The 288,358-nt window shown below is 38.5% G+C and overlaps 2 protein-coding genes and 1 pseudogene across 6 annotated transcripts in view; all 3 read left to right on the plus strand.

The window, feature by feature from the left end:
- Nucleotides 1-122,490: 122,490 nt before the first annotated feature.
- Nucleotides 122,491-220,716, plus strand: LOC120532664 (solute carrier organic anion transporter family member 4C1-like). The gene is made up of 13 exons (XM_039758915.1): nucleotides 122,491-122,794; nucleotides 151,269-151,532; nucleotides 153,613-153,807; nucleotides 158,240-158,336; nucleotides 158,456-158,577; nucleotides 166,060-166,175; nucleotides 174,493-174,637; nucleotides 182,366-182,561; nucleotides 206,764-206,917; nucleotides 210,032-210,207; nucleotides 212,125-212,189; nucleotides 216,820-216,957; nucleotides 220,523-220,716. Exons 1-13 carry the CDS (start codon nucleotides 122,590-122,592, stop codon nucleotides 220,603-220,605), a joined length of 1,956 nt encoding a protein of 651 aa, XP_039614849.1. The 5' UTR covers nucleotides 122,491-122,589; the 3' UTR covers nucleotides 220,606-220,716.
- On the plus strand, nucleotides 123,502-123,604 carry LOC120533131 (annotated as a pseudogene).
- Nucleotides 220,717-281,908: 61,192 nt separating the features above from the next.
- LOC120532665 (solute carrier organic anion transporter family member 3A1-like) overlaps nucleotides 281,909-288,358 on the plus strand; it is a 410,803-nt gene continuing 404,353 nt past the window's right edge. For 4 of the 5 annotated variants that reach the window (XM_039758919.1, XM_039758916.1, XM_039758918.1 and 1 more), the window contains exons 1-3: nucleotides 281,909-282,165; nucleotides 282,627-282,852; nucleotides 283,864-284,317. In XM_039758919.1, the coding sequence (XP_039614853.1) occupies nucleotides 282,715-282,852; nucleotides 283,864-284,317 (592 nt within the window). In that variant the 5' untranslated portion in view covers nucleotides 281,909-282,165; nucleotides 282,627-282,714. Of the gene's footprint in view, nucleotides 282,166-282,229; nucleotides 282,432-282,626; nucleotides 282,853-283,863; nucleotides 284,318-288,358 lie in introns of those variants that run through there. The other variant, XM_039758917.1, reaches the window with a different exon arrangement.

A 288,358-nucleotide genomic window follows, 5' to 3' on the forward strand; every position in this document is an offset into this window, starting at 1 on the left:
GAGCCTTGTTTTTCTTTTTAAGAGGCCTACTTAAAAGGCGGCTTCTTTTCTGCCTGCTCTCTGTTGAAGGCAGTACAATCTCACCTGTCTCGCATGTAATCTGCATGGTGCTGCCCTAGAGAAGTGTTTTCTTTGGTTTGACAGAATCAGACACCCTTCGTTGGTGAAAAATGAAATGCCCTTTCTCATCCTGGCAGAATGAGGCGGAATTCCACTCAAGGCTGATAGCCTTGAGTGATAGCTAGGATAAGAAATTCTGAGACCTGTCCCCCATTCTGACTACTAAAGTAGGGTAAAATTTATAAAAGCTGTGTGAGGAATAGTATGTTCTATCAAAGAGAGATACATTCAACAAAAATGAGGTGGGAAGCAAAGCTGGAAAAAACAGAGATGAGACTGATCAAGTGGTTGTATGGAGTATCACAGAGTGAGAGGAAAATAAAACCCAAGTTCTGACTTTATGTGGGAACAATAGGTGTTGTACTAATGAGAAATAGACTTTTGTAATTTGGGCATGTGGAGTGGAAGGTAGAGGATGATTGGGTGAAGGCATGTACCAAAATGGAGGTAGAGGAGATGAGGCTCATAGGGAAGGCTATGTACACATGGATGGAGGTGGTGTCAGATATTATACTAAAAATGGGTCCCACCTCAAAGGATGCCCCGGCCTAATCAGAATGGAGGTAATCCTAGTAAATAAATGGCAAATAAACAGATGATGATGATCGTTCATTTTATGAATCCAGGGTGAAGGACAACTGGAGAAGATCCCAACAATAACAGAATACTAGTTCATTCTAAGAAAGGCACCAGTGCTCACCTAAGGATTTAATATGGGGTTATCTGTAACAGCTTGCCATTTAATAAAAAAGAATCTTTTCATAAGTACACTTCTGTTTATTGCCTGGGATGGACACTTTCCATTTTTGAGCAGATTAATAGCACATGTAAAAGTCCACTAGGCAGAATGGAATATATTCTAAAATGCCTTCTGCTGTTTTAGCTCTTTGAGGAGAAAGCAGTATCTACTGTGTGGATAACAGCATTCACTACTGCCTAGATCCGACTGTACACACCAAACAAGTGCAAACATAGCACTCATTCACTGTACATTAAATCCAGTGTAGTCACACAGAGTGCAGAATGTGGGCAACCAAAATAATAATAATATCAAGCAACTGCATCTATTAGCATGATTTTCCAACTTTTCACAGCTTATCATTGGCCATAGATAACTGCAGAGTTTCCAGGCCATAACTCAAAAAGCATGGATGGGATTAGTTAAAATATGTAGAATGTAGAATAAAAGAGACAAATATCTGTGAGCAGGTAAGATGTCTACAATGTACAGGAAGTGCACAGCCCCATAATAAAAAAAAACACTGCAATAGCTAAAGTGATGCTGCACTTATAAAAGGACGCTTAGTTATTTCAAGGGTGATATTTTGTTTCATGAACTTTATTATGCTAAACTATTGTTAAGATGGTTTGGAAATCCAGTGAGTTTTTTTTCTGGTTATGTTCCATATGCAGCGTACCAGGTATGGCCCACTAAAGGCTTTGTCACATTACATGACTTTTCCAGCAATTTTCAGTTGTAGACTTCATTTACATAATCTTAGTCAGGGACAGTTACACCGCGCTCCACTGACCACGCGTTGTGTAGTGTGACATACGCAGTGAATCAGTCCAACCAATCTGCACCTCACCCTGATGAAATCAACCAGATTTGATTTTGTTGTAAGTCACAAGACAGGCTTGTGTTTAGGCGAGAGCTGGAAACCAGTAAGCATTTACCTAGAAATACAATGCATACAATGCAGCTATGAGGAAAAAGGTATATAGGTGTTTTAGACTAATGATGAGCAAACTCGACAGTGTTCACTTTGCCTCGAGTTTGGACAAATCTTGGAAGTGTTTGCGGATATTGCCAAACTTGACAAGATGCACTGAAGTCAATTGGGTAGTACTAACTGCATTAGATTTGACTGGATTATAATGATGCAGTCATCTTTAAAGTGTCCCTGAGGGCTAGGGAAACGTGTGCCAACTATACTGGACTGATTATTGTGGCTAAAAAGATGACCTGAGCTGTGTGGCAGCAGTGCCAACCACTGCATCATTGTGCCCCTGTGAGATCAAAGAAGAAAGAACCCAGTGACGTGTAATAATATATTTCGTCAAAACAAAGCAGAAATGGCAAAATAGTAGTCAGGAAAAATTCGTAGGTGTTTTAAAAGAAGAAAATTCAAAGTGGTGTATCATGATTGAAGCCGCAAAGTGTCTCATTCTACTTTTTGAAGACGCGTTGTAAGCTTTTCAGTTTCTACTGATTCTTTGCACTTTTTCTTTAATCAAAAAGATAGAACTGTCTTGTAAATAGTAATAAATCTTTTGTTATTATTACTATTTCATAGAATCTCTTGTGTTGGGGGGGGGTCAGGCTCCTTCAATGTTTCTTTTTTATCTACATGTGGCTAGTTATGCATGCACAGGGCACACGCCTCCTTCTCTTAAACTGACATGAAGCTCAAAGATCGACCTGTAGATTTGGCGACAAACAGAGATAACTTGTTATTTATGCTGTATATGTTTTATGAAAATAAAATTTTGAGAACCTGCATTATTTACTTATCTGTTGTACCACTACTACATCCCACAGTGTCTGTAATGCAAATGATCAGCATTATATACCCATCCGATGTTGGCTGTTACTGTTTTGGGAATGTTGCACTGGCCTCGGAAAGCACTAGGATACTAGGGAAAACGTTGTGTTAAACTGGCTGAATTATCATTAAATAATTTGACAAACAAGAGCAAACGCGAAAGCTGCAAACTTGCTGTGAATAATGCTTTAACGAAAAAAAATGTATACCTTAGCATACATTCTGTGCAAAAAGTAAAGTGCTTATCAGTAAAAGAAAAATCAACCTGAATATCCGAGCAATCTTCAGAAACATACTATACTGCCCTCAGTATTTTAATAAGAATCAGGCCTTATTTTTGCAGGCTTTTTTTTCCCTTGAGCCGATTCTGTAGCATTTAAAACACCCTGCTAATTGGAATAAGCAAATGCATGTTGACTATCAAAGATATCCAGACTCTTCAAATCTGAGTGTGCTTGGACTGAGCAAACCAGCTTTTAAAATTAGAGAAGAGGAAAGCAGAAGGGGAGACCAGAGGTAGGAACAGAGAAACAAGCTGGAGAGAGACTTCAAAATATGGTTGCAAAATATCGTACATGCTAAAAAGTGGTGTTGGACCACCCAGGATTCTGCTTAGGGAAGTGTTGAGAAGGACATCCTGAAGGTATTGTATAGTGAACTGTCCAAAGAGGCCCATTAGAAAGGTGAAGTACCTAGGGGGACGTGGACGCCTAATAAATATGGAATGGCAGGGTTGCCATACTGCCCTACAGCTTTTGTGCAGTATTTTACTCAATCATTAAATCTTTAACTGACAGCTGAAAACCATGTCCATGTGATGAAAAACTAAGAACTGTAGGCAGTAACAGGTTTTCAAAATATCATATATGCAGTACTCCAATAAATAGTGATTTCACTCTATAACATCCAAGCAGAAAAACAAATAGGATGCTGACCTAAAGCCTAAAGTTTTTGTGTTTAAACTAATAGCCCATAACTAAGCAAGATTGTGTGCAACTGTGTGTTGAATTCTTTTGCTGAGGATTTCAATATAACTTTATCTGTTGCAACAGTGAAGAAAGAAGGATTTATGCAGGTAAACTCTATTGGGATTGTTTTAAACAGGTCACTTTTAAATTAGAAAAAGAGAATTCAATAGGCTTAAAGTGCAATATAGTTTCTTAGGGTGAATTATTTTTTGAACTGGATATCAATCATTGTGGTATTAACGTTAACCAGATTAAATGTTAATATTGTAACATTAAGGTCAGAAGTGTATTTAATCAATTGCACTTTCAAGCAGTCTCTTTTTTCTACTAAGTCAAGCTCAAGATACAGTAAATCCACAGAAAATATCTACAGTGTTATCTTTTCAATTTAACTGACTAACATTAATTTGAACATTTGTCATTCTTTTATTCATCAGTCTATTTACTGAATTTGCTAAATCTAGTTTTAGGATTACAGTCAGAAGCAGCAGACTATCCTGACAGCCTCAGGTGCAAAGCAAGAAGCAGTCTTCGATTAGGTGCCAGCCTATTATAGGGCACACTCTCTTACCAGACTGATTCAAAGTCAACAGTATGCCATGGTTATGCATCTTTTGTAAGTGGGAGAAACCCAGTTATAAACGTGTTCATTTTTAATAAATATAAATGATCTGGATAGGACTATAAATGACAAGCTGGTTAAGTTTGCAGATAATACCAAACTAGGTGGCATGGCAGCAAATCTAGAATCAGTCAAATTCCTACAGAGGGTGAGAGGGAATTGCATGTTGGACATAGAAATGTTATATTTGAATACATGATAGTAAGTCTGAAACTTGAAAATACCCAATAAGAGAAGGATCTAGGAGTCATAGTGGCCTCATCACTATCATTGTCTAGCTAAGGTACACATGACATTAAGAAGGCTAACAGAATGTTTGGTTATAAAGCACAGTGTTCAGAGTACAAGTTAAAGGGGGTTATCCTTAACCTTTATAATGCAATGGTGAGGCCTGTCTCCGGGCTACCAAAAAAACATAGAAGCACTAGGAAAATTCCAGAGAAGTGTGACTAGGGTGATTACAGGACTGCGAGGTATGAGCTATGAGGAGAGATTAAAGAGGATGAGCTTTATCACTTTAAGCAAACAGAGATTAAGAGGTGCTGTGACTTACTTACTTACTTTAAAAGGAGTTCAACAAGGGTGATAAAAGTTAAAGATGGAAACATACTCACAAGCGACGGGGGTGTGTTGAGAAGATGGAAAGAGTACTTCGAGAGGCTGATGAATGAAGAGAATAAGAGAGAGAGAAAGTTGGATTATGTGGAGATAGTGAATAAGGAAGTGCAACGGATTAGCAAGGAGGAAGTAAGGACAGCTATGAAGAATAAAGGGGTGATGTGCAGAGCTGTAGTAACTACAGGGGGATAAAACTGATGAGCCACAGAATGAAGTTATGGGAAAGAGTAGTGGAAGCTATGTTAAGAAGGGAGGTGATGGGTAGTGACCAGCAGTATGGCTCCATGCCAAGAAAGAGCACAACAGATGCAATGTTTGCTCTGAGGGTGTTGTTGGGAGAAATATAGAGAAGGCCAGAAAGAGTTGCATTATGTCTTTGTGGACCTGGACAAAGCATATGACAGGGTGCCTTGAGAGGAGTTGTGGTATTGTATGAGGAAGTTGGGAGTGGCAGAAAAGTATATAAGAGTTGTACAGGATATGTACGAGGGAAGTGTGACAGTGGTGACATCTGCGGTAGGGGTGACGGATGCATTCAACGTGAAGGTGGGATTACATCAAGCATCGGCTCTGAGCCCTTTCTTATTTGCAATGGTGATGGACAGATTGACAGACGAGATTAAACAGGAGTCCCCTTGGACTATGATGTTTGCTGATGACATTGTGATCTGTAGCAAGAGAAGGGAGCAGGTTGAGGAGACCCTGGGGAGGTAGAGATATGCCCTAGAGATTAGAGGAATGAAGATCAGTAGGAACAAGACAGAATACATGTGTGTGAATGACAGGAAGTTCAGTGGAATCGTGAGGATGCCGGGAGTAGAGTTGGCAAAGGTGAATAAGTTTAAATAATTGGGATCAACAGTACAGAGTAACAGGTATTGTGGAAAAGAGGTGAAAAAGAGAGTGCAGGCAGGGTGGAGTGGGTGGAGAAAAGTGTCAGGAATAATTTGTGACAGACAGGTATCAGCAAGAGTGAAAGGGAAGGTCTACAGGATGGTAGTGAGACCAGCTTTGTTATATGGATTGGAGACGGTAGCAACGACCAGAAAGCAGGAGACAGAGCTGAAGATGCTAAGATTTGTATTGGGTGTGACGAGGATAGACAGGATTAGAAATGAGTACATTGGAGGGTTAGCTCAAGTTGGACGGTTGGGAGACAAAGTGAGAGAGGTGAGATTGTGCTGGTTTGGACATGTGCAGAGGAGAGATGCTGGGTATATTGGGAGAAGGATGCTAAGGATAGAGCTGCCAGGGAAGAGGAAAAGAGGAAGGCCTAAGAGAAGGTTTATGGATGTGGTGAGAGAGGCCATGCAGGTGATGGGTGTAACAGAACAAGATGCAGAGGACAGGAAGATATGGAAAAAGATGATCGGCTGTGGCAACCCATAACGGGAGTACCCGAAAGAAGAAGAAGAACAAGAACACAAGGACAAAGTTGGAAACTTGTTAAGGGTAAATTTCACACAAACATTAGAAAGTTTTTCTTCACACAAAGAACCATAGAAACATGAAATAAATAACCAGCAAGTATGGTAGAGAGTAGAGCTTTAGGGACACTCAAAACTCGACTAAATGTTACTTTGGAGAAATTTGCTGGATAGTACACTTCCATGTACTCTCCTTCCAGTTAGTGACTGACCTGAGAGAACTACCCACTAGTTCCACTGCAATACTTTAATATGCAACAAAGGGGAAAGACCCCATCTATGCAGGCCCATAATGTAAATCTTTGTAATGGACAGTGAATGTGGACTGACATCCTGACTGGGACTGATCAAGGAACCCTACCTGGCTGGGAGGCCAGTAGTAACCACTGGAAGGAGTGGGCAAGATGAGCACTACTAAATATGTACTCCTCCAAAACGCTAGGTGGCAGCCTCCTTGAGTTAGGATCCCCATGCAGATGCCCGCAGGGAATGCTGGAACCTGTAGTCAAGTGAGGCAACCCTGTAGGCTTTTTTGGGGGCAGCCAGGGGGTAGTGGAAGGGATTAACAAGCCCTATTGTTTGGGACTTCCAATTAAGTTGGAAGTACTTTCATCGGGCTATGCCCTAGCACTGGAAGTTACGGCCAATTCTGGCATAAGAGAAGAGTTGGATGGAAGGAGAACAAAGCTTGTGTGGGAGGTATGGAGGAGAGAAAGAAGACAGAAGAAATTGTGTTACGGTTGGCTGATGCCTTGTTTAAAGCCTTTGTGTATTGTATTTTGTAAAAATAAACCTTTTATTAAACTAGGACTTGTGTCTGTGAGGTTGTGTTTGGGGTTTAGACCCTGGTGGTGACAACGTATTTTTTTTTATACACGGAGAAAATATGAAAGCCCATATGTTTTTGCTTCATGCTTTTGTTGTATTTTTATAGCCTTAAATAAATACAGTTTTGACCTCTAAGTACTCTGTTGTGCACATCTTGTTTGGAAAAATGCAATATTACTGGCTAAAAATAATCTCTTTATTAGAACAGAGGATTAACTGTGGTTTACTGAAATTCTATTATTATTTAATTGCTGCCATCTGCTGGAGAAACCAAAATTAAAAAGCCGAATCTGGAAGTCTGTTTGTAAGATGCCATTGTAAAGAAAATGAATGTTCCCAAAAATTCAATAAAATTTGAAAGTTGTACGTAAGATTTAATATGGACTATACAGTTTAAGAAACATGAACACTTATTATTTAAATTCAATTTGTAGAAATGTTAAATTACAACAAGCAATATATTTATATTAACAAAAAATTTTGATTGTATTGCATATACAACACAAAATACCTTTAGTATTTGAGTCGAAAAATTTATAAATTATTAATGAATAAATTAGCAGTTAGAAGACTCAACAGAGTTGTTTCAATCACAGATTATCATCAGAGCAGGACTCAAGGAACAAGTAGACGCAAAGAATTCAGAACACTCAAAGAATGAAATGAAATATTGTTTTGAATAAGCCGCTATTGTATTCAATTTCGAGCCACCAGTTAAGTTAACTTGCATATCTTTGGAATTTGAGAGGACACAAGTCTTGAGAAAAAGCGCACAGACATATGGGAAATGTGCACATCACTTCATGGTCTTTTTTGATTACCATGTACTCAGTATACACTAGTGGTGAAAAGTCTGGAATCACCTAGAAATTTATATGTCTTGGATTGAAATTAATACTTTTTTTTATCATGGCACCATCTAACCAATTTCAAAATATAGCTGTGGCATTACTAATGTTGCAAATCGCTATTATTGCTTGAAATGACTAATTTATAATTTATTATTCACATATGACTGCAAAGTCCCATTATCAGCAGCCACTATTCCAGTGTCCTAATGGTGAACTCTTTTAGCTCATCTGTAATTAATCAATGCTTAAATGCAAATTGGTTACCAGAGAAACCATTGTAATTGTCTTAGCACAGCTGAAGTCTGCTGTTCTGCTCAATAAAGCCAGTCAGTTGTTTTCCCATGGGTTGCAAGGTACTGGGATTACTAAAGTTCAGTTCTTGGATCAAAATGGCCAACATGTAACAGCTTTCTCAAGAAACACATCTGTCTATTGTTTTGCTAAATAAAAGTTACTCCCTGTGACAGATAGCCAAAAAACTGAAGAGGTTTCATGCAGTGGTGTATTATTTCTGCAATATATCATTTACATCAATTTTAGCTTATTGACATTTATTTAGAATAATGCCAAGAAATCCAGATATCTCAAATTTATTTTATTAACTTTTAGCGATAAAGTACAGAGTGAAGTGATCAAGACAAGGAAAGGTCATAGTGAAAATGAAAATAAATAATTAGAAATAAAATTCTAGTATTGCCACTGAACCTGACACTCAAAGGCTTCCTTCTCCGTGTTCATCAGCTGACCTACCCTGCCAAAAATTACACTAAAGAACCTGCCTCACACTTTCCTTCACCTCACAATGTGTCCACTTCATCCTTCCACTGAATTTCCAAGCTGCCTTTATTAAAATTACATTCCATACCAGCTTGTGACTGTAGCCCTGATATTTGGATGGATGTGTAGTGCTGTGACCAGTTAAATCACTTTTTGGCTGAGTGACTGTATTTCATTATTAGTTTTAATTAGCAAAAAATGGCCTTATGGTAGATGGTACCTAGATCAGATACCAGAAGAACTTAACTATTAACTATTCAAATTAGCTTAATGGATTGATGGGTATCCTTAGACTTCAATTTTTTTTAATGTTACTTGGTGCAAACTCAAGCAAGACCACACAGAGCTGATAAGGGAACTGAAACAATGACAAAGTTAGTTATCAATAAAAATGTAATACAAAAAAAAAAATACAGAAAAAACGTGTACTGAAATATGATTGGTTGGTGGAGGGCGCCTTAGGCAGGTAATGCTCTAATAAGAGACTGTATGCAGCATCAGTGTTGTACCATGTCCTCCACTTTCTTGAGTAGGCAAGGATGTCAGCTTTATGGGCCATTAGCGGCAGGACTGTCAACTGCTTGCTATGGGCTTCTTTCAGTTGCTGATAATTAAAAGTGTTTTCTATTCTGAGTGAAGACCTGCCTATTCAGAGTTGCTGGTTGTCATATCCTTTCCTTCCAAGTGTATGTCACAGGGGAAGAGAAATCTCTCATGGTCATGACAAAATTAACCCTTCATCACCCCAACATTACAACTCCTGAACAGTATTCTTACTTACAAACCAGTTCAGTTCTTGTAGCCGTTCTACGAGCTGAAGTCATTAACCTGACTATTAGGACATGCTTGATAAGATGTGTCATTTTTGATGATCCTTTACTATATTCAACTACTATATTAATCTACTATATAATAAAACACTAGGACCTGAGTGTCTCTCAGAGCAATCCGATTGGTCAGTTTGACTTTGGTGATGTCATGAAAGAGGAAATGCAAGTTTGAGATGTATGAGGTACGCTGAAATAGTGACCTTCAAAGAAGGCAATTGTAAAACTAGACAAGTGGTGAGAAAGACGCCTTGAAACTAATGACAAGCAGGCTTTATGGGAACACACTCAAGAAAGGAAGCACTGGTCAAGAGAGGTTTAAACACACACGAATGCAGAGAAAAGGCACTGAAGGTACACATAGGGCAAGAGATAGCAAATATTTTTTTAATTATTCTATTACATGTACTATGGCAAGTAATAAATAAAACCAAAATAACAATGGTGTAAGAAACATGAAAATAAACATAATATTCTCAGAACATGACAATCCCTGGCTTCTCTCCTTCTGCCAGTTTGAGACATTCCTCTTGATTCCATACTTAAGCCCCTCTTCCTGGAGTCACTTCTGTGGAAGCCCTGGAATTACTTCCAAGTAAATGAAGTCTAACTTTTGCTCTGAGGGCAAAGGGCCTACCATAACCCTTAAAGGGCCAGGTTCCCAGCTGCCAATTCTGTTAGTTGGATGGCACAGTTCCATAAATTTCCTTCTGGGACCAAGTACCCTGTAGTGGGCAGTAGGTGTTACTGCCTTTAGGGTTCACTCTTTTGCCTCACACTCTAACTGTTAACTACTTAGACACCTAACCTCTAGTACCCAAATACTATACTACATCCAGTTCATCTCTCACTTGTACTGAAGAACCTGGCTGATGTAGTTTCCAGGCATGCAGTTCACATGCAAAAGTGTTCCTCCTTAGCATAATTCCAAAATGGTATCCGCTGGAGCTATCCTATTAATCCTCATGGAGGTCCACTGAAAGGCTTGTATCTGTACTATTGTCTTGGCATCCTGACATCTAGAATGCTCTTGCCAGCAGGCCACCATTTCATACAAGACAAAATATTCAATTTGCTACAATGATAATGGAAATAGTGTATTACTGTATATGAAACATTTGAAAAGCCCCACACAACATATTTGATTAAAACAACTTAAACAAAGAGGCTACGTCATATAATGAGCAAAAAGATTTTTAGTGGGTTAAGTCATAGTGTGAATAAAAAGATTTTAAACAGTGTTCAATTTATTCACAGAAATTAAAACTCAGGTACGGCTTACATTCAAACACCAACTTTCATACTAATTGCAAAAAGAAAATCCCATTCATGGATTTTTTCCATAATTTATGAATTCCATCAATATGATTTGCGTGCCTGGAAGGTCATTTCAAAGACCTTTTAGTTCAATGTGCCTTCTTTGTTTTAGGAAGAGCATATGGTGTCAACTCTGAGAAATGGAATCACAGCATGACTTAATGAGAAGTGTAGCCATGGAAGAGCACACCATGCCTAAAATTCACTCACATTAGTAAAATTATTTTTGTAAACCTTATGTTCTTCTCAGTTGTACTATAAATAAGAAAAGCATTTTTTCCTATCCTTTTATTTCCCTTATCTGCTTAGTCCCATACAGCGCTTCAGCAGACATTAAGCATATCAAGGTAAGGAGAGACACAAGGATCTAGTTCTAGATAGAATATTAATCCAACACTTACATGCTGATATTAACACCAGAACAGTCAAAGTGACAACATTGAGAACACCAAGAGAATGTACAGACTCCATATAGAATAAACCTGATATTTATTAATTCATATACTATCTTAAAACATAAACGTCTATGCGTGGAAGTATGTGTGTCTGTCTGTCCAGCCCAGAAGTGTGAGGCTACAACATGAAGCACAAAGAGCCAGCAAGACAGCGCCAAGTTAATGAGTCAGAAGAAGAAAGATGTACGAAGCTACAGCATGAAGCTGAAAGAAAGCGACTCCGTCACCAAAGTGAAACTGGCGAGAAAAGAAACTCGCTTAGCCGCTAATACACAAGTGAGGCAAGCACATCGGCAAAACAAGACCTCCAAGGAGAGAGAAACTCGCTTGGCCACTGATAGACAACAGAGGTAAGCATGTCGGCAAAACGAAACCGCCAAGAAAAAAGAACCTAGCTTAGCCGCTAATGCACAACTGATGTGATTGATTGATTGAATTGCCAGAATCCACGGTTTCTAGGAGCCGGTGCTTTTTTATAGCATGGGCTTACACAGCTAGTATATAATAAATCTTACTACTGTGTTTACTTATTACTTTTTGGATACCTGTTTTCCCATTTATTTAATTATTTGCTTAATAGAAAACTTATTCAAAAATTTAAATTAGAACTATTAATAAAATTATAAAAAAACTTTTATGACCAATTTGTGCTAGACTTAATATATCTTAATATATCTTTTTTCTAAATAAATATGTTCAATGGTCTTATTTCTTAACACACTACAAAAAAGTTTCCTTGTATACTATGAAATCAGTTCTTTCAGACTGGTTTTTCTTCACTTGTTCGGATCCATTATGTCATCACTTTCATTCTTATACTATCAAAACATTTTTAACATTCAGAATCAAATTTTAATCATCTTGCAAATAAAGAGGCTCTGTCGCTGTGTGATGCCCTGGAACCTGCAGGACAGAATCGTCACTTCTGGGAAATCAGTAATCATTTCTTGAGATGGACCAGACAAGAAAGACTTTTCAAGCAATAATGTACAGAAATTTATTTTAACACAGAACTAAAGACTTAAAGTATCTGAAATGTTCAACAGTGTAATTAATAAGCAAGTTTAATAAACAAGTTCCTAAAATCATGCCATTGTAATCAACAGTGCCCTCATGTGCCAATAAATAAATCAAATCAATACAATTAAAATCCGAAATGATCATAAGGTAAACTCTCTTAGTTCCTTTCTCATCTACAATAGTTCCCCAAGTATGTAGCCTGCTGCATCCTAAGCTACCACCTCAGCTGGAAACCGCAGTTTGCAGCACTGCTCCCTCAGCCTCAGTTCTAGAGGGTGTCTTGCTCTACATATTGATGCCACCTGGACCCATCTTACGACACCCTGTAAAGTTTTCAAATCTAACTTAAGATGCAAACATCTTCAGTAAGATAAATAACTTCATAACACTATTAATGCTAAGAGATTCAAGTTTAGTTTCCCCCAATGTTTTGATATTCAGGCCCACAGAACTCAAAAAGGTTTCAATATTAAAAAATAGGCTTTAAAACTCTAGGAAGGACTAGAAAAACAAGCTACACAAGACCACACAATCATTAAATACTAAATAAACCAAAAAAGTAGTTCAATACCAAAAAAACGTAGAATAGAGAGTCAGACATTAACATCTGGAAAAGTTAGATAAAGCCTCAGCAAATGACTCAGTCAGGTAGCACATACAGAGAACATCAATGTTATATTTTAGACAGGGTTCCTCCCCAGATGGTGTTCAAGTTCTGTTTTTGCTCATGTTTGATTAATTTGTTTATATTATATTTTATATTTTAATATATTAAATATATTTATATTTGCTAATTATTTCCATTATTTTGTGTTTTTATTAGTTTTGTATATTATTTATGTGTCAATGCTTCAGCTATATTCCATCTATTTTGTGGCCAGTTCCCCCCAGAGGCAGAGCCACCTGTCCATTTCCGTCAAGGTCCTGCCCTCAGCCAAACAAAGGATGACGAAACAAGCAGTTTCTTGTAGTTCATTGTATGCACTGGGCATAGATGAGTTTTCTTTTTCGATTATTACTTTGCATTCGATTTTGACCAGTTTACTCTGTTTAAAGACCTCTTTTTGGATTTTTGTAATTAGGAGTTGTTTTCCACTGAATTGTTTATTTTTGAAAGCATTTCCTTCCATGCCTTTTGTGCTCCTCAAAGCTGGTTCTGCTACAGAGCATTTTATGTATAATAAGTGTTTCTGTTGTGACGCCCAGGAGGACGAGAGGAGGGCTTGTGCCTCCTCCAGACCGCGAGGGGGCGTCCGTCCTGGTTCTGTTGGGGACCACGGGTGGAGGGCTTGGAAGCCCAGCCCTGTTGGGGCCCGTGGTCACCGCCAGGCGGCGCCCCGATGCCGGTTTATCCCATACGGTCCTCGGCTGGGGCTGGAGCCCGGCCGGGACGCCTTGGAGGACCAGAGGAGGGCGAGTGCCTCCTCCAGACCGAGTGGGGGCGTCCGTCCTGGTTATGCAGGGGGCCTCGGGTACAGGGCTTGGAAGCCCAGCCCTGTAGGGACCCGTGGCCACCGCCAGGCGGTGCCCCAGTGCCTAATTATTCCGGGAGCCCGGCACTTCCGCCACACCAGGAAGTGCCGGGGGGAAGACTTTATGTGGCGCCCGGAGAGCTGCCAGGAAGACAGCCGACACTTCCGCCACGCTGGGGCGTGGCTAAGGAGGGAATGCCGGGAACACCTGGGGCTCATCCGGGAGCGTTATTTAAGGGGCCGCCTCCCTCCAGTCGGTGGTGGAAGTCGGGAGGCAGAAGGACGGAGCTTGAGGAAGGACTGGAGGCGGCCAGGAGAAAAGAGGCACAGGACTGTGTGGCCTGGACTTGGGGGAATCAGTGCCAGCAGCACTGGGGTTCGTGAGTGCACGTGACTTTTATAGTTGTGTAAATACTGTGAATAAAGAGTGTGTTGGGTGCAAAAATGTTGTCCGTCTGTCTGTGCCGGGGCCAGCGTTCACACTGTTATGAACTAGAGAGTTCCTAATCACAGTAGTCCCAAAATCTTGAAATTGACCACAAGAGGGTGAAAACCATCAAGCCCCATATAGTAACAAGAGGGGCATCATTGATTATTTATAAATAAAAACATTTATTTTTACAAAAAATGCTCCATGGCACAGGAAAGCACCAAAGAACATAAAAGACAAAAGGAGCTACCTAAAAAAGCAAAGGCAATCTGAGGCAAACAATGTGCAAAAAAACAAATCCAAAAGGTATTCGAAAAACAAAGCACAGAGGTCAAAAATCCAGTAAACTCATAAAAGCACAATGGCAATCACAAATCCAACAAAAGTCACCAACACCAGTGCATTCAATGAACCACAAGGGACTGTCGGTTTTCAGCTGAGGGCAGTCCCTTACAGTGATGGGCAGGTGGCAGACCATGCACAAAATACAAGAAACAAAGCAGAAGATACATCAACACATAAAAAGCATCCACACTGTTAACAAAAAAAAAAAATACAAAAAAGAACAAAGTTGACACAAATGAGCAGCAGTTTTCAAGATGCTCACCTGTCAAGATGATTCTGAATCTTGATTTTATTATTCTCATATCTGAGAAGGCTGGCTTACAGGTAGAGATGAAGCCAAAGAAGGCTTTCAGATACAGAGCACATTATCTTATACTTGGGTACTTACTTTCATCTAGCAGAACCCAGAACTGGTCATCTTATCTCTACCTTTGAGGTGGAAGTCACATTGGAGTGTTATGATTTCATTTTCCACCACTGATGTGTCCTTGTAATTATGTGAAACAATTTTACTGGCAGTACTGCTCTCATCTAAGTTCTCCGAGGATGGAATGCTCATGTTTGCTCTCACTGGTTTTAACTTGAAAAAAATGTATGAATTGTCAGTCACGTTCAGCACTAATATTTGTGCTGTCATTGCTGTTGAATGCAGTAATCACTGTTGTAGCTTGCATGAGATTTCCTCTCACTGTTCAACTGAGGCACAAAATTCTTAAAATTGTGAAGTTCATGATGCTCCAGTTTTGAACAGAACGTTCTCATTTTTTGTTTGAAACTTTTGACGTTACTTATAATTTCAGTAACAGTTTTGTCTTTGCCCTGAATCTCAATATTTAGCCTATTCAGCTTTGAAGTCACATCTATAAATAAAATAAAGAGCCAGGCGGGATCTTTCAGTTGTTAATATTTTAAACCTCTTGCAGCTAGAAAGGCCTTAATTTCTTCTTGGAGGTCCCCCTACTTAGCTACATCACATCACAGGGCAAAAGTAACTCTGTCTGAGCAGCATCAGACTCTTCAAACTGGGTCCTGTAGAGATAGCTTTGTAAATTTTCATGGAAATATCCATAACCTAACCCCTGTTGAGCATTTTACCACAGAGTGCATGTTGATGTATAATACATTTGTAATTAATGAAGTAAGAAAAATGGTCATCTTGATGGTACAGTGTAAGGAAACCATTTATACGGGCAGTCACAGATGATACACCATCCATTGTCATTGATACAAGCTTAAATCTTGGCAAAATGAACTCACAAATGTAGTCTTTTGATGTTTGTTAGACATCTTACCATGGAAATAATTATAAGTAACTCTTCTTTAGTTGGCATATTTTCAAAAACACAGACAAGTCTCACATGTAGAATATCACTGCCTGACACTGACGTACTGTAATATCCCTTTATAAGCACTGTTGAGAAATATTTTAGTTTCCTTAAGCAAAGAGAAAAAAGTACCTTATACCTAAAAAAAAACACATTAGCCCCTTAACTCTTGTATGATGTTAGTATTTCTGTTACTCAGCTGGCATTCACAGGTGTGGTAAACCTATAAAATTATTTGGGTTTTTAAAGGAATAAAAACATAACATTTTATGTTAAACTAATTAACACATATTGACTTTATCTCACTTACAAATAATATAGACAACAAATAGGTTTCATATTTACTATCTACCTCTGTTAGATAACATTTACCAATGAACATGCTATTCAGTTCTTGTGATAAAATGTGATTTTTGTAGAAATCAATAATAATGAAGACACAGATGCAATTTATCATATTAATCTTGAACAAATTTAAATTATAGAATGCTTCCAGAACTATTTATTATTTTGGACCTCAACAAATAGAACAGAATAGGACAGAATTGAGCCCGGCTGAACACAAATTAATAGCATCTACACTCCACATGAAGGACAACGTTTTACTGTGTGTGCACTTTAAAAGTATTTTGTGTGCTTGATGGATGCAAACTGTATCTTCCTGTCCTTCTTGAGTCCACAGAGATTGTACTGTTTCCTCTTGCTGCAAATACACAATGGTGAAAACGCTGGTTACTTCTAAAAGTCTACTAACTCATCTCTAAATGTCTCTGTCTCTCACACAAAAATATATATTCAGGACACATCACTCACTCTTACTGTATAAAACTCACGTATAAGTTGGGTCTTGAAACCCGAAAATCGATCATAAAATCAGACCCTGACTTATACGCCCATTTAAAAATGTGACACTTTTTTTTACATCTTCATGGCTCCTCCAATCACATTCACCACTAATATTTCTCAGATACATTGAATTTTGTTGCAGCAGCGCAGTTACCAATTTCTTTTGCTACTTCAACGACATTTAATTTAAAACCAGCTTCATATTTTCTACTGATTGAACGCTCCATTGTAGATAAGGGATGCTCTTACGATAAAGGTGTATGAGGGTGTGAGATACAAAAAAACACAAAACAGTGCAAACTTTGCTTTGGAATAGTGTAGAGTATTACTGTGTGGTCACATAGGCACAATAGAGAGAAAGAGAGAAAGAGGTTAGCAGCACGCACTGATACAGCACATTGCTGCATCCACATTGTGAATTTCCCCTTGGGATTAATAAAGTATCTATCTATCTATCTATCTATCTATCTATCTATCTATCTATCTATCTATCTATCTATCTATCTATCTATCTATCTATCTATCATAGAAAAAAAGGCAGTGTGCTCCATGGTTCTCTCTCAGGTGGGCGTTAGCATATCATAATCCCTTGTACCAATAACATGAGTATTCCGCATTTGACTTATACAACCGACATTAAAAAATACCAAAAATTATACTGTGAATTGAAGTCCCGACTTATCCGCAAGAGAACTTATCAACTAGTATATACGATACTTCAGGTATAGGAGTTGGTGATCTTGTGGCTCCAGCGTCTTCCTCTAGACAAATACATAATGCTTGTAAGGATTATGATGCAGAGCCTAATAGAGTCTCCAGACAATATGACCCTGTGTTCTTTGGCCTTTCAAATCCCGAGGGATGCCATCAATGCCCAGTGGGGAATCATTTTTATTTTTGTCATCATTTTAAATTATTTTTAGGAATAGTGTACTGCACCTTAACAAATTGACTTTAATTTTTTCAAACTTTTATATTTTCTTAATATTCTGTCTTTCATCAGTGCACAGTGCCTCACAGTTGGACTTTAGAGTAAGTGAAATGTACCTTGTTGAAACATGGTAATGCTAGAAAATGAGCTTTGGGGAAGCAAACTACCTGGAGAATTCAATATTAAGATAGTCGCTTTGATGATTCAATCTGTGAGAAACTAGTCTGAATGAATCCCCTGGGTGTGACTGGCATCAGGCAAATATTAAACAGTGCCATCTTTTTAACTATGCTGCCAGTGATGTCTTGGGATGATCAAAGCTTTCTCTGTGCAGTCTTGCAGAGGAGGTCTTAAGTGAACACAGAAAAAAGTTGTTCCCTCCGACAAGAGCTTTCATATCAGGATTTTCTACTCATAAGTCTGCATAAAAAATGTTTAGTATTACCCAGGTTGTGTGTATAGGTGAGCTCTTGCTGAGTTATTTGTTAGTATATCATGTTTCAACCTAAAAGAAGAAGGAGAAAGTGAAGATAAAAATGTCACAAATGCAAACTCCTCCAGTGTTTCTGTGACCTACAGTCACATGTCCAATTATAAATACCTGACTAAAACAAACTCTGACCTTCCACACATTCCACTAGTAAATTATTTCAAAAATATCCTCCTATTTTACATTTTATATCTTTTAAAGCAGTAGTGGTAAAGGCTGTAAGCTGCTTTACATTCTCCACAAAGATTAGTGGTGTGCTTGTCATTTCATTAGAAAAACTAATGGCTGAAAATTCAATGTCATTCTATATATGAACAAGGGCACATGTAATACTTCCTGAAGCTACTCAGGAGACTACTAGTATTACCATTTGCCTAAATATGTACTTTAGAAGTAATTACTAATTAATTGGAACCAGATTGTAGAAATAATTTGGCATCAGCCATTAAGCTACTGTATATGATACTCAGCTGGTGCATGAATTTGAAATTCTGGTGTGGAGCATCTCCTATTTCTTATACGGCCTGTACAAACATGTGTTAATACTAGATGCAAAATGATCAATTCAGCAGAATGTAATACATTTGTATCATATTTATCCATGCAAGCTACTTTAATTCATATTGTTTTCCTCATTTTCTCTTGTACTAACACACACAGATCCATACAGTGATGGGCAAAAGTAGGTTTACAAATGTTCTTTTGGAAGAAGACTTGAGGGATATGACAAGGACGGATAAGAAAGTATAGGAAATAATAATAAGAAGACACATAAGAAAATAAATAATTAAAATAAATAATACAATAATTGATAAATAAATAATACAAAAATATGTACTCACAACTGTAAACCTATTTTTGCCCACCCCTGCATATACTTTACAAATTTGTGTGTTGTTAACCTGCACTTGACACCCTGGATTTTCTGGATGTTAAGAAATAATAGAATAATGGAAGGACTCATAGATTTACCATTTTAGTGATTATTATCTCTTTAACCTGTCAAAAAAAAGGTTTTGGGTTACAGTTGTCAGTAGCCATCATCAGTAACTCTACTGCAAAAATATTAATAATAATGATAATAAAAATACAATCCTTTTATTTAACTATTCTACCTACTACACTTTTGAGAAAAAAAAAAATCCAGAATCTAGTAGTGTAACCCCTAAACACAATAATACACAAAAATATTTGAATGAAATCTCTTAATGTACAAACTGCACCAACGCATCAGCACACATTGCTGCAATGTGCTATTGCAAATTAATCAAACTGGTTGCAAATAGTCTCCATTACAGAATACACTTATTAATGTATTGTAGCTTTGCTTCTTCCTACTATTACAGGAAGTATTTAAAATTACTTGATAAACTCAATGAGAGCACTTTAAGATGTGCACCAATTACATTGTTGAATTACACTTCTGTTATGAGCAGCTTTGGATGGCTGTCCTTTATGAGGATAAGAGAAGTTGCCTGTAGATGGCAGCCTCTACATTTGGTTTTTGTTTCAAGAGACTTACTTTTTCTAATGCATTTGGCATAAAAGATCATTGGGAGGTCTTGGTTATTTTTTTTTTACATTATTTCAAAGAGAATAGTGAATGTATAACTATTATTTTGTTGAATATTATTTTGTACTAGCAATTTAATTACTACATACAGTAATTTACTGTAGCCTTAAGCAGTGATTTCTGAAAAGAGATAGCCCTTAATGGAATTGGTGTGCTATTTATTATTAAAGGTTTAGAGAAATAGTTTTAATATTATCATCATCATTACAATGATAATAGTAATAAGAATAATTTAATCTAAGTCCCCAAAATAGCAGGTTACCTTTTTTCTCATCACACCTCAGCTCATGTAGTCATAAACACATCAGTTTATGTACCCTCTTGTCATCTAGCAAAGAAAGTACAAAAGCAGCTGTAAGTAAAATTGTTTTATTTTATTGTTTTGACAGTAAATGTTTTTAATGAATTAATAATGACTAAAAATATTCAGTTCCTGAGGTTATTTGCTTAGTCACATAACCTAATGCATCACATACTATAACTGACAGCCTTGGGATGCTAACTGACAGCTTTTTGAATGCCCATTTAATTTAGAGTTTAGGATAGTAAGATGAAACCTTCATTAATGTAAATATAAAGCCACTAAATACTGAGAACTGGGAACCAAATAAATAACAACTATATTGCCAAGACGTTCAGAAGGTTCCTGGAGGATGTATGGATAAGGAGGAGGGCAAACATAGCATCTGACCATCATCTTTTGGCAGCAAAGCTTAAGTTGAAACTGAAAACTAATTGGATGCACATAAGTTGGAAGAATACAGAATAACCCTGAACAGCAAATTTCAAGTCTTGCAGGACGTGGTGGAAGAAAGGCACTAGAAAATGTCAATGGATGTTATGCACAATCTATATACTGCACTAGTAAGACTGCATCTGTAGTATTGGGTGCAGTTCTGGTCACCACACTACAAGAAAGACATAGCAGCACTTGAAGCTGTGCAGAGGAGAGCAACCAAGTGTATCCCAGGACTTAAGGACATGTCCTACTCTGACAGACTCAGAGAATTAACCTGCTTAGTCTCAAGCAGAGGTAACAGATATCACACAGGTGCAAGTGGGAGGAAACTAAGTGGGAGGAAACTAAAGGGCCTGAATAATAGTAATTCCATGTCAGACCACGGGGTGGCAAGCTGCACTGACTTTCTCTCTCAATCCTCTGCAGACCATCCACGGGAAATCCCGCATGGTTCCAGCCCAATGGATGATAGCACTTACAGTTCTGGCCCTATGGATGATGTTACTTCCTGTTCTGAATCCATGGAAAATGTCACTTCCGGTTATGGCCCCAATAACATCACTTCCTGTCACGGCCTTTAAAGCTGCCATATTTACAGCCTTTAAGTTAGTTCTGTTTTAGACTCAGACCTGTAAACATTCAATACAAATTACCCTTTCGCAGCCAAGGTACAATATATGGGTGGCTGCCCCAAACCTTTTTCAATGTCTATGTACTATTCTTGTGACACTGAAATGGGATCGAATTCTAGTATTTAAAATCTCCAAAGGCATTGATAAAGCAGACCCAGCAGAATTCTTTCAGCTTAAGGGTGAATCACATACTCAAGGACATAAGTGGAAATTAAGGGTAAGTGCATTTAAGACTGGGATTCTGGAACAAACTACAGAGACATGCACTGCAACTGATGAAGAAGCATTGACAATCTTTAAGAAGAACCTGGATGAGATATTGGGACAGCTTAGCTTTTAACTAAACAAATGGGCTTGATGAACTAAATGGTCTTCTCCTGTATGTCAAATTTCTTTTGTTTCTTATGTTTCTTAGAAAAGATGGAATAATATAAAAGTGATAGTTACTGTATAATCTTATGCTAAAAGGTACTAGGCCCTACACCAACACACAGAGTAGAATTCAGTAGGGAAACTTAAGGTAGCACCACAAAAATGTATCTGCATCAATTGCCTAACAACAGAGGCAGAAACAACAGCAAGACATGGTAATATGCAGAACTTTCATAACACCATAAAGAGGTTGCCAGGGAAGTACATTAAGCCAGAAAGACCACAGAAATATAAGGAAGGAATATCAATAACATGAGATGCCCAACCACAAAGTAGATGGGTAGCACATTTTAAGCAGCTACTAAACAGACCTGCAATGCCAAACCTGTCAGATAGCACCTGCTAACATGGATCTGCTCAAAGTCTGTGATAAGCCAAGAAAGGAGGAAATATGGAAAGCAACCACACAACACAGGAATAGCAAGACAGCAGAACTTGACAATATATCTGCAGAAAAACTTAAAGCATACCCAGTTACCACCCTGAGCATGCCCTATTCTCTGAAGATCTGGTAAGAGGAACATGTGAGATTAGACAAGGAGTAAGGCTACTTTATCAATACTCCTAAGATGGGCAACCTCAGCCACTGTGCAAATTTATAGAGGAATTACACTTCTGTCCATCTTTGGGAAAGTTTTCAATAGAATCATCCTGAACAGAATTCAGGAACAGGTAGACACTCAGCTTTATGATCATCAACCATGCTTCCGCAGAGATATCCTACACAGACCAGATGGACACACTGACCATTATTTCTGAGCAGTCTGAGCAGCTCTCTGTGTCAGCTTTGTTGACTATGAAAAGACATTTGATAGTGTCAACAGGACAACAATTTAGAAGCTCCTCCGGTATTATAGTATAGCCATAAAGATTGTCAACATCATCAGGAATTTATCTGAGGGACTGACTTGTAGGCTACTTTATGGGGACAGCTCACTGGTGTATTAAAGATGAGGTGTGGGATCAGGAAATGTTACCTTCTGTCACCTTTTCTCGTCCTTCTCATAATTGACTGAATCCTGAATTCATTCAAAGCATACATGTACAATCCAGTACACACCTTAGACAGAAGTGTATATCTTTGACTTTGTGGATGTCCCACACATCATCAGTTGCAGGAGAAGACCAAAGCTGTAGCAGCCACCTCTGCACAGTTCAGCCATAACACTCACAAAGGAAAGACCAAGATCCTTTAGGCCAACAATAATAATACCGAGCTAGTCACTCTTGACGCTGAGGCGAAAGAAGAGGTTGCAGCTCTCACTTGCCTGCACAGTGTCATCAACACACAATGAAGCACAGATATTAATATTATGGTGAGAAATGGCAAAGCATGAGCAGTCTTTTGACAACTAAAAAACATCTGGAACATCAAAGAACTAACTCTGCACACCAAAGCCAGAGTATTTAACTCCAACATCAAATCAGTCCTGCTCTATGGACAGAGACATTAAAGACCATGGTGTCAAATATTAAAAAGCTTCAGACCTTCATTAACACCTGCCAAATGAAGATTTTCAGATCCACCATCAGAAAAGAAGATCAATGTTCAGATGATGGACCAGCAGGCTGGTAGAGGAAGAGGCTAGGGATGGATTGACCATACACTCTACAAGCCAACCATAAATATCACCAGGTAGGCTCTCACCTGAAATCCTTAGGGCAAGCATAAAAGAGAATGACTATGTATTAACTGGGTCTAAGACTTGGAAGTGGACATTAAAAAACCGGGCTCCTCCAAGATCCAGGTTGAAAGAAGAGCCTGGGACAGAGATGACTGGAGGAGTCTTATTAGCAGGATATGCCCCAAGAGGTGTACTAGGATTAAGAATTAAGTAAGTAATGCAGCTCACATCTTGGCCTCTGATACTTTTTAATAATGAAATCCTTAATCACTTGTTTTAAAATATTTGGGCCATTTATCTCTTGTGACAGATAGGGGGTGCTGTCGTCCCCTTGAACCCTCAGACTAGACGCCAAACACCAGTTAAAAGTCCAATAATTTGTTTTATTAGGACACAATAGTACACAAAGCACCCTCCTCTCCACAATACTCATTAACCAATACAATTCCATCCATCCATCCATCCATCCTCTTCCGCTTATCCAGGGTCAGGTCGCGGGGGCAGCAGCTTAAGCAGAGAGGCCCAGACTTCTCTCTCCCCGGCCACTTCTTCCAGCTCTTCCGGGAGAATCCCAAAGGCGTTCCCAGGCCAGCCGGGAGACATAGTCCCTCCAGCGTGTCCTGGGTCTTCCCGGGCCTCCTCCCGTTGGGCGTGCCGGAACACCTCACCAGGGAGGCGTCCAGGAGGCATCCTGATCAGATGCCCGAGCCACCTCATCTGACTCCTCTCGATGCGGAGGAGCAGCGGCTCTACTCTGAGCTCCTCCCGGATGACTGAGCTTCTCACCCTATCTTTAAGGGAAAGCCCAGACACCCTGCGGAGGAAACTCATTTCAGCCGCTTGTATTCGCAATCTCGTTCTTTCGGTCACTACCCATAGCTCATGACCATAGGTGAGGGTAGGAACGTAGATCGACTGGTAAATTTTCACCATGATAGACCGATGCAGAGCCCGCATCACTGCAGTTGCCATACCGATCCGCCTGTCGATCTCACGGTCCATTCTTCCCTCAATCGTGAACAAGACCCCGAGATACTTGAACTCCTCCACTTGGGGCAGGATCTCTCCCCCAACCCTGAGAGGGCACTCCACCCTTTTCCGGCTGAGGACCATGTCTCGGATTTGGAGGTGCTGATTCTCATCCCAGCCGCTTCACACTCAGCTGCGAACCGATCCAGAGAGAGCTGAAGATCACGGCCTGATGAAGCAAACAGGACAACATCATCTGCAAAAGCAGTGACCCAATCCTGAGTCCACCAAACCGACCCCTTCAACACCCTGGTTGCGCTTAGAAATTCTGTCCATAAAAGTTATGAACAGAATCGGTGACAAAGGGCAGCCCTGGCGGAGTCCAACTCTCACTGGAAACGGGCTCGACTTACTGCCGCAATGCGGACCAAGCTCTGACACCGTTGTACAGGGACCAACAGCTCTTATCAGGGGTCCGGTACCCCATACTCCCGAGCACCCCCACAGGATTCCCGAGGGACACGGTCGAATGCCTTTTCCAAGTCCACAAAACACATGTAGACTGGTTGGGCAAACTCCCATGCACCCTCCAGGACTCTGCTAAGGGTGAAGAGCTGGTCCACTGTTCCGCGACCAGGGCAAAAACCACACTGTTCCTCCTGAATCCGAGGTTCAACTATCCAACGGACCCTCCTCTCCAGAACCCCGAATAGACTTTTCCAGGGAGGCTGAGGAGTGTGATCCCTCTATAGTTGGAACACACCCTCCGGTCCCCTTTTTAAAGAGGGGGACCACCACCCGGTCTGCCAATCCAGAGGCACTGTCCCGATGTCCATGCGATGTTGCAGAGACGTGTCAACCAAGACAGTCCTACAACATCCAGAGCCTTAAGGAACTCGGGCGATCTCATCCACCCCGGGGCCCTGCCACCAAGGAGTTTTTGACCACCTCGGTGACTTCAGTCCCAGAGATGGGAGAGCCCACCTCAGAGTCCCCAGGCTCTGCTTCCTCATTGGAAGGCATGTTAGTGGGATTGAGGAGGTCTTGAAGTACTCCCCCACTGACCACAACATCAGTCGAGGTCAGCAGCGCACCATCCCCTCATATATGGTGTTGACACTGCACTGCTTCCCCCTCCTGAGACGCCGGATGGTGGACCAGAATCTCCTCAAGCCGTCCAAAGTCGTTCTCCATGGCCTCCAAACTCCTCCCATGCCCGAGTTTTGCCTCAGCAACACCGAAGCCACATTCCGCTTGGCCTGCGGTACCTATCAGCTGCCTCCAGAGACCCACAGGACAAAAAAGTCCTATAGGACTCCTTCTTCAGCTTGACGGCATCCCTCACCGCCGGTGTCCACCAACGGGTTCGGGATTGCCGCCACGACAGGCACCGACCACCTTGTGGCCACAGCTCCGGTCAGCCGCCTCAACAATAGAGGCACGGAACATGGCCCATTCGACTCAATGTCCCCACCTCCCTCGGATGTGGTTGAAGTTCTGCCGAGGTGGGAGTTGAAGCTACTTCTGACAGGGGACTCTGCCAGCCGTTCCCAGCAGACCCTCACAACACGTTTGGGCCTACCAGGTCTGACCGCATCTTCCCCCACCAATGAAGCCAACTCACCACCAGGTGGTGATCAGTTGACATCTCTGCCCCTCTCTTCACCCGAGTGTCCAAGACATGTGGCCGCAAGTCGATCACAAAGTCGATCATCGAACTGAGGCCTAGGGTGTCCTGGTGCCAAGTGCACATATGAACACCCCTATGCTTGGACATGGTGTTTTATGGACAATCCATGACGAGCACAGAAGTCCAATAACAAAACACCGCCGGGTTCAGATCGGGGCCATTCCTCCCAATCACACCCTTCCAGGTCTCACTGTCATTGCCCACGTGAGCATTGAAGTCTCCCAGCAAAACGAGGGAATCCCCAGAAGGTATGCCCTCTAGCACCCTCCAGAGACTCCAAAAGGGTGGATACTCCAAACTGCTGTTCGGGCGATACGCACAAACAACAGTCAGGACCCTTCCCCACCCGGCGGAGGGAGGCCACCCTCTGTCCACCGGGTAAACCCCAATGCACAGGCTCCAAGTGGGGGCAATAAGTATGCCCACACCTGCTCGGCGCCTCTCACCGGGGGCAACTCCAGAGTGGTAGAGAGTCCAGCCCCTCTCAAGGAGATTGGTTCCAGAGTCCAAGCTGTGCGTCGAGGTGACTCCGACTATATCTATCCGGACCCTCTCGACCTCGTGTACTAGCTCAGGCTCCTTCCCGTTTAGAGAGGTGACATTCCACATCCCAAGAGCCAGTTTCTGTAGCTGAGGATCAGACCGCCAAGGTCCCGCCTCGCCACCACCCAACTCACACTGCACCCAGCCTCCTTGGCCCCTCCCATAGGTGATGAGCCCATGGGGAGGAGGACCCACGTTACCTCTTCGGGCTGTGCCCGGCCGAGCCCCATGGGTGCAGGCATGGCAACCAGGCGCTCGCCATCGAGCCCCACCTCCATGCCTGGCTCCAGAGAAGGGCCCCGGTGACCCGTGTCCGGGCAAGGGAAAACGTCGTCCAAAGTTTTCTTTCATCATTGGAGGTTTGTTGAACTGCTGTTTGTCTCATACCTCACCTAGGACCAGTTTGCTTTGGGTGGCCCTACCAGGGGCATAAAGCCCCGGACAACATAGCTCCTAGGATCATTGGGACACGCAAACCCCTCCACCACGATAAGGTGACGGTTCAAGGAGGGGAAACAATACAATTCCACAGTAACAATAATCCTCCACTCCCAGACGCGTTTCCACCCTGCCACCCAGCTCAGCACGTCGTCTGGAATCTCCCACAGTCTTTTATATTCCCTGACCCGGAAGTGTTTCCGTACCCTCAGTCCATGTGACTTCCTATCACTTCCGGGTCAGTTCAAAAGTCCTCTTCTTCATCCTGGAAGTACGCCATTTTTCCTGTCGCTGTGACTAAGAGGTACTTTCGGGTTATAGGGCACGTAACGGTCCTTGAGCCTCCCTGCAGTGTCCTCTAGGGGCCCCTGTGGCATCCAGTAGGTTTGTGGGTGAAAACTCCAATGGCCATAATTCCAAGCTGTCATTCGGGGCATCTCCATGCTACAGGGAGGGCTCCACTTGGTGGCCTGGGGGTATTGGCTGGGATGACTGGCCAGCCATAGTCCACACTCTTTTCTACCTTTTATTCACTTACAGAAAAACCAGTAACCCAGTAACCAGAAGAAGAGGATGTCTGATATAAAATTCAAAGATTATTCAAGTGACAGACTCATTTAAGTGGAATTCAGCCATTAAAGTGCTCCATTTCTAGTGCTAAATTATCTGATTTTTTTAGACATCCATCCTTTTCTTTTCATACTTTTTCCATTGCAGATTTGCTAGCAGCCAGATCATATCTTGGCAGCATCAACCACTAGGGACTAACAAGCCTTGGATGGCATGACACCCACTGCCTTTCTTTGCAGGCAAATTTACAATCCCCAATTAACTTAACCAGCACGTCTCTTGCATGTGGGAAGAAACCAGAGACCTTGGGATAAAAAAACTGATGCAGAGTAATATTAAAAATCCTCAATGCAGATACATAGTTTTAGTGCAAAGGAAATATATATAATGTTAATAAAAATGTGTAAATGAAAAACAATGTTTAGAAGAGTGAAATATATTGTAGCATTAACATTTGATCCTTATACATTGTTGTCTCAGTGTTAATTTTTTCATAATTTCTTTATTATCACATATTTTTCTATTTCATAGAATAATTAAAATTTACTGGGAACTCTCGCCTATTCCAAGCAAAACTAGACACAAGCTTATAAATAGCCCTGGACATGGCACTCACATACACATTTGGAATTCCTAATTAATGTTTTTCTTGCATTTTTGAGAATGTGGGAAGAACAGCCACACAGACACAACCTTCACAAAGGCATAATAAGCATGAGGCTGGAACTCAGGGTGTTGATCTGTGAAGTAACATTAGTAACCTCTTCACTATTGCACTCCCCTCAAATACAATAGCCAGGGTATATTTATTTCATCATAAAATCATCTAAAATTATCTTTACGCAACATCTAAATATGTGATATGAATTATAAATAGTTGTTATTAGCAGCAAATATGAAAACACAACCATGGCTTTACACAGAAAACAATGCCTACATTTGTATAACACTGGTTAGCAGCTGAAAAGGAGATGTTTGCACCTTGCTTTTCTGGTGGCCTGTTCTGATCATTATGTTTTCAGATCCTTCTTTGCTTTCTAATTATCCTGCTTCATATATGTTTCATGTTGAAGTGGTTAATCACTCCCATCATGAGCTTCACCATAGTGGTACATACAACTGGCTCTATTACTCTCTTAAACCATCATTAAGCACAAATTGATTGGCAAGCCTTCTGACCTGTGCTTAAATGGTTTATACCATCTCTTTGTAGCAGACTACCATATTAGTTTCCTGTATCATGTACTGAAATGTCTATGTGGTGAATTGATAGCAATAGATGTTACAAGTTTTTGGAGCCAGAATAATTTTGAGGTATCACCTTCAAAGACTGAGAGCAAATTAGGCTATGTAAATCTTACAAATCATTTCTGACTTGTTTATATTTCTTTTCACTAACACTCTGCATTACTGCAGCATGTGATTATATGGTAATGCACAGATCTGCACAAACAAGCAGTTATGTAATCAAATGCTCAATATTTTTCTTCTACTTCCTTCTCGTGTTTTCCCACTTCTATGCTGGGTCAATATTTTATAGGTTTCCGCATAATTTTTATAGCCTGATGCCTTTCCTGATACTTTTCCTCCCCATTTATCTGTGCTTGGGACTCGACTACAAAATGAAAGCTTAGTTACAAATTAAAAAACAAAAAAGCATTAAAATTAACAATAGGATTTAGGAACAGGTTCGGGACTCTTATTCGTTTTACTCTTTTTTTCAATACATTATTAGAAGAAAATATTCCAATATCAGACCTTAGTAAGTAAAATATTATGATGGTGGGGAAACTGAACGAGGGCAGCATGGTGGCGCAGTGGTAGTGCTGCTGCCTCACAATAAGGAGACCTGGGTTCGCTTCCCGGGTCCTCCCTGCGTGGAGTTTGCATGTTCTCCCCGTGTCTGCATGGGCTTCCTCCCACAATCCAAAGATGTGCAGGTTAGGTGGATTGGTGATTTTAAATTGGCCCTAGTGTGTGCTTGGTGTTTGTGTGTGTCCTGCGGTGGGTTGGCACCCTGCCCGGGATTGGTTCCTGCCTTGTGCCCTGTGTTGACTGGGATTGGCTCCAGCAGACCCCTGTGTTCAGATTCAGCGGGTTGGAAAATGGATAGATGGATGGAAACTGAACGATACTAGATTCATTTTAGCTTATACCATATACAGTATATGCTTCAAATTAAGATGAGAAAAATCATACATTTTTGGAAAATCGTACATTAATTCTCAATATAAATTTATTTAGCCCTTCTTTAGTTAGAAAAGACTCCTGCAATATTTTATCAAGTATCACTATATGTCAACTCATGGAGATTTCTTCACAAATATTTTTTTGTGCATCATAGTTGCTTAAACATTTATTCTTTATTGGTAATAATTTACTGCTCTCACTTGATACTTGCAATGATGTTAAAATTGTTATCTTTAGCTATCATACTCCAGTAATATAACTTATAACTGAAACCTAAGCTCTTTGTTAATTGCTTAAGAAAATGTTATCAAAGTAATTTTTATACAAACTGACAATTTCTTAGACTCTGATGCATCCCCAGAGATACAGTATCTGCAGTTATACTCTGGGAAATAATTTAAAGTATTTCTGGGTGGACAAATGATTTCATACGCCTCTCATAAAAACTTACAAGAAATTAAAATGGTATTGAAACTAATTACTGCGATTTTCTAAGATGATCAAGAATATACAAGATTTCCCAATGCCGCAGAACGGATTCTTTTGATCACAAAAGATATAAAGCAACTACAGTGGTGTGAAAAACTATTTGCCCCCTTCCTGATTTCTTATTCTTTTGCATGTTTGTCACACAAAATGTTTCTGATCATCAAACACATTTAACCATTAGTCAAATATAACACAAGTAAACACAAAATGCAGTTTTAAATGATGGTTTTATTATTTAGGAGAAAAAATCCAAACCTACATGGCCCTGTGTGAAAAAGTAATTGCCCCCTGAACCTAATAACTGGTTGGGCCACCCTTAGCAGCAATAGCTGCAATCAAGCATTTGCGATAACTTGCAATGAGTCTTTTACAGCACTCTGGAGGAATTTTGGCCCACTCATCTTTGCAGAACTGTTGTAATTCAGCTTTATTTGAGGGTTTTCTAGCATGAACCGCCTTTTTAAGGTCATGCCATAGCATCTCAATTGGATTCAGGTTAGGACTTTGACTAGGCCACTCCAAAGTCTTCATTTTGTTTTTCTTCAGCCATTCAGAGGTGGATTTGCTGGTGTGTTTTGGGTCATTGTCCTGTTGCAGCATCCAAGATTGCTTCAGCTTGAGTTGACGAACAGATGGCCGGACATTCTCCTTCAGGATTTTTTGGTAGACAGTAGAATTCATGGTTCCATCTATCACAGCAAGCCTTCCAGGTCCTGAAGCAGCAAAACAACCTCAGACCATCACACTACCACCACCGCTATTTTACTGTTGGTATGATGTTCTTTTTATGAAATGCTGTGTTCCTTTTACGCCAGATGTAATGGGACATTTGCCTTCCAAAAAGTTCAACTTTTGTCTCATCAGTCCACAAGGTATTTTCCCAAAAGTCTTGGCAATCATTGAGATGTTTCTTAGCAAAATTGAGACGAGCTCTAATGTTCTTTTGCTTAACAGTGGTTTGCGTCTTGGAAATCTGCCATGCAGGTCGTTTTTGCCCAGTCTCTTTCTTATGGTGGAGTCGTGAACACTGACCTTAATTGAGGCAAGGGAGGCCCGCAGTTCTTTAGACGTTGTCCTGGGGTCTTTTGTGACCTCTCGGATGAGTCGTCTCTGCCCTCTTGGGGTAATTTTGGTCGGCCGGCCACTCCTGGGAAGGTTCACCACTGTTCCATGTTTTTGCCATTTGTGGATAATGGCTCTCACTGTGGTTTGCTGGAGTTCCAAAGCTTTAGAAATGGCTTTATAACCTTTACCAGACTGATAGATCTCAATTACTTCTGCTCTCATTTGTTCCTGAATTTCTTTGGATCTTGGCATGATGTCTAGCTTTTGAGGTGCTTTTGGTCTACTTCTCTGTGTCAGGCAGCTCCTATTTAAGTGATTTCTTGATTGAAACAGGTGTGGCAGTAATCAGGCCTGGGGGTGGCTACGGAAATTGAACTCAGGTGTGATACACCACAGTTAGGTTATTTTTAACAAGGGGCAATTACTTTTTCACACAGGGCCATGTAGGTTTGGATTTTTTTTCTCCTAAATAATAAAACCGCCGCACGGTGGCGAGTGGTGGCGCTGCTGCCTCGCAGTTAGGAGACCGGGTTCGCTTCCGGGTCCTCCCTGCGTGGAGTTTGCATGTTCTCCCGTGTCTGCGTGGGTTTCCTCCGGGCGCTCGGTTTCCTCCCACAATCCAAAGACATGCAGGTTAGGTGGATTGGCGATTCTAAATTGGCCTTAGTGTGTGCTTGGTGTGTGGGTGTGTTTGTGTGTGTCCTGCGGTGGGTTGGCACCCTGCCCAGGATTGGTTCCTGCCTTGTGCCCTGTGTTGGCTGGGATTGGCTCCGGCAGACCCCCGTGACCCTGTATTCGGATTCAGCGGGTTAGAAAATGGATGGATGAATAATAAAAACCATCATTTAAAAACTGCATTTTGTTTTTACTTGTGTTATATTTGACTAATGGTTAAATGTGTTTGATGATCAGAAACATTTTGTGTGACAAACATGCAAAAGAATAAGAAATCAGGAAGGGGGCAAATAGTTTTTCACACCACTGTATGTTTTCAATTATGCCTTCTGTTATGAAATCACTTCATTTTAATTTTTTTCTAAGTTTACCAGCATATTTTACTTAAAATGAACTCTATTGGTTTGGATTTTTAATCATGGAATATCCAAATGTTGCAGCTATTTTTGTCTTTGATGCGTATTTAACAATGTTAAAATATGTATATTGAAAGTAGACACCACTGTTTTGGTTTTTTGTTGTGAAATACCAAAGCAACAACCAGATATGTGCAGTACATTATGTCTTGGGTGCGACAAGACAAAAGTTTAGACCCTAAATGAAGACCCTTGTTTAAAAACTCTTGTTACAGCTCTTCCGGTATTGAAGTTAAAGTAACATTTTTCAAATTTAGATTTTTGAATATGTTTTGGTTTTGTTGATTGATTCTCTGATTTTCTGGTTACAATCCTCACTTTTTAGTATTAATATCTTTTCTCCTGATCACTTCTGATTGTGAATTGATAGTAACTCATTGCTAGCATGACTCATTGAGCATGATGAAAAGGCTAATAAGATTTTAACTCAACAAATGCATAAAAAGACATTTTAGAATGCAGTTGGAGAATTTTAAATGCAGTAGGGCAAATATTTAAGTTTGCAAGCACCAAAAAAATACCAAAGTTATTTAAAGTTATTTAAAGGGCTTTATACACAAACTTTTGCAAAAGCAAGGCTCATAACATTTTTTTCTTCAATAAAATAGAAATACCAAAGCTTGATACGTTGTACACAGAGAAGCTAGACAAAGCACTGAGGGTCTTTTAAATTCATGATGGTAAAAAATCCTTACAAAATGGAACAGCATCAGGTTCAGAGACCTATCCAGCTAGATTTTATAAAAAGCTGTTGACTAAGTCAGCTCTGTTAATGTTAGCTACAATTAAGGAAACTTGATAAGATCATGTGTTAGCAAAAACACTACCGTGCATCAGATACTATTCCAAAGAAGAACGAAGACTGCTTCAACCTTCTCACCAATCTCACTAATGAACAACAATGCTAAAATGCTGGCTGGTGAGAATACTGAAGGTACTCTTTTTGTATAATATCTAAAGATAAAACTAGATTTATCTATCTTTCAGTGTTTGCTTAGTGTAATATACAGAATATCCATATTGTATCGGTACCCCTAAAGGTCTCATTATTTCTGGACAGAGAAAAAAATGTTTGATAAAATTGAATAGGGTGTGGAAGAAAATAAGTCACAATATTTTAATTTAACAAAAGCAGGTCTTTAATAGCATTAATGCTGATCCAGAACTTTACATTAAAATCCCAGATAAAGCAGTCTTCAATTTTTACAGCTTGGAAATCTTTCCTCCACTCTTGCCATTCCATCGATCAATGTCAAAATGCTTACTTCATACCAAAAAGAGTTAGGTCATGTCTAGTGACCTTTAGTTGGCAAACGTGTATCAGTTTGATTGCTTACAGAGATCATTAATTTTCTTATCAGTAACTTCCTGTCCTTGAAACTCCAAAATATGCCATACCTATAAAGATACAGATTTGGTTACAACTTAAAGAAAATAACTAGGTGGAGGTAGAATTACATTAGGGATTGGCTCTGAGCCCGTTCTTATTTGCAGTGGTGATGGACAGATTGACAGACGAGATTAGACAGGATTCCCCTATGGCTATGTTGTTTGCTGATGACATTGTGATCCGTAGCGATAGTAGGAAGCAGGTTGAGGAGAATCTGGAGAGGTGGGGATATGCTGTAGAGAGGAGAGGAATGAAGGTCAGAAGGAACAAGACAGAATACATGTGTGTGAATGAGAGGGAGGTCAGAGGAATGGTGAGGATGCAGGGAGAAGGTGGATGAGTTTAAATACTTGGTATCAACAGTACAGAGTAATGGGGACTGTGGAAGAGATGTGAAAAAGAGAGTACAGGTAGGGTGGAATGGGTGGAGAAGAGTGTCAGGAGTAATTTGTGACAGACGGGTATCAGCAAGAGTGAAAGGGTAGGTCTACAGGACGGTAGTAAGACCAGCTATTTTATGGGTTGGAGACGGTGGCACTGACCAGAAAGCAGGAGACAGAGCTGGAGGTAGCAGAGTTCAAGATGCTGAGATTTGCATTGGGTGTGACAAGGATGGATAGGATTAGAAATGAGTACATTAGAGGATCAGCTCAAGTTGGACGGTTGGGAGACAAAATCAGAGAGGCGAGTTTGTGTTGGTTTGGACATGTGCAGAGGAGAGATGCTGGGTATATTGGGAGAAGGATGCTAAGGATAGAGCTGATAGGGAAGAGGAAAAGAGGAAGGCCTAAGAGAATGTTTATGGATCTGGTGAGAGAGGACATGCAGGTGATGGGTGTAACAGAACAAGAGGCAGAGGACAGAAAGATATGGAAGAAGATGATCCGCTATGGCAACCCATAATGAGATCAGCCAAAAGAAGAAGAAGAAGAAGATAGGATTTAAAGTTAACAGAGCAGAATGCAAACCCTACACAGACACATATATCCACATACATACAATACTAATATAGCATGTATTCTTCCAGATGGGTTATCTGTTTTACCATATTACACAGATTTGGTTTTGGTCCCAATATATGTGCTCATATCAAATTATTTCAGTCCATCCTATAAGACTCTTTGTGCAAATACAGACATTTGTAATTTAATCACAAAAGAGCACTCAACCAGAAAGGGCTGTTCATTATCACAAATGGATTTTGCAATAGCCATTGAACCCCTGACTATCTGTCTCCATGAACATATGGTAAAAAGGACCTTTGTGTATGCTGATGGCATGGCGCCCTACTGCATATTACTGATCCAGATTTATCCTTGCCCCTTGTGATAAATCTATTGGATGACATTCACAACATTTATGGATTCAGAATGAAGTTCAACCAGACTGTACTTTCCCTGCAAATAGTCAGATTAAACTACATTACTTTTGTCAATTATCTCAAAACATGTTAAATATCAACGTGTTATATTCACAAGAAAACCTAAAGATCTTTTTCAAATGTAATATCTGATGTATTAAGAATGAAACAAGATGTTAATCAATGGGCATATTTTCAACTTATTTATATGGACAAAATTCTTGTGACTTGGCAAAAAACAATACACGATTACTTAGACAAGAGATGTAGTCTATCTTTGTGGTTTGGGAAGGCCAAAGGTCAAAATTAGGAAGACAAAGAGATCATAGCAAACAAATTCAAAGGGCAGAGACAAAATTATAAGATGCGGGAGATACTGTGTAAATACCAAAACAAAAATACCTAACTCTAGTCCTACTTGGTGATAAAGATAACTTACACAAAGTTTGCAAGGTGCAGGAAGAATCTGCCAAGTGATACCACTTCTGTTGAGGACTGCTACATATACTGTATTTATACATATTGTCACAGGTGGCTGGGGGTGGAGCCCAGCCGGGATGCCCGAGGGGACCGGAGGAGGGCTGCTGCCTCCTCCTGACCATGCGGGGGTGACCGCCTTGGTTTTGTTGGTGGCCTCGGGTAGGGGGCTTGGAAGCCCAACCCAGGCGGCGCCCTGGTGCCTGAAGAACCCTGGAGCCCAGCACTTCTGCCACACCAGGAAGTGCTGGGGGGAAGAAGACAGGAGACACATGAAGGGCTTCCGGGTGCGCAGCCGGCACTTCCGCCACACAGGGGCGTGTCCAAGGAGGAGTGCCGGGAAACACCTGAAGCCAATCCAGGGTGGAATAAAAGGGGCCGCCTCCCTGCATTCGAAAGCGGAAGTCGGGTGGAAGAGGACGGAGCTGGAGAGAGGACTGGAGGCGGCCAGAAGGAAGGCATTGGTGACTGTGAGGCCCGGACTTTGGGGGATCGGTGCTGGAGGCACTCGGTTGTGCACTAATTTGTAAATATTGTAAATATAATAAATGGGTGTGTTGGGTTTAGAAACCGTTGTCCACCTGTCTGTGTCCGGGTCCCATTCCACAATATATATTTATTTATACTAAAAACACCAGTGACATCAGTGATAGCAGCTTCTGCAACAATTTGAAAAAGACGTATAAACAAGACGGTAACAAAATATAACAATTTCAAAGTGTAAATAAAAATAAATATGAGTGCCAAAAAAGAAGTCCTTGTGCTCAAAAACTCCACATGGTGTTAAAGAAGTGCCTGGAGAATTTATGCTAGCTGAGAAAATGAATTATGTTAAAATGGATTCCCTCCCTAAAATCATATATCTTTTTCAGAGTATTTCTATTTATATTAACACATTATTTTTTTTAAGTTAGGTACATTGTGACTTTGTTCATTTGGAATGTAAACAAACCAAAACCAAAAGCTGAGGAGATCATGGCTCCAGCTATCATCCACTTTCATAACTGGGTCAGAAATATATGTACATGCGTTGAGGCTATAGGAAGAAAGACGAAGGTACCAAAACCACAAGTGTTAAAATTAAATCTGGATCAAACCTCTCTGCTCTCCTGCACCTACTGATTCACCAATTATCCAATTATCAGGTAGTGCATAGTTCCTTTAAGATATACTATCAATGTAGGATATATTTCAATTCTTTCATGGTCTCTGCTGTTCCTGTGCACAATTGTCATATATTCTGACCTACACAGTATTTAAATAATGGAAGATATCAGCAATCCTGACTTCTATATAGGCAATTTGTATGTATCTTTTGAACACCTACAATTTAAATGCTGTCTTCCAGTAACTTTTACTAAATAAAAGTATAAAACTGTGTCCAGAAAAGCAGGTAAGCTTCACTAATCTTCCTTCAATATCTATGCTTGAAACTTTACTGAAAGTAAAGACAAAGTTATGGACGAAAAGGCAAAAGGTTCAATCTTATAATGTAATGTGAATTGTATTAAGTATAACATCAATTTGACTTATAGGTGTTATATAATAATATTTATTTATTTGAATTTTATTTTTGTGGTCAGGTTTGAATTATTATTTTTCATATTTTTATGTTATTTTTATCAATTTTGTTTGTAATTAGTTAATTCCTGTTTCTTCACATGTTCTTTGAGGGTGCAACCCCAGGAGGCAGGGCCACCTTATTTTGGTTTGCCTTTCAGACAACACATTATTGCAGGCATATTCCTGTTATTTTCTATTTTTTGTGAATAAATCCTAATTTATAAAGATTACATTAATCCTCCTCTTTGTGGGATGTTTTGCCATATTTTCAGACTTTTCTAGTCATTTTGCAAACTGTCTTTTGTTGCAAAAAACCAGAAGCCTGCAGTTATGAAACTTGACAGACAGGTTGGTTAGGTTGCTGACCTGCGTTTATGGTCATTTTTAGGTGATCTCACACCCATTTTGTTATCTTTGAGACTCCATATCACAACAATTGGAGAGGTTTCCTGTTGGACTCTCCAAACTATCATTGAGTTGTTTTAACCAACAAATTATTATAGACGTGTGTCAAGAAATGCTACTGGGCCTCCTTTATAATAATAGCAATATGCCTGCATAATGCCTCACTGGGACTACTCTCTTAATTTCAGCCAAGTCAGAAGTTTTTTTTTTCTTCTATGCAATTTGTATGTGTGTTTGGAGGTGGTTGTGTGGGGATTAGGGGTTGTTGTTGCCATTTGGTATTTTTCTATATTTCTTGAACTTCTGTAAGAGCTAAATTTCCCCTATAACTCTGTGATGACCAGTGTGATTTTCTATGCTGTGGTGTGCTAGGGTGGTAATATCACTTCAAGAGAGGCCCACTGAATCAACAAGCTAATTAAAAAGGCTGGTTCAGTTATTGGACACATTTTGGACCCCCTGGAGGTAGTAATGAAGGAGAGAGTTAAAACAAAACTGAGTGCTCTTATGAACAATTCTGCACACCCCATCTCTGACACACTAACACTGTGCACTTTCAGCCAATGAATTATTCAGCAGAAGTGTGTCCAGAAACACTACTGGGGCTCCTCAACAACAATATGTCTGCATTGTGCCACAATGTGACTATGACAGCCAAGTCAGAAGATTTTCTTTCTTTTTAATTTTCTCGTTTTATAGTTATTCTGGTGTGTGTTCAGATCACAGTCTATCTATCTATCTATCTATCTATCTATCTATCTATCTATCTATCTATCTATCTATCTATCTATCTATCTATCTATCTATCTATCTATCTATCTATGCATTTTAGCCGCTTACTTAAGCTGACTTAAATATTGTATTTAAATTTTAACTAAGAACATAAAATTTTGGAATTAAATGAAACAAAAGCATAAAGAAAGATGGAAAGAGAAGCTAAATGAGCACTCATATGCAAAATGTGCCACCACTGCTCCTACATTATGGGTCTCTATACTGCAGGTGGAGAACTAAATTTTTGCCTCCCCCCTTATACTTGGATATGCATATTTATAAGAAATTTCAGAATAATGGAAGACAGCTAACTTTCCAGCTTCTAGCACTACATTATTATAATTTTTGAAAGGTATCAGGCACTACAAGTTAATTTTTGAAAATACGAAACTCATCCAAATTCAATGGTACCTCTTTCTCAGAAAATGAGAGCTGTCAATTCAACATCCTACTAAATTCCACTTAAATAACATGTTGCACAATAAACTATACCTTTGACTACTCAATATTCCAGAGTAATAGCACAACATAGAGTCTTTCTGCAATGAGTTCAGTCCCAAGGCACTTTATAACACAAAGATTTCCATCTATAATTTTATGACTAGAGCACTGGCAGAATACATGACTCTTTTATTGTCATACAGCTGAGATTTCAGCCACCAGCCTCGCACTTTAAGTACTTATACCTTAGCGACTAGTCCGCAGCACATGTTTAATTTTTCACTTTGTAAAAATCACTGGATTTCTTCAGCAAAGCATCCAAGGAGCCAAAGCTAATCTTTTTATAGCAGAAGATGGAAGTTTGTGATCTTGGTGTCCTCGATTGGTGAATCCAGCTTTTCATCCTTAAGTAGGTCAAGCTCATTCTCACAAGATATTTCATTTCAACATGAAAAGAAACATGCAATAAAGATGAGAAATGCTTTCTCAAGGGTATTTTACAGCTCCTTGCCAAAATGGTCAAGACATTTAAAATCTGCTATTCCAAGTGATTAAAGCCTCATCTGATAGGAGAAGTCACAGATCACAGAATCTTTCTGTCACAATATTTGTTAAATAGATGGTCAAGGTAGGATGGCTGAATAGATATTTGAAAGCAAACGTGACATACTGAATGAGCAAAAGTAGAAGAAAAATATTAAACAGCACGTAAAATTATATTTAATTTAAAAAAATACCTAGTAAATCAAACTCCACTATTTACATGCAATAGAAAATATTGTGCCATGCTAACTACTCTTTTACTTCCACAGAAACATAACTAAGACAATACATATAGGGAATTTAGAACTCACAAGTTGTCTAAGATATCAAAAGATCTTAACAACATCTGATTTTTTTTGCTTTTAGCCATTCCTGCATATTTGAGGTTAGCAATATTATTAGTGTTTCATTTGGTTTATGTACTTCTATTCTCAAGCACGAACATGTTAAAAACATAAAAAAGGATGAAATTGTTTTGCTTGTTGTGCAAAATTACTTATCTGCATGATTTTGTAAGCCAGGGATAGGCCTCACATTAGAAGTCTGAGACGAAGTACCTAATAAAGGCCATCAGAAAACCTAGTCAATTTTGACAAATGATAAAGCTATAAGTATTCTGAATCTCAGCAAGTAGGGAACAGTGAAACAAAAACAGCAATTGTCTTGCTTTTGAATTGAAAAGTGCCTTCGGATGGTGTACACTACAAAGAATAACTCTTGATTATCGCTTGTGATCTCTCAGCGTGAGTGCCATTCTGCCTGACATGTTACTTAATGTGACTCTTGTTGCAAGGAGAGCGGAAATCATTGTCCAAGCACTTGATTTAATTCAATTCTTTTTACTCTTGTATAACACTCGTCACTGAGTGCAGGCACAGAGCATTCACACGTATTTACAAATATTAGTAACAAAATTACTAAATGATACAACAGTTAAATATTGTGGTTTGAGGGGGCACTCATGCGCAGGTTCTGAACCCCAATAAAGGCAAGGAAGCCAAATGTTATGATATTATGGTGTTGCTCATTTATCTTGAGTCTACTTTTGTACTTATGCACATTATTATGATGTATCCATTAGAGCTGCCAAAATTCCTCAGAAATACCATTCAAATATTCTTTCCTTAATATTATAACTATTCAAATATATTCGAAGAAAGAACACTTTTTTGCTGTTACGTTTCAGCCAAGGTTTCCTCTCTGGCTGGGGTTCAACTTTCTTGTCTATGTCTGTTTTGTTCATATTTTATCCTAACATTGTTGATTATTTAGCTTCTATAGATTGATTAATTTTTTTTTTAATGTGCCATGTGTTTTATGACCCACCTGCCCATCACCATCAAAGGACTGGCCTCAGCCCTATAAAGGGTGACTAAAAACCACAGTCCCTTTCGGGTCATTGAATGCGCTTGTGGTGTTTAGAGTCTTTTGCTTTTGCTTGATTTATTTTACTGGATTTTGAACCCTTGCTCTGTTTCTTGACTTTGCCTTCTGGATTGTGTATTGGGAGTTGATTTGCTCTGGATTGTCTTGCTGTGTCAGGTAACAACTTATTTTGTGCCACAGAGCATTTCTATAAAAGTCAGACATTTTATTTGTAAAGATTCTATGTCTCTCCTTTTGTGATTAGCCAGAGTTTGACGGCTTTCCCCCTCTAGTGGGCATTTTTAAATCATTTCTGGAACTGATTGTGCTTCGAAATCCCGCATTCATGACAATCATATTTGTCCACACACATTGTACATGCAATGCTTTATTTGTGTTTTGGCTGACAGGGGACAGCAAAAACGGAAACGGTAGACCTACAGTATTCGTAAAAAAGAAACAGAATCAAAACAACAATGTCACATAATTTTTTAATGTATTTGTTTGGCTCAACAAATTATTCATAAAAGCAATTATTATATCTAACATAGAACAAACATGCTTCATGTGCTGAAATCAGAACAACCTATAGAAACAGCATTAAACTATAACAAGAACCTAATGTTGATATACAAAATTAAAGGATGTTTAAATGAATTCTGCAATAACCCAAGTACATTTAAAATGAATTTCTGATCAGTTAAATTAAAGATTATTTGCTAAAAGTACAAGCTGATCCACAAGTTCAGAATTTAGCATTGATCGTTTTTAGTTCATGATATGTTTCCAGAAGTCAAAAGGACTTGTTCTGCTTGGACAGCTGTGCCCGGTATGTATAGATAGTTACTGTACATGCTAACTGTGCAAGATGAGGGTACCTTGCACAACCTTGTATCATCCATCACTGGAAAGATGTACTATTGGCCAGCACTGATGTTTCACTCTGATACATAATCATCTCTTACATAGGAGATGATGCATACATAACATTAGGATTCTTGGCTATGCTGGCATCTTCATGATAAGCATTACTAAGAAATTAACAAGAGCACTCAGTCATTTGGGATGCTTCATACACTTCCTTTGCATTTATTGCTGTCATTTTGTCCAATATAAAAAACAGGGGATATGGCGTTGGTCTGACAGTGGTTATCAACTCTGCCTCACAGCATGAGAAGATTGGATATGAATCTTTGTTTCGTCGCTGGGCATGGAATTTGCACATTCTCCTCAAGTGTGCTTGCTGTTTTTTTCTCTCTCTTCATTTAGTCTGTTTTTATACCAAATCGTACAGACATGTGTGCCTGGTTAGTTATATGTCATAATAAGTTCATGTGAGTTTGTGCGTGAGTGCACCCTTAGATAGAGCCCTGTTAGTCCTGCTAGCTGTCACTGCTGTCTTTTGTATGCTTGTGTACTATTTCTCGTCCACTTTCAAAAGGCCACTAATAGAATTATATGGCGTGTAATTTAAATATTTTCGCTGCCTGTTCCATGAAAGTCCATTCACCGGTGCTCAACTCAAGTTCTATTTTTTAACATTCACTGCTGCCACAGATGTCTACTGTTCTGTAGCCCTAAACATCATCATCATAAGGAAGATGTGATTCCAACATGTAGTACTGTCATTAATTAATTTAGCAGCTTTCACTCCTGCTAAGTTTTATTTACTTTCTAATAGATAGCTGTCTGAAGTTGACTTGCTGAAATGGAGCCCTGCAGTCTTTGATTTACTCATTGGTACTTGGTTTGCTTTCGCATTCGGCCTTTTATGAATCACCAGGTTCATTGTGTGTGTGCCACACATGGAACATTTTCTACTTTTAAATGCATCTTTATAGCATTTATACAACTGCCAGCATTGTCAGTTTTAACATCAAGCATGAATTTGTGTTTAATATTAAAATCATTAAGAATGCCTTCAATGCAAGGAGCAACATTTTTAGCACTGTGGCTTTCATTTATTTTTTTTGTTTTTAGCACAGTATCCTGTAAATCCCAGTTATCATCAGTAAAGTGTGCAGCTATTGTATCATAAGCTTTTGTTGACAGAGATGTCCACCCATCTGTTGCAAGTGCAACATCCTTTCCAGAGAATATTTTGACAAAGTTTTCTTTGGTTTTATCTTAACAGATTTACAATTCAATCAGTAATTGATCCATGATTTAGGACATTGTATCTTGGCTTAAGTCATGGATAAACTACTGAAATCCATCAAGATTCACATTTGTGATATGCTTTAGCTGGTTCAGAATTCTGCTGCTGGTGTGTTTAACAGAACATCCTCTGTAGAACATATTCCTCTGGTTCTATGTGAACTCCACTGGTTTCCTGTTCAATAGCGTGTTCATTTCAAGATTTTGCTATTAACATTCAAAGCTCTTCATAACCTGGCACCCCAATATCTCTCAGATCTGTTACACATTTATATGCCTGCTCATACTCTTAGATTTTCTTATTCAAACCTCCTTGTTACGCCCTCTGCTCGTTTATCTACCATGTGCTTTAGATCTTTTAGCTTTGTTGCACCTCATCTTTGGAACTCCCTTCTTCAAGATATCTGCAGCATTGATTCTCTTCCCAACATCAAATCCAGACTTAAAACTTATCTTTTTAGACTTGCCTACTTCCCTGATTTTGATCCTTGACTGTATGATTTTTGCACTTTTATTAGTGTATTTACATAATGTTATTTTATTTTAGTTGGTTTTATTGTATTGTTTTCTTTTACTTTTGTAAGATGTCCTTGATTGCCATGGAAGGCACCTTTAAATAAAATGAATTTTTTCTTCTTATTCTTCTTTTTCTTATTATTATATGATTGGAGGCACACCTTTGCATGTAAAACTAACCGGCTTCTCAGTAATGGCATTTGCCATACAGTAAATAAACTATGTCCTCTTGACGGGACGAAAAATGTCACAAAGCTGTTTTGAATGGAGTTTTTCAGACTCTGGTTCCCTTAACTGTGCAGTATGGAAACTTCTTAAGTGCTTCCTTAAACTATTTGATGTTGAGTGGTATTTTAACTCATTTAGGCACATTTTAACTCATTACAGAGCACAGCCCCTTTCCACAGAATCATTCCATTAACAGAACGGAATCCAAGCAGTCTGCCAAATGTTACTTTAGGGATAACTTGGTGTGGTGATTTCTTCTGCTAACTCAGTTTTTCCTTCCATCATGCGTGAATACAAACTGTTCAAGAAAGGACCTCCAAGGCTACATCGTGTGAAATGAGTCAAAAAGGCAAAAAATCATTTTGAAAATGTTCACAAATTAGCCCTTTTTAAAACAAGCCAAAGTTGTTATAGTTACAATTTCTTGCTTTTGCCATCAAATATTTGTCTTTTCCAGTATATTTGAATTATATTCAAAATATGATATTCATTTTGACAGCCCTGGAATCCATGGAATTTGGCTGATACAGAATTAATTTCTGCTATAATTTTTTTACTTTTGAATTTATTTCAATACAATGATTTTGTTTATTTCCTGGCAATATTTAGTAACTTATGGGTGGCAATATTTTGGGCCGCCCCCACAGTGTCAGGGGCACCAAAGACAGCATCTCGGCATAGTGTCTTCTTTCAACGAGGGCCTGTTGTCACTGCCAATAGTGACTCACTAACGACTAGCCACCTAGGCATATTATGCTTTGACAAACGATAGGAAAAAAAGAAACTCAGTGATTAGGTAGAGTCTCAGTTTTGAAGACCTAGGTTAACCAACCACCGTCCCCTTCTCAGGATTAAGACCTTTTAACTAATAAGGACACTAGGCCTTAGATTTAAAGTTACTAGTGTCTACTAACTTCTGTGTGTCCAGGGTGAAGGATCATCCTTTCAGCCACCTTTTCCCCAAAATTAATTTTTCTACAGGTATTCTATCCTTACTGAGTTATTTTATTTCTTGTTCTTTTTTATTTAAAATCTGATCATTTTATTAAGTCTTTGAAATGTAAAGAATTCATATTTTTGTGGAATATTTTTGTTTAAGCTTTCTTCTTGTTATTTTGTTTTGAAATTATTGCAATGCCATTTTGTTTTTCTGGTAGACACTGGCATTTTTACAATGCTTTTTTACTTATAACATCATGTTGTGTAGCATCACATAGGAGGAAGTGTAGAAGAAGTTGTAAGACTAGAGAAAGACTTTAGAAGATAGACAATTGATAAATAGGACGAAGTCAGAATATACTGTATGAGGTTTAATGATGATGAGTATTCAGAAGTTATCCGGCAGGGAGAGCTATGAAAAGAGTGGATACATTTAAATATCTAGGAACCGTGGTAGTCAAAGAGGGAGAATTAGATGCAGAGGTAACCCACAGAGTGCAGTGTGTGTGTAAGAACTGGAAGAAAGTTTCAGAAGTGTTGTGTGATCGAGGGTTAGGTTATTGAGACACTATTAAGACCAGAAAAGATGTATGGAGCTGAGATTTGGGGAAAAAAAAGTGAGGCAAAGAAGTTGGATGTAATAAAATTAAGAATCTTGAAGAGTTACTAAAAAGGACAGAATAAGAAATAAGACAATTGGCGGGTATAACAAAAGTCGGAGAAATACAGTAGCTAAGAGAGATATCTAAGAAAGTATCGGAAAGCAACTGGAAATGGTACAGACATGTGATGAGGAAAGACAATGAATATGTGGGCAAAAAGTGTGATGGGAAAGGATGGACAGGGGAAGAGAAACCAAGGGTGACAAAAGTGGAGGTGGATGGATAAAGTAAAAGAAGATTTCAAGTAAACGTATTGCCCAAGGTGTATGACGAGGGTTGATAAGGCACATAGATTTCAAAGAGAAGTTGCAAAAGATGAAGAAGATAAAGAAGATGTTGTTACTGATATGGTGACTCATTGCTTGGAGGCATTGCGCCTGAGGTTATGATGTGTGAAGTCATTAATTGGACTATATGAAGATCAGCCTCACAGGACCTGTCATATTTCATATGGATATGTATACTTCATACTTCAAATACTTTGCATTTGTAGGATTCTGATATTGGAGCAGCATTAAGGTCTAGGTGCAGGATTGTTTGACTTCCTGGTTCTGACCTTTCACGATTTTCATCTGCTGTGATTTTTGCCTCTTGCACCTCTTAGTCCTTTTCCAGAATGATACTCCTGACTTATCAAATGTGGCAGAAAACCTACAGCATCAGGCAAGTGGTGGACATTAACGCACTTTAAGAGTCACTCCACTTCCTGGTAAGTGGGATACTTGACATCGCTCAGTACAAGATACACAGCAGGCTCACCAATTGGCCTAACACACATGTCTTTGAGAATTGGGAGGAAACTACAGTATGAAGAAAGGTGACATAGCCAGGAGAGGACATGCAAACCACACAGACAAATGTCTTCAGCCTCAGATAATTGGAAATAGGGGAATTCATCATACTTAAAAAAATAAAGGCTTTATTATCGCAAGGTGAAGGCTTTATTATCTCACCTTCATGGGATTTTGTAAGAAAAGATCTTGAACACTCTGACATTTTCTGCTAAGCGGCTCCCAGTGGTTGACACTAATACTGGAAGCTTTCACACAATAAATTTCACAGATTAATGCCACTGAAAGAATCTATAAAGAATCTCCTCTATCTTAAGTCTGCCCATCAGATTAATCCTGGTACAGCTCCCAATGTTTTCAATGGTTTAACTTGTAAAACTTTGTGCTTAAATGTTCACAACCTCACTATATTAGATACAACTTGTTGTTTTTTTTTTTTAATGAAGCATATGTCAAATGTGTGGGCAGTTAAAGACTGAAATATTAAAGCCTATTTATCTATAGGTCACCTGTTGATTGAAAGGAAAGAAAATGTGGGATTATCTTTTTAAAAGTAAAATTCAAGGGGGAGAGTAAAAAAGAAAAGAATCAGCACTTGTAGCATCAGCATAACTTCTTTTTTATTAATTTCTCAACTTTTTTCTCTTTGATGTTCAATTTCAAAAGAAAAAATACCTTTTCTTTAAGTAATAACTCAAGGCTGTCTGGGCTTACCGACATTGAAAATTTTAAACAGCATCAGTCAGGAATTTCTCCTTAAAGTTTAATACTCATTTTATTGTGCCTCTTTGAAATCTTTACTTCCCATTCAAAAACAAAATTGTTCCTTTTCCTAGGTAGAGATCATCAAAAAGAAGTTAAACTTAACAATCCTTAGTACTAGCCATTATGATGTGGGCGTATTAGGGTGTGTAAAACGCACAGTCACTTCTTTTTTAAGTGTCAGTGATTGATAGAACCCATTTAGGCAAAAATAACAAAACATGATCATTTTATATGACAACCTATGACACATAAAAACAGCTCCAAAGTCCACATGGCAGGTGAGAAAGAATGGAGAAAGTCAGGCAAATAAAAGAAAAAGGGTTAAGAGCTTTTGGTCAGACAGTGAAGAAATAAGTGGTATATTACTTTTTATTATGGTGTACCTGTGGTGAAGATTTGGTGGTGTTAGGGTTATACTGGGGATAGTAGATAAGATGATAACTATCATATGTTGAGAGTCTGTGCACTCCCTTGTATTACTTCCTCATTTCCAGGACCTTACTATTATTAATAGCAAATATTCTGTGACCAAAAGCTCTAACTTCACAATAGTAGTTTTAAGATTTCAGAGTAATATAAAACAACATCCTAAATCATCTTAATCCAGATAGAGTCCAAGGTCTACCATAATATCATCAGGCACAACGGAAGAAGCAGCACTGAGTGGGACACCAGTCCATCACATGGCCCTCTAACACACACACCTACATTCAAATTGACACCATCCCAAGTTGAAATCAGCTTTAACTTAACCTGCATGTCTTGGGGTACTGGAGCAACTGGAGGAACATCCACTTAGACACAAGGAGGATGCATTTATCTCGTTGCCCTGTATTTATACATGTGTAATGACAATAAAGTTGAATCTAATCTAATCTAATCTAATTTAGACTACAATGATGGGTGTAAGATTTGAAACTAAGATGCTGAATCTCTGAGGTAGCTGTAACCTATGTGCCACTTTGAAAGAGTGGTGATTCTGGGGTCTTTTTAAGCTTTTCAAGCTGTTAGGTTTCTGGTATATGGATTTTTTGGACACTTGGCGCAGTGGGTAGCGATGCTGCCTCTCAGTTAGGAGACCCGAGTTCGCTTCCCGGTCCTCCCTGCATGGAGTTTGCATGTTCTCCCCGTGTCTGCGTGATTTCATCCAGGTACTCTAGTTTTCTCCCACAGTCCAAACACATGCAGGTTAGGTGCATTGGCGATTCTAAATTGTCCCTAGTGTGTGCTTGGTGTGTGACCTGCCCGGGGTTTGCTTCCTGCCTTGCGTCCAGTGTTGGCTGGGATTGGCTCCAGCAGACCCCTGTGACCCTATTGTTAGGATATAGCGGGTTGGATAATGGATGGATGGATATTCATTTTTATATTTTGGTGTTGTTTTAAATAAGTTGTTTTTCGTTACTTATTTTTCTTTATTTATTTGGCTCTTGTGATGTGATTGCAAATGCTCCTACCAGTAATGTCATTGGAGTTTCTGGTATGAATATGGTAGTGACAAAAAAATAAGCATTTAAGATAAACTTACTTTATCAAATATGTAATTTGTACTATGCATTTTTCTCTTATAGGAATCTGCATTCAGAAATCTGTGGTACACCGTGTTTCCCACAATGGAATACTAATAAGATAAATTATTGATCAACCTTCTCTTCCTACTGATTAGGGGAACAAACAGCAAATAAATAAAAAAGAAAATGTGTCATTAATATTCAAATAATTATTTTTATTCTCGATTATCTATATACCTACCTTGTATATTACAGGATTTCCAGCCCAACAACATTAGGTATAAAGTATGGGCATCACATGCAAGCTTACCCTCACTGGGTCAATTTGGAGTCAATAATTTAACCTAATAGGGGCTTCTTCAAATGTGGTGTGGACCCGGAGTACCTGGAGAACATACACATACATCATCACCCAATGCTAATTCTCTCTGTCTGTTGCCCACCACTGTATGACTTTGATATAAGTAAAAGGATGATTTGGATGAATGGAAGGAAGAGCTTGTGCAAAGGAGTTGATATCGGTGGTAATGAGTGTGTGCAGCCCTCATTCACACCACTTCACTCACTTCCTGTCAGAACACCACATGGCAAGGTGTGTGCAGGGTGAGAAGGGATGGCAGGAGGTTGCACCACTTTGAATGGACCCTTGGTAGGATAGTTATTTTGTGTTTTAGTTGGTCTTAGTCAGGGCCTCATCCTTGACCTTCCCACCAAGAGTCCAGGGCTCCTGAAGGTCTCACTCAGGGGATGATTGATCATGCAACCACTCTGCCACATTAAGATGCTATCTCAGTGGAGGGGTACCTGGAGAAAAACCCAAGTGAACAAAAGGAATACATGCAAACTCCAAACAGTCCTGATACTAAGCTCTGATCTTTAAGAGCTACATAACAGCAATGCTAATTACTGTATCCCCCATTCTGTCACTCCATCATCATCATCGTCATTATTATTATTATTACAATTCATATTAACTACTTTGGATTTAAAGCTAGTCATTTTCCACTTTTGAATTATGGGTCACATATTTTGTGAAATTTAACACTTTCTACTCTACATTAACCATTTCTTATCTTCTCCAATCATAAATACAAAATATGAAATGTATTAACAGGAATTGCCATTATCTTTTTCTTTGGGTTTATCTTGATTCCAAGGATGAGTTTTATACTCTGGCTGAGCTTTGCCTTTTGACACATCCAACTGAATATCATCTCTGTCCTGTATTCCATTATTTTTATTTATCCTAAGCAAGGCTTTGATTTTTTAGCCTGCAGATCATCCTAAAGTGAAGTCAGCTGACCAAGTTATTCTTGGTTACTTAGTATCCAACAACCTGCTTGCCCAAAAAAAAGACGTTGATGCCAATCATAACAGAAAGGATCAAAAAGAGCTGATATAGAAAAATCCCTATATTAATGGCAAACCTGCCTTTTCAAAAACAGTCTTTAGTGTACAATAGCTGCATTTCAGTCAACACATACTGTAAAAATGGAACTGAAACACGATTAAATACTAGCTCAAGACCTTGAGAACTACCCAGTGTGGAAAGCTATCAAAGACCTTCTGACTATTCCTTCTTTCATTTTTAGCTTCTGCAATATTCATTCTGTTAATGATCAAATGGACCATGCAGCCTAAGGCCACTCTGAGACAAGTACTTCCTCATCAAAGCATGGATTTTCAGAATTAATACATCAGAAATCATCTGACTGTCTCCCTAACCAGCTGGAATGCTGCTGTGGAACGCACTGCCTCATTAAATTTTTTCTCTGTTATAAAGAATCATGGTTTGTTCAACCAAATAACCATGTGACAAACACAGCTGCTTAATTTTGCAAAAACGTTCCACTGGTGGTCATATATAGTTTACAACGTTGTAATTTCCGAAGGATGGATAAATAATGAGTTACAAAAGTGCTCCATACATCTATTTCTCGTTACAATCCAATTTTCCACTTATAGAAGATATGGAATAAATCTCGAAGCCATAACTGAAGAGCCTGCTGTCAAATGCAAAGACAATATTAGGTTGACATTGGATTTATACTGTGATTATTAATATATTGTATTTTTATTTACTTTGTAGTGAATCTTGCTTATAACATGTTTATTACAGATGCAGTGTCTCTCCAAAATTCGGACATTTCTTCTGTGTAATAACGATAATAAAGACAAACATTTAAATCTATGACTCTGTCACTCAGAACTAAAGCATTTCATTAAGCATCCATCCATCCATTTTCCAACCCGTTGAATCCGAACACAGGGGTCTGCTGGAGCCAATCCCAGCCAACACAGGGCACAAGGCAGGAACCAATCCTGAGCAGGGTGCCAACCCACCGCAGGACACACCAACCACACACTAGTGCCAATTTAGAATCACCAATCCACCTAACCTGCATGTCTTTGGATTGTGGGAGGAAACCGGAGCGCCCTGAGGAAACCCACGCAGACACAGGGAGGACATGCAAACTCCACACAGGGAGGACCCGGGAAGCAAACCCGGGTCTCCTAACTGCGAGGCAGCAGCGCTACCACTGCGCCACCGTGCCACCCTTTCATTAAGCACTACTTAACAAAAGACTTTAGTGGCATTCATAATATGCAACCCTACATACAACATAGGCTTTTTCCTCAAAGAAAATACTGTATCCTGTCAAAATTACTGGAGAGATGCACTTACGGCCCCTGAAGTCAAAGCATTGCATCATTGAGCAACTCTACTAGCATTGCTAAGAGTCAGCTTTAGTTCCAACTGTGTTTCATTTGACATTTCGGACACCACTGTATTTTATAAAAAAGCAATCAAATGGCATAATGTACCTCAGTTTCAATGTATGGATCATATTGTGGAAACCATCATTTTCTTTGAGACTGTAGAAATAGAGGTCCTTGCAAATTAAATATACAAGGTATCTTGTTACTTGTTTTACCATGTTACAAACAGTAGAGAGTTTGTGTTGCTGCAGTTGTCTAAAATATCCTCTGCACTTTAGCATACTTTATAGAACAATTCAGACAATAGTGTTATGCATGTTCAAATAATTCCACAGTCCAAGTATCTTTGTTTGAAAAGTTTTAGCAAAAGTCCGAGGAAAACAATTGACACAAAAATAGAGAAAACTTTCATACACCAAGTATGTTGCTGGAGAGTGACGATGTGTTACATGTTGATTAATACAGGTAAATAAGAATTTCACTGTACTCTGTATAACCCCATAAACATGACTTGAGTTAACATTAAAAATAAATAGTAATCGGTTAGCTCTGTGGGTGGGTGATCCTGCTGCAGCTTCTATGGGCACTAATTTTAAAAGGAATATGGGGAAGCATCTAATGTTTGCACCTGTCTGTTTCTTCTTCATCCTGGAAGGTGATGATCTAGAAGGGAGAACCATCACCCCGGCCAAGTGCCATCTTCAACTTTGCTTCCCAGAACAATCAAAGTCAACCATTGAAGGGGATAGCCAACAGTGACCCTGGTATTGTCTGAAGTTATTTTCTTGTATTTAACGCATGATATGGTCGCATTGTGGAATATTCTGGAGGAGTCAGTTTTTCTGATATTACTTGTCTTTCTTATATAAGGCCTATTGGCTTGGTTCTTGGCCTGTTACAACACTGTTATGTCTCTAATTTGTAGTTTCAACTTTTCTATCTGATTTAAAAGTCAGATGATTTCTTTTTCACACTAGCATGGCTACTTTGCACATGCATCAGACTCTTTTCTGCTGTAGTGATCACTTTCTTGGACTTTTTTTTCCCCAGTGCCAGAGAAACCACAAATGATCTTCTAGAATTATAAAGTACTTCATTTTATGTTAATGTGCAGCCACCATAGTTTCAGTTTCTGCCTTAATGAATCTTCCGTTATGTCTTTTTCGTTTTTACTGTTGTGTTTGCTTGCTTCAGTTTCATTCTGAACAGTGAAACGTGGCTTATGACTTCTTTTGCTGATTTCACAATTAAGAATGCAGATTTAAATGTACACAACATATTGTTTTTATATTTCATAGAAACACTGCACAGTTCTGAATTGATGTTGTAATATATTGACTCTTTACATTCTTCATTCTTGTAAATTGAGTGCTCCCTTGCTTTGCACCTGTCAGGACTGACTGCAGAGTCCTGCAACCATAAAACCGAATGAAGCTGCCGCAGCAACTGAATGGATGGACTGTCAAACCTCTGCTGCTAGATTGCTAGTTATGAGCAATGCAGTAGTTAAAGGATCATCAGGTATAAATTAATTAATTGTGAGCTACAAAATATTTTTGAAACATGCTATCTTTTGCCTTAGGTCCCATGAAGATGTCCTAGCATTTCATACTATAAGGCTTATGTGCTCTTCTTTGATTCTGAAAGCACCTCTCTTTTCATTTTTAGTCACAGTTGGCACAGAAATTTAAACTACAACATTTATTATTGAAGTATTTGTATGAAAAGCATGCCTAGAAAATTATCTGATATATTTATCACTTACGCAGTGGATAGCGCTGCTGCCTTGCACTTGGGAGACCCGGGTTCACTTCCCGGGTCCTCCCTGCATGGAGTTTGCATGTTCTCCCCGTGTCTGCGTGAGTTTCCTATGGGTACTCCGGTTTCCTCCCACAGTCCAAAGACATGCAGGTTAGGTGCATTGGCGATTCTAAATTGTCCCTAGTGTATGCTTAGTGTGTGTGTATGTGCCCTGCGGTGGGCTGGCACCCTGCCCCAGGTTTGTTTCCTGCCTTGCGCCCTGTGTTGGCTGGGATTGACTCCAGCAGACCCCCGTGACCCTGTAGTTAGGATATAGCGTGTTGGATAATGGATGGATAGTTATCACTTAGCAGGGTTACAAAAAATAACATTCCAGGTAATGTTTAAGTGCTTAACATAATTAATGTGTAACATGATTTATGCTTTTTCCCTTGTTGCAAATTAATATGCAGGAATGAATTCATATATTGAAAGCACAATGTAACAGCTACAGTTTCCATTTTTATAATGCCGGAAGAAGGATTCGACATTTAAGAAATTCAATAAATCAAGTAAAGTTAGCTCCTTTTTGTGTGAATGGATGCTGAATAATGAAATGATTCTGTCACTATTGAAGTTTCCCCTTACATAATGGATATGAACTAAATCAAAATGCTCCTTTACCTTGTAGAATACACAATATTACTATTGAAGAGATATACAAATAGGGCGGCACGGTGGCGCAGTGGTAGCGCTGCTGCCTTGCAGTTAGGAGACCCGGGTTTGCTTCCCGGGTCCTCCCTGCGTGGAGTTTGCATGTTCTCCCCATGTCTGCGTGGGTTTCCTCCGGGCGCTCCAGTTTCCTCCCACAATCCAAAGACATGAAGGTTAGGTGGACTGGCGATTCTAAATTGGCCCTAGTGTGTGCTTGGTGTGTGGGTGTGTTTGTGTGTGTCCTGTGGTGGGTTGGCACCCTGCCCAGGATTGGTTCCTGCCTTGTGCCCTGTGTTGGCTGGGATTGGCTCCAGCAGACCCCCGTGACCCTGTATTCGGATTCAGCGGGTTAGGAAATGGATGGATTGATGGAGATATACAAATATATCTAACAAAACTGACATCAACAAATATGCATTACCATAAATCAATTGTTTGTAAGGTGTGGACTTGAACCCGGACACAGACAGACAGACATCGTTGACTCCACCACACACTGTTTATTTGCACTAATATTTACAAAGTAATCTACGTGCACTGACAACCCCAGTGCCTCCAGCACCGTTCCCCCAAACGTCCAGGCCTCACAGTCCTTGTGCCTTTCTCCTCCTGGCCACCTCCAGTCCTCTCTCCAGCTCTGTCCACTTCCACCCGACTTCTGCCATCGACTGAAGGGAGGTGGCCCCTTAAATAGGAACCCGGATGGGCTCCAGCTGCTTCCCGGCACTCCTCCGCAGACACGCCCCAGTGTGGCGGAAGTGCCGGCTGCGCACCCGGAAGCCGTCCGGGTGTCCCCGGTCGTCTTCCCCCCAGCACTTCCTGGTGTGGCGGAAGTGCTGGGCTCCAGGGATATTCAGGCACTGGGACGCCGCCTGGCGGTGGCCACGGGTCCCTACAGGGCTGGGCTTCCAAGCCCTTCACCCGAGGCCCCCAACATAACCAGGGCGGATGCCCCTTCGCGGCCTGGAGGAGGCACAAGCCCTCCTCCGGTCCTCCTGGGCGTCCCAGCCGGGCTCCCGCCCCGGCCGGATGCCACAAAGGATTCTGTCCTTTATATTATAGTGGAAGGTCTTGGCAGTTTGTCTAATAGCAGAATCATAGATGTAAATCTCTACCTAGAATTAAAACCTGAGATGCTCTAGCATGGCAAAAGAACAAGGAATCGTTTATTTTTATTCAGTCTGTTCTAAGTGTAGGAATTTCAGTACCACAGGAACTTGATTTGAATTAAGTTGATTGTGAAACTAAGCAATAAATCAAAGTAGAATCCACAGCACTGTAGGCCTTGAACCCAACAATAGTGATAAAGGAAGGACTTGACTCCTTAGAGAAGGCATTTTTGTTCTCCTGGTGAATGTATGTCTCCATATGCACCTGCAGGAATGAGCTCAGGTTAGGGCCTTAAAGGGTGACCACACAGGTTCAGGCGGTTTTTGCAAAGGGTTATTTCTTTCACTGTCACACTAGAATATCTGAAAAGATATCTAAAAGGAACTATTAGATAACAAATATTTAATTACACAAGGCTTATTTATTTATTGATGACCTGACAACGTAATACAGTTGTATTTTAAACAATTTTATATTGCAATAAAAACATCACAAGAAAGAGACTTATAACTGAACCAGCTTTTGAATTAGTGTGCAGCTATCTCCATGATCTTTAGTTTAAAATGTTACATTTTTGTGTCAAAGATGGGTCTTGCATAAAACTTAAAAATCATTCGCTCAATTCATCATAAACAACAGCCTCTTTTCTAACATTGTAATTTTATGACTGGACTTTATTTTTTAGCTTATAAACAAATAAAGACTGAGATTAAAAGATTGAAACACTTTTTTTAAATTAAAACACCTTGAAGTTGCCCATTTTACCATCTCTGTATAATGTAAGCTTATGCTCTTAAGGCAAACATCATTTCAAAATGTTAAACTTTATGGGACTAGCAGTGAACAGAGCAGCTCAAGCATGGAGTATAGTCATTCCAAGCAGTGGCTAGTGTCCATCAAGGGATACTTTAGGGATCCCAGGGGTTCCTTCATGAAGGTTTCTCTTGATTGCAGCAGATGGAAATGATTCATCCTATTAATTGCTAGCCTGAATTATGGATGTTAAACAGTTCACTTTACTTAGGTGGAAAGCAACAAAATCAATCCAAGCTCCCTTACACTTTCCAGCTTCAATAAAATTAAGGAAACACAGTACAGCGGTATGAATACATAACAGTGAATATTCCATTAATATGGTTTAGTTTCTGAAACATTCATATGATACAGTAAGTGTATGCCTAGGCAGTATGCACTGTAAAAATGGACACAATACTTTGATTAAACTTTTTTATTCTTGTATTTTTTTTTTCATAATGCCATTAAAGTGTCTGCTGCACCTTCTTTCATTTGAACTCCATATATGTTCAGCGTTGCTTTTAAAGCTCTCTTAGTAGGCTGTGGCTCCCTATGACCCAGAAATGAAAACGCACAGTAGAAAATGTTTATAACATTTTTAAATCTTCTCCAAAAGTGCCAATTTATATTAACAAGTGTGGAGATAATTGACTCAGGAAGGCACTAATTGACTATTGTAATGCTTTATAGTTTAGGCTGTTCAAGTTTTTTACTTACATCTCTACACTTAATTCAAAATATAGCAGTAAGGATCATAACTATAACTAAGAAGCATGGCCTGATATCTCTAGTTCTTAAATCACTACACTGGCTTCCAATTAAGTTTGTAGAATTTTCACATCCTCCTTCGCTTCTCACACGTAAAGTTATAAATGGCTTCACTCTGTTGTGTTTTACAGAATTTACTGTTGCCTATAGATTCATGCGAACATTGATATCTTAAGATACAGGCCTCCTCCTGTACAAACATTTACATGGCATTTACGAATCCCAAACCAAATGGCATATATCAGAGACAGATGTAGTGAATTTGTCATTCCAACAGATGACACATCACAAACATTTGTAGTAATGCATTTTATTGCTATACATGTTTAGGATGCGTCACCTTTTGCATTGATGGATGCAATGCATTTTATTATTACAAATGTCTGTGATGCTCCTACTGTGGGAATGACATACAAACTGGATAGACACTTAGCCATGCCACTCAGAAAAAAAAGTATTGTGTTATTTTGCAAATATATTGTGTTATTTCTCAATAATTATCATATTATTTTGCAAGAGTATTGTGTTATTATGTTATATTCCAATAGATGGTGCACTGCAAATGTTAACACTGAGGTCTTTGTCGATTACTTAGATATCAACCCAATTTAGACAAGCAGCCCAGCTAGTCAAACATTACATGTACAATGTTATTTGTTTTGGTATTTGGTTGACTGAGTATGGATATCTGTGAATAATATGCACACATTGATATCACAAGACGCAGGCCTCCTCCTGTACAAACATTTACATGGCTTTCACGAATCCCAAACCAAATGGCATATATCAGAGACAGATGTAGTGAATTTGCCATTCCAACAGATGACACATCACAAGCATTTGTAGTAATGCATTTTATTGCTATACATGTTTAGAATGCGTCACCTGTTGGAATGATAGATGCAATGCATTTTATTACTACAAATGTCTGTGATACCCCACCTGTGGGAATGACATAGAAACTGGATAGACATTTAGTCATGCCACACAGAAAAAAACATATTGTGTTATTTTGCAAATATATTGTGTTATTTCTCAATAACTGTCACATTATTTTGCAATTATTATTGCATTATTTTGCAAAAGTATTATGTTATTATGTTATATCCCAATAGATGGTGCACTGCAATGTATTTGGTTGACTGAGTATGGATATCTGTGAATAATATGGATACAAAGACTTCAATTTTAATTGTCAAATAATAAATAATAGACAAATAATAAACAAAACATCTTAGCTAATACATTATATATTTCAAGTTATAACCATTCAAGCAAAAAGACATAACAATCAATTCAATGACCCAAGTTCATATCAACAGTCCCAGAGGAGTAGCAAATCCACTGATGTGCAGTTACAATGTACAGCAAAAGGCTGCAATAGACACCGCAATTCACAAAGAAGACTCACCAGCGCATTTCGGACAATGTAAGTCCTTCTTCAGGCCTGTGAAAGGCTTTATAATTCTGTTGGGAATACGGCTGCACGTAATCACAATACTTATAGTGAAGAACTATTTTTCAAAATCACATTTTATATATTGTGGAGATAAAAGTAATGAGTTTAAACCATTTGAAATTATAGTAACCAGCCAGGGTAGGGCCAACCAGCCTGTTTAATGTAGATTGAAGCTTGCAAAATGTAAATAAAAGTCAAAATACAAGACACACCTGATTAAGTGGAAAGTGAACAATACTACTGATTCACCTACATATACGAGGTCTGACAAAAGAGGGTAATAATAAAAACTACTGACAGAAAACAATGAGAATTTCTACTCCAGTGATGGAGAATCACAAGAACAGAGTCTTATCGTTTCTTTGTCCAGAGGTAACCACACACCTCAAAGAGTTCATTCAGCTCTCCTGGAGTAACTGTTAGCAATTTGTAAAGCCAGTAATAGGAAACTGTTGTAGTCTCCATCTCTGGGGTGCGGTTTGACAATCTCAAAAATGGAGCACCGCAGCTGCATTTCTGTACGCATTTTATCGTTAAAAGTGTCTGGACATCGAGTGCTTTACAAAGTGAGTGCATACAGCGGTGTGAAAAACTATTTGCCCCCTTCCTGATTTCTTATTCTTTTGCATGTTTGTCACACAAAATGTTTCTGATCATCAAACACATTTAACCATTAGTCAAATATTACACAAGTAAACACAAAATGCAGTATTTAAAGGATGGTTTTTATTATTTAGGGAGAAAAAAAAATCCAAACCTATATGGCCCTGTGTGAAAAAGTAATTGCCCCCTGAACCTAATAACTGGTTGGGCCACCCTTAGCAGCAATGACTGCAATCAAGCGTTTGCGATAACTTGCAATGAGTCTTTACAGCGCTGTGGAGGAATTTTGGCCCACTCATCTTTGCAGAATTGTTGTAATTCAGCTTTATTTGAGGGTTTTCTAGCATGAACAGCCTTTTTAAGGTCATGCCATAGCATCTCAATTGGATTCAGGTCAGGACTTTGACTAGGCCACTCCAAAATCTTCATTTTGTTTTTCTTCAGCCATTCAGAGGTGGATTTGCTGGTGTGTTTTGGGTCATTGTCCTGTTGCAGCACCCAAGATCGCTTCAGCTTGAGTTGACGAACAGATGGCGGACATTCTCCTTCAGGATTTTTTGGTAGACAGTAGAATTCATGGTTCCATCTATCACAGCAAGCCTTCCAGGTCCTAAAGCAGCAAAACAACCCCAGACCATCACACTACCACCACCATATTTTACTGTTGGTATGATGTTCTTTTTCTGAAATGCTGTGTTCCTTTTATGCCAGATGTAACGGGACATTTGCCTTCCAAAAAGTTCAACTTTTGTCTCATCAGTCCACAAGGTATTTTCCCAAAAGTCTTGGCAATCATTGAGATGTTTCTTAGCAAAATTGAGACGAGCCCTAATGTCCTTTTTGCTTAACAGTGGTTTGCCTTGAAATCTGCCATGCAGGCCGTTTTGCCCAGTCTCTTTCTTATGGTGGAGTCGTGAACACTGACCTTAATTGAGGCAAGTGAGGCCTGCAGTTCTTTAGACGTTGTCCTGGGGTCTTTTGTGACCTCTCGGATGAGTCGTCTCTGCGCTCTTGGGGTAATTTTGGTCGGCCGGCCACTCCTGGGAAGGTTCACCACTGTTCCATGTTTTTGCCATTTGTGGATAATGGTTCTCACTGTGGTTCGCTGGAGTCCCAAAGCTTTAGAAATGGCTTTATAACCTTTACCAGACTGAGAGATCTCAATTACTTCTGTTCTCATTTGTTCCTGGATTTCTTTGGATCTTGGCATGATGTCTAGCTTTTGAGGTGCTTTTGGTCTACTTCTCTGTGACTAATGGTTAAATGTGTTTGATGATCAGAAACATTTTGTGTGACAAACATGCAAAAGAATAAGAAATCAGGAAGGGGGCAAATAGTTTTTCACACCACTGTATGTTGTTTTTGTGTTTTAAGATTCCATTGTTGAGTTTTTCCAATGTGAAAGTATGGGCAAGGGCAAGGTTGGGATTAGCATGCACTGATTTTACAGCATATTGCTGCACCAACCACATGATGAACCACCTGGATTTGGTGTAACGGGTGACAGCTCAGCACCACATTGGAATGGTTTAAAGTTTTTTACAGTGGCTGGAGTACCAATGCAAGGGCAAGATAAAATGTAGTTTGAATGACGTGCCAATGGTATATTTATACCTTTGGTGTTTGGCTATCACCTTTGTGGGTGTGTATGTATGAGTGTACCCTAAAAGTAAATTTTTCCTCTTCAATAGCTGATTCCTAACTTATACTCAGATGTTCCTGGTCATTTTCTAGCACTCTATAACTCTCACTTGGATACACAGGCTTAGTAAATAGATGAGTGGATGATTAAGTGGGCTGTAGTTGTCAGCATGCATAGTAAGCAAGGATGACTATACTGTTCAAGGAACACAAACAAAAAAGACAAGAAAAATGTGTTAATACAAAATCAGTGGTCGTACTACTTGTCCTTATAAATAAATTGTCATCTGTGTAGCAGTAACAGAAAGACAGGCCAGACTGGATTGTTTAGGTTGCACTTTCTTCTTAGTTCAAAGATGCCTTTTTTCATATGCAAGCCTTTGGGCATCTTTAACTTGAGCAGGCTACTGTTTCTCCATAATTAAGAGTTCTGTGAACAGTTTTGATGACTGCAGGTAAAAAGAAACTAATTATCTTAATTAAGCTACTATGAGTAATCTTTTTAAATTGAGAAAGTGCTGAAGGGGACATTGGACGTGAAATGAAAATAGACCAAAGTTTATTTTAGTGACATTCTACTTCGGGTTGCATGCTGAGAAAGTATTGATATCTTTTTTTTTTTCTTCATTATGGGCAAGAGGTACTTCAGAAAATTCCATTATAAGGTGAAGACTTCACACATTAACTACATATAGTGCCTTCTTTGATTGAGTAGACTACAAGTCTTTTCTGCTTTTTTATGCCTTTTTTACACCATTGCCAAAACCCTATATCTACTTCTGTGGTGGGCTGGTGCCCTGCCCGGGATTTGTTCCTGCCTTGCGCCCTGTGCTGGCTGGGATTGACTCCAGCAGACCGCCGTGACCCTGTGTTAGGATATAGCGGGTTGGAAAATGACTGACTGACTGACTATATCTACGTACTTGCTTTAAAATGCTGGATGACATTGTATGAGTATTCTTTTTAAACATTTCCAGTCTGTTCAAAAACAAAGTCAAGTTGGTTTGTAAAACAATGGCATTGGATTTTAATTATTTTGTGAAATTATAAAGCATATAAAAAATTTAATTACAGGAAAGATACCTGTGGTGGACTACTGTTCTGTCCAGGCTTGTTTTCTGCCTTTAGCCGAATGCTGCTGGGAGAGCCTCCAGCTCCACACAAACTTAAATTGGTTAATTGGGTTGGAGGGTCTATGTTATTGTTGGGAAGCTACTTGAGGTGATGTTGCAATGTCTAAATTATAGTATTGGCTAGCAAGTAAACTCAGGTGTTTAACATGAATCGCATGTCTGTCCAATCAGTGATGAATTCATATCCTTCAGATGGAGATAGGACAAGTCACCACTGGGAGGACACAGTGTGCACCAAAGTCTTTGTCCTACATGCCATATACAAATGCTGCTAGCAGTAGTGAATTCTGGTAATAACATCTAATCATGGAACAATAGAAAATGCAACATACAGTGCGGCCCATTGTATTAAGGTAAATCAAAAAGTAAAGACAATTTGAAAGTTATACAGTAACCCCAAAGGTTAGAAGCTGACACAATACAATGCATTCACGATGGCTTATGGGTAGTTTGAGCATGCGCAACGCAGCCCTCTGCCATTAGTCTAGTTGTAGTGAAGGTCGAAGGAACATGGAGGCTCCACTGAGAGAAGGTACCATTGCTGAACAATGTGTTGTAGTGAGATGTCTTTGGGCGGAGGGAGTGAAACCTGCTGTGTAGTTTTCAAAGTAATGTGTATTATTTATCATTTCACACGTTTACTGCAATGCCATTTTGTTTCAACATGATAGATACCATTTTGTGCCATGGTGGCCTAGCTGTATAGCTCCGTTCGCGACAGCATTTCGATTAAACGCACAGATGTATCAGGAAGGCTTGCTTTACACCTTTACATGGGGAACGACGACCAGTAGGCACACAATCTTCTGTATTCTTTATTAAATGATCATGTTGCGTTCACATAACACGTTCAACAGTGTAGTAATTGCCATCTGCCCCTTTTCTGTTCAAATATGTGTACAAATCCACAACAGTTGTAACAAAGTCATGAACAAACATAACATTTATAATTCTTCTTTAAATATAACATTGAATTGCAAACCAAACTTTAATCTGCATTAATGCACTGCACCATGCTGCCTGCTGCACACCAGCTATATTTCTAAACACCTGTATGCTCGCTGCAAATTTGGATGGCTCTGCCTTTCGTACATTGTGACAATTGATCACTAAAGAGTGACAGTGTGATGTCAGCAGCTAGAACGTTCCAGATGATAACCCTCCAAGATTGCCGATCGGTAAATGAATCTTTTGCGGAGTTAGCTAGTGTTTTTCAAAGAGTTTAGGGTTTTGATTCTCTTGATATTGAATTTGGTATTCTGGTTAAATTAAACCTCCTGGCTTCTGAAAATTGTCTATTTTAAAGTTTCTGATTCAGGCTTTTTATCTCCTGCTCCTGTACAAAATGTAGCTGTGGTGGAGAAATTAACTCCCATGAGGCTTTGATGGTACCTGTTTTAGAGTACATTTTCCAGAAGAAATTAGAAGCTTAGATATTAGCATAATTACCTGTAAGCCTGGTCATAACACAATATGTTAATAATAGTTTATTAATAGTTATACTTTACTTTTTTTATTTTATTAATTTTATTGTAATCACACAACATTCCATACAAACAGATAAATTTTTTACAAAAACAGGACTGAAAACAAATCAACCCCCACCCCTGAGAAAGAGTGCTAGGCCAGCAGAGTAAAACTTAATGCTAGTAAAAATAAATAAATAGATGAATTAATAGTGAATAATGATAAATGGAGAAGAAAAAGAAACGGGGAGAGAATCTACTTCCTTAGTGCTCTAAGAACTTATTCTGAAATATTATTGATTAGATCCTGCCACTTTTGGAAAAAGTTCTGCACAGATCCTCTAAGTGAGAATTTGATTTTTTCCAATTTCAAATAATATAAAACATCAGTTACTCACTGACTTAAAAGAGGAGAGTTAGGATTCTTCCAGTTGAGCAAAATAAGTCCGTGTGCCAATAGTGTAGTAAAGGCAATCACAGTTTGTTTGTCCTTCTCCACTTTAAGTCCATCTGGAAGAACACCAAACATAGCTGTTAGTGGGTTAGGACAGATTGCGACACCAAGGCTGTCTGAAAGGCACTTAAAGATTTTGTCCAGAATGATGTTAATTTGGTGCAGGCCCAAAACATGTGACCCAGTGAGGCTGGAGCTTGATTTCAACGTTTGCAGTTTGGATCTTGCCCTGGAAACATTTTGGACAATTTTAAACGAGACAGATGTGCTCGATATATAATTTTAAGTTGAATAATTGTATACTTTGCACATATGGAGCTCAAGTGAATTCTCTGCATTGCTACCTTCCACTCCTTTTCTAAAATGTTGAGTAGGAAAACTTTTTCCCACTGTCCTCTTTGATCTTTAAAAGGGAAGGACTTTAAAATGGTTTTATATATTATGGAGATGCTGTCTAAGTTCTCGAAACTGAGCAATATTTTTTTCAGCATAGATGGAGGTGGGAGGTGAGAAAAAACTGGGCAGGTTCTGTTTAACAAAGTTTCTGATTTGAAGGTAGTGAAACAAATGTGTTGCTGGGAAATTAAATTTGGATTGTAATTGTTCATAGGATGCAAAGACGTTGTCTATGTACAGATCTCTAAGTGATTTAATCCCAAATATTTTCCAGATATTAAAAACTGTATGTTTGCGAGGTTTGAAAAAGGTGGTTCTCGTGCAGAGGTGCCACAGATAAAAGATTCTCCATCTTAAAATGCTTCCCACATTGGTTCCATATTCTGAGTGAGTGAAGCACAATTGGATTGTTAGTATATTGGTGATAACGCATTTATTGGGGCACAAAGCAAGGAATATAAAGATGTACTGCAGGATTTTATTTCTATTGCGGACCAAACCTGTGGATGTTGTGGTCCCCGGCCGGGGCTGGAGCCCGGCCGAGACGCCCAGGAGGACGAGAGGAGGGCTTGTGCCTCCTCCAGACCGAGAGGGGGCGTCCGTCCTGGTTATGTTGGGGGCCTCGGGGAGAGGGCTTGGAAGCCAGCCCTGTAGGGACCCGTGGCCACCGGCAGGCGGCGCCCCGATGCTGGTTTATCCCGTGTGGTCCTCGGCCGGGACTGGAGCCCGGCCGGGACGCCTTGGAGGAACGGAGGAGGGCGTGTGCCTCCTCCAAACCGAGAGGGGGCGTCCGTCCTGGTTATGCAGGAGGCCTCGGGTAGAGGGCTTGGAAGCCCAGCCCTGTAGGGACCCGTGGCCACCGCCAGGCAGCGCCCCGGTGCCTGAATATCCCGGGAGCCCAGCACTTCCGCCACACCAGAAAGTGCTGGGGGGAAGACGACGACAGGGGACACCCAGACGTTTCCGCCACACTGGGGTGTGGCTAGGACTGATTGCCGGGAAGCAGCTGGAGTCCATCCGGGTTCCCATTTAAGGGGCCGCCTCCCTCCAGTCATTGACAAGAGTCGGGTGGAAGAGTGGCAACGTCTGGAGGAGGAAGGAGGCGGTGGGAAGAAAAGAGAAAGAGAAAGAGAAAGAGAGAGAGAAAAGGAAAAGGAGAAAAGAGAAGGCATCGGATTGGCCTGGACTGAGGAGTATTGGGGTTGGTGAGCGGAATTATAAAAGAGAAAAAGATGAATAAAGATGTGTTTGTGGGTGACATTAACGTGTCTGCCTGTCTGTGTCCGGGGCGAGGTTCACAATGTTCATCTATTTGTGTCCAGGTTTTTATAGCTTGTATATTTGCTGCCCAGTAATAAAACTGAAAGTTAGGTAGAGCCATGCCACCTTCCGCTTTAGGTCTTTGTTGGGTCGCTCTTTGGATATGTGGATGTTTTGAATTCCAAATAAATGAGGTTATGGTTGAATCTAATTTCTTAAAAAATGATTTATTGATATATATTGGAATGTTTTGAAATTCTACTGTAAAGTGAAAATAGTTTCAGCTTCGAAATACTGAAATAACATTTTAAAAAGAATCTGAAATCATTCATAGTAATATTATTACAGCACATATGGTATACAGATGGCACTAGTTACAGTAATTAAGAGCAAATTTGCTTTAGCCATACCATTTCATTTGCATGTCGGATGTTCATGCACTAAGCTGCCCTGGTGATAGAGCACTCACCTTTTTGTTCTTGTCTTCAAACCATATGCTTTATCTCTGCTTTTCAGGCACATGCTTTCATGCTTTTTCTTGATAATCAATAAAGCCGTTCTATTGACAGTCATTCCATTCACAGCTCAATTGACTACTGCCAATCCATTGTGATAATTTGTATGGCCTTTTGTCTTCTAAGATGGGCACCTTTACAGAACAGCCATGTAGATATTCGCCAGCACTTTGATGATTAGATTCCTGTAGGAAAAAATAACTGCTTGGCTGTGATTATGTTGATCAAACATCAGAGCACATTTCAAACCTATGTGGCTTCAAATTGGATAATATGACTGCAAAATGCTCTGTTAATGATGATATGAAGTGTGCACGCTTTACTAAAAAGCCTGTAAAATAACTAAGTCTTAGTCTGAGAGCAGTAAGCAAAATACTTACTTGCTCTTAATGTGCAAGAGCATCATTATCAGTCATTGAATCATTCAGGCACAGTTGGTAAGGGACTCAGAAGACCTGCGAAAGCTCATTAAGCTGTTAACAACGAACAGACTGGCTGCTTAGGAGAGGTCAGCTGGCGGCCAACAATTCAAACTGGTTGCTCATTTGACAATGGTATGTTTAGACTTTTACTCAAATGAAAGGAGAAATGCAAGGTGAGGTGGTGTGTTCACGCTGCATTAATGCTTTTGGCCTGCCACTGGCCTTTTTTTAACTGTTGGTTATATTATATTCCACTATACTAAGAATTAAGAAAAGCAGAATACTTATGTTACGTCGGCCAAGGGAAACGAGCATCTGATTTCACATCTTATGAAAGCATTCCTCTTATTGAATACAGTGGGATGGTGAAAGGAAATTAAAGAAGCCCACACATTCATGGTAAATATTTTTTAATTGCAACACATGATATGCAGTGCTTTGAGGAAAATGCAAAAAGAAACAGCAGAAAGAAATAAAATCATTTTAGAGATATCCTAGGGCAGACATACTTAATAGAGAAGTACTCCGCTCCCCCATTCTGTAATATTTAGTATTCTGCATGATATCTTTTAACTGATGTCACTGGAAACCATCTGCAATGCTGATTGAAACAGAAAAAAGTGTCAATTAGAGGTTAAAATGGGGGGAAAAGTATTGCTGCCCCCAGTCAGTGTTAAATCTGCAGTTAGACTGTGAAATAAGAATGAGTCGGAGATCATAAAGATTTGGGGCAGCCACCCGTATAATTGAATCGGCTGCAATAGTAGTTTTAAATAGCACAATGTGCTTAGTTCTGAGTCCAGAACAGAACTGCCTGTACTGAGGCAAGATGGCCGTTTTAAAGGGCTGGAAGGGAAATGACGTCATCTATGCCGGAACTAGGAGTGGTGTCCTTGTGCCCGGAAGTGACGTCATCCTTGGGGCCGGCAACAGGTGGGATTTCCCGGAAAATGTCTGCAAGGGACTGAGAGAGATAGTCAGTACACTCCGCCACCCCCTGGCCTGGCATAGAACTTCTAGTGTTTAGGCCCTTCAGCTGATTCCCATGCGCACATGTGTGACAAGGCCCCCCCCCATAGCCCAGACCCACCAGGTCAGATGAACCTGTCCGAGAGGTCGTGGACTCAAGAGAGGGCATCAGCATTGGCATGGAGTGTACCCTTACGATGAACGAGCGAAAACTTGTATGGTTGGAGGTCAAGAAACCACCTAGTGACCCGCAGATTAGACTCCCTGTGAAGGGCCATCCACTGGAGAGGTGCATGGTCCGTCACCTGAGTAAATTCACGGCCCAAGAGGTAGTACCACAACTGTGTAATCGCCCATTTTATCGCAAGAGCCTCCCGTTCCACTGCCGCATATCTGGTTTCTCGATCCAGCAGTTTCCGGCTCAGGTACATGACGGGGTGTTCTACACCAACGACGCTTTGGCTCAGCACGGCCCCCAGGCCTGTGTCCGAAGCGTCCGTCTGGAGTATGAAAGGAAGTGAAAAGTTGGGTGCTTTCAACACGGGTGCTGACGTAAGGGCCTTTTTTAGGTCACAAAATGCAGCAGCAGTCTTGTCAGTCCATACCACGTGGTTTGGAGCCCTTTTCTTTGTTAAGTCTGTCAAGGGTGCTGCTCTCTCAGAGAACCAGGGTACAAACCAGCGGTAGTACCCGGCCAAACCGAGGAAAGCCTGCACTTGCCGCTTGGTAATTGGACGGGGCCAGTTTAATATGACATTAACTTTGGAACAGTGTGGCTTGACGGTACCCTGACCCACCAGATAGCCCAAATACTTAGCCTCTTTTAACAGAAAAGAAACACTTCTTGGGGTTAATTCAAAGCCCGGCGTCACCCAGCGCCCGCAATACCGTTTCCACCTGCCGCATGTGGTCCTTCCATGTGCTGGAATAGATGACAACATCATCCAAATAGGCAGCACTGAACGCGTTATGAGGCCGGAGCACTATATCCACCAGACGCTGGAAGGTTGCTGGCGCCCCATGTAACCCAAATGGGAGGACCCGGTACTGCCAGTGCCCACTGGGAGTGCTAAGCGTGGTCTTCTCCTTCGCGGAGTCCGTTAAAGGAACCTGCCAGTACCCCTTCGTCATGTCAAGTGTGGTCATATATTCTGCCTGTCCCAGCCTCTCGAGGAGGTCGTCCACGCGAGGCATCGGATAGCCATCAAACTGGGAGACTTGATTCAGCCGACGGAAGTCGTTGCAAAACCTCCAACTCCCGTCGGGCTTACTGACCAAGACAACTGGACTGGACCAGGGACTATAACTTTCCTCAATCACACCTACTGTAGATCCAGCATGCGCTTGATCTCAAGCTCCACCTCTGCCTTCTTTGCTTCGGGAAGTCGATATGGGCGTTCTCGCACGACAACCCCAGGTTCTATCACTATGTCGTGCGCAATCAGAGAGGTCCGTCCAGGCTGCTCACTCACTACCTCCGGAACTGACGAGATCGCTAATTCTAGCTCACGTCTCTGTTTAGCATTCAAGTCGGGTCCGAAGTTAAGGTGGTCGGTCTGAGCAAAGAAAGAGCGGGGCTGAGCAGAGGAGGGATTGGGATCCCTCTCCTTCCACGGCTTCAGCAAGTTGACATGATACACCCACTCGCTTGGCCAACGATTGGGTTGTTTCACCAAGTAATCAACGAGCCCTTTCCTCTCTTTAACTTCATAGGCTCTAACTTTCTCTCTTTCTTTCCTAGGTGACGAAGCGGAAGCAGAAGCAGACAATGGCCGACAGTGAGATGAATCGCGTTGCCGTGGTTGTCGAGGAACTCCAGGCAAACAGAAATCGACAAACAGATTCAGAAACTCCTGTCCAGACGAAGGTACCTCAGAGACTTGAAGACTCGGCTGCTGGACAAACCACACCAAACAACTGAAGTCAGCGTAACATCAACCCCACCTCGTGCCGCTCAAGTCCAAGGGCAAGTAAGCTTCACCCCCGCGCCTCGTAGGAACAACGACAACGCTGATGAAGACCTCGACGGGTTTCAGCTTTGCAGGCGGGGGTTCAAGGCTAGAACACCTCCATCGGCACAGGCGAGCATTCAAATCCAGAACCGATTCGACCCTCTCCGCGTCCCCAGTCTGCCTTCAACCCCGGGTGATGTAATCGTGGTAGGTGATTGATTGTACGAAACCTGAATATCACGTGCCCTAATCAAAAATCCTTTGTTTCTTGTTTTCCCGGTGCTCGAGTTCGAGATGTGATGAGGCGGGGGCCGACCTTCTACCAGAAGCACAAGAGGGCAATTGGATCCATCATTCTACATGCCGGCGTAAACGACATAAGGCACCGAGAGTCAGAGGTTCTCAAGGCTGACTTCGCAGCACTAGTTGAAGACACGAAGGAGAGGACCCCATCCGCAAAAATCTTCATCTCGGGTCCACTACCTCTCGTCAGACGATCGAATGAATACTACAGTCGTCTGCTGGGTTTAAACAACTGGCTGAGAGGCTTCTGCGAGAATCAAGACATCGGGTTTATAGACAACTGGGATCTTTTTTGGGAAAGGCCGCTTCTTCAAGCGGGATGGACTGCATCCGAATAGATTTGGCGCCCGGGTCCTCTCCGAAAACATCGCTAAGGTAATTCGTCTATCTTGACTGTCTACTTCTACTGTTAACCCCTTACGTAATGCTACTGCTTTGATAGGACATAATGGCTTAACAGAGTCTTCCGTTAAAGTGCACATCATTAATAATCTAATAACAAATCTTAATGCACGTAAAAAATCTAGGCAGTGCGGCATAAACACCAATAATTTAATTGAAATTACTACTTCAGATCAACACTGCATTAAGACTATAAAAACGGATTGTAGATTACATAAAAAGTACACACAGAGCGGCGTTAACAAAAATAACTTAATTTTTGTTCCGATTACCAATAACACGCATAAAATTCAGCTCTGCCCTTCAGAAACATTAAATATGGCACTATTAAATGTTAGAGCTTTAACTAACAAGACATTTTTTATAAACGATCTTATTAGTGATAGAAAATTGATTTTATTGCACTAAATGAAACATGGCTTAATTCAATGGGGGCAGTTTTAATCGAATCTGCCTCCGGATTACAGTTTTACTCGTGCAGACCGCCAGGGAAAAAGGTTTGGCAAACATTTACTCGAGCGATTAAAATGTAAAGATGTTAGTTTTGGTAAATTTAAGTCCTTTGAGTATCTCGCCGTTGTTATTCATGGAGATTCTCACGTTCGTATTATCCGTGTATAGACCTCCTAAATATAACGCGTCTTTCCTTGAGGAATTCTCTGACTTAATGTCAATTTTAGTTACAAACTATGACGCACTCTTAATAGTCGGCGACTTTAACTTTCATGTCGACAATCAGTGTGACCAAAAGGTAAAGGAATTCATGAACCTCCTGGACTCTTTTGATTTGAGGCAGCTCGTAAATCAGCCTACACATAAAGCAGGTCATACGTTAGACTTAGTGATTACTAAAGGACTTAAAGTTGATATAAAGCAGGTCATTGATATCGGTCTATCAGACCATTTCCTTCTACTATTTAATATAGAAATAAAGATAGAAAACGCTCATGAGAAGCATTTTGTTAAAAACGCTTCTTTGACTCATCAGCAGCTTTAAAACTTACAACTATTCTAAGCAATCAGTCCGTTTATAATGCCAGCTATAATAGCGAGGATAATGTAAATAGTAAAGTGGAAAACTTTAATTCTAAAGTAAGAACTGCTGTTGACATAGTTGCACCTGAAAAGACAGTTAAAAAATCTTCTAGTACTGTTATTCCATGGAAGACCCAAAGAGTGTCTGATTTAAAAAGAACATGTCGTAGAGCTGAGCGTAAATGGAGGAAAACTAAACTAACTATCCATTATGAGATATTGAAGTTAAAATAACAGAATACAATAACACAGTCCGTCTTGAGAGCGCTGCTATTTCTCTAATATTATAAATAACAATGCTAGTAATCCCAGAGTCTTATTTTCAACAATTGATCGTCTGTTAAACCCAGGTAACACAAAGGAATGCCCCAGAATACTTCCAGTGAAACCTGTGAGAACATTGCTGTATTTTTCAATCAAAAAATTAATGATATTAGAGATAACATAGTATATCTCCCCAACACTGCAGAACCTCCAAAGCCCCGGTACTCCATTATAAACAAATTAAATGCTTTCACCAGGATAGATTTACCTGAATTACATAGTATAATCTCTCAACTGAAACCCTCCACCTGCGTCCTTGACCCAATACCAACCAGGTTTTTCAAAGAAATATCAGGCGTGCTAATTGACAATATTCTGGACATAGTAATTGTCATTAGATACGGGGTCTTTCCAGACTGTCTTAAGACTGCTGTAGTTAAACCCCTCTTAAGAAACATAATCTTGACCCCTCTGCCTTTGAAAATTTTAGACCCATTTCTAACCTGCCCTTCTTAAGTAAAATTCTAGAGAAGGCAGTCATTATGCAGTTAAATGACCACCTCAATAAACATGCTATTCTTGATAATTTCAGTCAGGCTTCAGAACAAATCACAGCACAGAAACTGCACTTGTTAAAGTAGTAAATGACTTGGGTAAATGCAGACAGAGGCCATTTATCTGTTCTCATCCTCTTAGATCTGAGTGCTGCATTTGACACCATTGATCATAATATTCTTAGAAATCGCCTTAGTCAATGGGTGGGCCTCTCTGGCAGTGTCTTAAATTGGTTTGAATCCTACCTGGCAGGGAGAAAATTCTTTGTGAGTTGTGGTAATCAAATCTCAAAGACACATGATATCCGATATGGTGTTCCACAAGGCTCTATCCTGGGTCCGCTGTTATTCTCAATCTATATGCTTCCGTTAGGTCAGATTATCTCAGGTTACAACGTGAGCTACCACAGCTATGCTGATGACACACAGCTGTACTTATCAATAGCACCTGATGACTCCGACTCTTCGATTCACTAACACAATGTCTTACTGGTATTTCTGAATGGATGAATAGTAATTTTCTCAAAAAATAAAGAGAAAACTGAAATTTTAGTAATTGGCAATAATGGATTCATGAGGTTATCAGAAATAAACTTGATGCACTAGGATTAAAAGTTAAGACGGAAGTAAAAAATTTAGGGGTAACCGTTGACTGTAATCTGAATTTTAAATCGCATATTCATCAGACCACTAGGACAGCATTTTTTCACTTAAGAAACATAGCTAAAGTTAGACCTCTTATATCATTGAAAGATGCTGAGAAATTAATTCACGCTTTTGTTTTCAGTAGACTAGATTACTGTAACGCACTCCTCTCAGGACTACCCAAAAAGACATAAATCATTTGCAACGAGTGCAGAATGCAGCTGCTAGAATCCTAACTGGGAAAAGAAAATCCGAACACATTTCTCCAGTTTTGATGTCACTACACTGGTTGCCTGTGTCATTCAGGATTGACTTTAAAATACTGCTTATGGTTTATAAAGCCTTAAATAATCTCGCTCCATCTTATATATCGGAATGCCTGACACGTTATATTCCAAATCGTAACCTTAGATCTTCAAATGAGTGTCTCCTTATAATTCCAAAAGCTAAACTTAAAAGAAGTGGTGAGGCGGCCTTCTGCTGTTATGCACCTAAAATCTGGAATAGCCTGCCAATAGGAATTCGCCAGGCAAATACAGTAGAGCACTTTAAAACACTGCTGAAAACACATTACTTTAACATGGCCTTTTATAACTTCACTTTAACTTAATCCTGATACTCTGTATGTTCAATTCTTCATAATAACTATTCATGGTGGCTCTAAAATCCGTACTGACCCCTACTCTCTCTTCTGTTTCTTTTTCCGGTTTCTTTGTGGTGGCGGCCTGCGCCACCACCACCTACTCAAAGCATCATGATGCTCCAACATTGATGGACTGAAAGCCAGAAGTCTACGTGACCATCATCATCAGGTCCTTCCATGAAAACCCTAAATACAAAGAGGACTGTTTGATTTATGTTAGGTAGATTGCCCAGAGGGGACTGGGCGGTCTCTTGGTCTGGAACCCTACAGATTTTATTTTTTCTCCAGCCTTTGGAGTTTTTTGTTTTTCTGTCCACCCTGGCCATCGGACCTTACTCTTATTCTATGTTAATTAATGTTGACTTATGTTTATTTTTTATTGTGTCTTCTATTTTTCTATTCTTTTTGTAAAGCACTTTGAGCTACATTTTTTTGTATGAATATGTGCTATATAAATAAATGTTGATTGATTGATTGATTGATACGGGCCTTGACAGTGGGCAAGCAACTTAGAATGCGAGGTAGGAACCAACACCATGATGCAATCCCCCGGTTGGAACTCCTGGAGAGTTGTGCCACGGTCATAATAGTGGGCCTGTGCTGCTTGCGCCTCTTCCATGTGACTTTTTAATAAAAGTCGGATTTTTCCGAATCGATCACGTAACTGCACAATATACTCCAATATATTGCTAAAGGGGAGAGCCTCTCCTTCCCATCCCTCTTTTAAGACATCCAATAGCCCTCAGGGTCGTCGGCCATATAACAATTCAAAAGGGGAGAACCCTGTAGAGGCTTGTGGAACTTCCCGATAAGGAAAGAGCATGAGGGGGAGGAGCTGATCCCAGTTCCTTCCGTCCATGCTGACCACCTTGCGTAGCATCTGCTTGAGAGTTTGGTTAAACCTCTCGACAAGACCGTCAGTTTGAGGATGATATACTGTGGTCTTTAGGTGCTTTATTTTAAGTAACTTGGCCGTTTCCTTGAACGTCGCCGAGGTAAAGGGTGTCCCTTGATCCGTAAGGACTTCTTTAGGGATCCCTACACGCGCGAAGACTCCCACTAATTCCTGTGCGATCGCTTTACTAGTAGCAACAACAACAACAACAACATTTATTTATATAACACATTTTCATACAAACAGTAGCTCAAAGTGCTTTACATAATAAAGAATAGAAAAATAAAAGACACAATAAGAAAACAAAATAAATCAACATTAATTAACAGCGAATAAGAGTAAGGTCCAATGGCCAGGGGGGACAGAAAAAACAAAAACAAACTCCAGACGGCTGGAGAAAAAAATAAAATCTGTAGGGATTCCAGACCATGAGACCACCCAGTCCCCTCTGGGCATTCTATCTAACATAAATGAAACAGTCCTCTTTGGATTTAGGGTTCTCATGGAAAGGCTTGATGATGATGGTCATGTAGACTTCTTCCTTTTAATCCATCCATCATTGTTGGAGCATCATGAAGCTTTGAGTAGGTGGAGGTGGCGCAGGCCACCACCACAAAGAAACCGAAAAAAGAAACAGAAAAAGAGAGTGGGGTCAGTACGGATTTTAGAGCCACCATGAGTAATTATTATGAGGAAATTGAACATACAGAGTATCAGGATTAAGTTAAATTAAGTTAGATTGAAGTTATAAAAAGGCCATGTTAAAGTAATGTGTTTTCAGCAGTGTTTTAAAGTGCTCCACTGTATTTGCCTGGCGAATTCCTATTGGCAGGCTATTCCAGATTTTAGGTGCATAACAGCAGAAGGCCACCTCACCACTTCTTTTAAGTTTTGTTCTTGGAATTCTAAGGAGACACTCATTTGAGGATCTAAGGTTACGATTTGGAATATAAGGTGTCAGACATTCCGATATATAAGATGGGGCGAGATTATTTAAGAATTTTAAAGTCAATCCTGAATGACACAGGTAACCAGTGTAGTGACATCAAAACTGGAGTAATGGAGCAGAGCGCAACGGAACTGCCTCTGGATATCGGGTAGCATAATCCACGAGGACTAATATATATTTGTGTCCTCGGGCTGAGGGCTCCAGAGGTCCTACTATATCGACCCCAATACGCTCAAAGGGAACATCAATCAGGGGGAGGGGAACGAGAGGAGCACGGTCCCCCCTAGGAATTTGCCGTAATTGACATTCTGGACAAGATATGCAAAAACGGCAAACCTCCTCGTTTATTCCCGGCCAATAAAATTGGAGCTTAATTCGCTCTAATGTCTTTTTGGTGCCTAATTGGCCTCCCATGAGGTGGGCGTGTGCCATCTCGCAAACCTGCCGCCAGTAGGTTCGTGGGATTAGCAACAACTTCCGCACCCCACCCTCATGCTCTGCTATTCAATATAACAAATCATTGTCTAATACAAATTGGGGCCCCCGTGGCATGGGCTGATGAGTGCGTTGGCCATTGACAAGCACGACTGCATTTTTCAAAAACTTCAGGGAGTCATCATTCCATTGTTCTATCCTGAAAGATGCTGGTGTCTGGTTGAATTTGAAGTGCATGTCGGAGAGAGGGTCCGGTCTGACCTCAAGGGGCGGGGAGTCCTCCTGACTCGTCGAGGCCTGGGTTGATGATGTATCTAAGTGTGACGGCCCAGGAGTCTCCCCATCCTCCTCACAGTCTTCCGTACTCGTCTCCGCCGGCTGTTTACACGGTGTGGAATCAGCTTGAGTCGGTTTATCCCCTTCCATGACTAGGCCTACAGAAACAAGGGGAGCAGTTATCTGCACTCCGCATTTACTGTCAGACCAGTCCCGCCCTAGGATCACAGGAGAAGGTGCGTGTGGGTGGACCACCACGGGGAACTTTTTTACTAAACCTTCGTAACTTATAACACAGAGTGCTGTTTTGTATGTCCATGTTTCCCCGTGTATGCAGTGTATACTGGTCTTTTTCCTAGTCCACTGTCGCGGTAGTATGTAACGGCAATCAACAATGGAGATGTTGCTGCCGGAGTCTAGAAGGGATGTAACTCGAAATCTATTCAGAATCACTACTCCCGCATGACCAATAGCAAAGGTGGTAGGGATGAAAACTTCCAAGCCCCTACCCGAGGCCACCAACAAAACCAGGGCGGTCACCCCCTCGTGGTCGGGAGGAGGCACCAGCCCTCCTCCGGTCCCCTCGGGCGTCCCAGCTGGGCTCCAACCCCAGCCGCCTGTGACAACATATATACATATATATACATATCTACATATACACATATATACATATATATACACATATATATACATACATACATACATACATACATATATATATATATATATATATATATATATATATATATATATATATATATACATACATACATATACCTGTATATACACATATCAACATATATATACACTGTGGAAGCTGGCCTGGACACAGACAGGCGGGACATGTTCATGTTACCCACAACACGTTTATTTATAATAGTATTTACAAAAGTGCACCACAAAACCCCCAAAAGTCCCCAAAGTCCTGGCCACAACAATGCCTTCTTCACTTCAGGCCACCTCCTTGCCACCTCCAGTAGGCTCAGTCCACTCCACTCCCGACTCTTGCCCTGAATGAAGGGAGGCGGTCCCTTTTATTATCACCCAGATGTGTTCCAGGTGGGTTCCGGCAATCACCTGCCGACACGCCCCTGTGTGGCGGAAGTGCCGGCTGCATCCCCGGAAGCACTCCGGGTGTCCCTGCTCTTCTTCCCCCCAGCACTTCCTGGTGTGGTGGAAGTCCTGAGGTCCACGGCTCCCAAGGAACGGGAATGCCCCCTGGCGGTGACCACGGGCCCCTACAGGGTGGAGCTTCAAAGCTCTGTGCCCGTGGCCCCCAAAGCAACCAGGATGGCGGCCCCCACGTGATCCAGGGCACACGTAGACCCTCCTCCGGTCCCTCAAGGCGTCCCAGCTGGGTCGTTGCCCCTGGCATCCCTGACAACACATACATATACACACATACATACACATACACATATACATATATTCATACACACATACATACATACACATAAATATACATATATATACACACATACACATACATATATATATATATATACACATACATACACACACATATATATATATATATATATTGTCACACACGTGCGCATGGGAGGCAGCTAAAGGGCTTGAGTGACGGCAGTTCTGAGACAGGCCGGGCTGTGGCAGAGTGCACTGACTCTTTTTCTCACTTCCCTGTAGACCATCCCTGGGAGACTCCACCTTGCTCTCGTGACATCACTTCTGGGACCGAACCAATGGAGACAGAACTAACCGGCGCCGGCCCCCCTGATGTCACGTCCGGGCCTGATCCAATGAGTGACGAACACGTGCCCGATTCCCATGACCTCACTTCCTGTCTTCCCCTTTAAAAGCCTGCCCTTTTTCCCCTTTCCCTCAGTCTTGTCTTGGACTCGTTATATGCACATCAGTGCTGTATTTCTGTGAAAAGAACAATTTTGAAGCCAGGTTTGAGATTATACGGTGGCTGCCCCAAACCTTTCTTTGAGTATGTCTCAGCTTTGTGACATATATATATATATATATATATATATATATATATATATATATATATATATATATATATATATATATATATACTGCTCAAAAGAATTAAAGGAACACTTTTAATTAGAGTATAGCATAAAGTCAATGAAACTTATGGGATATTAATCTGGTCAGTTAAGTAGCAGAGGGTTGTTAATCAGTTTCAGCTGCTGTGGTGTTAATGAAATTAACAACAGATGCACTAGAGGGGCAACAATGAGATGACCCCCAAAACAGGAATGGTTTAACAGGTGGAGGCCACTGACATTTTTCCCTCCTCATCTTTTCTGACTGTTTCTTCACTAGTTTTGCATTTGGCTACAGTCAGTGTCACTACTGGTAGCATGAGGCGATACCTGGACCCTACAGAGGTTGCACAGGTAGTCCAACTTCTCCAGGATGGCACATCAATACGTGTCATTGCCAGAAGGTTTGCTGTGTCTCCTGCACAGTCTCAAGGGCATGGAGGAGATTCTAGGAGACAAGCAGTTACTCTAGGAGAGCTGGAGAGGGCCATAGAAGGTCCATAACCCATCAGCAGGACCAGTATCTGCTCCTTTGGGCAAGAAGGAACAGGATGAACACTGCCAGAGCCCTACAAAATGACCTCCAGCAGGCCACTGGTGTGAATGTCTCTGACCAAACAACCAGAAAGACTTCATGAGGGTGACCCAAGGGCCCCATGTCCTCTAATGGGCCCTGAGCTCACTGCCCAGCAGCATGCAGCTCGATTGGCATTCGCCATAGAATACCAGAATTGGCAGATGCACCACTGGTGCCCTGTGCTTTTTACAGATGAGAGCAGGTTCACCCTGAGCACGTGACAGAAGTGAAAGGGTCTGGAGAAGCCATGGAGAACTTTATGCTGCCTGTAACATCATTCAGCATGAGCAGTTTGGTGGTGGGTTAATGATTGTCTGGGGAGGCATATCCATGGAGGGTCACACAGACCGCTACAGGCTTGACAAAGGCACCTTGGCTGCCATTAGGTATCAGGATGAAATCCTTGGACCCATTGTCAGACCCTATGCTGGTACAGTGGCTCCTGGTGCACGACAATTCCTGGCCTCATGTGGTGAGAGTATGCAGGCAGTTTCTGGAGGATGAAGGAATTGATACCATTGACTGGCCACCACACTTTCCTGACCTAAATCCAATAGAACACCTCTGGGACATTATGTTTTGGTCCAAGCACCTCAGACTGTCCAGGAGCTCAGTGATGCCCTGGTCCAGATCTGGGAGGAGATCCCCCACAACACCATCTGTCATCTCATTAGAAGCATGCACCGATGTTGTCAGGCATGTATACAAGAACACAGGGGCCATACAAAGTGCTGCGTACAATTTTGAGTTGCTGCAATTAAATTTTGGCAAAATGGACTAGCCTGCCACATAATTTTTTCACTCTGATTTTGGGGCGTCTTTGAATTCAGGGCTCTGTAGGTTGATCATTTTCATTTCCATTAAACGATGTGGCATCCTTTCGTTCCTAACACATTACCCAGTCTATATCAGTATAGATATCCAGGAGGATTTCTTTTTCCCATTGAGATCTGATGTGTTTTCAAAGTGTTCCTTTAATTTTTTTGAGCAGTTTATATACACACAGACACATATATATATACATATATATATATATATATATATATACAGATCTACATATATATACATACTATCAAAATACCCGCGCTTCATAGCGGTGAAGTACTGCCTTAAAATTTTTATTAAGAAGAAAAGTAAACCTTTTTAAACTGAGGGAAAATATACCAATAACTATTTGTTAAGGATCTCTTTGTATACCACGTTGTCAGTTCAGCAGTCCGGTTGTAATATGACCAAGCTGTGCACTGAGCTTACTTTTGAGAATGCAACATATAGTTGTCCAGGAGAAAAGCAATGTTGCCTCAAATCAATGGCAACCTTTTGTAGACTCTGTCCCTGAGACTTATTAATTGTCATCGCAAAGCAGAGCGTTACTGGAAATTTGAGGCATTTGAATTGAAATGGGAGATCAGAGGGTATAACGGTGATGCGAGGAATACATTCAGAGTGTGGCGCTCTGCTGTTGTTTTGTGTAGCTGCCTTCACACAGCTTCTCCGTTGCTTTATAAACGAACGCCATATAAGGCCGTCCTTTCTCCTTGCTTCGCGGTTCTGTACTGTTTTATTGTTCGTTTATTACGATTGTTATAGTTATTGCGTAGCTATTGGAGACTTACTTTATTGTTCAGGTACCCATTTCCTTTATTTAATCCGCGGCTTCTACGCTATTTTGTGTTCATTTATTACGATTATAGATATTTATTGATTCCCTTCTTTAGCTGAGTGCCTGCTCATATAGGGAGCTCCGCTGGTTTTTTGTGAAGCAGCCTTTACACAGCTTCTCTGCTGTTTTATAAACGAACAACATATAAGGCCATCCTTTTTCCTTGCTTCGTCAAGGAAGCTGCCTTTTTAATTATCTCCGCTGTTTTATTGTTCGTTTATTACGATTGTTATAGTTCTCTTTGTATAGCACATTGTCAGTTCAGCACTCCGGTTGTAATATGACGAAGCTGTGCAAGCTCACTCTTGAGAATGCAACGTATAGTTTTGTCCAGGAGAAAAGCAATGTTGCCTCAAATCAATGGCAACCTTTTGTAGGGTCTGTACCTGAGACTTATTGCCATCGCGAAGCAGAGCCTTACTGGAAATTGGAGGCATGTGAATTGAAATGGGAGATCAGAAGATATAACGGGGATGTGAGCAATACATTGAGTGTGGAGAAACTCTAGAGACAGCGTGTGTATTAACTTGTGGATTTTTCTGTGAGTATTTGGTGACAGCGTGACGAAGTTGCTTCCGCAAGACCGCGTTAGCTGTGGAGCTCAGCTCGGAGCATATTCTTTTCCTACCTTGTCAATTGTGTAATGCGTTTTTCGAACAGGTTTGATGCATGGAAGTGATCACTCGTACTGCGTTCAGTCAGTTCACGTGAGCTGCTCTCTTGTGTGATGTTGCGATGTCCACGGCTTTATTTAATGTTAGCTAAGACCCGGCAATTAAAAGTTTCTCGCTACAGCAATTTTAACTCTGTTACAAAGTGATCCAAAGTCTCATTTATACCTCGTGTCTTCTCATTAAACTTGTATCTCGCGAATAAAATATTTGTCGAAGGCATGACAAACGGCAGCGGGAACGTGTCTATAAACTTAATTTAAACTTACGGTTTACACCGTGCTTTGTTTCCACAGTAGCTGCACTTATGAATATGTTTGCATGCGTTTTTTCTTCAGCGCTCTTTGGAGCTCTTCCTTATTTTCTACATACTGCGTTCACAGTCAGTTCACGTGATTATGTGGGAGGCGTGATGATGTGACACGCAACTCTGCCCCCCACGGCCATCGAGCTAAAGTCCATTACAGTATATGGATAAAAATAGGTTCCAGTTATGACCATTACGCGTAGAATTTCGAAATGAACCCTTCCCAACTTTTGCAAGTAAGCTGTAAGGAATGAGCCTGCCAAATTTCAGCCTTCTACCCACACGGAAAGTTGGAGAATTAGTGATGAGTCAGTGAGTGAGTGAGTGAGTGAGTGAGTAACTGAGGGCTATGCCTTTTATTCATATAGATAATATAATATAATATAATATAATATAATATAATATAATATAGAGAGCTGCAGTGGCAGCTGGGTTTTGTTCCAATTGTTGCTTAATTAGAAGCTAATCCTCACCAATAACAGATCTTATTTAATTTCATGGATTGTAAGTGTTTTAATTCTACTCTTAAATCATAGATTTTTTTATCCTTTCTAATTATACATGTATCATTCAAGTGATCTGAAGCCTAAAACAGATGAGTAATTTTCAGTTCTTCACTTTCTCTTCAGTTTCCTTTTGTGTACTTAATTAAACTAACAGTGAATGATAAATACACACGGGTGGAAATGGAGACAAGCTAGATGTAGAACTGCTGGTCCTTTGTCATTTGGATCTTATTGCTAATAAGGAGTAGTTAAAACAATGAATAAATCTGCTTAAGACAATAATAACCAAATAAGGGTTTAAAATCTTAACAAGCATTTATTACACTAAAGATTCATAACTTTCTTTTAAATTGTTCACAGACAGTTAAAGTACAGGACACTTTTTCAATAGTCATTCATTCAAACACAGGAAGTCACCATTACTGTTTACTCTGTACACAAGTGACCTGAGACAGAACAATGACCACTGCTCCATTATCAAGTATGCAGATGACACCATGCTCATAGAACGCATATCTGTGGAGGATGAAAGACACTATCTAAATCAAGTGGACTGGATGGTAAACTGGTGCAATAAAAACTCTCTCACTCTGAATGTAAAAAAGACCAAAGAAATGATATTTCATTTTAAGAGACAGAAATCTGTATGTTCACCCATTGTAGTTCTTGGAGAGGAAGTGGAAATAGTGACTGAATGTAAATACTTAGGAACTTACCTAGATAACAATCTTAACTGGAATACAAATACAAAAAAATATTCTCTAATTGCAACCAGCGCTTATTTCTCCTCCATAAACTCAAACTATTTAACGTAGACAAGGATCTCATGTTGTCCTTTTATCGCAGTTTGATCCAGTCTGTGATCACTTTCAATTTCATTGCCTGGTTTAATAGTATGACAAACCAAAACTCAAAAAAGCTCCAGGAGATTATGAAGTATGCAGCTAAAGTTATTGAGGCTGATGTTGATGATTTGACTAGTGTGTGTCAGAAGGCAGTCTTAAAGAAACTGGAAATCATCTCAACTGATGACAGACATCCATTACACGTAGAAATAAAGTTCAGTAAATCAGGAAGAATAGTCGCTTTGAAAACCCACACAAATCGCTTTCTTCCTAGTGCCATACGACTTTTCAATAAGAAATATCAGAGATAATGAGTAAGGTTTTGATATATATCCTGTAACCTTTTTTTTGGTGTAAATATGTATTATCTAACTGGCTTACCTTAACCTTTCTTGTTTCTATTTGTCTGTTTTATTTCATTCTGTCTGTTATTAGATGCAACTGAGAAGGCAAATTTCATGTTTTCTTGTGTAAACATGACTAAATAAAGAAACCTTAAACCTTAACTTTTTTGTTAACTGTTGTTTTGGGGAATGTAATTTGTGGTAAGCTGGCTGGAAGCATTCATCCTTGTACTTGTAACCAGATTTTCAAGGACATTCCATGAGCCATCTTCCCAGGAGGGGACAAGTAAACTTTTGAAACTGGCCATCTAGCCTGAGATAAAAAGCCATTAACAGGCCACTGTGACCTGGATTGGAACTGTTATGTTTGGTAGAATTTATTATGTCTTTCCCCTCCAGGATGAAAACCTAGACTAGAATGGATGACTGAGATGGGCCAGAATAGGACTGGAATCAAGAAGTAAGTCTTCTCTTATTAGTTCAAAGAAAATTAAGACAGACGTAAGAAAGAAACTCTCCATTTTGAGAAGACCGGCTGTCTCTTGGCAGCCATATTACAGTTTTTCTCGATTGGTTTGGCTCATTTCTTGAAACCGAGATGACATTCTCAAAATAACATGGACAGATCTCCAAACCACCTTGCAAATGTTCACAACAGAATGGCATTTCTCATTGATTTCATCAAATTGCAAATGCCTTAGTACATGTCTCAAGTGTCTCAGTGCATCTTTGCAAATGGTTAAGTACAAGTAGCCTGCAGTTAGCACAATAAGCCCACATTTAGCACATTTTCCAAATAAATAGATCTTGCTGATCTAAACTGATTAGTTGATTCTCAGTCTAATGGTTGTTCTCTCCAAAACATGTCAGCATGATTTCATCGTGTAAGTCATCATATGCACAATAGTCTGTTCAATTGTCAAAATTAGTCAAGAACATAATACCATGAACACCATATATGAATTTCTTGGAACATTTGATAAATTCATGACAGTAATTGACAATCAGGTGAAATTAGAACTTGACCAATGAAGGAGGAGTTTCCCACATCTCAGATGACCAACCAAACAGTTTGTTTAGTTACCTGACAGGTGCTGTCTATTGTTGTGAATGCTGCCAAACGTGTATATATAGAGCTTGGCTAGGGCCAGTACCATTTGAACATGGAGGTACCTCACCAAGTAAATCAAGAAGGGCAACCTCCTGCTCGAGGAAGAAGAAGAGGAGGAGGAGGAGGAAGAGGAAGAAGAAGAAGAGGCGGAGGAGGAGGAGTGAGGATGCGTGGTGGTGGAATAGGGGGAAGAGGCCGAGGAGCACGAAGACACCATGCTGTCCCGGATGAGATTCGGGCCACAATTGTAGACCATGTGGTTAACCATCGCCTGACAATGGCAGAGGCTGGGCCGAGTGCAGCCTAATGTGCCTCGCTCTACTGTCTCCTCCATCATCCAAACCTTTCGCAGGGAAAACAGGTATGTACTCAGTCAATGATGGAGTCATTACAGTATACAGTACTGTGCATACTGTAAAGCAAGACATGTATAAACTCTTCATTCCGTGTGTGTGTGTGTAGGCCTACAGTACTGTAATATATTACCTCAATGTGATGTTGCAATATGATGTTACAGTACAGTAACTCATTCTGTAACAAATACGGCATACATTACGAATTGTCATACAGTGTTGTCCTTTGACTTCTACGTCTAGGATTGGACGACAACCTCACATGGGTGGCAGAAGAAAACTTCTCAATGAACAACAAGAACAAGAGATCTGTAACATGGTGATTGCAAATAATGCTCTCACTTTGAGACAGATCCGTGATGCAATCCTTCAAGACAATGCCATATTCCAAAATGTCAACTCTATCAGCATCTCCACAATAGACCGGGTATTGAAGAAGCATCAGATGACCATGAAGCAGATTTACAGGGTACCATTTGAGAGGAATTCTGACAGAGTGAAAGAGCTGCGGTACCAGTATGTGCATGTAAGTCAGTTATTGGTTGTCTATTATAGTAACATTACAGTAAGCAGTGGTTCCCAATTTGTTTGGTTTTCAGTATCCTCTTTACCTTTAGAATCCAGCTTTATCTGACTACAGCATTTTGCCTAAAACTGCAACAGTGTTTCTCCCTCTTTGTGTCAAATACTCCCTGCAGTGCCTCTGCATAGGCCTGTACCCCAGGTTTGGAACCACTGGAGTAGTGGCCAGTAGCAGGCTATATTGAACTTGTGGAGGAGAACATAGAACAATCCCATGTAATTTTCTATTTCTGTTGTGTATGACTCCTCTATATGACTGATTTGATTTTTTACTCTATTGTAGAGAATAATGGCATTGGAAGGGAATGAAACATCTCACATCCTTGTATTTGTCGATGAGGCTGGTTTCAACCTGGCCAAGGGCCGCAGAGCGTGGCGTAACATCATTGGTCAGCGGGCCACGGTGGATGTCCCAGGCCAGCGAGGGGGCAATTTAACAATGTGTGCTGCCATATCTGAGAATGGTGTGGCCACACACATCCCCAGTTTAGGCCCATATAACACTCAAAGCTCCTCATTTTCTTGGACCGTCTTTATACACATCTGGTCCCAGAAAATGAGAGAGGTCTCGAAGGGCCTCACCTACCACACTATGTGATCGTGTGGGACAATGTAAATTTCCACCGTGGGCGCTCATCAGGGCCTGGTTCACCACCCATCCAAGGATGCTCATGGAGCTACTACCACCATACTCTCCTTTCCTTAATCCCATTGAGGAATTTTTTTCCGCTTGGAGGTGGAAAGTCTATGAACATCAGGCTCAAGACCAGAGATCCCTGCTCCATGCAATGGATGCTGCATGTGAGGACATTACAGGGGATCAGTGTAGGGGATGGTTGAGACATTGCGCCGTTTCTTCCTCGCTGCATCGCAAGGGAAAATATCCGCTGCGATGTGGATGAGAATCTATGGCCAAACAGAGAGCAGCGTGGATGGCCAGGAGGATGAGGATGGTGGCCAGGAGTGGGACGGTGACGACAACAACCAGTGAAAGTTACCTTAGTTGTGAAACTTTATTTACTGTAAGCCCTACTGTAGGCTAGATATAATTTTTCTTGTTTTTTGTTTGTGTTTATATTTCGTACATGTACAGAATACTGTATACATTTTTATGTACTCTAATGTATGGAAGTTACTTTATGTGTGTCAATGAAAATGATTACAATTTCCTTGGAAGTAGGAGTGCAGTGTGTCTGATGTTAAACTTTGGAGGCTGCTCTTACTGTAAAATCCTTTTTTCAGTTTTATACATAATTGTATTCTGTTGGCTAGACCTCTGCCATAGTGACAAAACATCTAGGCATTTTGACTTGCAGTGCTTACACGATGCCAAAGGGACGATGCATTTTGGGGGCACTAACTATTTAAATGGGAAAGGAATTTAGTTTTGACACATGGGTAAACTATTTTGGGAGAGATACGAGCTTTTGCAGGTGATCCATGGTGTTGTGCTAAACCATCCAGGTTATTTTGGAAAAACGCACTAAGTGAATGCAAATGAGCCAACGCAATTGAGAAAGATCTTTGACATTTTGATGGTACTGACTCTTTATATGGGAAAGGAATCTATTTTGAAGCATGTATGAACAGTTTTGGGAAAGATATGACCTTTTGCTAGTGAGCTGTAATGTTGCGCAGAACTGTAAGACTGTTTGGCCAAATGATCTTATAGTTTTAAGAATGTAATTTCTGTTTCAAGAAATGAGCCAAACCAATCGAGAAAAACTGTAAGACAGGCACTGCTTGGCCATATGCAAATGATGAGCTATTTAAGAAGAGTATTCAGTGTAACTACAGATTATGCACCACCTGAAAGTACACATTTTGCACTATGAGTATGTATGGTTTATAATCCCACATTTGGTTTGATGTTATATGGCACTAGTCATAATAAAGCTTACTATAATACTTGAATAAATGGGTAACCTTTTTCTCATGATGTATCCAGCAGGGGGCACTCATGTAGATGACTTTGGGAAATAAGAATTCCTAGCAAAGGCCTACATGGATACAAGGAAAAATGAGTAAACTCCACACAGACCATAACCTTGGAGTTGAACTCAGAGATATGCAAGTGGATGAGCCTCTGATGTCCTGGATAATGGACTATCTGTCGGGCAGACTACAGTTTGTGAGGCTCAAGGGCTGTGTTTCGGATGTGGATGTGCGCAACACTGGAGCACCACAGTCCTGTCTCATTTTATCTTCACTCTGTACACCTCAGACTGTACATATAACACCAGGCCGTGTCACTTGCAGAAATTCTTAGATGACTGCGTTTCTGGGTGTATTGATAAAGGGGATGAGAGAGAGCATAGGATTCAGGTGGAGAAGTTTGTTTCTTGATGCAAAAAGAACTGCCTGCATTTTAACATTAGCACAACCAAGGAAATGGATATTTACTTGCGACGCACCAAAGGGCCTGTTCATCCGCTCACTAATTAAGGATTGGATGTAGAGGTGGTCTACTCCTACAAGTACTTGGGGGTCCACATTAATGACAGGTTGGACTGGTCTAAGAACCCAGAAAAACTATATAAAAAAGGACAAAGCTGGCTCTTTCTCCTTAGGAGACTTCAATCCTGTAATGTGGAAGTGTCATCCTTCACATTATCTATAGCTCTTTGATGGCCAGTGTGGTTTTTCTGTGCTGTGGTGTGCTGTTCTGGTAACATCATTTCAGAAGTAGCCCACCAAATCAACAAGCAGACTAAAGAGGCAAGTTCATTTATGGGATGCACTTGAGACTCCCTGGAGGTAGTAGAAAAGAAGAGAACTAAAACCAAAACTGAATGTCATTATAAACAATGCTGCACATCCAATCTGATACACTAACACTGAGAACAAATTATTCTGCTGAAATGCGAAGTGTGTCAAGAAACACCACTGGGGCTCCTTTATACCAACACCAATATGCCATCATAATGCCTCACCGGGCCTGTGACAGCCAAGTCAGAACTTTTCTTTGTTTTGAATTATGTTTTATAGTCATTCCGGTGTGTGTTCAGACCAAAGTGTGTGTGGATATTTATTTACTTTTCTACCTATTTATCTATTTAGTTATGACTCAGGCTCCACCACAAGTGGCAGCCTTTCCAGCAGCTCCGTGTATGACTTTATCTTTCTACCTTTTTCTCAATTTCACCGATCACTCCTACCACTTTCTTTTATGTGGAATTGTTCCCTATCTATCTATCTATCTATCTATCTATCTATCTATCTATCTATCTATCTATCTATCTATCTATCTATCTATCTATCTATCTATTTAGAGAGTTTCTGTAAAAAATTTCTATCTATCTTAACATGCTGCCTGTTCATTACATTAAAAACAACCTCACTGCCACATTATCTGCAGATTATAATAATTTAATATTTCAAAGCACCACAATGCACTGATGTAAAGCACATCATGGTCCATTACAACCAACAATTTTAGCTGAGGACTCTCCAACAGGTACTTCATTTAAAAACGTTATGCTTATGAAGTATGAACTACAATTAACCATAAACCATCCACAATCAATAATTAACAGAGCAACACAATATGATGGAAATTTGACATCACTTCAGTTGGAATCTGCTCTTCACAAAAGCTATTGATCCAACAAAAGCTTATTTGGGCTCAGTTTTTAACTCCATAATATTGTAAAATGGTATAGGTAAATTGTTATTATATTCTATTATCCCTATTATTTTTGGATATGACTTATTGTTACAAAAATATGTAATAAAATAAAAAATGTGGTACCTGTCTCTTTGAAGAATCAAAAAATTAAAACATTTGCCAACTTTCAAAACAGTTAAGTGAATCTCTGAGGGGGCCTGAATGTTATTCCAAACATACATTTTTTAACTTATTGGGTTTGCTGTTCTGGCAGTTTAAGTTGTTTCCTTTTTTAATTGCACTCCTTCATTTTTGGATTCTTTTTTGAAGTCACTTTATCTTCAATAGTGAAGTAGTCCAGCTTTCACGATAACGTGCAGTGAATACAGTTGACTTGAACATTCATAGTTTTCATCCTCTTTACTGTTTGTTTGCTCAGAGGTTGATGCGCTTGCTGCTTCCTGAGTAGCTCTTCTTTTTTCCACCCTAGCGGCCCACTTCTTCTCTTCTTTCATTGGCATCTTTTTACGATAAAACTGATTAAGTCAGTGTTTATGTTGCAATTACTTAGTACATGTCTTTAATTTTTCACTTAAGCTGGCACTTAAGTGTTCAATCTGACTCAAGAATAATTTAAGATGTGAAGAGGTAGGAGAAGTGATGGCGAAGGTGTTAGGGATGAGAACGACGCCTGTAGGCATGCGCCGCACACCCGCCCTGCTGCCAAGAGTTGTTTCTACAATACAATAAAATAAAAAAGAAAAAGAGTAATAAAAATTAGCACCCCGGAAGTGGACACGAGAGGTCACCTAGTATATGTGTACCAAATTTCAGGTCAATAGGTCAAACGGTTTGTGAGCCACAGGTGAATTAAAATCCTAGACAGGCAAACGGACAGCCACGGTAGCGTATTATATAAGAAGACTGGTTTTTATTGTGCCCTATTCCTGTCTCTTCAGCAGATGTGTCAGTTTTTTGTTTTAATTTTTAAATCCATGACAGTCTTTATAACACCCTGAGCAATAAGGGAAACATTCATTTAATCACTGTACCCACATTCCACTGTACAAAGTCTCAAAGCCTGAAAGACTTATGACTTTTGGTCGAGTTTCACAAGGTGGTACTCAGTCCAAAAAACTTCAGCTCCCCAGCTAGCTTAGATAAGAGGATGGCATTGAATTCCAAGCTAAATTTTAAAAAACAGCATGTTCACATAAGTACTCCTTTTGTAAGGAGTACTTTGTTTTGTTGTGTGGAAATTGTGGATCTATCTGTGTGGTGCATAAACTGACGTATGTGCAGAGTGTCACCTACAGTATGCTGGATTCTAAGTTCAACCACTTGAAGCACTTTATAGAGATAGGGATGGTTGCCACCAGCAAGGAGTCACTCAGAAACATAACTGCTGATTTCATTTTGACCTGTGGTTGTCTCAGGGCAGGTGGGGACTGTGAGCCCAGTCGGGGACATATAGAAGATGGCTGCCAGCTAATCAGCACAAGCTCTGAGGGATGGGCTAGGGATGCCCCCTTGATCAACATCTTTACCAGTGTTCACTAACTTCAAGACTCTGCCCACTTCCAGCATGAGGGCCTGATCACCTAGAGGAGCTCTACAAGAAGTTCTGGCTGTTTGTATGTTGATTGATTCATAATGACTCTTAATTTGTCTGGCAAAAAGGAAAAGTGCTTACTGTACAGGTGACTTTGCTGTTACAGTCTGTGATAGAGTAGCCTGGATCTGCGGTGTTAATGAAGTCGATCTCCATGGTTTGTATTAGTTATTCTGTTCAGTTTTGATGCCAGCTTTGAAGTTGCTCCTGGCTGATCTCAGTGTCCCTTTGCTGCCACATTCAAATGATGCATCACCAGGATATATTTCTCTTGTGGTTGCAATATCATCAACACATTTCTTGATGTAATGATTCACTGATGATGCATATTCAATAACGTTAGATGATGTCCCTCAGTGGCTTTTACTTTGAACATATTCCATATTTCAAACATGATTTGTATATAATATGCTGGGAGTGTAGCAAAAATGCATCAGCATCTAATCTTACAGGAAAAACACTGTGCTGTCATAACCTAAATCTAATATATCAGTGCACTTTGCAAGCATTGTGGATGACTTCTTTATCATATCATCTTCCTTAATAAACCCTGTTTGATTCACCCTTTGATGTTTTTACCCTCAGTTTAATACTTAAAAATGACAGCAACTGGCAACTTTCAAGTCTTATTTTTCTCCTCAGAGTATTGCTATCTTTGGAGACCACACATGATAGCATCTCAGCTTTGCCTTCTGGAATCTTTCAGCTTTAAGCAGTTCAAACCCCTGGATTCGCTTTTAAGATTTTCCTTCGAATGAAGTTTAGCTTTTATATTTAATGCAAAAGTGTTTGAGCATTTCATTCAGACTTTGAACAAACACTCTTGAAACTGGCCTTTAATGACTTCACTTATGTTTGCTCCTTCATTGTCACTATCTCACAAATGTTTATATTTGATTTGCTTGACCAGAGGTTACATAGCTTTGGACACTTTCATCAAATACACAGCCTTTAAAACTATTGCTTATCATTTTCTTAGTTTTGTGTTTTTCCTATGAACATACTGATAAGTCATTTAGAATCTCCCCTTACTTATTAGTTTCATAAGCATGAAGAGATTTTAAGATTTCGATTCGGATAATTGATGTAATTCTAAGGGCCGCATGAGGTCACTGTGTGGATCCTCAACCTTCACACCCAAGGAGGTGAGCCAGAATGCAGTTCACTTGTAGTTAGATGGGTACAACTGGGAACAAAGGAAATGACATGCTCCCTCAAACAAATTAATATTCCTGTTGATGAATAAAATTAATGTCCATGTACAAATGAGAGATTAAAAAAATAATAAATAAATTCAAGAAAACAGTGTCCAAATCTGTACTGGAACACAAGGACCACTAAACCTTAACAGAAACTTTCCATGTTTCCATGACTAAAGACTAGATGGCTTTGCAGAATGTAAAAATGTTTTGTGCAAAATGAATTACTATTTCACATTATTTTTGTGACATCGTCATGGCTCTATTTTGTTGTACTTCTTTTCATTCTTGTCATCATTTTGTTTTGTAATTTATGCGGGTACCGCCATGTTGTTCATGGCAATGGAGGCCATGTCCTCACAGGTGGCTTTGCAGTATGGAATCTGTGGAAGATTGTGGGTTCGCTTCCTGGTTCCTCCCTGTGTGGATAGCTCTTTGAGTACTGAGAAAAGCACTATATAAATGTAATGAATTATTATTAAGGCCGTGTATTGTCAGGATGGAACTGAGAGGTAGGGAAAAAGACTATCACAACCAGAAGATGGACCAAGCAAGAATCATAGTCAAAAACAGGCAGAATTCAAAACTGAAAGCCTAAATCCGAAATAGCCAGAAACCCAGTTTGAGGTCAGGCTGCCTGGGTAAGGCCAATCCAGCAGGCCCAGATCTGGAATAAGGACAGGTCTGATCTTTCATGTGATGTTTTGTAGGCCTGCTGTCATTTTGTGCTTCGTATGAAAGAACTTCACAGCAATATTTTTACTAATATCTAAGTATCTGGATAAATCTCAAACCTCTTATGTAATCTCTTTTAGGCATTTGCCTTTTTGAATTGCCATTATTGACCCTAAGGCATTGTTTGTTGCCGTAGCCTTTTGCTTGTTAATTTACAAGGGGGAGTCAAACTAAAGTAAGGAAATTGGATTTATCATAAAATGGAACGAACTTGAACAAAACCGATAATATCATTTCTCAATGTAGTCTCCACCCTTCTCAATGCACTTATGAATCCAGCAGAATAAAACGTTTTGTGTTGTCAGGGCAGCTGTGCCTTTCTTGTGTTATTAACTAGTTCAAACAACAGCAACAACATTTATTTATACAGCACACTTTCACACAAACAATGTAGCTCAAAGTGCTATACTTAGCTCCAGGTTGATAATGTTGGTTCTTTATAATAATTATCTGTAGGTAATATTGTCAAACCAATTCACATTATATTCTTTTATGTGCTTATACAATTTCTTTTCCCTTCCTTTAATTTCCTTCCATAAATTTCTAGAGAAGTTAATTTTTGTACAAATTAGCTAGCTTACCTAAAGCTACAGGACAAAAATGCTACTGTGTGAGCTGTTTGTGCTGTTTGTGTACACGCGCTCCACCTGACGTCTGACTGACTTGAGTTGGACTGTCAGACAGGTAAAATAGGAAAATATACAAAATACTGTATACAAGTTCAAGCAACCACTCTAAAGGTAACATTGAAACAGTCAACTAATTCCAAGTTGATGTCGCTCAGAACGTTTCCTCATTTTAAGATGGACGAGCTGACAAATTTGTCCATATTTTTCAATGAGAAATTTAGAAATTTGAAAACGTCATACAGCATGATGTGCTTGAGATATCTGAATGAAAATGGACTTGTCTCGACAAATTTGTTTGAAGAAAATGTGGGTCATATCTCAACAAAACTGGTTTACGGGGGGGGGGCTGAGTGGCTTTATAAGGACAGACAGACAGACAGAGATGGGCTTTCACAAAAGGTTCTTCATACATTTTACATGAATGCATCTAAAAATGGTAGAATGGTAGCCAGTTTTCCTTCTGCAAAAGAAATCCACAACTATTTTGTGTTGTAGTGCACATAGAGGTCCTTATTTCAGTTTCTTACTTTTGTGTTTCTGCAACATTTCGTTCAGTGCCATGCTGCTGTTCAACAGTAAGCAGCTCCTTGTCTCATTCAGTTTCTCCTTTGTTCCTTTCTGTCTTCTGTCAACAACATAGGATTAAATGTTCCTGCAATGCTGGTGCTAACAATTCATGGTTCCTCTGACCTCACCGTCCTCTAACCTCAATGAGGAGAGGTTACTGGGCCTGGCTCTGCTCACAAAAGAAAAGAGTAACATTACTGTACTGCTCCAAACCTCTGTGCTCTGTGTGTCTAGAGCTTACAGTAAAAATATTGTGAGATTTTAAAGTAGCAGTCATGGTACACAAATTTTGAGTTGTCTTCTGGCTGAGGTGGTGTTCCTCTGCTATTTTCACACTCATATGGCATTTGTTTGGGAAATTGGATTACTTCTAAAAAATTTTAAGATATGCTGTAAATTTAATTCACATCTGTATACCACATTGGTGTGGCTATGTGTGAACGTGTCCTGTGTCACAAATGTAAACAAGGGAGAGGTGCTGTCGCGCTGGAAGCCAGTTAGGCTTATATCATCCACCCTAGCCAACACAGACGCAAATACTGTTCAGTACACATTTTTTATTCCAAGTGGGGCAGTGCTTTCTCTTCACACAGTACAATAAAGCACAAGAAAAGCAAACACAGTCCTTTCTTCTTTCTCTTTCTATCTTCTTCTGCCACCTCCACTCCTCTCCCAGCATGCTTCGTCCACCTCCTTCCTACTCTAACACCTTGAATGGAGTGAGGCGGCCTCTATTATAATACATCAGGAAGTGCTCCAGGTGATCCCGGATACCTTTTGCGGCAGCCCTTCTGGTTGTGGAGGAAGTGCTGCAGTCCAGGGCTCAGAAACTGTCCAACGGCCACGGGTGAGCTTCTAAGCTCCAAACCCATAGCCCAGATGTAATCCAGGGGGATTGCCCTCTTGTGTTCGAGGGAAGGTATTGCCCTGGATATGTCCTCTCCCCTGGTCCTTCCATCATAAGGGCCCTGGACTCCCTCCACAGCTTGTCTGTTTTTTTTTTTTTCTCCAGAAGAATAGCAAACAAGTCCTTCTCGGGACACCGCTCAAAAGCCATCTACTGTGCCCTCTGTAAATAATTCTCACAGACCACATCCTGGTAATCTGATAAAATGGGGGTAGATAGGAATTGTGAATGAAAGAGACAATGGCTTTGAAAGAGAGAATTCAAGATATTCTGAAGAACAGCCTTATTTTGTTTTTGAATTCGTCTACAAGGTTGGCCATCCATTTTTTCCTCTTTGTCCTTTCTTTCCAGCCATCTTCACCATGTGTGATAGTCTGACATTCGGTTGTGGGATGTTTAACATCTTGTACCTGTTATTCCTCAAACTCAGTTTACTGCTTTTTAATGTGTATGGGAGAAAAGCATCTGAAGGCATAGTATTATTATCATCTTTTTTCTTTTTCACCTTTCCACTCATTATTAATATCTCAACAAGCCTCTTTGAATGGCAGTGCATTGATTGAGCTAACTGTACAAAGGAATTAAAAAGCAGCCAAATAATTCTGACTTAGAGGAATACCAGACATTAGTGTGGATGGACAAAATTCAGCAAGTTTCCTGGGGTTGCCATTTTTTTCCCATGTGGCTTGCTTAAGCAAACTTTTTTTCCAACGTCCCAGTGCTGTAGCATCTAGTGTTAGACGTTGGTGTCACTACTCGATCTGTGTTACCTGTGCAATTTGCACGTACAGAACTTTCACACATACATACTGTAAGTGTACTCCACCTCACACTTTATCATTTGTTGCTTTACAAAAGAACAAGAAAATAATAAAGCTAAAGTGGAGTCACGTTTGTCCAGTGGCTGATTTAGTGAATGATGACTTCTAGAAGAAATCTGCCAAATTTATTTCTTTTAGTTTTCTTCATTATTATGTGTCACTTTTCTACTTATTTCATCCCGAGGATAGCCTGTAGCAGCACTTGCGTTTCCACATAGTCTCATGCCTTGCTATGCCACCTCCAATGTGTAGTTCATCTGATTTTCATTTGTCTCATACGTTCTCCCACGTGTAATGACAACTTGACACCACACAGAGTTTATCTTCTTTTTCTTTTTCATCCTTCCACTCATCAAGGATCTCAAGAACGCCCTGTCTTAGAGTTGTACCACACTGAGTGAGCCAACTTTCCTATTAGTTTTTGACTGCCTTCTTCACACTTCGTAGATTTCAACTCATATTCCTATATGTAATAAACATTGTTTTGGGGAGTAAAACTGGAGAAACTTTATGTTGTTGTGGGTGTTTCTGCTGCAATATACACAAAGACTGTGTTTGCCTGGCATTTACTGTCATGGTCGTCACTCTCATTGCTTGTTACCTGGATGTGAGCTGTCTGTTTGAGTACAGTTTTTGAGAATGCCAATGCTCTCATGAAAGTGGTGCTGCGGATGAAGGGCTCCTGTGCAGAATTGCAGATATATACCAAAGGGGATTATGAATGTCACAGTGTCTGTATTTCAAGTTTACCTTCAGGATGAGTTGCCTTAAATTTTAAAATAAAAGAGACAGCATTATTTTTTTAAGCAAGCCGACTCTTTCACTGTAGCTGCCAATATTCTGAGTTCGCTGGCATCTTGTCTCAAAGTCCCAATACAGACTTCCTTTGGTAAGAATCACTTTTTACTGCAAAGTCTAAAGTAAAAACTTACTTTAGTTCAGAATGTCAGTAAAGGAAAATCTATAATAGATTGTTAGAAAGGATGACCATTACACTTTCTACAATGAAAACCCATATTAAAATTTAGGGTATCATTACACTAGAAAAATTGCAAGTGTACCTTCTCTGCCGTGTTTTTAAACTTCATGCCTTAGTACACATTCCCTTTAACGTCTGATGGGAGGCATATGCACTTTGTGTGAAAATTGCACTGCTTACCCTTACATAAGGGGCCCATTGCAGATGCAGACATTTATAACTGTGCTCAGGATTGAGTGATCACTCACAGCATGAGCAACATGACTATCAAAAGAAAAAAAAAGTATGTAGTTTAACTCTCTTTTTCTTCCTCTATGACAAGCAAATTTTCACAAATCCTCTCCAGTGAATTAGGAGTATACTTTGCAGAGCAAAATTGTTTGATGTTCTGTCTGAGGCATAAAATTAGAACATTAGAACAATCTAGACGAGAATAGGCCATTCAGGCCAACAAAGCCTCGCCAGTCCTATCCACTTAATTCTTCTAAAAAAACATCAAGCCTAGTTTTGAAAGTCGCTAAAGTCCTATTGTCTACCACACTACTTGGTAGCTTATTCCAAGTATCTATGGTTCTCTGTGTAAAGAAAAACTTCCTAATGTTTGTGCGAAATTTACCCTTCACAAGTTTCCAACTGTGTCCCTGCATTCTTGATGACCTCATTGTAAAATAACGGTCTCGATGCACTGGACTAATTCCCTTAATAACTGTAAAGAGTTCAATCATGTTTCCTCTTAATCTTCCTTTGCTTAAACTGAAAATGCTCAGCTGTTTTAATCTGTCTTCATAATTCATCTCCTGTAGCCCTGGAATTGGCCTAAACACTCTTCTAAGGGCTTTTTCTAGCGCTGCTATGTCCTTTTTATACAGTAACCAAGGTCCTCATGTATAAATGGTGCGTATGCTCATTTCCAAGCTCACATCACAATGTATAAAAACTAAACTTAGCATAAAGCCACACACATTCACACACTTTTGCAAAATGGCGGCACCCAGCAACAAAGCAGTGCTACTGTTCCTTTGTGGTTTCCCTTTATTTTTTTAGATTCACATCCCAGAGGTGGCTTTATCAAATAACCACATGTCATTTATTAGTTTAAGGCATATGACTGTAATGAACCTGTAACAATATAATGGTCCACAGAATGGCCATACTATTCCAAATACCACAGCTGCTTTAGCGTTGTTACTCTCAGTGCACCAGTATTTTAACCCACTGTATCTGAGTGTGGAATCACAGCTCTACGGTAGCTGATCAGAAAGAGAATTATTGGGATACAGCATCTAGCATTACTGCCTCAGCCATGTGCACAGTCTATTTGAACTGCTCTCATATTACAAACACTTCAGAGCCTTTTCTGTAGGGACCTCATGGTTCAGAAACAGTTTCATCCCAAGAGATATAAATGCACTCAATCAGTCCATCAAGTGCTCCTTGTAGAACTGTTTGTACTTATAAGTACAATTACGTCACTGTAAACTTGCACTACAGTGGTACTATTGCAAAACCTGATCCACTTATGCTTTCATATTGTATATTTTGCATTGTTTTTTATCGTATTATTATTATTATTATTATTGATATTGTTATTTTACCATTTTATAGGAAAAAAATTTGTGGAGGATTTCCATATTGAATCTCATTGTACCATACAATAACAATAAAGGAATTCAATTCAATTCAATAGAAGAGAACATGTATTAACAGATGATGACGACTGGCTTCTACGTCGATTTAGATTTCTAAGAACTATCTTCTTGGAGCTCTTGATATCATTTTTAAGATGAAATGCAGTAAAGTATGTATATTACATTAAACAGATACATTTTTAACTTCATCTAAATAATGTATACTGTTAATAATTAAACATGTTGGCATGGTGGTGCAGCGGTAGCGATGAGCTGGTGACCCGTTCAGGGATCATTTCTGCCTCGCACTGTATGCTTGCTGGGACTGGCGCGACCCTGAATGGATCGATGGATGGAATAATTAAACATGTACTACAAAGATATTTCAATGTTCTGTTAAAGTTTTGAAGAATCAGCATTCTAAGCTTACAGATAGCTTGACATTTATTACAGAGCTGATTGTGTGGCAATTGGTTACTTGGAGAAAGAAAAGGAAGGACAGGAATTGGAGGTTATTACGTTTGAAAGAGACAGTACTGCTGCAATAAATTATTTCATTGAGGGTCGTGCACAGCATAGCAAGCATCTTGCGGAAGGCAGGAACAATCACTGAACAGGGCACCAGCTCGTCGCTACCACTGCCCCACCATGCCCCTATGTTTTATACATGCTTTAATTCCTATCATCATGAAAATGATATCAAGTATACATCTTAGTATTTGAATTGTTCAGAGTGCTGTAATATCATGAATGTAATGTATTCTGTGTCCTGTCGGCATAAGAGAAAGCCCATTTAAGAAACATGTAATGATTCACACACATACAGTACAGTACATAGAAGAACACATAGAATGCGAAACTTTTAACGTGCTACTTTAGTTATGATGGGAATTGAGAAACTAGTAAATTAAACAATTTTAACATGAAGTTTATGACGTTCTACTTTAATGAGAAAATAAACTACGGGATTAAAGTGGAAATTTCGAGATTAAAGTTGACATTTCAACCTTTTTTTGCACTGGGTCCCTATTTTATTTTATTTTCTCTGTACCGTAATAAGCTTCCATATGACACTCAGCTGGTGGGCTACAACTCACCTTTTCATGGCTACTTTGATATCTGGCAACTTCTTTTTTATTTCAGGCACTATGCGACTTTCTGAAGTTGAACTTTTGAGTTTCTCCGCCACTCTATGTCACTCAATCAACTTGCTTTTGTTGTTTATACCACTGCGTCAACCAACAAATAGTACGTCTTTCCATGCCTCCACTTGGTATTCGCTGAAATTCTTCTAGTGCTTTTGTCATTGACTTTTCACAGAACACTGAACTTAAAGGGGCTATTTATATTGATTTGCATATTCAAAGAGGCATAATTCTTGGAAGAGTGTGGGTGGGGCGGCAGGCACATGCATGTGCTTTATATTTCACTCTGACTGAGATTTATGTAGTGGAAGAACATGGAAGATGATGTATGCACAGATTTATGCATCTGGAAATTTTTGTGCGTAAGGAATTTCTGTTTTTGTCCGTGCGCCATGTTTTACTGTCAATTCTACACACAATGTAGGCTCCTGGAGACCAAATATTCTGATTGCATTAATTCAAATTGTGCCAGAATGTTGAGAAACAATCTATGTAAAATATGCTAATATTTGTGTGTATATCCAGTCCTTCAGTTCAATCCAATAGGTCAGTTTAACGTTGGTATGATTGGTCCATTTCCCGGTGATTCCTCAATCAAAAGCAATAGAGATAGGAAGCACCAGGCAAAGAAAAATGTAAAAGACTCACTGAGAGTCACCATCAAAAATGAGAAGTATTTACAAGAAGGCCAATGATGTTTTCACAGTTAGGTAATGGAGACGTCTAAAATTGGAAGTGAGAAATGCACATCAAAATGAAGATACTGAGGAAAGTCATAGGAATGTACACATAAGCCAAGAGATATCAAATCTCACACCTCACATTTTTTTAAAATTTATTCTATTACCTGTCTTCAATAAGAAACATAGCTGGGTATGTTAAATCTTACATTTGAAAATTCAAGGTCAGTTGTTCTGAGAATGCAGGCTTTTCAATATGCATATGCACGGAATAAGGGCAGCACAGTGGCGCAGTGGTAGGAGACCTGGGTTCACTTCCTGCGTGGAATTTGCATGTTCTCCCCGTGTCTGCATGGGTTTTCTCTGGGCACTCCGGTTTCCTCCCCCAGTCCAAAGACATGCAGGTTAGGTGCATTGGCGATTCTAAATTGTTCCTAGTGTGTGCTTGGTGTGTGGGTGTGTGTATACGTGCCCTACGGACCTGCCCTGTGCTGGCTGGGATTGGCTCCAGCAGACCCCCGTGACCCTGTAATTAGGATACAGACGGGTTGGATAATGGATGGATATGCATGGAATAACTAGGTCCCTTTCCATTAGTGTGTCCTGCCCTATACCCACTGCTGCTTATATGGTCACCATCTTCGCGAAACCATGAATTGGATAAATGGGTTTGAAAATCAATGGATGCAGAAAAAGTGAAAATGAGAAATTCATCTCATAATCTCCTTGGTCTTCGGCAAAAGATTCCTTCAGACACACCTCACGGTTGCATTTAAATACAGATGGCACACATCTACTATAGGTGATTACGATCAAGCAACCAGAACTCAGCACTCAAAACCACTTTTGTTATTTTACCAACATTCCAAATTAGGCAGGTGAATTCTTAAATATCCAGCTACAAAATGGTTGTAAAAGAAGACCTAATAATTATTTTCCAAATCAGGCAAGACGACTAGCATCTTGTGTACACCACTGTTTTGATATCAGTCTTCCCTGTAAACCTCATATCAAGTATTAATCATGTGTCTGTGTTATATTGTGCTATCACATCATCTATACAATGCACTTATCATGAAAGGTACCAATTAACCTCCTTGGTTCTTTTCTAGATTTGGGATATAAGAAAATGACAAACTAAGAGACAGAATAATATGGAAAAGATCGAGGAGATGGAAACAAAATGAAATCAGAAAATGAGTCTGAAGTTCTTCAACTGGAAAGACAAACAGTATGGCACCAAATCTGAATCACTACACTTACTCGTAGTTTATGAAATAGTGCTACGTCAAAAACCCTGACTCTTTTTGAAACCTTAAGAATTTTTTACATTATTTTATTAACGTTATCTCAACATCCTTTTGTAATTTGTTTGCTCATGGACACCTTCATTTTCTGGTTAATTTCAATGCCCCTGGTCATATTGTTTATTACAACAACACCCTCTTGTTCAATGTGTGATTAGTCACATCTTTATATATCAATTTTATTAGATTTAGAAAGGGAAGTGACATTGGACAAGTTTAGAAATTCTAGCTTTGTTTATTTCAACTTTGATTTTTGTTTTCTTCTCAAATTGTGATGATTGGTTTTCTCAAGTCCATTTTGTTACTTACCTCTGCCTCAGCCCTGACTACTTTTTTTAAACTCTTTCAAAGAATTATTAGCTTTTCTGCCCTTTTTTGACCTTCTGAAGTAAAAGGACCTTGGCTACAATAAATAGAGTTGCACAATCTTTTCTTTATAATAATTGCTTTATTTAACACTGTCATAGTACTATCAGTTAGAAGATAATGCTGTCCATTAAAATCCTAAAATTACTTAATGTACAATGACTGCACCTCTTCAAATGGAATTTAATTCAGCTTTTTAATATCTAAATCACCCATTTAGCTATTCAATTTTTTCTTGGTTTCTTGCTGCTACTTCAGAAATATATTTTTTCTGAATTGTCAATTCAAACATTTACTATCATCCTAAAGTTTAATTACCACACACATTAATCTAGTAGGATCAACTAATACATGTTTACAGTTCCCACTGGCTCACCTACATTTACGACACAACTATATAGCATTTTCTCAATATATAAAGCACAAAGATACATCAAAATATAAACAGCTGGTAAAGGCAGAACAGACAGTTTCAGCAATGTCAATCCATCCATTTTCTTTTCTCCCCTTTGTTAGTTTTAAAAATTACATTACAATAAGTATGATATGAAACTACCAAGCGTACAATAAGTAATACCATATTTCAAATCAAATTCAATTTCACCACCATTCCCAACCCATCTGGTGAACTGTGAAATCCAATAACCCAATAAGCAGTTGTCACTCAAACATACTCAAGCATGTAAAAGGTGAAGAGAGGTTCAGCATGTTAAAGTCAAATTTCTTGCAAAAGTCAAGGGAAAAATTTAATATTCTTCTAATTTTAATTTGAAAATGTCCTACTCTGTTATAGTGGCTAGATTAGGATTTTTTCGAGTTAAATAATTAAAGGTGACAAGTGAACAATGCGTAGTAGTATAAGATATGATGACTCTGCTGCTTACTGTTGTTAGTTGTAGTGAGTAGACAGAACAAAGCTTTAAAGAACAGATTGAACAAGATGTTCTTTTCATAGCTAATTATGTTGTTCTGGTTTCATTTCTTTCTGGTTTCCTCCAAAGTCTCAGAATTCATGACACAGTTACAAGTTAAAACTTAACTAGTACCATATCACCTTTTACTTTAAGATCTTTGTATTATTCATTACCTGCGGCCTGTTTGCAATCCAAATGCACAATTATAATATTGTTTAATACATCACAATGTCATTTTATATAACACTGTAATGATCCCATTTTATTGTAATAATTTAGGTGTTTTAAGTACACTATGTTCCCTGCTTGTATTCACCAACTTACCACTCAAAATGTGGCAAAGACTGAAGTCAAAGTCCCTGCCTTCTAATATGCTATTGAACACACTAAAAACACAAATACAGCAGTATTGTTCCCAAAGTCAATCATCTATTGAAAAGATACTAATATATTGATAATACAATAATATTTTCTGATATAAGTAAATCTAGACATCAAGAAATTACTAAAATATAATAGGCTAAACAAATGGCTAAAATATATTATACTAGCCATGATACCTGACAAAGACAGGTAATAGAATAATTAAAAAATAATTGCTATCTCTTGGCCAACGTGTACCTTTCTCTGTATTTGCTTGTGTGAACGTTTCTTCCCCAGTGCTCCCTCTTTCAAGTGCTTTCCCATAAAGCCAGCTCCTTAAACTCTGTTATTATTTTTGACGTGCCTTTCTAACCTCCAATTCGGTTTTATACAGTCCGTCTTAAAGGTGACTCCCTCAGCATGTTTCATATGCACTTACTCCTCCTTGTGCATCACACACTTGCACTTCATCTTTCGTTGTGTCACCAAATCTAAACTCACCAATTACACCCAAGACAAACTGACCAATTAAATTATTCGGAGGGACTGGACACACAGACTTTAGCGATTAGATACTACTAAAATATAGTATACTGTTAATTACCACTACAATTTGCTTTTTATCATAAGTACTGTATTTTGTAGATGACAATGAGTAATACTGAAAATAAAATTTAAATATTGCTTTCCCTCAAAAATAATTTTAATAATCTGACCACTATTTAATTACTACAACATGAACACATCAATAAATTACAAATATTTTGGTATAATATTTCATATGCCTAAGGTACACACTAATTATAATGGCAGTAAACAAAGAGATAACAATAGTGTGATATTTACATAGGACACAGTGTGGTTAACAAATGACAGAATATAAAAGAATTCTTTATTTAAGTGCAAAATAAAAGGATCGTCATGGATGTTAGCAAAGACAAAGTTTCAACATAAAACAAAATTCAAAGCTAGAAAGCTTTTCCTAAAATATCTTTTACTCCCTGGAGAGTTGGACTCTTGCAAAGTCTTTCATTTAATTGCTTTTAGCTGGAATGCTGCCTAATGAGAGCAGGCATCTTATATGTCATGGCTGCCATGATATCATGTGTCACATGCCACATAAATCACATGGCATGCAGCATCATAGTGACCAGACACAAAATGGCAGCACCCATGAAATCAAGAAACACAAAATGGCAGTGCTAATACAAACAGATGCACACAAAATGGTGACAAGCTAACATAAAAATATAATTAAAATGATTATCATGTTTGAGACACCAATGAAATATTAATAATGATTATTATTTTATTATTATTATTATTATTATTATTATATTAATAATAGATTAACAATTAAAACTAAAAAATCTCAGAAAGGATAAGGAGAAAATAAAGACAGGAAACTTAAAATAAATGATTATAATAATTAAGAGTAAATTAAAAAATTAAAGTGAATAAATAAAAATTACAATATACAAACAATAAGCTTAATAAATGGCCATCAATTGGCAAACATTGGAAGACGAAAGCAAACAAAGAATAAACTATAATTAAAACAACAAAGAAATGAACATGGAAATGAGATAACATTGTGAATTAGTAAGAAAAATGTTTTGAAAAATAAAGAAAATCTGGGTGGCATGGTGGCGCAGTGGTAGTGTTGCTGCCTTGCAATTAGGAAACCAGGGTTCGCTTCCCGGGTCCTCCCTGCGTGGAGTCTGCATGTTCTCCCTGTGTCTGCGTGGGTTTCCTCCCACAGTCCAAAGATGTTCAAGTTAGGTGGATTGGTGATTCTAAATTGTGCCTAGTGGGTTGGCGCCCTGCCCGGGATTGGTTCCTGCCCTATGTTGGCTGGGATTGGCTCCAGCAGTCCCCTGTTTTCTGATTCAACAGGTTGGAAAATGGATGGATGGATAAAGAAAATCTATACAAATTATTAATTAAAGTTTAAATTCATTTTAACTTTTTTCTTTGTGTTTAGTTTCCTTCCTATACTTTCTTTTATTTAACCACTCATTTCTGCTGCAGAATATGTCCTACTTACTACAACATGTCTGTTCATGTTTTCTTTATGTATGCAACTTCTCTTTTTTCCCTCTCACCCATTTATCTGACATATTCTAGTGTAGTAATAAACCTTTCAGTATTCTGAAATTTTCTATGTATCCCCAGAGTGTCAGATGTACATATACTACAGAAACCTCAAAATGTGGCTTTCAAATTACCTGGATAGACCAGGCCTTAAAGCATATCTGACATACACAGCCACTGCTTAATATCATTCTACATTATTTTCTTTTAAATTGTCAATGGTGAAAATGCTGGAACAAGTAAAGCTAACATTCTCAAACAGAATATCTTCTTTTTCTTTGGTTATTTGCAATAAATATTATTTGCACTAAAACTTTTCAAATTTGAAGACGAACGTCCTAGAAAGCTTACCATTTAAACAGAGAGCTTGTTCAATGTGTAGGTTTTCCTTACTAGCATCTCCCAGGACTCTAGGATGAATTTATTTGGATTGTAAGACTCAGCCTCCTCTGGAAATCCTATTTTTTGTATCTAGTCCAATGCTGTGCATCAAATATTTGCTTCTGAGGCCCCTTAACTTCAATTTGCAAAACAGTAACCTTATTTTTGTTGCAATTTCCATCTGTAACAATTGTTTAATATAGGTTGGGCTTGTTGTGCAGGATTGGATATTACTATCCCTTAATCGCGTATCTGCGACATGCTGCCTAGACTCTGCAAGATCATCTTCTGCTCCATTTTAGCCTTTGATGATGCAAACAGCAACAGTTCCAGTGTTGTTCCTCAATGAAATCAATCCTTCAATATATATAATTCTTTGGGATGGTCACTGTGAGTAGTGGTATCTCCTGGGTTTTCATGTAGGCACACTCCCTCCTGGATGTTTCACTGATATACCAGGCTCACCCACTTGATGCTATATGCTCACTTGAAGGCCCTGGTGGAGTCCTTCCTCTTCATCCAGAGCCACTGACTACCCTACTCAGCAACTCTTGAAACAGCTTGCCGGTGGGCCTTCCCTCGCACACCCACTTCCCAGAGTACTGGGGAGTAAAGAGGAGAATCAAAGTTAAAAATACTAGTAACGTCAAAAGTCAAAACTGCCAAAATAAGTGTTTATATTAAAGGCCAATACGTAACGGAAAAAACTTGCAGTGTTGTAGCCTCAGAAAGTCAAAAGACACACTAACTACCACCACAACAATTTTCTCAATATTGCAGTGCTCACATAATGAAAATACCAATTTAAATAGTGTTGCATTGTAACTTATGGTGGATGCGTGCTAACAACAGGACATTATTGTTAGCAATAAAGAAGCCAAAAATAGTCAATATAGCAGTGTCCTTGAAGAACAAAATTGCTGTGTGATAATGATAAGTCATGATAAAAATATTAACATATTCACAAATACTAAAGAGCAACAAAATTAAACTAAAATGTGATTCAGCAACAGCCAAATCCACAAAAATCACAACACTTCATCTCCACTCCAATAACTACATCCACCACATCTTTCAATTTCAATACATCCTGTACACATTTGAATTTACATAATTTACTAAATAATAATAAAAAATACATTTTATTTATATAGCACCTTTCCTATGTTCAAGGCACTTCACAGAGTCACAGAAAGAACAGCAAGGTATATGTAACATTGGATACAAATGTTTTCTGCATGGAACACTAGAACAGATAAATACCAGATATACAAAGCAGTAAACAGAATAAATATTTTGCATCCACTTGTTAGAGAAGCGGGAACTGTTGGGAGGGGAGTATTGTTATGGAGGCAAGATGAGTGAATGGCATCCTCGCTGTCTCCCCAAGCTAGGCACACGACAAGCTCTGGATGTATGGCATGCTAATGTGAGCTCTTCCTCCATTACAGTGTCGAGCACATCAGGGCCTGCATCCTTATCCCTGATCTCTGCCTTTGCTTGTGACAGATGTGGTCAAAATTTAACATATTATTAAAGAAAGAAACATCTTCTAACAGGACAATTCAGTAATCATGCAGGAGAAAAGCTGTTCGTTGTATCTTTTAATTACACCTCAGCAAAATGCCTTGGAGGGAGCATTCTTCAAAAGCATGGCCAGCAAGATCAGAATGGTCAGAGAAACAAAGGATAAAGGTTCATTTTATAAACTGTTGAATTTACATACAGTGTCAATCAACGCATACATTTTACTCTGGTTGGTTCGTTGGTTTACACCCAAATAATTTATATAAAATAAAAGTCTATTATATTATATTCTGGCTCTTCTCATACCCTTTGAGATGAGCCACCACCCTTGAACTTTCTGTGCATATAACAACTGTCCATTCACGTTTACAAGACATTTGCTGATTGCTTACTCATTTCTTAGTCATCCTTCAGTACATTTTCTATATAACATCAACCTTTCTTTTGGTCCATCTCAGTATTTTTCCTAAACCAGTTCTTATATTTCAGTGTACATTTTGTTGTTCACTTGATCTTTATCTCGTTTCCGACATTTATTAACTCTTTATGCTATTTCTTAAAGATGAATGCTACGTTATCCTAAAATTATTCTTCCACACAGACTGTAACATATCATTCTTTTCGGCATTGGTTGTTCTTTTGGCTATTGTGACAAAGACTTTGTAGGAAATAAAGTGTGCTCTATACCTTACAAATCCTTGCCAATGATATTAAAATAAAGAATAAACTAAAAAAAGTAGAACAATTAAAAGAAACAGTATTACTGTCATGGAAAAAGGGGTCTCAAGCATCTGTTCCTAACAAATGGAAGAGACCATCCTTTTCCTAAACTAGCCTAATACAAACATAGGGTTGCCAGCCTATCACAGCTCCCACTCACTCACACTGGTCCAAATTCTAATCGTCAGTTAACTCAACACGCATGTCTCTTTAATGTAGTGGGAAGATTTGAAGAGCAAAACCCAGGCAGACAGAGATAATGTGCAAACCCAGTCCCCTGAAGCTGTAAGGTAGCAGTGCAAACAACTGTAGCACAGACTATTCATTTAAATATTGCAAAAAAGATAATATTACAAAATTTCCTTAAGTGTAGAAAGGATCATTAAATACAAAGATTTGTAAGATGTATTAAGAAGAGTACCACTGTGACTAGATTAAAAACGAAAATGCATTATTAATAAAGACAGGTACTTTACAATTAAAAAAACAATAGCATATTTTATTAATTTTTTTTTTTAGTACTGGAACACAGACAAGTTAAATGACTTGCTCAGGGTTACTCAGCAAGACAGAGATAAGAACTGAAATAGCGGCGTTGTAGTTTTAAAGCTTGAGCTGCTGCCCATCAAAGCAATTGCACAAACAAGGCTTACAGCAATCAGTCATGCCTTGGTACTTTATACAAGTACAAGAATCCATTTCAGTATGTTTCGTTTGTAATGTTTACCAGTTACTTTAGTTTTATGTGGAGGAAATACAAACTAAGATAAGAAAGCTGAAAAGAATATCAACAATACCAGTTCTTTTCAAAAATCATAAAGCAGTTTTGTTGCTTAAAACGTACTTTAAAAAATATTCCTGTTTTAAATAGGCTGATTCAATAAAGGGTGGATGGATGGATAGACTGTGGTGAGGCACAGAAAGACTATATCATTGACATGCAAAGACAAAGTGTTCAGGCCTGGTATTGCACTAACCACCATGTCTTCCATAAATCACGGATTCATTGTTTCCACACAAAACATTGGCAGGTCGATTTAGTGACTTTGAAGATATTAAACCATAAAGCACAAACCTGTTGGATCCTTCTTAAGCTGGTGTCACATAACACAACGTCTAGTCAAAGATGTCAAACTTGATGACTGCACTTGCTGATCTCATCACCTGAGGATGTCAGATTACATGACTAGAAATTTCAGAAGGTGACAAGTTAAATAACTCCATGACAGATTTTCACTACAGTTTCGCTTTTCCACATTTCCTTTTTCTGAGAGCAAATAACGTGCTGCCTGACAGTGCCGGTGTTATATAAGTGTTTTCCAGGTACAGTAAGTTCAGTTTCAATCTTTTTTTTTTTTTCATTCTGTAGTGGTACTGACCAGAAAGCTGAAGACAGAGCTGGAGGTGGCAGAGTTAAATATGCTAAGATTTTCATTGGGCGTGAAGAGGATGGACAGGATTAGAAATGAGTACATTAGAGGGTCAGCTCAGGTTGGATGGTTGGGAGACAAAGTTATAGAGGCGAGATTGCGTTGGTTTGGACATGTGCAGAGGAGAGATGCTGAGTATATTGTGAAAAGGATGTTAACAATAGAGCTGCCAGGCAAGAGGAAAAGAGGAAGGCCTAAGAGAAGGTTTATGGATGTGGTGAGAGAGGACATGCAGGTGATGGGTGTAACAGAACAAGATGCAGAGGACAGAATGATATGGAAGAAGATGACCCGCTGTGGCAACTCCTAACATGAGCAGCTGAAAGAAGAAGATACTGTAGTAGTACATAAAACTTGAGACATCAGACAGAAGAGCCTCTCTTCTGTTTGTGAGACCCCAAATGGCCCACATTGTTTATTCTTCATGGCTGCCTTATATGCATTGTACTTCCAGCTGAGCACTCATTGATTCTAAACTGTCTATCACACACACACAGAGCCCACCTCTGAGACTTAAGACAATCAAATTTGTTTGATTTTGTTGGCCATGAGTCACAGACTGGTTGGACACAAGTGCTTGGCATATCACACTACAGGACTGACAGTCATGATTACATAAGTGTAAAACTCTATGTCTGGAAATTGTTGGAAATCCACCTTAGTAACAGGGAAAGTGTTTGTCTGTCTCTCTTTGGGTCTGTCCAGTTGCTGTCTTCCAATAGATGGTGCATCACAGACATTAGCACTGCTTTTACAAATTCCATCCCAAATGGCATATAACAGAGACATTTGAATCTCAAGATTCACTGTGAATGTCATCGCTGAGATCGCTTGATTACTTACATTTCAGCACAGTTAGAATTAAGTATTGTGACAGAGTCTTTAGCCATTTAGCTAGCAAAATGATCTATTTAACATTTTCTGGCATAATATCAATCAACATTTATTTATATAGCACATATTCATACAAAAAAATGTAGCTCAAAGTGCTTTACAAAATGAATAGAGAAATAGAAGACACAATAAAAGATAAACATAAGTCAACATTAATTAACATAGAATAAGAGTAAGGTCCGATAGCCAGGGTGGACAGAAAAAACAAAAAAAAACTCCAAAGGCTGGAGAAAAAAATATCTGTAGGGGTTCCAGACCAAGAGACCACCCAGTCCCCTCTGGGCAATCTACCTAACATAAGTCAAACAGTCCTCTTTGTATTTAGGGTTTTCATGGAAGGACCTGATGATGATGATCACGTAGACTTCTGGCTTTCAGTCCATCAATGTTGGTGCATCATGATGCTTTGAGTAGGTGGTGGTGGCACAGGCAGGAAAAAGAAACAGAAGAGAGAGTAGGGGTCAGTATGGATTTTGGAGCCACTGTGAATAGTTATTATGAAGAATTGAACATACAGAGTATCAGTATTAAGTTAGAGTGAAGTTATGAGAAGGCCATGTTAAAGTAGTGTGTTTTCAGCAGTGTTTTAAAGTGCTCTACTGTATTTGCCTGGCGAATTCCTATTGGCAGGCTATTCCAGATTTTGGGTGCATAACAGCAGAAGGCCGCCTCACCACTTCTTTTAAGTTTTGTTCTTGGAATTCTAAGGAGACACTCATTTGAAGATCTAAGGTTACGATTTGGAATATAACGCGTCAGACATTCCGATATATAAGATGGAGCGAGATTATTTAAGGCTTTATGAACCATAAGCAGTATTTTAAAGTCAATCCTGAATGACACAGGCAACCAGTGTAGTGACATCAAAACTGGAGAAATGTGTTCGGATTTTCTTTTCCTAGTTAGGATTCTAGCAGCTGCATTCTGCACTCGTTGCAAACGATTTATGTCTTTTTTGTGTAGTCCTGAGAGGAGTGCGTTACAGTAATCTAGTCTACTGAAAACAAAAGCGTGAATTAATTTCTCCGCATCTTTCAATGATATAAGAGGTCTAACTTTAGCTATGTTTCTTAAGTGAAAAAATGCTGTCCTAGTGGTCTGATGAATATGCGATTTAAAATTCAGATTACAGTCAACGGTTACCCCTAAATTTTTTACTTCCGTCTTAACTTTTAATCCTAGTGCATCAAGTTTATTTCTGATAACCTCGCTGAATCCATTATTGCCATTTACTAAAATTTCAGTTTTCTCTTTATTTAGTTTGAGAAAATTACTATTCATCCATTCAGAAATACCAGTAAGACATTGTGTGAGTGAATCGAGAGAGTCGGAGTCATCAGGTGCTATTGATAAGTACAGCTGTGTGTCATCAGCATAGCTGTGGTAGCTCACGTTGTAACCTGAGATAATCTGACCTAACGGAAGCATGTAGATTGAGAATAACAGCGGACCCAGGATAATACAGGTACACTCACAAAAAACAACCAGCATACCACTAGTAGTACACAAAATTATCCAAAATATCATATTTCACTTCACCTCCAAGTAGGGGTTATTAGTGAAAGGACAACTGAGAACTTTGGATAGCTTTTTCTACTTTTTTCACAATAGGACTTGAAGGTTAATGGTCAGACCGTGCATCTGAAGGTCTCCTAGCAGTTTCAGGGAACTGAGACAGGGAAGGAAGTAAGAAAGATGTCTGCCCATTCTGATCAAATTACCTCAAATATACGGGAGAAAGGGCAGTTCAGGTTTGGCCACAAAATAATGGTCAGAGCTCTATTCAGACTCGATAACTTTTTTGTTAAAGATATTCCTCTTTCTGTTAACTAAGGAGGAGCCTGCAAGATATTTCTTTCTAAGGCTACGTCCACACTGCTTTTTTAAGTGAAAAAAATCTCAGGCCACACTAGCGTTTCCACAATGTTTATGAAAGTATCTCCACCCACACTAATATGACTGAAAATGCATATAGCTATTTGTTTTAACTGGACAGGTGTGCTCATAAAAACAGGAGGTAGAGGTAGTGTCTTCTTTGAGAGAATGATTATGTTGCTTGCCCCTGGATTTATCGCAAAACTGTAGAGACTGGTAAATTATTTGCCCCTTGCATGGGTGTGCAGCATTAAAACTGTACAGAATGCAATTTAGATGCATAATGGTAAGCAACACAGTAAGCACCATAGAAAACAACTCCTTTATCTCTGGAATATGGTTTTCTTCCTTGAAGGCTGAGCAATCAGGGAATGAGACATTGTCATGAGCAAAAACTAATCAGGAGAATGGCCATGTAATAAGCATGACCCAATCAGATTGCAAAACTCTCTGTTTTCACCCACCCACACTGCAAAATTGAGCCAGCATTTTAAGAAATATATGGCTCTGGAGCACATTTTCAAAGCCCTCCATTTTCAGGGGTTAAAAACACCAGAGTAATATGAGCAGAAGGCGAAACCGGACACTAATGTCTGTGTTTTTGAATGAAAATGTAGATAATCCTACTCCCACCCCTACTTCCCAGCTATCTGAGAACTGAGTCTATCCTCAAGAGAGAACTGCCACAAAACTGTTCAGCACATCTGGAATTAATGATATTCTGATACAGCAGATTTCTTGTCTTGCAAATCAGACCCAAGTAGTTACAACATATACCGTATATTATATTTCTCAAAGTGATTGACTGGTCAATTAACAGTCACAGATTGAACACTGTGGTTCGGAAAAGGAGAACAAGTAAAGAGATGACAAATGAACTTTCATTATTTGTTTATTCTTGTAAGTGCTTCAGTTAGTCAAAAGAAGATGCACACATTTGTGTTGGGCCCCAGATACACATTGCAGGGCATGTTTTATGTTGACAATGTATTGTGCAGAATGTTAAAAATAAACACTTGCAGGCTTGGAAAAAATATATATAGTATACTATAAAATATACTATACTATTTTTCCAAGCCTATAATGTTTATAGTATATATATATATATATATATATATATATATATATATATATATATATATATATATATATATATATATATATATATATATATATATATATATATATATATATATATATATGCTAGTTGCCCCCACGTGGCTCCGCTCACGTATTAATGAAACAGGACAGTGAGGAAGGCCCAGCCCGGCTCCCCACTCCTGACCTTAAATTTCCTTCTCCCCGCAGCCTCTGTCTCAGATTAGCACGAATATATTGCTCCTGCAAAGGAACTATGATTCTTAGAGAGATGAGAGGAGTCACAAAATCAACTGGAATGTTCAAGCTAAATACAATAAGCAGTTCTCACGTTCGTATGAGTGAGGAAGGACCAACTCAGCCTGCAGTGTGTCTCTCTGATCTGCGCAAATAAATTGATACCGCAAGCGAACTATGATACATAGCGCAATGAGAGAAGTCATAAAATCAACTGGAATGTTCAAGCAAATTATAGAAAAAAACCTGATCTAAATTCGTTACGTAGTTCTCTCGTGAAAAGCGGACAGACAGACATACATTGGATTTTATATATATAGTGACCATGATGGCACATTGCAGCACTCCAAGCCCCAGACTCAACTTTGTGAACACAACTCACAGGTTCAAATCAAATTAAATTTTTAAGTTTTTTTATATTAAATTACCTTAACAAATACTTCTTTTTGATATACTGTATATATATATACTGTATATATACAGTATATATATACAGTACAAAATAGATAGATAGATAGATAGATAGATAGATAGATAGATAGATAGATAGATAGATAGATAGATAGATATGCGCATGATAAATTACAATGTATATTTTAAAAAGCTATAGTGTCACATTTTAATCACTTTTCTTTTAGGTCACTATTCAGTAGTTTGCTCTAGCTGCAGGAAGTTGACAGATTGACTTTGCCAAGCACAACATGCATACAGCTAGCTACACGTTTGCAGAACCAGCGGTCATAAAATAATCGGCTTTATGCAGCTAAGTGCACTTTCTTAAAATATAAGCCGATTAGGCTGACAAATAAAGCACATTTCCATTTTTTCAATTGTTTTCGTGATCAGAAGTTTGTAGCATTTCAATTCTGCGAGTACAGCTCAATCAAATATCTGTTGAGTATTTTCAGATGGCATTTGAGTACGTTCTGCTTTACAGATGACTAAGTAAACTTGAAATTATGAAGGCCAAAGGAAATATTTACAGGTGGATTAAGAAACTACCTCAGGGAGGGAAACAGAACAGCATAGTTAAGGAAAGCTGCTTACAGCTATAGCAGTGTGTGTTGTAATGGGGATGCTTCGCCTTGTGGCAATAATGACTGTGAGGCAAGAGTGAGCTTAAGCACTTCATTATTTCATTTAGCTGCAGGCATTTACAAAAATACAAAAGGCAAGAAATATGTGTCAGGCACTCAACTGCAGTAACCCTGTCTTCTCTAATTAGGTCCTTTTAGAGCATAAACTATATCTTTTTATCTGGCTTGCTCTTAACAAAATGTTATTTTGCCATGACAGTGTCTATGGACTTCTTCACTTTTTATTATGTTACAATACGGAGTCATAATATATGGAATTTTTTGCTGTTAAGTCACATGAAAAATTCCATAATGAGCAAGTGAAAAACTTTCAATACATATAGAAAATAATGGATTTCTGCAAATATTCCCCCACCCTTTGGTTAAGCTACATGTAAAAGAAATTCTGGTCATGAGTCATTTGGGACGAGTCACCAGGATTGCACATCTGAACAACACCATTTTTCCATTCATGCATAATTGCTTATTTGTGGATGAGGACCTTTGATTTACACTGTTTCTCATCTCCTGCTCTATAGTTTGGTTTGGATTGACATGTGGACAGTCCAGATCCTTGATTTATTTGTTATAACCTCTCATCTGTGGCTTTGACTGAATGCTTTGGGCCATTGTCTTTCTTGAAGATCAATCTCTTCTCTAACTTCCTGATCTTTTAATTATTGCAGAAAGATTTCTGTATGCTTTGCTGCTTCCAGTTTCCTTTTTTGTGAGTATGTGTTTATTGGAATTTTGATAACAATATTGTATTAAACAAAACATCCATCCATCCATCCATTTTCTAACCCGCTGAATCCAAATACAGGGTCACGGGGGTCTGCTGGAGCCAATCCCAGCCAACACAGGGCACAAGGCAGGAACCAATCCTGGGCAGGGTGCCAACCCACCGCAGGACACACACAAACACACCCACACACCAAGCACACACTAGGGCCAATTTAGAATCGCCAATCCACCTAACCTGCATGTCTTTGGATTGTGGGAGGAAACCGAGCGCCGGAGGAAACCCACGCAGACATGGGGAGAACATGCAAACTCCACGCAGGGAGGACCCGGGAAGCGAACCCGGGTCTCCTAACTGCGAGGCTAAACAAAACAGTCAACAGTTTTTCTATAAAATGAAAATTCAGTCAACAAAAACAATAACAACAATCAGTAACAATGATCTGATCTTCCCAATGATACACCCCAACATACAAAATTAGCCCTGTTGGAAGAGGACGAATATGAGACAAAGAATGTCCAAGCAAAACCAAGAAGGTAAACAGAACCAAACAACATGCTTTGTAGGGATAACATTTAGTTAGAATGAGGGAGAGAGTAATGGCCATCTCTGGCCACCTAGCCCTACAGCTACCTTACAACATTTTACAATATATGAACTGGATAATCTTTTGACCACCACCACTAAGATTTCTAGAGGAGTAAGGTCAAAAATTAATTCCTTATTGATTTATAGGTATTATGGGCACTCTGCCTTTTTAACTATCAACAATAGTCAACAGGCCGCCATTACCCACTGTGCAAACATCATTTGTGTTCTTGCAAGTACTTCCCATCTGTAAAAGCGACTCCCAGCACACCTCCTGTACCCTGAATCCTCTTCTTCTTTCGATTGTGTCATCAAAGACAAACTGACCAAACAGACCAAGGCCAAACTGACGAATTAGATTGCTCACAGGTTCTGGGACACACACACAAAAACAGTAGTGTCCTATTATAGTAGATAAGTAGAGGAAACGCAATTCAGATGCCAAGATAAGTTATAGGCAGGAAAAAGTCAGCATGGCAATTTATTTGTTATTTAGCTATCAATGTAACAGATTTGTAGTTTGCATTTTTATAAAATGGTCTCTGTAACGTCACACATGGATCTACAGCAGTGGCAATTGCCTTTTACTAATGGCTGCAATCATAGCCAATGATGTCACTGAAACATGACTCCTGATCAAAGGGAATAAACTAAAATCTCCATAAATAAAAAACTGAAATTATAACAAAATTACAATTACACAGACTCAAACTATTTAAACCAAACTCATACATTTGTGTTATACGCAGTAGAGCTCCATTCAACAAAATATGCAACTTCATAACATACCCTATATACTCGCGAATAAATTCTCCCGTGGTAGCGGGTTGGATAATGGATGGATGGATAAGTCGGGTTTCGATTTTACAGTATAATTTCTGGTATTTTATAATGTCGGTCGTATAAATCGAATGCGGAAAACTCACGCTATTGGTACAAGGGATTATGATATGCTAATGCCCACCTGAGAGAGTAACCATGGAGCACACTGCCTTTTTTTCTATGTGGGTGCGACAATATGTTGTATCAGCGGGTGCTAATAACGTCTCTCTTTCTCTCTCTGTTGTGCCTACATGACGACACTGTAATACCCGAACTATTTCAAAGCAATGTTTGCACTGATTTTTTATTTTTTGTATCTCACAACTTCATATTCCTTATCGTAAGAGCTTCACTTATCTACAATGGAGCGTTCGATCAGAAGAAAATATGAAGCTGGTTTTAAATTAAACGTTGTTGAAGTAGCAAAAGAAATTGTTAACTGCACTGCTGCAACAAAATTTGATGCATCTGAGAAACTGATGTGAGATTGGAGGAGGCAAGAAGAAGTAAAAAAAAAAATTAAGTGTCGCATTTTTGAACAGACATACAAGTCGGGGTCTGATTTTATGGTCGAGTTTTCGAGTTTCAAGACCCAACTTATACATGAGTATATACGGTAGATGGTTATGCCAGTGTTGTTATGCAGAATAAATCTTAGTGGAATCAATAATTTACTTGTTAATTAATGCTTACAACTATATAAACAGAGATATCTAATAAAATGAAATGAATGAAAGAGTTGGTATGGAATTACTTTTTATGCATGATACGTTATGACTGTCTAAAACTGTAGGCTTCTTATACTTTTCTGTTTCTGTTCTGTATCATTTTTAAATATGTTGTTATTCTAACAGTGTATAGATCTCTTTAAAGGTGTACTACTTTGATAAGGAAAGTGCCTATTCTTGGAGTAGAGAGTACACTTGCGCAGCATTAATTTGCCCTCATTAGCGATCACCCTCTCATCACATCTCCAACAGCCGCAGCCTCGAAACTGAGGAGCCCAAACCAAGAGCAAAGAAACTTCAGATGCAGAAGAGAACCATCACGTTTAGCAGCCTCTCTTTGCAGGAAGGGATTGCAGATCAAGACAAGCTGACCAGAGTAGCCAACAGATATGTGGTGTGATAATAATACACAAAAGACATCATCAAGATTTGGGGCAGCCACCCGTATATTGTTTCCCGGCTGCAAAAGTTTTAAGTTTTTGAAGCACGATGTGCATAGAACAGAGTCCACAACAGAACTGACTATAGTAGCCCAAGATCTAGGCTTTAAAGGCCCATAAAGGAGCTGATGTCATCAAAGGGGCCAGAACCAGAAGTGACGTCAGCAAAGGGGGCGGCTTCAGAAATGATGTCAGCAAAGGGGCCGGCTTTGTAAGTGACATCAGCAAAGGGGCCGGCTCCGGAAGTGTTGTCTTCTGAGGCGCCGGAACCTTGCAGGAAAGGTCTGTAGGGAACTGAGAAACACAGTCAGTGCACTCTGCTGCCCCCTGGTCGGATGTTTTATTACACTTACTCAGACCCTTTAGCTGCCTCCTACTCGCATGTGTGTGACTTTGGTTAAAAACACAAACACAGGGAACACAAAGGCAAAGGTCGGCAAGACTAAACAGAAAAAGCAAAAGTTAAAAAAGTCAGGCATATGATCCAAAACACCAGTCCCGATGGCAATTAAATCCTAGAAATCAAAATATTCACAAAGGTACACTATAAGACAGTGGTCCTCAAGTGGTTGTGGGCCCTTTGGGACTGTAGGTTTTTGTTCCAAACCATTTCAATCTCAGTGAGTCATTTTACCACCAAGTGATATCACTGTTTATTTTGTTTGTCTTTTTAAAAAAAAAAAAAGACAGAATTTGATAGACCACTAAGGCAGATATAAGGAACCAGAACATTAACACGTGCCTAATAGCAAGGTGTAGGTCAAAAACAGGAAGTCACAGAAAGCATCTTGGCAAAATCATAAAGCAAAAGTCAAAAGTAAAAATTCCTTTCCAAAGTATAAATACCAAGAATATACTGTATACAGTATAATAGATATAGCACTATGTTATACACAATTTTGGAAGAAGTCTACTGGGCTTTGTTGGCTGATAATATTTTGCAGGAGTGACATCACACCATATACTTCTGGGAACCGAATCCCCAAGTACAAAATGTAGCTTTGTAGCAACCAATACTCAAGATGGTGGTGCCCAAGGCAAAACAAAACGGCAGTGCAGACACAAAAAGAAAAATTCTTTTGGAAACAATATTTAAAGAAAATAACAAAAAATTCCAATTCTTTGGGGCTCAAAACCCTGAAAAAGCTGAATTTCAGAGAATGACAAAAATATTTGGAATCCAGGAAAAGTGATTTAAATACCTAAATCATGTTGTGCATTCTGAAAACCCTAGCAGAATGAGATTTATATTGATAACAAGTTATGCAGCATTTGTATTTTTGACATTGCTTCAGATACTCAATTTTCTTTTGTCATTTTTCTTTTCTTATGTGGAGTTCGCTCCATTCATTGTATCCTAATAATTACAGTTACAGATGACCAAAAAAGACATAAAGTAAAATGACACTGAATACGTAAAGGCTGCCAGTACTTCAGTGTCAGACGCATTTACGTGGACGTCAGTAAAAACTGGAAACGTAGAATAAAATCATGATGATAATGTTGATAATCTTAAAATTCAAGGTTAAAAACACAAAAATGATTCCATGGAGCATAATAAATGCTTTCTGCATTCCAGAAAGAAATTAGAAAGCTCAGTTTTATTATTTGTATATTGTCACTAAGCCTTTGAAACTATGAAAGAAATGAATTAAGGTGAAATCATTGGTTGAATGCTCATCTTTTTTTCCTTATCCCAACCATCAGACTCCAGAATGATTAGAACTGATGAGCAGCTGAGACTGATAGGTGGGTCCAGGGGTGAACGGCAGACAAAAGGAGGGGTTGGTGGAGTCTTGGGCCTCTCCTGACACATTGTGGGACTTTTGGGGGAACACATTTTTTATTGATGACCAGTTCAGTAGAAGTTACATACCGATTTTAAAAATGTATTTTCAGCTGTTTTTCAAGACCCAACTTATACGCGAGTATATACAGTATATATAATGACACTACTTTTCTAGTAATTATGTATCTATGTTATGTAAGCTCTTATTGATTTATCTTTATAACATTCATTATTATTCTTGCCTAATTTAATTTGTTTTCCTTCTCTTGTAATTATTTCTTTGAAATTTTGCAGAGCTTTTTTTAGCTGCATATTAAGTATATGAAAATGTGCCACAGAAATAAATGTTGTTGCTGTTATCAGCAGACCTCAGTGGTCGAGAAGCAGCATAGGACCCCACAAGAGTCTCCATATATATCAAGATGTTGATCCATTATCTACTTTGTAGGCAGGAATCAAGGATTTCAACTTAATATGCCTTACTTCTAGGGGCCAATGTAGTGGCCCGAAGAGAGGAATGACTTGTGCCCGTTTCAGCTGACTGAATTCCAGACGTGTTTCTGCATTCTTTCCTACAGCTTGGGGACATATGTTGGTCCTCCCACCAGCAGAGAGTTGCAGTAGTCCGGATGTGACAACACCAAAACCTGGAACAGGAGTTGTGCTGCTCACTCTGTTAGATATGATCTGATTTTGTTCATATTGTATAGTGTGAATCTATAAGACAAGAGACCATAGCAACATGGCTCCTAAAGAACAGCTGGTCATCAATCACCATCCCAAGGTTGTGTACCGACTTTGTGGGTGTTAGTTGTAGTAAGCCATGCTGAACATAGATGAAATACTGAACAGATGGTCGACCAAGGATAACAAAAAGGTGGTCTCTGTTAAGTTGAGCTGAAGATGGTGTTCCTTCATACAGGTTGCAATATCAAAGAGACATGTAGAGACACTAGACAATGCCATGTGTTCCTCCTGAGAGAACAACAGGTACAGCGTAGCTGCATATCGTTAGCATTGATCTAATGAGAGAAATCATGAGACTGGATTATAGGGCTAAAGTGAGGAGGTGTATAGGGAGAAGAGCAGAGGGCCTAGCACTGATCCTTGGGGCACCCCCATGGTTACCTGGTGTACACTTGACATTTCTCTACGTCAGGACACATGGTAGGATCAGTCCAAAAGGTAGGACCTGACTGACTCCATGAATGCAGTCCCAGAGATGTCAAGGTCAAAGAAGGAGGCAAGAAGGATCTGGTGATTGACCTCGTCAAAGTCAGAATGGAGCTGTAGCAGGATGAGGATAGATGACATGTTGGTAGCTCCGTGTTGACAGCAGTAAGTAGAGCTACAACAGAGGAATGACCATTCTTGAAGCCTGACTGATTATGACTGAGCAGTCTGTGTTAAAGCACTTTGAGCTACATTTTTTTTGTATGAAAATGTGCTATATAAATAAATGTTGTTGTTGTTGTTGTTGTAGAGGAAAGGTAAAGACCTTGTTAGACACAGCAATGTTTTGGATAGAAATGAGAGAAGAGACACTGGCCTTTAATTACTAACTTGAGAAGTGTTGAGAGTGGACTTCTTGAGAAGAGGACAACAAAGTAGGAAAAATGCTTGTGCAGAGTGGAGTGTTAATGGCATGCGTAACTGCAGAAATGAGTGAAGGAGAGATAGCCTGTAGGAGATGAGAGATGATGAGGGGATTGATTCTAACTTTGGTGCACATCTCTGGTTGTTGCCTTTTTAAAATGTATTTCAGTTTCTTTACACTTTGTGTTATTATACAGAGTGTTTAGAGTCATGAGGGCCCAGAGCTAATATCCCAGCAGGAAACAACCCTGGACAGGTTTTCCAGACAGCCCCAGTGCACACACAAACACACCCACTCACACCAACACGGAACCCCGTATAGCATTGCCCGTTAACCTAACTCACATGTAGGGGGCACATATGGAGTGCCCAGAGGAAAAGCCTTGAAGTCAGGAAGAGAAATGTGCAACCTGCACAATGTTGGGCTGCAAGATTCAAACCAAGGACACTTGATCTAAGAGGCTTCACCACTGTTCCATACCTAATAAGGGAAATGTAAGCCAGAAAATAAACTTTCATCTCACTCAGCATTTTGTGTTGTAATTTTCTTGTAAATGTTGTATATTTATGTTTTGAGTGCTTTTTTTAATTTCATTAACTCTTGGGCATGGCTTTATTGATGCCAGCTGACTTTGACTATTACTACCCTTAATTTCTTTAACCAGTCACCTTTACTAAAGGTTTTTATTTTGGCTGTGAGTCTGTTTGCCTGTAAAGAATCTTGGATGAAGAGCTTCTCAATCTCTTTCAATCTCAACTTGTGAAATATGGAGAGATGCCCAAGATATGAGGACACTGAACTTCTTTTTCTGTTTTCTCAAACCATCTTGGTCAATAAAGGAGTCGCAGCACCACAAACAAGGAAGAAACCTGGTCTAGACAAGATTCTGGTCCATCACTATTTTATTGTGTCATCCACTCCAAAAGATAAGTCATTTCAGCATAGAGAAATCCCCACAAAAACTGGAAACATTCTGCAAACTCTGCATAGGAAGAAACTGAGCCCAAAATCTCCTTGAAGCATTTAGTTGGACAACAGAAGTGCTGATTCCTACAACACCATAATGTTGATTCTTTTCTCCATTTTTAAATAAAAAGAGGAAAGATTTTAACATCTTGACGTAAATAGTCATCTACAACAATTTGGTCTTTGGTGTTTTTTTTAAGATAAGTTAGATGTTTGCACTGATGTTTTATATGTAAGAGCTCCACCAAACCAAAATACAAATGTTGTTATGGCAATAAAGGATTCACTTTGCTTTGGACCAAATGTAAAGCTGTTAAGACAGTCATTCAAAATAGTATGTTTCCTCCATGTGAATTTTCACATAAGGTTGGTAAATAGCTCAGTGCTGTCACTAGAAAAAGCAGCGGCGCATGCATTAAACTTTGCGTGTTATGCAGAAAGAGATATTTCCACTCATGTTATATAAAACATTTGTGTAGTGCTTGCGGTAAGGCTAAAGTCAAACAGATGCCTCTTCAACCCTCTAAGAGGGAGGCATGATTAACTGTCAGATCTCATCCATTTTCAAACAGTTGTCTTATAAAGTAGATATCAATGAAATGAACAGATAACAAAGCGATTTACCAAAGTGGAAATATATGTTAGGCAAAACTGTGCTTTTGATATAAAGGGGAAAAAAAATAGATTCAAAGAAATCACAGACGAATGAAGTATTTTCACGCCAAAAACTACAGTTGCTGCTTCTTTTTCCTCTGCTGAGGGAATCATCGCTACTTACAGAACAGTTAAAAAGATTGAGGTGATCACCTTCCAGAGAGAATGCGTGTGAGCTTGCTGCTAATTGCTGCCTACAGTGAGTAGAAAAGAAGCTACTGAGCTGTAACAGCCATCTTTTTACCAATTACCGATTCACAGGGCACCAGAGTCAATTCTAGCCGCAGTGCTCAAAAGGGACAGACTAATGGGGTGGCACACTTGTGCATCTACACTGATCCAATTTAGAACTGTTGCATGTCTTAAGGACGGAGGGGAAATTGGATGCATCCATGGAAAGAAATGCGCATGGGAAATATTCACTTAGATAGTGATTTGAAAGTCCAGCATTCAGAATATGTATTGTGACACTACTAATTGCTGTGTCGCCATGCTGCCCTTAAGCAGTGGCCTCATTTCTACCACATTTTTGCTGAAGGCGTGTTTTGGGACTCCTCATTACTCCTAAAGCTGCTAAAAGTGGTGATATTAGCAGTATTTATGACTTCTTTAAAGTACTTGTTTAAATCATCATTTTGGCTTATCTTTTTTGAACATGTCAGGTGTTTTTTTTCAACAAAACAGAGTCTTTTACTTCTATTGCATTCCTTATTTTTTCATTTCTTGTTTTGAAAGATCTTCCATGTGGACTTTTTCTTTTTTGTGGCATGCTAACATATCAAATGTATGATCTTATCAAAATCACATTTTAGGCAGCTGCTCTGATTGTGCCCCACCAAAATCAACCAACCAGGACTTATATTTTTCTTTTAAATGCTATTTATTAAAGCGTGATTGGATAGATTTATAATCATGATAATGCGATAGGGAAGGGTGCTGGACAGTATGTTACTGTGACTACTTGTACTGTTGGAGAAAAATTGGGCTTTTTGTGTTATTAGATATTTTTTTTTGCTCAAATATACAAAGACCCGTTTGCGAGCAAGTGTCACAGGATGGGCACTCAAGTTACCTCGATGGTTGATCCAGCCATGGATTACAATGACTGTAGGATACTGGGAGCTGTCGAATGAACTGATTATATATATATATATATATATATATATATATATATATATATATATATATATATATATATATATATATATATATATATATATATAATCTTTTTATGAATTACAGAAGTTGAATTTAAATAAGCAGGAATGCAAATCTGTTACATTTCTACTTGACTTCTCATTCCTTTAGGCTTTCATTTATTCTTAAGTCCAGGAGGACTATAACATCAAAGTAAAATTTCTGCCATTTTCTGCATGTGGTTTGCATATTCGTCATATTTCTTCTTTTAGTGGTTTCATTATTATGATTGTTTTATAGGGCTTTTTAAAGGAATACAATAATACATTATATCAGCTCCACTACATACATTTGCTGTAGTCTCATACCAAAAAAATGCAACCAAAGGATTAAATTTCAGAAAACAGCTCTTAATTACAACTGGGCAAATCTTTTTTGTTTTTTTTTTTTCTTCTCATAAAGGGAACTACTGGATAATCTCGCAGAAGGAGTAGCCACACATGCCAAACTCGTGAAACAAGTTGTAGTTTAGAGAAGTATAGGCTTTCAACATGCTTATGGCGTCAGTGTCAACATTTCCTGTCATTTCCTCAGATGATCATACTGTTACGCTTCTCTTTACTAAAAGCAGCATGTTGTGAGCAATGTGCACATCCAGATAGCCTTTGACTGATAACGTGAAACAGCAGTTATGAATGGCATAGATAATCCAGTTTATTACAGTGACGATGAAACTGCAATAAATAAAGATGAAAAAATCAAACAAGCGACTCGGACAGAAGAAGAGCTTTCAGAAGGGCCGTATGCTTGGGGCAGCTTTAGTCCAAAATGTTTGCAGTGCTGTAACCGTCCAAGTGGGTTCCTGCTCTGGTTCTGTATTCTTGGTGTGATTCAAGGTAAGCATTAGTTCACATGCCCAGTAAGCAATTTTTCTCTTTGATAACTTTTATAATAAGATGATGATTTTGAAGTTTTGTTAATGGCAATTTCATTGAATTAAATAGTTCATGGACATTTGTGTTTCAGTTAAATGAATTTTAAGGCATTAGGAAATACTGAATATGTTTAATGAATTACATATAACAACCCGCTAATAAGGACATTATTTCATTGAGAAACACAATGTGATTTCTAAATAAAACTTTATAGAGATTAAATAATATATAACTAAGGTTTAAATGTCGAGAGAAAACTTAATGTGTAACTATGACTAAAAAAAAAAACCTAGTATGGACCACCACTCTAAAGATAGGAAAACAGGAGACTATCTTCAGAGGATAACAGTTAAATTTAATAAGCAGTACATTCAATTCATTTCACTTTATTTTTGTTCAGTGCTCTTCACTGAGTGCAGACACAGAGTGCTGTGACAAGTTCACAGGTAGATACAAAAACGAATATTACAGACTACTAAATACATAGTGAGTACACACAGATTTGTTTAAACAGAAGAAACAAAGTAGATTGAAACTGATTAACAAAATGGAGCCCCGTAATATCTGTCCATTAATTAATATACATATACACCTGGCCTATAAAAATGGCGGCCCGCAGGTCACATGCCTCCCAGAAGCAACCCCAGAGAAAAACCGAGCCTTCAGAAATTCCTACATGGTGGTTCTCCCCGGGCGAGCCTCATCCATTGCACTCTGGGTGTGCTGACCCCTGCAATTTCCCCAAATGTGAAAAACCTGACAGCGTTATAAAAATAAGAGAGAAAGAAAAGAGATTCCATGTAAATTCTTATAGCAGTACAGACCATGAATGCAACACTTCATGTAGCCTACCAACATTCAACCCGCAGTGCAGCGCGTTGTTGTCTTTCTAGAAGTGGTAGTAGTAGTCTATGATATAGTGTGTGAGACTTGCCTGAACACCACCAGTTGGAAACCACATCTTTATCAAAAGTCACACGTTTATTAATTACAAGAATAAAGTCCCAAACACCACACAATGCACACAGCAATTAATCTCCCATATAAACCTTCTCTTCATCGGTCTTTTAGCTGCCAAGCTCTTCCTGCGAGCTTCGTCCTGCTCCCACTCCCGACTCCCAACAGAGCTCCCCAACTGTTAGGAGGCGGCGCCTTTTATTCCCGCCCGGATGTGCTGCAGGTGGCTGGTGACGATCTTCCGGCAGCACTTCCTGGTGTGACGGAAGTGCTGCCCTTTGCCCCGGAAGCACTCCAGGCATCCCTGGCAGGTTCATCCGCCATCTTGCCAGGTGTGGTGGTCCAGGGTGGTTGCCCCCTCGTGACCCGGAAGCTATTACTGTCCCTTTTCAGTCCCTCCAGGCATCCCAGCCAGGTAATGACCCCGGCAATCTGCCACTCTGCCCCAACGCCAGCGAAGACTTGTCGCTCACAGCGGCCTGTCCTGCAAGGGTATACTATGTCTGAAGCAGGCGTAAGTTGTCATCTCCCAGGGCCTGGTCCTATAAAAAAGAAAAGAAACACAGGGGTGGAGACGTTGCCCTGACTCCACTGTCTGGCTTTTCTTTCATTAGAGTAGGGCCAACGCTCCCCCCTTTGACCAGCACCCTGGTCACCGAAACCTCTGCACCGCTCCGTGCCTCTCGTGCCCCCGCCTTTGGGTTAACTATAGAGACTGCCCTTTTCTGCAACAACTCCGCTGACTTCGGGGCTTCCCTCTGCACTAGTAGCGTTCGTCTTGTCACTTTACGGAAGCTCACGGGCTCACGTCTCCCTTTGTAGGAAGAACCGGCTTTCCTCCAACGATACATCCTATTTCTCTGGGGCCTTCTGACAGCTTGGGTCTTCCTACGGTAAAGGAAAAGACCTCCTGCCATCTGCGCCCCTGCAGAATGACGTGAGACTAATGCTGGCTCTGGCGGTAGAGCACTAAGACCCATGGCACTCGTCAGCCGGCGTCTTGGCTCCACCCATTCCAAGCGATCAGCGCTTTCACTGTTGGAGACGCGGCTACTCGTTCTCCGGAACTGTATTATACTGGGAAACATTCGCTTGCTTCTCCTCTTTGCTTTATGGTATTGGTTTTATTTACCTTTACCGCCACGATCCTCCGGTCAAAGATTTCAGTGTCGCACCTCTCTGCCTCGTGACGTAATGTGTGACGTGACGTGACCACCTTCCCCTTCAGCTCGTCCATGCGGACTTGGAGGTCGTGTTCTACCTGCTTGATCCTCTGCATTAATTGAATCATCCTCTCTGATTCTTCTTGATCTGCAGGTAGAAATATAGCATTAACCAGTGGTGGACTTACCTTACAATCGGTCCTACTCATCAGCTTTGCTTTCTGGAGCTTTCTTCCAGGATTCCCCGGACCCTCCCCTTGCTCAAGATGGACGTTCGTCTGCCCCGTCATCAACCAATCACCTATGGGAGCGCGGCACACACCGTCTAATTCCTTTACTGTCATAGACCGGGACTTCCAGTCCACAGCCATCTTGCTTCTCCTCCCGAGGGAACTGCGTGACTCGCTGCCGTCCTTCCTGCCTTGGCTCCTGGAGACATGGCGGATCCTCTCCTTCCTCTAGCGACACCGTCCTGGCTTCGCGTTTAGGATTGGCACATCCCAGCCAGTAACGCAGTTCCAGGCAGGCTTCTCCGGACGCGTCAGTGGCTATGCCTACCGTAGTCCCTCTGGCAACGATGAACGCTGGGGAATCGCCCTCTCCACTGCCTTCGCTGGCATTCCTCATCCCCTTCAGGTGGAATATGGCACTTTGGAGAAGTTCTGACAGCCTCAGGGTGATTCACGGAACGTCTGTGGTGCAGGTGTTGACCGTCTCCCTGCGGTGCGTGTGTGTGGCCGACTGAGGTCCCGGGCATCCCTGTTCGGGTGCCATTGTGAGACTTGCCTGGACACCACCAGTCGGAAACCACATCTTTATCAAAAGTCAAACGTTTATTAATCACAAGAATAAAGTCCCAAACACCACACAATGCACGCAGCAATTAGTCTCCCATATAAACCTTTTCTTCGTCAGTCTTTTAGCCGCCAAGCTCCTCCTGGAAGCTCCGTCCTGCTCCCGCTCCCAACTGTTAGGAGGCGGCGCCTTTTATTTCCGCCAGGATGTGCTACAGGTGGCATAGTGACAATCTTCCGGCAGCACTTCCTGGTGTGGCGGAAGTGACAGTTTCCCAGGTCCCATGAGGCTGAAGGCACCCCCTGGTGGTGGCCATGGTTCCCAACAGGTCAGAACCTCTTTGTCCCTTTCCCGTGGTCCTCTTTTTGTCCAGTGCAGTTGCCCCATCGTGACCCGGAAGCTATTACTGTCCCTTTCTGGTCCCTCCAGACGGTACCTCAGCCATGACAGTTGGTTGTGGTATCTACTACATATTAAATGATTCTATAATCAGTTGTGTTCTGAGTCTCAGTTATATTCCAGTTTCAAAAAGTGAGTGTGAACATGGGCTTTCGCAAACTAATCAGAATGTTAATCCAATGAGATCCTCATTACTAACAAGCACTGTCTCCGCACTTCTCTTCATACGACTCGTACGCCCTCCAGTCACATGCTTCGCTCCTGCAAGGATGATGATCAGTCATTGACACTCAAAGCAAAGAATGAATTAGGAAGACTGCATTTGATGAATACATGCAAAAAGTTTGCAATTTTCTTTAAAACACAGTCAGATTAAGCACTGATTGCTATGTGGGACTACATAACAACTTTTTTGTAGAATGTACAGCACAGTGTTAACCTGTGGTTGATATTGTTCAGTTTTTCAAAATTGTGTGTTTGTAATTTTAAACTATCAAGTACAATATTATGTAGTACGGTACACCTTTGGAGGGGACACAATAGTCGTGCAGTAAGGAGATTGTGGGTTTGTGTCCCGGGTTTTTCATTTGTGTTGATTTAAAATTTGAAATTACCTGCTCCTTACCAGCCGCTGAAAATGTCTGGCCCAGCTACATGTCTTGGTTTGAAAATCTGGCTCAACTTAATTTGTAATTGAATAGGCCTGATATACACCAGCATGTACTGTTGGAACATGGACTCCACAAGATCTCTGAAGATGTCCTGTTGTATCTGGCACTAAACTGTTAAAAGCAGGGCTTTAAGTCTTGTAAGTCCACAGATACTAGATCAGATTGCGATCTCAGAAATTAGGAGGCCAGGTCAGCACTTTGACCTCTTTGTCATGTTCCTCAAATCATTCCTGAACAGATTATTTAGTGTAGCAAGGCGCATCATTCCATCAGGAAATACCTTTGCCATGAAGGCCTACAGTATATGTTGTTTGCAACAATCTTTAGGCAAGTGGTAAGTGTCATGTAACATCCACATGAATGCCAGGACCCAAGGTTTTTCAACAGAACTTTGCTCAGAGAATCACACTGCCTCCTTCGGCTTGCATTTTTCCCATAGTGCATACTACTGCTGTCCCTTCCCCAGGTAAGTGACACACATGATCTTAAAGAAAACATAATTGTTCAAGCCATCTTCTTCGATGCTGCAATGCACTGTGTGCATTCTCATAGCCGGCATTACGTTTTTGTAATTTGTAGCAATTTGTGCTACAATAGATCTTCTGTGGGATCGGACAAGCTAGTCTTCTCTCCCCATGTGCATCGCTAAGCCATGGGCACCCATGACTTTGTTGCCAGTTTACCAGTTGTCCTTCCTTGGGCCAGTTTTGGTAAGTACTAATCTTGCATACCAGGAGCACCTCACAAGACCTGCTATTTTGGAGATGCTGTGATCGATACGTCTAGCCATCACAATTTGTCCCCTGTCAAAGTCGCTTAGATCCTTGCCCATTTTTCCTGCTTCCAATACAAGTCCTTCATGAAGTGATTGTTCACTTACTGCATAATATATCCCACCTCTTGACAGGTGCCATTGTAAACAGATAATTAATGTTATTCACTTCACCTGTCAGTGCTTTTAATGATTTGACTGAACAGTATCTTATATATAAACGTCTAAGCACGGAAATGTGTGTGTCTGTCTGTCCGGCCCAGAATTGCGAGGCTACAGCATGAAACTCACAAAGATGGCAAGGCGGCCCCAAGGTAACGAATCGGGAGAAGAAAGAAGTACGAGGCTACAGCATGAATTTGAAAGAAAGCGACTCTGTCACCAAAGTGAAACCACCCACGAAAGACAAACTTGCTTAGCTGCTAATACATAAGAGAGGCGAGCACATCAGCAAAATGAAACCTCCAAACAGAGAGAAACTCGCTTAGCTGCTGATAGACAATTTACATTTTTTTCTGACAATTTCAATCGTTTCTAGGAGCCTGGCCTTTTTACAGCATGGGCTTACACAGCTACTATATATATATATATATATATATATATATATATATATATATATATATATATATATATATATATATATATATATATATATATATATATATATATATATATATATATATATATATATATATATATATATATTTGTAGTGATATGAAAAGTAACGTTACCCATTGAAAATGTTTGAATTTTTCTACATATTGGAACAAGAGATTTTCAAACAAACAGTGCATATAGACAATGGTTATATATTTAAATTCTAACACAAGGAGAAGTTGAATATTCAATCACTTATTCCACAAAAATATCAATAAATGTAATGGTCTACTGTGGTAAAAGCAAGTACACCGTTGGCCTCAGAAGCCGCTATTGCCCACATTAGCAGAAATTACTTTTTGTTGGCATTTTGCATAACTACCCACCAGTTTCTGACACTGATTCAGTGAAATTTTTGACCACTCCTCCTTCAGATGAAAGATGTTTGTGGGTTTTCTTGTATGTTCTTCCTGTTTTAAACTCCCCTGTAACATTTCAATGAGATTCAAATCAGGGCTTTGACTAGGCCAGTCCATAAGCCTGGATTTCTTCTTCTTGAGCAATTCCTAGGTGGATCTGCTAGTGTGCTTTAGATCATTATCATGCTGAAAGGCCCATTTCCAGTTCAACTTCAGTTTTAGGACAGATGCCCTCACATTCTCCTCAAGCACACTCTGATATGAGGCAGAATTCATAGTTGGCTTGGTGACTGCAAGCTGCCCTGGTCATGAGGCAGCAAAGAAATCCCAAACCATAACATTTTTACCACCATTGCTCAGTCGGAATAAGGTTGTTCTCCTAAAATGATGTCTACTATTACTGTGGCCAGACAAATCTATCTTTGAGTTATCCACCCAGAGCACATTGTTCTGGAAGGCCTCGGCTTTGCCTGTATCATTAATGCCAAACAGTAGTTCTTTTTTGAGGAGCAAAAGGATTTTCTTGACACAACTCGCATGCAGGTCAAATTTATGCAATCTTTTTCTTATTGTAGATGCATGCACTTTGACACCAACTGTTACAAGAGTTACCTGTAGAACCCACAATGAAATTCTGGGATACTTAGAGATGTTTTTAGAAGTCAGCTCTGGGGCTAAATTTGATGGGCTGGCTAGTCCTGGACAAATTAGCATTAGTGTGAAATCTACACAGTTTGCAGATTATTTTCCATGCAATGAAATGATTGATTTCAAATTATCTTTCAGTGTCATTGGCATCCATAATCTTCTTTTTGAATGCCTTAGAGAGCTATTTTGATTTTGGCGCGATGACACCAGAATAGCAAAGAGAACATGAGACCCTAGCTATCTGTGGTTTAAATAGGACAGTCAGATCCACCTGCAATCTCTCTCATTGGCACTTAATCGGGAACACTTGATTTTAATTTAAAGGATCTGAAGTAGTGATAAATATAAGGGTGAACTTTCTTTTGTCACGTGGCAAATCTGCATTTTTATTAATTTACCGGTAGATTATGAGAATAAAAACACCATTTGTTCAAGTATATTACCTTTATCTGTAGGCACTGTTTGCATTGACAATAAACATGTCATTTCACCTGCTAGTGCTAAAACTGGAAAAACAAGAAATATAACCAATTGATTCTTAAATGTTGTTAAGTTGCCTTGGATAAATAAAAAGTAACAATAAAAAGACCATTAGGTCACTGGAGTTGTTTACTCTTGCACATGCACAGTTGTCCACGAATAAAACATTCCAGCATTAGACCAGTTCCTCCCTTTTCCTTGGCTTTTGTTGAAGGTAATTCCAAAACCAAAACACAAGTTTACAGGAAAGTGTGCGCTTTTGAGCTGATACTAGTAATCTGCTTTGTTCTCCCTAATATGTGGTTGCATTAATTTTTTCTGTACTGTATGCCCCGCAGCACTCTTGAACTTCTGTGCAAATGCAACTGCACTGCTCACTCCCTCTTTGGCACAGCATTTCTGAAGAGCCACACACCTGTTTTCTCGCCTTTCACCTTTTGGTAATGCACCCGCTATTCTTGAAATTCCTTGGGTCAACCTCCCTCAGCCATCAATTAAGTGTGGGTACTTTGCAGTGCTACATACAAAATCTCCAATCTCCTCGTATTGGTGAATCGAGGCACTTGATAAGTATGTGAGAGTGCTTCATGGCACTTGGCACATCAAGAGAATCCATTAGCTTGATGCTCTTGTGAAAGAGTGCATTGCTGCATTTAGTAATTCACGCCAGGAGGTCAATGGCGCAGAATGGATAACCAAGATGAGAGCGAGTATGCATCTAAGAGTTCATGTCAAGTCAACAGCAAAAAATAGTACTTGCTAGCCATTGAGGTTTGCATCTTCAATGAGTTTATCAAACTTTTTGTTTTCCATTTCATACCATGAGAACATCTCTTTTTTCCTGTCCAGAACACTGAACAATCTTCAGTCGCCTGCCCTTTTTATTACTGTTGGTATTCATGTGGCCCGTCAGTCACTTCTGGCGGGTCCTTCATGTGCATGAAGCATGCTGTCAGTGCAGAGCCGAGCATGTAAGTTGGCATAATATTATTTAAAAATCTTTATTTTTTATACTTTATTTAAAAAATAGCATTATACTATTAAATATCGACAAATTAAAAAAGCAGGTGTTGGCTAATTTTCTTTTTTAATAGTGTCACCAAATTTCAATTAAATCCGTCAAGGCATTTTTGAGAATTTGGGCATTTAGTTTTTCTATTGAAGGTGGAGTTGTTTTCTACCCCTAAATACAGTTATAGCAAAATGTCTTTTGTTAGTGGATACCTACAAGACTAGATATACCCTCCTGCCAAATGTTAGTCAGTCAACATTACATTTATATCTTCTTCTTCTTCATCTTTCGTCTGCTCCCATTAGGGGTTAACGCAGAAGATCATCTTCTTCCATATCATTCTGTCCTCTGCACCTTGTTCTGTTACACCCATCACCTGCATGTCCTCTCTCACCACATCCATAAACCTTCGCTTAGGCCTTCCTCTTTTCCTCTTCCCTCACAGCTCTATCCTTAGTATCCTTTTCCCAACATATCCAGCATCTCTGCCTTTGTCTCCCAACCGTCCAACTTGAGCTGACCCTCTAATGTACTCATTTCTAATCCTGTCCATCCTCATCACACCCAATGCAAATCTTAGCATCTTTAACTCTGCTACCTCCAGCTCTGTCTCTTGCTTTCTAGTCAGTGCCACCGTCTCCAACCCATATAACATAGCTGGTCTCACTAATGTCCTGTAGACCTTCCCTTTCACTCTTGCTGATACCAGTCTGTCACAAATTACTCCTGACACTCTTCTCCACCCACTCCACCCTGCCTGCACTCTCTTCTTCACCTCTCTTCCACAATCCCGAATCATCTGTACAGTTGAACCCAAGTATTTAAACTCCTCTACCTTTGCCAACTCTACTCCCTGCATCCTCACCATTCCACTGACCTCCCTCTCATTTACACACATGTATTCTGTCTTGTTCCTACTGACCTTCATTCCTCTCCTCTCTAGAGCATATCTACATCTCTCCAGGGTCTCCTCAACCTGCTCCCTACTATCACTACAGATCACAATGTCATCAGCAAACATCATAGCCCACGGGGACTCCTGTCTAATCTCGTCTGTCAACCTGTCCATCACCATTGCAAATAAGAAAGGGCTCAGAGCCGATCCCTGATGTAATCCCACCTCCACGTTGAATGCATCCGTTGCTCCTCCGCAAAATAGAAAACAGTCTTCAAAACCAAAGAAATAGAGGTTCAAAACATAGATTTATAGGGTCACTATTGTCTTACTTGCATTTATGAAACAACATCTAACATGTTGCCACTCTTCTGCACCATGATTAGTGCTTACTGGACAGGAACCGTATTTATTAGAACAGGTGTCAGGGGTATCCATCCATCCATTATCCAACCTGCTATATCATAACTACAGGGTCACGGGTGTCTGCTGGAGCCAATCCCAGCCAGCACAGGGCACAAGGCAGGAAACAAACCCCAGGCACGGTGCCAGCCCACCACAGGGCACACATACACAAACCCACCAAGGACAATTTAGGATCACCAATCCACCTAACCTGCACGTCTTTGGACTGTGAGAGGAAACCGGAGCGCCCGGAGGAAACCCACGCAGACACAGGGAGAACATGCAAACTCCACACAGGGAGGACCCGGGAAGCGAACCCAGGTCTCCTTACTGCGAGGCAGCAGCGCTACCACTGCGCCACCGTGCCGCCCGTCAGGGGTATCTTTACACAAAATGTATGAGACTTTTAGAACCCAGCACAGAAAAATATTTACATGTCTTAGTCCTAATAAGCACTAAAAGTCTCTTTTACATTTATACTTCATTTGTTATATTCAAAATGTATAAAATGAAATAAAGCTTCATATCAATCCTTCAGTCTGTTTTTCTAAGCCTAATTCAGATGCAAGTCAAGATGTAACCCTGAATAGATCACCAGTCCATCTCTGAACACACTGTGAAGATCTCCCCCTTGGATAAGGGGAAAAGATGGATTTCATACATTAAAAAACAGGAATTAAATCCGTTATAAAATGAAAATAAGAAATGAATCAAGCTGTAGAAAATTACACGTATACAAAATGAGCAAGATATTTGAAAACATTGAAAGAAAAATAATTTGTGCACGATAATAACTACATTTGCAGTTCTATACTGTATATATAAATTATTAGATTGGTAAAAAACTTTTCAAAATAACATTATGATTTAGTAAAATAATGCTGACAAATAATGACTGGTTAACAATTAATGAACAAGTAGAGAACAAATTTGTCTGGGGACAGTGTATTTTAATAAACAATGATATATCAATGTGTCCAAGTAGTTATGACTTTTAAAAGTGCTATATTAAAAAAAAATAAACATTGTTAATTTTCCTTTTATATATTATGTAAATGCTAAACAGCACTCCTTTCATACTGTTTTTCAGTATAATATTTAAATGAATAACACTCCCATGATCACAGAACTTTTTCCCAGTCTAATCAAATGTATAAATAATGCACAAAATGTTTACAAGATTTATGAATAAAACAATTTAAACAAATAATACACGCAGAATACTGTAAGATGATCCAAATCAGCTGCTGGGTGGTTTGTGCTTTCTAGCAGCAGAGATCACACTGTTGTGTTTGTGATTATCAACATTTTTTTTTTTCATTTTTGTGTGCTGCTGGGATTTAATTTCATTCACACATACTTTACTGAAATAAAAACACGTCGTATGCATGGATAGTTACTTATTGTTCAGGGGGAATTCAATAAACAGTTAAGGTACAGTACATAAAATAAAGGGAATGTTTTGAAATGTTACATTAAAAGTAATTGAAGGGGTTTTCAAATTTAATATACTTAGAAGCACAAAAAGTGATATTTGGAAAAATATCACTTTGTTTCAATAGTGGACACTAGCATGCTGGTGCTAAATTTCATTTGGTCAGAGCAGAATTCAAATTTTTCTTGCGCTCTTTTGAATTTTACAATTTGCAAAACAGCCATGAACTCCCTTAGCGTTGCAATTTTTGTTGGCATGAAAAATTACTTTTTTATTAAATCGTAAAAGTTTAATAATGATACAAATAATAATAGTAATGATGAATAAAAATAATAATGTGAAATTAACAATAATAACAAAAATCATAATAACAATAATAATAATAATGCTACTAATGATGCCAAAACAGTATATAATTTCAAAATGAGTCCTTTGTGTGTAAATCTTAAAGCACGGTAAAAGACATAATCCATCGTCACAGTCGGGACAATAATAGTTCATTTCTTTTTGGATTTTCTTTCCAGATTTATCAGTTTTTGAACAGCACACTGCACTGGTACAAGTTGGATTCTGTTTTTTTTCTGTTGGAGGTATATAATCAATAAACAAGACACTCTGGATTGATCTGCGATGTACTGGGTCAACAGTCTCTCTTTAGCGGTAGTGTGAATGCTCGATGTGCGGCAAAGATTTGTTCTAATGTTTGCATGAGATACAGTTTTGCCAGTTTTTTGTTTGTATAAGACGCACTCTTCCACCAAATGACAAAATACTTTTTTGTAGTATTTCTTTTGCTGCCTCCACGTAACGGGATAGAAAGTCAATTCTTGATCCACACAATCTACACCAACTATTGTGCTCTTACAGTCGACCACAGCACAAGGCTTCATAACCTGCTTGTTGCCTTTTGCCTGCACAATGACTGTAGCTGCATTATGTACAGTGCTAAGAAGACAAACGTGTTTATTGTTCTTCCATTTCAGTGTAAGCTCTTTACCCTTTTGCCAAGTTACTAGCATACTTTGCTGTAATTTAGCGCTGCCAAAGTCTTCAGGCATGCCATGATGGTTAGGATGCACTGCTCCATATGTGTCAGTGTTTCGTTGCAGCAAGATGTCAAATAGCTCGGGTGAACTATAAAAACTGTCCATGGTTACACAGTAACATTGATCCAGCAGAACATCTATCAAAGTCAACACCGATGACGTAGCAATGCCATAGTGATTGTATTTCAGATCAAACATTGTCCCTTTCCCTGTGTACAGAACTGAATTCCAAATGTAGCCATGAGACTTTCATCGATGCTGACATCGCACTCTGGAATGTAAACTCTCCAAGATGGCTGGGGACATCTGCCAAATTTTCTTTCTTTTGGGTGCTGGATGGGTATTCTCATCAAAGTCTTCATTGTTGGTAAAGTGCAGATATTTCATAATTAGTGAAAACCTAAACTCAGACATAATTGTCTCCAAAGAATGGCAGCACTGTCAGCACTTTTATAACCTGAGTGATTCTCAGCTCTAATGCTTATGCAAGACAAATCTGTACAGTTGCCCGAGTAACACTCGAGACTAACGCTTTTAGCACGGTTTTCAAAGCCTGACGCTAAGACGGCTACAGACTACAAACAAATAACTCAAGACTGCAACCACAGTGACTGCCCAGAAAGTATTGTATAACATTACCAGTCAACTGCATCACTACCAGTAAACCCAGTATGACTGTGTAAACTACTGAAATCTGCATTTTGCATTTCCCTGAATATTACAAGAACATTCAATGAGACTTTTCTACTTCAAATGATTAACCTGAAAAGTAAAATATTTTACTTATCTAAAAGGGCAATGTAATTTAACAAGGTGTCTAGATTGTTCAGGATTCGATAAAGGATAGTATGGAGTGGGGGATTAACAGCGAATAATCAATAAAAATAAAGTTATAGTTTTTTTGCCATTTAATTGCACTCCCTATACAGTCAAATGGCATGCAGTGCAATATCTGCAATTAGAAATTAGCAATATCTAACATACATCTAAAAACTTAAACTGGAGCTGGCCCGGGAAATATGGGATGTCTGGTCACCTAGTGAGATGATCATGAGCAACATTTTCATGATTAAAGCCAATTTATTTTTCAGTAACTTTCCTATGTTTTCATATGTATGTTTTGTATAAAAAAGGCAGTGATTTGCTTTTAAGAGCGAATAGGAGAACAACTGAAACCACATTTTTGCATACCCTATTCATATTTACAAATGTCACTATTAGTTTTTAACAAATTCTGAAAGAACCTGAAGATGACAGATGCACAGGTTTGGGATGCCATCCAGATTGCCTCTTTATGGAACAGATTGCTGTCAGCCACTATTGTGTCGTCTTTCCTATACGGCTGGTCTCCCATTGTTTCTCTGTCTTTCTCCTTCTTTCTATCCTGTGAAGCCTTACCCTCCTGGCTCATCAGAGTACTGTTGGATTGATTGGAATGCTTTTTACAGATGGGCCAGTTGGCAGAGGCAGTGGAGGAGTTAGCCATCATTGCCTCTCAGAAATGTGTTACTTTAATGACAGCAGATCTGCACACTACACTTCCTGTTTAACGTCCTCAAGGTATGAGCCTTTTAAATCCTTCCTCCTTAAGATGGCTAAATGATGGTATTGACTTGTGCAAGACTCATTTAGAAGTAACTTTTTTGCAACCTTGTTTGATTCTTAGAAACAGGAAGTTCTACAGAATAATAATATAGATACTTATGTAAGAAGCATATTAGCTCACCTTGTTTTTCTTGAGAGACAAGTAGTTATATATCATAGGTGTTGGGCTGGATGGAACAGCATCTGGACTGAGGTTGGGGATAAGTTCCTACCCAGCCAGGAGGCCACAATGGATGGAGAGCAGGGATGGAGACGGAACATAGCCAGGATGGTCCTTGAGTTCTGTCCCAGTTGTGAAAATCCAATAATGGATGGAGGGGAGAATGAGCAGATTTCAGAAACAATTCGATCCTCTGCAGTATTCAGCTGACAGAACCCCAGCTTGGGCATCTGCAGAGTGGCCTGGGACTTGTAGTGCAAGAGGGCTGCGTTGTTGGGGCTATGAGTAGAACATTCTTGCATGAGGAACTGGCCTCCATATTGTGGCGGACTTCCATATGACCTGCAAGTGCTTCTGGCAAGCAACAATGTGACAGTGGAAATTCAGGATAAAAAGGGAATGGCTCTGTTCATTAGGGGGTCAGAGTCCAGAGGTAGTGGATGACGCTCAAGAGATAGGAGGAGAAAAGGGAGATGGAAGGAGTTACTTATTTATTTATTTATTTATTAGTTGAGTATACGGTACTGAACTGCTTTGAACCTGTGCAAGGTACACGATCATTCATGTTTGACAGAGTTGGTGTTTAGGGCTCTAGCATGTCTCCTAGTGTCCACAGTAGTAATGATCTTTACTGGTGTGTTCTGAATGAAAATGAAAAATATTTCTTCAGCCTGACAATAAAACATTACAATGCTCAGAAATGTTCTTCATTATCATGGCACTGAAGAGCGTTAACATGTTGCGTGTACGAATTTCTCCATACTCTGTACATGTGACAGTAATACAACAACTACTACCACAACTTCTACTGCTACGTTGGTTGGACAAGCTAATAAGAATTTTACTGTACTATGTACACGTGACATAACTACTACTAGTACTATTACTATTACCGCTACTACAAGGACCTGACTGAGAGCCAGAACTGCTTGCACATTTTGAAGAAAAGAGACAATACATGAATTATACTTCTCTATGTTAAGAAATACTTACTTCTGCAAACTTTACCCTTCACTGTCATAATCTGGTTTCATAATTATGTTTTTATGAGTTTATTTTCACCTGTTCTCAGTCTTTCTTTTTCAGTTAAGTTTTTTTATCAGCTGTGTCCTGCTTTCAGTTTTTTTGAATTCTGTTAATTTAAGGGTCCCAAAAATATTTTATGTCTACCGTAACACCATATTTATTTCTCACAGTTGCCACCATTTCTGTTGTAGCAGTTGCTATGTAGTTGATGTGAGTGATGTCCAGGGTCGCACTGTGCATGTCATACGGGTGGAGGTGTATAAAGATCAGAATAACAAACGGTAGATGGAATAACAAATTTTCCCTTTTTGGTGTGCGCATTCTTGTTTGATTTTCTGGTTTAATAGAATTCTTGCTCTGTTCTATGACTTTGATTTGTGTTTACAAACCTCAGATTTGGGGACTCGATAGGACAGACTTCTGGTTAAAGAACCTAGGCTTGGCTTTTGATAAAATTTAATCTTCTGGTGGCACAATCTTTTGTCAGAAAGTCCTTTGTCAGTTTAAATGGCGACCTCTAATGGCAGAATATTAGAAACAATTAAGAGAACTTATTTCCGGGTGAAAGTGCAGGCTTCGTAATTGTTGAGAATAGTTTGTAATTTTCTCATATCACTTGAGCCATTAATGCTGTGCATCCTTGCGGAAAAATGACAGCAACAAGAATTAAAGTACTTTCTGAGTTCAGATTGCATTTGAAGTGATTCCTTACTTCGAAGTTTGGAAAGGGGAGTTTACAAGAGCAAAGCTGTGCAACTGTGGACTTAATAGCGGCACCTCCCGTGGCCAGACATCTGATTGTGTCTACTGTCATTTGGACTTTTATCTCACCCGTATTTTTTTACACCAGCCTGTTGTACCGAGGCCAACCCTCACTTATACTGACAAGAACTCTGATTAGCTTCCAATTCAGGCACGCACCTTACTCACTTCTTTCACAATTTTAAACACGTTATTCTTATCACCTCCTAATCTCCACTTGTTTAAACAAAAAGAATCCATTTCTTTAGTCTTTCTTGATAGCTCATGCCTAGTAGTGCTGGAATCAGTGTAGTATCTCTTCTGTGGACAATTCCGTAGTGCACCGATATGCCTGTCTAAACATCGTGTTGTAACGAAATAACAGTCTAACTTGTCTTCTTCTTAGTAATGCCAATGTTATATATTTATTGCATTAATAAAATTCTGTTTATCTGAATTAATTCTACAATGTAACACCTATTATAAAAGGTTTGTCATGGCCTGTTCTAAGTTCCCTACTCACTGTCTCTATAGTATGTAGTGATATGTGTAGCTACAAAGAAAATGCATAATTTTTGCTATTTTGCAACTCATAGTCAATGCCATAGGTTTAAGGAAACTTTCAGGAAAGAAAATGTAAAAATGAGCAAAATGATTCTTAAAATTGAATGGCCTCACTCTTATATTAATACCTCAATTCATATTGACGGGTTAATGTTTTAACAGAAAAAAACAGAAAACAGACAAAGGCAGAAAAACAGTAACCTTACCCAGGTTTGATTCTCACCTTGTGTAGTGTAATGAAAGGTATGGGTCTGGTGCTCCTCAACCCTAAAAGGATATGTGGGTGAGTAATTGAGCTAATGGATAGGGTAGGCGGGGATCCTTTTCTTTGTAGGACAGTCCAATATAGCAGGCCAGTCTCGGTTATTCTTAAAATATCTTAAAATTTATTCTCAGTTTAGGAAATGACTCATTTCTCATTACATTAACTTATGCAGATGTTGCACTCTGTGTCTTGAAAGCTTTACACCAATGTTACTCAAAACAGTAGAGATCTAAAGACTACAACATATTTTAATTGACAAGCATGTGTACGTCAATGTCCAGACAAGCCCAAGAGCTTATTTTTGTCAGGATTTTGTGTTTTTCCCCATTCAGAATTGATAATTGTACATTTTAGCAGTATTGTATTAGTTTAGTAGTCATGAATTTTTAACATTACTTCATCGTGCTACTATTTTTGTGTTTACATTCCTTTTATGGTCTGTCATTTTTTGTTTCTCTTGCATGGCAGCAGCTTTATTTATTGTTATTAATGGTAGGAGCGAGAAGCAGCTTTCTCTGACCTGTGTTCCTGTATTTTCTTAGATATCTCTCCCACTTTTGCTGTACCTCTGATTGTCTCACTTCTTATTCTGTCCTTTTATGTAACTCCACACATCCATCTCAACCTACTCATTTCTACCACATTCATCTTCTTCTCCTGCACTCACTTTGCTATCCCTGTCTAACCTCCATACATCATTGCTGCTCTTACCATTGTCTTAAAAACCTTACCTTTAATTAACCTTCACCTCAATTCTTCAATCACACAATGCTCCTGATACCTTCTTCCAATTGTTCCATCCATACTGCACTTTGTGGGTTATCTCTTCATCTAATTATCTATCCTGGGCTACAACTGATCCTGGGTATTTAAATTTCTCCACTCTTTTCAATAGCAATCTCTTGCTCCATTGTTCCACATTCTCAAATGACTGCAATTGATTTAAAACTTCCTCCCTCATCCTTTTCCTAAGCCCTTCTTTGATTAATCAGAGCCAATTTACCCTTGGTGCTGTTTGTTCTGGTTTTATACCAAGAATAAGGAATGATGAGGTAAAGGAATAACTGAAAAGAATGAAAAATGAAAAGGCAACAGGACTGAATGAAGTACCAGTGGAAGTGTGGAAACATTTAGGGGAAGAGGGAGAAGATGTGTTGTAGGATCTAATGCAGAATAACAACATTTATTTATATAGCACGTTTTCATACAGATGATGCTTTACAAGATGAAGAAAGAAAAAATAAAAAATATAAAAATTAGGCAATACTAATTAACAACAAATAAAGTAAGGTCCGATGGCCAGGGAGGACAAAAAAAAAAAAACTCCAGAGGGCTGGAGAAAAAAAATCTGCAGGGGTTCCAAGGCCACGAGACCACCCAGCCCCCTCTTGGCATTCTACCTAACATCAATGATCTCAATCAGTCCTCATGGTTTTCAGGCTTCACATGGAAGTACTTGATAATGATGGTCATGTGGACCTCTGGCCTTTAATCCATCAATGTAGGGACTGCACAGTGTTTTGATCAGGTGGTGGTGGCTCAGATCACCACCACAGAAAAACAGACAAAGAACAGCAGAGAAAGTAGGGGTTAGTATTGATTCGGAGCCACCATGAATGATAATAATAATTAAATGCTTATACAGAATATCAGAGTTAAAGTAAAATGAAGCTATGAGAAAGCCATGTGTTTTTAGACGTTTTTTAAAGTGCTCCGCCATAATTAGCTTGCCGAATTTCTATCGGCAAGCTATTCCAGATTTTAGGTGCATAACATCAGAAGGCTGCCTCACCATTTCTTTTAAGTTAAGCTCTTGGAATTATAAGCAGACACTTATTTGAAGATCTAAGGTTACGATTTGGAGTGTAAGGTATAAGACATTCTGAAATATAGGATAGAACAAGATTATTTAAGGCTTTGTAAACCATAAGCAGTATTTTAAAGTCAATTCTATATGTTACGGGTAACCAACGTAGTGACATCAAAACTAGAGAGCTGTGCTCGGATTTTCTTTTCCTAGTTAAGATTCTGGCAGCTGCATTCTGCACTCGTTAAAATCGATTTACGTCTTTTTTGGGTAGTCCTGAGAGGAGTGCGTTACAGTAATCTAGTCGACTGAAAACAAAAGCGTGAACTAATTTCTCAGCATCTTGCAAAGTTATAAGGGGTTTAATTTTTTATATATTTCTTAAGTGAAAAAATGCTGTTCTACTAATCTGATTAATATGTGATTTAAAATTTAGGTCAATAAAGTCAATAATTACCCCTAAATGTTTTACCTCTGCCTTAACTTTTAAGCCTGATGGATCAAGTTTATTTCTAATACCATTTTTGTCAATCACTAAGATTTCCGATTTCTCCTTATTTAGTTTGAGAAAATCTGTGAAGATCTGTGAACAGGAGAGAATACCAGAGGAGTGGAGGAACAGTGTAACTTTACCCATTTGTAAGAAAAAGGCAGTGAGAAGTCAAGCAAAATGACTTGGCTAACTAAAAAGCTTACAATAGGCAACTCAGGCCCCTTCTTCAGGCAAGATGTAACTGATTACATGTGGTCTCATAAAAGGGTCCAGATAAAATAAAGGTATAACAGTGCTTTTTGGAAATGTAACATGGTTAAGCAAAATCCACAATGTGACAAAAAATGTACTCTTAGACAAAAGGAATAATCTAGTTAGGCAATGAAATTGTTATTCAAAGCAGTTGAGAGAGAAAATAGAAATGCTGTAGCTGCGGTGTTGGTGAGGTCCTGCTTTTGCTATAGCTGCTCATATTTAAACTTTGTACGCACTGATGAAGGCTTCCTTCCATCAGCCCGAGAGTACACCTCCTGTCTGATATGAACTGTAGTCACAGCATCGGCACTACCTCAAAGTTGCAGATGAAATGAAAGTATAGGAGGAAAAAAGGTTATTATACACTAAACACCATTCTTCCTGGTGTGAATTTCACTTGTCACAAAATGCCACAGTTTACCAACTCTTTTTGTGAAGCAAAGTTTTAAGTTTTGCTGCAAATTAACTTTCACTGGCTTGACAGTAAAAATAGGCTAAAAGTATACCAGGCCAGGGTGGCTTGCGTGGTCCTGCAGTCTATGGTGTATAAATGTAATATTCTGTGTATCTACTGTATACTGTGTAAAGCTAAAAGCTGAAGAAGGTTAGACTGGGGGGAAAAATGGAGCTGAAAGCAGTCAGTCTGCCTGGTACTCTGCAAAGAAGATAATCTTATTATTCACAGGGCATTCACAATTTACACAAACTATATTTTAAACGTTCCATCATATCAGAGACTTTTTTTAAAACTTTTTTTTTTTTTTTGCCACATTTCTGGAATTTGTCTTTAATTATTATCCTCTATATTACAGCACAGAGAAAAAAGAATACATCAAATTTAAAGCAGTACAAGAGAGGCACAAAGGGGAATTGAATTTAAAAGCAAAAGTGTGAAAAGATAGCTGATCAACAGGCTAGTAAAATATCAGGAACTCATTAGAGAGCACTTTTGGATCTTATGTAGTTCTGAGCTTTGCACGAATGCACTACTGAATTCTACATGAATACTTTCAAGTGAATTGGAAATTAAACATTTATTAAGTCATAAACGACTCCTGTTATGAAACTGAACAAAGCACATTTCATTATTTTTATAATTCTCTTTCGTATACTACAGTATCATGTTTTTTTGGAATATTTTATGAAATTAAGTATTTTCTTACTGAAACTTTACCCTGTGGGTTTTAAAGGCAAATATGACGTGTTTGTAAGGATTGCACTTATAACATTTATACAAAAGATGCATTGAATTGGGCTGTCTATTCTCTGAACCAACATGCTCCATCACAGAATTGCGGAGAGCCAGAGCCAATCCCAACAGCACCAGGTACAAAACAGAATCCAACAGTAGTGAACAGGATATCTGTCCATCACAATACACATTTACTCATCTGCTCAAACTTACAGTCACCAGTTGGTGTAATCTGCATGTCTTTGGGATGGGAGAGAAAAAACCTTTACATGATGAAGAAATATTAATAGTAGCCAACTGAAAAGCTAAGGTAACTTAATTGAACTCAAAATGGCAAACTAATCTTAGTGCATTCCAAAGGAGGTATACATTAGACCGGTGATTCCCTGTGTGGTTGGGGCAATATTATTTATTAGGGAGGCAATTCAAGAGTTTAGGTACGTTAATTTATAAAATGAAAAATCAGGAATTTACTGTTAAAAATGATAGAAAAAAAAATATAATTTTTATTGTTTACAGAGACATTTATACAGTAATCCCTCCTCGATAGATGAAAATCTGCGAAGTAGAAACCATATGTTTGTATGGTTATTTTTATATATTTTAAGCCCTTATAAACTCTCCCACTCTGTTAACATTATTAGAGCCCTCTAGACATGAAGTAACACCCTTTAGTCAAAAGTTTAAACTGTCCTCCATGACAAGACAGAGATGACAGTTCTTTCTCACAATTAAAAGAATGCAAATATATCTTCCTCTTCAAAGAATGCGTGTCAGGAGCAGAGAATGTCAGAGAGAGAGAGCGAGATAAAAGCAAACAATCAAAAAATCAATACGTGCTTTTGGGCTTTTAAGTATGCCAAAGCACCGTGATAAAGCGCCATTTTGTAGAGGTGTGTCCGTATCCTCTAGGCAAACAGCCTCTGTGCAAACAGCCCCAGTGCTCATACCCACTCCGTCAGGCGCAGAGAATGTCAGAGACAGAGAAAAGCAAACAAACAAGCACCGCGCGGGAAGCATATCTTATATCATTGAGGAGTTTTAGTTAATATGTAATACATGCTCTGATTGGGTAGCTTTTAAGCCATCCGCCAATAGCGTCCCTTGTATGAAATCAACTGGGCAAACAAACTGAGGAAGTATGTAACATAAATTAAAAGACCCATTGTCTGCAGAAATCCGCGAACCAGCGAAAAATCCGTGATATATATTTAGATATGCTTACATTTAAAATCCGTGATGGAGTAAAGCTGCGAAAGTCGAAGCGCGATATAGCGAAGGATCACTGTATATTTATATAAACATAGAAGGGATGGCAAAGTACACTTTAATGTATGATTTTACAACCAACTTGGGTTTTTCTACTTTGAAATCGTTTTTACCATTAAAATAATATTAATTGTAATAATGATTATAAAATTTTGCAATATAACAAAAATATAATCAAAATATTACAGAAAAAACTGTCATTAAAGTTATTTTATATTTATGAATATCACGTCTCATATGTTTTCAAAACTGCATTTGCTGTATTTTCATATTACTTTATATTATATTTTTTTTAACAATTTATTATTGATTTCTTTGTCAGTACTTAAACTATCCTTTCCCTCTTTTGTTTCCGTGTTCTTTTGAAGCTTGTTTAGACCAAATTAATGACATTATGGGCTTCCTCCATGTGAGTAGGAGTTCACTTTTTGAATAGGTAATAATAAGAATAAGGTATATGTTACAGTGGGGGACATCTTGATTTTAGAGTGGCCTAGGTGGGGTATGGCCAATAAAAGGTTGGGAACCACTGCATTAGACTTTTGCGCTTAGAAAAATTGGATATAAGCTTAAAGAAATGTGAAACTAAATAAATCAAACCTGTTGTGGTTTCATATTATACTACTAGTGGACTGCAATAAAAATCATAAAAAGTTCATTTTAATTGTGTGATATATGCCAAAAACAAAAGACATTCATTTCAAATTGCTGTGCTAATGTTGTAAAGCATTTATTAAGTACACTCGGTCGCTCCCCCTAGTGGTAACAACATAAAGTAACTACTAAGACCCAAACCCCAGCCAGAATACTACAGCCATAAGCCCCCAGTTCACAGCAATCTAATTCTTTCCTTTTTCTTTCACTTTTCTCCTCCACTCCTCCCTGGCGAGTGTTGGCCAGCTCCTCTCCCAACTGTGACTCACCTGGGTGAGGTAAAATGGCTCCTTTCATGTCAGACCCGGGAGTACTTCTGATGTACCAACATTACAACCAGGAAGCACTTCTGGCTCACGTGGAACCTTCTTAATTGTATGAAGTTATTTCTTGCTCAGAAGTTGCAAGGTGAAATTTAAAGAGAAGTGCACGTAGAATATTGGCTGAGCAAACAATGTCCACTTTTGTGAAACAAATCAATATCAGTTTTTCTAATATCTCGGTAAATCAGCAGCTGAAACAGCACAGATATTAACAACAGGCACACAGTGACCAAGCAGTCAAACTAAATAAAGCAAATGAAAATCTGCACTTGCAGGAGAGCTGCATTAATAATAGACTTCAGCGACACTGTAAAACAGATTCAACCAAAGCCTTATGATTTCAAATTATGGGTTAATTAAAAATGTAATAAGATGCTATTGTATTTTGGTGTTCTACTAGTATGTATATTTTAATAGGCTACATATTACACAGCCTACCTTACTGCTCAGGCTGCTCCCTTTTATTATTTAATGTCTTGTAGAAGTACAAATAAAAATACACCACTCTGACATGCTTGTGTTTCTCTTCCTCTGCTTTTACAATCATGCTCGAATCACAAAGGGGGCCAACTGTTCTGACGATTGTGTTTGAATCATTGCAAAGACACTCATATAAGAAAAAGTGAGTTGTGGCACAACCATTTTTGAGAAACACTGCACTAGAAAGCTCCTGTAGTGTCTTTCACAGAGCTCCTCCTGGTGACGCAGGTATACTTACAGTCCTGAACCCCCCAAAAATATGACATGAAAGGCGTCAGGGGACCCAGAATAGTCCATGAATAGGTCAATAAGTCTCCCTGTTGCCAAATGACACCTCCAGAACAGTTCCTTCATTTGCAGTGCTGTTATTCCTTTCGCATCATACTGTGTTAGTGTTGGAGATCACTACCCAAGTCTGCCATTTGTAAGATCATGTCTTCACATTCCATGTCATATTGAACAAGACTTGAGACAAAGAATTGCTAATGGTGAAATGTATAACCATGATCATACAAGAACATGGTTCCTAATAATTTGCTAATTCAAAAAAATGAATTAATTCAGTTTTAGTGTCAATAAAAGAAGTATCTGACCCCCAGTGATGTCCTCTTGGTCTTTTGGGCACATTTATTTATATATTCAGGAAATCTGTCTTGATGGATTCTTTCTGGTTAGCTCACACAATGTTTTATTTTTACTTGACACGTACAATATATATGGATACTATTGTTGTATCAAATGTCTACTATCACCTACTGTAAGTCAAAGTTCCCTAACAAATAAATTTACAACCTGAATACATATATAATTTTATAATGTAAATCATCTGTAGCTCTCCATAGCTAAAAGGTTAAAAGCTCATGATATACACAACTTGCTTGCAAGAATTCTAGTGACTGGTCTGCTGGTCTCTTTTTTCCTTTACAGTTTTCAGCAACTCTGTGCTGTCTTGTCTCAGACAGATTTCCTCCATGGGGTTCAGATTCATGTTTTATGTCTCTTTTGTTCATTTTTTATTCCTGTTGGTTATGTGCATCATTCTTTGTTTTTGGTTTTGTCTATTTATACAAGCCGCCATTGTTTTATGTTCCATATGTTCTGTGGGTGGTACCCCAAGAGGTGGGGCCACTTGCCAATCATATTGAGGAACTGCCCGCCACTCTATAAATCCATAGGGCTGTTTATGGTGAATGTGCTCTGGAGCTGGGAGTTCTTGTGCTTTTGTAAATACTTTATGCATTTTTAGATTTGTTTGTCCTTCTGCTCTGTGTTTTGACTTTGCAATCAGATTCTGTATTAGGACTCTGTTCAGATTGGATTGTCTCCTTGTTACAGACAATTCCATTTTGCCTTTGTGCTCCACAGAGATTCATTGTGATTGGAATACTTTTATTTGACAAAGATTTGGTGCTTGTCTTTATTACTAGCTGAAGTTTGACAGTGATATCTCATTCTAGAGGGCATTAGTAGAGGGGTTTGTGACTTTGCTTTGAAAGTCTTTATTTCCTGGGATTTCCAGTCCACCTCAACTGCTTGATCTTGAGTGGAAGATATGTTATTTGAGTTCTTTGACACTGCTTTGCCAGTGAGTTGGAATGTGGCAAGCCCCTAGAGTGGGAATAATTGGACCAGAAGATGGCCGTATGCATATAACACTCTAGTTGTCAATTTCAACAGTCAAAATTCACAAAACTAAAACACTAAACTAGTACGATGATCAAATCCAAAACCATAAAACCACAAACTATTATGAAATGGAGTTTCCTCCAAGACAGAATAGGTATGAGACCTCCTAAACAAGCCAGGGAGCAGGCTGGAATCCTACCTGGTCTGCACAACAGAGGCACACCTGAGCCTTAGGCTGCTTCCTAGCTTCAACTGGAACAAGCCCAAAAATGGGGAACTACCAAAACAACTATTGGTATCACAACAAAAAAAAAAAAATCTTACAATCATAAACCATCAGCTATTATTAAAGAGCAAAAAATTATCTTTATAAATAAATTAATTATAAATAGCAAAATAGCACAAATAGCAAAAGACCAAAACAAATTGATCCCTATATGATATCCAAAAATCAGAATCCTTAAGACCTTAAGAAAAATAATTAGAAATTCAGAAAATCCGATACAGATGACACAATACTCACTGAAACTCCAGCAAATAATCGATTTCCACTACCTGAGCCTCCTCAGCCTATTTAAACAGACTGAGGGAAGGCTGAGAAATGGTGATATCAGGGTGGCCCTGCCTCCTGGGGCACCAACCACAAAAAACAGAGAGCATAAGAATATTTAAAGAGGTGATGCATAATTAACTAATAATCAACAATATTAATGGAAATAATAAAAACATGAAAAAGAATAATACAAAAACAACAATAAAACATAAAATTCACAAAACTTTGAACAAATACATAACCATTAACAAAGTCAAAATACCAAAAGTCAGATAAAGAACTTGAATGTTTTAGCCTCAGCAAATGGAAACTAATGACATAAGTTGATCAGAAGTCTGATAAGCAATAGAGGACCATGAAGTCCATCAAGCTCATTTGGGTTGCCAATTTTAAAGAATTACATTTGTTCTCCATGCAGCCTTCTATGCTATAACTTAAAAAGTTTAATTATATAAGCAATCCATTTAATGTGCAATAAATTAGTGTAATGTGCAGTTGAGTGTTTTGTGTGGTTAATTTCATTTTCATTTGCTTTGGTGTATTGCATTTAGTGCTTTTGTCCCTTAGGGCATTTATATTTTTAAGCATACCATCAGTTAATTTTAGACTTTGTAGAAACAAATTCATATGAAACATTTTCTTAGTAGCATCATATTGTGAAATCCCAAACTTTACTGCATTGCAGAAAAAACAAGTAATTCTGGTGGTTACTAATTTTACTTTTAAAGTAATGTTCTGTTATACTTCTGTTCCTAGTTTCTTAAGAAAATAGCTACCAAGAACACTTAGAAGATTATTTGCCTGAAGCCATTTTCAAATTGAGCTATTTTGGCTGAATGCATGAGCGTTTACCAAGGGGGCTGTCATTCATTCAGATTTTTATATTTTTAACCTTATGAACTTTTCCATCTGGGGAAATTCTAGATTGAAATGCCTATCAATTATGTGACTATATTGGCTCATGACCTTTTCATTTTCACAGACTGTGACAAGGTACACCTTTCCATGTCACTCATGCTGTTTAACCCTATTAGAACCACACTTTTTAAAACAGATGTCTCTAAGCATAAATATGTTTCAACTCAAACTGAAAAAAATGGTATGAATCAGTTTTAAAACAAGCAAGTATCACACCAGAACAAATATTCAGAATAGATAGTTTTACAGGATTTCCTTTCCTTTCCTTATGACTTAGCTTTTGTTAAATTTCATTACAAAACACAATTGTACAGAAAAATCTGTTCTTTTGAAAAAGTTATGTTGTCACTTAGCTGTTCTATCTTTCCTTTTGAACTACCAAGCAGCTTGTATCACACGTTTCACCCTTTGGTAATGCATCTGCGGTTACCAAAACTCTACAGGTCATCAACCCCTACCTCCAAGTTGGGGTTTATGTGTTGGTGCTTCGTAATGTTTGATACTTCACGGGGGTCCAGCACCCACCCACCCCATTCTCCATCACTTGTTATTCGTGTGAGAGTGCTTCACAGTGCTTGATACTTCTCACCAGGAGGTCAACTGAGTGAAACAGATAACCAAGATGAAAGCCAATCTGTATCTAAGGCCAGGGATATACTTAATGCTACATGATGCCTGAGCTTCAGGACGCTGCTGCTATGCAAGCGGTGTACTGACCTTACTTGTGCACGTAATTCAAATAAATCTGGAGGACTACATCAGGTGGCAGTGCGAGAAATTATCACAGTGAGAAAACAACATCCGGTTCGACTGTGTTGTAAATTTAGGGAAAAAAGTTAAAAATAAAAATTCTTTGTATTTGAATGCTGTTCTGTTGCAAAGATGCAAAAAAACCAACAAAAAACACGGCAAAAGAGAAACAGAAGATGGTATGTGAGACCTTTAAATATATTGTGTAATTACAATGAGGAATATGCAATGCTGTAATGCGTATTTGAGAAATGGATGAAGAAAAGCACCATTAAGACATTTGTATGTCAGTATTTTATTTTGCTGATTGGTTTCACCGCATTGAACTATTCATCAAACATCGGAGCACACACATTCATCCTGTTGGAGCTACAAGCCTGCCGTCACATATTAATAGGAAACAACAATGCTGATGTCACATACAGTACCAAAACTTGAACACACACGCCACTCATAGTTTTTACTGCTTTCATTTCTATGATGTGCTCAGAGGATGCGTCAAAAGAATGCTTGGAACGTGCGGCAGCCATGATGTGTGTGCGTAAGCATTCCGAGCATCAAGTATAAACTGGCCTTAAGAGTGCCGATAATCAAAAGCAAAAAAGGCGCTTTTGCTATCCACTGAGTTTTGCATGTTCTTTGAGCTTCGCCAAAGTTTCTCTTTCCATTTCAAAACGTGATCTAGTCTCTTTTTTCCTGTTCAGAACACTGCCCCCATTCTGTTGTCCATCCACCCAGTTCATGTGGCCTGTCAATTACTTTTTCTGCATCCTTCATTTGCATAAAATAGACTCTCAGCATAGCACAGAACATGTAAGTTTGAATAATATTAATAAACACCAACAAATGAAAAAATTATTGCAAAATAAAAAAAAAAAACTGTTGGCACTTTTTTCTATTACATTATTGCAATTTTGTTATTTTGGGGTATTTAGTTTATTATTAGTTACCCCTAATGTCTGCAATATCAAAATGTCCTTTCTTAGCAGATAACCATTACCTTAAATGTACCATCCTGCAAAATTTCAACTTTTTAACTAAATGGGTAATAGTGTTGTTTTTGTTGATGATTCAGAGAGTGAGTCAGCTTAGTATTTTTATGTATATATCCGTCCCTCCATCCATCCTCTTCTGCTTATCCGAGACCGGGTCGCGGGGGCAGAAGCTTGAGCAGAGATGCCCAGACTTCCCTATCCCCAGCAACTTCTACTAGTTCTTCCAGGGGAATCCCAAGGCCAGCCAAGAGACATAGTCCCTCCAGCGTGTCCTGGGTCTTCTCCGGGGCCTCCTCCCGATTAAACAAGCCCGGAACACCTCACCAGGTAGGCGTCCAGGAGGCATCCTGATCAGATACTCGAGCCACCTCAACTGACTCCGCTCAATGCAGAGGAGCAGTGGCTCTACTCTGAGCTCCTCCCGGGTGACCGAGCTTCTCACCCTAGGTATCCCTGGACCTGTAGTCTCGAAAAGCAACCCTGTAGGGGATAGGATTTTATATATATATAATATACAGTATATATATATATATATATATATATATATATATATATATATATATATATATATATATATATATATATATATATATATATATATATATAGATAAGCCTCAAGAATGAACTGTTTTGAATTTGCCATTTAACAGTGTGTCATAATGTTTTTGTAACATTCCCAAATCAGCTGGTACTTTCTGAACTGTATATACATAAAAATGCTGAAAGCACAAAAGGTTGAACCTTCAAATAATTTTGTAATTTACTTATTAAGAAAGTAAACTCACAACTTTTAATGTAAACCTCAAAATGCTGAGAAACTGTGGTGCCCCGTCCAGGGCTTGTGCCTGATTTGCCTCCAAAGCTTTCTGGGATAGCCTCCAGTTTCCTCACAGCCCTGCTCTGGAAAACCAGTTTTTGAAGACGGATGGATGGAAGGACATAGAGGTATTATGTTGCAATGTTAGCTTAAAAAGTGTACATTTCATATGATATGAAGATAAAGAACTATATTGTTTTGTCAAAAACGGGGTTTCATGCAATTAACTGGAAATATTCTTTTACAGGAATGCTAGTAAATGGCCTTGTCAATATCAGCATTTCTACAATTGAAAAAAGATATGACCTGCGCAGTTCTTTGACTGGACTTATCTCCTCCAGCTATGATATTTCTTTCTGCATTTTATGCCTATTTGTGTCCTTTCATGGTCAACGGGGACACAAGCCAAGATGGATGACATTTTCTGCTTTCATGCTTGGACTTGGATCATTGGTGTTCTCCTTTCCTCATTACATCAGCGATGTCTATTCTTATGACTCCAAGAAAAGAGGTAATGCTTTTAACTTCTGAATTATTTATATGATGTATAGCTGCATAATCCAATTATCATGTAGAGTACAAAGTTTTCTACTTCTGTATATTGTGAATGACCAGCATCCCGAATGGATTGGAGAGTGTTGCCTTAACTGGCTGGAAGTCCATATTGTATGAAGAGTGTAATGGAAGAAGTAACCCGGCCAGGATGGCTAATGATTCCTTCCCAAATCTGGGAAGTTAAGGTGTAGTGAATGGTCTGGGACAGTTTATCCCACAACACAAGAGGTGGCAGTGCTTCTCCATTCAACTCCCAGTTTGGACACCCACAGGGTATCATGGGACCTGTAGTCTCGAAAAGCAACCCTGTTGGGGATAGGGTTAGTGTACCACCAGTGTGTATTGCCAAAAGAAGCTCCCCCTATTTTGAGGAGATCTGCCTGACCAGGAAGTTCTTCCTGCGGGCTATGCCCTTACACTAGAAGTACTCCCGGGTCTTGCATAAAAGATAAAAAAATAATTAATTGTAATTACCTCAATAAGTAAGAACTTGGAAAAAAATGATTTCATGTTTAATGGAAACGCCAAAGATGATAGCTGTTTTAATGAAGATACACAGAAGTGAAATCAGCTCTTCAGGCATGGATGAACCATAACCTTAATTCAGCCTGTTGTATGTTGTGCCAAGGATCTCTTTCAGTACGGTGCAAGTGTTAATTTCATCACGTCTTTGCTCTTTGCAGCACAATCAGCCTTTTTGTACTCCATAGAAACGACACTGCAGCACAGTCCTTGTTACATGTCCTGCAGCTCCCTTTCTAAACCCATGCTATGTTTATATTAATGAGGAGAACTGTACTCTTCCCATGTTAACAATTAGTTCAAATATAATTTAGCTGCAGGTTAATATACTCAGTTCTTCTTTCCTTTACAATAATAATCTGGAGATAATATTAGTTCAGTCAATTCAGTCTTATATATATACTGTCAGGGGTCGAAAGAGGGGGGAGACCTCAAGAAAAGTGGAGCGATCAACCTGGCTGCCATGTTTAATGCCAAAGTCTAAACAAAAGAAATCAAATAAGTGCTCAGTGGCACAAGAATGGAAAACAGACTCATTAGCCTGCAAGCTTGTCTGTTGTAAAGGCTCTATTAAGCTGTTTAAGATCGGGGATGTCTGACATGTAACAGGTCTGCCTCTCATCTGATGCCATTCTTTCCGGGTATGCCGGTACTTATAGTTCTTGATTGGAAGTTTCAGAGAGGGTCGTGGGCAGGGCTCAGTTGCCTTCACTGGGTGTTTTCTCTGCACTGCAGAGGGAAAAAGAGATAATAAAGTTAGCGGCAAAACCCCCTGTCACTCAAAGGTGGTGTTGCAGACATCAGCAGAGTTTGATGGGTGATCCTCAGATGCCCATGTGTGACAGTATATACTGTATGCACACACCTACGTGTGTGTGTGTGTGTGTTTGTGTCTGAGTAAAAGAGGAAAATACACAAAATATACAAGTTGGTATAACTGCTCTGAAGGCAGAATTGAAAAAGTAAACTACTTTGTAGTTAAAGTAGCAATGTTTTTATGCTATACAATAGATTAGCTCACAGATTCACCAGTGCTTTTCAATGTAAGATTCTGAAATTTGAAAACTTTGTACAGCACAAAATGTTTGAGATATCCCAATGAAAACTGAAGAGTTTTGATAAAATTATTTTAAGATAAGTGTGCCATATTCAAAATCGGCCGACAGGGGGCTGAGATGTTTCATGCACACTGACATGGCTGTTACAATAGGTGCTTCTTGCATTACATAAAAATACACCTAAAAGTGAAAAACAGGAAAAGGCCTCTCCCCAGATACATTTCCATACAGAATGCTCCACGTAATAAGCAAAATGGGAATGTGGTGGGGAGACTTGTTATTTGCTTGTAAGTTTGTATAGTTAGTTTCTGACAATAATTGGTAAAATTCGAAACATTTACTCAAAGTGCAGCACAATTAAATCCCAGTTTAATATGCAGAACATATACATAAAGTATTAAAAATTTGGGAAAATGTCTTGAGGAATATTACAATAATCTTCGCCCTCTTATTTAGATATATGCAGCATTTCTGGAAGTCATGATAACAACGATGAATGCAGCAACTCAAAGTCCTCCCTTTCTTTGGGATATCTCTTCATCTTTATACTGGGACAGCTTATTATGGGTGCTGGAGGGACGGCCATGTACACACTGGGGACAGCCTTTATTGATGAAAGTGTCCCTTCAGAAAAATCTTCACTTTACTTAGGTAAGTATGGAAATCATCTGTACAGACACTTTATTAAGCTAGTTGTTTAGATCCTGAAAATGAAATGTTTTCATTATGATTCAAATTTGATATTTATTTTTGGAGATTATATCCTGAATTTACAGCATATAGTTAAAACTACTTCATATAAGCATCAAATATAGGAAATAAATATAGAGTACTCCTGTAAATACTTCATGATCTGTACTGTATTTGCAACTTGCTCTTGTAGGAGCATAAAGAGTATTCTGTACAATATAGAAAAGAAGTGTTCTGGAATAAATAAAATAAAAAAAATAATAAAAAAATCAGTAAATTACTCATCAAAATAAATTTATTTGAAAGTCATGAAGGTGCAGGTTGATTCATTTGCACCTTAGTTTCTTCTTTTATTGACAAACAGAGGTCCCACAATACACGCACTCTCACACAGGTCCGCTGCCAATCCAATCTAACATGCTTGTCTTTGGGGTGTAAGAAAGAAATGGAGTGCTCGTCTTTCATTTGAAAATTCCATAGGTGAAAACAACATTTTCTTTTTATTCATTGTTCTCTCTCCAATTTGATAAAGCAAACAAATCGCAAGCTGAAAATATCTTATGAATCACAAAAATCATTTAGAAATGGCAGTTGTTACTATTTAGAGTCAACAAAAGTTATCAGATCTGCATGAAAAAGCTTAATACATAATGGCCAGTGATTAGTTCCACATGTTAAGTACTGTGTAGGACTACCTTTTGCCTCTAGAACAATCTGAAACCATCAAAGCAAGGACTCAACACGGCACTAGAAACATTCCTTAGGGTTTTTTTTTGTCAATGCAGATTCAATAGAATAATGCAGCCCCCCCAATTGTTTAACCACAATCATGCTATGAACCTCCTGTCCCACCTCATACCAAAGGTGCTCCATTGGATTGAAATCTGGGGACTGGACAGGCCACTGAAGTAAAGTGAAGTCATTGACATACAGTGGTATGAAAAACTATTTGCCCCCTTCCTGATTTCTTATTCTTTTGCATGTTTGTCACACAAAATGTTTCTGATCATCAAACACATTTAACCATCAGTCAAATATAACACAAGTAAACACAAAATGCAGTTTTTAAATGATGGTTTTTATTATTTAGGGAGAAAAAAAATCCAAACCTACATGGCCCTGTGTGAAAAAGTAATTGCCCCCTGAAACTAATAACTGGTTGGGCCACCCTTAGCAGCAATAACTGCAATCAAGCGTTATGCGATAACTTGCAATGAGTCTTTTACGGTGCTCTGGAGGAATTTTGGCCCACTCATCTTTGCAGAATTGTTGTAATTCAGCTTTATTTGAGGGTTTTCTAGCATGAAGAGCCTTTTAAGGTCATGCCATAGCATCTCAATTGGATTCAGGTCAGGACTTTAACTAGGCCACTCCAAAGTCTTCATTTTGTTTTTCTTCAGCCATTCAGAGGTGGATTTGCTGGTGTGTTTTGGGTCATTGTCCTGTTGCAGCACCCAAGATCGCTTCAGCTTGAGTTGACAAACAGATGGCCGGACATTCTCCTTCAGGATTTTTGGTAGACAGTAGAATTCATGGTTCCATCTATCACAGCAAGCCTTCCAGGTCCTGAAGCAGCAAAACAACCCCAGACCATCACACTACCACCACCATATTTTACTGTTGGTATGATGTTCTTTTTCTGAAATGCTGTGTTCCTTTTACGCCAGATGTAACGGGACATTTGCCTTCCAAAAAGTTCAACTTTTGTCTCATCAGTCCACAAGGTATTTTCCCAAAAGTCTTGGCAATCATTGAGATGTTTCTTAGCAAAATTGAGACGAGCCCTAATGTTCTTTTGCTTAACAGTCGTTTGCGTCTTGGAAATCTGCCATGCAGGCCGTTTTTGCTCAGTCTCTTTCTTATGGTGGAGTCGTGAACACTGACCTTAATTGAGGCAAGTGAGGCCTGCAGTTCTTTAGACGTTGTCCTGGGGTCTTTTGTGACCTCTCGGATGAGTCGTCTCTGCGCCTTGGGGTAATTTTGGTCAGCCGGCCACTCCTGGGAAGGTTCACCACTGTTCCATGTTTTTGCCATTTGTGGATAATGGCTCTCACTGTGGTTCGCTAGAGTCCTAAAGCTTTAGAAATGGCTTTATAACCTTTACCAGACTGATAGATCTCAATGACTTCTGTTCTCATTTGTTCCTGAATTTCTTTGGATCTTGGCATGATGTCTAGCTTTTGAGGTGCTTTTGGTCTACTTCTCTGTGTCAGGCAGCTCCTATTGAAGTGATGTCTTGATTGAAACAGGTGTGGCAGTAATCAGGCCTGGGGGTGGCTGGGGAAATTGAACTCAGGTGTGATACACCACAGTTAGGTTATTTTTGAACAAGGGGGCAATTACTTTTCACACAGGGCCATGTAGGTTTGGATTTTTTCTCCCTAAATAATAAAACCATCATTTAAAAACTGCATTTTGTGTTTACTTGTGTTATATTTGACTAATGGTTAAATGTGTTTGATGATCAGAAACATTTTGTGTGACAAACATGCAAAAGAATAAGAAATCAGGAAGGGGGCAAATACTTTTTCACACCACTGTATTTGTGAAACCACATTGAGATGATTTGTGTTTTGTTACAGGGTACCTTACTGTTGAAAGTATCTATTAGAAAAAAAAAATTATTTATAAAGACCATGAAGGCATTCAAATGAAACCCAACCGGTTTAAGCTCTAATGTGTACCGAGCAATAATTCCCCACACTATTACACTGCCACCACTAGACTGTACTGTTGATACTAGGTAGGACAGATCCATAGGCCCATCTTACAGTCTACACTGTTACTCAGAAATAGAGATCTTTCCAATCTTACACTCTCCTGCTTTGCTGATCATATATACACTGTAGCTGTATCTACCTGATCTTAGCTGATAGAAGTATAGTCTGGTGTGGTCTTCTTCTGCTGCTACTTTCCTTTCTGTTCTGTTCTGATGTTTATGTTTATCGCAGCAGTCTCTGTAAACTTTACAGACTGTAGTACTTGACCATCGTAGGAGGGTGACTGTTTCAATGATGCAGGAGCCTTCTTTTAAGGTCCACTCACAGCGCCATTAAAGCACTTAGAACACATGTCATTCCTGTTCTAATCATGAAGCCATAATTAAACCACTTGGGCATGTCTGCATGCTATACTGTTGGAATCCAGCAATTGGTCTGCAACAAAGTAACAGGCCTTACCATCTTAGAGAGCTTAACTCCAAACTCAAAAGGCAGTCGTGTGGCCTTCATAGGCCCATAAATGGGGCAAAGGAATTTAAAGTTCAGAATGTCCAGAAAGGTAGGCGACAAACAAAACAAAGTCTTTTTTTATATTTAGAGATTTATGAAATGAATTCCAAAATTTAAACAGGAAAAGACTTGCAGGGACAAAAGGAGCAATATAGGTTTTGCCTTAAAAGCTAAAAAATAAAATAAAAAAAAATCCAAATATATGTAAGCCAGGAACAGTACCTTATAATAAATGCAAGGGTCAAAAATCAAGAAATCATAGAATCTAAAAAAAGCATAAGTGAACAGGCAAGAATCAAATAAATGCACACTGCTGCTTCTCCTGATATACTACTGGGTGCAGTTCCACAGCCGCACCATTAAGTGGCCAGAGCATTAAAGTACATCAAAAGTAGAAAATGGCAATAAACGTGTCTTCTGGGTATAAACAGAGCCACTTTACTGGGTACATGGTGTCAACAGGCAAATGAGTGGAGGAGTATGTGAGAAACGTTGGGGGACCAACTGGGTCACCCCGTTTAACGCAAGACTCCAACAAATAAAAACTGAAATAAGCAGTCCGAGGTGCAATAACAGAAAACATAACTGCCTGTGCAGCCTATATGGCTTTTCTGTATTCATGGCTGTATCGAGTTGATCACTTGCTGGGAAGTCCACCATTCAGAATGTCTTCTTGTCAGCTGATGCTGCTCCTTTTGGGGACAACGGTATTTATTGGGGTGGGGTTTTCTGGAGGATTGTGGGTCAGGCTCTGTTGCCCTCACTGGTCATTTTTCTCTTACTGTTGAGGGAAAAATAGAATACATAGCGACAGCGCCCCCTCTCGCCCTGGGGTTGCATTACAAGCGTCAACTGAATCTGATGGGTGACCCTCAGATGCCAATGTGTGACAATGGTTATTACTATATATTGTAAGTATAAACTATTATTTGAAAAACAAAAATCTGTATTTGATAATATATTTAGAATTATGAATTAATTTCAGCATGAATTCACCGGAAAACATTTTTCACTTGCTAGGTTTCTCAGAATCATCTGGGCAAGGACAGATATAAGTTTTCTTATTCTTTTTTTGAGATACTTAAAACAAAGTCTAACAGTGGAAAATATGGATTCTTTGAAAACATTTTTGACAATCTGCATGCATTATTTTTCCTTTCTAGGTATTGCCAATGGTATGGCTGTCCTAGGACCCGCTGTTGGCTATATTGTTGGGGGCCAGTTTCTGCGAATTTACATTGATATCAACAAAAGTGCGGAGTAAGTAATTAATGCAAACTTAAAAATGATATAAAAACAAGTACTGATATTTTAAAAAGGTTCATTAAAATTGGAAAGTGAAAAACTCTGCATTACTTATGTTTGATCATTTGTATTAGAATAGACCTAACTCAAGATGACCCTCGATGGCTTGGTGGATGGTGGATTCCCTTTCTGCTGTTTTGGCCTGTAGCGTGGCTCCTTACTGTACCATTTCTTGGCTTTCCAAAGTATTTACCAGGTACAGTATTTTATTTACAATGTTGATATTTTTTTTACATTGGGTGGAGAGGGGGAAACACTAGAAATGGTTATATAAAACATCATTAATATTACATAAAAATTTGTAACAACATCTCTGAAGAAGTAGAAAGAGAATCTATTCTCATTTTTATTGAAGTGAATAGCTAGTACTGTAATTTACTTTTCACTGAGCAATCTGTAAATATTTTTTCATTTAAATGTATATTATTCATAATTAGCATCATAGTATACATCATTAATTATATCGATTAGCACTGTGGATATAAAAAAAATATTGCATTAACTGTAAGTTCAAGTTCTTTACAAGTTTTTTTGATACTTTAGTGTTTCTAATATGAGCACTGGACAAGTGGTGAAATCTTAACCAACTACACAAGTCTGAAATCATATAGTCCTCCAAGAAAAATTAACTTAGTCGAAAGAGATCAGATGGCCAACTGCAATGGTAACAAAACAATAGCTTAATTATTGACGTTCCAGGACAATTTATGACAAAAAATATAGAGCACAAGTAGAAGTTTACCAAAAAATAGCACAAGGAAAGTAAATTTATGAAAATTATAAAAATAATAATGAAAACTAGGGGGTTTCGCCCCCTGCTCACTTTGCTCACCAACCCCCCGGCCTACCTTACGTGCCAGCCACTTCGTGTCTCTGCTGCTTGCGTATGTGGATTTCACTTTCACCAAACAACAAATCTTTTAATCCTCACGGATATGCTTCTTCATTGGGAAAAAATGCTTCTTTTCCCGGATGGCAACACAAATTAGATGATCTACAAGTCTCTGACTTAAAGTTTAAATCTGAACAATATACTCGATCTCTTTTCGCTGTTCCGTTATTTCACTGAGTAATAATTTCCGTTTGTTTGCACTAATGCAGTCTTTACTGTCATTTTTTGAGACTTTCAAATTTTAGTACTTTCATTATCACTAACCTTCTCTGCATGTGCATCGCATCAATGTTTTTAAACTTCTTTACGATGTTCTACTTTGTCATCTATCCATCCATCCATCCATCCATCCTCTTCTGCTTATCCGAGGTCGGGTCGCGGGGGCAGCAGCTTAAGCAGAGAGGCCCAGACTTCCCTCTCCCCAGCCACTTCTTCCAGCTCTTCCGGGAGAATCCCAAGGCGTTCCCAGGCCAGCCGGGAGACATAGTCCCTCCAGCATGCCCGAGCCACCTCATCTGACTCCTCTCGATGCGGAGGAGCAGCGGCTCTACTCTGAGCCCCTCCCGGATGACTGAGCTTCTCACCCTATCTTTAAGGGAAAGCCCAGACACCCTGCGGAGGAACCTCATTTCAGCCGCTTGTATTCGATCTCGTTCTTTCGGTCACTACCCATAGCTCATGACCATAGGTGAGGGTAGGAGCGTAGATCGACTGGTAAATTGAGAGCTTTGCCTTACGGCTCAGCTCCTTTTTCACCACGACAGACCGATGCAGAGCCCGCATCACTGCAGACGCCGCACCGATCCGCCTGTCGATCTCACGCTCCATTCTTCCCTCACTCGTGAACAAGACCCCGAGATACTTGAACTCCTCCACTTGGGGCAGGATCTCTCCCCCAACCCTGAGAGGGCACTCCACCCTTTTCCAGCTGAGGACCATGCTCTCGGATTTGGAGGTGCTGATTCTCATCCCAGCCGCTTCACACTCAGCTGCGAACCGATCCAGAGAGAGCTGAAGTTCACGGCCTGATGAAGCAAACAGGACAACATCATCTGCAAAAGCAGTGACCCAATCCTGAGTCCACCAAACCGACCCCTTCAACACCCTGGTTGCGCTAGAAATTCTGTCCATAAAAGTTATGAACAGAATCGGTGACAAAGGGCAGCCCTGGCGGAGTCCAACTCTCACTGGAAACGGGCTCGACTTACTGCCGCAATGCGGACCAAGCTCTGACACCGTTGTACAGAGACCGAACAGCTCTTATCAGGGGTCCGTACCCCATACTCCCGAGCACCCCCCACAGGATTCCCCGAGGGACACGGTCGAATGCCTTTTCCAAGTCCACAAAACACATGTAGACCGGTCGGGCAAACTCCCATGCACCCTCCAGGACTCTGCTAAGGGTGAAGAGCTGGTCCACTGTTCCGTTACCAGGACGAAAAGCCACACAGTACCTCCTGAATCCGAGGTTGACTATCCGACGGACCCTCCTCTCCAGAACCCCGAATAGACTTTTCCAGGGAGGCTGAGGAGTGTGATCCCTCTATAGTTGGAACACACCCTCCGTCCCCTTTTAAAGAGGGGACCACCACCCCGGTCTGCCAATCCAGAGGCACTGTCCCGATGTCCATGCGATGTTGCAGAGACGTGTCAACCAAGACAGTCCTACAACATCCAGAGCCTTAAGGAACTCGGCGATCTCATCCACCCCGGGCCCTGCCACCAAGGAGTTTTTGACCACCTCGGTGACTTCAGTCCCAGAGATGGGAGAGCCCACCTCAGAGTCCCCAGGCTCTGCTTCCTCATTGGAAGGCATGTTAGTGGGATTGAGGAGGTCTTCAAGTACTCCTCCCACCGACCCACAACGCCCGAAGTCGAGGTCAGCAGCGCACCATCCCCACCATATACGGTGTTGACACTGCACTGCTTCCCTCCTGAGACGCCGGACGGTGGACCAGAATCTCCTCGGCCGTCCAAAGTCGCTCTCCATGGCTCTCCAAACTCCTCCCATGCCCGAAGTTTTGCCTCAGCAACAACCGGCCGCGTTCGCTTGGCCTGCCGGTACCTATCAGCTGCCTCCAGAGACCCACAGGACAAAAAGTCCTATAGGACTCCTTCTTCAGCTTGACGGCATCCCTCACCGCCGTGTCCACCAACGGGTTCGGGATTGCCGCCACGACAGGCACCACCACCTTGCGGCCACAGCTCCGTCAGCCGCCTCAACAATAGAGGCACGGAACATGGCCCATTCGACTCAATGTCCCCACCTCCCTCGGGACGGGTTGAAGTTCTGCCGGAGGTGGGAGTTGAAGCTACTTCTGACAGGGGACTCTGCCAGCCGCTCCCAGCAGACCCTCACAACACGCTTGGGCCTACCAGGTCTGACCGCATCTTCCCCACCATCGGCCAACTCACCACCAGGTGGTGATCAGTTGACAGCTCCGCCCCTCTCTTCACCCGAAAGTGTCCAAGACATATGGCCGCAAGTCCACGACACCACCACAAAGTCGATCATCGACCTGAGGCCTAGGGTGTCCTGGTGCCAAGTGCACATATGAACACCCTTATGCTTGAACATGGTGTTCGTTATGGACAATCCATGACGAGCACAGAAGTCCAATAACAAAACACCGCCGGGTTCAGATCGGGGCCATTCCTCCCAATCACGCCCTTCCAGGTCTCACTGTCATTGCCCACGTGAGCATTGAAGTCTCCCAGCAAAACGAGGGAATCCCCAGAAGGTATGCCCTCTAGCAACCCTCCAGAGACTCCAAAAGGGTGGATACTCCAAACTGCTGTTGGCATATGCACAAACAACAGTCAGGACCCTTCCCCACCCGGCGGAGGGAGGCCACCCTCTCGCCCACCGGGTAAACCCCAACGCACAGGCTCCAAGTCGGGGGGCAATAAGTATGCCCACACCTGCTCGGCGCCTCTCACCGTGGGCAACTCCAGAGTGGTAGAGAGTCCAGCCCCTCTCAAGAAGATTGGTTCCAGAGTCCAAGCTGTGCGCCGAGGTGAGTCCGACTATATCTAGCCGAACCTCTCACCTCGCGCACTAGCTCAGGCTCCTTCCCTTCAGAGAGGTGACATTCCACGCCCCAAGAGCCAGTTTCTGTAGCCGAGGATCAGACCGCCAAGGTCCCCCTCGCCACCACCCAACTCACACTGCACCCAACCTCCTTGGCCCCTCCCATAGGTGGTGAGCCCATGGGGAGGAGGACCCACGTTACCTCTTTGGGCTGTGCCCGGCCGAGCCCCATGGGTGCAGGCCCGCCACCAGGCGCCGCCATCGAGCCCCACCTCCAGGCCTGGCTCCAGAGGGGGGCCCCAGTGACCAGCGTCCAGGCAAGGGAAAACGTTGTCCAAAGTTTTTGCTCTTCATCGGAGGTTTGTTGAACCGCTCTTTGTCTCATCCCTCACCTAGGACCAGTTTGCCTTGGTGGTTCTACCAGGCATAAAGCCCCGGACAACATAGCTTATAGGATCATTGGGACACGCAAACCCCTCCATCGCGATAAGGTGACGGTTCAAGGAGGAACTTTGTCATCTACTCTTTGTCTTTTATTTCCGGCCGGGGCTTGGTTAAATCTCTTGGCACAAAGTCTCATCTCGCGAGACTTGAAAGTATCTCTCTGAAAAAGTCACGTCTTATCCCAGGATTTTTTTATGTAATAAAAAACATGATGTCATTTTTATCTCAACTTTGATGCTTACCTTTCTGGTTAATTGACACTTCTGGCATTGCCTGGTGTTTGTGAATGTGCTCTGCATTTGACCGCTAACTCCAAGGTTTAGTATCACATGAGAAATGAAAATACTACTAGCTTGATTCTTCATGTATTTTTTACAGTCCTATAATAATGAGTCATTTGGTCCCTAAAGTGATCTTTGACAATCTGGAGTATCATTTACATGTCTCTCATGCATTCCTGCCGGCCACCAAGTGAACACCTTTCATTAAAAATCATCAATTAATGTGCTTTTACCTAAAACACCAAGGTTACAATTAAAAAGGCACAAAGTGTCTCCAATTTCTGATATGCTTTGAAGAACCATAATAAATAAGTTTATAGATTTATATTAATTTATTGCTGTACCATAGAATGTGCCATGAATGATTGTATTACAATGTGGATCAATCATACAAACATAGTGAACATAAAGACCATTTGCCATTCTTATTTGTTTTTGATTTTATGAGACGGTGGCGCTGACCAGAAAGCAGGAGACAGAGCTGGAGGTAGCAGAGTTAAAGATAAGATTTGCACTGGGTGTGACGAGGATGAACAGGATTAAAAATGAGTACATTAGAGGGTCAGCTTAAGTTGGACGGTTGAGAGACAGTCAGAGAGGCGAGATTGCATTGATTTGGACATGCGCAGAGGAGAGATGCTGGGTATATTGGGAGATGGATGCTAAGGATAGAGCTGCCAGGTTTATGGATGTGGTGAGAGAGGACATGCAGGTGATGGGTATAACAGAAGAAGATGGAGCGGACAGAACAATATGGAAAAAGATGATCCTCTGTGTTAACCCCTAATGGGAGCAGTCAAAAGAAGAAAAATATTTTTTTTTGATTTTATACCTAAAGAGTTTAATATATCTTATATTCCAGATATTATTTGATACTGAAAACCTCCCACAAAGTGTTTTACAAGGCAATAAAGATATAATAATATTCATCATGTGGCTATGGACCATATAATTGATACTATACTGCAAAATTCATGAGCAGAAAAAAGTTACTGATGGCAACAGTGAAAAACATGTTATTGTCGGCCTCTGGCTTTCCAAGCTGAACATCATGACATTACATGCTTTGGCATCACAATGCACATGCTCACTAATGTCAACTAAGTAAATTAGCACATTAGTCACCATATTTTTATCATAAAAACCAACACTGACACTTTAGGATAGTGCTTCTTAAGCTTTCTTTCCTCGTGACCTAATTTTGCCAATTGAGTGTCTTTGAGGCCTGTAATCATCCAGTAACAATGGCCGATCATTGTGCTGGTCTCCCAAACACTGTTCATTAACTCCCACTAATTATCATATGAGGGGGTGTTCCCCTTCAAGATTTGCCAACGAATGGTGTCCAGGGGGTTTGCTTTGGCCATACAAGCAGTGCAAAATCGCAAAGCTTTCCGCAAACTGGAGTAATTCCTCTAATTTCATGGCTGCAGCAATGCACATCTTTCTTTTTAAATAATATCTAAAACTGTTCCTTCAAAGGTTCAAAGACATGCAGGTTAGGTGGTGTGTGTGTGTGCGTTTTCACCTTGCAATGGGCTGTTCCTGGACCATTCATGTCTTCCACCCAATGCTTGCTGGGATAGGCTTAAGGTTCCCCGCTACTCCATAGTACAGTACATTTTTTGGATTTTGGGAGATGGATTGATGGATGTTCCTTCTACATTTCATATCTGAAATGGACTCTTCCATACTTAACTGTATTTCATCTTCTCTTGTTTCAGTCGATGTCCCTGTTTCCAAAGGGCATTTTTCTTTTATTCTAATTTAAGGTACTTTCTAAACTCATCACAGCTTGTTCTACTACTGCATCTTACTTTTAACTGCATTTAACAGAAGTTTTATTTTAATTTTGTTTATGACTTTGATCACAGATACTAGTAGTATATATTAATAAAGACTGGTGCTAATTGGCAGTATAAAGAGACTATAATTTCTGTAGAAATAATGAAAAACATTTATAATGTCAATAGTGTCATTAATTAGAGAATGCAGTGAAATTCTTACTTACATGTGCTAATCAACATGCAACACGTAATGATTACTGAGAATAATTATCTCACTTCAAAACATCTGTCTTTTCTAGCTGAATATTTTAAGAACACAGTTTATATTCTACAAATAATGCTGTCCTTAATGCATTATATCCTTAAAAATAAAAGTAATGCACTGTACTGCTTTAGAAAAGTAATGCATTTAACATGAAATGAATAGATGGCAGTTAATTTATGACAGTTAATGAAGCAATGTTTCCTACCATGAGAAGAGGAAGAGGTTTGCTTACTTTGGCTCAAGGTTTAAAAGATTTAAACAGGAAGATGAAGGATTAACAGGATTTTCTTTGTCTCCTACTAAATAAACCCTGAAGACACTTTGCAGATCTTTATCAATATTTAACTGAAACAGGAAAAACTAAATTCTCATGGACACATAACATTAGAAGTGTGTCATTCTTTTACTTTATCTTTGTTAACTTGGTTTATTTTGCTGCACAATACTATACACATCAATACCTTTCACATTATTCCTTTTTATCATTAACATTTTATTAAAAAAAGTATTATCTATCTATCTATCTATCTATCTATCTATCTATCTATCTATCTATCTATCTATCTATCTATCTATCTATCTATCTATCTATCTATCTATCTTGAAATAATGATATGTTTACTTATGTAAATAATGTGCAGTACTATTAAGAATGCATTTGGCATTTCATTTGATTTTTGGGATCAGTGGCATCTTTACCGGGGAAAAATGTTGCCTAGTGAGACATTGCTCAAATAATCAGCATTGAATATGGAAAAAATCATATAGTAAGGCATCTTACAGAAAGGACCTTCTATACTTTCTCATTGATACTGTATCACCAATAAGCTGTTTAATTGTTTGGGTACATATCTTCAGCTGATCCTAACTATTTTATGCAGGGTTTCTACTCTGTATTCCACTGGTTGTGTTTATAGGATTGATTACAAACTATTTTATGCTGTCTAATTTATTATATTCCTTCAATTCTTGCATCAGGAACTGCTGTGATCCAGAAACAAAAGGTATCCCAAGCCCACCAGGATGGAAGTGAAATATTAGTCAAGGAGAAAAACCTTGGAAAAAATTTTAAAGACTTCCCGTTGGCTTTAAAGGTAAATCACATTTATACTGATTGGTTATTTCTATTATATGTGTGTCATGTCTCTCAAGTACTATCTCACAATTAAATGAATTTAAAACTCAGAAAGTTCCAATGAAGCAGTTTTAACTGATTGTCACATATGCACATTGAGATATACTGTATGTCTTGGTTTACATATCTATATTTGGATATTTATTGGTTCATATAAATACATACATGTAGCATATATTTTTGTACCAGAATCACATACTTGTCAGGAATAATAATAATAATAATAATAATAATAATAATAATAATAATAATGATAATAATACTGTAATAATAATAATAATAATACATTTTATTTATATTGCACTTTATATTTTAGCAATCTCAAAGTGCTACAGAGTAGGAATAAAACAAATAGTAAAACAAGAAAATCTATTTATACTTTAACAAAATATCTTTCTAAAAAGATGAGTTTTTAGATACCGTTTAAAAACATCAGTTGACTGTGGGGCTGTGTGTACAGAGCGGAGGGTGCGTGAGGAGGTATGAGGGGTAAGGAGTTCCGGTAAGTAAAGCGGGGCATGTCCATAGATGCACTGATGGGTGAGGAGAACGACCTTGAACTCAATTCTGAGTGAAACAGGGAGACAGTGAAGGGTTTTCAGGATTGGGGTGATATGGTCATGCTTTCACACCCTCATCAGAATCCTGAATATACTGTAGTCTCTGAATACTCTTGCCAGGAATCCCAATGAGGAGCGCATCACAGTAATCCTGCCTGGATGAGACAAAGGCCTTAACGAGCTTCTCTGCATCTGCCAGGGTGAGAGTTGGGCGGAGTTTAGCGATGTTCTTGAGGTGGTAGAAAGAAGACTTACAGAGGTGTTTGATGTGGGTGTCAAAGGTGAGTTGAGGGTCCATTTTAACACCCAAATTGGTGATAGATGTGGAAATGGGAATGTTTTGGCCAGCGAAAGTGATACTGGTGATGGTAGAAGAGCGGAGATGGTGTGATGTGCCAACTAAGATGGCTTCTGTTTTGGATCTGTTTAGCTGAAGGAAATTGAGCCTCATCCATGCCTCTATTTCCTCCAGGCAGGTAGTCAATGTAGATATTGGCGGGGGAGCAGTAGAGGAGGTGGGGGTAGTCCTGAGGTAAAGCTGAGTGTCATCAGCATAGCAGTGGAAAGACAGACCATGTCTGCTAATGACATTTCCAAGAGGGAGCATGTAGATGGTGAAAAGGATGGGGCCTAGCACAGAGCCCTGTGGGACACCACAGATGACATTGTGGGTATGAGATTTTGCGGTGCCCAGGGCAACATGCTCAGTTCTGCCGGACAGGTAAGATGTGAACCAATTGTGAACATTTCCTGATAGTCCAATGGTGTATTTCAGGCGGTGAGGGAGGATGTTGTGGTCTATTGTTTTAAAAGCAGCTGTCAGGTCAAGGAGGATGAGTAAAGAAGGGGAACCAGTATCTGCTGTCATCAGATAATCATTGGTGACAGTGACCAGGGCTGTTTCGGTGCTATGGCCAGGGCGGAAACCAGACTGAAACTTTTCGAACAGATTATTCAGTTTATGGTGATCATGAAGTTGTGTTGCAACTGTTTTTGCAAAACCTTAGAGAGAAATGAAAGATTGGAGATGGGCCTATAATTGGAGAGAACTTCAGGATCCAGGGTGGGTTTTTTCAGTAGAGGTCTGATGACAGCAGTTTTTAGTGAAGAAGGAATATGGCCAGCCAGGAGGGACTGGTTTATGATCCTGGTGATAAGTGGAGAGATGGCAGAGATGTTGGCCCTCAGCAAAGCTGAGGGGAAAGGGTCCAGGGAACTGGTAGACAGTTTCATTTTCCTGATGATGCCCTCCACCTCTTCCTGTGTGGCAACAGAGAAGGAGCAAAGGGGCTGGACAGGCTCAGACAGTAGATTGACAGTTGGGGGTTGCAGGATATCCGTGGTGGAGAGGTGTAAGCGGATGTTATCAACTTTTTGTTTGAAGAAATTGATGTGCATATTGCATCTCTCATCGGTGGCCTCAGAGTGGGCAGGTGAAGGAAGTTTGAGAAGGTGATTTATAGTTGAAAAAAGTTTTTTGGGGTTCCCGGAGCTGTTGCTGATGATAGTGGAATAGAACCTGGACCATGCAACCTTCAGAGCTTCTGCATATGCCCTCTTGTGTTCCCTGTAAGCCTGTTTGTGGACAGTCAGCCCAGAGGCCTTGAGCCGCCGCTCAAGGACACGCCGAGCCGCCTTCATTTTTTGCAGTTCGCAGGTGTACCAAGGTGCTGAGCACGAGAATGAGACGGACCTGGATGTTAAGGGGATGTGGAAATCCAGGAGACTGCTCAGGGACTGGTTGTAAAAGTCCACAAGGTCAGCAACAGAGAGGGAGCTGGTAGGGTCAGAGGAGAGAAGTTTAAGGTCCAGGGCCAAGGCATCCATGTTGATGTTCTTCAGATTTCTGAAATGGATCTGTCGTTTTAGTTTGGTATGGGGGGAAAGAAGGCAGCTCTGTTGACACTACTTTGTGGTCTGAAATTCCAAGATCATATACACATAGGTTACTGATTAAGGCAGAGTTTGAAATGACCAGGTCAAGTGTGTGACCCCTGGAATGAGTGGGGACATCAACATGTTGTTTTAGATTGAGAGAATCTAGTAACTCAAGGAAATCAGCAGGGAGATAACCTGTGGGATTGTCAACATGAATATTTATATCTCCTAGGATTCTGATGTTGGCAGAGGTAGCACAAAGTGTTGTAAGAAGATCAGTCATTTCCAGGATGAAGGCAGAGTTGGGTTTTGGAGGTCGGCAGATAAGGAGAACAGTCATGGGAAAAGGAGGCTTACATTTAAATGCAAGGCACTCGCAGGAAGATGTTGCAGGAATATCTATTTAGAAAGTTGTACTGATGAGAGACAAAGCACTCTTATTTTTTTCCATATTTAATAAGTTGTACAGATCCCTTTCTCCTTGACCCATTCCATCCTACCCTGCCCTGCCCTTGGCTTGTTCTGTTTCATGTCACTCTATTCCATTCCATTATAAAATGCTTTTTAGAATATGAATTATAATTATGACTTATAAGAGGATAAAATTGATGTTTATAATCTTTTGGGTGATACACAATCTTAAATTTTAGCCTGCCATTCTAATTTTGAGACTGAGCAATGATAATGAATATGGAGCTATTTTAAAGGAATCTCTTTATTGGAATAATAAGCAGCAAATGAACCTGATAAACTTAAAATAGAAACTGGTGCCACATACTTAAAAAAATAATCTTGAAATATAAATACAACCCACAAGTAAGGCTCTTTTATTGGCATCCTCAATATGATAATTGAATCAAAATGAAATTTCTATTGATGGCTTTTTGTTTTTGAAAAATAACCATAAAACAATACAAATAAAAGCATGGTTTTGTGTTCACAATAAACACAGGAAAACTATTCAGACACATAGATGAAATTAGCATAATTCCTGAGCCACTGTATAAAATCATAAAATCCCTAATCATCTGATGGATTAATTTTTATCCGATAAATCCATTCTTACTGTAACATAAACGCTGTCTGTGCGACAGTGCCAGGTTTTGTTATTGTTATTCCTTATGTTTTACATTAATAGGCGTGTTGTTTGTTTGGACAGGGAACATAATAATAAACAGTTATATCTCATTAATCTTTTTAGCCTGATCTTTTTTGGCCAAACAATGAAGGTGAACCTGTCATTCCCATCTCCTCTCCCATTTTCTACACTGCTAGTCAAGTCCCTAGAGCCTCGGAGTCATTTTGGCTGTATTTAACAGCAATTTTTCAGACGGAAGTGAGAGACATATACAAAATGGCTAAGCTTATACATTGCATGAGAGATGAAAGGCAGAACCCTTTCAACATTTTTATACTTGAGACTGACTACCCTATAGATGTTGATTTGATGGCTTCTAATTTCTCAACACTCTAAAGTGTAATCGCCCCATGAATTCTCAAGAAAAAAAATATATTAAATAAACCTTATATTGTCGTGGAAAAAACTTTCCTCCGTTTTCAAAGAAGGCAGTCATGTAACTCAGATGAGAATTCAGATCATTATTTGCACAGAGTTATGCACAAACGTCTCAGTCCAGGGAGTGAGCAATCAATTAAACAATTCATCTGCTTTCCCATCAGTTTACCTCCGCCTTCTGGAGGGGTGTTCATTACTCATTTACCTCATTCTAACTTTGGGTAATTCCATTGGTAGCTTCTGTATGACAAGGCAGAGACCTTATATGCGTAGCTTTAATTTCCATTTAGTTAACCCTTGAGTTACAGTCAATCCTTTTCCTTGTGTTTAATTCATTCCGTTATGGCTTCATATATGTATACTTCTAATAAATTGTAAAAGATGATTATATACAGTATTAACTAAAAATTATGGTTGAATGTTAATTAGTACACCATGTCTCAGTACAACTTAGATAATCAAAAGAAACATAGCAAAAGAATTTTATTACATAAATTATTTTTCTTTATCCCATATTAATAAAAGCATAGATTATGAATTAAATACTATCTAAATGCCCAATGATGGCATTAATCAAGTGGTCAACAAATGGAGTCTCCACCAATCGAGTTATAAATTGCATCAACCCATTATTATCATAGGGATAAATAATAACCTACTCATAAATAAAAGATAAATATGGGATATTGGAAATCAGAAACCATTACCACACTCATTATATATAATTTGGTTCATCATATAACCAATCCCAGTGTGCCTTGTCATTACATTAATCAAAACCAACGAACATTACAACCCACATATCCCAGAATTATATTCATGCCCCCGGGTAAAAATATTCTGAAACACCCATCAGCACTCAAATAGTCTGGGAAGTGTTGCTTCCATCCAATACACACAGGCTGGAATAAGCCATATGTAGTATCTGGAGCATAGCCATATAATAAAACATCTCAACCTGATTATCAGGATTCAGAATTGTTGCTGTATTACTTAAAAATGTTCCAGTTGCACTTACTGTATTAGGAGCCCAGAATGCATATGTTAATATTAGAGAGAGGATGTGGCAGAATACTGTTATATTTGGACCAGGCGTAAAACCTCCAAAACATTTCCATATAACATGAGTCACTTGTTTAAGGATCTTCTGATCCCTGTATGCGTCAAAACCAGGTTTGAATTGTAGATTAGAGTCCTACACACATAATGAAATAATGTGTCAGTAATTATATCAAAAAGAACACAAAATTGGATACAGTATATCACAAATTGGGAGATAAAACAAGTATATATTTTACAGTGCCTACAAAGACACAGTATATGTTGGCCATGAATTTTCTTCTAGCAGCACCACCAACAAGCAAATGATTTGGTTGCTGACTCATAGAGACTGGACACATTTTGAAAATTCAGAGTTTTTCACGATGGATGAATTAGAGACCAGCTCTCTGAACATTGTATTAATTCTCAAGTCTGAGAAAGACTGCTCATGACCTAAGATGATACAACGCTCAATATGCCACTGGGATATCATTTTAAATTAAATCTACCACTGAATTCATTAATAAAGGTGCACATCCATTAATGTAACTGACAATTTCTGCAATGCAGACCGTAGTATTTTTAATCATTGACAAGCACCACATCCTCACTACAGCACTGTTGAAATTTTGTCACTGCTATGTATTATAAGAGAGCGCAAATTAAACCATTTCACTAAAATCTTCCACTCACTTTCATAACTGCCACAGCCTTCATCTTCCATGTGTTCAACCTCAAACATTCATTAACTGAACATCTCATCTCCCAACTTTTAAAACTGTATCATGGAGCTAAATAATGGGCTACTGCTTGACTCTGAGGCTGTTGAATCTCTGCTTAATGGGACTACTGCCTCTTACTGATACAGTCTATTGTTTGTGCTTTTCTGTGTAGTTATGGTGGTTCTAAAACTGAGATAGTGGACTCACTCTGTAGTTGTATGCTTATGATTCAGAATTCCTACATGATTAAAACTTGGCTATAGTATTCTTTACATGCCTGAGTTTCACCCTACGGCTACAATCGATTAGAGCTCACACTTGTGTTATCAGTCACAAGACTCTTTCTGCATCTCTGACTTCAAGCATCTTTGATTCTTTAGTGCACCCTTTTCTACAGCCTACAAGGAGGAAGTCTCTGCTGAACTACATAACTTATTAGAGGTTAGGCATCATTGAGCCTCCTACACATCACCTTTAGATTCCAACTTGAGATTGCTAGATAGAAGATGGATGACATCTTTCTGTGCAAAGACCTCAGGACTCTGAGTAAGACTAACCCTACAACTGACCCTAATACTGAGGATCCCACCACCTAACTCTAAATTTCAGTTTCATCTGGACCTTTGACAGTATTACAACGTATTCACAGCTAGCAGTGAACTTGTGACTTTCAGATTATATAGAAACTTTCAGTTACCTGAGAGCATTAGAAGAACCCCTCCACCCATCTCTGTAGATGGGATAGCTTCTGACCTGCAAGCAGCATGCATACAAGTGTGCAGTGTCAGGCTGAGATCTCTCTTGGCTCCCTTGCTCCTTTGTACACACCAAAACATGAAGAAAACACCATATGTTTTAGCTCAGGTGTTTCCTCTGTAGTGTCACCAGCTACCCTTCAGTTATACAATGGTGCAATAATATAGTGCTAATATACGAGGGACATTCAAAAAGCTCCCAGAATTGTGATACAGTGGGAGAGCGAGAGATCAGATTACACACACATAGTTGTGGAGGGGAGCGCAGACCGTCTGTAGACCAGTTACAACAGGTCTGGATTGGTTTTGGTGTGTAGTATTGTGTAGCACATTGTTCGAACTGAGACATTGTGCTGAATGACTATGCCCACGTCTAACTCAAATGATAGTTAAAACAATACTACACTCCGAAACCAATCCAGACCTGCTGTAACTGGTGTACATACGTGCTACGCTCCCCTCAACACCAATGTGTGTGTAATCTGATCTCTCCCTCTCCCGCTATATCACAATTCCGGGAGCTTTTTGACTGCCCTTCGTAGTGCACATCTATAGGTGAAGACAGTGCAGAATTATCATAAGCCAACACGGGTTTATAGTTAAGAAGACTAGAGCTACCTAGATAGTTTAAATCAGCATCACGATTAATATTATTCTTTACACAGGGAGATTTGCTAGTTAGAGCACTGATGCTATGCAAGGTTGTTTTATAAGATATAAGCTGGCAAGATTTCATGAAACAATTAATGACAGGGATATTTATTAAATTAGGGGCATGAATAACTTGTCGTGTACCATTTTTAATGCATTTATTACCAGTTACATGTGGTTAATATAAAACAAATTTTTAGACAATTCAACTACAGTATTAGTAGTATTACTATTACTATTAAGATTAATTTTCAGTAGTATTAATTACTGTAGCTTTATTGTCTGAGAGAACCTGGGTGGCTTGCCTGTTCGGATGCAGCCCATCTCTTCTGAAAAACTACTATCGCTCTCTTAACAAATCCAAATTCTCGATGATGGCAAGACTGTACTCAGTGCAAAAAGTCTTCAACAAGGTGCTGTGGGGAAAAAAAGGTCTAAAAGCCTCATCCAATTGTCAGAGCATCAGAAGTGGACCAGAGATGATGACCCACGCAGCTGACTCCTGGGTCCCCCAGCGATCCGAAGTCTTCTTTTAGCACATCTAACCAGCATTTTTTTCCATGTTGGAAGACCACAGCACTGACATCTTTATACTTCGCAAGGACAGACAGAGCTTTTTTGACAATGTCCTGAACATGCGGCCCAGGAAAGCAGGACACAATTGGAGTTGATGTCGTGGCTCAATAACTGTCTGTGTTGAGCTTGCATGTCTCTGTGGATTTTGATTGATGTTATCAATGTACAGTATTTATGTCATCAGAGTAGAAAAATGTTATGTGGACTCTGGGAGAACATACAACCTTTACACACAGAATGATCTGGCTATAAACAGAAACTTGCCTTTGGTAGGTTTAAACACATTACCACAGTTCTACTTATCTTCTAACATATTATGTTAACAATTAAGCAAGGTTTCACTTTCTGGCTCAAGGTTCAAACTTAGGCCTATTTTGGTTGTCAGATTCCATGTTATGTCCACAAGTGCAGAAACTGTAGTTTTTGTGAAAAGCACTGGAATAATTTTACAAAATTGACTTCTTTTTATGTTAACATGCAAGTAACAATTTCACATTAGTATGTGAAAATACAACCATTATCGTATTACATTTATGTTTGGCATACTTTACATAATGCTTACACTTTTTTCTTTCAGCTCCTGTTAAAGAACAAGGTGTTCATGTGCTTAACTGGTGCTTCCTGTTTTGACGGGCTACTTATCACTTCACTTGCAACATTTATACCAAAATACATTGAAAATCAGTACGGAAGAACATCCAACGAGGCTGCGCTCCTAGGAGGTACAGTAACTGTGAACAAATCTTGGTTCAGGCAAAAATAAAATAATTCTTAAAAGCATTAAACCTTCAAATGCAATAATCTGCTAAGCAACTATCATAAAATTCAGTGACATTTAACAGACTACACTATTGAGTTTAAAGGGCCGGTGTGATGACTTTCGATTAAAAAATGATTTTACAGCCGTTTTACGTTTTCAATTACCACCATACAGGTTTTGTCTGTTTCTTTGCAAGGTCAATGTTCATAAAACAAACACCTACTTACTTTGCATTTAAATGGAAAACATTTTAAGTGTTCCCTGACCCCAAAAATGAACTCCAGTGTTTTAAAAGTAACACCAAAACAGAAGAAAATTGACAATATTTGTTTAATAATAACATTTGTCATAAGACATTTGCCTTGTTTAATTAGTGTTTAAAAAGGCTGTCTACCTAGACTTTATCTCTTTAGGTTTCACATTTAAAGGAATGGGCTTTCCATCTTTCTTGGGCTTTTATAATTGTTTCAGGATCTTTTTGGAGCTGTGATTCCATGAAAAGGTTCATACACCAACTCAACAGAAATTGATGGTCATAAACATTCTTAACATTTGATTGCTTTGAGCAGACATCTGACTAAACTAAGCTAAAGCATAAAATGCTTTCAAGTTCACCCGTCATAATGGGAGGATATGTTTTTCCAAACAGTCTTAGGAGTGCTCCTTACCCTTCCCATCTCAGTGGTTTCAAGAGAATGTAACTTCTCAAAGCTAAAACTGATTAAAAGAAAAAACTAGCACCTCAGTACAGTGTCACTGGATAGGCTTAATGGAATGACTATAGTCAGTCAGTTAGTCATTTTGCAACTCGCTGTATCCAAACATAGGGTCAAGGGTGTCTGTTGGAGCCAATCCCAGCCAACACAGGGTGCAAAGCAGGAAACAAACCCCGGGCAGGTTGCTAACCCACCGCAGGACAAATATGACAAATATCTATCCAAATATTTATGGACCTAACTGTATATTGATGTTTATTGTATGTTTTATTGGAAATCACTTTGGCTATAGCATTACTGATTTTGTTTCAAATATGCTCTATAAATCATTTTTGCAGATGACATCACATTAATAGGCCAATTTCATACAATGTTGAGTCCATATACAGACCAGAGGCAGAACATCAAACAGTGTGGTGCAGCCATAACAATTTGGACCTTAATATTCAGACAACTCAGGACATGATTATAGATTTCAGGATACAGCTACCTGCTCACATATCAGTTGTTCTTAAAGTGCTCTGCTCTTTTAACAGTCGCTTACGTTTTTGGCCATTGTGGTGCCACAAAACTTTAAGTGGGATAAAAAAAATAGAGAATGTTCTTTTTTTGTCACCGAAGGAAATTCAATCTCCTCCAAGCAATATTGGTCCTGTTCTACACAGCCATCACAAAGTCCATTTTGACCTTATCTGTAACTGACTGGTTTGGTGCTCTCTCTGCCCAGTATAAGGTCATTCCATAGCACATCGTCAGACCCTGTGAAAAGATCACATGGTGGTAACTTGCCATCCATTCCAGCCCTATATGAGTCCAGGGTAAGAAAGTGTGTCACAAAGTTCATTACTGATTCAATTTACCCTCAGCACCACCTATCTAAAGAGTTCCTTCCAGCAAACTCCTTTGTGCGGTGAAGGCTAAAACAACACATCACTTACAGTTTTTTTCCATGTGCAGCTATACCATATGGCCAGGTGCAGGAATGACAGGCTGCTGGAAGAATATTGGGGGCGCCAGCTGGGTTGTCCCATTGAAATTTCAAACAAAATAAACAAAAAGGATGATCCTTTGGGGTCTTTGCCCTTGTGTGTGACTACATAAAGTAACTGAAATTAGCTTTGGCCTCTAGCCATAGGTCAGAGTCAGTCTGTCTGGGAGTTCTGTCCAGAAGGCCAAAATGATGTCTCCTTCTGGGAAGGAGGGGATTTTATGGACAGTGAACAGAAAGGGGTGGGGTCAACTGCCCCCACGGAGCGGAGAGAAAAAGAGATGACAATGTTAGTGATAGCGCCCCTCTCATCCTGGTGGGTTATTGCACACCTCAGCAGACCCCGTACGGAGATCTTCCGACATGTATGCATCACAAATGACTAAGCAGGTTTGAATTTGACTCAGGATCTATGTATACCTGCACATATTGAACCATTTTAGCATATTCTGTTTTATCTTTTATATTTTGTGTTGTCCTTGTATGTTGTGTCATTGCAACCAAGACAAATTCCTAGTACATATCAGTGTACCTGGACAATAAAGTGAATTCAGATTCTAATTCAGATTATTTCTCTACAGCCACAATATGAGAAAACAGATAAACTTTTAATGCGACTTTATTCGAAAACTGAATCTGCAGAATTATATTTAACTAGGTGTGCTAACTGTTTAAGACAGGTTAAAATCTAAGGTACCAATGTAGACCCCAGCATTTATGTTTGCAAACATCATCCAATATGTGTCTCTGTTATATGCCATTTATTATGGTATTATTAAAAGCAATGTAAGTGTAGTGCCATCTTTTGGAATGAGAAAGACGTAGCAACCAGACAAACACACAGAAAGACACACATCCTTTTATTAAGGTGGGTATGGAACTGTTGCTCCTGTCTCTGAGTGAAAAAGGCTGGAATTATACACATACCGTACGTGTGATCATAATTACCAACAACAGCTGTCTAATAATTAATAGATGCACTTCGGAGGGAAATTTCAAAAAGCAGAACTTTGAAAGACAGAGCCAGTCAAGGCTCCTGCCTTTCCCTGGCAACTTTGACACACAACCAGATGGCTAGGAGTTCATCGCTTGTGCACTGTTAGTGTTCTAATAATCCACCATGATAAAATTACCATCAGTTGGATAGTGTTGTCTGTTGTGTCGCCAGTGGGTAATTTCTGATGGCAAAGTTAGGCTCAGATATGTATGCCTCATTGGTGAATGAAACAAAGATGTCTGCATAAAGAACAGCATTATCAGGATATGCGCATGATGTTTCATAGAATGACACATAGACTGTTGCATAATAAATGAGATGTAAATGTTACCAGGAGCTCACATCAACACCTGAAGAGAAATGTACAAGCTTGTGCAGCTCTCATAGTGATGTAATAGGTGTAGTAATTACACTTAAATGATACTTTCTTTACAGTTTAGAAAATGTAAATTAATTATGGTGCATTATAATAATGTATTTACTAATATAATGAATTAGATTTATGTGATGTATCTTTAAGAAGAAGCTATTTTTTTGCAATTATTATTACCTCAAATGAAACTATATTTAGAATATAATATATTCATAATATTGTACTGTATATCAGTATTCAATTTCTGGAGATGCTTTTGTTTGTGTACAGTATGCATGATTTGTTTATAGCACAATCATGTTACACTTGTACCCTGGGGTATTATGAAACTGGAAGCGAAAATATGTAGAATGAATGTGAATGTAAAATGTTAGCGTCTCTGACTGCACTAGTTAATTTTGCACATGAATCCATAAATGGTAGCGGATGTTCCTGTATATCTTACATGTCTTTTTTGATTTCCATAACAGAAGTGGAATTTTCCCAAAAGTCTAATTACTTATATACTCCATGAGGAGCTGTCACTTTGATCATAATAATAAAGAGGATGGGTGTTGTTCGTAGTGACCTTGAAGAAAAGCTTTCTTTACTTCAAATTATTACTTGGGAGGAAAACATATGCATTGCATAACAGCTGGCTATATAATCTGGTGAAAAGGTTTCTGTAAAAGCCGTGCCTTCTCAGTGAAATTTGCATTTTTATCTCATTTGGCATCTGTGAACTCTTGTTTTAAGTTATATAAAGACTTGAGGTCAGGCTGACAGGTGACTTGCACTTACCTAGTTATAATGAGTGTCAGTGTGGCTGCAGTGGGCTCATTGTCAAGAGGAAGAGAAACCAAATACTGCACTGGTGTTAAGCTGTAGATGGATCACTACTTGACACAGTAACTGTAAAAATATTTGGTAAGTCCTAATTGGTTAATTTAATATACATTTCTATACATTTTCATGCCATTTAATTAATTGTGGATCACACTGTAAAACAGATACTTTCCTGAAAACCCGGAAATTGAAAGTGCATGCTTACCTGGAAAATGCTTTCCAAGAGCTTCCATTGTTAATTGTGTGAGAGACAGATCTTGTTAAAAATCAGATCAGTATGAAACTACTGAAAAGGATCACTGAGCATCAAATGTGTCTAGTTGGAATCCACTATGGCTTTGTATATACAGACTGATTTAAGGTAAAGATGGGAAATCAGTCATACATGTTTTTAACACTTGAGACAGCTGGACCTGAAAGTACTATACATCCTCCAGACTGAATAAAGTAAACTCTTTCATACAGAAGTAAGCTGTGCATATTTTCTTATGATGGAAAAGTGTAAAAAATACTAAACTATAAGTATAGCAGATTTTTAATAATAGTATAAATAGACTATGTATTTTCTTCTTTTTATTTGTTTAACACTATATCAGTTAGTAATATACCCAATACTGTCCCATAATGAGCATGTAAATAATTATTGTACAGATAAGTATAAAACTTTGGGTGAGTTTCCTGAAAGCATTGTAATTCTAAGACTATCCTAAACCCAATCTAAAGACCCATCATTAATTTATGAGGGTTTTCCAAAGCCCATCGCAACTAAAGTAGCTCTTTAAATCCTTTATAATCCCCTCTATGTGCTCCCGGCCCACTCATTAGTCACTAAGTGCTTCTTGAATTGACTAAATCTTGTGCAAGCTTCACTGACAAACAATGGTAACTAGACAGAGTTCATGGCAATTACTATAACACAATAACAATAATAATTCATTTTATTTATATAACACTTGTCTTAATTTGCAAATAACCTGAGTAATGTTCAAAAGGATATAAGAGGAATAAAAGCACAGAAAGGCAAACTAATATCAGAAATTATACAACAAATAAAGTTTAATTAATTCAACCACAAATTTTCAGGTCATAAACAATGAACAGTTCTGTGAAAATTTATAATTTTAAGATTTATATGTGAATAGTTGATATAATTCCATGATGAAATGCAATAATGCATCTGTAGGATTATATTACAGTGATCCCTCCTCAATTGCGGGGGTTGCGTTCCAGAACCCTCCGCGAATGGTGAAAATCTGTAAAGTAAAAACCATACGTTTTTATTGTTGTTTTTATATTGTCACGCTTGGGTCACAGATTTGCACAGAAACACAGGAGGTTGTGGAGACGGGGACTTTAAAACACTGTAAACAAACATTTGTCTCTTTTTCAAAAGTTTAAACTGTGCCCCGTGACAAGACAGAGATGACAGTTCCATCTCACAATTAAAAGAATGCAAACATATCTTCCTCTTCAAAGGAGTGCACGTCAGGAGCAGAGAATGTCAGAGAGAGAGAGAGAGAGAGACAGAGAGAGAGAAAAGCAAACAATCAAAAATCAATAGGGCTGTTCGGGGTTTTAAGTATGCGAAGCACCACGTGGCAAAGCAGCCGCAAGTAAGGGAGCAATGTGAAGGTAGTCGTTCAGCATTTTTTTAGAGGAGCGTCCGTATCCTCTAGGCCAGTGTGCGAACATCCCCTCTGCTCACACCCCCTCCGTCAGGAGCAGAGAATGTCAGAGAGAGAGAAAGAAAAGCAAACAATCAAAAATCGATAGGTGCTGTTTGGGCTTTTAAGTATGCAAAGCACTGTGCGGGAAGCATATTGTATATCATTGAGGATTCTTATTTAATACATAATACGTGCTCTGATTGGGTAGCTTCTCAGCCATCCGCCAATAGTGTCCCTTGTATGAAGTCAACTGGGCAAACCAACTGAGGAAGCATGTAACATAAATTAAAAGACCCATTGTCTGCAGTAATCCGTGAACCAGCGAAAAATCTGTGATATATATTTAGATATACTTACATATAAAATTCGCGATGGAGTGAAGCCGCGAAAGTCGAAGTGCGATATAGCGAGGGATCACTGTATATACAGTAGATAAATTGTAAATAGGTGACCAATTTGTGTTTATTTATACACTTTAAACATAAATGGTTAGAAAATATTGGTGTCAAGTTTACTTTTAACAGTTTTATTTTGTTCTGCTGGTTAACAAAAAATGATACAATATTATTGCCAACTGATTCTTTTTTAATTAGGTGACTTCAGAGAGGGAGTTAACAAAATAGTCTTAAAGGATCTTAAAGTAGCTAATTAAGAGGAGTTATAAGAATCAATTAAAAAGTAGCTTGTACGTTATGTACATCATAAAGTTGCTAGGTAATCTTCAAGATTGATCATTTTTGGGAAACTCACCCTGTTCTCTAAGTTGTATATGTAGTACAAATATAGTACAGAAAGTAAATTATCTCTGTTGTTAAATTTTATAAATACTAATGACACTGCGTCATAGGCAGCACTACTACTTTAATTGTAAACTATTTACTGTATTTACATAAACACATACAGTATTTTAATTAGCATTAGAATCTTGGAGGTTTCTTTACCCATATTCAAGACAATACACTTTGCCATATCACGATCAACATGACTGATCATAATTCATAAACTGATTACTTTTAACTAATAACAACTAGATTCCATCTGAACTATTGATACAATTATTTTTGAGCATGCCCTGTTGATCCTACAACTTCACCTATAACAAAGAGACATAGTAAGGCAATTTAAGCAATAGTTAAGAAGCTGAAAGTCTAAATAAAAAACTTTATTTATGCACAGTTTTCTTTGTGTACATTGTACACATATCTCTTGACTCTGATCATCCAAAATATACTTTAGTCAAGACTTCAACTGCGTATGATCACTATCAGTATAGACCTGATTTTCCAACACATCTCTTACACTACATTGCTTGCATGTCCCTTTACATGAATTATATCCCAATCCTCTACCCATTATACAAAGATAAAAGGAGGTCCTATTTTACCAAAATTTATACAAACCCAAAATTTCTTAATAAGGAACCAATAAAAATTTCCTTTTAATTTGTTTGATGTTTATTAGCGCTGTCACTTAGTAAAAATGCTGAGGCTCTGCTAATCCTTATGATGCTTCAGTACAGTATGTTTGAGCGTGCATGCCATATTACACTCTGTGATTCCTTGTATTGTAGATGTTAGATTTGATTTGCAAGTTAGAAAATGACTGACAGATTGGATTTGAACCATACAAAGCATTATACATCTGATTGATTTGTAATCCCCTAATCTATAATGTGTAAAACTAATACAAATTATTGAAAAAAAGATTTTACTGGAATTTTTTTCAGCTTGGATCATAAGTTTCCCATCTAAGACTTAGCAATCCTACATTACCAGCACCTCGCTGCTGGAGAATGAGAGTGGGAGAATGAATGGATGGATCACAGTATGACTCAAACTGTGGAGTTGCTATATAGGCCTCTATCCCACTGTAATGAGTGTAGTTTGTAGTGTGTTTGGTTAAACTAAAAAAGCTGTTGAAGCTTTACATTTTTAGAGCTTGTTATCTGCTTAATTAAGTTACTGGATATCCTAAGGCATTGTTAACAAATTCCTGATTATTTTACAAATGATTTCTCCCATCCGCTTGGAAAGAATGCTTTGTCAGCAGTCCTCTGTTTCTTGGAAAGCAATACCCAAGGAAATCAGAATCCTCAAATTCTTTTCTTCTTTATTGTTCTGCCAGGTCTTGTGCTGATCCCTGGAGCTGTGGTTGGGCAAATCGCTGGAGGATTGCTCTGTTCCAAACTGAAACTGAAGTGCCGTAGTATGATCAAGATGGCTGTGATAATGTCCACAGTATCTTTACTGTTGTGCAGTATTTTTTTCTTTACCAAGTGTGAAAACAGTCTATTTGCTGGTGTTTCAGTTAATTATAATGGGTAAGTATTCCAATAGTTGGTACAATACTAATTGTTTTCAAACAATATATGACTGAGTCAATATATTTTAACATTATATGGTTCATGAACTATGCAGTATAGAGTATATACATTGAGATCTGTGGTGCTTAAAACACTTACAGTATAACTGACCTTTTCTTTGTTGCACTCCCAGACTTTAATTACATTTTGAAAGGAATAATCTGTAATTAGCAACATTAGTAATCAGCTTTGGAAATTTAGCATAATAACAGAAAAAGTCAAAAGATTCAATTCATTTCACATAAACATTCCATCAGTTTGCCCAAACTGCCACAATGTCCTTTTGTGCATTGATTCTGCACTGCCTACATACTGTAATGCCAACCTATTCATTGACCATTGTTCTTCAGTCTGTAACAAAAATGGGTAACACTCTTAAATATATTAAATGTACTCAAAATGGTGGTGCCTCTCAGCCCCCCCAGATTCAGATCACTGTTTATGTGGAGTTTGCATGTTTTTGCCACGTCCGTATAATTTTTATATCTGGATACTTCAGTTTTCCTCTCACATTTGAAAGATGTGTATGATGTTACCTGGTGACTCTTAATTGTCGCGGTATCGTTAAGAGTGAGATTCTGCATGACAGCGCCCCGTGAATTACTGCACCTACTCCATGGTTGTTTGCCTGCTTATGCTTGGTGCTGTGGCCAACAACAGCTTCCTCACATGAATGGACAGATGATACGCATGCAACAAAGGTTAGCTGGCCACAATCTACCAGGAATTAGGAGGAGCAAATATACAAGATGGTAAGCTACAGAAGCTTATTAATCACAAAAAAGTTTTTTTCACCTTACAATTTTTATACACTAGAGTGTAGTTGAAGTGCATAGCTTAAATGCCATGGGTGAAAGAGGAAGAAACAAAAATGAACAGCTAAAAGACACAGTGGGCCCTGCAGAATTTCAAGCCTACACAACGATGCTTCTCAAACATTAAAGCTACAGTTTCACTGCTCCTTTTTGCCAGACAATTTTGTTTGACCCTGATACTGTATTTCAAAATCATATCATTTTTATATCATTCCACAAGCAGTTTTCTTAAGAAGATACAGTATGTGACCTATTTCACCAGACATGGATATGAAGTTTGCCTCAGTAAAGAGTCAAAGAGTCAGTCAAGAGTCTGCTGGCATGAAAATTTGAAATTATGCAGGTGCACTTTATTTGTTTGTCATAGCAGACAGAACCCAATAGTATGTGGTATTACCGTAGCAAGCCCTGACTAGAAATGCCAATCTGCCTTCTATAGCCCAAGCTGGGAAAGGGTGGAAAAGATGGAACTGTGTCAAACAAAAACAACTAAAGCCTTCTTTTAATGAAAAAAAAGTTAAATTGCGTATTAAAAGTCTTCTAATTTCTGAAAAGTGTGTAGTAAATGTCCATGTTGTAATGAGGAGAGAGGATGGCATGGTTGAGAACTGCCTTGTGTTCTGGGTTCTCAGAATAAATTTGACTTTACCACTGAAGCATGTTTGTGCAACAGAAATTATTTACAGGTACCGTCAACAAAAATACAACAAAAAAAAGCAGGACACACTATTTTTTCTTCTTGTCCTGATTTAAATTAATCAATACAAGTATACTACTTCAATTTAAATTCAATATCTATACTTAATATAGCAATCAATAACAGTTTAAATAACAGGTATCCAATACACAATTACATTTTTAAAATTTGGGCAAGTAAATTCAAAAATATTTACACTTCTTTAGTAAATTGTATTTCCCTCACTAAAAATGAATGTTTTGTCCAATTTCTGGGTGATCACATATGCATTACCTCCATGCAGGCAAGTGAAAAGCCAGCGCCTTAAACGCTGCCGAAAGCAGACTATTTTATTAAAAAGAAGCATTCTTTTTCAGAAAATATAAGCATAATTAATACTGAGATTTAAAATTAAGCTATTTAAGTTAATATTTATCTACAATATAACAAAACACAAAAGTCTGTTCCTCTGAGCAACCTGATTGGTCAGTTTGACTTTGGTGTGATTGGTCAGTTTGGTAACACGCCCAAAGTGCGAGTGTGAGACACATGAGGAGGAGAAACGACATTGGAGGCATGCAGTGAGTCACCTTCAAATATGGCAAGTGCAAGAGCGGACAGGATGCAATAAAGTTCCCCTGAAAATAACGACAGAGTTTCAGAAGCAGGTTTCATGGGAACAAACTCGAGAGAAGGAGTGCCGGTAAAGAGACATTCAGACGCAAGCGAATACTCAGCAGACTAGATGAGTGTGCGTGCAGATCAAGAGAGAGCAAATATTTTTTAAACTATTCTATTACTTGTAATATGGTTAGTTGTTTAATAGAAATAAAACTAGTAAGTATTAACTGTAACCTATGTGTATTCTCTCACTCAACTAGAGATTTGAATACTGTGATTTGATACATAAAGCCATCTGGCAGAATCAAAAAAATCCATCCAGATAGATAGAATTTGTAGAAAAGAACAGGAATGAAGAGAAATTTAAGGAGTGAAGTACTTTAATAGTCAGAGGAAATGCTACAGTTTAAATCCAAGAAGTAAACCTAAAGAAGCCCGTCATCAAATGCTCAAAACGCTTGACAGAAAACAAAGTGAAAAGTTAGATACCCAAGCCTAATATAATTAACCTATATAGGTTTGAAGCCATCTTATATAGTGATCCCTTGTTGACATTTGTTATGAAAGTGCTCTCTATTTAAATTTGTTTTTCACTAGTTATTTTTTTTATATCCTAGATTCTGAATCTGAGATTGGATTTTTACTTGGGTGCTGACCTTTAATTATATAATATTATTAAGGCCATTTTGTTTGATTACATCCATCACTGTTCTATACACCCATTGTTGGGAATCTGTCATGGCTGTTGGGTGGAATCACGGAGGTTGTGACCCTGACAGTAGTGACATGATGCACCTACAAGGTCATTGGGAGTGTTACTTCCTAATTCAGTTTGCAGATTTAAAAATATCCCTTTTTGTGCCTTTAAATCCTGTTACTTTTGGTCCTCTGAAACTAATTTTTGTCTTGTGATTTGGCCTTGGGATAAGTGTGGTTGACTTGTTGGTTTTCAACAGTTTTTTCTTGGTTTTGACTTTTTCTCCCGGTTACCTTTCATATTATCTAGTGCAGGGGTCCTCAATCCCAGTCCTGGAGAGCCGCAGTGGCTACAGGTTTTTGTTCTGACTTGGTTGCTTAATTAGAAAGCAATTCTTGCCAATAAAGCACTAACAAGCTATGAAATTAAATTAACTCTGCTATGTCAGGTCATTCTCATATCCTAGATTTTCTTTCCCTTTCTATCATGCAAATGATTTGAAGGCTAAAATGAACGAGTCATTCTCAGTCCTTCACTTTTTTCTCTTCATTTTTCTTCCAAGTATTTAATTAAACCCAATAGTGCAGATAAATACACACAGGTGTAAATGTAAATAAGCTAAATGGAGGAATGCTGCTCTCTCTTGTCATTTGCATGTTATTGATAATAAGGAGCAATTAAAATAGCTGTTTAAGACAAAATTAAGCAATAAGGGCTCAAAATCACTACAGTGAAGCAGAAGTGTTACTTTAGCAATAAGTGCTTTTTATTAAGCAACTGGGTTGGAGCAAAAACCTGCAGCCACTGCGGCTCTCCAGGACCGTGATTGAGGACCCCTGATCTAGTGTAATAAGTGTACGTAGAAAAGAGTGACATCGTTAACAACAATATGTTCACGGCAAAATAGCAGATACAAAATATCAGCAACCACAAGAAAAACCCAAGCAAAATGATATCAATACAGAAGTGATAAATAACAATGCTAAAAACTGCACCAAATTTGTCGAAATCACAAAAAAAAATTTGCCTTGTTAAAAAAAAAGATTGTGACACAGTATAAGTTGTAAGCATAATTAAAACAAAGTAATGCAAAAATCCATGGCCATCTGCAACAAATTCAATTAGTTAAAAATGTTTAGCCTCCTCATCAATTTGTATAACTTTAAATAATCTATTTTAGAGACAATGACCGGGCATTGCCCAGCTTCAACATGTTACAAGGACTGGGAGTGCATAGGTGGCTAGATGACCCACACGAGACTGGTTTATGTGAACTGTATGGAAGGGTTCAGTGACTCACCTTGATGCCTTTATATGTTTTGTAACCCTTTGGTAATTGGTTGTTGATGACATTGTTAAACCAATCTCAGATCAAGACGACAGCTATTTTTTTTCTGCTTCATGACACCAACTGTAGGGGAAAAAACAATAAACAAATCATAGCTCAACTAATAAGACTAACTATTTAGACAGATAGGGCTTAATTAGAGTCAGTTGTCAAATGTAACCAAGTACCATAGTTTACTCTGATAAACATGATTTTCTCGTCAGATTGTATTTTGTGGAAAACCAATCAGATTTTATAGAAAGTAGCACTTCTTGTCTTACAGTATTATAACTATTTACACTTTGCATACCAGTTTGAGGAAAAATGGTTTGATTGGAATATTATTACTCAGAGTGGGTTGCTTGGTCGCACAAATAGCGGGACTCCTTTTTTCTCATATGCCATTTCTAGGTATTGAGAACATCTACATGTCCCTGAGACATTGTATTGTTCTAGTGCTTTATGCTTAGGAGAGACATTAGGAGGTTCCTTGAGTTGGAATTTCTTGTTAAAATGTTTGCTCATTGTGGTTTGTTTTACCTTAGCCGTCTCAAATCATTAAACCAGTATCTATGTTATATCTAAGCTGAAAACTTACATACTGTGCATGTGGGATTGGGGTGGGGAGTCGTAAAACAAATAAAACCAAGTATGTGACTTCAATAGCAGTTTTAAATATTAATTATCCATGGGCTTACAGGACTTTCCTTTTTATTACAACAATGTTAATAATAAGCAGAGGCAATCAATTCCATCCTTACAGGGCGAGAAATTACTCATTAGGTTAAAATAATATCTTTAAACTGAAACAGAGCATCAAAACGATTTCATTATTAGCCTACTGTTTAGTTCATTTGAAGGTGATTGTCCCAATCGTGCTCTGTGGAAAAAGTGAGAACCTCTACAGAGTCAATAGTTTCTTTATTACAGTGGGATGCAAAAGTTTGGGCAACCTTGTTAATAGTCATTATTTTCCTGTATAAATTGTTGGTTGTTACGATAAAAAATGTCAGTTAAATATATCATATAGGAGACACACACAGTGATATTTGAGAAGTGAAATGAAGTTTATTGGATTTACAGAAAGTGTGCAATAATTGTTCAAACAAAATCAGGCAGGTGCATAAATTTGGGCACCACAAAAAGAAATGAAATCAATATTTAGTAGATCCGCCTTTTGCAGAAATTACAGCCTCTAAACGCTTCCTGTAGGTTCCAATGAGAGTCTGGATTGTGGTTGAAGGTATTTTGGACCATTCCTCTTTACAGAACATCTCTAGTTCATTCAGGTTTGATGGCTTCCGAGCATGGACAGCTCTCTTTAACCCACACCACAGATTTTCAATTATATTCAAGTCTGGGGACTGAGATGGCCATTCCAGAATGTTGTACTTGTTCCTCTGCATGAATGCCTTAGTGGATTTTGAACAGTGTTTCGGGTCGTTGTCTTGTTGTAAGTTCCAGTTTCATCAGTCCACAGCACCTTATTCCAAAATGAAGCTGGCTTGTCCAAATGTGCTTGAGCATACCTCAAGCGGCTCTGTTTGTGCTGTGGGCGGAGAAAAGGCTTCCTCTGCATCACTCTCACATACAGCATCTCCTTGTGTAAAGTGCGCCGAATGGTTGAACGATGCACAGTGACTCCATCTGCTGCAAGATGATGTTGTAGGTCTTTGGTGCTGTTCTGTGGGTTGACTCTGACTGTTCTCACCATTCGTTGCTTCTGTCTATCCGAAATCTTTCTTGGTCTGCCACTTCGAGCCTTAATTGAACTGAGCCTGTGGTCTTCCATTTCCTCAATATGTTCCTAACTGTGGAAACAGACAGCTTAAATCTCTGGGACAGCTTTCTGTATCCTTCCCCTAAACCATGATGGTGAACAATCTTTGTCTTCAGGTCATTTGAGAGTTGTTTTGTGACCCCCATATTGCTACTCTTCAGAGAAAATTAAAGGAGGAGGGAAACTTACAATTGACCCCCTTAAATACTCTTTCTTATTATAGGGTTCACCTGTGTATGTAGGTCAGGGGTTACTGAGCTTAACAAGCCAATTTAAGTTCCAATAATTAGTTCTAAAAGTTTTGGAATCAATAAAATGACAACGGTGCCCAAATTTATGCACCTGCCTAATTTTGTTTGAACAATTATTGCACACTTTCTGTAAATCCAATAAACTTCATTTCACTTTTCAAATATCACTGTGTGTGTCTCCTATATGATATATTTAGCTGACATTTTTTATCGTAACAACCAACGATTTATACAGGAAAATAATGAGTATTAACAAGGTTGCCCAAACTTTTGCATCCCACTGCATGTGCTTAGAAGCCTAAAAAATGTAAATACTATCAGAAACACTGAATGCATGCCCTCTAGAAATTAATAATTATTTAAGTAACAAAATATGATGTTAGGTTTATGTGAATGATTTTAATTAGATCTCATATGATTGAAAATGTCACATTCTGTACATGAAAGAAGATATGTTAGATTAAGGGGTAACAGCCAATTTAAACAGATGTATCCTCAAAACCAATTTAACTAAAATGTACCACTGGGAGCTGATCCAAGAGTTTCCCATAACACTAAGTGATTGACTTCAATAAAATGTCCACAAAGCAGAAAGCAACTTAGTTAAGTTTGTGTACCCTTTTGTTGCTTTATTTAGATAATACAATGCCATAACTTCAAGAATTTTAATCAAGTGATATCACAGAAGTACATTTCAGGCTTTATACACATAGTAATCAGGAGAACTGCCACATTAGTATCAAAATAGAAAAAATGTGCAGTATTGTTGACAAAGGGTGGAATGGTGGTGCATTGATTACCTAGTGTTCTGAGTTTGAATCCAGAGCTTGTTCATTGTCTGTAGAGTTTCCGTATTCTCTCCACATGCTGGCATGATTAATCCTCTGGGCACTCATATATCCCAAAAAGATTTGCATGGTGATTCCAATTGGAGATGGCCCTCCTGTATGAATCAGGAGTGTCATCATCAATTGGTAAGGAGCTGGGTGAGAGATAGATAGATAGATAGATAGATAGATAGATAGATAGATAGATAGATATATAGATAGATAGATAGATAGATAGATAGATAGATAGATAGATAGATAGATAGATAGATAGATAGAAGTTTATTTGCCTACACTGATCTGCAGGGATCTGAACTGGCAATCAGAAGGTTGCCGTTTTGAATCCCGTAAATGCCAAAGGGGACTCTGCTCTATTGGGCCCTTGAGCAAGACCCTTAACCTGCAATTTCTGAGTGCTTTGAGTAGTGAGAAAAGCGCTATATAAATGCAAAGAGAGAATAAAAGAATATATATATATATATTTTATGGAATAATTTCCATATCAGAAAATAAATGCACTTTGATTTTTCATATTTTGCAAATGTCATTTATTACACTTTCACAACTGTGCTTATACAGTGTCAGCAGAACCACCAACAGACATCGGCATCAAATGGGTTTTCTTTCTTCAAATAATTGGCTATCGGTATGGGACAGAAATGTTCATACTGATGCATCACTATTGTTTACACATTGTCAAAATCATTTGGTTTTTCTACAAACACTTCCAAGATATTGTGACGATGTGGGTTCCAGCTCCACACTCCCATTGCTGTTCAGGAGCCGTTCAACCCAACACCGTCGGTAATGTTACCGATGAGCTAGTCAGTGAAGGCAGTAATTATCTGAGCAAGGGGATGGTTGAAAGTGAAACAGTGCTTTTATTTAAAAGAGTCAACAAAACAAAGTGTTCCTAATAAAGTGCAGTAATTCAAAGTCCAAATAAATAATCCAATAAGAGGTAAAAAGTGGAGGTCAAAACAATAAGAAAAAACAACAATCCTTTAAAACCGACGAGGTTAAAATGATCAGGAAGCTGTCTTTAAAAACAAACAATTGACAAACCCGGTGCCTTCATTTAAAACTAGCGTCCCTCTTGCTTCACCCATCAGGGCCCGGCAACAAGGGAGACACTCACTCTGCAGCTGACCTTCTTCCTACTACTGCTACTGCTGTCAGTTGCCTCTCCGATCCTTGGCTCCAGTCGGCTCCTCCAGACAGCGACTTGGGAATCCCTTAACGGCCAAGGCTCTCACGTTAGGGACACCGCGTCCCAAGTCCCGACTCCCGCTAACTCCCGCGGAGAGTGCTGCACCTTCCCAGTCACTCCTGCCCTACAAAACAATCTTCTGCGGGGGCGGCCACAACCACTTCTCCCGGGTGTTGGCCAAACACCCAGGCGGCCTTCAGCTGCCTGCGAGCGTTCGCTCGCTTCCTCCTGCACCGAATTGCTTGCGTTCTCTCTCCTTCCTGCTTCCAACCTCCATTTCCTTCCTTCCTTCCTTCCTTCCTTTCTTTCTTTCTTTCTTCCTTCCTTCCTTCCTTCCTTCCTTCCTTCCTTCCTTCCTTCCTTCCTTCCTTCCTCACCTTTCCTCTTTCCTCACTCTTTTTCTTTCCTACCTCTCCCAACCGACTCGCGCTTCTTTTAAATGGTGAAGGACCATGACAGCTGTAACCTATTAGCCATGGGAGCAATCACGGATGTGGGCAGTTCCTCACCGGTGCACTCGGTGAGAAACACCCACACCCCGAGCGTCCCACGGCTCGTCATGGCCCAACACCCTCTCGCTATGCCCGCCGCGAGAACGGGGATTATTTATTTAAAAATGAATGGTCTTTGCTCAGTGAGCTGTGGACCCGCTATACCACAGATATTCCGTAACAGAGTTAAGAATTGATGTAGTAAACTAGTGTGTGGCCAAGGTTAGAGTCCAGTAAATAATGGAGCTATGGCTTTGGTAAGATATTTCATTCATTTTCTGATCAAAATGTTCAGTACAATATTCACAGGTTGTTTCTTGAATTCATTGTGTTTTCAATATGTAACTGTATTCAACTTAGGTCAGTTACTCCACCATTTTTTGGTAGCGACCAGGTTTCTGGAAATGCCATATCTTAATGAGTGGATATAACTGCAGTCACAATATCTGTGATTGAAACACACTGCAGTGAAGATACATAATTCCTTAGAACATATGGGCTTTGTACTGTAGAGGTTTGTCCTGAGAATGGAGCTCTTTCTAAAATATATCGACATTATTGCTGCTTGCTTTGCCGCCTCTTTTCCTTTTTGCTTCTCATCCCAACAGACTTTGTTATGTGGTTAGGTTGTAGAGGGTCAATTAATCTGAAAACTGCTACATGGCCAAACTATTTTCTTGGCACTACTCTAATTCTTTTAATATTTATTAATTTTGCATAGTTATAATTTATTACTTTAAAGTTTGGCATACATTTTTTTAAGGTTGATTGAGGGACATGATTTAAAGAACTAATAAAAACATCTATTGATGAATATCATATTTTTCTTTGATTCTGCATTTTTAAATAGTTTTATTTAATAATTTACAGTTTAAACATATTTGTTTTCATATTGAAGATGTGTTTGCTTTATTGTAATTTAACAGTTATTGTTGATTTAAAATGGTCAAACATTTTTTCTTGTGCAATGCTGAGTAGAAAGGATTGGTTACTAATTTTTTTTCACTGTAAAATTCTTTCCTTATGCATTCTCAGAATAAGTGGAAAAAAAATTTAACTTAAAGGTCTATATTCAGTTTTTTCAAGCACAGAGAAGCAAAAATAGTAATCATAGAGGCCTCATTTGTTGGTTATGAGCAAAGCTTGCTATGTTGTTTCCCCAGTAGTCAAGAATACTTTCTGCACTTGTAAGGTAAATCTATAGACATTTTCAATTAATTCTTTTTCCATCAGGGAGCACTGGGCTACCAAGTGGTCAAAGGGGTAAACACCTACATGCTTTTTACTATTAGTTTGCCTTTGTTTGTATTTCTCTTTTAGCAATTCATTTAAATAAATCAGGATAAATTAATGAAATAGAAAGATGAAGAAGTATAAAATGTTGAAACTAGTTAGGTGTAAATGGTTAAATTTATCTGGTGAAGTGATCACTACCGGATGGCTTGGGAAGATGCCGGATAGACCTTGCAAGCCCAAATGTATAATGAGGTTGTGCTAGGAACGTTTTGTGGTTGCTCCTGTCCAGGAGATCTTCAACTCACACCTCTGGATGAATTTCTCTTGCATCCCATGGAAGGAGGGAACATTGAACCTGAATAGACCAGGTTTTGTGACTCAATTGGTGTGGTAGCTATGCGGAACTGCAGATGTAAGGTCAACGGTGCATAACACAAAGGTAATCCCTGAATCCAATTGTGGTAAAAGTAGCCGTCAGACTGAAGAAGGAGGCCTTTTGAGCTAGGCTAGCTTATGGGACTCCAGAGGCAGACAACATGTACTGACAGGCCAAGTGAAGCATGGTGATGGTAGTGGTGGATACAAAAACTTGGGAGTGGGAGGAATAGTGAGACCACAGGAAATGAATTTCAGAAAGCCTAAAAGCTAATCTGACAAACTGTCAGGCAACTCAGGATGGAGAAGCAGAGCTTCACCCATGTAGTTTATAGCAGGAATGGAGTGCTGCTGACCTCACCTGAGGACATAGTTGGGCAATGGAAGGAATACTTCAAGGACCACCTAAATCCCACCGAGACACCTTCCTCTAAGGAGACAGAGCCTGGGAATTCAGAGGGCACCTCACCCATCATTAGAGCTGAGGTTGCTGAAGCAGTTAAAAACTCTCCGGAGGCAAGCCTCTTTGGGTGAATAATGTTCACTCTGAGGTGTTAAAGGTCATGGATATTGTTGGGCTGTCTTGGTTGACACAACTTTTTAACATTGTATGGAGGTCAGGGACATGATTGGTGAACTAGGGTGGTGGTTTCAATTCCAACTTTAGGAGGATCGCCTCTTTTGGATATCTTATGCCAGGGTTCTGGAAAGGAGGTTTTGGTTGTTGGTTGAGCCTTGAATTCAGGAGGAACATTTCATCCTGGGTGTGGAACACTGCACCAGCTTTTTACCCTCACGAGAACTCTAGAGAGTTCTTGAGAGCATGTCCAACTAGTCTTTGTTGTAGAGTTTGTACAGTTGGAAAACACATATGACCATGCTCCTCTGGGAGTTCTATGGGGGTGCTTTGGGAGTATGGGATATCAGGCCAATTGTTTCCGACTATTTGGTTCCTGTACAAGTGGAGCAATTGTGTGGTTCACATTGCTGGTAGTAAGTCAGACTCATTCCAGGAGGGTGGGGGACTCCACCTGGGAAGCCCTTTGTCAAAGATTCTGTTCATAATTCTTATGGACTGAATTTCTAGGCACAGCCTAGGAGTGGAGGGTTTCAGTTGGGTGGACCCAGGATCATATCTTTGCTTTTTTGCGGATTATGTAGTCCTGTTGCCTTCATCGGACTGTGACCTTAGACATGCACTGGGGTGTTTACAGCTGAATGTGAAGTGACCGCTGAGAGGGTCAGAACCTCCAAGTCTGATGTCTTGATTCTTAGTCGGAAAAGGGTAGAGTTTCTACTCCATGTTGGGGATTGGATGCTACCTCAAGAAGAGGAGTTTAAGTATCTTGGTATGTTGTTCACAAGTGAGAGACAAAGGGAGCGAGAGATTGACAGGCAGATCAGAGCAGTGTTTGCAATTATGTGGAGATTGTACCAGTCAGTCATGGTGAAGAGGGGGCTGAGCCGAAAGATGAAGATCTCAATTTATTGGCTGATCTACATTCCTATCGTCACCAAGGTCAGAACTTTACGTAGTGACGGAAAAGAACTAGATCATGGATACAAACAGCAGAAATTAGTTTCCTTCTCAGGGTGTCTAGGGTCAGCCTTAGAGATAGGGTGAGAAGAGCAGACATACGGGAGGAGTTCAAAACAGAGCTACTGCTTCTCCGAATTAAAGGTAGCTAGTTGAGGTGGTTTGAGGTATCTGATTAGGATGCCTCCCTGGAGAGGTGCTTCGGGCATGTCCAAGTGGGAGGAGACCTCAGGGCAGACTGAGGATATGCTGGAGAGATTATATTTCAGAGCTCTCCTGGGTAACACCTCAGTATTCCCCAAGAGGACGGGGAAAAGGGATGTCAGAAAATCATTGCTTAGATTGCTGCTCTTGCAACCCAGACCTGGATAAATGGCAAAAAATGGATGAATGGATTGATGGATATCTTGTGAAGTTTCATACAGCAGGTAAGAATTAAGGCATGTAAAAGAGACAGGTGGTTCAGCTTTTTAGAATGTGACATAATTGTGTTGGCTCATCTCATGAACACATAGTTGATTCCTCAAGCTTCATAACAACCAGTAAGCTTTTCTTTAGTACAGTTGGTTAGGTGGATTATCTCACAGGATAAAGTTTTTTTTTATTGTCATAGAGCTGGGTATCTGAATCTAAGTAAGTCTGTGAAGTATTCAGTGTCAACACATGAGTTTACTGAAAGGGAAGACTTGTTTATCAAAAATTTTTTGGCTTCCTTTTACAATGCTCAGAGGAAGAGTGTAACAGTTGGATTTTTTGCTTTTCTTTTAAGTGAAATGTGTTCAGATTGTCTCCAATATTTTTTTCACACTGAAATAGATGTGTTTGGTAATTAATTTATTGCAACCAATTAAGGAATCTGGTTTGTATTGTAATCTGACTGGAAAATAACTTACTCTTTAACACAGAAAATTTGTGATTGGATGAAGCATGAAGTGTGACAAATGAGACAGCAGAAGTTAATACATTTAAAACTTGTAAGGTGATCATTGACAAATTACAAATTTATTTAAACTAAAGGCTGAGAGGATAGAGACTCTTGAGGTATAGTTTTGTTATTTTATTTAAATAATCGGTGTCTAGCATAAAAGATATCTGCAAATGAGCCATTTGACCATGCTCTGATTATCAAAGTACTTTACAGTAGACTATGTTTTATACATTATTTCAGTTTAAAATCTTCAAAAAGGCTGATTAAAATGAATCACTATGAACACAGATTATGCTGGCATATGGCTAATTTTGTTTGTTATGTTTTAAACATTGCCTCAGATTTTGCTTTATTCTGACCATGACATACTGAGGAAAAATGCCTGTTTTTTGCCAATTTCAAGATTGCAAAGAGAGCTAAGAGCTGTGGTATGACATACAGTACATGTTTTTTCATTGATGACCAACTAATTGGAACTTGTGAAAAAAGATGACATCAAATGCCACAGAAATAGAGATCTCTAAAAGGAAAGTCAGAAAATGCTTTAAAAATATATACTACAAACCATGTGCTCACATTGTCCAGTTTGGAGACATAATTCTATAGAAGAGGATGCATTATTGAAAATAAGTGGCCTGGAAAGGGTGCAGTTGGGTTGTTTAAATAGATAGATGGAGCCCAATGCTTGCCACCTTGCACAGACGACACCAGTATATTTTTCTTTTCTTGCAAAAAAGAAAGTTGAAAATGACAGGAGGCAGATTACTGTACTAAAAAATAGGAGTATTGTACTATATTCCATCCATCCATTTTCCAACCCGCTGAATCCGAACACAGGGTCACAGGGGTCTGCTGGAGCCAATCCCAGCCAACACAGGGCACAAGACAGTAACCAATCCCGGGCAGGGTGCCAACCCACCGCAGAACTGTACTATATTACATTGTTTTATTTTTGTATGTGTTTTCCCTGGTGTCTAGGCTTCGAAGATTCACATTTCTACCATGCACATATGACAATAAACTTAAAATACACTTAAGTTTGCTTACTTCTAGCGGTAACTTGCATATGTGTGTTTTAAAATTGGACTTATTAATAAGCTTAAATATTTTGTATTAATTTCAATTTTTTAGACAAAGTATGATGAACTTATGTTTTTCTTTCATATGAATTATATATAATGTTTAATATGATTGAGTGACCTGTTTTGCATGACTGAAAAGATGAGTCCTTGGGAGAAGTAATGGAAGATGGGGCATTAGGGTGGCTATTAGACATTGTTGCTCAGGATCCCAGGATTTAGTAACTGGTTTGTACTGTACCACCATTGATTTGTTTTGATTTTATTATTCAATTCAGTTTTGTCTTTTTTTTTTTTTTGTATACCATTCTTTGCTGAGTGCAGGGGCAGAGTGCCGTTAAAAGTTCTTAAGTAGAACACAAATATAAACTTTATATAAGTTAATAATATATACACATAAAGGCACAAATTAATTGAACAGTTACACAAAGAAGTTTGAAGTGAATTAAAATAAAGGTAGCCCAGCAACAGTTGTCTATTTTATTACTTAATAAAGGTCACAAGTCAACTCCATCATTATTAATGAGCTCAGTGTATGAAGAAATGATGATTTTGTAAAGTTCAGTCAACCGACATCCTGCAAACCCCTCCTAACATTTTCACTTCATTATGATTTTATTGTTAATATGTGGTGTTTAACTTTCAAGCACGTTGAAGTAAAATCATGTCTACTTGTAATTTACAGAGATTAGGAATTAAAATTGTCAATACAGACTAACACATTTTAATCAACTGTTTTACCTTAAGGTTGCATTGCAATGAGTTAAAATAAAGATCTTGAAGCATAACAGCTTTATTTATTTATTTTATTGTTTGCAGTATAAATAAAAATAAAAAAGTGAACAATGTGTATCTAAAATACGGGGTCTTTCTCAAGAATTCTTTGCTGTGAAAGCCCTAACAAATCTTTGACACAGAGCGTGCCCTTTGTATTACAAGACAATATCCCTCGTCTTTTCAAATGACTTCTGCTATGAAAGGTGGAGGTTTTGTCGAGCGAGCCCAGTTGTCTATTACTACATCTGATCTCTGTGTTCGTTAACACTTACACACATACACATCCTGTATACAGTACATCACATAAAGGCAGAGAGAGAATTGATCCCTTTGAAACCAAAGCTTTCTGTTGAAAATCTAATCAGGCTACTGTGTGGATTACTAGTTCAAATAAAACCAAACAATTTACATATCAAAGGAATGGGATTTAACAGCTCTCTGTCCAAAAACGGTTGGCATTTTGTTCTAGTGAAAAAGAATAGCATAATAAAAAAATTCTATGATGCTTGAAAGACATGGTACAATTTAAATTGTATGGGCTAGTAATTCAAAAGGGTGTTTTGCTTCTTATCTCTCCTTCGCAGGCCAAATTCTCAACATAGGAGACACTATGCTTAAAAGCCTAAAGTACTTAAACGGAAGGTGTTACACCACTGTAATCTGATAACAAATTCCACCTTAAAAAATATTTCCAATTTATAAACCAATGTTGTGTTCTGCCAAATTATATTTGAGATGCACTTGAAAGAAATATTTATTGATTGGTCAATATACATTTTCTTTTTACAGTTAACATTTATTATAATAAACAAATAACAGATGGGTACATCACGAATATACCTTTCAGGAATTACATTGCTTTAAACTGTCCTATTGTACAACAGGCCTCAGAGTTCTAGCTCTGAATTCTGATTTTGTCACTTTGTGGAGTTTGCATGTCACCTCCCATCCATGTTGATCAGAATTGGCTTCATAAGCTTGTTATGCAGCTTAACCACAAACATTTTCGACTTGTACTGTGCACAGCCTGCAATATAATCCATTGTAGTCTTTTCAGTTGCTTGTGTTTACTCTCAGACGGCTGAAAGTCCACTAAAGCCCAATTCGGATGGGATTAGTTTTACACCATGAAGTGGGTAAAGTAATTATTACAGGAGGACCTCAGTAATTTTAGTCCTGTCTGAATCAGTCATTTTTTTATGGACTGTCTGTTCATGTCTCTGTAAAGATTATGGAGCCTTTTACCTTCTATAATAAGTCCATTAAAAAAGCACAGGTTAAACTAGCATGAATCGACATGTCAATAAAATTAAGTCATTTTCTGTGAAAAGGGCATTTCCACTGGGATTTTAGAGGATTTTGCAGAAAAAATGGAGGCAGTCGATGAACTTGTTCATACTGTTGTGCAGCCCTCATTGAACCTTCTCAAAACGATTCCTATCACGTCAGTGAAGTGGATGAGTCTGTGGATAGAGGAGCCCCAAACACAGAATTCTTTTAGACAGATATAACTTTATTTGTCCCTATGGGGAAATTTGGCTTTTTACAGAAGCTCATTAAATACATGAATAGATAAATAAATAAATACATACGCTATGGTCTGAACATACACACCAGATAAAAAAGAACAAAATTTAAAAGAAACAAAACTGCTGGCTTGGCAGTCACTGTCAAAGTCAGGCATTATGCAGCCATATTTCTGTTGGTATAAAGGAGCCCCAGTAGCATTTCCTGACACACTTCTGCTGAATAATTTGTTGCTGAAAGTCCTTAGTGTTAGTGTGTCAGAGAGAGAATGTGCAACATTGTTCATAATGTTTTAATTCTCTCCTTTTCTCCTACCTTCAGGGGATCAGCAGTGTGTCTCATAACTGAGCCTGACATTTTAATGAGCTTGTTTATTCGGTGAGCCTCTCTCGAAGTGATGTTACCAGTCCAGCACACCACAGTGTAGAAAAATCACACTGGCTATGATAGAGTTGTAGATGAGAAGGATGTCACTTCCCACATTAAAAGGGAGTGATGTACTTGAGCCCTCTCTATCGAAATTATGTTTAACAAGACCAGTTGTTAACTTATCTTAATCAGTTAATAATACATTCATTCATGAATTTGTACCATTTAATTTATTCTCCTAATTTTTAATTGTTCGTCCTTAAAATCTGTTTTGATCTGACAACATTGCGTAAATGTAGCAGGCATGTCTATCAGTGTAATTTTTCCTGGGATGTCTTATCATGGTAAAAATTGCAGATGTTGTGTGAAGACTCAGATAGCATATCTACAATTTATAAAAGTATTTTAAAGTCTTTTCCTTTCAGAGTATATTCAGACACCAGAGTACATCTGGGAAAGGATCTGTCACTTAATATTTCAGAAAAGGAGTGGAAGGCAGCCATGCACAGAATACACTCGAGCTCCATATGTGCAAAGCATTCAGTCATTCAACTTAAAATCTTTTATTGAGCACATCTGTTTCGTTTAAAATTGTCCAAAATGTTTCCAGGGCAAGATTCAACCTGGGAATGTGGCAATCGAGCTCCAGCCTCACTGGGCCACATGTTCTTGGCATGCACTAAATTAGCACCATTTTGGACAAAAATCTTTGCATGCCTGTCAGACAGCCTCGGTGTCACAATCACTCTGAACCCACCAACAGGTGTGCTTGGTGTACTCCCAGACAGCCTTAAAGTGGAGAAGAGCAAATAGACTGTAATTGCCTTTATTTCACTACTAGCAAGTAGACTTATCTTGCTTAACTGGAAGAATCCCACCCCACCACTCTTAAGTCAGTAGGTAACCGATGTTCTATACTACTTGAAATGGGAAAAAATCTAATTCTCACTTAGAGGATCTGTTCAAATCTTTTTATAAATATGGCAGGATCTGATCAATAACATTTTAGAATAAACTTCCATTTCGAGAAAAAAGGATACCCTTCATTTCTTGCTCCTTTTATAGAGTAGCTGCAGTTGCTGGTTCCTCTCTCATTCTTTTGGGTGGGAGTTGAATTTTGCTTTGATCTGTTAAAATTGTCTTCACTGTATGGAATGTTATCTATTTCTAATTAAGATCAATAAAACAAATTATAGATATTGTTTTTTAACAGTGGCTTTACAGGTATATATTCTGAAAGATTTTCCCATCCGAAAAGGGCTTTACACTACTGGGTCTTTCTCATACTTCCTACTTTGTACCTCAAGGCACTACAATTTTGTTGTTTCACCAAATAGTTTTTTTCCTTAATCTACCATCTGTTTGTTTCTGTTTTTTTTAATGTAATAAATCTTCCCTGTATCTTAGATTTAGTAAGATTTTGGTTGTTCAGAAAACATTATATACTTGTGCAGCTTAATTTCAACATAATGTGTAATTTCAGCATAGTGGGTTCTCTTTTTGGTACAGTTACTAGCAGAGGCTAACATCCTGGGCTCAAATCCTGTACCCACTGTGGACATTCTTCCTGTGTCTATGGGGATTTTACTCCCATAACCCTAAAGTTGTGTGTCTTGGTTTCAATGGGAATTCTACATTGACCACTTCCCTGACCAAAGCCCTTCTTCACTGCTTACTCAGTTTGGTCAGATGACCAGATCTAGATAGAGCCCTGGTGGTTCCAAACTTCTTCATTTTTACAATTATTAAGGCCACCGTTCTGCTGGGATGACTCAAAGCTTTAAAATTGGCTTTATACTAATGCCCTGATCTATGCTTCAATTTTATTATAGAAGTCTACAGAGAGTTCCTTGGACTTCATGGCTTGATGTTTGTCTTGACATGCAACATGAATCGCAGGGCCTTGTATAAACAGGTGTGGGCCTTTCTAAACCATGTCCAGTCAATTACATTTACCACAAGTGAACTCCAATCAAGTTCTAGCGACATCTCAATCAATCAGAAAGAACCTGACCACAATTTGGAGTGCAATAGCAAATGGTCTGAAAACATATAGAAATGAGATAATCCAGTGTCTGATTTTAATAAATCTGGAAACCTTTCTTAAAACACGTTTTCACTTTTATTATAGATTATTACCAGTAGATTGATGGGTAAAAATGTCAGGTTTATTCATTTAAAACTGAATCTCCAGCACAAAAAAAAGTTTGCAGACAGTGAAGAGGTCTGAATACTTTCTGAATTTGCATTATCTATGGATGTATGAATATAGACTGTGATAAAAGAAGACAAAGATTTGGGATCCCATGGGAAGTCTTGTTTAATGTCCAAAAAAGGAATAAGGTGGAAATAAAGTTTGACACAGCACCAAGAAAGAACATTCAATTAAAGTCCAGTCAGGCTGCCTTGAGGTAGCTTGTATATCTTTGAATGCGGATTTCCGGTCGTATTTACATTTATATAGCATGGGTAGCAGAAGAGGCAGAGTGAAGACTGTGCTTCCCGAAGTGATGTCACTGATGTTCTTCTTGGTGGTGCTCTTCCATTCTAAAAATGAAAACAGGCAAGTGGTTATCTCTTGTGTCTCACCCTTAATTTTATCTCCCAATTTTTTGTTTTCCATGCTCATACCCAGTTAAACACTCCCCAAGCTTATTTGCCTGATAATATACAGTATATAGTTATTTTATCATTATAATTTATAATATACATATCAATACTGGTTGATTGTAAAAGAAACCTACCATGTGCTTGCCTTAAAATCGATTTCAATTATTAGATACCTCAATGCTGGTAATCTTATTGTTTTGAGCATCGGTAGAAGCTAAGGGACCCAAGGCGTTATCCAAAAACAACACACTTTATGGTTACTAATTTATTATTTTACTAGCCTACAAAATAAAAGTTTCAGATGCCTTTAGGCTCTGGGAGTTTTTCAAAAATATCAGACCTGCCTATTAGTAAAATATTTAGAATTAGATAATAAGAAAAGAAAAACTTGTGGCAATATCTTGTGGTCTTACCCTGTCACTGATTAATGATTTATAAAGTGTATTAGAACTCTGTTTTGACAAGTATGAAAGTTAAATAATGTATGCAATGAAAAATACCAAGAAAAGTAATAGAAATGATGAACAGAAATGACAGTTGTAACATAAAGACAATGATTTAGGAAAGCAAATAAACATAACTGCTAAAAAAAAAAATCTCCCATAAGGATGACTCAAAGAGAATAATTCTGCTTCATGCTACAGTGTGATTGCTTCATTATGTAAAATATTAGAGTTGCCTTATAGCTGAATCAATCTTCTTAAAATGAATGTTTTAATGTGCCATTCTGTTACTCTTTCTCTTGACGGCAGATACTGTAATTTTCATGTTTTTTGACTGGTTAGAAAGCTGAATTCCCAGTCTATGTGTAATTATTTTCCCACTAGAGGATATGTAGTTTATTATTTAGTTTTACAGCAATCATAGAGTCATTCAGTGTTGTTTTGTTGTATTTATAGAAGCAGCATATTCTATGTAAAAGTGCTTTAATTTTATTTTAATGTAATTTTTTTATGTAATCTTGTAGTTTATGTTACCATACTACTTAAAGGAAATCTTATCCATGGCATATTCAAGAATTCAAATCATCTATGTAACCTGTAATGACTCGCCACAGACTTACTAGTATTTTGTTTTTCCTGGCCTGTTTAATTCAACAGTCCTAAGCCATCTATGGAATTCTTTAGAAGGATGCATCTCAGAGTTTTTCACACACTACCAAACATAAAACTAACAATAAATATAGATGTTTAAACTCCAAATTAACAAATTAGAATATAGCAAAGTGGAAAACTTTAGGTGTTTTATGAGGTAAAATGAGACCTTGCTGCCAAAGCATTCTTTCCTGTACATGCTTCAATCCCACCGATGAAGAATGATCAAAGCACCCTCTATTCTTATTCACCATCTCTCTCTCTGTACTGCTATGTCCCAGGAGAGTTCAGACCAATACATAGAGCTCTCACACCATAATATAAAAGAAAAAAATGTATTTTATTACTAAGAAAAGCACAGGTCCAAATCTTAGTAATGTTACAGAGACTCTCAAGACCCAGGAAGATTCACAGAAGATCAATACAATCTAAAATGTCTTTAAACCTGGGCTATAGACTGCCTGATGCTGAGATTCCACCTTGCACGGGGTGGAATTTCTTCTGGATGTGAACTGCTGGTGGTTCAACCTAATTCCTTTTTTTATAGTGACTTCTGAGGTCTTCCTTACCTCCTTTATGGGAGTGTTTACTGGAGAGTCCATAACACCTTGGGATCTGGTGACCCTCTTGAAATTTGTCTTAACAAACTGGTTTCTAAATCTCACCTGGTGAAAAAGGAGGCCATGGTTCAAGGCATCAGGAAATCTTAGACCTCTACCCCATGTTATCTCAGTGGTGGAACCAACTATGATATTGCATACAAATGTCCAATCCTACCCTGTTTATCTCTCCAGGGAATCTTCGCCCCTCTATTCCTGACTTTGTACTCAGTTATCTTCTGATCTGAGGTGGCATTTCAAACCACTGTCATGAGGGGTGGGACCGTTCTTCTAGCTTTCTTTCTTTACAATGTTCTAAACATCTGATGAAAGATCAGTTAACTTCCTGGTATTGACTTTGGACAATCTATTCTGATTTTCCAATCAAACTTAAATGTCGCACTAAAAGAGGAGACGTTATGTGTTCACAACAACAGTGTGCTGCCACTACTGCCAGCTCTCTGTGGCCATTCTCTCTGCACTATGGAGCTAGCTTGGTTTGTAACTCTAAAATACTTTGATTTGTATTTAAAGGTGAAATTTCCAGAACAAACTAAAATCTCACACCCTGGCTTACAGTCTACCATTTTAAAACTATACATCTAAATTTTCTTGCCCATTATGGTTATAATTTGTTTTGCACTGGTTTGTTTAAGATAAGCTTTGATGTGTAATGGTGTTCAGGTCATACTGGATAAAAACGGGGAAGCAGTTCTGATTAATATCTTTAATATCACTAAAAGAAGGCCATCATGGTACTGTTACAAATGAACCAATGTATTTGAATCCAGGTCTGTCTTTTGTACTTGTGTTTAGAGCTCTGCTTCACCCCCTAGTGGCCACACTTTGAAAATATAAACACTCTTATTTGATGAAGTGCCTTTTAAGGTTATGCTTACACTGCAGATATTGCGACCCTATCTTTATTATTTCTCCTATGTAATCTTTTTACTTTGACTGTTCAAATGAATTTTGTGATGGATCTAAATCTGATATGAGCACAGATGCTCACTTTGAATGTTCCCCATGTGAGCAAAATGAAAAAAAAAAATTGCCAGAGAGATGCTAATGAATACACAGATGCTGGCTGCTGAACTGCTTCACATTGTTTCAGTGCAGAAGTGTGAATTTATACGCTCATGATGACAAGCGACAGAAACAAGAAACAACGGAGCATAGCGGTTGATTTGAGTGCATTTATCACTTCTTGTGTTCTGTAATATAGAAACAAGTGGCCCAATGATTTCAAAAATCTTAATGCAAGGTTGTAGGTGACATGCTGCAATCGGGCATCAGGCTTTGGTGGTTTAAGAGTGGCACGGTTGTTATCAACAACACAGCAGCATTCATGAAAAGCGATAGTAATTTGAAACAGCAAATTCCACAATTAGACCAAATTAGGGCACTTCAAACTGGATTACAACTATTAATCATAAAAATAACTGCAATGAAACTACTGAAAAAAAGCCCTAGACAATTGAAGGCAGGAAGAGGACCAGGAGATGAAATGTAGTGAAAGTCAGAAACAAGCTGAAACCGAGAAGATGAAACCTTTTGCACCAAAGCGTAATCGGTAATTAGTAATCAAAGTCAGAGGGAAAATATTAACTACAGGAACCAGAAATTTGACAAAGAAATTCATATTACGTTCAATTGTGTTTGTTTTATCCAAATCATTTATATGAATGAATCATTGCACTGATATTTAAAGGTCTCTGTTAGGATGTGGCACAGTTCAAAATTATATACCTTGGTAAATGATAGCAGTGTGCTAGTAACGAGAATCATAGGCAAAACAAAATACAAAACACCATTGTGGCACCGTGAAATAAATAATCACTATGACCAAGAAAAATGATAATGCAAAAGAAATGTTCCAGAAATAAAGAAGCCCATATTGCCACATATACTTTTGCTAAGAGAAATACGTTTTGAAAGTGGTCATCTCATAACATAAGCACATCAAACTCAAACCTGTAATAATGGGATTCTGAGAAATCATTGACAATTTCCTGCATCTAACTTATCTTTTTTCATCAGTCTTTAGGAAAACTCTATATGGGTTTTCTACTGTATTTCAAACCTGCCTCTACTTGAAGACATAAACTATTCAAAAAAAAAATTTCAGACACCAAATTAAATTAAACTATGCATGGCTAATTTGCTTTAGTTCGGGGGAAAACTTTTGTGGTGTTAATATAATAAAATATGAAATATTTTGAGGCGCTATTTCTATCGAAAAAGTCAGTCAGTCATTCTCCAACCTGCCATATCCTAACACAGGTTCATGGGGGTCTGCTTGAGCCAATCCCAGCCAACACAGGGCGCAAAGAAGGAACAAACCCAGGGCAGGGTGCCCACCCACCACAGGACACACACAAACACACACTAGGGACAATTTAGGATTGCCAATGCACCCAAACTACATGTCTTTGGACTGTGAAAGGAAACCGGAGCACCCGGAGGAAACCCATTTAGACACGGGGAGATCATGCAAACTCCACACAGGGAGGACCCGGGAAGCGGACCCAGGTCTCCTTACTGTGAGGCAACAGTGCTACAACTGCGTCACCGTGCCGCCTATTGAAATAGTGAATATCGATTTTTCTTCCTGAGTCTGGGATTCTCAGGTTGTTTGTTACATCTTTATTAATAAGCTTTTGGTTTCTTGCACTTAGGAGAACAAGGAGAAGCCTATTCTCTCAGATTAGCTCTGACGCTTGATTCAGTAATCTGCTCCATTGACAACACTGATCACATTTCTCCAATTTGCTCTTTCATTGATAATTTAGTATTGATGCTACATTTAGCATCGTCTGGCAATTGCTTGCTTTAACAAAGTTAGATTGTTTTTTTTCTTATCATTGTATGTTAGGTAATTTATGCAGATTTCAATATTATCGCACCAACCCATCTGTTTCAATATTATCGCACCAACCCATCTGTTGCCTGTGACGTCATATGTTGCAACACGTCAGTTTCTCATTCTTTTGTTTGCCGTATGTATAAAATATTTTTTCTATAAAACTAAATGTGTATTTTTGTGGATGGCTTTGTGTACTTTTGATGAGTGGGCCCTTTAGGTCCAGAAGTCCTCCTACCTCACATAATACTGTCCTCTTAGAATTGGCCACCATATGTCGGTCATTATATCAGTGTTTGTAAATGATCAGTAAAAGTTTTATTACTGGTTTTATTTTTCTGTTTATCATATGCTTTATGTGGACGATATATGAACGAAGAAAATAGTTCTTTAAAGAGATGAGAAAACTGAAAATATGACAAAATGTTTCCATTCTTTTCTACTTACACTATCTTTACAAATGTCTTTCAGGCTTGGATCACCTGGAAATCTGTCTGCTCCTTGTAATGCAGGCTGTGGATGTGACCATTCAGAATATTCACCAGTCTGTGGGGAAGATAATATAATATATTTTTCCCCTTGTCATGCAGGTTGCAAAGATCAAGTTCTGCAGAATAAAACTAAGGTAATGCAATCTATTTATCCATTTAGCTCTTCAACTTCATGTACCTGTTTAATGCCATTAGGGGTCCTACAGTGGCCTAGACAGAGTTCAGTCTATCCTATCTGCACTGAGGTGGGACTTTTGTAATGAAGGGGCCAGATGATAAGAAATATAGATGGTGTGGCGTTCCACTTTGCTAGGGTGGGCTTTCATCTTGCCTTGTGCAGTGATGGATAGTGTGTGTTTTAAATGCTTATCTTAGTAACTATTATTTATTTATTTATTTAAAAACTCTAATTATATTGTGAAAAAAACTAATCGGTCATAAACAGATATACTCACACCTGTATGATGCTTTGGGCACTGTGTCTAATATATGTGACTTTTAGAACAGAAAACAAGAATGCAGTTGGGAGATGAATGAAACTTTTTTTTGAGCAGATGAGAGAAGAACAGAATTTTTTTCTTGGAGTAGTGAGGAATGAGATGGCCACGAGTAGGATGGAAGAATTAGCACTTTGTACACCTCTAGCTTGAGGAACTTCTTCATCTGGTTGTTGTCTTTAGTAAGCTCCTCATGAAGGCAGCATGACTATCCTGAAAACAGCTTCTTTCACTCAGGTTGGACTAATTTAGAGTCTTCAATTTGTCACATGGCAATTTTTAGACTATGAAAAGAAACCATTAGGAGTCAAAGAATTTATTGGCTAGAACACAGCATGCACCTTTTTCTAAAACTATAGTATACTTTAATCTCCTATTCTTAAAAGCACACCATAAAGCTGGTCTATACAACATTCATTTATATTTAACATGTTACCCACAAAGACTTTGGAAGTTGAATCAGTGAATGAAAATGAAAAAGATTAATTCAAGCAATCCCGCTGTATCCACCTCCCAAAGGTGCAGTTTTGAGTTTTGTTGTTGAATTTAAATAATTCTGTAATCCTTCTTTTCTCAGTCTTGTACAGCTGATTGATGCATCCTTGCCATCTTTTTACAGTGGCCTAGGTCACATACAGTATAGCAGCTATGTGACCATGCAAACCAATACAGAAAAAACTTTATTAGGATCTTAAGCTAGCATACAGCACCTAAAGGCATTTTTTGTTATAAGAGTTGCTTTTTTGCCTCTAATTTCACCTACATTGCTTTGTAAAAGTATTCAAACTGCTTTATTTTTTTAATGTTTCCATATAGCAAATGATGCTTACACATCTTGTCCCAGTCTTTAATTTTGATGAAAACGCACACACTCAAGGACATCAACAAAAAATAGTTATATCAACACATTTTAATGTGAGGAGATGAAATGCCTTACATAAATTTTTAGTCCTTCAGCTGTACATTTTTATGCATGTGTGAAACTCAACTGCCTCATATGCATGAATAAGGTACAATACATATATGGGATATATGCCAAGCATAATAGGGTGATTATTGTTAGCAATCATCGCTTGCTCCAATTTTTATATCAAAAACAAATCAAAACAGTTGCTCAAAAATGCAGTCCATTCAGTTAAATACACTTTTTACAAAAAGACAAATTCTGCATTTTTGTACTAGCAGTAATAATAGTGCTCACAGTTCTAAAATGAACAAAACAAAGAATAAATTATGAATAAAAATTAAAATAAATAAATCTTGTCCCTGTTTTGTGTAAGACACCTTTCACTCAAATATAGACAGATAGATAGATAGATATTTATCAACAAAAACATTTGTTTGCTTGTGAAAGTGATGGATTCCAGCAGTTATGATGTGCATTTTCCTTGCATGGTTTAAAATGTCATTTTTTCAGCTTTGAAGGTCATGCGAAAGGTAAATAAATGCAAAATCATGCATATCCTGAGGTGAGGCATTTTAATGCTGTTAATAGTGGTATCTTTCAGAATGAGAATGCCCTTATCTATAAAGTACAATTGGATAACACTAGAATCCCTGAAGCCTATGAAAAAAGTTGTAATCCTGGGCCACCTCCTCATTAGCGTCTTTGTAAACGTGTCGATCAGCACAAGCAGCAAGCAGCCTGCTATCCCATTCCCCACTGACGCAGCTCAAGTCAGACAAAAAGTTCTCCCAGCTCCAGTCTGTTTATCTGTGTGTGAGGTGCCTGGAGTTGGATAGGATAAATAATATATCGTTATTTGGAACACATGCATTTCATGTGTGTGTTGTGTCTGCAATAATCTTTGCAATTGTAGGATGACTGAAAATGCAAGGCAAGAAATTTTGAACATATAGCTAAAACAGAATTTGTTTCATTTTCGTGTTTCTAGTGTTAAAGGATGGACATAAACTATGATAATGATTCCAAAAAGCCACATACTGTACATATTATGGCAATACCACACACGCATACCCAATTGAGCACTTATGAGAGAGTCTGAAGTGCTGTCCTTAAATTGCATCTTACACCAGCAGCAGTAAAACAGCAAATGATGAAATTTCTTATGGTATCATAGCCTTCCAGTACAGTGTCTTCTTCTAGGTGTAAAATTTATACCAAACCACTCTAAAAAATTTCTGTCATGTCATGGTGACACAATGTTTTTTTTAGGATGATTTATCTAGTTACTTCCTTTATTTTGTCATTTCCAACTATGTTATTTAGTATGTAATTTGGCTAAAGAAGACTGGATATCATTTAAGTGATTAGTATAAAAATGCAATACAGTAAATGGTCAGCTGAAATGTGAGTCAAATTGCTCTCATTAAGCTTATTGTTTGTCTTCTGCTTTCAGAGGGTTACGTGTGAAATTTGACAGAATATGTTATTGTTACTGGAATATATAATTGTCAATCAAACGCCTTTTGCGTTTAGTATTTTAAAATTAAAATATTTCTTGATTGATTGTTTTCTAGTAGTCCTGTGACAAAAACAAAAAACAACAAAGGAAACATTTTTGACAGAGAGATCAGATAGTTTGTTGCATCATTGTGTAAAATGTCATTCTTTAATAAATGTCAGTCATTGAAAGAATGCCACTGTTAAATGAAATGTATGTAGCATGAAATTAGTCAAGACTCTTTACAAATAAACGTGACATTTAATGAGAGATTATTTTGACACATATTCAAACTATTTGCCTAAAGCGCATCAGTGAACGTAATCAAATTCTTTTTTTATTTTAGGTTTACTTCAGTTGTTCGTGTATATCACATAACTCATCCATCACGATGGTGTCAAAGGCAAATGCAGGAGTATGCCCAATAAAGTGCACTAAAATTAAGTTATTTATAACCTTCAGTTTCCTTTTTGCTGTGTTTAACTTCATGGCATCGACTCCCACTACGACAGCTACTTTAAGGTACGTTGGATTCCTCCATTGCCACAGGCGTTCTTACTGAATGATAAATACTAGTAAAGACTGCAGCTTTCAGGCAGATCATGCAGACTGTCCACATCTTTAGTTTGCTAGGCTTACAGTTTTGACTAGAAGTAAAAATAATTATCATTTTTCTAACTTTCCTAATTTCACCCATTGTATGATTTTGCTACACATCAACTATATATGAACAGCTTGCTCTTACCCTTTAAACCCTTGAATTATGGTTATTTATTGAGATGCTGACTCTGTCATCAGGTTTTGCTATTAAATTGCAACATTATATTTCATAAATTCTAGTTATGTTTATGTTCTCTATTGCCAGCTTAATTATCATCATTAAATTTGAATATCCTCAATATTACCTTAGTCTCTTAGTCTAAACTTGTAAATTATGGCTATATGACAACAGAAGTTTACTGCAAAAGACATGTTGTGCGTATCAGAGTACTGCATGCAGTTCTCGTCTCCAGGTTGTAAAAAGCGAAAGCAGCACTAGAGTAAGTCCAGGAAAGGACAATTAGGCTGATTCCAAAACTGCAGAGCACGATGAGCTATGAGGACAGATTCAAAGATTTGAACCTTTTCAATTTAAGTAAATAAACATTGAAAACTATAAAAGAAATTTGTAAAGTGGATTCAGGCTCTTACTTTAAAATGAGTTGAAGAAGAACACAGGGGCACAGTTGAAAAGGTGTTGAGGGCTTATTTTACAAATATGTCACAAAGTTTTTTTTTCACACAGAGGACCACAGACACATGGAATAAAGCAGCAAGTGGTGTGGTATACTATTGAACTGTATGAGCCTTTAAAACTCGACTTGATGTTATTGTGGATAAATTAGGTGGATGGGATTGGCGAGATTTGTTGGGCTAAATGGCGTATTATCATCAATTTTTTCTAATGTTCTCATTTTGTGTTTTACTGGTGTCATAATGATACAAGAACTTTGTTTTTAAAGCTTTAAAGGAGAGCATTTTACCTCTCTTTTACTTCACAAAAGCAATCAGTTACTGACATACCAGGTTTATTTTTCATTTATATATTTGGTTGAAATCCTGGTGTTATACTGGTTGAAAATGCACTCTCAAAGCTGCAGTCTGAAGTCCCTTCTAAGCATGTGAATCTGCACGTTCTCACCTTGTCTTTGAGGGTTTTACTTTCCATAGACTTGTAGGTTAAGCTGTCAACTGTACATTGGCACAGTGTGAATAAATATAAATGTGGCTGTCTGTGTGAATGTGCTTTGGTGTGGAATGGTACCCCTTTAAAGGCTGGTTCCCATTTTGTGCCTAATGTTCCTGAAATGGCCCCTGCATTTCTGTGACTCTAAAATGGATATGCAGCTTAAAAAATGACTGTTGATCGAAGATATATGCATTGTTCATAAACTGGCCCTCCAATAAAGCATACATGCATATCCACATTTTCAAATAGCTAAATCTAATTTTGGGTTGTAGTGGGTTGACATTTTGACAGCACTGGGCATAAAGCAGGAAACAACCCTAACCAGGGTGTTAAACCAACAGGGCACACCCAAACACACACCCACACTCATTTACACTTTGGCCAGTTTAGAGTTGCTGGCTAGCCTAACTCCCATGTCTGATCTGAGAAGAAAACTGGAGTAGTTGTTGGAAGAAAATCCATGCAAACATGGGACAACATCCAAATTCCACACGGATAATTACATGGGATAACATGCAAATTTCATATGGACATTTTCAGGCCACAAGTGAAAAACCTACAAATTCCACAGAGATAATAACTATGCAAAGAATTTAACCTTGGATGCTAGATCAGCAGTGTTAGCCATTGTGACTCCGCTGCCATGAAGTACTTGGGATTGCATCAGTAATGTATGATGTATCAAATAAATATTCTTTTTTCAAATATAGGTCTGTACCGGAGAAGCAGTGTCCATTTGCTCTTGGGGTCCAGTGGATCTTTATACGGTTATTAGGTAGGAAATGTATTTATGCCTGGGTTAGCTGTTAAATGATACATTGCTAAATCTGGCTGAGCTAATGTTAAAACAACATCCATTATGAGCTAAAATACATCACTATGACAATTTGTTTGAGTTCATGAATTGGAAGAAGACAAACCACAACAATTTTTCCCCCACATACTACTCTCTAAGTCTGAGAGGAAATGCCTCAGACTTTAAAAAGCCCTGGTTCCTAAATCATTCATGAAACTGCTGTGTGGACACATGTCTAACTTCCAGTCGATACCAGACATAAGTGAACTGCATTTTGGCTTAATTAATTAAGTTATTTTTTTAATATGAGGGAATTTTAAAAAGGTATTTGAAAAGAAATTTACAAGCTAGTTGATATTTGTTTGAAATGAATGTGCTTTTCTTGACAATTTTGTTAACAGTAAGTATTTAGACTGTTATAAGCAAATTAAAAATAGATGATTTTTCGATCAGGGTAGTTCATTTATACTAAAAAACAAAGTCTTGTCAGGAACTTTGATCTTTAACATAAAATAATGTAGGGCATCATTTTGTATCACTTATGAGAAATCACTTTGTTAGTACAGACAAAAGAAAAACAAACGACATCAGGTCATCGCAAGCCCCTTAAACTGTTTATTTTTGTATATGATTTTAGCTCATTTTTGATATTATTTTCTGAATTTTAAGATTGAAGGTATTTGACTTACAAATTAGAAAATCACTATACTTTCCGAGTTAGCCCTCTGCTGTATGCATGTTAAGCTGTGTACCAGTTCTACTTATACGTTACTTTCTAGTCAATCATCTCCAGCTCTGGGCTCTGTTTCAGCTCCACTTGTGTTAAGTGCAGTTTCAAGGGCCTCTTTTTTTAGCAAGTGAGCACATTGCTCTTAATAAATAATTAAAAAAGACCCCAATGAATGACCAGAGAAGCTAAACGTTTTACTGTATTTCTTATAGAATAGGAGATTAAACTTGTGAAATAAATAAAAATTGTTTCTTTCACATTTCTGTTTTATTAAAATAATGAATTTCTTTAGCACAGTGTTCTTTCTGCTTACTTTTGAGAACTTTTATTTTCTCTCTTTATTTATAAAATTCTCTCTGTCTCTCTTCTTGTGCCAGTAGGAGCTTTCTTTTTAAATGAAACTCTTTTTACTAAGTTCTATCATATTTACTTCAAACTGGGGGACAGCTCGCTGTGAAGATCATACTATGTATACTGGCAGCAGCAGTAGGGCATAGTGGTTAAGATTTTGAGTTTCAAACCCCGAGGCTGAGGGTTCAAATCCTATTTTTGACACTGAGTGTGACGTCACCTTTTTTTGTTCCAACTGGAAAAAAATCAGAAAACTAAATCAATATCTTTTGGCCTGGTAACCAAAACAGATTTTTTATTTTTTCTGCCCACCTTGGCCAACAAACCTTATCATTGGACCATTTAAAGACTTAAAACAATTCCATATTTAATGACTCTATTTCTCTTAATTATATGTCTACCATATATAAGTGTGCATTATTTATTTTTGTTTACTATTTATGCATTATTATTCTTATATGATGTAGTTTTTCTTTGCATGTAACTGCTTCTTGACATCTTGTAAAGTACTTTGAGCTACATTGTTTGTATCTCAATTGTTGTATATTACCTGGGATAATGGTGTACACCAAAAAAGTAAATGTAAATATAAAATGAATACCACAGCTTCTCTCTCTGCCTCATTGTCAAGATCCTCCCCTTCACACGAGCAGCTTCTGTTCCAGTACACTGGCTCAGAAGTTTGTCCAGGCCAGAGGGACCTGAGATGTCAGTCTGTATGTGATATGCAGTATGGACCTGCAGAGTGAATAGAAACTGCTGTCATAGTGGAGGAGAGGGAGGCAGAGTCTCTCCCAGAAGCTTCTGCACGTCACATTGCTTCCTAAAACAAATACATGAATTGTAAGAAGGTAAACAAGCAGAAACAGAAAAATAATAAAACAAAATATAGTTTTGCACTTATAAAGCAATTGCAGCAGGTCTGACTTTTAAAGAGAAATAAGGAATTAATAGGCTATACACGAACAACTTCTTAAAGTTATCTGTGATCTTTTGATTAAATATTGTTTGCAAACCTTTTATACTAAAAGGTTTTTGAAGTGTGAAATGATTCTAAAACAATACTTGGTCATCATGAATTAGCTTACAAACTGCCAATGCAGCTAATATACTCCATATCAATGCAATATATTTAAAACATTATTAATGTGCATCATTACATTGACTTTCTACCTTCTGATCAGCCAGCGGCTGGACTGAAAACGTGGAAGAAATTACAATGCCACCTAATATGTGTTCTGGTCACTTTCATTTCACCACATCACTCAGAAGAAGTGCATCGTGGCTTCAGTCCTAAATGCACTCCTCTTTAATTTCAACTGGTTTCGTTGAGTACATGATACACTTTTAAGTTGAGAGAACCATTTGTGAAAATGTCGGTTTCACTATGCCAGAGGAACAACAGGATATCAGCAGATTTTTTTACACTAAAGCAAGAATCCAAGAAATTGTTGGTGTAATTGATTTACATATGTATCCACAGCTGCTTTCACATAAAAAAAACAGATCCTGTTTACTTTAATAGATGTGGAAATACTTCTTTTAATTGTCCGATGGAGTGTGACCAACATGTGCTGTCTTAATATAATAGCAAGATGGTCTAGCAGTACACATAATGTTTGAATTTTTACAGGAAGGTTTGTGGCGTTCTCATTGGTTTCCCTGCTTATCCTTTACGATGGTATCTCCTGACACCTGAGCATAATCCTGCAGCTTTATCAAGGCTGCAATATAACAGAAGTCAGAAAATAACAAAAGCCACATTGAATGAACTTTTGGAATTTTCAGCCAACATCTTATTGTCTGTCACTTTATTTGCGTATCAGTCCATCATGGTATGCATTGCACACAGCCATGCAATTGACTGGAAGGATCTAACTCTTCCATCTCCAAAGCATTCTGGGTTGTTCATCAGTTATTATTGGACCACATCCACAGCCAGAGAATAGACAACATTCAGAAGTACAATCATAAAAAAAACATTTTTAACATTCATTTTTTTAAATGTGAAATTGCATTTGCCTACATACTATACATTATTCCCCAATACTTCTCCCATTTACCACAGATATGGAGATCCATTACAATAAAATACATAACAATGATTCATTCAATTTGCAGATGATATACAAGATATGAAAAGGTCACAATATATTTACATAAGAAATTCATTTAGTTCTGTTCTCTTCACTCAGTAGGATATTTTATAATTCAGAGCTAATACAGACTGACAATAATGTTCATCGTTAAAAACAAGACTTTAACTAATTTAATTAATATTACAAATAATAATTAATTTAATTATTAATGTAATTAATACATTTCCATATTAATAAATGTTGTATGACTATTGCATACAATATCAGTCATATGCAGTTTTAGTTCAATATTACTATAATTTTCCATGTGATAGATGCATACATTAAAAACGTAGTGGCAATATTATTTTTTACTATTTGCGGGGACCTTCTGAATCAATCCAAAGTTACTAAAAGTAGAGTACTAAGTTGCTCAAACCATTGGAAGAGCGGGTTTACCTCTAGAGGGCAGCAGCTGTTTGTTTTAGTTGAGGACAGGTTTAATATTGTGCTACTTTCACCATTATGTTCCAACAGTTCCAACTCCTAGCCATATATGTTCTCTGTAACAAGGTTTAAGGTGGAACACAACTTTAGTCAGCACCTTGGTACTCTAACCACTGACTGAACATCTGTTAGTATGCTACTGTCAGGTTGCTGCAATTGTCTCAAGTAAATCTGTTGAGGAGAAAGCTTTTAAACAAATCTCCTTGAGGATCATGCAGGACTTATCAATGCAGTACACGAGACTAAAACTATAAACACTGGTACCTGTTGTCACTACAATCTTAAGTTCTGTTCAGCATTAAAAGGATCAGACATACATTGTGTTTAGAGTAAAGGGCTACACCAAGAGTTCTGTCCATTGTCCTAAAAGAATTACGATGGCTTTCTGCCTGTCCTACCATCTCTCTTTGCCAGGAGAGAGAACCTCAACATCAGCATGGTATAAGCTGTATTGTCTGGCTTCAAACATTCCAGAAGGCATTCAGTAGTTTACTTTCAGGGTGCCAAGAAGTCTGTCTAACCCAGGTGCCATTGGAGGTTTTATTTTTATGGCCTATCTTCTACTTTTGGGCCACTGATCTCACATATTAGCATGCAGAAGATCTTTTCCCTATTTTGTGTCACCTAGATGGTAGTCATGTTTCTGGCAATCCCTTCTTATGTGGTCATTCTCATACAATATACACAATGTTGCATAATGTTGTATTTTTCTTTTAGCATATTAAATGAAAAGGGTGGCAGTATGTACTTGATAGGGTCCAGCCCCACGATACTGAATTATGCATTTTTAAAACTGTTAAGTCACTATATATTATACAACAATATGTCTTTAAATATGACCTTGCACTCTGAATATGTTTTTGTAGAAAAAGTCTATAATTAAAGTAAACACTAACATTGAAAAAGCCTAACTTATATTCTTAATACTACTCTTATTTTTCAGGTTCTATTCCTGGGCCAATCATTTTGGGTGCTGCCATAGATTATTCCTGCATCCTTTGGGTTGAGAAAGCTTGTGGGATGAAAGGGGCCTGCTGGGCCTATGATAACCATCAGATGGCTCTCTCTCTTATGCTGATCTGTGAGTTAAAAGACAGATTTAAAATAACAGATATCTTGTGCTTGGGCTGTATTGGTTCCTGTCAATAGTACTGTAGACATAAAACTCACCCAATGTTTCTGGTTACACATTACTGATGGAGTATCTCCTGGATCTTGAGATATGATGAAATATGTTATTAAATAAATTCAAGAAAGGGATTCACAAAGCAAGAACAGAAAAACTCATAGTTAATAAAAACAAAATCTAAAGTTCCACTGTCTCTGCCTTCCACAGGTTTTGCCCTGACGATTTGATGAAGTGACTATCTCACTTTCTCATGTTCCAGCCACTACGAACTGTCTCGTATACTTGTTGTCTTTTCGTGTTCTCTCTCTGTCTGCATGCTATGGTCTGTTTTAATTTTTTCCTATGTTCTTTTTTACTCTTTTTTATACCCTTTACTTCCTATTTTAGGTTTTCATATCACAGAATTCAATTGTCTTGATTATTTTTACTTTTGATTTTGTTTTGCATGAGCATATTTATTTTCACTTCTTTTCTCAGCTCTATTTTTGTTTATGGTTGCTACTGAATTGCCACTTCAGGACAACCAGAAATGTGTGATGCATGACGTCTATTATGATATTATTCATTTAAATTTTTTTTCTGAACCTTTTTCAAGACTTTATTTTTTCCTTTATAGGGATTTTGGACCGCTGATTCAATTTCGTTTATTGTGTTAGAAGTTGATATAATTGCAAAGTATTCACGTCTTTTCCAATATCATTTTGTTTTTTCATGGGTCCCACTATTTTGAAATATATCCAAGTATAAAAATGTGCAGCATACACTTTCTGAGATTTCAGGTTCCACTAAAGACTATTTTGCATGCATTCCATTGCCTAAGAATTCCCAATTGAGATTCTCTTTCTCAACTATGTTTTGGGCTAGGTGTTTTGGCTTGGTTATTTGATTTTTTTGACTTCGGATTTTTGGTGTTGGTTTGTTTATTTGACTATGTTTTATCTTTTCGTCCCAAATCAAATCTAGATTGTCTCTTTCCATCTCTAGGCAGGACAATATCACTGATACAACAGTATAAAGGTCATCATCTTGCACTTCCTTGTTGTCCAAGATTGTGGATAATCAAATTGTACGCAACCCAATATTTAGTATCCGTTTTACAAATATGTGAAATGTGAAATGAAACTTTGCTGCTTCACTCATCACTACCACCTGGCTGCACTGATTATGCCTTGTTCTTGCTATTGTCTCGTATCATGCTCAAAGTAAAAAAAAATACTTTGCCATATTTCCATGTTGCAAACCTTCCTTTTTAGCCAGCTAAAACCTTTTAAGGTGATTTGCATTACCTTTTGTATGCAATATTATTATCTATTCATATGCAAAAATCTGATTTTTAGTCATTACCGAACATACTTGAAAATGTATTACTGTGGCTTGTGTATTTATACTATTTAGGAACAAACACTTTATTCACTCATGAAACTGAACAGATATGCTGTATATTGCTAATGACCAAAAGTTTAAAATAATATGTTAGCAATATACAATGTGTTTTCTTTAATAGTAAATGACCTATATCTAAAATATTAAAAATCACTGAATACTGATTCAGAATTACTACAAATTACAACTCTGCATTGCCCGCCTTATGAAATTCTGGAGTAGCAGAGATGACTACTTATCAGAAACAATAACATTTTTTCATAAATAATGCATTCCATCCATCCATTCATTAATGATAAATTCACATAAACTATCAAACACAAAGCAGAAATCCAGCCCAGACATAAGATTTTAGCTCATAAAAATGATAAACGAAATTGTATAAGAAAAAACAAATGCTGTATAACTAATCTAAAGCATTATCCACCTTCAAAAAAGCAAGTGACAAGGAACAAAGAAAAAAAGAAAATGTTTAGGCTTAACTTAAGTCTTACTGGAGTCTGTTAAGGAGTGAGGAGTTAATCTCCATATCATAATCCAGTAACCCTAGATTTCTTTGTGTTAAAAAGCACATTTTGCATGCAAGTGTCTATTAGTGTTTGGAAATTTTACAGAAGGCTTTTACACTGTGCACTGATCAAGTAATGTTAATGTCTATCCACCTTAATAAAAAGATAAGTGTCTGTGTGTCCAACGAATTGCTATAGTGCATCACTAACTTTTTAGTCATTTCAATAGATGGTGCATCACAAACATTAACACTGTATTATAAATCCCAAATGACATATAACTGGGACACATACTATACATTGCATGGTGCACTGCAAACGTTAACACTGAGGTCTTCATAGATTACTTAGATTTCAACCAGTCTTAAAAATGGGTAGCACAGCTAGTATAAATATAAAGCAGTAAGATATCCATCTGGAGTCCAAGTCCTTGCCTGTTGTCCATCATCCAAAAGAGGATGGGAATGTCCGATGAACAAACCCAATTGCCTGGCGTAAGATAGTAAAGCACACAGATACATCTCTGCATTACATCATCCGACATCCATAACAGGGCTGGAACGTCCAATGAAGAATGGCAACAAGGCGCACAAAGAAAGAGGGATGTAAGGCATATCTGATGAGCAGAGTTCCATAAATGCATGATATGATCAAAACAGATGGACAAAGCTTTATACCATTAAGCCTGTTATAATAAACAGGCAATCAGCTATGCTAGTTTTCAAATTTTAGCAATTGATTTCCCTAGTTCCTCTTGTGTAAAATTTCAGGGAGCTTTGATGAGAATTTAGATTTTCCAGCTTTAATTTCATCTTAAATATTGTCTGCTATTTAATTTTTTGTTCTTTTTTTTACTGTGAAAAGCTTTTTTAGTTGTGTTAGCTGTGGGTAGTAACTGAAGGAATAAACTCACAAGTACGGACAGCTGAAATGAGGTTCTTAGGAAGGATTTTTGGGCTTACTCTGTGGGACTGGGTGAAGAACTATGCAATATGGGTGAACCTTGGTGTAAGACCACTGTTTCAGCAGATGGATAGGACCCAGTTGAAATGGTTTGGGGGTGTAGTTTGGATGCGCTTGGGTATCTCCCTCAGGAGATGTTCAAGATGTTGAAGGTGTTCAATAACCAGGCCATGCTGGAAGGGGTGGACTGGAAAAGATGAGGTTGTTAGAAGTCACTGAGCATATGGTGACCTCATCAAGATAAGTGGAATGTGAAATGAATAAACCTTGAAAAATAAGAATCCGTGTAGAAAGAAAATCAAAACTCTTAAGTAAAGCTTTTGCTAATAAACTTAAAGTACAACATTAAATTTGATTATAAACATACGGATAATGATTTGATCATTCAGAGACATGTTTTTTTAATCTATGTACAATTTATATTTCTTTATTTGATCTTTTTTAAAGAATATTGCTTACGCCTAAAAATCAAGAACGGCATCTTTATATTGCATTTAACAAATGCAAGCAATGTATACGCCATTTGAAGTAACTATGATGCCCCATTTTATATTCACCAATAGCGCACACGGTTGCTCAAACACACTGCCACCTTGTGGTAACAGTGACTATAACAGTTTTTGATTCAATATAATTAAAAGAATATTTCTTTTTTTATTTAGGTGGGATCTGCAAACTGGCGACTATACTCTTTGATGTATCAGCACTATCTTTATACAGACCTCCTAAAGGAAATGTTACCTAGAATGTAATGCACATAAGTATTTGTAAAGATTGTATTATTTATTGTTATTAAATATACTGTAAATATGTGTGCCCAGAGTAAAGCTCTTCTTTTATAATGGCAAAGCATATATCAATCCAATAAAATCCAATGATTAAATAAATATATGGAAAAGTGTCTGCAGTATGTGTGTTTTACATTTCTTCCTTGCTAGGCCATATCATAAATTATAACATGAAATTGGAAGATACTAGGTACATACTATTATCTGACCCCTAAAGGAATAATTACAATTTTTTGGAGCATAAAATGCACATAATTATTTTAAAAGAATTGTACCAAGAATACCATTCCTGGTATGAACAAAGTCTGACTTCTTCAAGTTATCAATGTATTGATCTGTATTTATTGTACAGTGTATAGCAATGTTAACAACAATTCAAGTTTAAATACATATATAGTGAATTATATAGGGCTTTGCCATAGACAAACAAATACATTTGGGGATTCAATAACCCTCCTCTTTTATTGGTGAGTAGGTAAGAGAGGAAGAGTAAACCAAATTAGCACTTTTTCAATTGCCCTTGGAGGCAGTTGAGAAGTGGCACATGGAGCAAAATGTCATTCTCTGGAGTGCAATGTTTTTAGGGGCTGGCAGAGGACATTGTGGTGACATAGCACTCAGACTTGTTTTGACCCAGAAGGAAACACAGAACATATTTTAACTCTTTCAGGGCTGAATATATTTTTCAAAAAGCAATGGTTTCACTTAGAAGTCAACATAAAATATCTGCTGCTGCATGCTGTGGCTGTCAGTTTGCCAAGAAAGTGCGGCTTGCTTGCTGCCAGGCTGTCTTTGTCACAGTGCATTACAATCTGGTTTCTACCTCTTATCATTGTTAAGTGGCAGTCCTCCCTGGTGAACATTGACAGTACCACGACTAGCTGGGAACTGATCAGCTGAAGCTGGAACCTCACATTTAGGTTTGATTGCTTGTATCAAAAACTTGAGTCCGACAGGTCATAGTCCAGTTCAGAGATAACAGGCCCACGGGGTATTTTGCTTTTCACATTTGCTTTGATTTCTCGCCAGATGTCAGTGCCATTTTTGCTGTTGTGTGCGTCTTGCTACTCTCGAGAGTGCAGGGAATCTCGGCCAAATGAATGAATCTAACTTTCCTTCTAGCAATGAGAGTACAACTAAAACGTAATGGTGGGTTTTGTCACAGTTTACAGCTGATTACCATCGTCAACTCCTCCTTTAGATAAAGGTCAACATCAGCCCTGAAAGAGTTAAAGTCCCTTCTCTGTTATGTTTTTGACACTACATTGCATAGGTGAGTCTATGTCAGGAATTACTGGCTGGGAGGATGGAAGCCAGAAGTTTAGAATAGACAGTGAAGGGATATAAAAACTGATTACCCTCTTTAATGAGGGGCATCTCCAGGAAGAGCTCAAGTTTTACATGAAACCTAAATGGACGTTGCTTTCCACTGAGAAGAACAAACTGCCCATGACGACTTCTTGATGCAATTTTAAGAATACCTGTGGTCAAGGGTGCAGGACAACCAGGAGCCACCAAAGAGATTTGTGACTTGGTGGCAGGTGAGGATACTGGGACTGTGAAGGGGAAAACAAATTAAGTGCCCGCTTAGTAAGATATAGATCATACACATATTTAAGTAAGCCAATAAGAGCCGATCAGCACCTGTTCATTTGGGGTTCAGGGAGTGATGCTATGCCAACCTCTGTCGTGCCATATGTACATAAACACAGAGACACACACTGTGGACAGTACAGGTCAGTCCTTGACTGTCTCTGAATCCCAAAACAACAAAATCAAAGGTTTAAATAAAACAAATATACTATTGCATCTCTTAAATTAGTTAAACAGGTAAGCCAGTTTACCCATTGGAGTGGACAATTGAAACATTTCCATTGACTGAAGCTCAACTGCCATCTGACAAGGAGGAGCTTTGACGCCTCAGTCGGAGACCACTTCTGGAGTCATTGCTGTAATTACATCCACAGCCATGAAAAGCACTTTAGAAGAATTGGGGAAGTACTAAGCATTACTACACCCATAACAGCAGAGGTAAATAATGGCACATAACATTTATTCTGTTACTTGTGTTTTGGTACATTTTTCAAAATAATACACCTTCCTGAGTAGTTTTTGGCAACAGTACTTTTCTATTATGCAAGTAAATGTATAGTACTAGTTGTACCCTGTTAGCCATTATGGATGTAGTGAGAAGTCAAGCAAAATGACACCTTTTATTATCTAACAAAAAAAAATTACAATATGCAATATACAAGGGGTCTCAGTTGCCTGGAAAGCTTGCATATTGTAATCTTTTTAGTTAGCCAATAAAAGGTGTCATTTTGCTTGAATTCTCACTGCAAGTAAATTTACAAATGAATTATACTTGTACTCCTTTACATTTCTATCAGTATCATTACCATTTCAGTTTTTCATATGTAATGTTTTAACTTTCTCAAATCTTTTTTGATGTGAAAAACAACAGCTCCTCCCAGTCAATTGACTTATTTTTTGGATGTTATTGATCATTTTTGGCAAAAGTTTACTCTCATAGTATTGATAGCCAATAATGAATGAAGCCCCATAACTTTCTTAGCTATTATTCTGAGCATTTTATAGACCATAATTGACTTTTAATTAGAAATGACCGACCAGGTGTAACCTTGACCAAACTTTAAGGAAAATGTGCTCTGATATAAGCTACTGCTCTTCTGGAAGAGCCACGTAAGTACACTGTGATGCATGAGTGTCTGTCTTATTCACCTTGAAACAGGAACAGAACGGTTATTTATTGTAGTGGGATCTACCATTCTCCTATACACAGACACAGCAATCAGGCAGGGTCGTGGCCAGGTTAGTGGCCAAGTAATATTGTTCCCAGCATTTATAATGTTCCTTGCATCACTTATTGACAGCGGCTCTTATAGTGTGACTGCAGTCATCTTGGATTTGCTTTCGTGGTGAGCCGCTGCAGTGCTGGGAGACTGCGGTTGCCCCGGTGACAGATAAACTGTCTTCCACAGACATGGCAATTTCTTTGGGAAGCTCTTTGGCGTGTTGTCCTGTTGGAGGGAGCCCCAAACAGTCTAGAAACCTTACAACACTAATTAACCCTTTTCACACTTGCAGATTGGTTTCTTCTGGGAAAATTTGCATACAGGCAAGTCCTCTCCCAGTTATTCAAATAAATGGAGGAAACTCAAAACAGAGCTCCTGTAAGGTACATCTGTCACAGTGAAGAAAATGGATCCAAAAAATCAAAATAGATGAGGGACCAAACTTTGTTATATGTAATATGATGTCGCAGAAAGAATGTTTGCAGCTGACACTTAATATCTAATCTGAGTTCATAAAGTTTATGCGCTGCCTTACGACTGATATCCTGCCAAGCCTTTTTAATGTGTGAGGGTCTACATTGATGGAAAACAGCACACTGGGTGCCTTCTCCATGGAACCTGCTCCTGGTCAGTATACAACTTAACTTAACTGCAATGTAATTCATTTTTTCCCTCTGACTAACAATATGAACTGTAAGTTTAAAATGACATTTAATACTAGTATTTCATGGCAAGAACTTTATAACTTACAAGTTGTGAAAACCAGGGTATGTACAGCTAGCTGCCTTAACCCGACAGAAACAGGCAGAGACACAAGTGCAGCACACAATACACTTTTAATAAGAGTTGGGGAGCGCTTTTTCCTCACTCCCCAGAGGACAGCATAGTACAAAGCACTAAAGTCTCTCTCTCTCTCTCTCTCTCTCTCTCTCTCTCTCTCTCTCTCTCTCTCTCTCTCTCTCCTTCTGTCTGTCCGTCTGTCCGTCTCCACTCCATCTCTGGCAAGCTTTGTCTTACTCCTCCCTACTGTGGCTCCTCGAATGGAGTGAGGCAGCTCCTTTTAAGCAGCTCCTGGGAGTGCTCCAGGTGGATCATCAGCGTTATCTGGAATCACTCCCAGGTGTGGCCCCCACAGAACTCCAACTCCCAGCATGCACTCCGGAAATCCGGAATGCCCTGTGGATACTCTCTCCCCTGGTACTTCCATCCAGCTGGAGTCCCAGCCAGGTAATGTCCATGGAAACCAGTCAAAAAGTATAAAAATAACTTTAGAAACATTAGAAAGATAAATGCTTGCTAGGCAAACATAGTTCAAATAAGGTTAATTTATATGGTTACAAATAATTTACCTTTGTTTATTAAATGTCAAAATATGTCAGTCGAAATAGACTAGCTAATGTTAAATGTAAAAAACAGGTTAGTTGAATCTTTTAGTATACTGGCATAAGAAAATTAAATATACATTGGTAATTGCAATTTAATTCCTCCTTGAAAAAAAATAATTATAGGATGAATTCAATTTTGAGGCTCTTACTGTGCAGTCCTCATCAATAATACTTATTACAAGAATGACATCGATTTTTCAAAGTAAAGGGAGAGAAATTGGATGAATAAAAATTATACATTTCTGGATATTAACAAGAAGTAAGTTTATCTGTTGATATGTTCCAGTCGATGACTTAAATTACTTGTTATTGTTATTAGTACTAGCAGTGGAATCTGGCAATTAAATCACCTAGACTGATGAGTAAAAAAATATCTCTGAAATGCTAAGTATGCTGTTCAGAATGCTGTTCTTTTACTGTTTTGGGAGAGCTGTATGGACTATACTGTATAATAAGATCTGTGTGTCCATTCCCACCGAGCAATCTGGTCAGTTTGGCTTTTATGTAATTGGTCATTTTGGCTTTGCTGACACAATAGAGAGACATAATAGGAGGAGCAAAGGCGTAGAAGGCAGGCTGAGAAAACTACCTTTAAAAACAGCAAGAATAAAACCAGACAGAAGTCGAGGAAAGTACCCTGAAAAAAATGTCAGGGTCTGAGAAGCAGGCTTTACAGGAATGCGCTCAAGCAAAAGAGTGTCGGTGAAGAGGGGTATAGACACAAGCAAACACAGAGGAAAGGTGCTGAAAGTACATGTAAGGCGTATTTTTAAATTATTCTGTTACCTGTCAAAGTATTACCTATTCATGTTTTAAAGACAGCACTTGACAGTTTCTATAATCTCAGATGCACAACTTTGAGTTTTTAACTGTACACTGGTGAACCTTTTAAAAATATTTAGGTAAATTGTTTTAAACAATACTAAAATTGTTTTTTTATTCTATCAATGCTGATAAGACATCTAGAATCCAGAGCCCATTACCCTTTATGTAGTGGTTTATGATATCAAGATTTAGAGTTTTGTGTAATCACAACATCATTTCTCTCCAGAAAGTATACAAACTGGAGAGGATCTAAGTAGATACCTGTTAGCCAAACATAAGACTTAACCATCTTCACCTATATTTCAAGACAGATTAATGCTATTGTAATTGTAGATGCAATGGCAGAAGGATTGTAAAGAGTCCCACAGAGACAGGATTGGTAATAGTTCTGGCAAGATCTCTCTGATCTATAAGCGACAAGGGCATGGGAAAGGCACTATAAAAATAAAATGCATTACTATTATTTATTTTATCATTCCACCTTCGAAGTTCCTGCTACAACTACCATCTGTTTTGGGCCTTATAGATTTAAATAGCACAATCCCATTCAGTATTTGTACAAACTACTTAGAAATTGTAACTGAAGTGTTGAATGGATAAGTGTATGAAGGAAACTGAGCTGTTTTCTTTTTTAGTTAAAAACCTCACAGCCTATATTGTGTCAGAAATGTGCCTCTCCTTTTTACCCTATCACTGCTATAAATCTGGTATGTTGCCATCCATTTCATGTTTGAAATGGTTTTTAATTTTTTTTTTTTTGTTCTTATTTATAATGTTTGTTTTTTTGATGATGACATTATTCCTGGCCATCTTTAAGAACTTTATGGGGGCCATCATTATATGCTTGTCTTTCACAGCCGCAGTCACACTGTTTATAGGTACGTTGTCTGTTGTTAGTCACTTCAAGTGTTGCATCATGTTCTGCCTGTTTACAGCTCCACAGCTTTCTGCATATTTTTTGCATTGCTTATTAAATTAATGGAATCTAAAAGGTGTTTTTGTAAAGTCTTTACCATAAAATGGAAGTGTACTGATACTAATTTTAATCTCCTTTCGTCTTTTATGGCTTCCTGCCTCCATTTCCTGGTTATTTCCCATGTCATTTTATTCCATGAGACACCTGGTTATATCTAGTTTTGCTATTTTTTATATTTATTTTTCATGCTATTCAATAAAATAAAATTTTTATTTTGTTTTTGATATTTTACATGTTGTTTGGGTGATGTCATCACAGTGTCATACCCCTGTGTCATCATTGCCAGTCATTCAATGATGGACATATGAAAACATAGCACCCTGAAAATTCCCACACATCTAAACACTTCAAAACTACTACTCCTGAAACATAATAAAATTGCACATTTAAGCACATTTACAACTAGAATCTTGCAAATCATAACTTCCCACACTCTCATCAAGGCAAATATATAACCATATCTCATAAAGCCTGCTTCTCTGACATTATTTTCGAGGTGCTTTTTTCACCTCCTGTCTGTCTTTATACTTTCCATCTTTGAAGATGACTCTCAGTGTGCCTCCTAACACTCGCACCTTCTCTTTCGATTGTGCCACCAAAGCCAAACCGACTGACACCAAAGTCAAATTGACCAATCATATTGCTCTAAGGGGCAGGACACACACACAGACCTTGGTGCTTTATTATACAGAAGATATACAGTAAGCTAAATTTTACAAAAATGTTTTTTACACCATCCAGAGGAGAGAAGCATCACAGAAAATGTTTTCTTCAGCATTAATCTAAAATTTATAGACATGCAGTGTTTGCATTTTGTTGGAGAATTATCTTAATTAGATATAAGTAATGTCAGAGCTAAATAAAATAAATCATACTGTACATGTTTATGTGGGTACAATAAAAAATTCCTTAAGTTTATCGAATACTTAAAAATAATGAATTGCATTGATATATAAAAACGGACATTAATGTATTAATAAAGCTATTAAATGCAACACACACCAAGTGAGCCAATATCAACAATATCTCCCTGGTAGCTCATGTTCAGATATCCCCAGACACATTTTTTTCACTTAGAAGCGCTAAAATACAGCAATTGCTCTTTAGAAAAGGCCTCTAAAACATTAGAAAAAAATGTATGGTGGCTTACAGCAAGTTAAATCAGATTGTATTAGTGAAGGACTGTGTCAGCATGCATCTGCAAAAAAAATAATGACATTAGGATCAAAGACCTCACAAAGCCTGTTGTAGAACATTTTGTATCCCTTGATCATAGCCATATGAGTCTCTCTCTTTGTGTTCTTTTTGTGTTTCAAAGACACCTTTCAAAGGAAAAACAGATAACACTAAGGTTGTTCTGAGACTGTTCACCATTTCTTTCAGGACTAAATGATGGACTGACCTCTTAATATCTTCCTTCATGTTTTCTAATGACTGCCTTCAGCACCTATTCGTGTCTTTCATTTCTTTTATCTCCCTGGGCTTTGTTCCATCCTTCCCCCTAATATGTAGGTAAACTACTTTTTCCTCTCCACTTACATACCTGATAAAGGATACACAGCAAAAACATTGTCTCTAGCTATCTATTGTGTTTTTTTAGTGTGGGATTTACCCTAGCTATTTCTTCCCTTACAGTATGTTTTTATGTGTTAGAAACATGACAACAATGTTGCTCAGTGTATGATTGCTGCCAAACTTCAGCATGACTGCATTACTTCTATAAGTAATTTCAATAGGGGGTTGAATTTTGCCATTTGAAAGGCTACGTTGTGGTGTGAAATTGTGTATACAAGTTGATAAATATTTTGTATGTCTTTATTTGTAACTTAGACAAAGCAATGTAACTTTAGTGTTATATCATTGATAAGAACAGCAATGATGTTTAAGACTCCCCCTCCCCCCAGGAGGACTGAGTGAGGAATTTTATGACAGGGTTAGGGGAAGAGCCAAAAACCAGTTTGGCAACTGATTTTCTGCAGGACTCTCCCAATCAACCCCCACAGGAAAGCCAAATTACCTAGCTGGCAAGCATCAGCTCAACAAATGGTTTTAAGGCCAGATATGAAAGGTGCCCACATTGGTCTGAAGTATGGATGTTTGGGATTGGTTTGAATCAGAGGCCATTCTGTAGCACGATGTCCTATTGGTGTAAGGATTTGGACAATGAATGTATAAATTTGGTTACTTTGCCCCTCCCTCTCTCTCTCACACACACCATCATGAAGAAGGAGCATTTCACACACCATAGACTGAAAAGAAGACCACATGGAGAAGCACTCAGCAGCCATATTGAGACAGGCATGTGGCCTGTTCTGAAGAAAGCTGAATGAAAATGATGACTTAACTAGAGACATTTTATTCAACTAACAAATCTGTGTGACGCCAGAAACTACATATTAGCATTTATCAAGTTGTATGGTTGCCAATATTCAAATGTACTTTGCTTATTATTATTTTATGAATTTTATCAATAATACATTATTTACCAGAATTACCAGAGCCTACAAGAAAACTCGTAAATCCGGCCCATCTTAAATCTGTTCGCACCTCTCCGTCAGCGTCTTTTGTCATGTAAATGTGCCAATTAAGACAAGCAGCAAGCAGCCTGCTATTCCATCCCCCACTGTCGCAGAATGTTCACTAAGTTCTCCCAGCTCATGTCTTGTTTGATTATCTGGGAGTGAAGTGCTGGAGTTTTAGAGTGGAAATAATAGATCGTTATTTGGAACACATGCATTTCATGTGTGTTCCGTTTCTACTGTAATCTGTGTAAACACATTGTTAAAACAGAAACTTTATCATATTTTAGTAATAAATGTTACAAAATTTAGGCATAAACTATAGAATGTGTGAAGCCTAAAGTCCAAAGATCAAATAAACACTTTCACAAAAGGTTCAAGGACAATACAACAGCTTCCATGGCGAAGCTGTGAGATTTGCTGACTTGTAATTAAGAGTCCCCAGTTCGATCCTGAATGCCTCCTATATTTGCCGTTTTCAGTAGTGAGCTGCTCTTATTGTTAATATTATACAGTACACACATACATTTGGTCGTCTGTAACAGACCGTGTACATTTATAGTACTGTACTTGTAAAAGTTACCGTTTTTTTTTTTCACTTCACGATCACGATACATACTACTGCCCTAGGGATCTGACGCTGTTAGTTTTTATTTGAAACTGGGAGTAACTGTAGATGTGAGTGGTGTTTTGAGGCAATGGAACTGGACATTCTCTGATCTGGAAGGATAAAAGCTGACACACAAACGCTGGTGAATCTGCCTTCTTCGTATCTCACTGTCAACTGATTTTTTTCATTCAGTTTTATTGAGTGTTCCTGCTCACGCAGAATTAGTGTGCACCTTATAGTTTATGATTTCAAAAAAATAAAAAACAGAGACGTAGGTATATATGATATTTGGAATTATTCATTTTATGGCCTTTTATGAGGTCAGTTCAGAGCTATATGCAATTATCAAATTCAAATGTTTCCTACATTTACGACATGTATACCTCTATACCTATTGCAATGCACACACTTCTCTCTGTTCTGTGGTTTCTATTACACACCTGAAAGAAAGAGACAATATATGTGACATTTTGAAGAAATAATTTTATGACATGAATAGTACCAATCAGAAAACATCATCGCACTAATGCAATATTATTTGAAAACGAACAGCGTCAGATCGGGTGTGAATTTACGCTGGCGCTGTTAATTAGAGTCAGATCAGGAGAGGTGGGGGCGGAGGTGTTAGAGTGTGATTGTGATTGAGAGAATAAAACTGAAAAAAGCTAACTTTTACAAGTACCATACATTTATAACCAATGTCCCATATATTTGATTTGAGTTATTCTGACAAAGGCTACACATTAATAATATAAAAAGGGGAAAGTGAAGTAATATAGAACTGTACCAAGACAAAACAGCTACACACACGAGAATAAAAGCCACATTATTTGGTAATTCTGATCTTCTTATTAAGTTAATCAGTTTTGTAACTGCAAATGATCTGAAGCAAAGTCAGCATGTTTAAAAAATGTTTATATCTATATCATCAGTGACAAAGGCAGGAAAAATAAATCTAAATGTTTTTGGACGTTTCCAAATTAATTTCTTGGCTAATCAATTTTATTATATTTCTGTGTCATTAGTGATGAAGACGGGAAAAATAAATGTAAATGTTTTTGGGTTGTTTCGAATGATTTCCTTGGATTCCCAAGAACTTTAATGTCAAAATCAGTACGTATCAATTCCATTTTCTTCTCTGTAAAGTCATTATATTAATGATTCACAAAACAAAAAAATAAATCAAATTAAATACAAAGATAAAACGTACTTCAACAAAGCAAATCACTTTCACATTGACTCCAGTTTTCAGCAGCTATACTTATTATAGATCAAAAAAAAAATCATAAGATTACCAATTCACCTAGAGAAAATTATATTGCTGCTAAGTCATCTGCCAGCATTTCAATTTAAACTCTTTTACCTGAAGCATTCTCTTTTTCATCAGAGGAAATATATTTATTTAAGACAACGTTGAGACACTAAAAACACCTGATTGCAGTATGGGTAGTTGTTAACTGCCTAAGCATAAACTGAGAGGAAAAAATAAATAGAGGAACACAACACACTTAATAATGGATTCTTTTTAATTCATTATGGTAGTCTACTAGTCTTGATATGATATTCTGTAATAATTTAGAACAGAAGGATTATTGAGGTTATCATAATAATCATAACTTATGTTATGACGACACATACATTTTTCTGAGCTTTCTGATTGTTCACAAAAATAATATTTCAAAGGTTTTTTTATTGTGCTTTCTTTATGAAATCTTTATCAAGTCTAGTTTTTGTTCTGATCCATTCTACACAGAGCATGGGTAAAGAGTCTTTAATATTCTAGACATGAAGAGTACAGAGACACCTCTGCGTAGGAACACAGCATTTCTTACTTCAGCTCGGGCCGGGGGCTAAACTGACCATCAGAGAGAGGACTAGACTTCTGCTATAAATATTTGACATCTTGCAAGACTCCACAGACTGAGTTTAATTTCAGCTTATACTAGCATGTAGAAATTTGAATCAGAATCAGTAGTAAAGAAGGCCCAGCCTTGGAGAAATTAGATTTTATAATATATTTCAAAAATGAAATTATTCCCACAATGAATACCAGACCGCTTTAGTATGTGCACATTACACCAAGCAAAGCTCTTGATTTGAGTGTGTATTAACTTTGCAAGACATTTCAATTGACCTATATTTATGTCACCAATGAATACTTACAAAATTACTTCAATATTGTATTAAGATTTATCTGAAAAAGTAAAGGACTGTGTTATCCTTACAGTTTTAGAGGTATATGGTATAGTAGCACAGCCATTTCTGAATTAGTCAAAGTGCTTCTGGTTTCACTATGAATTAATCAATTCAACCACAATTCCTGCCAATTTGTTAGGAAACATCCAAATACTTATTGATCTTCTTCTTACTTCGACTGCTCCTGTTAGGGGTTGCCACAGCAGCTCATCTTTTTCCATATCCTCCTGTTCTCTCCATCTTTTTCTGTTACACCCATCACCTGCATGTCCTCTCTCACCACGTCCATAAACCTTCTCTTAGGCCTTCCTCTTTTTCCCTTGCCTGGCAGCTCTATCCTTAACATCCTTGATTTTATTTTTTTAAATGTCCATAAGCACTTATTTCCCCAACACTTCTTGTAGAGCACTGTATAATTAGGAATCAGTGTTTTTAAGAAAACCGAGCTTTAAAGCACGATCCTCCACCTTGTAAATATAAATGTTGCAGACCTTACACATCTCTCAACATAGAGGCTGTGGCTACACTTTTTGTTGAGTTTCTGAACCCATGTCATTTCAGCTTACACGGTACTAAAAACCTGGTGAAAATAAAGGCAGGTCTGCAACATTCCTGTAAGTGGACAGCAATGTGAAGTGTCTGCCTCTCATCTTCATCCATGCTGCTTACACGTCACTCGATGGAAACTGCTTACGCTGACTGTAGACGAGGAGTGCTCTGGTCCACTGACTCATAGCCAGGTGCCAGTTTTTCCATTAGAAGTTTATTTCTTCTGTAGTGTAAGCAGCATGCAAGGTATAGTACCATTAATACAAATCATTTGCAAACATCTTGCATTATATTGTTCTATGCACTTTAAGCATGGGAAAGGCACTATATAAGTTAAATTAATTTGTCATATACCTTTATATGTTGTAATATGGCAGGCATAAACTGTCGTCCCAACCAGGATAAGGCATGACTCATTACCCTTTTGGGAGGCCAATGTAATTGAGGAACAGTGGAAGATGTTGTGTACACAGCAGTGGCTCCCCCAATAGGGCAGCACACCCAGACCAGGATTTCCACATGGATACCCACAGGGGATAATGGGAGTTGTAGTCCTGTGGGCAGCCCAGTTGGGTTCCGTGAAGAAAAGCAGGGGGAGTTTCTGGGATTAGTAATTCCTACTTTGCAAGACTTCTGATTGACTCCCATTTACTCCCGTTGGGCTATGCCTTGGCACTTGAAGTACTTCTGAGTACAAGATAAAAGAAGCTGCTTTGCCACATCCAGGTGAGTCGGAGCTGGCAGTAGAAACAGGGAACACTTAACTGGGAGGAGTGGAGGAACGAAAGTGAGAGAGAGAGAGAGAATAGAATATTGATAAAGAACCATATTGTAAGGTGTTTTTGTTAATTAACCCATTTTTTTAACCCAGGACTGGTGTAGTGTCATCATGTTTTGGGTTTGGGGTGTTGCAACTCCCCCTACTGGTCACTAGGTGTATGTAGAAACTTGTGTTGTTCTACCCAGTCTAAAAAGGACTCCATTTTATAAAAATCAAGCCAGACATCCTGACATGTCACAAATGTTACAACTTGCTCAAGAAAAAAGAATTATTTTTTTTCTTTGGACCTGAAAATACACCAAGTTGATTCTGTTTTACAAATTAATGTTTGCATTTCTCTTTATGGAATCTGATTGTGGACTGTCTTTTAAAACTAATGACGAAATTAATTTAACTATTGTTTTGCAATAATTATGTTGAAAAAAACACAACCAGATAAATTGTCCTTACATATCACATTACCTTAAGCAGAAATGGCATTTAACTATCAGTCTTCCTTAGTATGTTTGAAAAATATATGCTGTGTTGGGGCCAATTTTAAGGTAAACTGATGCAGGAGAATAAAATGTGACGTTAATTAATCAATGAATATACAGCACCATTTACTGTTAGCACTTCTCAAGATTACTCAGATTTATTGATTAATTATCATAAATGAAAGGAATGTGTCTTTTGAATTGGTAAGGTGTGGGCATTGTTTTGTATCCCCTTATTTATTTGTTTTTCATTATTGACTATAATTAGTAAGGATTCTTCCCAAATATAAAGGATACAGTGCTTTACTTAATTAACAATTACCAATACCACCAGATTCCCTTCAAAGTGTGTATTGAACATTTTATTTGTACTATAGTCTTATTTATCTGACAGACAGACAGATAGATAGATCTTTATTTGTACCCAGGGAGAAATCTGTCTTTTTAGGGAAGCTCTTTAAGTCAATAAATACACAAATGGATAAATAAAACACAAAAAGATAGCTGAAAAACAGAAGGTGAAACTACTGCCAGAGCAGTCATCTCATGGACTGCTTGGCTCTTAAATAGCACTGGGGTATAGTGTCCCTGTGGACTCAACATACACCGCACACAATTTAAATAATAAGTGTCTGCGTATCTGTGTGTCAGTCTGGTGTCTCTGTTATTCCAACAGATAAATGCATCACAAACATTTATAGTAGTAAAATGCATTGCATTTGTCATAATGACAGATGGCCCATCATAAAACATTAACATTGCTTTTACGAATACCATACCACACGGCATATACTGTAACACAGTTATTGTATTTTTTTATTCCAACAGATGGCACGTCAGAAACATGCATTTTATTACACCAAATGTTTGAGATGTACCATCTGTTGGAATGAAACGTGCAATGCATTTTATTTCTACATGCATTAAAAAATACATTCCAATAGATGGTGCACTTCAAACACTAACACCAAGGTCTAAATTGATTACTTAAGATTTCAACCCATCTTAGATGGATAGAAGAGCTAGTTTTTAAAATAAAGTGATAACTTAAACAAAATATTAATTGAGAAGTATATAACAAAGAAGGCAAAGACATACTCAAAAACAATATTTAAAAAAGGCACTTAGATCAGGGATGAAATCCTTGCTATACCAAAACATCACCATTTACTGTATATTTTTTTATCCAAGAATCCTTAATCCTGTAAAAGCAGGGTATGAAACTGTCAGCCCTAATACAACGTTTACCTATTTCTAAAACTGACTATTTAGGTTGGCTTACAGTGTGTTCCATCTATACAAAGTGTCTGAACAAAGGATGCTGTATGGCTTTGGTACAAATGTTACTTTTTTTTCCAGAATTATTATATTTCACACAGGTCTAAATATTTAGCTAATGTAGAAAAGAGAGCAAACGCAAACCAATGCAAATATTGTGCCTTTACTGTTCACTGTGCATCTCATTTGCTGTTGCAGCTCTTACAGTATATCCAGAGTGACTCATACTGAAGCTAATTTAAACAAAAATTGGCTTGCAGTGATCTCTATAGCAGAAACAAAAGTGTCAGAATTAAATTGTACTTGACCTTGTCAGAACTGGGTCTTGGTGATGTCTCTCGCCCATATTTTTACACATTATAACTGTTATTCACACCTTTTTTTCTCACCTCCGTTAATTAGCTGGAGTCATATGATTATTAGTTATATGTATGCACTGTACATCTCTTTCTGGACACTGTAACTTGGTGCTCTCTAACTTTTGTGACAGTCCTTTGTCCTTTCTCTCTGCTTTTGTTGTATTTTTAAATGTTCAGTTTTTTTAAATCTTGCCTGTTCTGTTAGTGTTTATTTATTGCTTTTTGTATTATATATTTTACTGGCCTATATTTTGGCTAAATAAACTATGCTTCTTGGCTTTTGTTTCTGCAGCTGGCTAATTGATATAACTGAGTTTAAGTTTAAAATTAATTCCTGAATTTCTGCATTGTTCCAAAGAGGTTCTGTATAGATGAAGTGATTCAAGGTGTGACCAGCATACAACAGTAAATAGACTGCGTAACAAATACATATACAGTCGTGTCTTACTTAATGATGGCATATGGTTCCAACCATGTGTCGCTAATCAATTTCGTTGTTAAGCCCATTACAATGCAATACAATTTATTTTTATAAAGCCCAAAATCACACGGAAGTGCCGCAATGGGCTTTAACAGGCCCTACCTCTTGACAGCCTCCCAGCCTTGACTCTCTTAGAAGACAAGGAAAAACTTAAAACAAAAAAAAAAACCCTTGTAGGGAAAAAAATGGAAGAATCCTTGGGAAAGGCAGTTCAAAGAGAGACCCCTTTCCAGGTAGGTTGGGCGTGCAGTGGGTGTCAAAAGAAGGGGGTCAATACAATACAATACACAGAACAGAGTAAACCCTCAATACAATATACAAATAAAAATATTAGAAGTATGTAGCAGAATTTTACAGTAGTTGATATCACATAAAATGATTTAGATTTGTTTAGAGTCTTGGAGACCTCAGCCATCGAACTGCTACCTCCAATTGACAATTCCACAGCTGAAACAGCACTGGGCCAGCCAATCCAATGAAAGTACCCCTCTACCCCACGATTCCTGTGATCCTCCATCACGGATGACTTTACCTTATTCAGGCAAAACAACTTGGCAAGTGGGCTGTGGCACCAAGTGCCACATTTGAGTACTGAGAAGAAAAACAGAATAGGTGAGGGCTAGTGTATATTTTAGTACTAATGACTAACAACAGAGATGCAGTCTGTACAGTTAATCAGCAGCTCTAGTCAGGATATGCTAAACTGAAGTAGTGAGTCTTCAGCCAGGATTTAAAAGCTGTGACCGAAGGGGCATCTCTTATAGTAGCAGGCAGACCATTCCACAGTTTAGGGGCCTTGTAACTAAAGGCTCAACCTTCCACTGTTATTATGTATATTAAGAGGAAGGGAGCGTGCCTTTGTGTCTGATGTCACACTTGCTGTGCTGACCTTGGATACGTCTACATTGCTGCATTCCGAGTGTAGCATGCTGAGAAAGTCTAGCCACGCGCCAGCAGCACATAGGGATGTGCCTTTATGTTATTTTCACTGCAAAGACAAGTCAAGCATACACCAGTCCCAACATAACCTGCCCTAAGGCTAACCTAATCTGAAGTAACCTAACCTAACATTACCATAATACATATATCACATAAATGAATAATGATGTATGAGATACAGAATTAATAATACATTAATAACAATTTTAATACTATAATATGATCTTTCACAACTGCATTTCAATGCTATTTGTTTTCATTTAATGTATCTCTTTTGGAAGCCCCATTATTAAAACGCAATGTCGTTAGCCTAGACGTTGTAAACCGATTCATGGCTGGACTGTATGTATAGAGTATATATAGAGTAGCACCAGATGTGTGCATGTAGGGGAGTGGAAGGTAAGGTATAAATTCATTGCTTTTGTTTGTGTCCAAAGGTGACCAAGCTAGCACTAATCAATGGCTGTTCAATTCTCTGTCTTGTTTAGTTGGCCAACCCTTTACCAATCGGTGGCTATCTTGTGTTTGTCTTATCAGGCTGTTCATGCAACTTCTTTGTTTTGGGAAGCATGTTGATTATTTTTTTTAAGCTAGCTGCCTTGATTTTATTATGAATTCCTAGTTCTCACTTCTTTTGACATAAGGCTGGCCTATTTAAATGGTGGACTGCAGGCCACATGCATCCCAGAAGCAACCTCCGAGTAGCATAGCCTGTGGTTCCACCATGGCTCCAGACTGTGACAAAATGCAATCAAAAATGCACTTTGGCGATTACCATTTGTACTTAGTTTGCCAATGGCAAGTGAAATCATTGAAACCTTAAACTAATTATATTGTAAAAGATGCAAAAGGCCATTTTTTTATTGTTGAGTAGATGTGCCGTTAACATATGTGTCAGTACGGGCTCCCCCTTAGAGATCCGTGATTGATGGTGGACAGTAACCTTTGTTAAAATGGTATTGATAAATGCCACTTCATTAGTTGTTACTTCAGCCATTTTGGTCTGCCCACAAAACACTCTTCAATGGGAGCTCATCAACAAAGAACATGGAAAACAAGATTTTGTAAAAAATAAATAATTATAATTAGTAATTTATTACTTGACACCCAAGAACTTTGTACAAAACCATTTTACAGACAAATCTTTAAAATAAATGTACCAATCCACATTCATGTCAAATGTGATGCCTTGCTCTTAAACATATACTCAGGTAGTTTTTTGGGAAGACAAAAAAAAACAACTTCCACAGGCTTTTTTGTGCAAGTCAAATTTCATGTCTGTCATGTGAGTGTTTAAAACCATGTAAATGAAATTGTTTATGTTCTATCAAAAAAAAATTGTTTGACTGTGATGACTACCTCTTTAAATTGGGGGAGAATTGCATTTTCACAGCAGGCATCAATATCCTATAAAACCTTTTTTTCCTGTATATTACATTCACAGATGATCACAGCAAATTAAAACTGACCAAACTGTGAACATCGTGTAGTTAAATGCTGAACAGTTCCTTTAATAAGTTAATCAAGCAGTCTTTTATGGCACGTATTTACTGTGCCCCTCCATCCCTTCCACCAGAGCTGACCCTTTGCTGTAGAAATGCTTTGTCCTGAAAGCAGTTTGCAAAATGAAAACTGTTCAGCTAAAATTGTTCAAAACGTATTCTAAAAGACTGTAGACAGTCTTCTATATCAGTTTCATATTTAATGTGCCTCTCCATACCATCCACGATAGGGGACAAAAATTTAGCTCTTTAATACTTCTGGTAAAAACAAATGCTGCTGCTGCTATATATATGAGATCACTGCAAGCCAACTTTTGTTTACCTTTGTTGAAATGCTCTTCTGTTTACAAAATGTACACTGCACAGCTAAAATGGAATTAAATCTATTTCAAAGAATCTAGGACAGGGGTGCCCAATGCGTCGATCGCAATCGACCAGTAGATCGCAAAGGTAGTACAAGTAGATCGCGTTGCATTCAAAAAAAAAAAATTATTTAAAAGATAGTCTATCATATATCCTCCCTATGGAATTTGCCACTTGATTTACATACAGGGTGGCCAGTCTGAGATCTCTTCTCTTCTAAAACACTGGTCATCCCGCACGCCCTATCAAACGTGCAAGCTACTGCAAAACTCTGGCTGTGATCTAGTTAGCCTTCCAATTTATATCGACTAAAGAAGGGATTAAAAAAATTGTTTGGGGAGGATATGGGCTGGATGTGGAATTGGAAGAGAATTTTTTTCTTACAGTGTCACAATCGAAGTGCGTTTGTCTGATCTGTCAATCTATCATTGCTATTCCAAAGAAGGAAAATGTGGAAAGGCATTTTCAAACTGTTCATAAAAACTGCAAAACTGACGTCCTTCCAAAAAGTGATCTGAGAAAGAGAAAAGAGAGGGAACTAAAACTGCAGTTAATCGGACAGCCGTCATTTTTCAGCTCCTTGACTGCATTATTCGGCTCTACTTATTTATGCGAGTCAGCCTTTTCCCACATGAAGATTATTAAATCCAAATACTGTAGTGACCATAAATGTATTGACTTGTTATTGTGCCTTAAAGGTATGACAACATATATATGTATAAAGTATACTCTCTCTCTCTCTCTCTCTCTCTCTCTCTCTCTCTCTCTCTCTCTCTCTCTCTCTCTCTCTCTATATATATATATATATATATATATATATATATATATATATATATAAAGTAATCCCTCCTCAATCGCGGGGGTTGCGTTCCAGAACCCCCCGCGATAGGTGAAAATCCAAGAAGTAGAAACCATATGTTTGTATGGTTATTTTTATATATTTTAAGCCCTTAGAAACTCTCCCAGACTGTTTATAAATATTTGCCACACAGTTATACAGCATAAACCCTATGTATTATCTAAACTAATAAAAGGCAAAGCCCTCACTCACTGACTGACTGACTCACTGACTGACTGACTCATCACTAATTCTCCAACTTCCCGTGTAGGTAGAAGACTGAAATTTGGCAGGCTTATTCCTTACAGCTTACTTACAAAAGTTAAGCAGGTTTCATTTCGAAATTCTACACGTAACGGTCATAACGGTCGATAACGGTTGACAACGTCCTCAATGTTGAACTTTCTTATTTATGGCCCCATCTTCACGAAATTTGGTAGGCGGCTTCCCTGCACTAACCGAAACCGATGTACTTACTTATTCTGATGGTATGACGCCAGTGTTGGCCGCCATATTGAACTTTCCAACATCACCAATTTTCCGACTTCCCGTGTAGGTAGAAGGCTGACCCCATCTTCACCAAATTTGGTAGGTGGCTTCCCTGCGCTAACCAAAACCGATCTACGTACTTATTTTGGTGGTATGATGCCACTGTCGGCTGCCATATTGAATTTTCAAAACGTCACTAATTCTCCAACTTCCCGTGTAGGTAGAAGGCTGAAATTTGGGAGGCTCATTACTTACAGCTTACTTACAGAAGTTAAGCAGGTTTCATTTAGAAATTCTACGCATAACGGTCAACAACGTCCGCCATATTGAATTTTCTTATTGATGGCCCATCTTCACGAAATTTGGTAGGCGGCTTCCATGCGCTAACCGAAACCAATGTACATACTTATTTCGGTGGTATGACGCCACTGTCAGCTGCCATATTGAACTTTCCAACATCACTAATTCTCCAACTTCCCGTGTAGGTAGAAGGTTGAAATTTGGTACTTATTTCGGTGGTATGATGCCACTGTCAGCCGCCATATTGAACTTTTAATGGAAACCGATGTACATACTTATTTCGTTGGTATGACACCACTGTCGCCCGCCATATTGAACCTTCCAACATCACTAATTCTCCAACTTCCCGTGTAGGTAGAAGGCTGAAGTTTGGCAGGCTCATTCCATACAGCTTACTTACAAAAGTTTAGCAGGTTTCATTTTGAAATTCTACGCGTAACGGTCATAACGGTCAACAACGTTTGCCATGTTGAACTTTCTTATTTACGGCCCCATCTTCACAAAATTTGGTAGGTGGCTTCCCTGAGCTAACCGAAACCAATGTACGTACTTATTTCGGTGGTATGACGCCACTGTCAGCCGCCATATTGAACTTTCCAACGTCACTAATTCTCCAACTTCCCATGTAGGTAGAAAGCAGAAATTTGGCAGGCTCATTCCTTACAGCTTACTTACAAAAGTTAAGCAGGTTTCATTTAAAAATTCTACGCGTAATGGTCATAACGGTCAACAACGTCCACCATGTTGAACTTTCTTATTTATGGCCTCATCTTCTCGAAATTTGGTAGGCGGCTTCCCTGCACTAACCGAAAGCAATGTACATACTTATTTCGGTGGTATGATGCCACTGTCAGCCGCCATATTGAACTTTTCAACAGTCTTTGTTACTTATGGGCCCATCTTCAAGAAATTTGGTACACGGGTTCCTAACGCTAACTGAATCCTACTTACGTACATATATACGTCCATAGCCTGCAGCTCGGTCACTGTGTGAGGTGGCGTTGGGTCCCCCATCCCAACGCCTCCCATGTTGTTGGCTGCCTGCCTATATAAGACCGTCCGTCTCTCTGGTCTCTACATTCCCTTCCTTGCTTCGCCACAAGATTCACATCTCCCTACTGATAACTACAGCCTTTTTGTTTAATCCACGGCTTCGCCACTGTTTTATTGTTTGTTTATTACAATTATAGTTATTGTATAGGTATTCTAGACTTACTTTACATTTCTCAGGTACCCATTTCCTTTATCATTCCAACCCCCATTACCATGTCTATTGAGGTGATCACTATTGATCAAAGAACTGTCACTTACCAAGTGGTTTCCATGCTCGGAGATGGCACCTACCTTTTCCATTCTCTTTGTTACATATTGCACGGCCATATCAGGCTCACTCTTGATATCTGGAGGAACATTGTGTCTTATGTATTGAATGACTGGGACAGGTTCAAGGTGTGGACTGATGACGGTACAGGAGATAATTATACTACACAGGAGCACTAGAAGAGTGAAATGCTTAAGCCCTTCACCTATGCATCTGCATGTGAGTTGATGGCTGCCGCTGAATTGTTCGGTTGTCGCTTTCAAGTGTACCGAAATGGCCAAATATTTTACACCTTTTGACAACCGCCAATGCCTCTTAAACATCTTAGATTCATGGGTGACGATTTCAGTAGTGGACACTTTGATGTTTATGAATGTTTAAACTCTCAAAAGCTGGATGTGAAGTTATCAATGAAACTGGTTTTATACTTACAACGCTTGACAGATGCCGAATGTCTCTTCAACACAACTCCTACAAATACTGTCGTACATGAAACTCAAACCGATTATGACAGCAGCAATCCAAGCTGTGAGATTTGAAACAAGATTACTGTTCACATGGCCAACTGTATGTTGCATGATCAAGAGTAAGCTCAGTGCACAGCTACAGCTTGGTCATATTACAACTGGAGGGCCGAACTGACAACGTGGCATACAAAGAGATCCTTAACAAATAATTATTGATATATTTTCCCTCAGTTTAAAAAGGTTTAATTTTCTTCTTAATAAAAATTTTAAGGCAGTACTTCGCCGCTGCGAAGTGCGGGTATTTTGCTAGTCTTAGATATTAGGTAAGATTCATTGAAATTATGTATGTAAACACACTGTTTATATACTTTAAAACCTAAATAGTATTTTAAGGATATCAAGTTTCTCCGATATCACATATGTTACAGCCATTACGATAGACAGGCCACCAGCAATAAATACGTAAAATGCAAGAAAAACTGTATACAGTAAATGTGTGTACAGTGACACTAAACGTACATACATGTACTAAGTACTGTAAGTAGAAAATTAATTATGGTCACTCACCAACAATGACATGATGACTTGTCCATTGACAATGAGTTTAATTTTACTGCACAACAAAGGAGAGCGTTACAGCTCTTCTAAAGGAGCCTCTTCAGGCAACTGTGTAGCACCGCCGTTGTTCTTCTTCTGGCAGTCTTCAATCCAAATCCCTAAAGTAGATTCCATCCAGACTACTGCCTTATTACATCCACTTACAACTCATTTTGCACCCTTTTTAAAAGGACACTGTGGCTGTAAATCTTATATTCCTTTCCTACTTTTTAAATAAAAAGAATTGTAGCCTCATTGATGCCATAATGGCGTCCTACAGCGGTGTAGCTGTTCCCTTCCTTCAACATATCCAAAACTTTTACCTTTTCGGCAATCGTTAATATCTTCCGTTCGCGCTTGGGTGCGGCACCTGAAGCAGTAGCAGGAGCAGATCGTTTTGGAGCCATAATGAAGGGCTTGACTATACACAAAGATAAACACAAAAGAGCACAAAAGTTAACTCTTTACACAGCGAAACACGTTGATGCTGAATGAGCGAGACAAGACTTCCTGGTTAACGCTGCGGAATCGAATTCGCCGCTCCGTCGCTGAGCCATTCAGCACACAGGAACTTAACTGCGTGCTCTGATTGGTTAGATTCTCAGCCATCCGCCAATAGCGTCCCTTGTATGAAATCAACTGGGCAAGCCAAATAAGGAAGCATGTACAGGAAGTAAAAAGACACATTGTCCACAGAACCCGCGAAGCAGCGAAAAATCCGCGTTATATATTTAGTTATGCTTACATATAAAATCCGCGATAGAGTGAAGCCCCGAACGTCGAAGCGCGATATAGCGAGGGATTACTATATATATATATATATATATATATATATATATATATATATATATATATATATATAGCATTTTTAATGTAGGTAGATAATTTCGACCTGGTCATTTTAAAAGTTGCTCGCAAGCCAAAAAAGTGGGTGCGCCTGATCTAACACATCTCTTGTCACTTTTTTCCCTTGCCCTATCCAACAGTTATCACCCCATCTGGCGCATGCCCCCTGTTTGCTGTTTACAAAATGAACACTGGACAGCTAAAAGTCTTCAAAATGTATTTTAAAAGTTGTAGAAAGTCTTGTTTATCGCTTTACTTCTACTGCGGCCTTCTGTCTGATCCACTTGAGGGGGCACTCGTTTCCACTCCTAGAGCAGAGCTTTGGAAATGTGTACCCCCTGCCTTCTTTGATTTTTGTAGCAGCTGTTGACAATTGTATTGTCACAATCAAGGGGACGTCAGACAGACCATTAAGGAATTGAAAGTTGCAGGAGTTTCTGCAGCACACTGGACTAGAATACACTTGCTCAGTGATAGATACTGTTATCACATGTTATGGGTTTGTGTACTGATAGCTTTGATAGTTCTTCTTTATTGTGTTAAATGCACTTTGTGATGACCAACATATTTGTTTTATTTCAAAAGGGAAAACCAAGCAAAAATGACACCTTTTATTGGCTAACTAGAAAGATTACAATATGCAAGCTTTCGAGGCAACTCAGGCCCCTTCTTCAGGCAAGAGGGAAATAAATGTTATTTATTGTTAATACAGTGCATTATTTAGTTTTTATGCACTTTGAGATGTGTCTAGGTCAGATATATTTTTATTTCATTAGAAGAAAAAAAAGGTATTGCTACTACCTCAGATTCTGTTCAGTTATGGCTTTTCAATTGTTTTTAAACATTTTTGATGTGCCTGTGTCAGATGTGACCAAATTTAACAAGGAAGCAAGAAATAAAATTGTTTTTCAACACATTCACTTGTATTGTTTTAAAGTTTGTCATTAACTGCTGCTTATCTGCCGCTGCCCTAACTAAATTAATTTGTTAATTTGTTAATTTGCTCTTCAGAATCTCAAATAGGCAGCACAATGATGCCCAATCTCATAACTGCCTAGCGACATCACCACTATACACAACATAGCTGTGACTATCAGAAACAAGCTCAAAATGGCAACAAACCAAAATGGTTTTTAGTGTAACACTCACATTTGATGTTGATTTTGATGATGTCACCTTCAGAAAACTAAAAACTATACTCAGCAAAAAAGAAACGTCCTCTGACTTTCAACTGTTTTTACTTTCAGTAAACTTAATGTGTAAATATTTGTATGAACACTAAAAGAGTCAACACCATAAGACATAAACTAAAAATGTTTCACAATGTGTCCCTGAATGAAGGGAGGCTCAAAATCAAAAGTACCAGTCAGTATCTGATGTGGCCACCAGCTGCTTGAAGTACTGCAGTGCATCTCCTCCTCATGGACTGGACCAGATTTGTCAGTTCTTGCTGTGAGATGTTACCCCACTCTTCCACCAAGGCACCTGCAAGTTCCTGGACATTTCTGGGGGGAATGGCCCTAGCCCTCACCCTGCGATCCAACAGGTACCAGACGTGCTCAATGGGATTGAGATCCGGGCTCTTCCACTGCGAGGATGATCAGCTGTCCTTCCTGTCTCCCTGTAGCGCTGTCTTAGGCGTCTCACAGTGCGGACATGGCAATTTATTGCCCTAGCCACATCAGCAGTCCTCATGCCTCCCTGCAGCATGCCTAATGCACGTTCACGCAGATGAGCAGGGACCCTGGGCATCTTTCTTTGGGTGTTTTTCACAGTCGGTAGACAAGTCTCTTTAGTGTCCTGCATTTTTAGAACTGTGACCTTAAATGCCTACTTTCTGTAAGCTGTTAAGGTCTTAACGACCATTCCACAGGTGCATGTTAATTAATTGATTATGGTTAATTGAACATGCATGGAAAACATTGTTTAAACCCTTTACAATGAAGATCTGTAAAGTTATTTGGATTTTTAAAACATTATTGTTGAAATACACGGTCCTGAAAAAGGGACGTTTCTTTTTTTGCTCTGTATATAATGGTAAGAAAAATAAGTCTAACAAAGACAAAAAAACTAAGTTAAAATAGGGGAGAACTGATTAAACACAAATACATTATTACATTTTGGTCATGAGAACAGTGCAGTGGTGTTATGCTTAGCACTGTTGATTCATAGCTCCAGCCACTTTCTACAGTTGGTTTTCCTTATGTTTGCAGGGTTTTGTTTTTAAAGTATTGCAAATTTAAGTGTGCCTGGTGTCCTAATTTAACTCGCATTCACATTTATGCAAGAGCCAGGACCACAGCGAAAACCCATGAAGGAAATGGCAAGCAATTTCAAATGCCCTGGAGTGTACTCCCTTCCCTAGAAAAACAAAAAAACACTGCAAAGAAAACACACCCCAGAAGGACAATGGGAAATTGTTCAGCCTATTAAGGACAACCAGAATGAGTGATCTTGCCCAGAGCAGCAAAAAAGCCTCTCACTTCCAGCATTGAAGAAGAGAAGAACTGTTCTTGAGTCTAGTCCAAGCATCAGTTTGAGAGCATATACCTGTAAAAACTGGAATTATTGTAATACAAGTCCAGTTCTGGAAGCCACTAGAGATTTTTTCAAACTCTAATCATTTTAGAACATTAACTTTGATAGTTAGAATACAAAGAGACTAAACTCTCAATGGGAACTGATGTTTGTTGCGATTACACTTTTTAACCTTTAGAGGAGTCCCTAGAAGTCTGGGGGTGGAATCTGAATTGAAAATATTAGCGTCATGGTTGACTGAGCATCCTGATATGTCTGTGTTGCTTTATTTTTTACTGCTCATTTACTGCATGGGACTTAGTGTATTTATTTTATTAAATGACACACGGATGATTTAATGATGCACTACCCTTAACTGTTATTTGTTACCTAAGAATATCTGCATTTATATAATGAGACAGCACAATATTTTTTTAGAAGATTTTTAGCAAATGTTACTTTAAGTGTAGTAAATATCTTCATAACACTCACAGGCTTTTTGTAGCAGGTCAGCTATCTGAGTAAGTCAATAATAATAATAACTCAGATGAAATATACTAGCAGCAAACAGAAATAAAAACTGTCTAGTTTTAAAATAAGTCTGCTATCGCCCTTATTTTAAATTTGAAAAATTAATTGTACTGTTTTCTAAGCAGCCAAATGAAGAAATTAACAAAATACAATTTTCAGCTACCTGTGAAAATGATTACTCACGTACTGTATCAGCTAATTACGCTGATTTGACTTGGGACATAATATTAATTTACATCAAAATGGTGATGAGTAGACCTTTTTCCTTGTTAAGCTTTGATGATGTTTAATTATATTGCTTTCTTGTTATAGTGGTTTGATTAGCTGTGTTATGGTGATTAATTTACCCAAACCCTTGCTATGTTAATGATACGGTTCACAAGCATAAAAGCTGAAAAGATTAAATTGGGTTATGACATTTGCTGGCGGATGATCAAATACAAAAATTACATGATGATAGGTCCTGAACCTTGCCACAATATTCAGGTGTGATTTTCTTGGAATCAGGATTAACATAAGTATCAACAAAATATGAAAGACCTTGGACACATATGATTATTTGTCTATTAAAAGATATGTTCAGACAAGTAAGTGTTCTTAATTAATGTTAACTGATTCCTTTATTGTCTACGTAAACAATATCAGCTTTATGATGTAACATAAATAGCATTCAAAAATGCATAAATGTTTCACATCAGTCTTCACAATAAATAAATAATGGTCTCATTGAAATAATGTTAACATGATGAATCACAAGGCTTAACAGGAAAAAGACAACTATCCTAATTAGATGGCTTATAGGCTCAAATAGGACAAGCACATAAGCTACATTACAATTCAGAAATGGCTTACTTTAAATTCCTTGAGACTTTATAATGTATTATTTAACAATTTTTATAAATCAACTTCAATCGTTTGATGCAAATTTCCATCCATTGGTTTATTATGGAACCAGAACGATTCAGTTCAGGGTTGCAGAGGCGGTACCTGTCATACAGTAGTGGTATCGGGTGCAAAGCGGAAACCAATCCAAATTCTAAACATTTCTTTTATGTTGGTTTTTCTTAAAGTTCATGTATCGCATTATCACTTTCAATTTTCATTTCTTTCAACATTCCCGTGCGAAAGCATAAATGATTGCGGAATAGCCTTGTATTTAGATGATGTTCTATAGAGCAATATTTCTTAAGAGAGTAATACTGGGTAACAAGGAGAGCTTACCTCTGATTCTTTTTATCACACCCATGGTGTTCAATCAGCATTTATTTTTTGTCCTGTGGCAAGAAAGAATATATACAGTATATGCAAATACATGTGTTGAACTGAAAATACACAGATATTAAACCACCACTGTTCATAATTTGTAAAATCTTATAAAAGTGGACCAGTTTTTTTGTCATTTTCACAGGAGACACCATGACCCAATCATCAATGCAGTAAGCGATTTTTAATTCCACCTTTTTCTTAGGAACACTAGGAGGCCAAAAACTGACAACCTACCTGTCAGTTGTGTTCCTCCAAATGTTTTGACTTCTAAACATGATTTGAGTGTTTTTTTCTTGTCATATAGTCCAAAATAATCATAGCCAGAGTTTATTTCTCTTTCCAATTCTTTATCCGTACAAAATATGAAAGAGTTTTGAAACACACCTGGTGGTCCACCTGTCAGGTTTGGTGCCGTTTATGTTTACATTTTATCCCATCTGTCTGGGTGTATATATTTCTCTTGTGATATGAAAAAATAAGAGGTAATTTTATCCATCCATCCATTTTCTAACCCGCTGAATCCGAACACAGGGTCACGGGGGTCTGCTGGAGCCAATCCCAGCCAACAAAGGGCACAAGGCAGGAACCAATCCCGGGCAGGGTGCCAACCCACCGCAGAGAGGTAATTTTAGTAGTTATTAAATGACTAAGAGTATATGAATTCGCCAGTATGACATTTACCCTACATTGCTTGAATAAAGAAGTGTGGCAATTTTTTAGTCCTTTTTACACATATATTGACTCCTCTATATATATATAATACATAAATCGATAACAGGGGAGAGCTTGTGTGAGAACTCTGGTATCTACATTAATGACTATTTGTATAATAATAGCTAAAACTCTGTTTAGCAATAACAGGTTTTGGCAAACATACAGGGTAAGCTTATTACAATAAAAGCTAACAGGTCATTTTAATAATATTTCATTATCTCTACAAGATGTGAAGCACTGATAGCATGTGGAGAACAGATTTGTTGACATTTGAGTAGAAATGAATTTGAAACATGACAAGTTATTCACCCTTAATACTTATCATTTATACGTGAGAGTCTGGATGCCATATGCCTGAAAACTGTCTAATCCTCCATGGTGAAAATCCAGCAGATGAAGTTATTAAATGTATGTTTTCTTATTATTAGAGATAGATAGATAGATAATTAGACATGACTGTACGATTATTCATCTCTTTTTTGATCTCCGTTCCTTTAAGGAAACCTTGCAGTTACATTACTTTACAAAAATGGTTTATACAATCCAGTGTTTGCAAACACTAGTATAAAAGGCATAAAATGGTAGCAGTATACACCTACTCACTCGCTCTTCTCATACTGCCATTTTGCCAAAGATGCATTATGGGACAATGTTTCCATAGCAACGACAGTACGCAAAACACACACCTTCATTTATTCATGCAGAATGAGCCCTTTTAACAGGCAAAGGTATGTCATAAACACGTCTCCGCTACAAATCTTAATGGGCATGTATCATCACCTCATAACATCGTCATGCGCCATAAACTTATTTATTGTGGATTAGATTAATTAATGATTTCAGCATTTGTTTTCAATGTGGTAAAACTTTGAACAGTTGGGAGCACATGCTGATAGTGCATTGCTGCACCCACCACATGATGAACCACCTGGATTGGGACCCAAGTGTAGTGGGTGACACCTCAGCACCATACTGGAACAGCGTGAGGTTTTTTGAGAGTAGTTATAAACATCAATTTTCTGAACACCTTTACTGCATTACAGGGCAACTGTAAAGGGGCATAATATGAATGTGATATCAAGGATAGACTGCTACCCTGTTCAATATTGGTTTCTTGCTTGTGCTCATTGCTGCCAAGATAGACACTGGTTCTCCATAAATCTGAAATGGATAAGGTATGTTAGAAGATGAATAAATGAATGAGTAGGTAGATGGGTGGATAACTGGGAAGTAGAAATGTGTCCTGGCTGCATGAGGCGAAAGACAGGTACCAACTCTGGATGAATCCGTCATACTTATGCACTCACTTACAAGGTCAATTAAGAGCATCTAATTAATGTATATGGCACATTTGTAGGTGGTAGGATGAAAGAGAAAGCTGAGACCTGTTATTGACAACAGCAGCTCTCCAATATCCAAGCCATAAGTTCACATGTGTGTTTAGTAGTTTGTTTCTTGTTATATTATTTCTATATTATATATACGTATTTTTTTCACTCTCCGTTGTAAGCTTCTTTAATGTTTTAATTTCCCCTTGGGGACAAATAAATTATCTATCTATCTATCTATCTATCTATCTATCTATCTATCTATCTATCTATCTATCTATCTATCTATCTATCTATCTATCGTGACACTAGAGAGCACTGTCGCTCCTCTAACCCAACAGACAGACGCTCAGGACACAATAGGTAAAAGTACTATGAAGTATTTTAATTCTTTTTCTTCCTTTATAAATAGTGCCCTCAAGCACCACAGCCACCATACACAGGCAAGTAAGTACACGAATAATACACACAGTTCTTTCTCTGTCTCCTCCACACCTCCCAGCAAGTGTTGTCTACTACCTCCTGACTCTGGCTCACTTGCTGGGTTAACAGCAGTCTTTTATATAGTCCTCGACCCAGAAGTGCTTCTGTCTTTCCAACCACGTGACTGGGTCAGATGGAGAAGCTGACATTTCTTCTATGCAGAAAGTAGAAATCCTCAGGTCCTCCTGCAGCATATCCTGGCGGCACTCATGGTACAAAGCAGTGCTGTAAAGCCGAACTCCAGATCCCATGGTGCCTTAAGGGAATCCGGGGTACTGCTATTCTGCAGAGAAATCACTATCTAGCGTCTTGGGGGAGGCAGTGTCCCAGAGTAGCTGCCGGGTTGAGCTGCCTGCCGTTCATCACACTATCTATCTATCTATCTATCTATCTATCTATCTATCTATCTATCTATCTATCTATCTATCTATCTATCTATCTATCTATCTATCATATAGTGATGTTTTCTATATTTCTATCTGAAGAAAATGTGCAAAGTTACACAGACAGCGACCAGTGCACAGATTCAAGCCCATGTCTCTGGAGCTGAGAAGCAGGAGTGCAAATGTATAATTCAGACGAGATAAAGAAAATGGTAACAAAGAATGTCAACACTTTTTGGTAACTTCTTCTCTAATACCTTATTCTATATCATTGGTGTCTACATTTATATTTTTTTTACAGTTCAGTAACAAAAATTAAACAACAGACAAGATAAAGAGTCATAAACATCAACTTTAAAAGTAAACAGCAATAATCCAACATGGTAATGCCCCACTTATTCTCCAGTCCAACTTGTAAAAGAAGACCCTTAAGAATTCAAAATTAAACATATTCATGTAGACTGAGGAGAGAGGCACAATGGACACAAAAAGTCACAAAGCAAACACAAGAAATGGAAAGAGGAGGAATTAAGAATTACGATTAGGAACATGATAGAGACCATCACCAAAACGAACAGCATCTTGCACTTGTCTATATTAGAACAAGCTAATCTGATGATGTGTTCCACCAAAAGTTCAAATAACACTAGATTAAAGAAAGTGTATTACCAGATATGTACTGAGTGAGAATAAGGACGTTTCCAGCATGAGACTAAGGATAGCTTTGCAGTAATGGTACCCAAATAAAACAACCTCTGCCAGATAAGAGTATAGATAAGAGTAGAGAGATCCAGGAAGAGAAATGTATGAGGCAAAGATGGGATGTCAGTAGAGAGAGAATAGAGGCAGGTAGTTAGAAACATCAGGCCAAAAAAGCAGTGACTGAAAGGCAAAACCAAAACCTTTGGAGAAAAGTGCTAGGAACATTTGAGGAACACAAGTTAGATGAGCTCAGTTACCAAATACATGCCATAAAGTTTATGAGGGTTAAGATTAAAGTATAGAATATGTACAAATTTAAAATGAATTTTTTGATGATCCAGGTTTTTGGAGGAGGCAGAGATATTATTAAGTACTGTCTAAGACTGGCTGAGGTCTAAGTGATCAATGTAGACCTCAGTGTTTTCGTTTGCAGTGCACCAGTCTCTTGTCAAGGTCTTGGGCCAAGTATACTTATATTTTTTCAGAACAGTTAAAGACCACAAATGTGTTATGTGCTTGTCCATCATCTTCCCCTTTATTCTCCAATGACATGTAAACATGTTAATTCAGAGACAACTAATCACTTTACGTTTAAAGCTCTGACCCATCACTCATTTGCTCCTCTCTATAATCACACCTTCCTCTGTATGCAAGTGCGACAGCAGGAGAAGAAACCGACCTTCTCGATCAAACATAGCCCAGATATGACTTTCGAATTGCCAGTTATCCAATCTGCCAACATAAACCACAAAGAGATTATTTATAAGACAAGTTTAAAACTAGTGGACAACAACGAGATCCATCATAATAATAAGAAAAAAAAAACAAGCCAAATCAAGCAATTAGCACATCACACCATTTGCAAACCTAAATGTAACACCTATGCTTAAAGCATTAGTGGACATGGGATTAAGCAAGATTCTACCGAGTGTCATAAATGGATTAAATTATAATACTTATAAAAATTAAATCAAAAGTGAGTGTCACGGCTAGAAAAGACTTCTTCTGCTTGTTCTACTTGCCCATCTCTTCCCATTGCAGACAACCATGAACTGATTTATAATGATGTACTGAGCAACCTGGCAGCACCAGATCAAAGTAGAAATAAGGATGTGCAGTATATGAAAATAAATAAACAAATAACAAAGGGGTCGCAGAATGTTATATTAACGCCATATCAGATTTCCTCCTACTTGCAACCAACTGGCCAGCCACACACGGGTTTGGTTTAATTTGATCTCTGCAATAGAAGTTTTGTTTGAATTGTTTCTTACTTCACTGAAGAAGCAAATAAGTTTGAAATACAAGAGAACACCAACATGGATTGTCCAGAATTTCTCAGGATAACTTCAGTTCAGGTCTGGGTTTGTTATGTTTATTTTTTTTTAAATATATATTTTTGCTGAAGTTTATTTTTAGGATTAATAGTTGTGATCCAGTTTGGTCTGTTTAAATAATTAAATCTTAATAGTATTTTTTGTTGTTTCAGATTGTTATTCCTTTTCATGAATGCTACCATGTTGTTAATTGCAAGTATATAGCAGGGCAACCAAAATATATCACACAGCCAGCTTTACCATCTTTGCACAAAATATGCATGTTTACAGTCTACAGTCACCAAGATATTAAGCTTAAATGAAGCAATACTCAGAATAACATATACGATCTCATTACGATTATAACCAATAACAACTTGTGACCCACCAGTGGCAGCCTGCAACCAAAAAGTGGGGCGCGACCCGGTGGTTAAGAAAAACTGGATCTACCAGACACCTTACGCAGACTTGCATATAAAGATGTCAATGCAGCATCTGTAGTCATGGAGAGTTACTAACATATATTTTAGGACATATATAAATGTTTAATATTTTGTATAAAAGAGCCATAAAGGTGTATACAGATATGAGTCAGGGAATTGCTCAGTGAAAGGCGAAAGTTAATTCTGTGCTTTAAAAATGAAAAGAATATCAGAAACATCACAATTTCAGTTCTTTAACCTTCTTCACTGTGCTTCACCTAATAAAATGATTTTACAAACATATTTCAGTTCTTGATAAAATGGTAATCATTTACAAATAAATCTGGTCATGTTTCCAGTCCCTGCATGAAACAGTGAGTATTCTGTCTGTTGAAACTGCTGCTGGCGAGGCACATTTTTGAAGGTTACATTACAGTAGAGTGGAGCAGACATTACTTGAAGAATGAAACCATCAAAATGATTGGTTGTACTATTCCATCACCTGAATAAATTAACTTGGCATTTTAATTTCTTAGACATGCTGAATATAGCACATACGGACATAAGCGTGCCAGTACTTTGTTAATTGAGAGGCAAGAGTGCAAGGACTAAACAAGCGCAACTGCTGATAAGAAGTAAACAAAGCCGCAAGTGTAATAAATTTCATGTGGCGAAGCCTCGTCCTTCTGGACATGCAAATGAGCTACTAAGTGGTATATCAGAGAGAATTTTTAATTATCATTTGTATGAAAATATAGTCATGTCCTACACACAAAATATTTTTTAAAGATGCAGTTAAGATTATATTTTCTTATTTAATAAAAGGGCCTTGCCATAGACTTTTTATAGGATATAAATGTCAAATTTCCACAAGCAATTAATCAGCATTGAAACACAAAAATATGGATGCCGCTCAACAATTTTCAGTATTATAAGAATATATCGGATGAGCTAACAAAATGTGATCAGCATCTGTGAGATATTACAATCATTCTATTAAATTATCAATGGACATATTGTATGTAGCAGAGGTACTGCATATTTCTGGGACAGCATGGGTAAAGAGATCCAACAAACTACTCCTGAGTGCTGAAAATCTAATACACACTAAAATCTCATAATTACCTTTCTTGTATGCATACTTGAGCTTTGGCAAGATTCACTATAGCATCTCCTACTCGGAAAATAACTCCCTCTGGGTTGGCAGCAACACACCCTGGTTCTGGTGAGGTGCTCATTGTGTGCCAAATAGACTTTCAGAGTTAACATCAACGTAATAGAAAGCTAATGCAAAGATAAGAATTAATATTACTGAAGGACAAAGGGTGTCTGCATGAGAAGATTTCTAACCATAAGGAAAATTTAAAAATTCTTTGATTTAATAAGTAGTGTATAGTGTTTTTGTTTTGGACACTCCTCTTTAAGATGTTATGTATTGTTATCCAGGGTGTTATGTATCTAGTGACTAATTAAAATGGACTAATTCAGAAGTCATTCATTTTCTGGAGGTTTGTGTTCCCGAGATGGCAGATCTTCTTTTATTGCAAGGTGTAAGTTTGTTAGTTGTGACTGAAGTGCTTCTGGATGTGTACCAGTAGAGAAGCAAATCCCAGACATGAGATGATAAGAATTGCAAATGGAGTATGTAATCCTGAAACAGAAAGGGATGGAGGTTAAAACAGAGACATGGCATAGCTAGCTGTCCTGTTCTGGATCTAAGACTTCAGGTCTGGAAGAGAAGAAGAGATGCACATGACTTCCTATGCATCAACAAATCCATCCTCTGGTGTTACACTTAATAAGACCTGAAGAATGGTTGCAACTTAAACACCACCTATTCATGCAAAGGGTCCTGTCTCCATTGGGCATAATGCAGAAATCAACCCGAACAAAATGCCAGTCCATTACAGGGGACACAAAATCAGAGTCATTCAGGGGGAATTTTAAATTACCAATTACCCTGACTTGAATGTCTTTGGATAAAAGGAATAAAACCTAAAGTATGAAAAAAAAACTGAGCAGACTTTGACTGCACTCTTAAAAGTAATAGCTCTTTAATGGTTATTTATGCTACTTTACTGGGTTGTGTGGCTCTTCATAGAACCTTCACTAGACAAAGCACCATTTCATTCTAGGAAGGGTTCTTTATGCTTTAACAAACTTCCTAATATTTGGAAAATAATAAAATACTTAATTTATGGTATGCTATCGAGTAGGTCACTAACAGATTAACAAAACCTACATTTGGCCTGTCATTGTATGCAGTCATGTGGAAGGGTCTTTTGGGGACCTCTTTAATGATCACAGAGAGAGTCGGGAGCTCGGCTTTACATCTTATCTGAAGGATGTCACCATTTTTTCTGCCCAGTGTCCCTGTTACTGCACTGGGGCATTGGAATCCACACCCAGGCCACAGGGTAAGCACCCCTGTTGGCCTCTTTAAAATCTCTTCCAGCAGCAACACAAATTTTTCCTTGTTAGTCTCCCATCCAAATACTGGCCAGGCCCAACCATGCTTAGCGTCAGGTGAATTACCTGTTCATACGAGCATGTGGCATGGCTGCTAGCTGGTTAGTTGTCAGTTGACTTATCATGTGCCCTTGAAGTGTTAGAGCGTAACATCATTGCAGATTTATTAAAAATAATACATTCTAATACAACATTGACACATGTATTCAGATCCTTTGCTCTGGCTCTTGAAATATGGCTCAGGTATAGCCCATCCTATTGATCATCACTGATATTTTTCTACGCATTGTTTCCAGTTAACCTGTAATGAAGTCAATTGATGACAGTGTATATCAAAAACAAAACTAAGCTACGAGGTCAAAAAACTTGAGACAGGGTTGTGTCGAGGCACAGATCTGGGAAAGGCTACAAAAAAATTCTGAGCATTGAAAGTTTCCAAAAATACTGTTGCTTTCAAAATTTTTAAATGGAAGAAGTTTGGAACAATCACAACTCTTCCAAAAAGATTTCCCCCCAGCCAAACTGAGGAATTGTGGGAGATGGGCAATGGTAAGAAAGGTGAACAAGAACCTGTATGGAGATGGGAGAAATGTCGAAACCTGTATGGAGATGGGAGAAATGTCGAGAAGGACAGCCATCACTGCAACACTATACCAATTTGGGCTTTATGACAGAGTGGCCAGACAAAAACCTGTCCTCAGTAATAGACGCATTTAAACCTGCTTGGTGTTTGCAAACAGGCATCTACAGGATTTTCAGACTGTGAGAAACAAGATTCTCTGGTCTGATGAAGCCAAGATTAGCCCATGTCAGTAGGAAACCAGGCACTGCTCATGACCTGAACAATACCGTTCTAATGAAGATGAATGGGGGTTGTAGCATCATGCTCTGGGGTTGGTTCTTAGTGGCAGAGATTGAAAGACTAGACAGGGTTGAGGGAAAGCTGAAGGGTACAGAAATATGCTTAATGTAAACCTGCTCCAGAGTGCTCTGGATGTCAGGCTGGGCCAAAGTTGCACCTTACAATAGGACAATAACTCTAAGCACAAAGCAAAGACAACACAGAAATGCCTTAGTGACAACCCTATGAAAATTCTTGACTTGCCTAGCTGGAGCCCGGACTTGAACCCAATTGAACATTTCTTCTTCAACCAACCTTACAGAACGTTAGAGGTTCTGCATACGAGAATGGCAAAAAATCCCCAAATCCAGGTGTAAGAACCTTGATTGTCAGATCCAAGAAGAATCCAGGCTGGAATCGCTGCCAATGGGCTTCAACTAAGTGTGGAGTAAAGGGACTGAATACTTATGTCAATGTGATATTTCATTTTTTTTTTAATAAATTTGCAAAAGTTTATCCTATTTCTGTTTTGTCATTCTGGGGTACTGAGTGTTGCTTGATATGGGGAAACATATTTAAACAATTTTAGCATAATGCTGCAACACAGCAAAATGTAAGTAAAAGTGAAGGGGAATACTTTCTGAATGTAAATGCAAACTTCATGTTAATTGAAATTCACTATGTACTGAAAAAACACAAATGCCCCCTTTGTGACAGATCTTAATATATTCACACATCTTTTGTGTCTTTGGATCTTCTTTGCTAAAAGATGGAATCTCTACACTTGGAGTGCTGTCTCTGACGGAGGTGGCAGCCTCTTCCTTGTCTTTCACATCCCACTTAAGCGTGGAAGCTGGCAAGTGTGCTGCTTGCTGTGCTCATATTAGGTGACACTCAGAGCATTTTCGCTGCTAAAAAATGTAGCATTGCAGGCTTAGGCCGGATTTTCTACTTAACACATTTTGACTTGACAGAAGGCTTTCCCTTTAAAGCCCAGTCAGCTACTCACTTCAGCTGCTAATATTTTTGTGCTGAGCTCCTAAGGAAATATTTGGAAAGATCAATATGAAGCAGGTCCTTTTGAATTTCTTAGGTGGTCTGTTCAATACTACTATGTTAACCCTTCCATCTCTTTTTGGAGCTGCCTAATACAAATTAGGTGCCTATCCTGGCAACACTAGGTACAAGGCAGAGACCAACACTGGAGTAGCTGTCAGTCTGTCAGAGGGCACAAGTGTACACAAAGCCAAGTCTCAAATATGAAACATTACTGCATTTAAAGCTTGCACCTTTATGAGCGATATCCTGTATGAGCCCAATTTGTGTTATTTCAGAGAAAAAAGATCAATTAACATTTTTCATTAAAAGTTGCCTTAGGCGCAAACTTCTCTGTAATGGTGTCTTCTGGGAAAAAAGAAAGAAGTAGAAATACGAGAAAGGACTTGAAGGGCACTTTCATTGTACTTGATAAGTGACGACTGTAAATATGGAAATAATTCGAGTGCCGGAGCACAATGTGTGGGTCCAGGAATGGATCAAAATAATCAGAATGGCAGACCTTACGTTTATAGTGAACAACAATATCTGGTATGCTGCAGTCATTGCAGATTCCTCCTCCCTCATGCTCTTCAAAAGCAAATTGTTAGTTTGCATCTAAATACAGCTAATTTAATACTGGGATATCAGGGCATGATTGCATTTGAAATTTAAAATATTCCAACTGGGAGAAGAAGCAGCTGGGTGAGGTGTACAGTCTGTGTGCTGAACGGGAGGTTTAAAGACAGGCCCTTGAAATCGACAAAACATGCTGGAGTGTTTCTGGGGTTGCAGCAGCCATTTGTCAGAGGGTCCAAGCGACTGATTTGTTTTTCATGCCTGTCTCTCTGTGTTATTGCTGAGGGTAGTTCATCGTCAGGAGTTTCAATTTTAAAGCTAATGAAAGATTCCCCCACGTCTTGCCTTTAAAATCATTGTTTGCAGCCTCTTTGACACCCATCTCCGTTACGCTGCTGCAAAGAAAATGGAGCTATAATTGGGAGGCTAGCCCAGCAAGGAGATGGGCAGATGCGCAGCTGGGTTTGGCAGTAAAATAATATTTTACAACCACTGCTACGTGAGATGGACAGCATGATGGCACCATGGTTAGAACAGCTGTCTCATAACCTCAATGACTCCTACTGTATTCTCTTCCAGGCTACTGGCTGTATGGAGTTTGCTTGTTTTCCCTGTGCCCGTATTGGAATTATCCGGTGGCTCGTGTTTCCTCCAACATTGTCTGGACATGCTTGTTAGGTTAAATGACAACTCTTATTTGGGTAATGTATTGCATGCAGTGGTCTAGAATTTCATCCGAGGTTGCTTCCTGTCTTTCGGCTGATGTTTTAAACATTGGCTCCAAAAAATTAGAGGACAGAGTTCAGGCCTTTCACATGCAGTTACCTTTGAAGGACTCAAGAGGTTGTACCTATGCAGTGCCTATAAAATGTATTCATCCCCTTCAAAGTTTTCACATTTTATTATTATACAACATTGAATTACAGTGCATTCAGTTTGGCATTTTTGACACTGGGATATAGTAGCCTAATGTTTTAGAAAAAGTATATGAAATAGACCTCCTACGCAACCCTCAAACTTGAGGAGGTGGTTGGAATGACTGACACAATAAAAAATAAAGTCGTACTGATAGATAATAATAGATTCTGGACATCTGTAACCTTGTAGAACAGAAACTAACTAGGTTGAGAACATGAATTGATGTATAGCTAAATGAATTTAGACTGTGGCCTTCATGTCCAACATTTTCAACTTTTAGCTCTAAGTACTTCCACTGTCTGGATGTTGGGTGTACAAGAACATGCTGTACAGTGGACTGGTGCCATGACTACTATTGAATCGTACCTTGCACTTGATGCAGCCGGGATTAGATCTGGCTCACCAAAACCATACTATTGGATTACACAGGTCTAAAAATGGATAAATGGATAGACAATTCACAGAGCAAGAGTATTCTGTGTGTTACATCATTCTGTGGCATAGTCATTTTATTGTCTTCTACTTACACAGTTTATGTGTCAAGACAAACCCGATAGTGTTTAATATCATTTTTTCTGCAGGCTCAAAAAATGCATTTTGGCTATGAGTGAAACATTTCATAATTATTTTACTCTTTTCTCGCCATAAAAAGTTGGTGGCTTGCAGCCTTCTTAGTAATTGCCTGTAACGGCCTGTTGCTCTGACGTCACATCTGATGAAGACCATGGAGCAGCTGCTGCTTCACCACCTGAGGCCACAGGTCCGCCATGCCCTCGACCCTCTGCAGTTCGCATACCAGGAGAAGGTGGGAGCGGAGGATGCCATCATCTATATGCTTCACCGATCCCTCTCCCACCTGGACAGAGGCAGTGGTGCTGTAAGAATTATGTTTTTGGACTTCTCTAGCGCCTTCAACCCCATCCAACGTCTGCTCCTTAGAGACAAGCTGACTGAGATGGGAGTAGACTCACACCTGGTGGCATGGATCGTGGACTATCTTACAGACAGACCTCAATATGTGCGTCTTGGGAACTGCAGGTCTGACATTGTGTTCAGCAATACAGGGGCGCCGCAGGGGACTGTACTGTCCTGTTCAATCTATATACATCAGACTTCCAATATGACTCGGAGTCCTGCCACGTGCAAAAGTTCGCTGATGACACTGCTATTGTGGGCTGCATCAGGAGTGGGCAGGAGGAGGAGTACAGAAAGTTAATCAAAGACTTTGTTAAATGGTGCAACTCAAACCACTTACACCTTAACACCAGCAAGACCAAGGAGCTGGTGGTGGATTTTAGGAGGCCCAGGCCCCTCATGGACCCTGTGATCATCAGAGGTGACTGTGTGCAGAGGGTGCAGACCTTTAAATATCTGGGAGTGCAGCTGAATGACAAATTGGACTGGACTGCCAATACTTATGCTCTATGTAAGAAAGGTCAGAGCAGACTATACTTTCTGAGAAGGTTGGCATCCTTCAACATCTGCAGTAAGATGCTGCAGATGTTCTACCAGACGGTTGTGGCGAGTGCCCTCTTCTACTCGGTGGTGTGCTGGGGTGGCAGCATAAAGATGAAAGACGCCTCACGCCTGGACAAACTTGTTAAGAAGGCAGGCTCTATTGTAGGATTAAAGTTGGACAGTTTAACATCTGTGGCAGAGCGACGGGCACTAAGCAAACTCCTGTCAATCATGAATAATCCACTGCATCCACTTAACAGGATCATCTCCAGGCAGAGGAGTAGCTTCAGTGACAGATTTTTGTCACTGTCCTGTTCCACTGACAGACTGAGGAGATCGTTCCTCCCCCACACTATGCGACTCTTCAATTCCACCCGGGGGAGTAAATGCTAACATTAATTTTATTTTAATTTTTTTCATTTTTATTACTATTTAATTTAATATTGTTTCTTTGTATCAGTATACTGCTGCTGGATTATGTGAATTTCCCCTTGGGATTAATAAAGTATCTATCTATCTATCTATCTAATACGTTTATCCCTGGAAAAATTAGACAAAAATGTTGAATTTTTATCAACAAGAAAAAATGATTATGTTACTATTAACATTTTTTCATATTGCTTTCAATAACGTGTTAATACAAAAATGTCAATATAAATACATTAGGGAAATGTATATCTAATGTCCACTGATGCAGATTTAGTACACATCCTTTGTGTGACATGTTTTGAAACAGTCACTAACGCATAGCCTGACATTATAATTAGGACAGTAGAAGCGTGTTTCTTTGCACACTTTTCTTATAATATTTTTCTGTTGCTTGGACGTGAGAGGGTAGAGTGACTGTGCCTGATTTGTATGATCAATGCACCCCATGTGTTATTGTAGGCTACCACAACGCAAGGCTTAGTAACTTCAACATTCCCCTGACATGACCAGTTGCTGTATTGTGAACAGAACTTAGGGGTTTAATGTCTTTCTTATATTTCTTCTTTATCGCAGTCATTTTGCTTTTTTGTCACGCACCTACTTGCACCACGTTGAACCTTCAGACCACTGAATTCACCAGTAATATCACCACAGTTCTGTCATACTGTGTCGGATACATCAGTTTCAATATCCATGTCAATGCTTGATGGCCAGTTCACATTGTCATCATTATCGTTTGATTCAACGAATGGTTCAACTTCACTTTGTCCTAAAACTGCCTTTACTGCTTTTCATTTACACGCCATTGTGTTTCGGTTGAATGTTCTGCCCCACTCATGAATTTTAATGAGTTATATTCGAGTGACAAAACACATAGAAATAATAATATAGTAATGTTATTTTATCCATTAGACCAGGGTTTCTTATAGTCGGTCCAGGGGGCCCACTGTGGCTCCACGTTTTTGTTCCAACCAGATTTATAATCAGTGACAACAACTGATGATACTGATATATTAACTGGTTTTTATTTTTCTATTCTCTTATTCTACATTCAGAAAAGCACAGCAGCATGATTTTTACATTTATAAGAAACTTAGAAGTATTTCTTTTTTTGCTAAGGATTTAAATGCTTAACTCTCTTTTCGTTATATATTGTGCCATTTGTCTGTGCAGTTTGCTCCCTTAATTGAATCTTAATAATGACAATTAAAAACGAGCAGAGTAGACACCCAGACAAGCAACATTGAATCATGAAAGGCTGCAACTACTTTAGCGTCAGACCCACAAAGTAGTAAATAACGGATTAATTAAACAATTAGAACACTTAGAAAAGTAGAATAACAATCAAGATGTAAATACAGTAATCCCTCCTCGATCACAGGGGTTGCGTTCCAGAACCCCCCGCGAAAGGTGAAAATCCGCGAAGTAAAAACCATATGTTTATATGGTTATTTTTATATATTTTAAGGCCTTATAAACTCTTCCACACTCTTTATATACTTATACAGCATAAACCCTGTGTATTCTCTTAGATATTAGGTAAGATTCAATGAAATTATGTATGTAAACACACTGTTTATATACAGTAAAAACTAAATATTATTTTAAAGATATTGAGTGTCTCCGATATCACATATGTTACAGCCATTACGACAGACAGGCCACCAGCATTAAATACGTACAATGCAAGAAAAATTGTATACAGTAAAATGTGTGTACAGTGACACTAAACGTACGTACATGTACTAAGTACTGTATGTAAAAAATTAATTATGGTTACTTACCAACAATGACACGACGACTTGTCCGATAACGATGAGTTTAATTTTACTGCACAACAAGGGAGAGCATTACAGCCCTTCTAAAGGAGCCTCTTCAGGCGACTGTGTAGCACCGCCATTGTTCTTCTCCCAGCAGTCTTCAATCCAAATCCCTAAAGCAGATTCCATCCAGACTACCGCCTTATTACATCCACTTGCAACTCGTTTTGCTCCCTTTTTAAATAAAAAGTATTGTGGACTCATTGATGCCGTAATGGCGTCCTACAGTGGTGTAGCTGTTCCCTTCCTTCAACATATCCAAAACTTTTACCTTTTCGGCAATCGTTAGCATCTTCCGTTGGCCCTGGGGCACGGCCCCTGAAGCAGTAGCAGGAGCAGATTGTTTTGGAGCCATAACGAAGGGCTTGACTACGCACAAAGATAAACACAAAAGAGCACAAAAGTTAACTCTTTACACAGCGAAACACATTGATGCTAAATGAGCGAGATGAGACTTCCTGGTTAATGCAGTGGAATTAAATTCGGTACTCCGTCTCAGAGCCAATCAGCACACATGAACTTAACTGCGTGCTCTGATTGGGTAGCTTCTCAGCCATCCGCCAATAGCGTCCCTTGTATGAAATCAATTGGGCAAACCAACTGAGGAAGCATGTACCAGAAGTAAAAAGACCCATTGTCTGCTGAAACCCGCGAAGCAGCGAAAAATCCACGTTATATATTTAGATATGCTTACATATAAAATCCGCGATAGAGTGAAGCTGTGAAAGTCGAAGCGTGATATAGCGAGGGATTACTGTATTGTTACAAAGATAAAAAATACATTTTTCCCATAGTACTGCTTAGTACATTTTTTTTTATTAATTTTATTGTAATCATTCCATACAAAACAATCAATTTTTACAAAAAGTAGGATTGACCCCCATTTTAACAATGATTTATTTTTTTTGCCAAACTTAGTTTTCTAATTTTCTATATTGTTTCCAAAACAGAGAATCTGGGAAATAACAGCTCAGTTAATTAGTCTAGGAGTCCAATTAAAAACAGAAGCTTGTTGGAACAGTGAGTCCCCAGGACCGAGTTTGAGAACCCCTGCATTAGACGGCAGCAGAATACTGTCCTGAGAGTTATTTGGGTTTAGTATTGTAAAGTGGATTGTGGTATAGTGGGTCCGTGGCTTCAAAAAAAAGTGCACAGTGGGCAAGTTTGCACGACCGTGGGGAGTTAATGAGATAGTTGGAGCGAGTCGCACCTGCACGTGTGGGTGCGATCGTCCTTAATTGCTTCATTGGTATCCTGTGGCGTGTGATTAAGGTGCTGCACCCACGGAGACGTGAGTGTATATATATATATATATATGGGTCAGCACAAGAAAAGGGGAATTAAAAGATGGGGAGAAATCAAAGAAAAGGAGAAAAGAAGGAAAGGTTAAAAGACGTGAAAGGCAGTCTTAGGAGGATCTTGCCACCTGAAAGGAGGAAGCAGTGTGAGCTGGGGCCCCATAAAGGAGTGTTAAAGGAGCTGTGGCGCTCTAGGGGCTAGTTCGCCCCACTGAACATTCGGGTGGAGTGTGGTGAGCAAGGCAGGTGCCCTCCCTAAGATGACGAAGTGCGACCACGTGAGCGCAAAGGAAGATGGGAGGATAGTCAATCTCACATGGTATGCCCGTGATGCCTGGAGGCAGCCAAGATGGAGCTCGGCCAAAAGGAGCTTGTGGTTGTTGAGTCTCCGCCGGCTACACAAGCTATGGGTGAGCCGGGGAGAAAGAAGGAGGTGGGCTAAGATCAGAAGGAGTTAGTCTGCATTTTAACCTCAGATTTTAACGGATTTATTTATTGATTTTGTTTTATCCCCACTTTTTACTGTTTTTTTTTTATGGATTAATTTATGTACTTTTAGAACACTGCACAATTGAGACTTTGTTGGTTTTACTTTTGTTTTGACTGGTTTTTAATAAAAGCACTTGAGCACTTTTTCACCATCCTCTGGCCTCATCAGTGAATTGTCCTCTTATGTCAGCTCATCTCGGTCATAACTGTGTTGGTTCAGCAGACTCTTATGTAGGAAGAGGGAGTCTGTAGCTGACCAGCATCATCACATGGATCATTACATGCCACCCCTAGTCTGACGCGGGCTTAACCATAATTACATAAATTTCTGAGCCCAACTTACACTCAGAGTTAACACCAACAACATTAACTAGGAAAACTAACTTTTTTTTCCCTTCTTAATGTTTTTGAAGTAAAATGTTTCCAAATTCTGCGGTGGGCTGATGCCCTGTCCGGGGTTTGTTTCCTGCCTTGCGCCCTGTGTTAGCTGGGATTGGCTCCAGCAGACCCCCGTGACCCTGTAGTTAGGATATAGCGGGTTGGATAATGGATAAATTATTGTTAGCTTATGAAAAAAACTTGTAATGACTTACCTGACTACAGCAAACTCTGTATGTTGTTTTTCCAGGCTTTGCCCAGTAGGAGTTGCAGTACAATGACTGTGACATAATGTAAGGTATAGAGGCAAATTACTTTGACTTGGCTCGTGTTCTGTAGGTTACAGTGCCATTGCTTTGTTAAATAACTTGGAGCAAGAAAGCATGTTCCTTTGTGGAACTGTGGAATTGCACTGAATTCCTTTGATCAGATATCAAAGTAGGAATAATGCAAATCAAGATCAAATAACTGAGAAGAGAAAATTGTCCCTGTTGGATGACATTTCTGTTAGTATTCAATTGCAATTGCAGTCATCTACATAGTTTATGTTCAAGGATGCAGGACGAGGGTTGCTGAGAGTGCTGCAGCACCCCTTGTATTTGGGATTATAATTAAGTAGCTTTAGCAAAACTGGACTCCTGCACAAGCTAACACCAAGGGCCCTGCAAGCTACAGGGGACACAAAGTGTATTAGCCTGTACGAAAAAATATTTGTTCTGTGTTTTTTACAGATGTATTCTTCCTTCTAGACGGGCCGATTGTCTCATTTTTAACCTCATTACTGTTATTACTTGGACCACTTCAATGCATGCACGCCTCCTTTCCTGAGTTTACTCGTCTTCAATTAACAGTGGCTCTCGATGCGCCGCTTATAGCAGCACAACGTGCTAAATATGAACTGTCAGAAAGTAAAGCGTGTAAAGAAGAAAATGATTAATTGTGTTAATGACAGTTCTTTAGAAATGGCCAGTGACTACATTATACAGTAGATTCCAGTATTAGTGAAGATGAAGCACACAAAGGTGACGACTTTGCTCAAACTGTAAACTCTAACTCCAATTGTGAAAGATTGAAGAAATGTTACACATGCACTGACTGGTCTGTAACTAAAAGAAAGTTACAGTTACAGTTACAAAGTTTGGGAACCGCTAGCTTAGACAATGGTAGGAAAATTCCAGGTCTAAACACACCTATTTTTTATGGTTTAAGTTGTAAGGTACCCCCATGTCAAAGTACAAAACAATACAATACAATTTATTTTTGTATAGCCCTGCCTCTTGACAGCCCCCCAGCCTTGACTCCCTAAGAAGACAAGTAACAAATTCCCCAAAAAACCCCAGTAGGGAAAAAATGGAAGAAACCTTGGGAAAAGCAGTTCAAAGAGAGACCCCTTTCCAGGTAGGTTGGGCATGCAGTGGGTGTCAAAAAGAAAGGGGTCAATACAATAAAATACACAGAACAGAACAAATCCTCAATACAGTATAAAAATAAAAGTTTTAGAAGTAGTTAGCAGAATTTGACAATGGATGATATCGCATAAAATGATTTGGATTTGTTTATAGTCCTGGAGACCTCATCCATCAAGCTGCCTCCCCCATTTGGCCATTCCACAGCTGAAACAGTGCTGGGCCAGCCAGTCCGATGAAAGGACCTCTCTTTTCCATGATTCCAGCGATCCTCCGTCAGGGATGACTTTACCATAAGCAGGCACAACAACTTGGCAGGTGGGCCATAGCACCAAGTGCCACATTTGAGTACCGAGAAGAGAAACAGAATAGGTGAGGGTTAGTATCAAATTATAACTATCATGTTACTTATGTTTTAGTGTGAATGACTGACAACAGAGATGCAGTATGTACAGTAAATCAGCAGCTCTAGTCAGGATATGCTAAACTGAAGTAGTGAGTCTTCAGCCGGGATTTAAAAGCTGAGGCCGAAGGGGCATCTCTTATTGTAGAAGGCAGGTTTAAAGACAAGTAGTTCTCATCCATCCAGTCCTTTAATTTACTAACACAACTAATTAAAGACAACATCGGAGAAACTTCATTTGATCTAAATGAAAGGTATAACTGGGTGTCATCTGCATATGAGTGAAAATTAACATTATGTTTCCTAATGATAGATCCCAGTGGAAGCATGTAAAGTGAAAACAGTAAAGGTTCTAGTACTGAGCCCTGTGGAACATCATATTGAACTTCTTTGTATAATGATGGAGTACTGTCAGCACATTTCTGCACATATTGGAATCAATTTGATAAATAAAAACTAAACCAAGCGAGCACGGTGCCAGTAAGCCCAACATCATGTAAATGTTTGTTTGTTCAAAATCTTAAATCTCCGATTGCTTTGAAATTTTGACACAACGTTGCATTCGAATACGCAAGTGTTTTTATATACCTATATTATATAGATGTCACACCTGAAACAGGTAAAAACATGCTTTTTTTGAAAAACAGCGCCATCTGTTGGATGTAAAAGCAACACACGCTATACTAAATATTTTAAGCTCGAGGCTCTTGATCGATCATTGCAAGATTTGCGTGGAAACATCACACCATTTAGGAACGCATTAATATATGTTGCAGGAGATTTTAGGCAAACATTACCTCGATCGACACCAATGGACGAAATAAATGCTTGCCTGAAACACTTTACTTTGTGGTGACACGTAAAGATGTTAAAATTAACTACAAATATGCGTGTCCAGCTGTAAAACGATCGATCAGCTGAAATATTCTCACATCAATTACTGGAAATTGGGAACGGAAAGGTGCCGGTTGATCTGACGAATTTCATTGCCTCATAACTTCTGCAATTTAGTGACGTCAAAAGAAGAATTGGTTGAAAAAGTATTTCCCAATATTCAAACCAATTATAAGAATCACGATTGGCTGAGTGAACGAGCTATTCTTGCGGCCAAGAACAAAGACATCTACGAACTTAACAATATTATTCACTCTAACATTCAAAGCGAGGCACTCACATACAAGTCCGTCGACACTGTTGTGGAAGCAGATGAAGCGGTTAATTATCCAGCAGAATTTTTGAATTCACTCAATCTGCCAGGGATGCCATCGCACATACTGCAATTGAAAGTCGGCGTCCCAATTATCATGTTGCGAAATATCAACCAGCCAAAGCTTTGCAACGGCACGCGGCTTGCAGTAAAAAAATTAATGAGCAACATCGTAGAAGCAACAGTCTTGACAGGACCTTTCAAAGGTGAAGATGTCCTCATTCCTCGCATTCCTATGATTCCAACGGATATGCCATTTCAATTAAGAGATTGCAATTTCCAATTCGATTGGCGTTTGCAATCACCATCAAAAAAGCTCAGGGCCAATCTTTAGAATTGTGCAGTTTAGATCTAGACACGGATTGTTTCACACATGGTCAATTATATGTTGCGTGTTCTAAAGTCGGCAAACCAGACAATGGAATAACAAAAAATATTGTATACGTACAAGTATTGTGAAATTAAACATATTAGAAATGTGCGCTTTCTCTTTTCTTTCTTTTCCATTTAACCAGACTGAGCCACAGCAACGCGTGGCCGGGTACAGCTAGTATATACAAAGCCCTCACTGACTGACTGACTGACTGATTCACAGACTCATCACTAATTCTCCAACTTCCCATGTAGGTAGAAAGCTGAAATTTGGCAGGCTTATTCCTTACAGCTTACTTACAAAAGTTAAGCAGGTTTCATTTCGAAATTCTACACGTAACGGTCATAACGGTCGATAATGTTCGACAACGTCCGCCATGTTGAACTTTCTTATTTATGGCCCCATCTTAACGAAATTTGGTAGGCGGCTTCCCTGCGCTAACCGAAACCGATGTACTTACTTATTTCGATGGTATGACGCCACTGTCGGCCGCCATATTGAACTTTCCAACGTCGCCAATTTTCAAACTTCCCGTGTAGGTAGAAGGCTGACCCCATCTTCACGAAATTTGGTAGGTGGCTTCCCTGCGCTAACCAAAACCAATGTACGTACTTATTTCGGTGGTATGACGGCACTGTCGGCTGCCATATTGAATTTTCCAAACGTCACTAATTCTCCAACTTTCCATGTAGGTAGAAGGCTGAAATTTGGCACTTATTTCGGTGGTATGATGCCACTGTCGGCCGCCATATTGAACTTTTAACGGAAACCGATGTCCGTACTTATTTCATTGGTATGACACCACTGTCGGCCGCCATATTGAACTTTCCAACGCCCATTCCTTACAGCTTACTTACAACAATTAAGCAAGTTTCATTTCGAAATTCTACGCGTAACGGTCATAACGGTCAACAATGTCCGCCAAGTTGAACTTTCTTATTTACGGCCCCATCTTCACGAAATTTGGTAGGTGGCTTCCCTGAACTAACCAAAACCAATGTACATACTTATTTTGGTGGTATGATGTCACTGTCAGCCGCCATATTGAATTTTCCAAAATCACTAATTCTCCAACTTCCCGTATAGGTAGAAGGCTGAAATTTGGTAGGCTCATTCCTTACAGCTTACTTACAAAAGTTAAGCAGGTTTCCTTTCGAAATTCTACGCGTAATGGTCATAACGGTTAACAACGTCCGCCATGTTGAACTTTCTTATTTATGGCCCCATCTTCTCGAAATTTGGTAGGCGGCTTCCCTGCACTAACCGAAACCAATGTACGTACTTATTTTGGTGGTATGATGTCACTGTCAGCCGCCATATTGAACTTTTCAACAGTCTTTGTTACTTATGGGCCCATCTTCAAGAAATTTGGTACATGGGTTCCCAACGCTAACTGAATCCTACTTACGTACATATATATACGTCCATAGCCTGCAGCTCGGTCACCGTGTGACCGTGTGACACGTTGTTGGCTGCCTGCCTATATAAGGCCGTCCGTCGGTCCAGTCTCTACATTCCCTTCCTTGCTTCGCCACTGGATTCACCTCTCCCTACTGATAACTACAGCCTTTTTGTTTAATCCACGGCTTCTCCGCTGTGTTATTGTTTGTTTATTACAATTATAGTTATTGTATAGGCATTTTACACTTACTTTACATTGCTCAGGTACCCATTTCCTTTATCATTCCAACCCCCATTACAATGTCTATCGAAATGATCACTATCGATCAAAGAACTATCACTTACCGAGTGGTTTCCATGCCTGGAGATACCACCTACCTTTTCCATTCTCTTTGTTACATATTACACGGCCATATCAGGCTCACTCTTGATATCCAGAGGAACATTTTGTCTTATGTATTGAATGACTGGGACAGGTTCAAGGTGTGGACTGATGACGGTACAGGAGATAATTATACTACACAGGAGCACTATAAGAGTAAAATGCTTAAGCCCTTCACCTATGGTTCTGCATGTGAGTTGATGGCTGCCGCTGAATTGTTCAGTTGTCGCTTTCAAGTGTACCGAAATGGCCAAATATTTTACACCTTTTGACAACCGCCAATGCCTCTTAAACATCTTAGATTCACAGGTGACGGTTTCAGTAGTAGGCACTTTGATGTTTATGAATGTTTAAACTCTCAAAAGCTGGATGTGATTTTATCGCTGAAACCGGTTGTGTGCTTACAATGCTTGACAGATGCCGAATGTCACTTCAATACAACAAATCCTGCAAATACTGTCATAATTGAAACAAACCATGAAACTCAAACCGATTATGACAGCATCAATCCAAGCTGTGAGATTTGAGACAAGATTACTGTTCACATGGCCAACTGTAAGTTGCATGCTCAAGAGTAAGCTCAGCGCACAGCTTGGTCATGTTACAACTGGAGGGACGAACTGACAACATGGTATACAAAGAGATCCATAACAAATAATTATTGGCATATTTTTCCTCAGTTTAAAAAGGTTAAATTTTCTTCTTAATAAAAATTTTAATGCAGTACTTCGCCGCTGCGAAGCGTGGGTATTTTGCTAGTATATATATATACTGTATCACTAGAATTACCAAAGCCTACGAAAAAACTTGTGAACCTGGCCCACCTTAAATCCATTTGCACCTCTTCGTCAGCGTCTTTTGTTTTGTAAATGTGTTGATAAGTGCAAGCAGCAAGCAGTCTGCTATCCCATCCTCCCACCACCGCAGAAACAGCAAAATCGCTTCCAACTCAAAGTACATGTGTACTGAAGTGACTTTAGCTGCAGGAGGAAGCTACTGTTGTTAATGGTTCTGCCTTTGTCCAGAAACTGTCTCGGAAAGTCTTTCTCCTTTGGGGCAACTGGGATCTTTTCCTGAATAGGATGAAACACAGTTGCGTAGGGTGCGACAGGAGCTTCTACCTGCAGCTACAGTCACTTCAGTACACATGTACTTTGTTAGCATGCCTGTTAGACTTTACGCTGTAGGAAGATAAGTAAATAAATCAAGGTAAATAACATTCGATCTGGCTGTTATATACGGAACATATAAATGTTTTTATATAAAGATCATCACAAAACATAATCACAAACTGGGCTTTGCCCGACACCTTTGCGAGCTCTATAAACCCTGCTTTTTCTTTGAAGGACAGGTATGGGGCAGACTGACTGGCCTGATGACGCCGGACCTCTGGCTACATCCAAATGGTTCCATCTTTTGCCATTATGCCTGGTGCAGCTGCATTGTTCTTATATGTGAGTGGACGTTTCTTGTGGGGAGGGCTCTCTTTCGCCGATGTGGAACCCTTATCCTTATCTGAGTTCACCTCTATTATAGCATGTCTTTATTTGAAAACAGCAGTGTGAGATTAAACATGGCTGAGAGAATAAAACTGAATAAAAAAAATGCTAACCTTTACACATACCGTACATTTACACCGGCTGTTACAGACTCAAATCAAATGCATGTTTTTATTGTACTGTATAATAGTAACAATAAGAGCAGCTCACTACTCAAAACGTTTGTTTTGTGATGCGGAAAAGGCTCACACCGGCAACCTCTTGATTATGAGTCAGTAGTTCTTACCGCTGTACTACCAAAGCAGTCATAACAACGAAGTACACTAATCCGATATCTTTTTCTTCAGTTATAGTCCTGAATAAAAATGTACTTGTTTCGTTATACTTGTACTTTTTCTGAAAGTTCCTATTTGATAGTTGATCTTCAGTCTTCACACAGTATACACTTCATTTGAAAATTTTGTTGTTTGTACTAAAACATGAAAAAGTTTGTTTTTTAGGTATGTGTTCAACATTTCTGTCATGCTACACTTACATAGATCTTTGTAGACACGGAACACACATGTAATGCAGGTGTTCCAAATAATGACATATTATTTACCCTATACAGCTCCAGGTACTAATTCACTCCAAGATAAACAAGGCTTAAGATGGGAAAGCTTTTTGCCGTTTCTGCGGTGGTGGGGGGATGGGATAGCAGGCTGCTTGCTGCTTGCGTTTATCGTCACTTTTACAAAACAAAAGATGCTGATTGAGAGGTGCGAATGGATTTAAGGTACGAGTTTTTTCGTAGGCTTTGGTAATTCTAGCGGTATAGGAGATGTCCCTGAGTTATTCCCAAATTTTGAGAGGGGAGAAATCTAGTCACTAAAGTACTCTGGAATCTCCATCTTATCTGTCTGTTTCTGGCCTGTATTCTTTGTCAGTCTTGTGCTTGTTCAAAGTTCTCCTTTCTGTACAATCCCTAAGCTCTGACAGTTCGATGATTTAAAGTCCACCCAAGATGATTTCCAGGCAAACCCTGACATCAACTCTGGTATCAGGGTTCACTCCAAACAAATCCTAAGGTCATTAAATTGCAGCTACCATTGGTATTGTACTGTCACAGGACTTTGAAGATTCTGGTCTCCTATACAGCTCTGCAGTCAGTATTACTATAGAGCTGGCACAATCGTAGTTACTGCTACCTGAAACTAGGCGCTCACAAGAAGTCCAAAAGTGCCATCTCCTCCATTTCATCTTACTTTTCTTGCTACCTAATAAAGTAGGGTCACTTGGCCCATCTTCTGTGCTGTGGTACCAACCATACTGTATGTGCTCGTGCTAGAACCACATTGAATAGTTTGGAATAGAAATAGGAATAGTTTGAGCCTTTGGCTCCAGTTTTGGTCCAGACTGTATCTCATTTATATTTGTTATAGATGTGACCATTCAGTTACATTTATGCAGACCAATAAAATGGAAACAGTGCAGTGTATAAAACCAATGTTGACCTGAGAGTAAATAAGTGACGAAGCTTGAGCTTGCTGACTTGCACACTCAGAAAATGAGCCTCCATAACTTATAGAATAATCTAACAGCCCAGTAGGTTTAAGTGGCATAAGCTGAGAGATGAAAAAAGAGTTACATGGATATACAGTACAAAAAGGGGATTGTGGCTGCCAGTGCACAATAAATAAGAATTCCTCTGTTAATTTCATAAGTTTATTTTGCTATTTACTGCATATATATTTGTCTCAAGACAAATCAAAATGTGATACTTTTTTCAAAACTTTACTTTCTTTGTAAGCATATCAGGTACCTCTGTGCTGTTCATATATGACAACAGGAAAATAATGAAATAAAGTACATTACTGTTACATTCTTAAAATGACTATAAAATATGTAAATATCAAACAGAGCTTTTCTCTGACATAACATGCTGGCTGACTCAACGCCCCTAGTTTATGATATGCAATGTTTTTTTTTGAAGAAGAAGAGGGCAATTCTTTTGCTCACTCTTCAAGTGAAAAATTGTAAAAAATATAATATCATAACCATAATTATGTGCTATCATTTAATAATTTCATTTTTTATTTTTACATATGCAAAAATTGTATAGCTTTTATATTCTTAGAAACATTTAAGAAATTACAATTTTACCTTTTTTCATAATTTATTGTTATAAGATATATACATGTTATTAAACATAATAAGAAATAAGACAATGAGAGGTTCAACAAAAGTGAGAAAGTGGTTTGGACATGTGATGAGGTGAGAGAAAGAATATGTGGGGAATGGAAGTACAGAGGAAGAGGAAATGAGGGTGGCCAAATAGGAGATGGATGGGAAAAGTAAAAGAAGATCTGAAAGAAAAGGAACTGGTTGGTGAGGAGGTGCAGCATAATGCTTTTTTGAAATGGTTGATGAAACACATTGACCTACACAGAAGTGGGAAAAGATGAAGAGGAAGAAGATGGACATGTATGATGTATAGCTAGTACATTTCCCCCACATGTACTCAGAATAGCCTGATTACTTTGTGACATGACATATAGTTGTCAACAAGAACATTTACAACATTTCTCATAGTTGTTCCAAACTGGCTGTTTGTGACCATCCCATTGATAGCCAGTTAGAATAATATGTGGCCTATGACCACTTTATTAAAGTGAGCTTGCTGTCACAGTCCTGGAGCTGTGTATTGACTTTCCACTCAGCTTTATGGCTTGGAATTATATCTTATTTAGATAGGTAAATGTTTACTATGATGGGGTGCATGCATCCGATTGGTAATAACTGTTTGATAACCTATAGCATGTAGACATTGGCCTGTTCCTTTTAATGGGGCCAAAAGAGGCACCAACCAGCACCTTATCACATCTGGACAATTATGTTTATAGACTCCTTAGCATAGTTAGAACATACTCTCAGAGTGAATAAGAAGTAATAAAGGTAATCAGACTACTTGATATTTCCTCACTTTTTCAGCGTCTAGTGTTTTAATTTTTTAATATAGTGGTATGGAGTACACATCTTTGCATTTCTAATCCTGAATAAAAGTTCCTAAAGCAAATTTTAACAACCTGGACATTTTTTATACATACAAAGAAAAATCTGAACAAAGGAATTCCCCAAAATCTACTATAATGAGCTAAACAGGTTTACCTAGTCTATAAAGAAGAATAGGTGGCTCACTTGTCCACCACCCAAAATAAAGTCGACACAGTCTCCATCTCATTTCCAAACTCTGCTACCATTATCACACTGACCACACTACCCAAGTGTCAGGAAAAGCCTTTGCCCAACTTACTTCACTTCTTAAAGTGAAGCTTTTACTTAAAAATTATATTTATTTGTATCAAAACAAACAGCAGCAAATATAAGCAAAGCAAAGAATTATACATCCAGGGTTGGTTCATGCAGTCTTCATTCATTCACAGATGACAATTCTTTACTTGCAAATTATAAATCCTTAACCAAAAAATGACAAAAACAGATGTCTTGCCAGAGATATAGCTCCTTGGAAAGTGTCAAGCAGCTAAGCAGCATCAGAAAGAAGTACAGTTTTCAATGTTCTTTTCTGTTTTTAGAAAGAAATGCTCCTTGCAAACTTTATTTATTGATTTATTTTTTGTAAGTGTGCATTTTGTTCAAAAATGTCTAACAAAAATGAGGTGGCACTACCCTCACCTTCACACACACAAAACACCTGGCACAATTGTTTTTATCTGCACTATGACAATTTTCAGTTTCTCAGAACACAGAAAATGGTATTATCTCATTATTAGTAAGCTTAAGGTTATTTTCTCATGGTGTTTGGGTGGTGGGGGTGCAAAAGCTACACTTTTAAATTAAACAAAATATTCCAAATTGTACTTTACCTTTCAGCTTTCACAGAATACACTGCACTTACATTCAGCTTTACAAAACTTTTAGTATAAGGCCTAACACCTGAAATCTGTCAGCTGAAAACGTTAAAGAATCTCAGATAAAACAAGAGTGGAGCCCAAGTTCTATCCTGATACTTTAAATGCCAAAATTGAAAAGGTGATACCAATCATTGGAAAACTAGAGGAGTGCAGTAACTGTATATTATAAAGACCAGGGGGCAGAAATTCAGTATATATAAGTAAAAATGGCCAGGGTAAATTAGAGACAAATAGAGTAAGGAAAGTCAATATAAAAATGTTATGTGAGACGAAGATTGACCTGTAGATGAGTAGGCTGGGATAAGTTCTTTGTGAGTAACGAAAAGAAGCATTGTTTTCAGCATGTCTGCAGAAAAGAGACACAGTGAGGAAAGTGAGGTGCGGCAGGCTAAAGGCTTTCTAGAGTAATGTATTGAAGAGCACAGGTATGCAGACAGCTGTTGGTTGGGAGTAGAGTTTTAACCTGGGCCCTAGCAGCAGCTAGTAAGTGAGGTAGACAATGAGACAGAGTAGCATTATTAATTAAGAAGGATCAGTTGTTGAGAAAGTTCTAAAGAATGAAGCAACCTGACAGGAGCAGTTAATACATGTGTTACATATAAATGAAAGAGTGGGAGCTAGAGGAAGACAGAGACCCTAAACAGCAAGGATGCTGACAGTGAGTGATACTAAAAGAAAATTATGTGAAAGTAGAGGAAACATTAGATAAAAGGTATCACATTTAAAGTGCATGAGTTCAAGACAATGGTCATTCATGTTTGAGGAGATTACTAAGAGATTACTAATTGAAGATCTGGACGGGACTATGCGGATTAAATAAGGGAAATATAGGAAAGACTGGCAATCATCTATACAAAGGGAGCGGTAGAAGCTATCAGAGGATGTGTGGACACCCAAGAACTACAAAGGAAAAAGAAAAAAGTCCAACAACCAGTCCTTGAGATATGTTTGAGAAGAGTTGTTGAGGAAAGGACAGAGAGTTATGGCACAGGACATAATGAACTTTTTTCTTTTAGGTTAAACATAAACTATTCTGACAATAAGAATGAGATTCCACATTCACACACAAAACAGGAAATGGTTCTGCAGATCATAAGATGACGAGTGCTCAGCAAAGAAGTAGAAAATTGAGTAGGAAACAGCTTGAGGAGAGTGAAGAATAATTATTACTGAAAGTTAATCACTTTCAGTCAAATGACCTTTGTCAAAGTTAATCTGCAAAGAATCATGCAAGTCGCTGACTGAAAGGTGGCAGGATATATTGTGGGAAATTATGTGATATGGGATTTTTGAGAGAATAAACAGAAGGGAAATGGCATAGAACTTCTGCTTAGTGCTATTACGTTAATCTATAGTTTTTAAAAACTTCTTACAAATCTACGGGACAAGACGGTAATTGTGAACAGACAGACAAGATGTAAGTAGCAATGCTAGAGGAGACGGAATGAAGAAAATGTATATAAATATAGCCAAGTGTGCAGACATTTATTGACTACACAGCAGAAATGAGACATCACCATCATTTGTGAGAGAAAAAGACGAGAGAGAATAGCCAGTGGGCGGTGAGCTCAAAGATATTGTGAATTATCTCAGGTTATGAACAACCTGGTAGGGAAAGAATGAGAGGGGATATGCGATGCAGTAGCAGGAGCAAAAGGTTTCAGGAGTGGATTTAATGTAGGTTTCAGTTCTGATTATTCAAAGACAGACAGACAGAAGACAAATTAAGAAACCCTGGAAGAAAGGATGCCAAGATAGTAAGATATGACACAGTTATACTTTTCAAGTAGTCAGGGTTCTTTTTTCCTTCCACACAGAGCTCTGGATTGAGGGACTGAGTCATTCTACAGAGAAAACTTGAATGATCAGCACCACTAAGTAGGTCATTTCTGTCATCTTCCCAGCTCAGTTCCTGCTGACTACACCACTGTAATAGAGCATCAAAAGAAGAAGGGTGGAAAACAGAAGATTATCTGCAAAATTCATAGACGGCTGACTGAATCTGTTTAGAGAAGGGAGAGCACACAGAAAAAAGGTGTAAAAGTATTAAATTACAGAGATGAAAGGTTATATTTAGGTCTTAATCAGAGGGTTATTAAAGTGAAAGAAATGGGGACAGAAAAGAACATTTAAAAGCTAAGCCCTTTGCTTTTCTGCCTTTTAGCTACATTGTTAATTTCTACTCTGTCAAATCATCTTGTCTTTGTTCATTGACCAATACATCATTTAATGGAAATCGTGTTATTTAGATGATGTCAAATGGCATTCAAAACAAAACACAGCCCCCACACCCAGTGATTCAACGGCTTTTTTATTCAAATCATTAGAAATAAAGTACAATCCAGCCTTACAAAGAATGCTATTTGATTACACAGTGCACAGAAAACCATGCACATGCTTTCCATAAAAATTTTAAATAATTTGACACATACCTTTTTACAGTTGCAGCTTCCACAGAAGTTAATGAAAAAAATGAAAACCTGAGGATGCAACTCTACCCACAGTGAAGACAGTTTGGGTTTATTAAAGGTTATTTCAAAATAAAGATTCATAACAAACATCTGTTTAAAAAAAACAGATTAAGGATTATCAGATCATTGGGATTGCTATGTTTGGTAATGGTTAAATTAGCAGAAATATTTATTTATTTAATGAAATACTATTAATTCTATTTAAGAGTTTATTTTGTAACAAGCATATTTAATTTCAATTGGCATACAGTAACTCTCTCAGACCCTAAAATGACACAATACCCTTAATACAAAATGATTAGCTTATCTTATTTAATGGAATTCCTCGAAGTCGTCTTTTGCCATTCTTTTGTGGTCTCAGAACACTGATTGCAAGAAGATGCGGCTACCTGCTATCTGTCTGCAACCCCATCACAAAAAAAGCACTCAGTGATTCAGAGAGGCTCAGGTTGTAAGGCAAATACAGAATACACACTGAAAGAAAATAATGCTGTCTGCCAAGATGAGCAAAAATAAAATGTATTTTTAAATTGGTCTTTTTTGTACAAATATGATAACTATTAATGGACACTTTGGTGACTTCTTCAGTTTGAGACCTGTTTCAAGGTAAGGAAGACAGAGGGTTCAAGGTAAGGTAGTTAAACTCATTAATCATTGTGCTGGTGAGTGGCAACGTGCTGCGTGCTGAGTAGAACTTGCAAGTAAGAATGTCACTAAACGCTGTACACACGATAATAATTACCTTATGAATCAGATATGCACTCTGGCTCCAAAGAAAGATAAATCTTATTTCCATTAACTCACATTTGATATCTGGGAGTAGCTGGACCAGGTACACAGGAAAAGTATCGTAATGCATTATGAAAGGACAAATACTGCAGTAAATACAGAAGAAATACATATAAAGCAATAGTCTCACATCTTAAGAGGGAAAGCCTGCCAATGTTTATTATTAAAATATTAATGTTTTGCTGAATTATTACTGCAGTCCGAGATGTTTCTGGTAAGTAAGACAGAAGTTTTGAAGTAAGGTAGATATACTCACTAGTCATGGTGTTGGAGAATGGCAACCTGCCATTAGCACGTGCAAGTAAGAATTTCATTGTACCTCTGTGCATGTGACAATAATAGCCTAAAAACTATTAGTGTCAGTCTTTCTCCTGGACTGAATAAAAAAGATATTGCATTTTACAGCATGTTTTACACTGCATTTGTTGTTTGTTTTTTTTTTTTTTACATAATTTGCATTTAGAATCTTTTGGTCCAAAATGATTGTACTGAATTAGTACTAAATGTACATATTACCCTTACTATAGTTATACAATAGCTTATGTCTATTTGTAATATTCTATCATTTTAATAAAGATATATCCATCTCTTTCATTCGCTGCACCTGCTTTTCCAACATTAACAACTGCAAAACTGGAACAAATCTAAGACATTATATTATATTATAGATATTATGATATTATATTATAATATATTATATTATATTATAGATAGATTAGAACAGTAGAACACTCTAGACAAGAATAGGCCATTCAGCCCAACAAAGCTTGCCAGTCACTTGTTTCTTCCAAAAAAACATCGTCGAGTTTTGAAAGTCCCTAACGTCTTACTGTCTACCACACTACTTGGTAGCTTATTCCAAGTGTCTATCGTTCTTTGTGTAAAGAAAAACTTCCTAATGTTTGTATGAAATTTACCCTTAACAAGTTTCCAACTGTGTCCCTGTGTTCTTGATGAACTCATTTTAAAATACAAGTCTCGATCCACTGTACTAATTCCCTACATAATTTTAAACACTTCAATCATGTCACCTCTTAATCTTCTTTTGCTTAAACTGTAAAGGCTCAGCTCTTTTAATCTTTCCTCATAATTCAACCCCTGTAGCCCTGGAATCAGCCTAGTCGCTCTTCTCTGGACATTTTGTAGCGCTGCTATGTCCTTTTTGTAGCCTGGAGACCAAAACTGCACACAGTACTCAAGATGAGGCTTCACCAGTGCATTATAAAGGTTGAGCATAACCTCCTTGGACTTGTACTCCACAGATCGTGCTATATAATATATATACACATTCTGTTAGCCTTCTTAATGACTTCTGAACATTGTTGGGAAGTTGATAGCTTAGAGTCCACTATGACTCCTAAATTCCTCACATAAAGTGTACTTTTGATTTTCACACCTTCCATTGTGTATTCAAACCTAATATTTTTACTTCCTATGTGTAATCCTGTACATGTACTGACTTTAAATTTCATCTGCCAAAAATCTGCCCAAGCCTGTTTGCTATCCAAGACCTTTCTGTAATGATATAGTGGATTCAAAATTATCTGCTGATCCACCTATCTTGGTATCATCTGCAAACTTAACCAGCTTGTTATTTATATTCCTATTCAAATAATATATATATATATATATATATATATATATATATATATATATATATATATATATATATATATATATATATATATATAGATAGATAGATAGATAGATAGATTTTATTTGGCAAGGAAATAAAACTAATTATTATATTATATTATATTATATTATATGGAAAGCTGAATGTATATTTGTCTAGTATGCACATTCACACTGTTGTTTGTATGTCCACCAAATTTTGAATAGATTCCACATTTGTATGGGTAAACCATAAGGTAGGTTTCATCCTAAAGCTTTTCTCCTTGAGAAGCTTTATTTCATGGCCACACCTGAACTTTATTTTTCCTCTCGTCAGTAACATACCCCTGCTAATGTAATATAAAGTAATTTATCATGACTTACTGGTTGCCCACACAGCCCATGGAAAGCTGGCTTAAATTCCAACTGGATGCTGTCTGTGTGGACTTCATTTCCTGCATGTTTGGTTCTTCACAGTTCTATTCACATCTGAAAGTCATACAAATCACCTGATCGAAGCTCTAACTGGGCCCTGTATGAGTGGGTAGACGTTGCAGTAGTATTGGTAATAAATGTGGTAGTATAGTCACGTGGACAGAATACAGTAAAATTGTAACTTGCCAGTCAAAGCAGCATATGACACTCTCTGACCACAGGATAAACAGGAATGTATAAAAATGCAAACACACATTTGTCAGGGGTCTGTGGTATACACATTGTAAATAAGTACGTTTTTCACAATAGTGGACCATTGTCCAAATAGTCTGTGGGTTTATGTGTGGTTATGCTTGCCCTTGGACTGATATATTGTGCAGTGTTATCTTTTCATCTTGAGCCTTGTGATGCCCGGGGAGACTCTAACTTCTCTGAAACTTTGTATAATAATTGTTTTAGAGAATAGTGGGGAATGTATTAATGCATATTCATTATTAAAATTGCCTAATCAGAATTGTGGGGGCTTGAGATTTTCCTGGTAGCACAAGGCAAAAAAACTATGGGGTAGTCAAATGAATAATACACTTATTTAATTTTCTAATGTGCTTATTTCAGTTTAGGGATGCAATGCTTAATACTAATATAATATAATATATATTACATTTCATACCACTGATCATGATTATATAACTCAAATAATCACAACAATTCAGTTATTAGATAGATAGATAGATAGTTTGCATTTTGTCAACTGTTTTTAGAGGACATGTAACTAAGAATTTCGTTGTACTATGTACAAATTGACTGGAATCCTTTTCTCAGTGCTTATCTTTCTTGTTTGTGCTAGACATATTATTTTCCTTCTTACTATAACAATATAATGAAATTTTCACTTTAGTTTTAAACACCTGGTAAGTTCCCGTTTCTGCAAAGAAGCTTGTGTTAATTTATTTCCTATTAAGCTGCTGTACCTCTCGGTCTTGCCACAAGATGGCATCAATATGTTTTATCGAAATATGAAAAAAAATGACTGTCAGTTTGGCGGCAGACATAAAGATAGCTTACAGATTTTATCCAGGCTTCAATTTCAGAAACAGCGTGTCGCCAGGCAGATTTTTCTTCATGGCATGCTTTATAAATTTGACGAGGTTGTGAAAGAATGTAACAGAGAGTCAGTTTTTTTCTTCTCTCACGGTTTTAAGAAGGGTTCTTAGTAACTAGGAGTTGTAAATTACATACAAATGTGAACGTATCAACCGGTTGGAACGCAAAAGCTTTCTACTTTCTTTATTGTCAATGCCATGCAGTGACGCGTGCTGCACTTCTCTGACTGGAAGGTAGGTGTATTGTCAATTGGCTGGTTTGATTTACTTTCTAGGAGAATGTTTGAGGACTAAGGCTGAAGATGCGATTGTGTTATTAACTCACAAGTGATCTTTGTCATCGGCGATGCTCATTTAGCGCTTGATATCTAGCACCTTGGACAGCGTGAGCAAGGAGCAGTCAGGCACTTGGGGCTGATAATGTCTTTTTGTTTCAATCGGATTTGCATAAATGACCGATCGGTTAGATCGATTTATGAATGGAAAGTTGAATTAAATATGTGAGTGTGTTCTAACACTAAAATCAAAGAAAGATTTTGAATTAGGCTTAGTTTGCTCCTTTGTGAGGAAGAACCAGCTGTGTCTTCGCGGTGTTTTAAAAGTTGTCAGCACGTGTAAAAACAAACTAAGTTCGTACTCATGTAGCATTTAATGTGCGAGAGTGTCTGTGATCTCTTTTTATTCTCCTTTTTTAGACGACGGGCAAAAGTTTCAATGCTGGACGTGAACGGCGGCGGCAGCAGCAGAGGCTTTCATCTGTAAATTTAACGGACTGTGGGCGTTATGGCTAATAATCTGCAAGAGAACCAAACGACTAAAGTCCAAAAAAAGCAAAGCAAGTCCTGCTTCGGAGATATCAGAGCTTTTGTTGCTACCCTTTGCCTAATTCTAAGCGCTAACAGCATTGGCAATGCTTACTTGGTAATTATTTTGGGTTTTTTTCCCCTTAAAATTATAAAAACAGCTGCAAGGTTGTTTTTAATTTATTTATTTATTTCATTTTAATAGCCAAAAGTGAGTACAAATATGCCATTACATGAGATAGATAGATAGATAGATAGATAGATAGATAGATAGATAGATAGATAGATAGATAGATAGATAGATAGATAGATAGATAGATAGATAGATAGATAGATAAAAGTAACAGGCACTATATAGTAGAGACCTAGATTGTGTATTTTAGACATTTACACAATAATAAAATTCCTAAAATAAAGCACAAATTAAACAGGAAAAATTTTGTAATTTTAAATCTTCCACATTTATATGATGTCATTGTATTTGCTTTGATAAGTAAATTAAAAAATAACCACCCCTTGCATTTTATAGATTTTAAACCCTGGTCGACTTTGAATGTGGAGTTATTGATTCATTAAACACAGGGCAAAACTTAAATATATAAATGCATCTCTGCTTCCAAAACTGATTAATTTCATTAAGTATTAATAATTATTATTATTTATTCATTCAAATTAATTATATTGTCTATTTGAGTGGTGAATTAAATTTTCATATGAATGGAAAACATCAATGAAACACCTTCTTCCTCAATGTGTTCATTTTTCATGACAAATATTAACTTTTCTTTTTTTTATCTGGTGGTAAACTGACATACTGTAGCTCCAAGTTTTCCAATTCTTAGACTTAAGTAGAGATACAAAACAAGAAATGTGAGAAAGTGCTAATTTATGTTTGCTCATCTTTTCGCTATAACATTATTTTTGTGGAAAGACTAAGGTTTTGTAGGTTTTTACTCATTTGCCATACACATGCATATGTGTATATCTCATATTCTTGTGATGCTACAGATTGGGTATTGAGGATAGTTTAATTTTAGGTTGGATCCATAAAGAAATATTCATGTGTCACTTTTTTACAAATTGATCCTTAAATTGAAATTTATAAACATGCAGCTTTTATTTATTACAGATCAGTATGCTAAGCACTTTGGAAAAGAGATTTAGTCTGAGGACAACTGAACTTGGCCTAATCGCAAGTGGTTTTGAAATTGGAAACCTTTTAGTAATCCTTTTAGTAAGCTATTTTGGTGGGAAGGGTCACAGACCAAGACTTATTGGATGTGGCGGAATTATCATGGCACTTGGCTCACTTCTGTGTGCTTTACCTGAATTTGTGAGCCACCAATACGATTACCAAAAAGTGAAAATATCAACATCAAGAGATACATGCTCAATTGGAAAACCACCAACAGATCAAAATTCTGCTATGGAGAGTTGTGAGGAGACGCAATCCACAAACATGATGTATATGCTGATGGTGGTGGCACAAGTTTTGATTGGTATTGGAGCATCCTCTGTGCAGCCTCTGGGTGTATCTTATATGGATGACCACGTCAAAAAGAAAGATTCTTCTCTTTACTTAGGTGAGTGTATAAAATGTTCAAAGTGAAGCTGGGACATTTACTCAGTTTAAGTAATCTTTAAATGCTAAAACTAGTTCCTGTGAGATTATTGATATTTAGAAATTGTTTAAAGATATTTGCTTTCATTGCATATCTTTTTCTCTAAAGGAAAACACTTTTGTTAACATTTGTTAAATTTGTACTACTTTCTAGCATTCTGATTGCAATTGTATTGATATGCTATATAATATAATATAATATAATATAATATAATATAATATAATATAATATCCAGTACCCTCATTGATTTAAAAAAAAATTGATATACTTTGTTAATCCACAAAGGTAAATTGTCTTTTCGCATGAGTTTTAGGGGTTAGCACACTGGGTCGGCCATTGTACAGAACTCCTGAAGTAATTTTCAGGTTAAGGGCCCAACAGAGTAGGATCCCCTCTAGCAGTAACAGGATTTGAACCAGCAACATCCCAGATAACAATGCAGATCTTTAGCCAGAGAGCCGGATCTGTGTATTGATGTCTGTGTAATGATTGTACATTGTTCTGTATCTTTGTAGTTTTTTGTACAAGCTCCATAAAGATATGTTGAGTGTGAGCTAGTGTGTGTATATGGGTGGGCCCCGTGATGGACTCGCGACCGGGTGATTCTTGCCTTGTGTCCACAGTTGCCAATTAAGCATCTGGCTTCCTGATGAACTGGACTGAGCAGATTTGAGAATGTTATCACATAATTAAGTAGTAACAGTCCATTAACTTTCAACTGATTTATCATTTATGGCTCCCTAAATGTACATGATGAAAAATTTATGATGCATTCTGTGATGGAGTGGCTAATCCAATTCCCCAATCTCCCACATCTCCACGGTCACATTTCTCTTTGTTTTATCTCTAACCAAACTCTCTACTGCCAGTGAGCTATTGATCGAAAATATCTTTCAAATTTATTCTCACCATGAGCTCTTAAAAGCCTTAGATTGGCATATATTGCTGCCTAGTTGACAACCCTAACCAACACTGTACCCAAAAACCAGAATAAATATTTAAAAGCCCAGTGAGGAGGAACTTCCTGCACTGAGCACCTTACCATCTGAGCAGGAGTAGCTCTCTGTATACCTCTTTGGCTGCTTAAATTATAGCTTTTATAATCAATAACAATCTAACACTCTTCATATGTTGAGTACTAAAGTTTATATGCATACTTTTTTTTACAGCTTGCCCAGTATCACACATTAAGTCAATTTGGGGCTTAATGTGGCAACCTCATTGTTTAAAGTGGAAATCTTTAGCCGCTTCCCCACAATACCTGCCAAGAATTGGTAAAATAGCTAAAGGGTATAAACCACTTTGTAGAAAGTCAGTCATGGCTTATGAACCCATATTACTCTATACCTGTTGTTTGCTTTGTCCTCGTCGTCACTTGTAATCTGCTCTTTCAAGTATGCAGTGTATTTTATTCTTCTTCTCTAACGTTTGCCTTCAAAATGTGATTTTGTCTGTGGATATCCCTTGGCTCTCTCAACACAACTTTGAAATTAATTTCACTAGGTAAAGATTATTTTTTACCTAATATATATATATATATATATATATATATATATATATATATATATATATATATATATATATATATATATATATATAGATATATATATATATATAGATATATATATATATATAGATATATATATATATAGTAAATTATGTCTTTTTTTATTTCAGCCTTCACTATTGTCAGACAAATTTCAATATGAAATGTTTACAAGTGCAAAATATACAGTAAATTGTGTTCAGGCTCTACCGTCATGTTTAATGCAAAATTTGTTGTACAGATAACTAGTAAGTTAAAATGCATGAGGTAAAGATATACTTTTTGTCTAGAATTTGTTTTGTTTAAAATATTTGGAATTAGGCTTGATTTTTACTTCTGTGTTTAGATAAACAGTTCACAAATAGGTTATACTGTTGCATATCTAAATTGTCTAAAATCATCAATGCCCACTTCATACTACAAAGGGTTGTTCAGCTATTCCAGATAGGTTTATCCTTGAATGCTTAAGGAAGTTAGTGAGTACATATATACAGTGAACCCTTAAAACATTTTTTGAAAATCTGTGCACACTGGGGAAATTCCTATAAACCGCAGGCTACCAGATATTATCCTATTGTATAAAAAGGGTGATCAAGCTGATAAGTCGCTATAGGTTATCTAGAACAGATGTATTAGGAAACAGTCAACTTGACAGGGAAGGCCATGTGTCAGTATTATACTGGAATTCTATGAGAAAACAACAAAAGCATACAATAAAATAGGTGCATATATTATTTATTTTGCTTTTCATAAGACTTTTCATTAGATTCCACATGAAAAGTTAGATATTAAACTGAAACAAGTAGAAATTCAAGGTACAAAGTGTAGGTCTTGGCAAAAGTGGCTCAAGTACAGGAAGCAAAGGATTATGGTATAAGGAACATTTTCAGAATTAGGTGCTGTTAAAAGTGGTGTCCCTCACAGATCAGTGCTGAGGCCACTATCTGGACAGAATATAATCAAGCTAGTTATGTTTGCAGATGATGTCAAATTATGTGGAAAGGCAGATAAAGCAGAAACATCTAAATTGTTAAAGAAGGACTTGGACAGTATACAGACAGGGGCAGATTTGTGGCAAATGAAATGCAAGGTGTTACTAATAGGAAACAGAAATGTTCGATTTAAGTACACAATGGGAGGTCTGAAACTTAAAAGTAATCCTTATGAGAAGCATGCAGGAGTCATAGTGGACTCATCACTATCTATCTATCTATCTATCTATCTATCTATCTATCTATCTATCTATCTATCTATCTATCTATCTATCTATCTATCTATCTATCTATCTATCTCCAAACTTGCTTCATCCTGAGTAGGGTCATGTCACTCCTTAATCTTTCTTTGCTTAAACTAATAAGGTTCATCTCCTGGAAACAGCCTATTTGCTCTTCTATGGACTTTTCTTAGTGCTGCTTTTTAATATCTGTAATATGAAGACCAATAGATAGATAGATAGATAGATAGATAGATAGATAGATAGATAGATAGATAGATAGATAGATAGATAGATAGATAGATAGATAGATAGATAGATAGATATTCACACATATACACACACTAGGATCTGAACACACACTTCCATTACTACATTGGCTCTCACAGTCACGGTGAGGCATTATGCAGACATATTGCCGTTGGTATAAAAGGGCCCATGTAGCATTTCTTGACAGACTTCTGCTGAATGATTGGTTGGCTAAAAGTACTCAGTGTTAGTGTGTCAGAGAGAGGATGTGTCGCATTGTTCATAATGACACTGAGTTTTGCTTTATTTCTCTCCTTTGCTACTACCTCCTGTGGGTGCACAATTTGTCCTACAGTTCCTCTGTGTTACAAGACCAGTGCGACCTGTCATTGATGTGGACCTGCAAGTACTTGTAAGAGAGCCCCACCTCTACATCCACTCCTTGAACAGTGACTAGACATAGAGCCTCTTTGGTGCAATTAATAATGTGAGATGTATGGATGACAGATGATGATGATGGATGGGTGATCGAAGTGTTTAAAATTATGAAAGGAATTAGTAAGGTGGATCCCAGCTGATACTTTAAAATAAATTCTTCAACAAGGATATGGGGACACGGTTGGCAACATGTTCAGGGCAGATTTCACATAAATGTTAAGAAGTTTTTCTTCAAGTAAAGAACCATAGACACATGAAATAAATGGACAAGTAGTGTAGTAGAGAGTAGGGCAATAGGGGTCTTCACGTCTCAACTAGATGTTATTCTGGACAAGCTAGGTGAAGAGGATGTATGAGGTTGTTTGACTGAATGATTGGATCCTGCCACAATTATTTTAATGTCTTAATGTTTGAAGGGAAGCAGGACCTGCTGGGTTCAAAAAGGACCTTCGGAGTGTTGTAATAGATTGGATTAGATTAGATAAACTCTATTACTCCTAAGGGGAAAATTCACATGCATACAGCAGCAGAAACATAAAAACAAGGATAAAGACTC

This window comes from Polypterus senegalus, chromosome 7, assembly GCF_016835505.1.
Source record: "Polypterus senegalus isolate Bchr_013 chromosome 7, ASM1683550v1, whole genome shotgun sequence".
In the NCBI taxonomy this organism is placed as follows: Eukaryota; Metazoa; Chordata; class Cladistia; order Polypteriformes; family Polypteridae; genus Polypterus; species Polypterus senegalus.

Bases quoted from the DNA above. Each gene is read 5' to 3' on its own strand.
- LOC120532664 (XM_039758915.1), top strand. From the start codon at position 122,590: ATGAATGGCATAGATAATCCAGTTTATTACAGTGACGATGAAACTGCA. The intron at 166,176-174,492 runs GTAAATCACATT...TTTTTCTTTCAG, and splicing joins ACTTCCCGTTGGCTTTAAAG to CTCCTGTTAAAGAACAAGGT. The intron at 216,958-220,522 runs GTGAGTTAAAAG...TTTTTTATTTAG, and splicing joins TCTCTCTCTTATGCTGATCT to GTGGGATCTGCAAACTGGCG.